General features: G+C 42.2%; 1 protein-coding gene across 1 annotated transcript; it reads left to right on the forward strand.

The window, feature by feature from the left end:
- The first annotated feature begins 26591 nt into the window (after positions 1-26591).
- Positions 26592-237004, forward strand: LOC124620158 (vesicular glutamate transporter 1). Its single transcript, XM_047146828.1, has 12 exons — positions 26592-26725; positions 38849-38908; positions 55034-55206; positions 56969-57033; positions 82361-82479; positions 92501-92615; positions 166852-167026; positions 176131-176420; positions 184987-185230; positions 190178-190305; positions 201930-202181; positions 236522-237004. Exons 1-12 carry the CDS (start codon positions 26592-26594, stop codon positions 236711-236713), a joined length of 1947 nt encoding a protein of 648 aa, XP_047002784.1. The 3' UTR covers positions 236714-237004.
- The last annotated feature ends 51354 nt before the right edge of the window (positions 237005-288358 follow it).

The raw sequence follows: 288358 nt of genomic DNA on the forward strand, positions 1-288358 counted from the left end.
CAAGGTCTTGACATCTTTTTTCCAAAATTTTTGTCGTACGACATCTGAAAATCGGTGGTTCTGATTTTTTTTATTTATTTATTTATTTTTCTTTTTTTTTTTGTCAGGGCTCTCGGTACGGGGAACAAGTGAATACAGTCACAAATCAAGCACTGTTTACTGACAATTATTGTCTCGAAAACGAAATATCGTGATTGGTAGCAAACTAAGGAAGTGTTCGAAACTTCCTGGCAGATTAAAACTCTGTGCCCGACCGAGACTCGAACTCGGGACCTTTGCCTTTCGCGGGCAAGTGCTCTACCACTGAGCTACCGAAGCACGACTCACGCCCGGTACTCACAGCTTTACTTCTGCCAGTATCTCGTCTCCTACCTTCCAAACTCAGATGGTAGAGCACTTGCCCGCGAAAGGCAAAGGTCCCGAGTTCGAGTCTCGGTCGGGCACACAGTTTTAATCTGCCAGGAAGTTTCATATCAGCGCACACTCCGCTGCAGAGTGAAAATCTCATTAAGGAAGTGTTCGTTGTAGCGTATTAGTATGCACCGAAATAAGCTTACCAGATATTACTCGCACCTTAAAAGGGAACACTGGCCGCTTTGAGTCGCTATAATGTCGCAGAATCGATAACCCAGGCGCTGACGTAAGTCAAGACAGTGAAGCGACGTGTACGTGCCAGTGGGGAGTATGAAGGCGAGCGCAGTAACATATGTTGAGAAGCGACAGGATGGCAGAAAGGAACTGTGATATGATCACGGCCACACCGTCAATGAAGTAACGTGACTTTTTACTGTATCGACGTGAACTGTTCAGCATGTCCACGAGAAATGTTCTGCCCCTCGCAGCGGAGTAACACTGCGTAACAACAGCGGTGATAAAAATGTCATAGCCTACAGAACCGGAGAAGACTGTAACGCCTCGTCGATGACATTCGGTTCCAAACCAGACAGGAATTGCTGTTGCCAGTGAATGTTGCTGCATCTCAACCAATTTCCGAGCGAACACTGCTGGTTGGCTCTGAGCACTATGCGACTTAACTTCTGAGGTCATCAGTCGCCTAGAACTTAGAACTAATTAAACCTAACTAACCTAAGGACATCACAAACATCCATGCCCGAGGCAGGATTCGAACCTGCGACCGTAGCGGTCACGCGGTTCCAGACTGAAGCGCCTTTAACCACACGGCCACACCGGCCGGCTACGAACACTGCGATAGAAAGTGTATACAGTATAGTGTTAGCGTCAAGTACCGAGGAAGAGGGCCACTGCTCACAACGAAATATACAGCTCCACAGTCCCAGTGAGCGAAAGAATACAAACATTGGACATTAGTTGACTGGTGGCATGTAGTATGGACCAACGAGACGAGCTTTTGCCTCTTTTCGGAATTAGCCCTTTTCGATTGATATTAGGTGTCGAGTGCATCGACGGTTGTATGTTGCGTTTTACCCACTCTGCGGGGAGGATGCGTCCAGACCAGAGGTAGTTCTGTGCTCCTCTTTTTTTCGTAACTTAACATATTTGCTAATTCAGGTTACCGAGGACATGAACTGGGATCTTTATTTTGATATTCTCTGTGATCAACTGTCGCCATTTTTCGTTATAAGTGTCCTAAGGACACTCTCGTCGTTATGAATCACAAAGGCCGTGTTCATGGGACTACATGCATACGTTCTTGGTTCGACGCATTTTTATTTTATATACACTACTGGCCATTAAAACTGCTACACCACGAAGATCACGTGCTACAGACGCGAAATTTAACCGACAGGAAGAAGATGCTGAGATATGCAAATGATTAGCTTTTCAGAGCATTCACACAAGGTTGGCGCCGGTGGCGACACCACAACGTGCTGACATAAGGAAAGTTTCCAACCAATTTCTCATACACAAACAGCAGTTGACCGACATTGCCTGGTGAAACGTTGTCGTGATGCCGCGTGTAAGAAGGAGAAATGCGCACCATCACGTTTCCGACTTTAATAAAGGTCGGATTGTAGCCTATCGCGATTGTGGTTTATCGTATCGCGACATTGGTGCCCGCGTTGGTCGAGCTCCAATGACTGTTAGCAGAATATGGAATCGGTGGGTTCAGGAGGGAAATACGGAACGCCGTGCTGGATCCCAACGGCCTCGTATCACTAGCAGTCGAGATGACAGGCATCTTATCCGCATGGCTGTAACGGATCGTGCAGATATGTCTCGATCCCTGAGTCAACAGATGGGGACGTTTGCAAGACAACAACCATCTGTACGAACAGTTCGACGACGTGACGACGTTTGCAGCAGCATAGACCGTCAGCTCGGAGACCATGGCTGCGGTTACCCTTCACGCTGCTTCTCAGGCAGGAGCGCCTGCGATGGTGTACTCAACGACGAACCTGGGTGCACGAATGGTAAAACGTCATTTTTTTCGGATGAATCCAAGTTCTGTTTACAACATCATAATGATCGCACCAGTTTTTGCCGAGATCGCGGTGAACGCACATTGGAAGCGTGTATTCGTCATCGCCATACTGGCGTATCGCCCAGCGTGATGGTATGGCGTGCCATTGGTTACACGTCACGGTCACCTCTTGATCGCACTGACGGCACTTTGAACAGTGGACGTTACATTTCAGATGTGTTACGACCCGTAGCTCTTCCCTTCATTCGATCCCTGCGAAACCCTACATTTCAGCAGGATTATGCACGACCGCATGTTGCAGGTCCTGTAAGGGCCTTTCTGGATACAGAAAATGTTCGACTGATGCCCTGGTCAGCATATTCTCCAGATCTCTCACCAATTGAAAACATCAGGTCAATGGTGGCCGAGCAACTGGCTCGTCACAATACGCCAGTCACTACTCTTAGTGAACTGTGGCATCGTGTTGAAGCTGCATGGGCAGCGGTACCTGTGCACGCCATCCAAGCTCTGTTTGACTCAATGCCCAGGCGTATCAAGGCCGTTATTACGGCCAGAGGTGGTTCTGAGAGCCGATTTCTCAGGATCTATGCACCTAAATTGCGTGAAAATGTAATCACATGTCATTTTTAGTATAATATATTTGTCCAATGAATACCGGTTTTTCATCTGCATTTCTTCTTGGTGTAGCGATTTTAATGGCCAGTAGTGTATTTCCCCTGTTGCCTAATATTTTACAAACAGATCCATTTCTTTCAATTTTAGAGAGGATGGACAAAAATGTGGAATACACCATATCTATATACAGTACCAGGACCTACTACGGTGTGTGTAAACCATTGGCATCCAAAACAGTGCCAGTCGTCTCGGAATGGATGAAAAAAGGTCCTATATGGTTATGAAGAAAATTTTGTACTATTCTTCCTACAAAATAGTGGCAAGGAATTTCAGGTAACGATGAAGGAGGCGCACAAGCAACACATACACTTCTCTCCAAAGTAGACCACGAAAACTCAGTAATATTCATATCTGGTGTCTGTGGTAACCAAGGGAGATACGTCAAGTCATCCTCGCGCTTACGAAACCAGTCCTGGACGATACGAGCTGTGTGGATAGATGCGAGGCCCATGGAATAAAACGATACGGCTACTTAAATGATCAGCGAATTCCCGCTAAGTTTCACTCCTGCGACGTAAACTCGGCCAGAAGATGGAAGCAGTGTGCACCGAGGCTCATCCGAGCAAATGACTTGCTTGTATTGCTCCATAGTCCACGTTTTATGGCATCGGCACAACATTTTTCTCTATCGGACATTTGCCTCACTGTAGTGGCGTAAGGACCGAGAACAAAAGTTAAAAAAATTGCGAGCGGATTAGGAATGGAAATGACTAGTAGTGGTACTACCCCATACATCATACACTTGCTAGCGGAGGATGTCGTAGACGTACACTGAGGTGATAAAAGTTTTGGGATACCTATTAATATCTCGTCGTACCTCCTTTTACCGGGCGTAGTGCGGCAGTTCGGCATGGCATGGACTCAACAAGTAGTTGGAAGTCCCGTACACAAGTAGTGAGTCATGGTGCCTCTGTAGCCATCCATGATTGCGAAATTGATGCCAGTGCAGGACTTTGTGCATAAACTGACCTCTCGATGGGATTCATGTCGAGTGGTCTGGGTGGTGAAATCATTCGTTTGAATTGTCCTCTTCAAACTATTTACGAACAATTGTGGCCCGCTGATTTGGTGCGTTGTCATCCACAAAAATTCCAACGTTGTCTGGGACATGAAATCTATGAATGGGTGCAAATGGAGTAGTCGAATATAACCGTTCCTCATCAATGATCGGTTCAGATGGACCGCAGGACCCAGTCCATTCCACGTAAACACGGCACACACCATTATGGAACCGCCACCAGCTTGCGCACTGCCTTGTGGATAATCTGGCTCCATGGCTTCGTGACGTCTTCTTCACTTCCGAACCCTTCAGTCAGCTCATACCAGCTGAAATCGGGACTCATCTGACCATGTCATGGTTTTCAGGTCGTCTTTCGTCTAACCGATATGGTCACTAACCAAGGAGAGGCACTGCAGCCAACGTCGTGCAGTTAGCAAAGGCACTCGCGTCGGTCGTCTGCTGCCACAGCCCATTAACAACACGTTTCGCCGCACTGTCGAAACGGATACGTTCGTCGTACGTTCTACATTGATTTCGACGGTTATTTCAAGCAGTGCTGCTTGTCTCTTAGCACTGACAATACACAGAAGTCACTGCTCTCGGTCATTAGGTGAGGACCGTCGGTCACTGCGCTATCCATGATCAGAGGAAATGGCTAATATTTGGTATTTCTGGGACAACCTTGACACTGTGAATCTCGGAATATTGAATTCCCTAACGACTTCCGAAATAGAATGTCTACGTCTAGTTCCAACTACCATTCCACGTTCATGTTCTGTTATCCCCCTTGTGTGGCCATGATCGAGCCGAGCGCGTTTTTACAAGAATCACCTGAGCACAAATGATAACTCTGCCGATGCATTGCCCTTTCATACCCTGTGTACATGACGCCAACGCCATCTGCATATGAGCATGTCGCTGTTCCATGACTTTTTCTTTACTTCAATGCAGAGACAATCATTTTACCGCCGTTACATTCACAAGTGGAACAGGATAACGAATGACTAGTTGTGTTACAGGTTACCCTCTGTCATACACTTTACGGTGGCTAACGAAATGTGTAGTCAGTTTTAGATGTAAATGTAAGTCTAGTACTTTCCGGCAGCTCCTACTCGTTGCTTGACAGCTGTTACGTATAATGCAGAGAAGAGTCCGGATCTGCTCTCCTTGACTTCTCCATAATCTCGGATTTAGTTGACGTTTCCAGACTGAGTTTTCGAAATTTCCCCATAGAAAAAAAAAATCCCCACAACCACACCATTTCAACAACTTTTCCTTATGTATCACACACCTAATTATTGCTTCAAACTATTGTACGCTACCTGAAGGAAGAGGTGGAACTATAAGTTCAGAGCCATAACATTATTGTAAAACTCAAACTGTTATAGTACACAAACTAGAATTTTTAATTTGTATGTAATAACAATAGCCTGACTAGAAGAATAAAAAACCTGCTCTAGGGGCAACAGTTGTGTTTCATTCGTAGTTTTTTTCATTGTTCTGTTGAGTCACCTATAACGCACAACCTATATTTTATTTCGTAACCCTATACCTTTGCCCACTACGCTAATGTGAACACATAAAACTCGTTCCTGTGTTTCTTATTAGAAGTGTTGAAAGCCCTTATTGGCGGATCTGTCATTACCTTATATTTAATTACATTAATATGTACTTGTTTTTGGGAGATTCTCAATATTATAAACAGTTTTCTCTTCTTTATTTCATCCCCCACGCCCAATATCGGCTGGGGGTGGACTGTCAGCCATACTATACTCTGCTCTTCAAGCAAGAGCATTCATAAAAATAAAACGAAGATGATGTAACAAAATATGAGGATTGCGTATGTTTCAAATAAAACAGATTAATGACAGACAACTAAAAGGACGAAAAACATAAACAGTTTAAAAAATACAATTTCAATGAGCTGATATTCTTCTATGAAAAAAGCAGTGGAGCACTGCACTTTCACTTAACATCTGAAAGACCTCCAGTGGGTGGGAAGTACAGTGGCAGGAGAGAATATATCCCACAGAGGTTGAGCGTTGTGAGTAAACACATAGGGGTCTGCAGCACATATTCGTTTCACACACGATGCAGTACAAAGAAAATCAAATACAAGCTTCAATGGAAACGACCAAACCCTAAATGGGTCTACTGAGAACTCGATAAGATCACGAAAGTCGATAGACAACCCAAAACATAGAAACTAGACATGTACGCACTATAGTGTCGTCACGAAGAGGTATCACCACGGTGAGCCTGACATCTCCCACAAAATAAAGGTGCGTCGGTTGAGTTTAAGAAAGAGTGACATCTTGTGAATATCTAGGAAACTAAGTATTAGTTTTCTGAACTGAGATAACAGAGATGGCATTAGTAGTAAGACACATCTCAAATTCCTGTGGTACCGAAATTTTCTTCCCAAAAAATTTCCCAAAGATATCTGTTTCCCCCCAAAAAATATTTTCTCACAAACTGCTATAAAAGGAACCATTTGGAATCGCTGGATTTAGTCAGCACGAGTGAGTCCCCGCGCACTCCTGTTCCTCCGGCCCCGATGCTATCACGGGCGTGAGCGGCAGCGGACGCGTGGCGGCGCCCCGTGAGTCGCGCGGCCTGATTTCCGGCGGCGATAGACGCGGCCAGCCGCCAGCCGCCCCCGCAATCAGCGGACGCCGTGCATTAGCGGCCAGCCGGCTGCGGCATCGATTGAGCGACGGCTTTTAGCGCCGCGCCGAGCCGCGCCTCGCCGCCACAACACTCGCCACGGTGCTGTCTCCAGTCACGCGACACCAGAGTCACCACCGCTTGTGGTCGCCCACAGACCTAGCATGTGCCAACTTGGTGCACTTCCGGCACGTTCCCCTCTCGTAGGACTTCGTTATTCATCTTTTTTTGTGGTATTTAAATTTTCGATCCCTCGTTTCTTATTTATTTATTTATTTTTGTACTTTTACTACTCCTTTCCCTATGGCTTCGTCCGTGTATGTGTTCGACATGTGTACTGTATACACCTCCGCCTCCCACTCTCTGTGTTCACGCCTTCCTCCCTCTGCTGGAACACACTGTCTGTCTGTACCCACTGTCCACTCTCCATCTCTCTCCATCTCCTCCTTCCTCTTTCTTTGTCCATTTCCTCAATCCCCTCTCCCTAACCATATTTTCCGTCCCCATACCTCTAACCATATCCTCCCTATCTCTGCCTCCTCCTTTTCATTTTCCACGTGCCCACCACCTTTCTACACATTCCACCTGCCTATGCATCTCCCTCTACACCTCCCTCTCGGCTCATTTCTTTCTCCCCCTCATTCCTCTTCTACCCATCTCATCCTGTCCCTGGGCCAAGCTCACCAGCAAGTATAGCACCCACAGTACAGCTAAATAAAGCAGGCCGAAACTACTCCCAAACATGCCCCCTCATGCATGGCACGCTACACATCAGGGGCTTGAAAATGATTTATTTGTGCCTGACGTACAGGCCGCTGTACAAAGGAGGCTGATATTACTACAACGGAACATGCCTGTCATGCAGGGCAGCCTAGATGTCGGGGCCTAGAAATCCATTTCTTTCCCCTGACATGTAGATTCCTCTGCAATGCAGACTGATTTGGTAGGCCATTACTGTTTCCACGTAACATATCTGTCATGCAAGACTGGAAAGTTGCACAGGTCACACCAATATTCAAGAAAAATAGTAGGAGTAATCTACTAAATTACAGGCCCATATCGTTAATGTCGATATGCAGGAGGATTTTATATTGTGTTCAAACATTATGAATTTCCTCTAAGAAACGATAACAGCTCGTAGTAAAATTGCGTGCTCATGGAATATCGTCTCAGTTATATGACTGGATTTGCGATTTCCTGTCAGAGAGGTCACAGTTAGTAGTAATTGATGGAAAATCATCGAGTAAAACAGAAGTGATTTCAGGCGTTCTCCAAGGCGTTATAGGCCCTTTGCTGTTTCTTATCTATATAAACGATTTGGGAGACAATCTGAGAAGCCATCTTCGGTTGTTTGCAGATGACGCTGTAGTTTATTGACTAATTAAGTCATCAGAAGATCAAAAGAAACTGCAAAACGATTTAGAAAAAATATCTGAATGGTGCGAAAAGTGGCAGTTGACCTAAATAACGAAAAGTGTGAGGTCACCCATATGAGTGCTAAAAGGAACTCGTTAATCTTCGGTTACACGATAAATCAGTCAAATCTAAAAGCCGTAAATTCAACTAAGTACCTCAGTATTACAATTACGAGCAACTTAAATTGGAAAGAAGACATAGAAAATGTTGCGGCTAAGGCTAACCAAATGCTGCGTTTTATTGGCACGACACTTAGAAAATGTAACAGACTTATGAAGGAGGCTACATACACTACGCTTGTCCGTCGTCTTTTAGAATACTGCTGCCCGGTGTGGGATCCTTACAAGGTAGGACTGACGGAGTACATCGAAAAAGTTCAAAGAAAGGCAGCACGTTTTGTATTACCGCGAAATATGGGAGAGAGTGTCACAGAAACGATACTGGATGTGGGCTGGAAATCATTAAAAGAAAGGCGTTTTTCGTTGCTACGGAATCTTCTCACGAAATTCCAGCCACCAACTTTCTCCTCAGAATGTGAAAACATTTTGTTGACACCGTCATACATAGGGAGAAATGATCACCACGATAAAATAAGGGAAGTCGCAGCTCGTACGGAAAGATACATGTGTTCGTTCTTTCCACGCGCTATACGAGATTGGAATAATAGAGAATTGTGAGGGCGGTTCGATGAACCCTCTGCCAGGCACTTAAATGTGATTTGCAGAGTATCCATGTAGATGTAGATGTAAATGTAGATGCAGGGCAGCCTCTAGAACAAACATATTGTCAAATTTGGGTGGAAACAATCCACAGGCTTGGGAGGAGATTCAAAACACATACACACACAGACAGACACACACACACACACACACACACACACACAGACACACACACTAATTTATACATGTATTAGCATGTGGCTTAGTTTCATATTCTCAACACTATAGCTCACAAACAATACATTTGTTTAGTATTATATGACTATTTTTGGCATAATGATCATGTAATAAAATTTATGTCCTGCAGAAACTTTTGGTGTAAGGACAGACATATACACATTCACAGATTTTCGTCCCTCAGCTTGACATGCAATTCTGACTTATTTAGTTCCATAATCGAGAAAAGCCCTTCACACACATAATTATTTTGATTGAAACACTGATATCGTGCCTGAAAGCTCATTATAGAGATGCTGAAACTCTTCCTGTATAGCTCCTGAACAATTCCAGGATTGCAGATCGACCTGTTGCATTTGCAGATTTGCAGGTGCGCTTTCAACTGGAATGGAAAATGGCCTCGAAGAGATCTCAAACACAGATGTGAGACTGTAGTATCCTCATTTGTTGAAAAAGATGTTTCTGTAATTCTTTCAGTCGCACAATGCATGATTCAAATTTCGTGTTTTCCTTAACGACAATAAGCTTAGAGAAATGGAAGGCGTTTCTTGTCAGAAGTTGTCCCTTAGGCAACGCAATATCTTTTTAAGTGCATCCCCTTTCGCCATTAAATCAGTAATAAGTTGCTTCGCACCTTTCCGTGCCTTACTGAAGGCAGTGTGCTGTCAACTCTGTTCAAAATACAAGGTTTGCACGTTTATACCGGATCTTCTAAACTTCATTCTTGCTCTCCTTTCTTTCTCTCACAAATACGATAATAGTGGAACATACCCAGTAAATCGAAATCTCGTTCCAGGCACGTCCTTTCACTGCAATAATACAGAACGTCGCCATATTCTTCATTCACTTCCACCAAAAACAGACGATGTAATAATGTGTGCAACTTCAGAAAATTTTCTGTCCACGCAACCAATTTCATTACATGTTCCGTCACAGAATATTTAACTCAATGTGCTTCTTGCCATACAGAATAATGAATCCCGTAAAAATTGTCTGTCGGCCTTTATAATTTTCAGCTCATTCATCGTCAACTAAATCTCTCAACACTATCTGCATGCTTTTGTAATGCCATTTCACGGCAAATTTGCAGCACCCGTAGATCATGCTACTACATAATACATACTGATAGTTCCCATTCTTCTCTCTCGTGCTTCCCATTCATTTTTAAAGGACTCCGACGACAGATCGCTAGACTCTCTCCTTTAACACATGCAGTCTCTGGTTCTGTGAACTTAACTTAATCTATGAACAAATAGCGAAAAATAAACAGCGGTCACACCACGATTCTGCTGAGCTGAAGAAAGTAGTGCCAACCAAAAGAAGCGGAACGAAATGCTGGAAGAAGTGTCGCAGCGTACTACTGAAAGAAGCGTCGTGCTATGCCAAAAAGTACGGAGCAAAGTCGAAACATACCGAGTACTGCCGAAACTGTCCGAGCCTCGGAAAACATGCGGGGAGTGCATTGTGCAAGCGTAAAGCTTTACTTTTCGGGAGCGACCTTATCTTACGTAGACCATTACTGGTTACTAGACCAGGACCTGCTCCTTCCCCGCTTAACTGAGGTACTCCACAAGTGGTGAGAAGATATCCCACCGAGACTGATGAGAGTCTCTCGAATTTACTCATTTTTATAAAAAGGATGTGATTTGCGACGGCAGCCACCAGTGTTAAAGTGGGAGAAACCAAGAGGCGAAATCAGAAACGCGAAACTAATAGGGATGAAAGAACAGTGAAACGCCAATATCGATCCTACTGGCTACAATTCCGTCCCAGGAAACCCACGGCTTGATAGCAAAGCTGCAGCCGCTGAAGAAAGCAGTTACATTAAACGTGGTTTCCAGCGACATTTATCAAGCCCACTGTAAGAGCGTGGTTGCTAAGTTCTCAGTCTTCTAGTCCTGACAACACTGAGAAAAGGCGTTCAGGCAGGCCGCTCCTCACTCCGAAAAGCAGAGGTAACAACAGTCAGCCCAGGCCCAACCAAACGCCGTATGGGAAGAAATTATTAAAGCACCTTAGTTTACGTGTAAAAAGTGTGCTACAACCGCAATTTGTAACGTTTTACTTTTGGACATGTGAACTGTGAACAATTAAGTGACAGGGTTGTCCTCATCAGATTAGTCAGGAAGCCAATGCCGGCACGATAGTTCCGCTATACATGCCAATCTTTGTGAAAAGACTTATTTTTCACATTGATATGTATATATGGCGAATATGATATCCTCTAAAAACAAGTTGTTTTGATAAATGTGTGAAAAGCATTCCAGCTTTCCAGCTGTTGAAGTTCTTTGCATAGAGGTTCACTTAACAACTGAATTGGAAAGAAGCACTTATTTAATAAACTGCGACTAACTGCATTATATAAACACGAATTCAATGTAGTTACTTTGTCTGCCCATGTAGGAGAACTAAACAGAAATTTCTGGGGAGGTGTAGCCTGTCTTCAAAATGAAATGGGAACAGCGCTCCTATTGCGAGAAGTTTCCTTTCACGAAAGAAAACCACACCTACCGTATACAGTAACTAAGAATCTGTATCCATTCTGGCACTGTAGAACACAATTCAGAGATTTACACTTACAAATTCCCAACTTTTCACACACTACACACGAAGCGCCACCTGTCCATTATCCTCATTTTTCTCAGCATCACGCCGATTACCACAAGAGGTCGCACAAAGAGTGCTTCTGCACTGAACGATCTTTAATTACCGTCAAGGCGCTTACATTAACATCTCAGGTGACTGTTCTTTCGGTCATGTAAACTGTGTACAGTTAAGTGATAGAGTTGTCCTCATCAAATTAGACAGCAAGCCAATGCCGGCAACGATAGTTGCGCTACACATGCCAAACTCACAAGCAGCGAATAAAGACACAAGGAAAACTGAACGAGTTATTTAGTATTTAAAGAGGGATGAAAATCTAATACTCAATCGGGACTGGATCGCGGTTGAAGGAGAAGCAAAAGAAGAAAGGGTTACAGGAGAATGTGGGCTTCGCAGTCGAAATGAGAGAGGAGAAAGGATATTGAATTGTGCAATAAATTTCAGACAGTGAATACTCTCTTCAAGAATCACAAGACGAGGGAGCATACTTTGAAAAGACCAGGGGACATTGGAAGGTCCCAGCTGGATTACGTCATAGTCAGACAGACGTTGTGAAATCTAGTATTGCATTGTAAGAGCTAATCCCGGTGCAGATATAGTCTCAGATTACAGTTTAGTATGGATAAATGCAGACTGAAGTTAAAAGGAATTGTTAGAGTGAATAAATGTTGAAGGAAGTGTGATGCGGAGGAATGACGAGATGCGCTTGAAGTTCGCTAAAGATGCGAATATTACGATAAGAAACACCAGGGTGGGCTGTTCAGCTGAAGAAGAGTAGACATCTCTAAAAAGGTCAATAACAAGTGTTGGCCAGGCAAACATAGGTATAAGGAAGGTAACACAGGAGAAACCTTGGGTAGCAGGGGAAATATTTCAACTGAGCAAAGAAGGAAGGAAGTAATAAAAAGTTTAGGGGAAGGAATATAGCTATATAAAACCCTTAAGAAAGAAAGAAATTGCAGGTGCAAGTCAGCCAAGACCAAATGGTTCGAGGAAGAAAGTAAAGAAATCGAAAAAGAAGTAATTGCCGGGAGCATTAATTCAGCATGTAGAAAAGTCAAAAAAAAAAAAAATTCGAGAAGTAACGGGAATTTCACTGCTAAAAGCAGAGGAGAGAGCAGATTGGTCGAAAGAGTACAATGGAGGCTTTTATGAGGGGAAGGTATTCTCTTATGACGTGAAAAAAGAAAAACGGGAGTTGATGTGGAAGACATAGCCATCCAGTATTAGTCAGATTTGGAAACACCTCTAGAAGACTTGAGATCGAATAAGGCTGAAGGGATGGACCACATTCCATCGGAAATCCTAAAATCATTATAGGAAGTGACATACAAACCTCTATCCAGGTTGATGTGTGGAATTTAATAGACTGGCGATGTACCATCAGATTTACGGAAAAAATGTCATCCACATAAATCCGAAAATGGCAAAGACCGGTAAGCACTAGAACTATTGTACAATCAGGTTAACAGCTGTTGAATCCAAGTTTTTGACAAGATTAATATGCATAAGAACAGAGCAGAAAATTGAGGATCACTTAGATGAACGCCTGTTTGGCTGTGGGAAACGCAAAGGCGTCAGAGGGGCATTTTTCGCGTTTCTCTTGATAAAGGAAGCAATTCTGAAGAAAAGGCAAGATATTTTCACAGGATCTGTCGACTTAGAAAAAGCGCCCGTAAGTGTAAAATGGGACAAGAAATTTGTGAGAAAAGTAGGAGTAAGCAATAGGGAATGACGAGATAAGAGGAAACAATACGATTTGATTACCAAGAATGAAGTGCTCGGATTAGAAATGGTATAAGACAGAGATGCAGCCTTTCACCCCTACTGTTCAGTCTGTACATCGAACAAGAAATAATTCAATGGATCTGGAGGAGAATTACAGAATCTGCTGGATATAATTAACAGTCTAATGAGTGAAGAATATGGACTGAGAGCGAACCGGAAAAAGACAAAGGTAATGGACGTAGCAAAAATGAGAGTAGCGAGGAACTTAAAATCAAAATTGGTAATAACGTATTAATTGAAGCTCAGAGGTTCGGTTACCTTGTAAGCAAAATTACTCATAACGGACGAAGTAAGGAGGACATAGCCGCGCGGGATTAGCCGAGCGGTCAGGGGCGCTGCAGTCATGGACTGTGCGGCTCGTCCCGGCGGATGTTCGAGTCCTCCCTCGGGCATGGGTGTGTGTGTTTGTCCTTAGGATAATTTAGGTTAAGTAGTGTGTAACCTTAGGGACTAATGACCTTAGCAGTTAAGTCCCATAAGATTTCACACACATTTGAATATTTTTAAGGAAGACATAAAAAGCAAACTAGCACAGGTAAAGAGGACTTTCCTGGCCGACAGAAAGCTACTGGTATTGAATATAGGCCTTTGTTTGAGGAATTCATTTCTGAGAATATATGTTTGGAGCACAGCATTGTAAAGTAGTGAATCGCAGACTGTAGGAAAACCGGAAAAGAAGAGAATCGAAGCGTTTGAAATGCGACACTACAGAAGAATCTTGGAAATTAGGTGGATTAATAAGATGAAGAACGAAGAGTTTCCGTACAGAATCGGCGACGGAAGGAACAAATGGAAAATACTGATAAGAAGAAGGGTCACGATGATAGCACATGTGTTATGGCAATAGGGAATAACCTCTGTGGTACTAGAGGGACCCATAGAGTGTAAAAACTGTAGGGGAATACAAGGAATTTGAATACGCACAATAAGTAAGTGAGGACGTGGGGTGCAAGTGGTACTCTGAGATGAAGGGGTTAGCGCAGGAGAGGAATTTGTGACGTGCCGCGTAAAACCAGTCAGAAGACTGATGAGTTCAAAATGGTTCAAATGGCTCTGAGCACTATGGGACTTAACATCGGAGGTCATCAGTCCCCTAGAACTTAGAACTACTTAAACCTAACTAACCTAAGGACATCATACACATCCATGCCCGAGGCAGGATTCGAACCTGCGACCGTAGCGGCCAGACTGATGACCAAAAAAAAAAAAAAAGAGTGGTGCCCCTACTGTAACACATTGATGCGTCGGACATGCTTACAGCGCAGATTATTTTACGAGAATTGTTGCATCGGCAACTGATAAAGAGTTTTGAAGTTAACTGAGACCATGGTTATGCGGCAGTCATTGTAGGTAATATCAAAGTCTAATTAAAGTTGAATACAAACATTTCAACACTTGATATTAAGAAACAATTGAAGAAAGTTAAGCCTTTGCTGCCAAGCCCCGCAGTCTGGATCGTCTATTGTCTTTATCCAAAGTACGACGTGGCTACTGCTCGCATCTTCCTTCTCGCAGTCCACGACCATCTGCCGTTTCGTTGGGATGGGGCTCCTACTGGTTCTTCGCTGGCATACAGCATTTTTACATTGCGTGATGAAATCTAACCGTGATTAAATCTAACAAAATACGGGTCGACAAGGGACTTAAATGATACAGTATTCACTCTTGATTTCATTTGGGTTCCTTACCTCAGACTGATACAATTGCCCTCCTCCATCATACCTTTCGAAAACAGCCTGTCTCTCGGGCGTGGCTTTTACGGTACACAGAGTACGATGCTATCGCCTCCGCCCCGGCGCGTCTTTAGGCAGAAGAGTCGCGTCGTGTCGCGGCCCATCCATCAGTCGTGTGACAGGAGGGGCAGACAGCGGCGGGCAAGGGAGAGCGCCTGGGAACGACGAGGGCCGAGCCCTGCCGCACTGCACTTCCTGCCTGGCGCTGCTCGGGCGGGCTGCCGGGTACAAGCCGAGGCGTGCACCAACTCTGTCGGCATACGAAGGACGGGAAAGAAGAATGGTCAAGTGAAAGCTTCACACCGAGGTATCCGTGAACACTTAATTATGTACGTAGATAGTTCACCCGTCCCAGAATCGAGAATCTCCATGATTTTTACCTGTTAACGGTTTCGATACTGGCAAGATATCGGCCCAGGAAATTCCAAAAAAAAATGGTTCAAATGGCTCTGAGCACTATGGGACTCAACTACTGAGGTCATTAGTCCCCTAGAACTTAGAACTACTTAAACCTACCTACCCTAAGGACATCACACACATCCATGCCCGAGGCAGGATTCGAACCTGCGACCGTAGCGGTCTCGCGGTACCTGACTGCAGCGCCTAGAACCGCACGGCCACTTCGGCCGGCTGGAAATTCCAAGATCATATAAATGTCCTTACGGTAGTGCCTCAGACTAGCCCGGAAATACAAGAGAAAGCGGGCAGGGACCTCAATTTCTACACGAAGAGTGAGAAAATTTAATAAAATACATTTTATTTACTTTCTAAAACACGACTCCAACTCACATTTTATGTTCGCATGAAGTAATATTTTTCATTTATGCTTTTAACAGATGATGAACGCAATCGAAGTTCTAATGGCAAAGTAATATTTTTGTGTTTGATATAATTACAGTTTACGAATTTAGAATTTTTTTCCTCTACTTGTACTGCGAAACCTTGCTTTTTGCCATATTTCATTATTCCATGTGAACTGAACTTAACCTTCACTTTTTGATGCATGTGTCCGCGAGTACCAAAATACACTCCTGGAAATTGAAATAAGAACACCGTGAATTCATTGTCTCAGGAAGAGGAAACTTTATTGACACATTCCTGGGGTCAGATACATCACATGATCACACTGACAGAACCACAGGCACATAGACACAGGCAACAGAGCATGCACAATGTCGGCACTAGTACAGTGTATATCCACCTTTCGCAGCAATGCAGGCTGCTATTCTCCCATGGAGACGATCGTAGAGATGCTGGATGTAGTCCTGTGGAACGGCTTGCCATGCCATTTTCACCTGGCGCCTCAGTTGGACCAGCGTTCGTGCTGGACGTGCAGACGCGTGAGACGACGCGTCATCCAGTCCCAAACATGCTCAATGGGGGACAGATCCGGAGATCTTGCTGGCCAGGGTAGTTGACTTACACCTTCTAGAGCACGTTGGGTGGCACGGGATACACGCGGACGTGCATTGTCCTGTTGGAACAGCAAGTTCCCTTGCCGGTCTAGGAATGCTAGAACGATGGGTTCGATGACGGTTTGGATGTACCGTGCACTATTCAGTGTCCCCTCGACGATCACCAGTGGTGTACGGCCAGTGTAGGAGATCGCTCCCCACACCATGATGCCGGGTGTTGGCCCTGTGTGCCTCGGTCGTATACAGTCCTGATTGTGGCGCTCACCTGCACGGCGCCAAACACGCATACGACCATCATTGGCACCAAGGCAGAAGCGACTCTCATCGCTGAAGACGACACGTTTCCATTCGTCCCTCCATTCACGCCTGTCGCGACACCACTGGAGGCGGGCTGCACGATGTTGGGGCTTGAGCGGAAGACGGCCTAACGGTGTGCGGGACCGTAGCCCAGCTTCATGGAGACGGTTGCGAATGGTCCTCGCCGATACCCCAGGAGCAACAGTGTCCCTAATTTGCTGGGAAGTGGCGGTGCGGTCCCCTACGGCACTGCGTACGATCCTACGGTCTTGGCGTGCATCCGTGCGTCGCTGCGGTCCGGTCCCAGGTCGACGGGCACGTGCACCTTCCGCCGACCACTGGCGACAACATCGATGTACTGTGGAGACCTCACGCCCCACGTGTTGAGCAATTCGGCGGTACGTCCACCCGGCCTCCCGCATGCCCACTATACGCCCTCGCTCAAAGTCCGTCAACTGCACATACGGTTCACGTCCACGCTGTCGCGGCATGCTACCAGTGTTAAAGACTGCGATGGAGCTCCGTATGCCACGGCAAACTGGCTGACACTGACGGCGGCGGTGCACAAATGCTGCGCAGCTAGCGCCATTCGACGGCCAACACCGCGGTTCCTGGTGTGTCCGCTGTACCGTGCGTGTGATCATTGCTTGTACAGCCCTCTCGCAGTGTCCGGAGCAAGTATGGTGGGTCTGACACACCGGTGTCAATGTGTTCTTTTTTCCATTTCCAGGAGTGTATATTTGTTTCAAACTTTCAGTAAATGTTACACAGTACCTTCTGCATAATTTAACACAGCCTTTTTCCAAAAAACTGTATATTTTTGAATATTTAAATAAAAAATTGCAAAAAAATGTTGTGAATTTTCATTAAAATTGAAAAAAAATCATCTTTAATAACTGAACTAAAATTTTGTAAAATCCCTGTGTTAAGTTGTAGCCCATATTCCAATAAATAATCTGTAAAATGTTCAACTTCCTACCTCAAATACTTTGTGAGGAAAGATGTAATTTATAAGCGTTATTTTAACATTGCAAGTATAGGGCGTTCCGGAGCCCCTTAACGGTTTCGATACTGGCAAGATATCGGCCCCGGAAATTCCAAAAAAAAATGGTTCAAATGGCTCTGAGCACTATGGGACTCAACTACTGAGGTCATTAGTCCCCTAGAACTTAGAACTACTTAAACCTACCTACCCTAAGGACATCACACACATCCATGCCCGAGGCAGGATTCGAACCTGCGACCGTAGCGGTCCCGCGGTACCAGACTGCAGCGCCTAGAACCGCACGGCCACTTCGGCCGGCTGGAAATTCCAAGATCATATAAATGTCCTTACGATAGTGCCTCAGACTAGCCCGGAAATACAAGAGAAAGCGGGCAGGGACCTCAATTTCTACACGAAGAGTGAGAAAATTTAATAAAATACTTTTTATTTACTTTCTAAAACACGACTCCAACTCACATTTTATGTTCGCATGAAGTAATATTTTTCATTTATGCTTTTAACAGATGATGAACGCAATCGAAGTTCTAATGGAAAAGTAATATTTTTGTGTTTGATATAATTACACTTTACGAATTTAGAATTTTTTTCCTCTACTTGTACTGCGAAACCTTGCTTTTTGCCATATTTCATTATTCCATGTGAACTGAACTTAACCTTCAGTTTTTGATGCATGTGTCCGCGAGTACCAAAATATGTATCAAAATATGTGACGTAAATGGTCGTAAGTATTAATTTTATTGACGTAGAACCTTAAATTTTTTACATCGCCAAGGGTCGTAGATATCAGTAGGTGACATAAATTTCAACTTTATACGTGTATCCGTTCCTAACAAAAAGGGCTTTTAATAGGAAGACAGATACAAAGGCGGCTAAGCAATGACAAAATAATATTTTTTTTTCAAGTGATATAATTACAAATTAACAGTTTTCTGATTTTTTTCCTTTACCTTGTACTGTGAATCCCTCCTTCCTATCATATTTCTTGATTCTAGGACAACGTAAAGTGTCCTATAACTTCGAAGAATGAGTTTTTGAGTATCAAAATATGTGACATTGATGGCTGTAGGTTCCGACAACATTGACTTAGAAGCTTTTATTTACTACACCACCTGGAGCTTAGAAGGTGACATATATTTCAACTTGAAACCTCTGCCCGTTCCTGAAAAACGGGTCTTCACAACAGGAAGACAGACGGACAGATGGAAGGACGGACAATAAAGCGTTCCTATGAGGCGTCCTTTTCCAACAACTGAGATACGGAACCCCAAAAATTTAAAAAAAAAATTAAAAAACTTAGTCACCCACATGGAGGGAGGGAAACTAAATGAAACTACATGGTGTCGGAGGGAACCTGATGTCATTTCAGTGATTACAAAATCGAGCGGAATTGACAAACAGCTTGGCAGTATGAACCTACGTAACAGTATTTAACAATGAAATTCGTCAAACAGCCGTTCAATTGAGAAGTTATTTCCTTTTATTTTCGATACCACTTTCGGCAGTTCATTATGCCATCTTCAGGCGCTATATGCATCTCTCAAAAGTAATCCATATTGGCATACAGCGGCCGTATGTTTCTGTATGTCGCAAATTCGTACCTCAAGTACTTCCTTCGAAGACTTGGCTGCTATGAAGGAAGCCCTTGAGGTGCGAATTCACGATATCCATAAACATAGGAAACCAGTATACCAATATGCCAATACGGATTATTTTGGAGAGATGCATTCGTGGCGTGAGGATGGCGAAACTGGTAGCGAAGATAAAATAAAATAACTTCTTAACTGCACATACGTTTGACGAATTGAATTACTGAATATTTTACCATCCGCTGTCCCAACCCACAATGGATCAACAGACACTTACAAGTATGTCATTGTATGCCCTATGGCCTGGATGTATGAACTGATCCCGTTCGCAAGGACGTGTAAAACCTTTCTAGTCTCTCCTGACGCAACCTGGCCCACAACTGTTGTAACTGGCCTTGACACTTGATATAATGACTACTGGCACTGACGTGGAGTTGAAGTCCTAGCTGGTTCCACACATCCTCTATTGCGCACAGTTCTGGACACAGATCTGGTAGTACCTTAACATTACATAGACTGTTCGCAGAGACTCGTGCTACATATAGAGGAGCATTGTCCTTTTCAAAAACGGCACCACTGTATATAAAATAAGAGGTAACACATGAGGGCTCAAGATGTCCGTGACGTCCATTTGTGCCTTCAGAGCTCCGTCAATCACTATCAGCCGTGAACTGTAGCCACATGCGCTGGGAGTAATACTGTTCTGTCTGTACAGACGATTGACATAGTGGGACCCCTTCCCAGAACGCAACCATACTCGTCGACAATCGCTGTGTAGAGTAGTGCAGAACTACTATTCATCACTGAACACAATACGCGTAGGTAGTCGTCCGTCTGCTGCCATTCCGACCTGGGATGCAGGATGAAACAGATTTTAGCGTGTAGTCCATTACTTGTTCTCGGAAGACGAGCACCGATGTGAAGGGCGGCCAAATTATTCACGCGAATCATTCTGAATATTCTTGAAGCCAATATCGAACAACTTTGGCCCAGTGACATGACATCGTTGTTTGGGAACATGAACTCCATGAATGGCTGCAATAGCCTCAAAATAGCTGAAAAAATCATTTCCGCTCAACAATTGGTTCAGTTGGACCAGAGGACCCAGTCCGTTCCATGTAAACACAACTCACACCATTGTGGAGCCACCACCAGCTTGCACAGTGGCTTCTTGGGAAATTGGATCCATGGCTTCGCGGGATCTGTGCCACATTCGTACCCTACCATCAGTCGTACCAAGTGAAATCGGGACTCATCTGAGCAGGTTACGGTTTTCCAGTCTAGGATCCAACCTTTATGGTCACGAATCCAGGAGAGGCGCTGCAGGTGATGTGCTTTTAGCAAAAGCGCTCGCTGCCGTAGCCCATTAACGCCCCACCAGCCCAACGGGAACGTTCGTCGTAAGTTCCACTTTGATTTTGAGATTATTTCACGCAGTGTTTCTTGTCTGTCAGCACTGACAACTCTACGCAAACGCCGCTGCTCTCGGTCGTCAAGCGAAAGGCAGTCGACCCCTGTGTCGTCCGTAGTGAAAGGTAATGTCTGAAATTGGTATTACCGGCCTCTGTTCGCACTGGGGAACCGAAATACTGAATCCTCTAAAGATTAGCGAAATCGAGTACCCAAGCGTCTGGCGTCCGCGTTCAAAGCCTGTCACTTCCCGTTGTGTGACCATAATTACGTTGGATACCTTTTCACATGAATCTTCTGAGCGCAAACGACACCTCAGCCTATGTGCTCCCCTTTTATAACTGCACATTGTGTACGTGATACTACCACCATCTGGGTGTGCGTATGTCGCTATCCTATCCCTATAACTTTTGTCGCTTCAGTGTATATTTGCTACTGTATATATTCCAACCCCCCCCTCCCCCCCCCCCCCCCCCCCTCGCAGACACACATTTGTGATTTACTGTTAGCGTAGCACATATGATAAGTAACATACCGTGTCACATTTAGTTTTCCCTTTAAACAGGAGAGTATATTCACGCTATTTCCTAATTTACTGTTGATAGAACCACAAAAGACTTTCAGGGAATCAGTAACTTTGATTTGAGGTTCTCTTATGCCTCAAGAGAAATCTCGTTTAGCGAATTAACTGCTTCAGCTGTAAAACGGAGTTAGTAACAGTTTTAGCTAATGAGATACAGAAATTAAAAAGGATCAGTAACCTTATTTTAGAGATTATTAGCTGAATGTTCTTTAAAAAATTGCTCCAGCGTCAATGCAGCCCCATTGTGTATTCTGTTCTCGAACACTGGGTGAGTTACTTGACATTGATAAGCGATTGGAAATCATCCTAGCTACTGTCAAGCTATCCGAAGCTGCTGCGAATAGCTGTGTTGGCAAGTATGCCGAAAATCATGCGGCAGAGAAATCAAAGGTACCTTAAGTACTATCACCTCATGTGGATCCTGTTTCCTTTACAGGAAGTACGGTACATATCATTACTCGCCCGCTTGACTGAAAGCAGCATGTCGGTGGTAGTGCAACCGCCATGTACAGGAGGAGCAGGGACTCCCTTACAAACAAGTTCCAGGCGCTATCTTCCACTGAAAATGAAACTGAGCGAGCGAGACTTCACCTCTTGGGAAACCTGCTGTGCCCATGTCATCTGAAAGCAAACACACTAGGATAAGGTCTATTAATCGTTAGCAGTTCAAACGCTTAGCGAATACCCCTCAGGGAAATGACAGCAAGGAATTGAAACGAACACGAGATGCACTCAGAATGTATGCCTTGGGCTCCATGCCAAATTGGCTGTTCCGGAAACTATTGAGGAAACGGTGTGAATCCAAATGGAACAGGGATCGGTGAAGTATGATTTGTTACTGCGGAAGGCGGGAACTTACAAAATACCTGTCAATGTGGTATGGTCTATATAGGACAGACAACGCGTACAGTGGAAGTGCGTTGTACGGAACATCAGCGTTGCACTCGCCGACTGCAACCCAGTAAGTCTGCAGTTGAGGAACATTATATTTCCAACGGACATTTAATGGAGTACGACTAAACTTCGATTCTGGCCACAGCAACAACTTTTTGGGACTCCATTATCAAAGAATCCGTTGCAATACGTATCGCTGGGAATCCGTTTAACTGTGACAGTGGTTACCAATTGAATAACGCGTGGAATACCGTCATCTCCGAAATTTGCTCGAGACGAACACGCAAGAAGACTTCGATAGCTGCGGCCAGCGACAATACCGACGGCAGCTGATTACTGCAGTTCCACCAGCGAGGGCGCTGCCACTGGTCGGTGTGGCCCTTCTGTCTCCACCGACTGCTATGCATGCGCGGCAGTAATATCAGAGCATTACATAAGACAGAGCGGAGAAAATCTTCGTCAGTCCTCATACGTCTCACCTGAAGATGGCTGGCCGTTGTCCAGCCGAAAAATCGTGGAATGAAGTTTACGACGACCGGCTGCAAGCCCGAAATCTTTTTGAACACTTCATTGTATTCCGCATCCCAACCCCCAACAAGCCTTGTATATCTTCCACTACTAGTGCTACCACCTTCCGTCTATTAGTGGTTATTGTACGTTGACCTCGAATATGGGCGGCTGTAATTGACCCTTGACAAGATTGTGCAATATGAATTTTGCTCCGATCATTAATAAACTGCATTATAATTGCTTGTTCTTTCGTTTTGTATTATATTTCGATTTTTTCGTGAAAAAGATACTTCCTTATAACCTCACTTTCACCATTCAGATGCCCATCTGCACAGCAGATGGATCTCACAACAGACGCATTTTTTGCCCTGATGTATAAACAGAATGACCACTACAAACAGACGATTTCCAGCGAGACGCCCGCGGTGGTCAATATCATGCGCCCTGTGAGTTTTGCAGTGACTTTGCTCATGAGAGGATCTTTGGTTGGCGGACTCTGGGCAGGAGAGACAGATTCCAGCGGGGGGACGGTTCAAACTGTTCAAATGGCTCTGAGCACTATGGGAGTTAACATCTGAGGTCATCAGTCCCCTAGAACTTAGAACTACTTAAACCTAACTAGAACCACTCGCCCACCACGGCCGTTCGGGGGGGACGGGAAGTGGAAACCGAGCGATCAGTGCGGGCAGACGTGCAAAGGCGAATGCCCTTGTTTTTATTTTCGGGAGGCGTGGCTATTGTTTCAGGCGCAGGCATTTTTCTAATGGAGTGCTGACAGCCGCCTTGCGGGACATAGCGGTTTCGCTGCTATCGTGGCGTGCTTGCCGGTGCTGGTATTGCCCCGGTCTGCATCAGGCCTCCGTCTTCCTTGAGTTCCCCGCTCGGGAACAGAGCCCCGAGATTGCTGCCACTTACTCCACGTTGAGCATTGTTTTTGAAAATCCTCAGAAAACCCGTCTCCGTCTTCGACATCTTGTTGTACTGGAGCAGCTTCGTGCGTACCTTCCTGAGTGGTTTGAAGCTACGATGGCTATTCGGAAAGTAAGTTCCGATTGGTCACGAAATGGAAACCACCTTCAAAATCAAAAACGTTTTATCTACAACAGTTAGCTACACCTTCCAGCTACTTCTCTAAATAGTCGCCTCTCCGATGTAGACATTTGTGGTAGCGTTGTACCAACTTTCCGATATCCTCATCATAGAAGGCAGCCACTTGGGCTTGCAGCCAATTCCCCTCACTGGTCTGCAGCTTGATGTCTGTGCCAAAATATTTCCTTCATTACGGGCTTAATTATGGGTGATCAAACACTTCCCAATCGAAAACTGCACAGGAGCATCTTCATTGCCCTACAGCGTGCGTACGAGAACTGTCATAAAGAAGGAAATGCGTGACAGTTGTGTTATGCGGGCTGCATGACATCAGTTGGAATCACTCACCAGGGCGTCATACTTGGCGGGAGACACTATTTACTATGCATACTTTCGTCATCACTGTGTTCCCAGAACTGAGAAGAGTGACGTGAACCGATCAGCGGGAGTACTAGAGACACTGCCCAATACATCTGTCCAAAGCTTCATCGGATGTGCACTGTGGTTTCCATTTCACGCCCGATCGCACCTTACTTTCCGAACAGACCTCGTACTAATCAAATGGTCGCACGGTGACCGGTTGGTTCTTTACAAAACGAACCGCCAACACGTGCTCAGCTCTCTCCCGCAGGGTTGGTTGGTTGGTTTGGGGAAGGAGACCAGACAGCGTGGTCATCGGTCTCATCGGAATAGGGAAGGATGGGGAAGGAAGTCGGCCGTGCCCTTTCAGAGGAACCATCCCGGCATTTGCCTGGAGTGATTTAGGGAAATCACGGAAAACCTAAATCAGGATGGCCGGACGCGGGATTGAACCGTCGTCCTTCCGAATGCGAGTCCAGTGTCTAACCACTGCGCCACCTCGCTCGGTCTCTCCCGCAGGGCAATTGGTTTACCCATTAGAGTTTTTTTGGGTGCCTGTGACTTGTGTTTTGATTTTTAAGGCCTAGAGGACTGGGCTCTGCTCTAAGTGGGATCTTATCTTACAACTGTGTTGCATTAAGAAGAAAGGTCCGCTATGTCTTTTGGTAACCACTGTGTTTTAAGATACCACAGCCACCTGTAGAACGGCCAGTAGTAGACTCCGTTTAATGCCCCGAATATTTTAACATTTGCTACGTTTCTGGATGAATAGTTCCATCAGCGGTTTTCTATAGCCAACTGAAGCGCTTAAAATTGGTTTAGACTATATGGTTAGCCTAGAACCATTCCTATATAGACGGTTAATGTACTTGTGGCTTGTATAGGTTATTTCCTGGAGGCTAGTTTTGCATTTGTTAGCCGGCCGAAGTGGCCGTGCGGTTAAAGGCGCTGCAGTCTGGAACCGCAAGACCGCAGGTTCGAATCCTGCCTTGGGCATGGATGTTTGTGATGTCCATAGGTTAGTTAGGTTTAACTAGTTCTAAGTTCTAGGGGACTAATGACCTCAGCAGTTGAGTCCCATAGTGCTCAGAGCCATTTTTTTGCATTTGTTAAGAGGGTTTTAATATTTCCTATGTTTAATACTTTAATCGTTTCTCAATTTCTCTGGCTCACCTTCGTATTTGCCTAAAGGGTGGTACCATATGGGTGGTTCGAAGGTTTTTGGTTGTGTCCTTGCAGCTAGTGGAGATATTTTTCTGAGGCTTACTTTTACATTTGTTAACGTGGTTTTAGTAACTGTCAATGTTTAATGCTTTAATTATGCCGCACCTGAATTTTTATTTGCCTTGAGTGTGGTATCTTTGAGGCGGATCAAAAGATTATTGTTGTGTCCTTATATAGTCTAAGAGGGATTTGCTGCGTGCTTTGTAGTTTCATGACTACTTTGCTTGTCTCGTTGGGGCCGGGGACTCGTGCCAGAGATCTACCACTGAGCCTTTTGTGCTTCCTGTGGGCTTGCGCCATATTCAACGTCAGCCTGACGAGTTTTAATTTATTCGTGTTTCCAGAATTAGATTTTCACTCTGCAGCGGAGTGTGCGCTGATATGAAACTTGTTGGCAGATTAAAACTGTATGCCGGACCGAGGCTCGAAAGGCAAAGATCCCGAGTTCGAGCCTCGGTCCGGCACACAGTTTTAATCTGCCAGGACGTTTCTTATTCGTGTTTGATATACTAACTTCTTATGACGGGAAAATCTTGAAACATGGTTAATTATTAAAGTGAAGCTGGAGTAAAATAACTGTATTCCTTAAAGTTTGTTGCTTCTAAAGAAAAGAGACAGTAATGCTTGGGGCCTTGCAAAATGTTAATAAAGAATTTTGATGTTCAGTGTTATAACGAGTGTTAAGTAACAAGCAATGTTCAATAAGTTTCCCAGCCCATCCTCTAGGACCTGACTGTTGGTGTCCTTTACCTTGGTATACGAAATTGTCGAAGTTATCACTCAGCACAGGAGTAAAATACCAGGTGCACTGCAGTAGACTGAATTACCCCAAGTTTTCATTCGGGAGAAGAAAGTCGACTGTGTAAAAGGAGCTTTAAGGTACGCATTCTAGAGCCCGGACTTACTAGAGTTTTTTTGCTTTTTGTCCTTCTGGAACATCCTGTAGATGTAGGTGAAGGGAAAGTAGGGAGATAGAGGGTAGTGAATTAGGATGGCCCGGCGCATGACGCGATGCTTAATTCGTGACAACCGGCATGCGACACGCTGCCTCCGCCGCTGCCACCGCCCCCCTGACGCACGGGGGAGCGGACGTGCCGGCTCATAATGCACTCGGCTGTGGGGTGGGGGGAGCGTCGCGGCGCAACATTCATAACTGCTGGATTGAGCCGTAGGCAGCCGGGCGGCGCTGGCGCCGGTGCGTGCTGCGCAGTTTAGCGCGAACCGCTGCGGGGCGGCAACAGACCCATTAATATCCCGGCCCGTCCCCTCGCCTCCCCCTCGGTGACAGAGCGGCCTCCCCTCACTGCTGACAACGACTCTACAATTATGATCCGCTTATGAGGGACGGTATCCGTCGCAATCAGAGTGCTCCATCAGAGCCGCGCCGTGCCTCCATTAGCCTACACGTGTTGCCGCTGGCGGACCGGCCACCCGGCGGCTCCCGTAGTCACAGGCGCGGTACACACTCGCCTCAGTCCCCCAACCCAACTCTAGGTTGTCGGCGCCAGCGTTTCGAACTTTTCCGCCATACATTTGCAGCGCGTTCGGAAATTCCCGTTGCAGACTTCTAGGATCTGTACAGCGCAGTGAGCACATAATATTTGAAACTGGAACCCATGTCCAGAAAAGGTTGGTATCGTGATAATGTTTCAAACTTACAAAGGTGATGGAGAAGGGTAAATAGATCAGTTTGAGGTAAGGAAACGAACGGTTCAAATGGCTCTGAGCACTATGGGACTTAACATCTATGGTCATCAGACCCCTAGAACTTAGAACTACTTAAACCTAACTAACCTAAGGACATCACACAACACCCAGCCATCACGAGGCAGAGAAAATCCCTGACCCCGCCGGGAATCGCACCCGGGAACCCGGGCGTGGGAAGTGAGAACGCTACCGCACGACCACGAGATGCGGGCAGGAAACGAACGGGTCGAAAGTTGTAAGCGAATACCGTTCTGACACCTCTGGCACTGGAAGACATGGGGCAGTACTGTTGTTTCTAAGGCTGTGGGGTAGGTAACTTTCAGAGGCGGTAGTGTGGGCCAGAACAAGAAGAAATGTCTGGTAAACATGGGCTCTAAAATGCATACCTAAAGAGCTATTAACACTTGTTCAACAGAGGGGATGTGTTTCAAAGAATTGAAGATGAGGAAGTGCTCATAGCTCCTCAGGAAGCAAAAATACAATACTGGTCATTAAAATCGCTACACCACGAAGATGACGTGCTACAGACGCGAAATTTAACCGACAGGAAGAAGATGCTGTGATATGTAAATGATTAGCTTTTCAGAGCATTCACACAAGGTTGTCGCCGGTGGCTACATGAGGAAAGTTTCCAACCTATTTCTCATACACAAACAGCAGTTGACCGGCGATGCCTGGTGAAACGTTGTTGTGATGCCTCGTGTATGGAGGAGAATTGCGTACCATCACTTTTCCGACTTTGATAAAGGTCGAATTGTAGCCTATCGCGATTGCGGTTTATCGTATCGCGACATTCCTGCTCGCGTTGGTCGAGATTCAATGACTGTTAGCAGAATATGGAACCGGTGGGTTCAGGAAGGTAAAACGGAACGCCGTGCTGGATCCCAACTGCCTCGTATCACTAGCAGTCGAGATGACAGGTATCTTATCCGGATGGCTGTAACGGATCGCGCAGCCACGTCTCAATCCCTGAGTCAACAGATGGGGACTTTAGCAAGACAACAACCATCTGCACGAACAGTTCGACGACGTTTGCAGCAGCATGGACTATCAGCTCGGAGACCGTGGCTGCGGTTACCCTTTGCGCTGTATCACATACAGGAGCGCCTGCGATGGTGTACTCAATGACGAACATGGGTGCACGAATGGCAAAACATCATTTTTTCGGATGAGTTCAGGTTCTGTTTACAGCATCATGACGGTCGCATCCGTGTTTGGCGACATCGCGGTGAACGCCCATTGGAAGCGTGGATTCGTCATCGCCATACTGGCGTATCACCCGGCGTGATGGTATGGGGTGCCATTGGTTACACGTCTCGGTCACCTCTTGTTCGCATTGGCGGCGCTTTGAACAGTGGACGTTATACTTCAGATGTATTACGACCCATGGCTCCACCCTTTATCAGATACCTGCGAAACCCTACATTTCAACAGGATAATGCACGACTGCATGTTGCTGGTCCTGTACGGGCCTTTCTGGATACAGAAAATGTTCGACTGCTGCCCTGGCCAGCACATTCTCCAGATCTCTCACCAATTGAAAACGTCTGGTCAATGGTGGCCGAGCAACTGGCTCGTCTCAATACGCCTGTCACTACTCTTGATGAACTGTGGTATCGTGTTGAAGCTGCATGGGCAGCTGTACCTGTACACGCCAACCAAGCTCTGTTTGATTCAATGCCCAGGCGTATCTAGGCCGTTATTACTGCCAGAGGTCGTTGTTCTGGGTACTGATTTCTCAGGATGTATGCACTAATACTGCGCGAAAATGTAACCACATGTCAGTTCTAGTATAATATATTTGTCCAATGAATACACGTTTATCATCTGCATTTCTTCTTGGTGTAGCAATATTAATGCCCAGTAGTAGCGATACAGGTATTTCACAGTCAGAGGTATCAGAATGATTTTCGTTTGTAGCTTTCGACTCGTTCGCTTTCGTAGCAGGGCTATTACCTCATATTGATACATTTATCTGCCTCCATCACCCTTGAAAGCGTGTAACATCATCACGGAACCACCATGTGTATACATACATTTACAGGCGCCGTAACCTAAGCGATTTGCTCTCTGTAGCGTCGTTGGATGACGTTCCTATTCAAAATATTACGTATTCACTTTCCTTTGCAAATCCTAGAAGTTTTTAACGCTAATTTCAGAGCACCATGTATTTAGGTACCAACTTTTTGCGCCAGGCTTTGTCCGCGTACTCATTTCTCATCAACACGTTGTTCTCGAAAATGTTTGGCGTAGTAACACTTACAAGCGGTCATTCGTTTTTTATTTATATAAATCCGGATAGACACTGCCAAGTTAAGGCCTTCTACTCCCTTCTCCAGTTTTATCTTCTACAAGTTTGAATGTCCTACAACGTCATACCCTAAGTAGACGCCCTTTTCGCCACTTTCTTTCACCCTGTATTCGAAATAAGAATCGGGGTCGCTGTCGTCAATTGACATATGGCTTCTTGTTAAAGAAAGTTACAAGAAGGAAAGCAACATGAAAAATGCGAATAATTAAAAAGAGACGTGTGTGCTTTGTCACCACATGATAGCACATTCCAACATCAATGAGAGTAGTTCCCATTCCTACACCTTTTCTGAAGAGCTCCGTTGGAAACTTTTCATTATATTATGATTTAAAAATGAGATTTTTATTTCCATTCACCTTTATTTTGTTCGATAATCTGTGGATGATCAGGGCAAATGGGTTGTTTATGGCTTCCGACGTTGTTCAGTGTGTTTTGATAGTAAAACTTCAATAAAATTCTTACACTGTAGAAATGGACTTTATTTATGACAAAGATGTGGTCTTTTTGTAATGCGAGAATGGTTAGCGACAGAGCCAACACGTATCTGAAATGATTTCGTCATTCAACAGTATCGTTGCCACCTGTTGAAGTATTCCTCCCGTAAAAATATTGATTAACACTTTCGATTGACTAAAAATATGGAAATACGGTATTTCAGATAGTTCTACTAAATAAAACGCTACTACATAAATGAAATCTATAACAATTAGATGTAATTATTATTGACTAAGAAGGCTACAGCTCAAAAACTTACATTATGCTTCCACATGACGTAACTGCAGACAAGGGAGTGAGTAAGTCCCCACGAGACAAGTGAAGAATTGTAGCATTTTCTTGTTAAAAACGAGTGAAAAATCGTGTAATCAGCATCTCAACATGCAAAAGGAAATCTCTGGTTAGTGAAGTTTTTAAAATAATTTGTGTATGTGAAGTACAAGTCTGTCACAATTCTTTGCTTGAATTAAAAAGTGATACCATAAGAGGGATTAGTAGTTTACTGGTTTCTCGAATACCACACTCGTCTGCCGAGCATGCATGCAATGTCGTCTGTCCCTAACAGTACACATTTTATCTAACCCCCTAATTTGAATAGCGCAGCGAAGGTGTGCTACGAACATAATACAGAGACAAAGAGACATAAAATTTATCAAACAAGCTGTTTTATTCAAGGTGGGGAGGTCTGGTACTCTTTCACATTATCTCTTGTAAAGCCTGAATCGTTGACTATTCAGGGGAGTTCGTAGGACGTGGAAAAATATGTAACGCCTGTGAACATTTTCGGGTCAATTTAGATAAAAAAAAAATTATAAAAATGAATACAAATTTTGATGGCTACAGTAATCTGAATGCCCACACAAGCAATCAAACGTTTTCGAAACACTTATTTCAAGAAAAATGGTCCCTTAACATGCCTAATGACCACAGCGTGCAAAGATTCAGTAGGACTGTTGAAATATGTGACTTAGAAGGGAGTGGATCTGAAAACTAGAAAAACTTCAGGAAACGGGTAATAACTGGCTTTTCATAGACGCTATCAAACACCAATAAAGATTAGGACCATATCCCAAAGCAATGAGATCATACAAACAAATGACAATGGGATGAATACAGTGGAATAGAATTCAACATCAGACCTTGCTCCCACAAATTTTAATAAATTCAGTTACTTCATTTAAACTGGGTTTCCATCCCACAAATAGAGGGCGGTTCTGTATAAAATACTTCGATCTATTCCAGGATTCTCAGAAGTAAGTGTTAAAGATGTAAATGACGATATGATCTGATGAAATGATCACCTTTTTCGTCTGCAGACAATGACATACTAATGATGGATTAGCTGAAGGAGCTGACGCTCAATCTTACGTCAATATGACACATACAAACGCCGCAAAACAATGGTTTATTTGGCACGCAACACATAAATTACTTCAGCTGAGATAACGCTTGCGAAACACTGTGTAATCGTGCTATGAGTAAACGACATAACAATCTGGCTGAAAAGAAAGATACTGATTGTCTCAGACAATAAAATTCACTGTGACTATTTTCCAGTAACCGGGTAGTATATGAGTGACAATTTTTATGCTGCGTGAAAACACATATAACGTGAGGGTTTTTTGGCATTTAACAGATACCACATAAATCTCTTTCTTAATTTCCGGATTTTTTGTAATCTCGATGACCTACGGTCCCATCTACTCCGGATAAACCAGGTACCACGTTATCATGAAATCCACAGTAAGAAACATGGTCCACATATAAAGCATTAATCATCATACTAAAAGCAGAAGTAAAATTTTTATGTGGGAAGCCCATTACATTTTTCCGCTATTTTATGAACGGCAAAGTCGCGTATCAGCACTGCGATGGTAGTTTATTAACAAGTAGTACTTCGTCAAGTGTTACTAGTAACTAGGAACTAACACAGATATCACGTATGGTGAAATGAATTCGTCATCAACACGCCGCTGACGAGCGATGATGACTTACGGTAGATTGCATGCTATAATTAGGTAAACCCGATACATAGGAAATTATAAGAATAAAATGTTACTATAAAAACTTGATCACAACCGTATAAAAGGTATCATTTACCTGCTTCTGGATCAAAACATAAAATCAATCTCTCTGCTAGTCATGTGTCCAGAACGGTGGTTCAGCGCAGACTTTTGTTTCACGGGTTCTATGTTTAGCTGCATCTTAATTTACTCACTTGCACACAGAATTTACTCTAGACGCAGACAGGTGGGGTACACTGATTTCATCGTGGAGGGTGAATAGCATACTAATGACCTTACGCATCTAGTCTCCTTAGGCCCGTAATGAGCAGCAATAGTGCTTCATGATGGCAATAGTTGAAACATGACAATAACGTAATAAATGTAAAGGAAGAACTTAGTAATTTAGACTTAATTATTCGTAAAAAATACCTCTTTATTTTTTTGATTCTTACTTCTGACCGGTTAGATGTGGACCGCTACAAATTCATCTCCTGTGCCAACTTCTTCATTTCAGAGTTGCATTTGCTGGATGTATTCTGGTATCTGCGTTTCCCTACCGTTTTTAGGCCCTACAGTTCCTTCCAGTGCAATGGATGTTATTTCCCGATGGCTTAACACATATCCTATTATCGCGTCCCGTTTTCTTGAAAGTTTTCCACATGTTGGTTTCTTCGCTGATTATGCGGAGTACCTCCTCATTCCTTATCTTTCCATTCCATCAGATTTTCCACAGTCTTTTGTCGCACTGCAACTTAAACGCTTCGATTCTCTTCTGTTCATGTTTTCCCACTATCCATGGTCCACTACCATATAATTGTGTCTCCAGACGTACGTTCTCAGTAATTTCTTCCTCAAATTAAGGTCTACGTTTGATACCAGCAGACTTCTCCTGCCCAGGGATGCGCTGTTTGCCAGTGATGGTCGGCTTTACATGTCTCCCTTGCTTCGCTGCTCATGGGTTCACTTTGTCTACTTGTTAAGTTTTGTTAAGTTTCTTGCTACTCACGTTTCTACTACTTCTCATTGCTTTTGTCTATTTTTCCGTTTGCTCTTAATCCATTCTCTGCACTCATTAAACAGTTCATCCCATCCGGCAGATCCTGTAAATCTTCGTCAAGTTCACTGACGATACCGACGTCATCAGCAACTATTATCATTTATATCCTTTCACCCTGAATCATAATACCACTCCTTCGTCATTGCTTTCTCGAGGTACAAAAAAAGAAATGGAAATGAGCGTATGGCATTCTTGGCCGGGAGGCCCCACCCGCGGAAGTTCTACCGCCAAGTGCAAGTCTTATTTCAGTCGACGCTACATTGGGCGACTTGCGTGCCGATGATGAGAATGAAATGATGAAGACAACGCAACATCCAGTCCCCGAATGGAGAAAATCTCCAACCAGACCGGGAATTGAACCCCGGCCCGCTTGCACGGGAGGCGAGCACGTTACCACCCAGCTAAGCAGGCGGACTCTTCGGTCTGCAGACTGAACTGTAGAGGCAAATACCGCATCCCTTTCTTTCAGCCTTTTTAAACAATGTACTTCGTTCTCGGTCATGAAGTCTTGATCTCCCGTCATGATTCTTGTACTTATTTTATATTAGCCACTTTTCGCTGAAGCTTACTCTTATTTTTCTCATAATTTCGAACATCTTGCAGCATTTTACTCTGTCAAACGCTTTTTCTAGGTCGACGTATCCTATGAACGTGTCTTTATATTTCTTCATTCTTCCTTCCATTTCTAAGCGCAGCAACGGAACTACCTCTCTGGTACCTTTACCTTTCCTAGAGCCACACTGATCATTGCCTAACAGATCCTTACTTGTCTTTTCCGTTCTTCTGTGTATTACAGCATTCTTGTCAGCAGCCTGGATGCATGAGCTGTTAATATGACCGTTCGATAGACCGATATTTCTTCCTTTCTAAATTCGGAATTGTATGAATGGTATGTTTTCGAAAGTCTAATGAGATGCTGCCAGTCTCATAGATTGTACACACCAACTGAATTAGGAGTTTGGTTGCTGCTTTATTATTGGTTTTAGAAATTCCCATAGAATCGTGTATATCTCTTCTGCTCATTTTATCCCAAGTCTTCCAGTCCTCTCTCAAATTCTTACTAATGTTGGACCCCCTTCTTTATATTCCTTCCCTTACAATCTAGTTCTAATACCCTTTGATTATTAACTTTCATATGCCATTACGTACAGAATTACCTGTTCAATATCATCACACACTTTCTCTATCTCTCTGTCTTCTGCTTGCGAAACATATCTGGGCAACCGCTGCCAGCGGTGGGTACTGTCGAATATGATAAGAAGAACATAACACCTTAACCATAAAATTATTATCCTGTTAGATAACCCATTAACAGTACTCAAACCTAAGCTGCAAATCAGTAAAATGTAGCTTGTGATGTAGGGACTACACCTGCACTAAGCCTGTCTCCATGCAAACGACACACACACACACACACACACACACACACACACACACACACACACCATCCAGTCATAAATACATAATAAAGGGGTACAAATCAGGGCATAAGACTCAAATGGGATAGGACGTGTACATTCAAATCATAGAGTTCACATCTTCATTCTTTTCTACTTTGACTACCGGTAGACAAGTATTGAATAAATAGGCCAAAATCGTACCCTGACAAGAACAACGATGCTAGTAATTCCTAATGACAAACCTGATCTACTTAGACAACGGTTACACTGTGTTCAACTGATTACCATAAAGAGAAATACATTTCTAATCACATATCCTTCCCTCAAGCACGCAGATTTCCGTCAACTGTGGATGAAACTTCACGTAACGCTTGTCTAGGTGATACTAACTTCCGTGTGAAACGAAGTAAACTGCCTGGCGCTCGTCATTCAAATTCTTGCAACAACAGCGTAATACTCTTCGAAATCTGCTATTCTCATACAGAAACCGGAGTTCAGTTTTTTGCAATTTATGCCTATAGTATGTAGATGATAAATGAAGCTGCTTTAACGAGCTGGTCTTTTATTAGCAACTGTATGTGTGTGTGTGTGTGTGTGTGTGTGTGTGTGTGTGTGTGTGTGTGTGATTGTACATTCCATTATCTCTGAAACGCCTCGAGCAATTTCTACGTTGTTGTTCCTGGAAATGCAATAATAAATTGTGGTGCAAAAATCCTCAGTGATTCCACAGAGATAATGTGAAAACAAGCTGACAAGTAAAAATCTTCGAAATAGATATTAATGGCGAATCAAATGTTTTAAGTGTTTCTAGATAAATTAGTGACAGTCACAACAACATTCAAGTTTAGTCAATAATACAATCAGAGCTTTGTGGCACAGAACTTTTTTAGAAACGAGTAATGTTCTGTAGACTCTTTGCATGAACTAAAGGTGAATGCATTATTTTCCAGAGTCTTTGCGTCTTCCAAAATTATGCGTCGTGCTAGACACTTTCTCGTTCACTCACGTTGATATTTTGATGTTGGAGAGAACGGGAGGAGGTGTAGGGAAACGTGTTACAATTTGTACGTCTTAACTGAAATTGGTCATAGTTAACATTATACGAATATATCAATTCATTTCCTACCCAGCAGAAGACTGCGATAGGTAAGTGACATTCCCACACCAGATAAAGAGCAGATGAGCTATCAAAACATTCATATTCACAACAATTACCAATTCAATAATCGAGACAAACAAGTTAAGATGAGGTTTTTACTCTCATTTTTTGCTGGTGATTTTTTTTTGTTTTAGAAAATTATATACAACGGTTGGGTGTCATTGCTATGATCTCGCCGAATTTATTGTAAAACGGACAGAAGGGCTGTGTATGCAACATGCATGCGAAATATATGACTTTCTATCTTCTCGTTTTCGTTTTTCAGACAATTTGTTGTAGGGATGAATAAGGGACACCTCCCCTTACATGGGTGTAGATAACCATCGAATAAGCATGTCTAGGTTGGTTGGTGTACGAGAGAGAAGTCGTTAAATTTCATCTTTTGCCTCGCTATCTTTCTAGCAAGTGTTCTTAGTTGTCAGCGAGTCTTCGATTTCTACCTCAGGTCCTATGCAAGCGGATGGGAATGTCTCCCATGCCATAACGCTGTTCCACCAGCCTGCGTCCGTAGCGCGCTGCACGTTTCGAGCCGCCGTTCACCTAGATGACGGCATTTATGGAGAGACCATCGACACAGTGTAGCAAAAATGTAAAAATGTGAGTCACCGGAAGAACTGACACATTTCCATTGATCGACGTTCGAGTCCCGATCGTGACATGCCCACTGAAATCGTAATTTACGATGTCGTTGGGTCACGTAGTGGTGGTCTGCTGCTGGGCTCCATGTTGAACAATGTACGATGAACGGTGTGCTCTGAAACGCTTGTGCGTGCACCAACATGGTGTTCTTTCAGCAGAGATGCCATAGACCACCATCAATCCTACTTTAAACTGAAAACAAGCTTCCGAACTCAACGACTGTGAAGAGACTTGGACGTCCAACTATACAGGGTGGTCCATTGATCGTGACATGGGCCAAATATCTCACGAAATAAGCGTCAAACGAAAAAATAGAAAGAATGAAACTTGTCTAGCTTGAAGGGGGAAACCACATGGCGCTATGGTTGGCCCGCTAGATGGCGCTGCCATAGGTCAACGGATATCAACTGCGTTTTATTTTAAATGGGAACCCCCATTTTCATTACATATTCGTGTAGTAATTAAAGAACTATGAATGTTTTAGTTACACCACTTGTTTGGCTTTGTGATAGATTTCGCTGTAATAGTCACAAACATATGACTCACAGTTTTAGACGAACAGCGGGTAACAGGTAGCTTTTTTTAAATTAAAATACAGAACGTAGGTACGTTTGAACATTTTATTTCGGTTGTTCCAATGTGATACATGTATATTTGTGAACTTATCATTTCTGAGGACACATGCCATTACAGCGTGATTACCTGTAAATACCACATTAATGCAATAAATGCTCAAAATGATGTCCGTCAACCTCAATGAGTTTGGCAATACGTGCAACGACATTCCTCTCAACAGTGAGTAGTTCGCCTTCCGTAATGTTCGCATATGCATTGACATTGCGCTGACGCATGTTGTCAGGCGTTGTCGGTGTATCACGATACCAAATATCATTCAACTTTCCCCACAGAAAGAAATCCGGGGACGTCAGATCCGGCGAACGTGCGGGCTATGGTATGGTGCGACGACCAATCCACCTGTCACGAAATATGCTATTCAATACCGCTTCAACCGCACGCGAGCTATCTGCCGGACACAGATCATGTTGGAAGTACATCGCCATTCTGTCATGCAGTGAAATATAATGTAGTAACATCGGTAGAAAATTACGTCGGAAATCAGCATACATTGCACTGTTTACATTGCCATCTATAAAATAGGGGCCAATTATCCTTCCTCCCACAATCCCGCAGCATACATTAACCCACCAGGGTCGCTGATGTTCCACTTGTCGCAGCCATCAAGGATTTTCCGTTGTCCAATAGTGCATATTATGCCGGTTTACGTTACCGCTGTTGGTGAATGACGCTTCGGCGCTAAATAGAACGCTTGCAAAAAATCTGTCATCGTCCCGCAATTTCTCTTGTGCCCAGTGCCAGAACTGTACACGACGTTCAAAGTCGTCGCCATGCAATTCCTGGTGCATAGAAATATGGTACGAGTGCAGTCGATGTTGATGTAGCATTCTCAACACTGGCGTTTTTGAGATTCCCGATTATCGCGCAATTTGTCTGCTACTGATGTGCGGATTAGCCGCGACGGCAGCTAAAACACCTAATTGGGCATCATCATTTGTTGCAGGTCGTGGTTGACGTTTCACATGTGGCTGAACACTTCCTGTTTCCTTAAATAACGTAACTATCCGGAAAACGGTCCGGGCACTTGGACGATGTCATCCAGGATACCGAGCAGCATACATAGCACACGCCCGTTGGGCATTTTGATCACAATAGCCATACATCAACACGATATCGACCTTTTCCGCAATTGGTAAATGGTCCATTTTAACACGGGTAACATATCACGAAGCAAATACCGTCCGCACTGGCGGAATGTTGCGTGATACCACGTACTTATACGTTTGTGACTATTACACCGCCATCTATCACAAATCTAAAAAAGTGGTCCAACTAAACCATTCATATTTCTTTACGTACTGCACGTATATGTAAAAAAAATGGGGGTCCTATTTTTAAAAAACGCTGTTGATATTCGTTTGACCTATGGCAGCGCCATCTATGGGCCAACCATAGCGCCATCTGGTTTCCCCCTTCAAGCTAGACGAGTTTCGTTCTTTGTAGTTTTTTCGTTTGATACTTATTACGTGAGATATTTGGCCCGGTCACTATCAATGGACCGCCCTGCATAGCGCCTAGTGGTAGTTTCACTGTCCTATCTCTTTCCGTAAATGTTCAGGATAGTAGCACGTGTGCATTCGACCAACTTTGCCGTGTTCGAGATACTCGTTCACAAGCTCTAGGTAATAATAATCTGCACCTTCGTCAAAATTGCCTATCTCAATGTATTTCCCCCATTTGCAGCCCATATCTTCGCTAGGGTGATCCCCGTCCGTGTTAGGTGCGGTTACATTCTTCTGTTACCGTGTCATATGCCCGCAACGCCACCAAGTGGGATCTACCTTCGCGGTGATCAGTGGTCATAATGTTTTCGTTTATCAGTGTATGTTCTGCACAGACAAACAAGAAAATTAATCTCTTTGTCCGTTTCTTTTGTTTCAGAAACATCCGGTATGAAGAATTCGAAATGCCTTCCAAGAACCTGAAACACATGAACATGGGGTAAGTTCCTACAAAATATTTTACGTCATGAAACCATCTGTGAGGTACATCGAGTAGTATCTGAGTATGCAAATAACTAAACGATGAGTACGTACTTTAACGTTAAGCATTATTTTTAACTTTATTTATTTAACACGTGGCAAAACTACAGAAATCTGTGTGAGGTGCAAAATGCAAAAGTTAGGTATGAAACGAACATATCGCAATATTAACAAATTAGTATAGCTCTGTTGTGAGTGAACATCTACAGATGTAATTACTTTCATAGTTCCGTCAAGGCCTATGTCCAGGGAGGTTAACCGCGCAACAGCGTCTGGAGAGTCATTCATAAAATCTTTCCAGTCTCCTTTAATCTTCTTACTTTGCATTCAAGAATAAAGTGGTCTGCTGCTTGCTCCATCGCACCACAGTCGCAAAGCCGTATATGATCTCTTATTTATAATGGGGCGCTTTGCATCCAGTATTTTTGCAACTTCGTTGACTGGAAACTTGTTAGGAACTGGTCCATTCTTTACCTTACCACAGTTTCTGTCCACAAGGTAACTGGTCTAGATTTTGGCGTTCCAGCGAAAATTCTCACTTTGTCGTTAACCTGGACATCAGTCTTGCTGCCATGATTTCTTCTGCCACGCACAGGAGCACAGTATTCAGCAATTGAGTACTCACAAGGGGAGGCCGCCAATTGTGAAATTCAGATTCGATTCATACTGCGCATAATAAAAGCTCATGGCCAGAGGTGTAATGTGGCAAAGCACCAAGATGCACTTCTCAGCCGTTGTCGAGAAAATCGACAGTTAAAAGAAACCGCTGCGGTGAAATACTCTCTACGACTAATTATTTTCTACAGCGTCGTAGCGCAGCGGTAAGCGCTCGGGTTCGTAATCCGAAGGTCGTCGGATAGAATCTCGCGCCATGCAACCCTTTTTTTAGTATTTGTTTTTTGTAATTCAAATGTGTGTATACACACACACACACACACACACACACACACACACACATATATATATATATATATATATATATATATATATATATATATATATATATAATTCCCGGCAATCTGTTGCAACAATTATGCATATAATAAGTCGTTTGTCGTGGAAAAACTGACGACTTCGAACATCATTATGTTTTCCGCAAACAAAGTTGTATTTCACAAATGTTTTTAATTGTCTTCATAATGTTAACCACGTATAGTTAACGGAAGACGTAGAAACGGTATCCCGAAACGAATACGTATAGCGTAAGTCAAACATTCGAATTAGAATAGAGACCCCACGAACACAAATTTGCTGTGGCAGGTACGAAATATAAACTCCGTTATTCGCTCGTTACACTTGAAGGACAGATGTTGAATGGGTCGAAACGAGCCGCCGCATAACAGCGTAGTTGCCTGCTAACTTCGAAAGAAGGTACATGCGGTCCATAGCGCAACTTGTAACATCGTCGAAAATCAGTGCGGGCGGGAGAGCTTTGGTACACCTTGTTAAACAAACAGAAAAATGGAGGCGGTACAATTGGAGAGCGATCCACCTTCACCAACATGCATAAGCAATTCATTAATAGTTTTATATATATATATATATATATATATATATATATATATATATATATATATATATATTTGAATTTCAAAAAACTAATAATAAAAAAAATTACATGGCGCGAGATTCGATGCGGCGACCTTCGGATTACGAACCCGAGCGCTTCCCGCTGCGCCACGACGCTGTAGAAAATTATTAGTCGTAGAGAGTATTTTACCGCAGCGGTTTCTTTTAACTGTCGATTTTCTCGACAACTGCTGAGAAGTGCATCTTGGTGCTTTGCCACATTACACCTCTGGCTATGAGCTTTTATTGTGCGCAGTATGAATCGAATCTGAATTTCACAATTGGCGGCCTCCCCTTGTCAGTCGATTATGCTGCGATCTAGTGTTACGCAAAGATATTTAGGATGTTGAAGCCCATAAAAACTGATGATTAATTTTAAGTATGAAATCTTTTTTCTTGAGTAAAATACAGACGCCTTAGTTTTAGCAGTTTTGGGATAGAGTATGTTTATAGCATCTGTTCAGTGTATCTAGATTATCTTCTCGGTAGGATTGTGTTGCTGGAGATATATCATCTGCATAACAAAACGCTTGTTGTAATGCTGTTGTCGGCATATTCTTAGGACAGTCATTCTCGTTTAGTGCTATGACTTATCGTGTATGTCATTCAAGGCATTTAAATAGTAACCTTTTGCGACACGTTTATGGGTTGTGTTAGGTGTCGGTCGAATGGTGACGAGAAACGGACATTTGCACCAAACTTCTGCACATAACTTTCGTCTCTGCAAATTGGGTGAAGAGTAGCCCTGATACTGTTTGGAGAGTTCGCAGTCAGCAGTTATCAGGAGCGGCAACCCGTTGACTCTGGTGCGGACTCGAGGAAAGCGCATTCTAATGGAAACTGATAGGGTGCCACAAGTGCTTTAAAAGCCGCCCTTGAGCCCAGTCTCCCCGGCCCGGCATCCCTGACGATGGCCAATATCCGCCCCCATCTGCCGCCTTAATGACGATGCACCCTCTTCTTGCGCTGGGGCCGGTGGCCCACCCCACCCGTCGCTCATCGATCGCTCTTTAGTTTCGCCTCAGGAGACGAGCCAGAAAGCTGCCATCAGCATTCATTCACAGGCACCAGTTCCCTCCAGCTGAATGCTGCTGTCGCGACTCTAGTCCCCGTGCTCACTGCTCTTTCTTTCATGAAACTTATGTCTCTTGTCAAGACATCATTTGCAAATTTAACTATGTGAAAGTTCCTCAGGCTGCACATTATTGATCATATATGTTCGATGTGAGATACTCGTTCGATCACCACATATATCTGGCATATAGATCACATTTATATCGATTCAGTGAAATATGTCAATGTTTGGGTATGTGACGACCATAGAATTCCTGTCACACCACTTTACGGCGTAGGTATTTTACGTAAATTTATGCAAACTTTTACACGTTACACAACGCATACGAAATCCAAACGGACCACAGAGCATGTTTTAGTTGGTACTCTCCATAATAAGTTTGTCTTTCATATGTGTTGCGTGTAAATAAATGTTTTCCGACAATTCTACATAATTTGTACCATCGCGAAATAGAAGAGAGAGTGCCGCAGACGCAGTAAACGAGATAAGGGGGCAATGATTAAAAGAAAGGATTCTTTCGTTGCGGCGAGAATTTCTTACGAAATTTTAGCCACCAAATTTCTCCTCCGAAAGTCAATTTATTTTTGCTAATTTCCACATAATGTAGGTATTTAGTTTTCCCAAGTGCGATTCGAGAGCGGAACGGAGAAGAAATTGATAGTTCTACGAACCAGCCGCCAAACACTTAAGTTCGATTCGCACAGTAGCCATATAGATGTAAATACAGAATTTACCTACGTGGTTAAGTGGTATGGAAAACATTCTGTGCTTATTGGTTGTTCACGCTGGGATATATTCCATTGAATAGACACTGTAGGGAAAAAAAGTTAATACACCCTTTTAGAGGTTTCCAGTCCACTAAAAATTTATTGTTGCAACAGGAGTACATTAAATGATTACTTTTACAGATTAATAGCACAAGCGGTTCTGAGGTAACAAGTATTGACCCATGTTGAAACATCCTTACGAATATTACACTCCTGGAAATTGAAATAAGAACACCGTGAATTCATTGTCCCAGGAAGGGGAAACTTTATTGACACATTCCTGGGGTCAGATACATCACATGATCACACTGACAGAACCACAGGCACATAGACACAGGCAACAGAGCATGCACAATGTCGGCACTAGTACAGTGTATATCCGCCTTTCGCAGCAATGCAGGCTGCTTTTCTCCCATGAAGACGATCGTAGAGATGCTGGATGTAGTCCTGTGGAACGGCTTGCCATGCCATTTCCACCTGGCGCCTCAGTTGGACCAGCGTTCGTGCTGGACGTGCAGACCGCGTGAGACGACGCTTCATCCAGTCCCAAATATACTCAATGGGGGACAGATCCGGAGATCTTGCTGGCCAGGGTAGTTGACTTACACCTTCTAGAGCACGTTGGGTGGCACGGGATACATGCGGACGTGCATTGTCCTGTTGGAACAGCAAGTTCCCTTGCCGGTCTAGGATTGGTAGAACGATGGGTTCGATGACAGTTTGGATGTACCGTGCACTATTCAGTGTCCCCTCGACGATCACCAGTGGTGTACGGCCAGTGTAGGAGATCGCTCCCCACACCATGATGCCGGGTGTTGGTCCTGTGTGCCTCGATCGTATGCAGTCCTGATTGTGGCGCTCACCTGCACGGCGCCAAACACGCATACGACCATCATTGGCACCAAGGCAGAAGCGACTCTCATCGCTGAAGACGACACGTCTCCATTCGTCCCTCCATTCACGCCTGTCGCGACACCACTGGAGGCAGGCTGCACGATGTTGGGGCGTGAGCGGAAGACGGCCTAACGGTGTGCGGGACCGTAGCCCAGCTTCATGGAGACGGTTGCGAATGGTCCTCGCCGATACCCCAGGAGCAACAGTGTCCCTAATTTGCTGGGAAGTGGCGGTGCGGTCCCCTACGGCACTGCGTAGGATCCTACGGTCTTGGCGTGCATCCGTGCGTCGCTGCGGTCCGGTCCCAGGTCGACGGGCACGTGCACCTTCCGCCGACCACTGGCGACAACATCGATGTACTGTGGAGACCTCACGCCCCACGTGTTGAGCAATTCGGCGGTACGTCCACCCGGCCTCCCGCATGCCCACTATACGCCCTCGCTCAAAGTCCGTCAACTGCACATACGGTTCACGTCCACGCTGTCGCGGCATGCTACCAGTGTTAAAGACTGCGATGGAGCTCCGTATGCCACGGCAAACTGGCTGACACTGACGGCGGCGGTGCACAAATGCTGCGCAGCTAGCGCCATTCGACGGCCAACACCGCGGTTCCTGGTGTGTCCGCTGTGCCGTGCGTGTGATCATTGCTTGTACAGCCCTCTCGCAGTGTCCGGAGCAAGTATGGTGGGTCTGACACACCGGTGTCAATGTGTTCTTTTTTCCATTTCCAGGAGTGTAGATGTAAATACAGAATTTACCTACGTGGTTAAGTGGTATGGAAAACATTCTGTGCTTATTGGATGTTCACGCAGGGATATATTCCATTGAATAGACACTGTAGGGAAAAAAAGTTAATACACCCTTTTAGAGGTTTCCAGTCCACTAAAAATTTATTGTTGCAACTGGAGTACATTAAATGATTACTTTTACAGATTAATAGCACAAGCGGTTCTGAGGTAACAAGTGTTGACCCATGTTGAAACATCCTTACGAATATTAGTATGTGGCGCTGTGGCCGAGCGGTTCAGTTCGGAACCGCGCTGCTACTACGGACGCAATTTCAAACCATGCCTCGGGCGTGGATGTGTGTGATGTCCTTAGGTTAGTTAGGTTTAAGTAGTTCTAAGCCTGGGGGACTAATGATCTCAGATGTTAAGTCCCGTAGTGCTTAGAGCCATTTAAACCATTGGTACGTGGCGTAGCCTCCGCGGGTGGCAATGTAGACGCTGACTCTGGCATCGAGTCGATGTTAAAGATGGCGACCACTGCTCCGTGGTACGATGCGCCACACCTTCTCGAGCTGTTCACGCAGTTCTGTAAAAGTTGTTGGTTGACGATTCGCACGAGTCACTTCTCGTCCCATCATATCACAAACGTGCTCGATTGGCGATCCGGAATCGTTAAAACATGGTTCAAATGACTGTAAGCGCTATGGGACTGAACATCTGAGGTCATCAGTCCCCTAGACTTAGAACTACTTAAACCTAATTAACCTAAGGACATCCACACATCCATTCCCGTGGCAGGATTCGAACCTGCGACCGCAGCAGCAGTGCGGTTCCGGACTGAGGCGCCTAGAACCGCTTGGCCACACTGGCAGGCCCGGAGATCGTGCTAGCCAGGAAAGATACCTCACGTCTTACAGAGAACGCTGAGTTCACGGTCACCCCGCGGGGGAGTATTATCCTGTTAGAACAACACAATACCTTTCTGTTGCACGAACGGCGAAAGAACGGGTGTAACAAAATTCTGCACGTTCCGTGCGCTGTTAGCGTCCCTACCAGAACTATCCAACAGTGAACGGGAGTTGTAGGTTATCGCACCCAAGACCATAAGGCCAGGAATTGGATCAGTATGTCTTGGACGAATACACTCTACGAAACAGTGCACACCAGGTCAACGTACATGCAAACGACCATCACTTGGGTGCAGAAGGTGCATTCATCGCTGAAGACAGCGGCGCACCATTCCATCACCCAAGTGATCCTCTGATGGCCCCATGCACATCGATACTGTGATGTGACTGGAAGCGGTGCTAGAGGTTTGCCTGCCCTTAGTCCAAACACTAACAACCAGTTTGCAACAGTTCGTGGTGAAGCATGTGGGATCACAAGCCCTCTTATTTGTGCTATCGTAGCTAATCGATTTCCCGCTGCTGCCCTTACAATACTATCCTGGCGGGCGTCTGTTCTGTATGGATGTTCAGAACCTCGTCTATGAGTGTGGGAATGGTCACGTGACCACTGATACTACCATCGTCGCACAACTCACGCAGCTCGCCCAACTTGTGTAGTAATGCTTCAAAAGCATCATCCCGCCACTCGCTAGGTCGCAATTTGACCCCTTTCAAACTCACTCAGTTGGCTAGGAAGCACGAGTGCTTCACACAGTTTCACCATACAGAGCCTTCTGGCTGAGAACATTCTCTATTAAAGGGTAGACAAGAGGGCTCTCAAGTAGCCATGATATTACGCTATCTGAAGAATGTCGATTATTAAGAGCAGGTCGAAGTGTTGTACCCATTTGGCAGGTCCCAGCAAATTTCTTTTTCTAATTTTAATTACTTCCGCTGTTGATCTTTTCTCGTTCTCCCTTTGTAAAACAACTTCATTCCTTATTTTATCTGTACGTTTCTCACATTTCTTTCTTCTTCAGCTGACATCACAAGCGACTAAGCATTTCTCCTCTCTCCACATCAGTGTCCATGTTTCTGCATCATACAGGAAACACTCCACAGAAAACACTTCACTCTTCCTTAATTATTTAATGGATCACTGAAAACACTCGTCCCTTTTTGTTTCTATTTCTTTAGGACATGTCATGATACTGGTGATTTTACATCCTAAGAATCTCAAATTATGAAAGTGTTCCACTAACACAATTTTCACTTTCATCGTCTTCGATTACCTTGTAAAAACTCATTGCCTTTGTATTCTTCACATTTATCTTCATTTCATATTCCTCGCAGTTAGCGTTCAGTTCCTTTGGCAGTATCTCTTCATTTGCTAATACCATATCGTCAGTGAAACTTATACAGACATGGCGTATGCAGTTTAATTATGTCTGTACGTAATTCCAGTCGAAACGGATTTCTCATAGATGTCCAAGTGACCATAGTAATCCACTGAAAAAATATGTAAAAGAATATACCGTATAAAAAAGAAAAAGGAAAAATGAAAATAAAAGAAAGTCGACGGTGTTCTGGGTGGTCTGATGGGGCCGCCACGAATTCCTCTTCTGTGTCGACCTGCGTGTACCATGCAATTTATTGCGTGATGTCTTTACAGCTATCCTACTATGGTGTCCCTTCTTCTCGTCACTGTATTCCATATATTCCTTTCTTCGCCGATTTTGAGGAGAACCTCCTCATTCCTAACCTCGCCAGTCCACCTAATTTTCAACATTCGTCTGTTGCATCACATCTCAAATGCTTCGATCCTTTTTTGCTCCGGTTTCCCCACAATCCATGTTTCACTACCGTAGAATGCACTGCTCCAAACGTACGTTCTCAGAAATTCTTTTTTCAAATTAAGGCCTATTTTTTATACTACTTGACTTATCTTGGTTACGAATACCTTTCATGTCAGTGCTGGTCTGTTTTTTATGCCTTCAAAAAATGGTCCAAATGGCTCTGCGCACTATGGGACTTAACTGCCCAGGTCATCAGTGCCCTAGAACTTAGAACTACTTAAACCTAACTAACCTAACTACATCCCACACATCCATGATCGAGGCAGGATTCGAACCTGCGACCGTAGTGGTTGCGCGGTTCCAGACTGTAGCGCCTAGAACCGATCGGCTACTTCGGCCGGCTTTTATGCCTTCCTTGCTCCGTCTGTCATGGGTTATTTCGCTGCATAAGTAGCTGAACTGTTTCACTTTCACTGAGCACAGCGATGACATCAGCGAATCTTATCAATGATCTCTTTCCACCTCCAATTTTAATTCCACTCTTTAACCTTTCTTTTATTTCCGTCATTGCTTCTTCGATGTACAGACTGAACAGTAGGGGCGAGACACATCATCCCTGTCCTACATCCTTTTCTAATCCGAGCACTTCGTTCTTAGTATTCCACTCTTATTATTCCCTCTCGTCTCTTGTACGTATTGTACATTAGCCGTCTCTCCTTTTATCTGAGCCCTATTTTTCTCAGAATTTCGAACGTCTTGTTTCATTATACACTGTCCCACGCTTTTTTCACGTCAACAAATCCTATGAAAGTGTCTTGTTTCTTTTTTAGTCTTGCTTCCGGTGTCAATCGCAACGTGATTACTGCCTCTCTGGTGCCTACGTTTCCTAAAGCCAAATTAATCGTCATCTTCAAGATCTTCAGTTTTCTTTCACATTCTTCTGAATATTATTCTTGCCAACAACTTCAATGTATGAGCTGTTAAGCTGATCCTGCTATAGTTCTCGCAGTTGTCAGCTATTGCAATTTTGGGAATTGTGTGGATAATGTCTTTCCACAAATCTGATGACACATCGCCAGTCTCATACATTCTACACGCAGATGTGAATGATGGACTGCTATCTATCCCTTCTGCCCTATTTGAAGTCTTTCAAAGCTCTTTTAAATTCTGGTTCTAATACTGGGTTCCCAATCTTTTCTAAATCTATTGCTGTTTCTTCTACCGCGCCATCAGACAAGTCTTCCCCTAATAAGAGCTATCAGTGTACTCTTTCCACCTGTCAACTCTCTTCTCCGAATTTAACAGTGAAATTGCCATTTTGCTCTTAACGTTCCCACTCTTACTTTTAATCTCATCTTAGTTTGCTCTGCTGAGTCAGTTTTTCCGACAATCATTTCTTTTTTTATTTCTTCGCATTTTTCACGCAGCCATTTCGCCTTAACTTCCCTGCGCTTCCTATTTATTTCATTCCTAAGTCATTTGTAGTTTTGTATTCCTGAATTTCCGTCAACACTTTTGCACTTCCTTCTTTCATCGATCAACTGCAGTATTTCTTCTGTTATTAATGTTTCCTTCGCAGTTACCTTCTTTGTTCATATACTTTTCTTTCTAACTTCTGTAACTATCCTTTTTAGAGACGTCCATTCTACCGAGCTATTCGTAATGGCAGTATCTACTGCCTTAGAGTTCTTCAAGCGTAACTTTCATTCCTTAATACTTCTGTATCCCACTTCTTTGCACATTCATTCTTCCTGGCTGGTCTCTTAAACTGCAGCCTACACTTCGTCACTAATACATGTTAATCTGAATCTATACGTGCTTCTGGTTACGCCTTACCATCCAATATCTGATTTCTGAATCTCTACCTCACCGTGATGTAATCTAATTGAAATCTTCCCATACCTCCTGGCCTATTCCAAGTATACCTCCTCCTCTTGTGATTCTTCGACAGAATATTCGCAATTACTAGCTGAAATTTATTGCAGAACTCAATAAATTTTTCTCCTCTCACTCCTAGTACCAAGCCTGTATTTCCCTATAAACGTTTCCTCTACTCCTTCTCTTACAACCGCATTTCAATCCCCCATGATTATTAGGTTTTCATCTCCCTCTACGTACTGAATTACCCGTTCAATATTCTAATATGCTTCCTCTATCTCTTCATTTTCTGCTTGCGGTGTCGCTATGAAAGTGTGAATTACTGTTGTCGGCGTTGGTTAGCTATCGCTTCTGATGAGACAATCCTGTCACTAAACTTCTCACGTAGCTCTCACACCCGGCCCTATCTTACCATTCCCGTTTCTACTCTCGTTATACAGTTCTCTGCTGCTGTTGTTATTACACGATACTCATCTGGCCAGAAATCCTTGTCTTCTTTCCATTTCACTTCACTGACTCCCACTGTATGTAGATTGAACCTTCGAATTTCTTTTCAGATTTTATAGCTTACATACCACTTTCGAACTACTGACATTCCACGACCCGACTTGTAGAAAGTTATTCTTTCGTTGGTTATTTAATCTTTTTCTGATAGTCACCTCCCTCTTGGCAGTCTCCTCCCGGAGATCTGAATGGGGAACTATTCCGGAACCTTTTGCAATGGAGAGATCATCATGGCACATTTTCAGTTACAGACTATATGTCCTGTGCATACATATTATGTGTCTTTAATGCACTGGTTTTTCATTTTCTTGTGTATCCTCATTGCTAATTCTTCCGTCTTTAGGGGCAGTTTCTCACCCCAAGGTAAATAGAGTGCTCTAACCCTCTGTCCGCCTCTCCGCCCTCTATGACAAGGCCGCTGGCTGAATGAGCGTGACTTCTAATACCGAAAGTCTTCGGCCGCCATCGCTGATGATTTTCATTCAAAATTTAAGCTGTGGCCGGATTCGAACCATCGAAACTGGGACCAAGGACATTTTGATTCCTAATCAATAATGCTACCCCTAGACCACATATAACTAATAAAGCTTCAATTATAAGTCTGGCTGTGACCACTAAATTAGGTTTTAGTTCTTCTCTAGATATTCACCATTCTGTTCAACATCTTGCTCCCAAAGATGGATGACTAGGCGAGGACCTCCGTCATAGAAGTCTACATTTTGTCTGTTAAGGAAACGTTCTACTTGGAAACCAACTCGTAATCACAACGCGAATGTTTGCCATGTAACGTTTTCTTCAACGGAGGGTGCTTTGCCTGTGGAATACGAGAGGTGAGATAAAATTTCATAGGCCAAAGAAGCTACATTTGTGACAAGCTGGGACGTCGTCCTGGAGCAAAAACACCCCCTCAGACAGCTTCCCACGGCACTTGATTCTCGCAATCTCACAGTGACCTCTCGGGAGATTTAGCTGGTATGCTAATGTATAATGTGTTACCTCTTCATCCTGGATATCCCAGGAAACGGCATCACATTGTCCCATTATGGCTGAGTCTTCGCCTTTTCCAGTAGTGTATTCACACTTTTCCATTGCTTGCTTAGCTCAACTGGGTTAGCCTGACGCAGCTGCAAAGTTTCCGCTACTGACACTTCGAACACCACTTCTCAGTGCTTCATATAGATGATGGTGTGCCATTTTATTCTTCGTGATTCAGATTTGTATCACCTCACTGCAAGCGTTTGCGCTAGCAACCACTGTGTCTTATTACAATGTGCTGTGTACAATTCCACCAATTCAGCTGGATTCTTGCTGCGTTGTTCCTTTTCAAATATATAAAACGAAAGATCGAATGACAGTCTACCTTATCAAAACGCTGTGATATTATTTTGGGTCCTTAGCGGCATGCTACGATAATGTCAGACAGAGACTTCAGGGTGCACCAGCGTGCGTGCAGCTATCAAAAAAATTATGATTAAAACTTTATGATAACCTCTCACAATTGTTTATTATTTCCATAGAAACATTACAGATCCATTTTTACCTTGTAAGTGTTACACAATGCAAATGTGTCCCCTTCGTTGCGTAATTATAACTGGTGTCCAGCTTGAACGTATAATAATATAAAATGTACTAGGGTCTGTTGATAAGCAGTGTAACAAATTTCTTTTCGGAAAGCAGATTGGTTTTATTCAGGATACGAATACACTATTATGTACCGTTGATTTGGCTACAGCATCCTGCTTTCCAACGTAATCTCCATTCAATGCAACGACCCTACACCACCTTACTGGGATGGCCTTTATGCCCGTATGGTGCCATTCTATTATTCTACGTCGGAGCCAACATCTTGCTCCAGCAGTAACCTGCAAGTCATCCACGTACTACTTCCTGTGAAGTGCATTCTTCATTCAGCCAAACAAATGGGAGTCGAAAGGTGCGAGATCTGGGCTCCAGGGTGGATGAAGAAGAATAGTCCAAACACCTTTGAGTACCCCAACTGTTAGACGAGTGTGTTAGCACAACCAACAGAGACGTTCAGTTGAGCATCGAGGTGTTTGTCAGCCGTCGATCATCTCGAATGAGTCTGCAGGTTCCAACATACCTGGTGTCACGGCCGGCCGGCATGTTGCAGATCTGACAGGTTTTCATGACCTTGCTGCGATGATGACAGACGGCTCGCCCAGCGGTTCACCCTGCTTCTGGTCACTGCCAGCTGTCCGTAGAGATTCTGCCAGCGCCTATCACTATCTGTGATGCTCTTCCGCCAAAGGAAACTCAGTGACAGCACTGTGCTTTTAACATATCTCTGTTACAGACGCAATTCCGAAGGCTACGAATAGCTCTGCCACTAATAGGAACTTTATGAGACTATAAGAGCTGAAGCGAGAATATTCCATGGTTTCCCACTGCAACTTACGCGTTATTTGAATCGAAACTGGCCACGAAAATAAAAGTGTTGCATTATTTGTTGAACGCCCGTTGTAATAACTTGAGACGTAATTGAGATATTTATTGACAGTTTGCTTCTACAGGTACGGTAACTGAAAATGTTTGCTTGCGATAGTTGGTACCATCTGCGCAAGCGCGTAGCTGCTTTATCCACGTAAAAGCGCATCTGGACTCCACTGTAGGTACTGTTCGAAGCGCTTTCTCTCGCGGAGCTAAGGTCTGTTACTCTGGTATAACGCCGTAACGTGATCTTTCAGCGAGACTACGCACCATACCATTTTGTGAACAATGTGAGGGGTTTCTTGGATCTTAAGTTCCCAATCACTGGACTATGTGACATAGTCCACTGATTGCTTGAGAACTTAGAAGACCACAACTTAATCTAATTGTTTTTTTTTCCTTGTAGGGTTCTACCAAGAATCAAGTGTATCAGATACTAGTTGACGATGTGCCAGATTTGCGCCATTGCATTCGTGTAGTTATGGCAAATGTTACGCCTGCAATTCTGAAAAACACTTGGAGAGAAGTGGAGTACGAATGGTGCGTATATCAAGGTGTATGAGGTGTCTAAAAATACATTTTTATTTACCATTCTTGCAGAAACATACCGGCAATAGATATCTCAATTACTTCTCAAGTTATTACATTTTATACTGTTGTATGTTTAACACGGACACCCATTATACACTCCTGGAAATGGAAAAAAGAACGCATTGATACCGGTGTGTCAGACCCACCATACTTGCTCCGGACACTGCGAGAGGGCTGTACAAGCAATGATCACACGCACGGCACAGCGGACACACCAGGAACCGCGGTGTTGGCCGTCGAATGGCGCTAGCTGCGCGGCATTTGTGCACCGCCGCCGTCAGTGTCAGCCAGTTTGCCGTGGCATACGGAGCTCCATCGCAGTCTTTAACACTGGTAGCATGCCGCGACAGCGTGGACGTGAACCGTATGTGCAGTTGACGGACTTTGAGCGAGGGCGTATAGTGGGCATGCGGGAGGCCGGGTGGACGTACCGCCGAATTGCTCAACACGTGGGGCGTGAGGTCTCCACAGTACATCGATGTTGTCGCCAGTGGTCGGCGGAAGGTGCACGTGCCCGTCGACCTGAGACCGGACCGCAGCGACGTACGGATGCACGCCAAGACCGTAGGATCCTACGCAGTGCCGTAGGGGACCGCACCGCCACTTCCCAGCAAATTAGGGACACTGTTGCTCCTGGGGTATCGGCGAGGACCATTCGCAACCGTCTCCATGAAGCTGGGCTACGGTCCCGCACACCGTTAGGCCGTCTTCCGCTCACGCCCCAACATCGTGCAGCCCGCCTCCAGTGGTGTCGCGACAGGCGTGAATGGAGGGACGAATGGAGACGTGTCGTCTTCAGCGATGAGAGTCGCTTCTGCCTTGGTGCCAATGATGGTCGTATGCGTGTTTGGCGCCGTGCAGGTGAGCGCCACAATCAGGACTGCATACGACCGAGGCACACAGGGCCAACACCCGGCATCATGGTGTGGGGAGCGATCTCCTACACTGGCCGTACACCACTGGTGATCGTCGAGGGGACACTGAATAGTGCACGGTACATCCAAACCGTCATCGAACCCATAGTTCTAGCATTCCTAGACCGGCAACGGAACGTGCTGTTCCAAAAGGACAATGCACGTCCGCATGTATCCCGTGCCACCCAACGTGCTCTAGAAGGTGTAAGTCAACTACCCTGGCCAGCAAGATCTCCGGATCTGTCCCCCATTGAGCATGTTTGGGACTGGATGAAGCGTCGTCTCACGCGGTCTGCACGTCCAGCACGAACGCTGGTCCAACTGAGGCGCCAGGTGGAAATGGCATGGCAAGCCGTTCCACAGGACTACATCCAGCATCTCTACGATCGTCTCCATGGGAGAATAGCAGCCTGGATTGCTGCGAAAGGTGGATATACACTGTACTAGTGCCGACATTGTGCATGCTCTGTTGCCTGTGTCTATGTGCCTGTGGTTCTGTCAGTGTGATCATGTGATGTATCTGACCCCAGGAATGTGTCACTAAAGTTTCCCCTTCCTGGGACAATGAATTCACGGTGTTCTTATTTCAGTTTCCAGGAGTGTATTAAGTAATTTACTGAAAGAAAGCGTTACTGCTTTTTTGTTGCAGGCAAGATAATAATTTTTGAGTATGTCATTTTACATTACCGCAAAAAGTAAAGACATAAATATCAAATTCCTGTGGAAATGACATAGTAGTGTTTTTCGTGACACGTAGCACAAGAACACGTGCATCAGAACTGCTCGTCTACGGCTACCGAGTTGATCGGGTTTGATCACACAACGTTATGGACACGGTTCAGCATCGATAAACAGAAGTGCACCAGCATGTTGCCACAAATTGTTCCTTAATAACAGGAGTAGTCTCGATTCTTCTGTGTCGAGTTAGTAGGCCCTCCATATTCGTGACCATATTTTCCTTCATTCGAATATAAGCACAGTACATTTTGGATGCGCTTTTTTTTTCTAAAACCACACTACAATGCATGCTGCTGTTTCCCCCTTTTTTGTACGTGGACTGGTTTCTCTCTGAAAGGAAATTGTTCGCAGATAGGGCCAATGGTATTGTCTCTACGTAATGAGTTTAACAAAACGATAGAAGCATGAACAGAATGTTCTCTTGACGACTAGCCACAAAATTGTCTAGATCATATACGTTTATTAATTCTTCTTATAACGCATTTCACTGTCAGACATGATAAATTCGATATACCTGGTCAAATACAATACTGAATATACAGCGGTAAGTGGTACTTACAACTGTATGTTCAGTATTGTATTTGACGAGCTACACTTGGTGATGCCTGATGTCGAAAGCGTCATAATGAGGTATAATGTATACTTGTAAATACGATACATAAAATCCTGTGCATAGGAGCCAAGAGGGATATTGCAAAGATTCTTCATCTATTGCCCTGCTTTTTTTTTTCAAGCTTTAGGGCTTTATGGCACTCTTACTAAAACATTCCTGGCTATTGGGCCGTAGTCAAATGATTTTTTTTTAACCGTTCGTTCCACCACCATCTGCGGAGGATATATCCACTAGAGAGCCAAGATGCGAATCGGACATTCATAAATGCGTAGATGAGGACACACTCCTTCTGTTCTGTGAAAACACTCCCCGCAATACTTCAGAACTGTTCTCTGTAACCTATTACAAATTCGTGCATTCGCTCACGCATTTTTTATTTTTTTTATTTTTTTTGCACTTCCTTAATTTTTCAATTCTTTTGTTCAGATATTCTCTAACCAGCAGTCTCTAATTGATATACTGATTCACTCCATGACCAGCTAGTTTCGGCTCGCCGAGTCGCAAGGTACCTGACATGTAAATAATTAAATAGCTCTGAATATTTTGTTGTGTGACGGTTCCGGCTGTGAAAGTTTATCCAGCACGATATCGCCGACACGAGGGACTCTTCACTGTGTCGGATACTGACCTCTGGCGTCGCACTGGTTTTGCTTTTGTGTCGTAACCTGAGGCCTTGCGACAGGTACAGCAAATCGGAGGACGAGAAGGGCGTCGGCCCGGGGGACTTCGACGCCGGGACCCCCGAGTCGCTGCCCAGCCCGGAGCGGCCGCCGCTGCGACACATCGACAAGTACGTCCGGCCAGAGTGTCCCTGCCTCACCAAGCGCTACACCATCGCCCTGCTCACCTGCATAGGTGAGTTGCCTAGACAGCCAAATGCTCTTGCCAGCTGCGGCTCTCCGACAACTCTGCAGCGCCTACTGGCAATGCTACTCATTTCTAAAAGAGTCTTCTGCAAAGTAAAATTGACCTAACCTCCTCAGTCCTTAGCTTAGATTTCATGAATGAAAAGTTTGTATTGTTGGTAAATGTATAGTTCTAGGACAAAATAAGTTTAAAGTACTAAATGTTAAAAATTTGAGTGATTCACCAAAATTCTAGAACATGATAAAAGTGAATAACATTTGTGTTAGACAAGAACTCAATTATGTAAAATAGAAAACTCAGTAATGAACACCTAAAACTTACGAAGGCATAGACACAGCAATGTGAAACTATAGATCGTTGCCGAATGTACTCCCACTATTACACAAAAACAATCGTTCTCATAGAATAAAAATCATTTATTCGATAGCGTAACGTTCATTAGAACCTTGTAGCGTGTTTTGAACACACTCAAGTCAAAAATTACTAGAAAACAAAGAGAAGCTACATTTTCTCGAAGACGTGCTGAGACTGCGATAAACAGATTCCTTTAAGCAGATGCTTCCAGCTTCTGGGAACATCTAGAAACCAAGACAAGTGGTGCGCTGAAAACACTTGGTGGGAATTGTATGCTACAGTCAGACACAGCGAGTTTAGTTTATTCGTTGTGTTAGGAAAGAATAAACATTGAATGTAGCCAATGTGCTACATAATGACTGAGGAGGTTAAGGGAAATTTTGATAGTTTTACGAAGCTTGTAAATACATGCATGCAGTATTTATAGCTTGCGATAACATGATGAGCTCTGACAACTTTTGCGCTCTTCTTAGTCTTATAAGTAACACACTGGAACAAGAGGATAGGCGCCATTTGGATTGTGGAACGCGTGAGTGTGAGGTAAAATAAAACACTTCAGTTTCTTGTTACTTTCAGCAGACAGGAGTGGGTAATCTTGTAGTTATTAGGACCTGTAATTCTTTGTATCATTTCAAGCACTTGCTTTCCAAATATGTTTAACGTACAGTATTTGATCGTATTATTTTGTAATGGCAGACGGGGGTAAATGTGGACTGCTATACAAGTCGGGTACACGTCCGCGAAAAAGAAGCTGGAAGAAGCAGAAAGGAAGAACAAACTAGGGAATGAAAAGTAACAACAGACTGGGGTGAAGAACAAAAATGGGGAAGCTGTGCTTGGGTGCTTTACTGAACAGCCAGAAAAGAAGCAAACGGAAACCAGTAAGAAGGAGAAAACACCAGAATTATTGAAGATATGTTACCAGCCGTTGTGATAATGATAAGGAAAGATAAAGAACCGTGGTACAGATGTGTAGAATGTCCCAATTAGAATCATGATTTGTGGTCTAGAGAAGACCCTCCTGGTCTCTATTTGTGGTATTTCCTTATTCAAGAAACCATCTTCCTGAAAGGTGGCAATGGATCGTATATGCAGATAACTAAATGTAGATTATATGTGATGCTTTAGGCAGGGAACCAGACCACGTGGCTACGTTAACAACCCATACTTAAGAATACAGTATTCTCTTGTGTTTATAGTTTATGTATGTGAATCAGGTGGGCTGCCTATCTCTATAATATCGGTGGATGCTTTCAGTAACAAGTTGGACAATATTGTCGGCTGTTCTTAAGATTACTCATCTTTGCATGTGTTGTTGCTTTAATGTATTTTTTTTGTGTTACACGTACATTTCAGATGCTAACCTGTATTAGCTTTGACCTCTTTATGTGTACAGGTTTTATCATCTCCTTCGGCATGAGATGTAACATGGGAATGGCGAAACTGAAAAAAATACACGGGGTAAGTTACTAAATCACTTTTATACTCGTAGTTTCTTCTGAATACAATCTTATTCCATTTCTGAGTAAACGTCTATTTAACTAACGCATACATTAGCTCAAATTCTACTAAAATAACGCTAACACTCTCTCTCTCTCTCTCTCTCTCTCTCTCTCTCTCTCTCTCTCTCTCTCTCTCTTTCTCTCTCTCTATCTAGATATCTCTCTCTTTCTCTCTTTGACGTATTACTTTGAGAAATATAATTTTGGAGTAAGACTTACTGCGACGTATCCATTGTCTGAACAGCACTCGTTTCCACATTTCTTCAAGTATCGTATCTTGACGGCATGAAATAATTTGTTGTTAACTGATTTCAGAAAGGATAATGCCAAGTGACGTGCGCCAATCAATAGTTAAATTTAAATGACTCCTTCCTACTTCATTTGCGCTTTGAAGATTTTGATGGTCAGTTCCAGATGCACAGTGCACAGTTTTCATAGGTAAAGAGAATCGCACCGATTCCTTCTTGCACATGATGATAATACGGTAATACGTAATTCAGTGACACACTGTTCGTTGTAGCCGCGCGTGGTAGCCGTGCGGTCTAATTTTTGTAATAATTACTCTTCCTAGCATGTATAGCCATGAAACTGGTAGTACTATATGTTTCTTAAATAGTGGCTTGCTTGATGATCTTCAATCCGTCCCTTACAATAGTCTAAAAATCATCTCCTGTAATCTAAATGATCTCAGACTTGCTCGATATTTCCCCAAAATACTACATCATATTGTAAGAATATCCATCAAATACAAGGTCTTGAGATTATCAAATGGTGTAGGTTTCTTAATAACCTTATTACCAAATATATTTTGCTCAGTTTCCCGTTCGTGTAGTCTATGTGTTCACCTAATTTTATATTTCATTGTATCCAAATACCGAGAAATTTTGTATTCTCTGTTTTTCCGATTGCTTGCTCACCTTTAAAAAGTGGTGTGGAAGTATGAACGAGGATCACATGTAACTCATAACTCTGATACACTTGATTAAATTTCAGCCAAACTTGGAACGCTAACGTCTTACTGCATGGAAAAAGAGTGGAACTAGAAGGGATGTGGGTGGCGATAGGGAAGAGAAAGTATGACATGCAAAACTAACTCTGGCCACTGAAGAGTCGTGAGCACGAGGGTCAGACATTCCTTAATAAATGGATAGGCAGAGATGGCCGTCAAGAATTCTTGCTGCCTGCGACACTGTTCAATGCAGTCTGGGGATATTACAACGAGTACCAAAAATTGTGAGGAGAAACCATGTCGGCATTGCTGCTGGTGAACCCCGTTTCGAACAGCTGCTGTAAATGTAGCAGTTTGTGAAACTTGTGTAGGTAAATGTAATTCATTATTACTGTACTGACGACTTAGGATTTTCGATCTCTGTGGCATAAAGTTACACGCGCCATCAACAGGGGAAACTGTCTGAGAGTACTGTGGAGAATTCATAGGGAATTCCGCAAGTCTTCATGGGAGTTCGGAAGTTGGGGCCCTTAGTTTGAGCACTGCACGAAGCTAAGGCAGAACTTGAATAAATTTTTGCTTATACCGTTCTACTCGGTCGTTTCCGGACTAGCGTCTCTTACCTCAAACTAATACACTTACTCTTCCACAAAATCCCTGAAAGCTTGTACCATCACTACGGATTCAGCCTGTATAAACACTGCTCTTCCTAGGTTGTGTCTGTCAAGACACACATTTAATCCCATTACCACATAATAACCACGTTGTTGTCTTAGTAGTAAAAAGAGTATAGAAACGCAAGGGAATCAGGCAGTAGCGTAAACTGCAGTCTTGCAGTTCGTCCATCATGTTCCCTGGAACATTCTCAAAATTGAACAAACACAATCTAGGACGGAGAGCGCTCTCATTTATATTAAATAACACCAAGTACTGCAGATCACACTTCTCCTAAATTAATAAGAAACACTCATAATCTTGTAGGAAACATAAAGTGAAAAAAAATACATATAGCGGGACACGAGGGTGCTACCTTATCGTCCACAGTTCACGACTCTACCAATTACGCTCAAGTTTCAGCATGCTGAAAGCGTCTTAGTTATGGTATACAGTGTACACAAATGTCTGAACGCCGTAAGCAGTGATGTCATTATTTGAAGTTTAACTGTCACAAACTGTACCGAAAACAACACACTTTTGCTCAGTCTTTAGTGTGATGTAATAATGAAATGGAGACTTACATACCTATCACGAAAGCAAAATACGAAAAGCATCAGATACGAGAAGACTTTAATTACCGATATGCACTTTCTCGACTTTTTATTACAATAAATAGTATCAAAAACGTTTTTAATAGATCCTCATTGTGATGGTGCTTTGAAGTATCTTATGTTCATACGCTACAACACAAAACTCAGCAGATATGGAGTACAACTCCATATGCGCCCGCATATCGTTGACTAGTGGCTAGCGTTGCTGCCTCTGGAACACGGGGTCCCGGGTTCGATTCCCGGCCGGGTTGGGTATTTTCTCTTCCCGGGGACTGGATGTTTGCGTTGTTCTCATCATTTCATCATAGTCATTCGTGACAGTAGCTTGATTGGATTGTGTAGAAAACTGGACTGTGAAAAGATTTGCACTTTGTACAGGCGCTGATGACCGCACAGTTGACCGCCCCACAAACCAAACATCATCTTCATCATCATCAAATGGTTCAAATGGCTCTGAGCACTATGGGACTTAACTGCTGAGGTCATAAGTCCCCTAGAACATAGAACTACTTAAACCTAACTAACCTAAGGACATAACACACATCCATGCCCGAGGCAGGATTCGAACCTGCGACCGTAGCGGTCGCGCGGTTCCAGACTAGCGCCTAGAACAGCTCGGCCACACCGGCCGGCCATCATCATCATCATCATCATCATCATCATCAACATCAACTCCATATACCTTAATCCAATAAGGCATCCCCTAAGTTCTGCTTCTGCCATAAATCTGATACTGCATCTCATTAACCACATTGCTCTCCACGAGGAAAAATGTCTGGGTTGGCACATTCTCCCTTTCAGTCTTCGCAGTATTCTGGAGTGTGGAAGTCCTCGCTGGGACGCCACAAAATTCGCGCAGCTCCTCGTCCACTAGCGCCGTATGAGACGTATTGCTCCGTACCCTTCGACGTTTATTGGTGGACCCGAATTTATTCTATTTTCCGCTACACATGTACCATCACTGTAAACGAAGGTCATCAGCCTCGCTTTAGCCCACGACGCAGAGTTCGACAACCGAATAGGGAAATCAGCACCACAAACAATTGCCACAACGTCTCCAGTTGGTTTGTAGTAGTACTTCGTCCGTAACCAAAACTGTATAACAGTGTATTGAAGTAAAAAGGGCGAGAGACACTCACACACACAAGTTTCCACTTCTGTAAGATCGCCTCATCGTTATCAAACGCTACGTCCAGTAAAAAATAAAACCATAAATAAAAATAAATCATTAAAAAATCGTAAAACATGTAAATTTATCACTGATGATCACTCACAATCGACTTGGTACTCGCAACACTTCAAAAATCAGAGCACCGTCCCACAGCGCCCTTAGTTCTCATCGTGCCCTAGTAACGGCTGCCGGGTGAATTCGAGAACTGCAAACCACCCTCCCACACACACACGAAATTATTCTTACGTTCAGATCTTTCCACCATAGCCTCCAGAGCAGAATAAGGGCATCACATGATATAAATAATAAAAAACGGCACCAGTTACTTATTTTTCATGCTTGTCACAACACACTTCGAGTATTTATTGCCATTTTCAAGTGAATATTTTAACGATGTTCGCATGTGCAATTTTCTACCTCTCTTGCACTATAGATGTCATTTCGAGGTTATAGTGCAATCGGAAAATCCGGCTAAACGAATGTTGTAGTACTTTTCTTTGCAAACCTTAGAAACTTTATTTTACTTTTTTCTACTTACAAGTATTGTGCCTCCTCCATTATACACAATGTCACACGCTCGCAAATCACCACTTTCACTTTTTGTTTTAGTAATCAAAACGTACTACTAAAACAAACATTGTAAGTGACTTTTCGCCTGTCAGTGACATACTGGATAATGGATTAGGCACAACAACTGTAAGTAGACAAACAAAATTACCATTTCTAACTTTGCTGTTGTTGTGGTCTTCAGTTCAGAGGCTGGTTTGATGCAGCGCTCCACGCTACGCTACCTTGTGCGAGCTTCTCCATCTACAAGTAACTACTACAACCTACATCCTTCTCAATCTGCTTAGTGTATTCATCTCTTGGTCTCCCTCTACGATTTTTATCCACCACGCTGCCCTCCAATACTAAATTGGCGATCCCTTGATGCCTCACAACATGTCCTGCCAACCGATCCCTTCTTCTACTCAAGTTGTGCCACAAATTCCTCTTCTCCCCAATTCTATTCAGAACTTCCTCATTCCTTACGTGATCTACGATAACCAAGAAATGACTCACCATTCTTTGTCCAATGGTGATAAAAATGTTCAACCGTCAGTAGTTCAATAGTCCAATTTACAACACGGCGGAATGCACGGTAAATCATCCCAATACAGGAGGTCAAAGGTGTAACACCAACGTGAAAGCGTGAGGCACGCAATGACTGCCTAAACGAACTGACGGTTCAACATTTATATCACAGCTGTACAAAGAATATTGGGTCATCTACTGGTTATCGCTTGAACTAAATTACCAATTTACGAGAAAATCTCGGACTCGCTTCTGAACAGGCACCATGTAAGTCCAGTGGACTGAGTATGTTCCCGTCTAAAAGTAGCACGGGAAACATTTGTGTGCGGATTCACCAGTGTGTGACTTCGAACTGTCATTAAATTCGTACGGAGATTATTTTATGAGCCTGAACTGGTGCTCGATATGTAATGACCTTAATCTGTGCACTTACATTCAGTTATTACTGTTGGACAGGCTCCAACTACTGTTTATTCCTCTTTTTTATTAGAAATACGGTAGCATCCCGTAACTTCGAGACTTTCATAAAAGCAGCGATTAGAATTTCTCGCTTGGCATTCCATTATTGACTGTCGATGATAAACTTGTATGGAGCCACAACTTTCGGATTAGGATATGACCATTTGGGACAGTGAGACAACTTTACAAGACAGGAGGTAAGAAAGCCTCTTAATAGTGAAGTGGTGAATTGGGCAGCAAAATAACTGATGATGACCGAGGCATAGAGAATATAAACTGTAGACTCGCAATGACAAGAAAAGATTTTCTGAAAAAGAGAACTTTGTTAATATTGAACATAGATTCAAGTGTTAAGAAGCCTTTTCTGAAAGTATTTGTGTGGAGTACAGCCATGTATGGAAGTGAAACATGGGCGATAAACAGTTTAGGCAAAAAGAGATTAGAAGCTTCTGAAATGTGGTGGTACAGAAGAATGTTGAAATTTATGTGGGTAGATCACGTAACTAATGAAGTGGTACTGAATAGAATCGGAGAGAGAAGAAATTTGTGGCACAACTTCACCAAAAGAAGGGATTGATCGATAGGGCACATTCTGAGACATCAAGGGATCACTAAATTAGTATTGGAGAGAACTGTAGGGCTAAAAATAGTAGAGGGAGACCAAGAGATGAATACAGTAAGCAGATTCAGAAGGACGTAGATTGCAGTAGTTATTTGGACTTGAAGACGATTGCACATGATAGAGTAGCATGTAGAGGTGCATCAAACCAGTTTTAGGATTGAAGAATACAACAACAACATTCTGTATGAATGTCGTCACTCAAAATGTTATGACGACCTGTTATGCCGCTGTGGAAACTTTACAAATCAAGACTGTTTTTATGATACGGAGATTACTCATATGTAACTGAAACTAGGAATCACAACAAAATGTTTTTGTGATCTAGACTTCGAGAATTTTTCATCCTTACGATTTCAGTAGAATTGTCAATATGGATAATCTCAGTGGAAAATGGACAAACTGTTTGTCATAGGCAACTGGTGTTCCACTAGCAGGAAAAGTCAATGGAGTTCCAGCGCGACCTCGTGGGATATTTTATGTTCAAATGTTTTGATCAATGGAAAGCAAAGAATTTAGGCGTTTGCGGACTCAAAATAGTGATGTTTGAAGACGCCCATCGCTAGCTCAGAACTAAATTTGTAGCATCAGACTCGTTTTTACACGTGACACTTCGTGGTCTATTCATCGCTGCAACTTATTTAATCAATATTGGTGAAATTTGTCAAGACGTAAAGACGTATTTCAACGTATAAGGGGCGATCAAAATGTTTCCGTTCTAAGGCTGAAAGTCCAGAATCTGTTTCTTCTACGGCAAAATCGCCGTGGGCATTTAGGCAATCAGTCCATCGACGCAAAAGGTTGAAGATACCTATTTGCTAAAAAAAACTGCGCCCTGCTGCTTGAAAAAGTCCGTTACACCCATTGCACATTCTCGATGGACAGGAATCGTCGATCTTTCAAGGCCTTTCTTAAGGGACCGTTGGCGTGATAATCGCACGGAGAGAGATCAGGGCCATAGGGCCAATGAACCTGTGCCTCCCACTTGAGTCGGCTCAGCTTGAGCGTTACGTCATTTTCGACATCGGACATGCGTTATCATGAAGCAGAAGCATTCCACAACGGTGATATTCGAGAGACGTGCTGCCCCATACAAATTCTCCAATCTCCGATGGGTATCTACTGGTGTTTCTCCTTCAGCAACCAAGAACAAAATAACAGCACGTTGATCCTCTTTGGACGCATTTGCCAATAACGTCGCCATATTTAACGGTTCCGCGTTTACCGCATGCACGTTGGAAAGTCACGAATGCCACAACAATCCCTTGCCCACCTGTCTGTGCTTATATACCCTCGCAGTCTTTGATCGTCCCTTATAGAAACACAGTAATGCGCTAATTATTCAGAGTAAGAGTTCCTTACACACGGTAGTAGCCTCGGTTTTTCTACGCTTTTCGGCGTAAACGTGTTTTTCTCGTCGTCACTGTACTTCTGTTGTTCTTTTTTTTTTTCTTCAAAAATTTGGTGATCCCAGTTCCACCCGCCGATGTTAGATTGTTTCATTCGTAATATTTCGGCTCTAGCGTCAGTATCGATTTCAATTTTTGCACCTATGCCTGGAAGCTTTCTCCCTCTGCTTCATAAAACTCTGCCTCCCTCACAGTCTCTATTGTTCAGTTCGCGATCCATATACCAATTTTCTGAGTATTGCTTTCTGTGTCGCTATCGAGCCCCCTCCCCGTTCTTCCCTTCCCTTTTCTTCCAGTCCCCACCCCCACCCCTATTTTTTATAGATATGTATACACGCGCCCTCCTCCTCGCGGGCTATCTGTGGGAGGAGAGAGAAGTCGGAGAAGGATTTCCCTTTCATCGCACGCTTTTTGCCTTTTAACCGGAAGTGGAGTCCGTTTGGCAGAGGCCGGAGTGCTGCAGATGAATAGAATCAGAATTACAAATGCCGCCACCCTCTTCTTCCACCCCTGCCCGCTGCCCCGTTCCTTCCCACTGGCGATGCCGGCCGGTTTCCTAGCGACGCGCCTCCGGCAGAGGGCTCGAGCAGCGGAGAGCAGCACTTCCGCCGAAAACACCGCCCCCCCCCCCCCCCTCAATCGCTCACCCCACGCAGGCCTCTCCAGCACTCAGAGCACAATCACAAGCGACCGAGAGTGGTGCCGCGGCGCGGTGATTCGCTGACATACACTGGGCGTTGTCGTTCGCGCGAACCAGTCCGTTCACGCTGACACTCTGAAATGTAAACTTCGTATGCCATTGTTTGTTGGAGTGCTTCGAATAGAACGTGTTGCCACACTGTTAAGGGCAGAAGCGATGAACGTAGACTTCACACCAAGCTGAGTAACGTTCCGTTTTACATCTGCATCTACATCTACAGGGATACTCTGCAAATCAAATTTAAGTGCCTGGCAGAGCGATCATCGGACCACATTCACAATTCTCTATTATTCCAATCTCGTATAGCGCGCAGAAAGAATGAACACCTATATCTTTCCCTACGAGCTCTGATTTCCTTCATTGTATCGTGGTGATCGTTCCTCCCTATGTATGTCCGTATCAGCAAAATATTTTCGCATTCGGAGGAGAAAGTTGCTTATTGGAATTTCATGAGAAAATTCCGTCGCAACGAAAAACGCGCCGGTCGCGGTGGTCTAGCGGTTCTAGGCGCGCAGTCCGGAACCGCGGGACTGCTACGATCGCAGGTTCGAATCCTGCCTCGGGCATGGATGTGTGTGATGTCCTTAGGTTAGTTAGGTTTAAGTAGTTCTAAGTTCTAGGGGACTGATGACCAAAGTAGTTAAGTCCCATAGTGCTCAGAGCCATTTGAACCATTTTTGAACGAAAAACGCCTTTCTTTTAATGATGGTTCAAATGGTTCTGAGCACTATGGGACTTAACATCTTGGGTCATCAGTCCCCTAGAACTTGTTTGTTGGAGTGCTTCGAATAGAACGTGTTGCCACACTGTTAAGTGCAGAAGCGATGAACGTAGACTTCACACCAAGCTGAGAAACGTTCCTTTTTACATCTGCATCTACATCTACAGGGATACTCTGCAAATCAAATTTAAGTGCCTGGCAGAGCGATCATCGGACCACATTCACAATTCTCTATTACTCCAATCTCGTATAGCTCGCAGAAAGAATGAACACCTATATCTTTCCCTACGGGCTCTGATTTCCTTCACTGTATCGTGGTGATCGTTCCTCCCTATGTATGTCCGTATCAGCAAAATATTTTCGCATTCGGAGGAGAAAGTTGCTTATTGGAATTTCATGAGAAGAATCCGTCGCAACGAAAAACGCGCCGGCCGCGGTGGTCTAGCGGTTCTAGGCGCGCAGTCCGGAACCGCGGGACTGCTCCGATCGCAGGTTCGAATCCTGCCTCGGGCATGGATGTGTGTGATGTCCTTAGGTTAGTTAGGTTTAAGTAGTTCTAAGTTCTAGGGGACTGATGACCAAAGTAGTCAAGTGCCATAGTGCTCAGAGCCATTTGAACCATTTTTGAACGAAAAACGCCTTTCTTTTAATGATGGTTCAAATGGTTCTGAGCACTATGGGACTTAACATCTTAGGTCATCAGTCCCCTAGAACTTAGAACTACTTAAACCTAACCAACCTAAAGACATCACACACATCCATGCCCGAGGCAGGATTCGAACCTGCGACCCTAGCAGTCTCGCGGTTCTGGACTGAAACGCATAGAACCGCAAGGCCACCGCGGCCGGCTTTTAATGATGTTCAACAAAAATCCTGTATCATTTCTGTGACACTCTCTCCCATATTTCGCGATAATACAAAACGTGCTGCCTTTCTTTGAACTTTTTCGATGTACTCCTTCAGTCCTACCTGGTAAGGATCCCACACCACGCAGTAGTGTTCTAAAAGAGGACGGACAAGCGTAGTGTAGGCAGTCTTCTTAGTAGGTCTGTTACATTTTCTGAGTGTCCTGCCAAAAAAAGCGCAGTCTTTGGTTAGCCTTCCCCACAACATTTTCTGTGTGTTCCTTCCAATTTAAATTGTTCGTAATTATAATACCTAGGTATTTAATTAATTTACGGCTTTTAGGTTAGACTGATTTTATCATGTAACCGAAGTTTAACTAGTTACATTTAGCACTCTTGTGGATGGCCTCACACTTTTCGTTATTTAGGGTCAACTGCCACTTTTCGCACCATTCAGATAAAAGAACTCCGTCTTCAGGCCACGAGTGGCCTACCGTGACCATCCCACGGCCGTGTCATCCTCCGTGGAGGACCGCTCTCCCAGTCGTAGGATGTTATTCTTGACCGAAGCCGCTACTATTCGGCCGAGTAGCTCCTCAATTGGTATCACGAGGCTGAGTGCACCCCGAGAAATGGCAACTGCACATGGCGGCCTGGATGGTCACCCATCCAAGTGCCGACCACGCTCGACAGCGCTTATTTTCGGTGATATCACGGAAACCGGTGTAAGCACTATGACAAGGCCGTTACCTCATCATTCAGATATCTTTTCTAAATCGTTTTGCAGTTTGTTTTGATCTTCTGATGACTTTATTAGTCGATAAACGACAGCGTCATCTGCAAACAACCGAAGACGGCTGCTCAGATTGTCTCCCAAATCGTTAATATAGATAAGGAACAGCAAAGAGCCTGTAACACTACCTTGGGGAACGCCAAAAATCACTTCTGGTTCACTCGATGACTTTCCGTCAATTACTACGAACTGTGACCTCTCTGATAGTTAATCGTCCGCCCTCGGAAGTTCCGTGGCGTCGCATGAAATTACACTCACGACCACGGCAGGAATACCCGCCTTTTCCGAGGAGCAAAAATTTTGCATCGCGTAATACCTGAGGCGCCTGACTGAGTTTCTCCCCTTGACAGCGCAAATAATGAACAAATGTGTGGTTAAAAACACTACATAAAGATCACTGTCATCCACTACTCACTACTAGTTTAGCTCATTCACGAGTCATCTTCAGACTAAAAAAAATTGTTAATTGTATCAGACACCAGGTGTTATACATCGTCATAACCTGTTGATCTGAATTGCTCTTGTTGTCGTGTACACACTAAAGTAAGTCGTCATAACTCACAACCTTAGCCATATACGATGAGATGCAGCTGCCCCTACCGATCGGTTTTATGCAAATCTCAAGACCTTCAAAAACGTCATGAGAGATTTTCATATTCTCTCACTCTCAACCTGCAAACTATTACTTCCACAGAAAAAAATGAACCTGAAGTTTTCGTAGGAAACGTAATGTTATTGAATTTTGTACTGGGATATGCTAATGCTGGAGGTCACAGTTTTCGTGTTATTGAAGAAGTACGCGTTTGAGGGTCAGCATTATACGTTTTTCTTGAATAATTCGAAAACTGCGGCCTCTAGCAAAAACGTGTCCTGCTACAAAATGTAACTAGATTAAACTTCCTACATAGAAGCCCTGTTCACTTTTTTTCCTGTTGCATTAACACTTTGGCAACGACGAGCGACAGAATATGAAAATGTTGCCTGTGGTATTTGAAGACATTGCCGGTTGCGTTTCACCCAGCGGTAGGGGCAGCAGTATCACCCTGTATATGTCCAGTGCTCGTATTACGACGCTAGCATATTTACATCCACACATGAACTACGCGATAGTTACCACTGTCAGTCACTTCGTATTTAAACACATGTCTCCCTATTTGAGAATGCCAAAACACTGAAAAGTAGAGGTGCTTCCGGCAGAACGCAATGTGTAGTGCACCAGCACTTAACGTCAGATGTGGCCAGCCTATCTGGTGCTGGAGGAGTCTAATGCCTCGATGTTCCTAGGGGCAGGAATTTTTCACCATGTGACACGACAGTAAATACTTAATGTATTCCTGTTTTCTCAGAAGATGAAACTGCAACAGCATTAACTATTCAGTTCACACCTGCTACCTGGGAAGTAAGTTGTGTGAAAGCAGTTTTCTTCTACTTGTTATGTTTTATTTGCATGAAATTCAAAGATAAAATTTTACAGTCCTCCAACACACAATAAAAACATCAGCTACATACAACCACAAACAAATTTTCAGAGATTAAAGTGAATTTTATATAGCAAATAAAGTAAGGAAAATTCCACAAAGCACTGTCTTGTTCCGTATTACTTGTTGCATTAGTCCCTCCATAGTTGTTGTTGTTGTGGTCTTCAGTTCGGAGAGTTCTATCCTCTGCAAGCTTCTTCATCTCCAAGTACCTACTGCAACCTACATCCTTCTGAATCTGTTTAGTGTATTCATCTCTTGGTCTCCCTCTGCGATTTTTACCCTCCACGCTGCCCTCCAATACTAAATTGGTGACACCTTGATGCCTCAGAATATGTCCTACCAACCGATCCCCTCTTCTAGTCAAGTTGTGCCACAAATTTCTCTCATCTCCAATTCTATTCGGTACTTCCTCATTAGTTATGTGATCTACCCATCTAATCTTCAGCATTCTTCTATAGCACCATATTTCGAAAGCTTCTATTCTCTTCTTGTCTAAAACATTTATCGTCCACGTTTCACTTCCACTTCACTTCCACTTCAATTCACTTCACTTCCTCCCATCAGTTAGGACAATTAGTGAAAAAGAAAGTGCCTGAGTGACCATGCCACTTGTCTGACTAACTTCATTGTAGGATGTGTTGTACGTGTACCAGTGGTGGATCTAGGGAACGTTGTTGACGAGTGCTGTGGCGACAAATGACTTTCATTGTAATCCACAGCTGGTGAACTACAACCGCATTGATACTGTTGGTTGAACGCCTCCGTCTTTCTGACGTGCTGAAAAATTCTTATCTTGGTCTACGAGATGGGATCTGGCAGAAATTTTACACAGTCGCAGCTACGCTTTTGAAGTATGATTCTATTCCATCCTCTTACGGTGTCGGTGTTGACAGGTCTTCCTGACAGCTTTAAAGTGAAGTTTTTCGTCTGTGTTCTCATTTAAACATTTGAGACGGGCATCGCTTTCCTTCCTCTTTTAGGTCAGAGGCATCTGGCTAAAAGACGTGGTTCCACTGTTTAATGGGATTGGAGTGAAAGTGGTTCAGACTCAGTTGTTTCTGGATAGAGTCCGTCAGCGTTGCTACAGACGCCATTTTTGGCTTCCGTCGAGAAGTTACAGCAGTTATCCATATTTCAGTGTGCGATGCGATGTAGCAATTGAGAAACTGTTCCTTTTAGCTTCCGTACATTGTAAGTGGCACACTTATTTTTTGTAGCAGACACTGTAATGCCTATTCCTTCTTTTCCATGTGTGCTGTAGGATGCTCTTCCACCGTCTTTCGCATTCATTTACTAGAACCCAGCGTAATAATGCATTTGGCCAAGCGGTTCTAGGCGCTTCAGTCCGGAACCGCGCTGCTGCTGCGGTCGCAGGTTCGAATCCTGCCTCGGGCATGGATGTGTGTGATGTCCTTAGGTTAGTTAGGTTTAAGTAGTTCTAAGTCTAGGGGATTGATGAGCTCAGATGTTACGTCCCATAGTTCTTAGAGCCATTTGAACCTTTTTTTTTTTTTTTTTTTTTTTTTTTTGCCCGCATCTCGTGGTCGTGCGGTAGCGTTGTCGCTTCCCACGCCTGGGTTCCCGGGTTCGATTCCCGGCGGGGTCAGGGAATTTCTCTGCCTCGTGATGGCTGGGTGTTGAGTGCTGTCCTTAGGTTAGTTAGGTTTAAGTAGTTCTAAGTTCTAGGGGACTGATGACCATAGATGTTAAGTCCCATAGTGCTCAGAGCCATTTGAACCATTTTGAACCATTTTTTGAACAATTCATTAGTCTCGTCTAGGACCAGCAGGCCTCTCACTCTTGACCTAAGGCGTTGGTACACTACGAATTACATTCTGTCGGAAAACAACTTTAGTCTTTCGTCCCTGTTGAGTGGACGACGCAGGACACTCCGCGCATGACGTACTACGTGGTGCAACATCGCTTCTCCTAGTAAAATCTGGCTTTAAGCAAGAAGTTTGCGTAGCACAAACGTGATAGGTCGTTCGACGCCGGCAGAGTCGCAGAACTTAGACACATTCCGCATTTGTGTTTTCTGACTCAATTGAACCGCAAGCGCATTAACTACTCAGTCCACACCTGTAAACCTCAGATTATTTAAAGAATCGAACTCCCCTGTATGACAGCTTCAAAATTTTTCATTACTTTACAAGTAGGTTAATGTGTTGACGCTAAGGATGAAAGCGAGAAGTAGTTTCGAAGAGGTTTGGAATTATGTTTAAAACCTTTTGTAAGTCACTGAGTGCTCAGATTATTAAACACTGAATGAGTGTTGTCTGGGTAACCTTCACTCTGTTTTAAACAAAAGCAAGTTATTCACGCACCTCAGTGTTGAAGAAGTCGCATCTTCGGGACTACATATCGTACAATGATATATTTTTCCAGGTACATTTAGTGGTTTTGTAACATTGTTACAAAATGTGCTGCGAATAGAGTTAGAAGTGAAGACATAATAAATTAAAATGTCATTCCTAATGCTGGAGTTCGACTGCATGAACAACGGACATGCAGTAAGCAATAACTTTTTTTCTTGTCATCGTTTTGTGTGTGTTTGGTGGGGGGTTATCAGCGAGAGAATCTGCAAAGGTTTGAAATTATGTATTAGAGGTACTGGTAGTCGCTAAATGCTCTCGTTCTGAAACACTGGATGAATTTAGTGGAGGTACCTGAATGCTGGGCGTTATTCTGCCTCCAGTCGCCCACACAGTTGCTAATTGTAATACTTGTCTTACTGTGTTGAACTTATAACATGAGATTATGCCACTTAGTGAGTAGATTATGAAAACAATTTAAATTTTTTAATTCGGTCAATAATGGTACAAAATATTAAAAATTAAATTATTTGCTATCACTGCTAGCTGCTACACAGGCAACCTGCAACTTGTATTGGGTTGCCGTGCCTTGGGCTAGTCGCATTGTAATATACAATAGGAAGATGCGCCACCTGCGAAGAGAGCTTAATCAACTTGTTGTTACTTTAAGCGAAGTGCTAATATCCTGTGCAGTAGTGACGGTTCGCATGAGAGAAAAGAGAAGGAAACTTCTGGATTTGCTGATAGCTAAGCATATAATGCACGAAGAGGAATTATTTGCTCGAGACGTAAGGGAAATGCAGAGGGTCAAGCAGTAATGTGTTTTTGCCACTGCATCAGTTATCATTTTAACTTCCTCGGTGCTGAAACGCACTTTTTACAACACATTTTAGACATTCTTCACATGAGATGCACCTGACTTGCAGCAACTGCTTTACTAGAATCCAGCATAGAACGCATTAGACTCGTCGTCAAGCAGTTGGCCGGTTACGGCTGACGCATAGCGCTGGCGCGCAATATATTGAGCGCTGTCGGAAAACACTTTCACTATTTTTCACTGTCGAGGCCCGTAGTACGCGGCGCATAATTCCGCTCCTAGGAAATATCGGCACTGGTGGTCTGCGGTACCCGATATTAAGTGCGCGACGTACTGGTCCCCCGATTTCATCGGATTTTTCCTTTGTCAAGGGTGAATTAGCAGTGCTCTATTCTAGTAATATCTCTAGCTACTTCTTTGGCCGACAGAGAAATTAGCTCTATAGCTTGATCGATAATGCTAACGAAGATGTTTCCTCTCTGAGAAACATCTAGTCATAGCAGCTTCCCTTTAGGCTCCAACATATTATATTTTTTTTTTTTTTTAGGAAAACAGAAAAACTATTGTGTGAGTCAGTTTCTGTAATTCCGGTTATATTTACGAGTCACATGTGTCAAGAAGTGAAGTGACTTGGTTGAGCGGTGACTGATCATAATTTTAAACTTTTATGTCAGAATGTGGCAGAGATTTTTTATTACAACCAAACTTAAAAATACTTAATAGAACAATGCGCTAAAACCCAACGACGAGTGGCCGACCAACAACAAATATTTAGTAATAGACTATTACCTCTCAACAAGACCAACTGCAAGAACTATTACAATTAATTAAAATCAAAAAGTGATTAACAGGCCTAGAAGATACTAACTATGATATCAAAAATTAATAATATAATAAAATTACAGTTAGAGCAACCCGCCGAATGGGCACAGCTTAAAAATACATACCAGATTCAATAGTAATATGACTGCCCACAGGCTGGAGCACAAAATATTATTTTACTATAACAGCGAGAACATTTACATTAAAGCTTGCTCCGAATAATCACACTCACAGCGCCTGACAAATTCCACAGTGACAATATATCAGAAATGTGACATTGCATAAGGAATTTCGTCAGAATTAAAAATTGCAAGAGAACGAGAAAATGTTTCGAAATAAGCTCCCAAAATAGTTTTAGGCCTTATACTCAGAACCGGCATTATGGACATTAACAAGCCTAAGTAATATTTATAATTCAATCATCGCAAAAGGAACCTGAGTGGCAACTACAATAACACTAAATCGAAGACACCAAAATATGCTACCGAGCGAGGTGGCGCAGTGGTTAGCACACTGGACTCGCATTCGGGAGGACGACGCTTCAATCCCGTCTCCAGCCATCCTGATTTAGGTTTTCCGTGATTTCCGTAAATCGTTTCAGGCAAATGCCGGGATGGTTCCTTTGAAAGGGCACGGCCGATTTCCTTCCCAATCCTTCCCTAACCCGAGCTTGCGCTCCGTCTCTAATGACCTCGTTGTCGACGGGACGTTAAACACTAACCACCACCACCACCACCAAAATATGCATAGAGTTTGTTTTACGTAAACGTGCTTATATCACACGTCAGAAGGTAATAAAACATAACCCACTGGTCAGTTAGTGCTATTGCACAATTAACCGAAATGATGATTATAAAAGAACTCAGAATTGAGTGAAATGTATTACAAAACTGTATAATAACCGTGCAGTCAGGATGGTGTTTTGGAATCTGTAGAGCGTCTTTCGGCGTTGATAGAATACTATTAGCAAGGTAACGCTTATTCGTTCAGATTGACTGTTCTGTGTCTGTTTGTGAGCCTCGGCTGACTCCTTATGCCAGAGACACTGCGGAATTTCGCTGACTCCTCTGTCACCTCTGCTGGCCGGTCGCCAAGACCGCTACAATACGAATTCGAATGACTTCTTGTTGGAAGCTATGCGTTAGCCTGCAGCCGAAGACGTAGCGTGAGTATGAGCCCCATACTGTGTTACAGCATTCCCGATCCTGCTCCGGAAGGCAATGATGACCTGCAATGACCTATCGGTATGTACTGATCCTGGTCCACCGGACAGGCAGGCTCTGGCACTGCAACTGCGATCAGGAACAGAGACAGCAGATGGCCTTCTCACCCAGGGCTCACGTTGATGTTGGTGCAATAAGTACCGTGCGATATATTGCTGCTGGAAGACCCTCCGTCTCCCTATCAGCAATGTGGTAGGCGGCGGCCAATGCAATGACCTACGAGCGGCAGGTCATAGTTACTTGGATGTTATCCCGAGAATGCCGAGTAGTGGCTTCATGAGGAGTCTGGAACATCTAACGCATGGATGTAACTACACTGTAACAATCATTGAATCAAGTTGATTGGCGACTCCATGGAGTGCTGTGTGCATAACGACCATATACAGGGTGAGTCACCTAACGTTACCGCTGGATGTATTTCGTAAACCACATCAAATACTGACGAATCGATTACACAGACCGAACGTGAGGAGAGGGGCTAGTGTAATTGGTTAATACAAACCATAAAAAAATGCACAGAAGTATGTTTTTTAACACAAACCTACGTTCTTTTAAATGGAACCCCGTTAGTTTTGTTAGTACATCTGAATATATAAACAAATAGTAATCAATGCCGTTTGTGGCATTGTAAAATGTTAATTACATCCGGAGATATTGTAACCTAAAGTTGACGCTTGAGTACCACTCCTCCGCTATTCGATCGTGTGTATCGGAGAGCACCGAATTACGTAGGGATCCTAAGGGAACGGTGATGGACCTTAGGTACAGAAGAGATTGGAACAACACATTACGTCCACATGCTAACACCTTTTTATTGGTCTTTTTCACTGACGCACATGTACATTACCATGAGGGGTGAGGTACACGTACACACCTGGTTTCCGTTTTCAATTACGGAGTGGAATAGAGTGTGTCCCGACATGTCAGGCCAATAGATGTTCAATGTGGTGGCCATCATTTGCTGCACACAATTGCAATCTCTGGCGTAATGAATGTCGAACACGCCGCAGTACATCTGGTGTAATGTCGCCGCAGAGTGCCACAATACGTTGATTCATATCCTCTGGGGTTGTAGGCACATCACGGTACACATTCTCCTTTAACGTATCCCACAGAAAGACGTTCAGAGGTGTAAGATCAGGAGAACGGGCTGGCCAATTTATGCGTCCTCCACGTCCTATGAAACGCCCGTCGAACGTGTACCTCACCCCTCATGGTAATGTACATGTGCGTCAGTGAAAAAGACCAATAAAAAGGTGTTAGCATGTGGACGTAATGTGCTGTTCCAGTCTCTTCTGTACCTAAGGTCCATCACCGTTCCCTTTGGACCCCTGCGTAATTCGGTGCTCTCCGATACACACGATCGAACAGCGGAGGAGTGGTACTCAAGCGTCAACTTTAGGTTACAATATTTCCGCATGTAATTTACATTTTACAATGCAACAAACGGCACTGATTACGTATTTGTTTATATGTTCAGATGTACTAACAAAACTAACGGGGTTCCATTTAAAAGAACGTAGGTTTGTGTTAAAAAACATACTTCCGTGCATTTTTTTATGGTTTGTATTAACCAATTACACTAGCCCATCTCCTCACGTTCGGTCTGTGTAATCGATTCGTCTGTATTTGATGTGGTTTACGAAATATATCCGGCGGTAATGTTAGGTGACTCACCCTGTATATTAAATTAAAAGGAAGGTCACCTTTGGCCGTAATATTGATGTTTTGTTGAAAGCAGAATCGATTTTCAATCACATGGTGATCATCTTCATTGCTGTATAAATTAAACTCAGACACTGGTATCAAGTTATCAACAACCAAAACTGAGAAGCGATCACAATATTGTGACCGCTTCTCAGTTATGGTTATTGATAACTTGATACCAGTGTCTGGGTTTAATTTATACAGCAATGAAGATGATCACCATGTGATTGAAAATCGATTCTGCTATCAATAAAACAATCAATAAAACATCAATATTAAGGCCAACGCCGAACTTCCTTTTTAATTGAATCAAGAGCTTCGACGCGAACGCCTTCGATCCTAATGACCAGCTGAATTGACAGCTCGAGAAAATCTACATTTATGGAGAAGGGCTGGAGGTAATTCTGCTTTCGTTATGACCGAATGTGGCCTCCTGTTTTACTAGTGGTCAGCGGTCCTCGTCCGCTGCTTTTGCTTAACGATTTGTTACAGGCTCTTAACTGCGCTGTCAAGTCTCTGAAAGGTGTTATCGCGCCCAAGGTAAAGCTTGTCGCCTCATGTACCAAGAGGTAAAAAATGCATCTCCGTCTCTCTCTCGCCCTCTCAGTTGACATTTCGCTGACTATGTAACTTGTGCCTGGCAATTAGTGCTGATGTGGCAACATGTGCTCGTGTACACGAACGACATACTGTGATAATTATTTCTTTCTGATGCGTAGGTATGTCGCCCTCACTGTCTGGTATCGCCTGTGGCTGTGCTAGCGTGAACATAAGAAAAAATTTAGTTTCTTCTCCTTCTCTACTCTGTGGGTTAACAACTGTTCAGGCGTTATTAGTAGCTTTTCCCATGACAGGGAAGGGGGGGGGGGTGTTCGGGGAAACAGACCAAACAGCGAGGTCATCGGTCTGATCGGATTAGGGAAGGACGGGGAAGGAAGGCGGCCATTCCCTTTCAAAGGAACCATCCAGGCATTTGTTTGGAGTGATTTAGGGAAATCACGGGAAACCTAAATCAGGATGGCCGGACACGGGATTGATCCGTCGTCCTCCCGAATGCGAGACCAGTGTACTAACCACTGCGCCACCTCGCTCGGTCTGCGTTATTAGTCTTGTAGTTATTAGCGATTCCAATCTGACGGTATTTTCTCAAGGAAAGTTCGAATGATGAGCGAATACACATTTTCGGGTCAAAATATTGCCAAATATATTTGCTAGATTCCCTCTCCCCCACTCTAGCGCCCTCTGCGCACACGGAGTAGTCCTAGCGGCAGCGACTTTCTCCTGACCATTAAGCCCGCACCTTGCGGAAGCCGGGGAACCCCCGCGTGCTGATGGCGCCATTCACTGTGCGTGACGTCACGCTTCCGGCGGCCGCCCTGTTTGTCCATTTCCGGCCGCGTGGCGCGCGCTCACGCTTCGACGCGCAATTAGACGCCGAGCGGCGGCCGCCGGCTGAATGCGCCTTTTGTCGGCCCGGCGCGCTGCTGATGCGCTTTTCGTTCAGCGGCGGACCGGCAAAAAGGGGGTTAGCAACTCGTGATGGATGTGGCGTTCTGACAGTGGGGCAGAACGACTGCGATTGTACGCCGAACCAATCTTACGATCAAGAACACGCTTATGTAGTTTATATCAGGCAGTAAATAACGGGGTGCAGGTTGATGCCGTGAGCCTGAACTTCCGGAGGACGCGCGATACATTTCCGTAGTGTACCCTAATGAGCAAAGTACGAGAGTACCGAATATTAGTGCGGAATATTGTCCACTATTTTGATTAAGGTGAGGTGTTGCTAAAATACAGAACAAGAAATGGGTAGTGGTGCGAGGATCCGGGAGTGGTAAACGCCTGAATCCAGACCCAGCAGAAAAAGTGAGAGATTTATTGTTTCACAAACAATAATATACATAAGGCAGCCCCTGGGAAATTGAGCACATTCGATAAAGTCATATAATCACTGAATTGCAAGGCACCGAATATAGTTTACAGACCCCTATAAGCAATTACATTCACAGTATTTTAAAGGCGTCAACAAATAAAATCTACATTAAAAAGAAATCAAAATAATTTAAAGGCGCCGACGAACATTGACATAAAACGTTATTTAAAAGCGCCACCATGTAAACTGAATGTTACAAGGATAAAAATAATTTAAGGGCGCCAATGAGCATTAAGATCATAAAATTGTCCAGAGCAAATAATAAGATTTTAAGAACTACAAAAAGCAACTTATACAAATTAATATCAAAAAATATGTTACAACGACAAAAATAATTTAAGGGCGCCAATGAGCATTAACATCACAAAATTGTTTAAAACAAATAATAAGATTTTAAAAACTACAAAAAGCAAATTATACAAAGTAATATCAAAAAAATTATTTGAAGTCGTCAACAATAATAAGAGCAAGAATTACCCATATCAAAATGTTTTAAGGCCAGCAATAAGCAGAACAAACTCTGTACCGTTCCATGTATCTCAACATGGTACAAGCAGACTCACAACGACGCAGGTTAAATTACAACCCAGGATTTGTGCCAACGAGGAAAACCAATGCCTCGCTCTTGAAACTTTGCCTAGAAGCAGTAATTTACATTCGACATTGGTCACTATAGGCCGTCAACTAGTTCTACATAGGTAGAATAAAAACTGCTGATAAAAAATATACGCATTAGAATCTAAATTAACGTCATTCTTTCTCTTCCATCGCTGGAAGTTCAGATCCATGCGTTGTGGGTGGCTTCCCTCGTTGTTCATTGACTGTTTGGTTCAAATGGCTCTAAGCAATATGGGACTTAACATCTGAGGTCATCAGTTCCCTAAACTTAGAACTACTTAAACCTAGCTAACCTAAGGACATGACACATATCCATGCCCGCGGCAGGATTCGAACCTGCGACCGCAGCAGCCACGTGGTTCCAGACTGAAGCGCCTAGAACCGCTCGGCCACCAATGACTGTTTGACTGTGGAATATCGTGAAAGTGTAAGGAAAGATATAAAATGAAATTACTGTACTTCGCCTCTACGACGATAGTTTCTTTCTTAGAGGCAAAATATTCAACAAAAGAGCCGACATGGAGTTCAGATAGTCTTGTCATTGAGCAATGGCAAACGTAGCCCTATTGAAATCGGCATCCTTTGAAATAATAACTAATAGTTTTGATTAGCTGGCGATCTATAAGACTAAGTGATGTGTCGACAGAAGTGCCGACACAGTGTTATTTTGAGGGGGCCGATAGGCACGCTATCTAACGCAGACGGGCGTGAAGTCTGGAACAGGATAACTATTGAATGGTAGCAAGAGGAGTACGTAGCTGGAATATACTTAACTTTATTCACTCCTTGTGATACATCTCTCTTGACTATACAAATGAGACTCGTAAGATACATGCACTGTTACAATTGGCGCCTTGCTAGGTCGTAGCCATGGACTTAGCAGAAGGCTATTCTAACTGACTCTCGGCAAATGAGAGGAAGGCTTCGTCCGTATGGTCGCTAGCAATGTCGTCCGTACAACTGGGGCGAGTGCTATATCGTATATCGAGACATGCCTTGTGGTGGCGCTAGGTCTGCGATCACACAGTGGCGACACGCGGCTCCGACATGTACTAAATGGACCGCGGCCGATTTAAGCTACCACCTAACAAGTGTGGTGTCTGGCGGTGACACCACACTAAGTATTTCAGATATGACTGCTGTATAAAAACCTCCACAAATTAATTAAGCAATTATTAAAAAACACTTTTACGTGAGCGACATTTACAATATACACTCCTGGAAATGGAAAAAAGAACACATTGACACCGGTGTTTCAGACCCACCATACTTGATCCGGACACTGCGAGAGGGCTGTACAAGCAATGATCACACGCACGGCACAGCGGACACACCAGGAACCGCGGTGTTGGCCGTCGAATGGCGCTAGCTGCGCAGCATTTGTGCACCGCCGCCGTCAGTGTCAGCCAGTTTGCCGTGGCATACGGAACACCATCGCAGTCTTTAACACTGGTAGCATGCCGCGACAGCGTGGACGTGAACCGTATGTGCAGTTGACGGACTTTGAGCGAGGGCGTATAGTGGGCATGCGGGAGGCCGGGTGGACGTACCGCCGAATTGCTCAACACGTGGGGCGTGAGGTCTCCACAGTACATCGATGTTGTCGCCAGTGGTCGGCGGAAGGTGTACGTGCCCGTCGACCTGGGACCGGACCGCAGCGACGCACGGATGCACGCCAAGACCGTAGCATCCTACGCAGTGCCGTAGGGGACCGCACCGCCACTTCCCAGCAAATTAGGGACACTGTTGCTCCTGGGGTATCGGCGAGGACCATTCGCAACCGTCTCCATGAAGCTGGGCTACGGTCCCGCACACCGTTAGGCCGTCTTCCGCTCACGCCCCAACATCGTGCAGCCCGCCTCCAGTGCTGTCGCGACAGGCGTGAATGGAGGGACGAATGGAGACGTGTCATCTTCAGCGATGAGAGTCGCTTCTGCCTTGGTGCCAATGATGGTCGTATGCGTGTTTGGCGCCGTGCAGGTGAGCGCCACAATCAGGACTGCATACGACCGAGGCACACAGGGCCAACACCCGGCATCATGGTGTGGGGAGCGATCTCCTACACTGGCCGTACACCACTGGTGATCGTCGAGGGGACACTGAATAGTGCACGGTACATCCAAACCGTCATCGAACCCATCGTTCTACCATTCCTAGACCGGCAATGGAACTTGCTGTTCCAACAGGACAATGCACGTCCGCATGTATCCCGTGCCACCCAACGTGCTCTAGAAGGTGTAAGTCAACTACCCTGGCCAGCAAGATCTCCGGATCTGTCCCCCATTGAGCATGTTTGGGACTGGATGAAGCGTCGTCTCACGCGGTCTGCACGTCCAGCACGAACGCTGGTCCAACTGAGGCGGCAGGTGGAAATGGCATGGCAAGCCGTTCCACAGGACTACATCCAGCATCTCTACGATCGTCTCCATGGGAGAATAGCAGCTTGCATTGCTGCGAAAGGTGGATATACACTGTACTAGTGCCGACATTGTGCATGCTCTGTTGCCTGTGTCTATGTGCCTGTGGTTCTGTCAGTGTGATTATGTGATGTATCTGACCCCAGGAATGTGTCAATAAAGTTTCCCCTTCCTGGGACAATGAATTCACGGTGTTCTTATTTCAATTTTCAGGAGTGTATTACCAACGAAGAAGCAGTCAAAGAATCAACGGGACACAAATCTTGTCATGACAGAAGAAGTACTGTAGCCTTTTTAGCTTGTTTTACAATATAAATCCTAGAGATATGCAAACGGCATCTTAGGATTCTCTGCAATACAATTTCATGAAATTATGTAACTGAGTAGTACAAGGTGTATTCTCTACATATTTTTATTGATTTTTTTAAAGTAAAGGAAAAGGTTGTGTTGCATTACGTCAACTGGCAAGTAATTTTAACTACACTACTAGCCATTAAAATTGCTACACCACGAAGATGAGGTCTACAGACCCGAAATTTTACCGACAGGAAGAAGATGCTGTGATATGCAAATGATTAGCTTTTCAGAGCATTCACACAAGGTTGGCGCCGGTGGCGACACCTACAACGTGCTGACGTGAGGAAAGTTTCCAACCGATTTCACGTACACAAACAGCAGTTGACCGGCGTTGCCTGGTGCAACGATTCCTCGTGTAAGCAGGAGAAATGCGTACCATCACGTTTCCGACTTTGATAAAGGTTGGTTTGTAGCCTATCGCGATTGCGGTTTATCGTATCGCGACATTGCTGCTGGCGTTGGTCGAGATCCAATGACTGTTAGCAGAATATGGACTCGGTGGGTTCAGGAGGGTAATACGGAACGCCGTGCTGGATCCCAACGGCCTCGTATCAGTAGCAGTCGCGATGACAGGCATCTTATCCGCATGGATGTAACGGATCGTGTAGCTACGTCTCAATCCCTGGGTCAACAGATGGGGACGTTTGCAAGACAACAACCATCTGCACGAACAGTTCGACAACGTTTGCAGCAGCGTAGAGCTCCGAGACCATGGCTGCAGTTACCCTTGACGCTGCATCACAGACAGGAGCGCCTACGATGGTGTACTCAACGACGAACCTGGGTGCACGAATGGCAAAACGTCATTTTTTCGGATGAATCCAGGTTCTGTTTACAGGATCAAGATGGTCCAATCCGTGTTTGGTGACATCGCGGTGAACGCACATTGGAAGCGTGTATTCGTCATCGCCATACTGGCGTATCACCCTGCGTGATGGTATGGCTACACGTCTCGGTCACCTCTTGTTCGCATTGACGGCACTTGAACAGTGGCCGTAACATTTCAGATGTGTTACGAACCGTGGCTCTACGCTTCATTCGATCCCTGCGAAACCCTACATTTCAGCAGGATAATGCACGGCCGCATGTTTCAGGTCCTGTACGGGCCTTTCTGGATACAGAAAATGTTCGACTGCTGCCCTGGCGAGCACATTCTCCAGATCTCTCACCAATTGAAAACGTCTGGTCAATGGTGGCCGAGCAACTGGCTCGTCACAATACCCCAGTCACTACTCTTGATGAACTGTGGTATCGTGTTGAAGCTGCATGGGCAGCTGTACCTGTACACGCCATCCAATCTCTGTCTGGCTCAATGCCCAGGCGTATCAAGGCCGTTATTACTGCCAGAGGTGGTTGTTCTGAGTAGTGATTTCTCAGTGTCTATGCACCCAAGTTGCGTGACAATGTTATCACATGTCAGTTCTAGTATAATATATTTGTCCAGTGAATACCTGTTTATCATCTGCATTTCTTCTTGGTGTAGCAATTTTAATGGCCAGTAATGTAGATTATGACAGTGTACTTATGTGACAGATATGTAGTGTAGCTCGTTGTGGGGCGCTCTGCTGAGGTGTCTGCTTGGTGTTGACAGATGGCGGTGTTCAACTGGACGGTGGCCGTCGAGAGCGCCGTCGACTCTTCGTTCTTCTGGGGCTACCTGGTCACGCAGGTGCCCGGCGGTTTCCTGGCGTCCGCCTACCCAGCCAACAGGTGCGTCCAACGACCGCAGCAACCTGTTCCACACCTAAATACTCTCAATTACAGTCATCATTTACGTATGAATAAATGCTATGTCTGATGCAACTTAATCTATGCTGCGACAAGGATAGAAGCTGAAGCAATGAATTAAAATTTGTGCAACGGCCAGGACTTGAACCTGGGGCTCTTGCTTATAAGGCACGTTATAGTGTTACCCTCTACGCCGCCATAGCCCTGTAGCTGCTACCACTGCACGAGCTCAGATCGTCTGGTGCCTGAGTAACAGAAACTTCAGTTCACCCACGCCTGAGCTACAGGCAGGATTCCGGCATTTCGTACAAAACTGGCGTGCTATTCCAACATTGGAGCGCCTCGGCAACAGTGGCGGTTTAAGAAGGGGAAAATTGGATGAAGGTGTGAAGTCGCTGTTTTGGAGGACATTGGAAAACGGTTGTACTTTCAGCTGCAGTAGACACATTGTGGTGGTGTAGTGGTTAGCACATCTGCCTAATAAGTTAGTCGGCACGGTAGCTCAGCGTGTTCGGTCAGAGGGTTAGCTGCCCCTGTAATATAATAACTGACTTAACAGATCAACGACAAACTGAAACGGGTGTCCTGCGACGTCCGCCCTGAGCAGATGCAACGAACTAAGAGGAACAAAATGAGATTTTTTAAAAATTTAAAAAATAAGTGGGCAGCTTCGGTTTCTAGTCTTGGGTAAGGCATAAATTTTAATTTATTGCTTCAGCTTCTATCCTTATCGAATATAAAACTGACTTATGTGTCTCCAGGGAAATGTAATTTCATCAGATCAATGAATTTACTCTATTCATTTTGTGGTTGAAGCTCCCTTTGTCCCCGTTTGCTTTCAAATATACGGAGTTACCGAAGGCACCCGTTTTGATTTCCGGCCGAGTCGGAGCTTTTCTTTGCTCGGTGACAGATGTTGTGTTGTTCTTATCTTCGTATCATCATTACTGACACGAAAATCACCTACCTAGAATCACATGACAAGTCTTAAGCCTGCGTAACTTCGTACCAGGCTATGACTCGCAAGTGATGAATGTTCTGAATTGTGAAACACTCTGTCATATCGTCCTTCCACTGTTGAGATGGTTGTATGCGCACGCTCCTAAGGCAATAAATTGACAGAAAGAGAGAGGGAGAGAGAGAGAGGAGAGTGTTTCCCCTTTAAACTAATGTATTTATTGATCCATAATTCAATCTAGTGACGGATTTTATAGTCACATGACGGAATGTTCGCCTGAAACCTCCATAACCAGTTTTCTTGTTGCAAAAACATGAGACTGTGTCTTGTACAGCGTCTGTGGATATTACTTCCACACATTTAATTGTTCTATAATACAGTAAAGCTATTCATAAGATACCATTAATTCATCAGTGATAGTTATTCCTGGAAGTAAAGCTCTTACTAAGGAACATGCGATATTTCCAAAAGAACTGACTTTGTTAAATGTCTTAACAACTTACCTGACTAGAAAGTGGAAGTAGCTTCTATTTTAAAATGCATTCAATTTGCAACTGGTTTTTCTTAGTACTTCTATTACAGCTCTGGCTAAAAGCGAAAGTCTTAAAGAGGTTCTAATGTACAACGCTCTACCCTACCTTGAGCGATCGCAAATTGTTCTTCAACACATCTACTTTTTTCGATGCAGTGTCACCATCATGAGTGAGTTCATATCATTTTCTCTCAAATCACATGTAAAACAGTTTGCGTGATAATATATACATCTTTTGGATTATGATACCTGTATTAAGTATACTGGTAACAAAATATATACGTTAATATCGCGTAGTCATGTCCGTGTAGCTGTCTGTCATTTACAGTGCAGCTGACATTTGTTGCAGTTTGTCTTCTTCAATGAATCAGGATTATTCTTATGAATATAAGTACCAGAATCGCACAGGCGTATATATATCACCATGTAGACGTTTTTACGTGAAATGAACTCATTGGCGGTGGTCAAACTTCAAAGAAACATGTATGGGTGTTGAAGAAGAAGTTGTGTTTGCTCAAGACAGGACCACGTTTCCAAAATTACGTGTGATTTTCATCATCGTTTTCTATAGAACGTGTTTCACTTAATTATGTTAGGCATCTTTTGTGGCCTAAGAGAAATAAAATAAATTATTATTTAACTATCAATATTTAGTTGTTGGATATGTAGTGTTAGATGCCAGCTGACTTTCTTTAAAACTTGCATATATAGGATTGTGAAGAAGTTATCGGTTCACGGAACATATTCTGAAGCAATTCAGAAATCTTCAGTTTGGAAGGAAGTGTTAAAATAAAAATTTTAGGAGAAGACCAAGACTTAAAAAAAGTAAGCAGACTCAAATTTATGTTATGTTGAAATAGTAACGCAGAGATGAAGAGGTTTGTACAGGGTAGATTAGCGTGCATAGCTTCATCATACATTTCTTCTGGCTGAATATCACTATAACAACAGCGAATTACTTCTACAGGTGATGCTTTGTGTTAATATTGCGACCAACCGCTCTTTAAAGATTTCCAGAACTTTTATTCTGTCATCAGCTACCTTTAGATCCACTGAAGGCTGTCTGTGTTTAAAGGCACTTCGCATTTACACTAGATGTAGGTAACGTCGGTGGTCGTGGCGCTGGTGTAAAGTGCTGAAATTACTTAGATTCTGCTGGTTTGTGCACATAAATAAAGAATTGCGTTGTTATCTTGTCAATTAAACATTATGCAGTTTTTCAAGTAGTAAGTAATGCTACTAAATCCATAAACACCAGCGTCGAAAAGACTGCAGTTAGATCCACTTGGATAAAAACTTTACCGTTAACTTGCTGTGACAAATTCGGATAAAATCCCATGATCACGATGATTGCTTTCATTATCGTGGTCAGGAGCTGTCTGTCGTGAAAGAGGCGAGGCTTCCACTTATATGCCCAGAGGACAGCATCTGATTGGGTACATGACTTCATGGAGATGCCGCATGCTGAGATGAAGCTCTCTGCCTCCACAGATTATGTTCGTGCTCGCTTTATAATGTCATTGCAGCACCACCACTCTTACTAGGCGATAAACTATGTTTCATGCTCTAAGCATACTGTATTCAGATCTTCTATCATTTTCGTAATTGTCACTTCATCTTCAGCCAATACACCTTTCAAAACAGCAGATGACTGGAATCAGAAACATACAAAAAATATATGAATCTCCCGAAAGAATGAGCGCAAAGAGAGCAAACTAACAAACTAAGTATTCGTGTATTTCTGAATAATAACTTACCAATACCATGAATTACAGAAATGAGTAATGAAATATCAAATTACCAGAAATACCCAAAAATAAACTATTTTAAGAATAAACTAGTAAACTTAGAAAGCTTTCAAGGAGGAAAAAATAGGAAATATGCAAAAAAAGCTGAAGAAATAAAAAGGCTAAGTGGGGAGAAAACAGAGAATTAGAAAAATCGGAAATAACTATGAACAAAAGTCTTTGAAGTTACTACGAGATGCCAGATGCTGAACACAAAGGTAGGAAAAGCATATACTTATCACCAATCCCGCAACAGTGGAATTTAATAGAAATGCGTCACCCATTTGATACGAAACACACAGATAAATGAGGCAAATACGAAAGTAATGTAAAGTGTTACACTGGAGGCTGCCCACTTGCTAAACGTCAAAATTGTGAAAGAGATGGCAGAAATAATGACATGGTGCCAAAATCCGACGCAGCTGTTAGGTGACCGGATACAGAATGCAGAGAAGAGCCCAAGGAGAGACAAGTCTTCTTTGCGTGATACTCTCTTCCTCAATATTTCGATAACCTTGTGTCTGCGAAGCTGCCGAATCCCACGGAGGAACTCTGAATGTTTCATGCAGTCGGTGGTCGATCCGACACGACCTTTGGGATCTCTCAACCTCGACACAAAAAGTTTATTCTGCTGAATGTTATCGACTACCCTTGGAGCATTGTTCTTATCTTTGAGTAGGCCTAACAACTTGCCGCTAACAAAATATCGCAGAGCGAAAATAAAAATACTTCGATTAAACCAAGTACAATAAGAATAGTTTAATTTAGTGCTCATTCAGTTGTAATCAAGAAATTCTACTTGCAAAATTGTCTTGTTTTATTACATACCTCAGTACTTTTCGACTACCTTTAAGAGTTTATAAATTCCATGTTTCATGACGAAAACGGTCACTAACTTTGCAGACAAGGGAAGCAATTCCCGTGCCGGCTAGAATTATATGTCCTTCTCCTGCTGCCTCCAGAAGATCACGCCTAGTGCGTGTTCCGGTCTCACCATCTCATCCTCGGTCTTCTCTTGATCCACGGTTTACAATCCATTACTAGTTTAGGAAGCCTTTGTACTGGCATAGGAAGTAAATGTCTCTCCAATTTTCCTTGTGTTGACTTGGCTTTTGTGTTATTGGCTGGATTCCTAATTCTTTCCTTACTACTTCCTTTCTTATTTTGTCTCCCCTAGCGCAGCCTTTCACAGACCTTAAAAATTTAATTTCTGATGCTGCTAAACGCCGTAAAGCATCAACTTTCTGCAACATATAATAAAGTAGGAAGTAATAAAGTAGGAATTCACATGACTGTATAAAATTTCAGTTCTCTCTTCCCTTTCTTACCATTAAGTGATCGTATTGTGCCGGTATGTATTACTTTATTTCTGTGTATCCAAATCTTGATCATATGCTATGTCACACGCTAAATACTTGAAGTGGGCTACCAGTTTTTTTTACTTTTTTTATTTTTGATGATTTCCTTAGATCATACTGGTGAATACGTAAAAAGGGCATGATTTTAGTTGTATTTATAGATATAGTCAGAGTATAGCTTGCACTTATCTCATTTAGTTTATGTAATGCCATTTAATTTATTTTCACTGTCTCGTATAGTAACTTAATCATCTCACAATCACATCGTGTTAATATTTTTATTCCTTCCAATATTTATGTCTTATGGTGTTCTATCTCCTTTCCATTTACTGATAATGTTCGTTTATATAGATACCGAATAGTGTTAGTGACACGCCACACTCTATATTACTCCCTGATTATTTGTATTTCAAGTGTTAGCTCTTTACCCGTGTCATTTCTAATTCTGACGTTCGTATAGATGCTTTTTGCGGCTTAAATGAGATGTCTAAGGATTCCTCTTTTTTCCGTTATTTCTCATAGCTTGTCTCTGTGTATTCTGCCAAGTGGGTTTCCATAATCGACAAATGCTAGTTGAGTTTCCAGATTAAATTCTCGTCTCTTGTAAGAAAATATAGTTACATTGATCTGTCAGAAACATGGGCTGATCTGATGTTTGTATATGACACACAGTTATAACTACACAGTTGTCCAATTTTATGAGTCTCTCTTTATCCGTACTCAGAGAAACGTTTGTCACAAACTTTCGTCTCTCTAGATTTACTTCGGTCTCACTAACTGAGATTTTGATAAGAAAAAGTCCGTCATACATGGTTGTCGTTTGATAATGGACATACTTGTAAAATGTTTCCAGTTCACAACATTTTGTTTCCAAAGGGAAATTAACAGCAAATAACTTTACTGAACAAATGCAAACGATGTCTGAAATAGTATGCACAAAGAAGAAAAAAAGAGCCATGTTCTACACTGAATCTGAACAACAGTGAAGTTTGCTACAGTACTGTCCACTAACTCTACAGCTACAGACGGAAAGCAGATTGTAATTATTTTTCTACGCTCAGCCTTAATATCACCACTGTAACTTACTCTTACCGTGCCCTTTTCACTGGATTGCTGTTTATTGTTTTATGTACCGTAAAACTGGGTAACTTTGTGACACTCTCAGCATCTATTGTGAGACAACTTATATAGATTTATACTGCGATATTTAATTTTCACATATATGGAATTTCATAACTTTTATCCTTTGATCTTGATAGCAATAGAATTTCTATGTGCAATGAGGTATTCGGGATATGGAATATTGATTGTCACTAAGTTCTCCCCACCGCAAGCTCGGATAAACCTTGCGGCATGAAGTCTGTTACAGAGAACGTAAACTTCAAAACTGATATTAGTATTGACCACTATATCTATCAAATTTAATACTGCTTTACGAATTTCTGTCTTGTATCATTCAGAAAGGCTCAAAAACGCTGTAACACATTTTCTTAAGTAACACGGAACTGAATTTGTCAGACATGGATACAAAGTATCTAGTCCACATTACTCGAACGTTTACGTATTTGTTTAGTGGAACCGTAAGAGAAAAAATGGCTCACAACACATACACTTAATATCCTCTTTTTAAGTTGTTGTCTTCAGTCCAAAGACAGGTTTTTGATGCACCTTTCCATGCTACTCTATCCTGTGCAAGTCTCTTCATCTCCGAGTAATTACTGCAACCTACATCCTTCTGAATCCACTTACTGTATTCATCTCCTGGTCTCCCTCTACGATTTTTACCCCCGCACCCCCCACCCCCCTACGCTCCCCTCCAGTACTAAATTCGTGTGCGGCCCTGGTAGCTGAGTGGTCAGCGCGACAGACTGTCAATCCTAAGGGTGCGGGTTCGATTCCCGGCTAGGTCGGAGATTTTCTCCGCTCAGGAACTGGGTGCTGTGTTGTCCTAATCATCATCATTTCATCCCCATCGACGCGCAAGTCGCCGCAGTGGCGTGAACTCGAAAGACTTGCACCAGGCGAACGGTCTACGCGACCGGAGGCCCTAGCCACACACTACATTGGTGATCCCTTGACACCTTAGAATGTGTCCTGCCAACCGATCTCTTCCTCTAGTTAAGTTGTACCAGAAATTTCTCTTCTCTCCAATTCTATACAGTACCTCATTATTAGTTACGTAATCTACCCGTCTAATCTTCAGCATTCGTTTGTAGCAGAATATTTCAAAAGTCTCTAAGCAAGTTAATTAGCTAAGACTGCTAGGAGTAAGTTCAATTGCAAAGGAAAAAACAGCCATGACACATTTATTACAGTAGTCTGAGGAACTGTAAGCCATACTTAGAAAAAAATGTTATATTGGGAATAAAACTTTGTCTTTTTTACCAAACCGATCACAAATGCCCATAAATTCAGTAATGAAACTTGGTCTCTACAATTTCAATTGTTACACTTGTTTCCGCAGGTATGTGTGCTGTCACGAAAGTTACGTTTCTTATTTAGGGAAACAACTAATTCACTTTCCAGTGGCAGAAAAAAATTTATGAAGTATTATCCTTATGCAGTATGGTCTGCACATTCGTATCAACTTATTTACAGCTAGGCAACTCTATAAAGTTATCAACAGTAGCATAAAATTTCCAACAAACGTACAGACTCGTTTTTCCACTTACAAACGAAATGGCTTTGTGATCAGCGGCTTCTATCGCTAATGATAGCAACAGAAGTAGAGCTATATGCTGAATAGTGACGTGACTTGGCGTGTTTAAGAATAAAAAGCTATGGTTTGTCACAAAGTAATATCTCAGTCACACAGGTGGACAGTTTTACGTTACCTGAAACATTTATACAAAAGACTACTCAATACAGTGCTATACTCATATCATCTTCTAGTTTTAGGTTTTTGGCAAAGTTACTTTGTCGCAAGTGATGAGAACACTCCCTACACTAAGGAAATTAAAACAAAAAGGGGGAACAGGCTAGAATAAAAATCGTGTAACTACTGCACTTGCAGTTACATTAATGAATATTCTGGGCCACACAGTTCTCAAAATAAGAATTTAGCAATAGTGGGAACCAAGTATCACATGTAATATTACACAACATATGAAATTATATGAGCAATACGACTCACAGAATTATCAGATCGTATCTTCAAAAACTGTTTCATGTCCTCGTCTATTCTCTCTCTCCCTCTATCTACCTCTTTATCTATCTATCTATCTCCAATTTTTACTTCGAGTACAAATTTAATTATGTCAAAAGTCTTATTATATATCAAACCAACCTATCACTTCTAGTGGTAAGGATTTCCCCTAAATTAATTTTGTCATCTTTTCTTTCTGTTACCTCACCATTTCACGTTTAATATTTCCACTTAAGTAGTGGTTCAAGTGTTCATGGATCTATCTAGATTGCTTTTGTGTCCTCTTTCTCGTTTTTCCTCTACGTTATGAAATGAAAATACCATTTCATAATATTTGTCTCTATCAACTGTCAGCAATGTTATTTGCGTTTGTAAACCATTTGTTACCATCTTTTCTTTTCCCTCTCACTGCCATCACCATTATTATGCTTCTATTTACCTGGTTAGTAATACTTCATAGGTATTTCAAGCGCCTATTTTAGTGCGTAGATGTAAAATGTATGTTATTGTTACTTATTTCGAATTTTTTCCTTTTTGAAAAGTAGTTGTATCATTAAGAAGCCTGTTACCAATTCATGGACTCTAAGACAAAAGAATCGACGTACCATGAAGGAATTACCCGAATGGGACGAAAATCGTTAGGTGAGATGTATATGTACAGAAAAACAAATGATTCACAATTTCAGAAAAATTGGATGATTTTTGCAAGAGAAAGAGCTTCACAAATTGGTCTAGTCAATAACTCGTTCGTCCGCCTCTGGTCCTTATGCAAGCAGTTGTTGTTAGGCTTCTTACTGATTGATAGATTTGTTGGATGTCTTACTGAGGGATTTCGTCACAGTTCTGTTTCACTGGCGCTTTCGATCATCAAATCCGCGAGCTGGCTGGAGTTCCCTGGCTATAATGCTGCAGATGTTTTCCATAGGGAAGAGATCCGGCGAACTTGCTGGTCAAGGTAGAGTTTGACAAGCACGAAGACATGCAGTAGAAATTCTCGCCGTGTGCAGGCGGCCATTATCTTGCTGAAATGTAAGCTCAGGATGGCTTGCCATGAAGCGCAACAAACCGGGACGTAGAGTATCGCCGACGTACCACTCTGCCGTAAGGCTGGCGCAGATGACAACCAAAAGCGTCCTGCTATCAAATGAAATGGCTCCTCAAACTATCACTCTTGGTTGTCGAGCCGTATGGCGGGCGACAATAGGGATGGTACCCCACCGCTGGCTGGTGTGTTTCCAGACACGTCTTTCCGTTGCAATGTCATTGACTGCAGTAGAACTGCCTTCAGAGGGTGCTGCTACAAACTGAACCCAATGACCGGTGACGACGTGTCTTGAGACACCCCATACAGCAATGGGATACCAACCTGATTGTCGCCCGCCATACAGTCCGACAACTAGGAGTGTCATTTCACGTCATAGCAGGACTCCCTTGGTTGCCATTCGCAGCACTTTTTGAGCACAACGTTACGTCGACGATATTCTGTGTCCTGTTTTGTTGCCCTTAATAGCAAGTCATCCTGGGCTTACATTTCAGTAAGATAATACCCGCCCGCACACGACGAGAGTTTTTACTTCCTATCTTCATGCTTGCGAAACTCTACCTTAGCTAGCAAGGTCACCGGATTTCTGCCCAACTGAAAAAAATTGGTGGATTATGGGCAAGGCCCTCCAACAAGCTCGGAATTTGGACGACAGATCAATTGGATAGAATTAGGCTCGATGTCCCTAAGGAGGACATCCGACAACTCTGTCACTTAATTCCAAACCGAATAACTGCTTGCGTAAGGGCCAGAATTGATTTATTGACTTGCTCATTCTGTGAAGCTCTTTCTCTTGAATAAATCATCCAGTTTTTCTTAAACTGTAATCATTTGGTTGTTTATACATGTACATCACATCTGTCGATTTCTGTCAGATTCATGGTGCGTCGTCTCTCTTCCTCTTCTCCTCTTTCTTCTTTTCTAGGCTTTGACTGTATGTGTTGGTTGGTTTTGAGGCTTTACGAAGTTTCCTTCAGCGTGATTATTCCTGTGAGAAGAGGAAAACATTTGTATGACACCATCTGTGCAATATCTTCTCCCAGCTTCTAATTTAATATAATCCTGATTGAATGCATGAGTGGTGTCGGGTCTATTTAGCTCAGAGAGCTGGTGGCTGAGACGATGTTGGAGGTTTTAGTTGTGCTGCAGATACCGGAAGTACGTGGTGGTGGTGTGCGCAGGATATTCGGGACGGCGATCGCCATCTCGTCGTTCATGAATCTTCTGGTGCCGGGCGCGACGTCGCTTCACCCCGCCTGCGTCATCATCGTCAGGATATGCCAGGGCTTCGTCGAGGTAAGTTCCAGCTGTCAACTAACTCTGTCCTTTTCATCTGTGCACCACAACGCTCAGTTGGTTACACAGGGTTACAGTCTGGTTCAAAAATGGCTCTGAGAACTATGGGACTTAACATCTATGGTCATTAGTCCCCTAGAACTTAGAACTACTTAAACCTAACTAACCTAAGGACATCACACAACACCCAGTCACCACGAGGCAGAGAAAATCCCTGACCCCGCCGGGAATCGAACCTGGGAACCCGGGCGTGGGAAGCGAGAACGCTACCGCACGACCACGAGCTGCGGACTACAGTCTGGTGATTACTGGCTAGAGTGAAGAGTTATTGGACCAATTTAATTGTTATTTATTTATTCATTCATCTGTAGCCTGTTACCTGTAATTTAAACACAGGCTGTATTGGTTCTTACACAAATTATTCTTTTACATTATTACTTAATTATCCTACGCCATATTACTTCCCAGCACTAATAATATTTCGACTATTAATAATAACAATGATAAATATAAAATACTGTTTCTGCTCTAGATAAAAACTACACCTTATACCAAATCTATTTCCACGCTTATAATAACGTCAATTCTTGTCTGGCACATTAAACTATGCACTCAATCGTTCCCCAGTCCATAGATCCGCCCAACCAGTTCCTTGGGTGCTGTGGAGGGCATCTCCCCTTCCGTTGTTCATTGGCTTCCTGGTTGCAGGGAACGATTCCCTTGTTCCAAGGAAACTTCGTTGTTGCCAGTAAGGAGGGCAGCCATACGCCGACTCGCGTTACCCCGGTTCCAGTTTCGTGGGTGGCGGGACACGTCTCATGGATGCGCTACTCTCTGGTGTTGTGACGATGGCCGTGTATGCGGTGTTGGAATTTCTGCTACTGTACCTGTTTACCTCTGCTGCCTTCGCTGCGTTGATTCTCGATTTTTCGCGTCTCGATCTTCGAGAGCAGCCTGGTGTAGAGCAGGAGACGGGTGTTGATCGATAAGATAAAGCTCAACCCACGCCTTTCTTGAAATAGCGTCGGCACTGTTGTCCAACATCTACCATTCTATTACAGGTCTTATGTACATCATCTGCACCTGAAATGTTTATTCCTCAAAACCTGTTTTCGCGCATATAATCCGTCATCAGTGTCATCTGATTAGAGGAACAAACAACTGTATGCTCTTCGATTTCTACAAAACTAAAACTATACACATAGCAGCAGTAATATAAGTCTGATGGTTCAAATGGCTCTGAGCACTATGGGACTTAAAATCTGAGGTTATCAGTCCCCTAGAACGTAGAACTACTGAAACCTAACTAACGTAAGGACATCACACACATCCATGCCCGAGGCAGGATTCGAACCTGCGACCGTAGTAGTCGCGCGGTTCCGGACTGAAGCGCCTAGAACCGTTCAGCCAACGCTGCCGGCAATATACGTCTACTTACATTATGTACCTCTACGGCACTGACATACGAAAGGTTCTGAAATATGTCCTGTAACACAGTATACAGCTTATGTGTGTGTTACTGCTTTCAGATCCTAGGCTATGACGATTCTTGATAACGTTTGCCATAATTGTCATATAATTCAAACGTGCAGCTGACAGGTCAAGGAGTCTACATTACATGTCTTTCGTTATTTCTAAGAGCATATATATATATATATATATATATATATATATATATATATATATATATATATATGGGTGCGTGGGTGTGACACGCATTCAAATTCGTAAATTACAGTTCTAGACAATTTGCCTAAGGAGGTAGAATACTCAAAAGTAATAAATATGTTAAATGATCCAACATGTCACGTCAACTTGGACAACTTCACATGCACGACACAGACTTCAAACCAAAATTATATACAAGTGTATAATCTGACGTGATGGTGGATCATTTTGCACTTTTATACTTTTTGTATATTCTACATTCATATACGAATTGTGTAACATTTTAATTTACATGTTTGAAGGCGCCTCACAGATATAAATAAGTATGATTCTACAAATAAAGACAGACATTTATTGTGGACTCTTTGATCTGACAGTTCAACGTTTACACCATACGTCAGTTACGTTAAAATTATCAAAAATTGTCACTGCCTAAGATCTTACAGCAGTAATACGCGAGGGTTATTCGGAAAGTAAGGAACGATCAGTCGCGAAACGGAAACAACAGTGAAAATCATATGAAATTTTGCACAGGTGTGTTGGGCAGCCGGTATTTTTAGTTCTGAGCACACAGGGTCACATAAAAATACCTAGGACAATAGTGTCTCAAGGCAAGTACGAGGGCCTCGTGAGAAATTTCGCCTGAAGCTGTGCAGCCAACATTACATAACTGGCGTGCGGTTTCTTCTTCAAGACAATTCTCAGCCGCATTCTGCAGGGGCAATGAAGATGCTCCTGTATAGTTTTCAGTTGGAAATGTTTGATTACTCACAATACAGCCCTTAATGGTCCCCCTCTGAGTTTCATCTCTGCTCACACGAACCGCCGGCTATGAAGACAACATTTTGGCACAGACAACGAGATGTAGGTCAGGGCAGAGAATTAGCGGAAAGCACTGGCGGCTGCCTTCTATAACGAGGGTATTGGAAAGTTGGTACAACGCTACGACAAACGTCTAAGTCGAATCGGCGACTATGGGGATAAGTAGCTGGAATTTGTAGCTAACTGTTGCAAATAAAACAGTTTTTATTTTCACTGTGGTTTCCATTTCGCGACCTATCGTTCCTTACTTTCCGAACAACCCTTGTATATGACAATCTGTAAGCTGCGCTACACGACATATTTCAGATCCTATCGTATTAACAGACACGCATGTCACTGCTGTAGAGGTACATAATGTAAACAGACGTATGTTACTGCTACTAAACAAACAGTTGTCATCTTTTTGAAGTCAATTTGCTTACAGTTTTCTTGTACCGCTGTATCAGAAGCTACTGATAAACCTTTAAACAGTAGATCATGGTTTATAGGAAATATCCTTTAATAAATACCTCAAACTTGCAGAGTACCAAGCATTCAAGACTCCTATACTTGCCATTCTTTCTCTCAACGCAGTATTTCCTTGACGTCTTCTGTGTCGATTAAGTTGGTGGTGATCAGTGTCAGCAAAGTAGGTGTACAGTGCACCTCCCCAGATACAATGTTCTGGAGTGAATTTTTCAGCAAAAGCACACTAGGAGGACTGTCTTGCACTAATTCGATGCCAGTAGGCGGCATAGGATCCATGACCAGTCAAGAAGAGTGTCAGAAATTTGAGTGATTCCAGTGTTTCATTCCCAGCCTCTTTTTCATACACTACTGGCCATTAAAGTTGTTACATCAAGAGGAAATGCAGATAATAAACGGGTATTCATTGGGCACATATATTATACTAGAATTGGTAAGTGTTTACATTTTCACGCAATTTGGGTCCATAGATCCTGAGAAATCAGTACCAAGAACAACCACCTCTGGCCGTAATAACGGCCTTGATACGCCTGGGCATTGAGTCAAACAGAGCTTGGATGGCGTGTACAGGTACAGCCGCCCATGCAGCTTCAACACGATACCACAGTTCATCAAGAATAGTGACTGGCGTATTGTGACGAGCCAGTTGTTAGGCCACCATTGACCAGACGTTTTCAATTGGTGAGAGATCTGGAGAATGTGCTGGCCAGGGGAGCAGTCGAACATTTTCTGTATCCAGAAAGGCCCGTACAGGACCTGCAGATACGGTCGTGCATTATCCTGCTGAAATGTAGGGTTTCGCAGGGATCGAATGAAGCGTAGAGCCACGGGTCGTAACACATCTGAAATGTAACGTCCACTGTTCAAAGTGCCGTCAATGCGAAGAAGAGGTGACCGAGACGTGTAACCAATGGCACCCCATACCATCACGCCGGGTGATACGCCAGTATGGCTATGATGAATACACGCTTCCAATGTGCGTCTACCGCGCTGTTGCCAAACACGGATGTGACCATCATGATGCTGTAAACAGAACCTGGATTCATCCGAAAAAATGACGTTTTGCCATTCGTGCACCCAGGTTCGTCGTTGAGTACACCATCGCAGGCTCTCCTGTCTGTGATGCAGCGTCAAGTGTAACCGCGGCCATGATCTCCGAGCTGATAGTCCATGCTACTGCAACGTCGTCGAACTGTAGGTGCATATGTTTGTTGTCTTTCAAACGTCCCCATCTGTTGACTCAGGGATCGAGACTTGGCTGTACGATCCGTTACAGCCATGCGTATAAGATACCTGTCATCTCGACTGCTAGTGATACGAGTCCGTTGAGATCCAGCACGGCGTTCCGTTTTACCCTCCTGAACCCACCGATTCCATATTCTGCTAACAGTCATTGGATGTCGATCAACGCGAGCAGCAATGTTGCGATATGATAAACCGCAATCGCGATAGGCTACAATCCGACCTTTGTCAAAATCGGAAACGTGATGGTATGCATTTCTCCTCCTTACACGAGGCATCACAACAACGTTTCACCAGGCCAGGCAACGCCGGTCAGCTGCTGTTTGTATATGAGAAATCGGTTGGAAACTTTCCTCATGTCAGCACATTGTAGGTGTCGCCACCGGCATCAACCTTGTGTGAATGCTCTGAAAAACTAATCATTTGCATATCACAGCATCTTCCTGCTGTCGGGTAAATTTCGCGTCTATAGCACGTCATCCTCGTGGTGTAGCAATTTTAATGGCCAGTAGTGTATTTTGCAGAAAACAATAGGTGCGCCTCGCTGTTTGGGCGTCATCCCATCGTTTCGTCCATAGGTGGAGGATCTAATTGTGAATTTTCTGCCTGTGGCCTGCGTACTTAGTACTCTTCATGAAATTGTTCTTTCTTCAGTCAACACATCGCCGTTTTTTCCCATATCTCTCGATCGAGTGGACATATTCCAAGTATTACTTGCAACGCCTCATATGACACAGTGTCGAAAGCTACCGTCAAGAGAAGAAGTTTTCCACATTGCGCGCTGTTAAGTACCCATGATAGTGTTATGAGCATAAGTCTTTGCACCGAAGTCCTCGCACAGCATAACATGATCGCAGTTAAGTTTCCGTTGTGATACGTTCTTATTATTTGCATTGTCAGCTTACAATCGTATCTGAATCAACGAAATAATTCGTAGTATTTCGTGACTCTGAAATAAATTTTCATCTGAAAAGAACTATGTGTAGAGACGATTCACGTATCATGTTCCCCACCTTCTGGTTCACATTTTCATAACGCTCGAACAGTGTCTTGATTCTACACCAGAAGAAATATGTTGCTTTATAATTGGAGTAAGTAGCAAGTTTTGTAAGATTTCCGTACTAATACTATCATTTCATGGCCGTGCCTGTGTGCCCTTATTATGGCTGTGGTCTAAGCCGCAATCGGTACCTGCAGGAAGGATTTTCTCCGTCCTGGAGGTGTTAGCCCGGTCTTTCCCTAACCCTCGTAAATGGATCGTGGGGGAGACCTTATGGGGGACGGTGATTTTCCCAGGATGGCAGGTTTTCTAAGTTCTAGCTGGGAAATAAACGTATGCGGAGGTAGCGCGTCTTCGTAGTGTGACGTCAGTTGGCACGCCGCGACTGCACCTACCCACAGACTACATCTTCTTCTTTCATCATAGAAGGCCACAGGCCTGTTCCGCCTTCTAAGTATCCAGCCATCTTTTTCTTAGTCTTCCTACGGATCTTGTACCTACAGGTTTAAAATATAACGCTTTCTCTGGTAGCCTTGAATCTGGCATTCTTTGTATATGTTCTAGACAGCTTTGTAGATTAGACTTGATCTCGTCATTTAAAGCCTACATCCTTAGCTCTGCTCTTATGTCTTCGTTTCTCAGTCTGTCTAATCTCGTACAGTCCATAACTCCTGTAAGAGATTTCATTTCTACCGCTTGGATTCTTCTTTCTTGCTTTTTAGTAATCGTCCAGCTTTCGCTTCCTAGTATCAATATGAGGTTGGCCATCACCATATAAAACTTGCGTCTTTTCTCACTTTATTTCTCGGTGTTCTATTGATCGTTCCGAATATCATTTGATATTCTGTAGTTGGTTGTCAACGTCGAGATCACTCTAACAGCTTGTAATACTTCCAAGGTAATTGAAGTGACTAGCATGTTCAGTGGTTTTTTTCCCTATTATGATCTTATATGTCAGCGGTTTCGTCACTTAGAAAGCCATCACTTCTGTTTTTGGATGGATGTTTCCATATTATATTCTTTAGATATCCAGTTCAGTCTATAGATGAATCTTTGTAGCGAAGTCTTGCTATCCTGCACAATTGCAAGGACGTCTGCGAAAAGTATCGTATTAAAAGATATGTTATACGATAATTTGTTGTCTCCATGTTTCAATCGTATCGCCAATTTATGTATTAAAAAGTGTGAGTGGTAAGCTACACCCTTGTCGCATCCCTTGGTTTGTCCGTATGTCTTCTGATATGGCTAGTCTTTATTCTTTCTATCAGCTTTTTTATTTGCTGAGGATATCCTGTCCTGTGTAATATGTTCCATAAGATTTTCCTACCAAATGCTCGAAGTATATAAATGCGATGTGTGTTTCCCTATTGATCTCTTTGTTTTTCTGTAATGTAAATATTTTCAACATTTCGCGGCCCTGTCAGCAACTGTATTAATATTAATTTTAATTTTAAAACTCAACAGCCTCAGTTGCAAAGTTTACCTAGATTTACCTAGGTTTCAGTCGGGATAATCCAACCTTCTTCACAATAAACAGTCTGTTGGCAATTTATGAATTTGTAGTTTTAGCTTGACGATGTTCCTGAAGAAGGTTGGGTTATCCCGATTGAAACCTAGGTAAATCTAGGTAAACTTTGCAGCTGAGGCTGTTGGTGTTTAAAATTAAAATTCCTGTAATGTGTTTCAGTGTGAAAATATTATCAGTACAGGATCTTGTTTTTTTCCAACCATTTTGTTGTTCAGGTAACAGATTTTTAGCGATAATTTGTAGATGTTGATTAATTATCTCGACTTAAGTCTCATACGTTCTGAGTGCCCATGTTATACCAAGATTATTATTGCATTCGCTTCCTTTACCGTTTGTAAAGATTGGAAAGACATCTTCAACTGTCCATGGTTTTCGGATTGGTGTTTTTGCTTACACATATCTTACAATTGGAGAAGTCTAAGTTTTAAAAATAACCTCCACAAACTGTCGTGTTAAAAACACGCTCAAACCTGGGTCTCATCCACATCTGCCGCGCTCCGACCCCCGTGGCAGCAGCACAGAGACTGAAGACCACGTGAACCGTCCAGACTACTGTCAAAATGTCCTACTTATATTATAATGTTACTGTAAATTTGCAACAGAAATTCATGGAGTTTTCAATTCATTTATCTCACCAGCAGCTGTCAATATTGATTCATATATCTTTCACACTGTCCCCAGCAGTGGGTATACCCGTCTACTCACTCTGTAAAACACACACACACATTTGGCCGGCCGCGGCGGTCTAGCGGTTCTAGACGCTCAGTCCGGAACCGCGCGACTGCTACGGTCGCAGGTTCGAATCCTGCCTCGGGCATGGATGTGTGTGATGTCCTTAGGTTAGTTAGGTTTAAGTAGTTCTAAGTTGTAGGGGACTGATGACCACAGATGTTAAGTCCCGTAGTGCTCAGAGCCATTTGAGCCACACACACACACATTTGCATTTGACAGAACTCATCTTTAAAAAAGCACTAAAAGTGCATGTACATTTTTAGTTACATATTCTCTATCGATATGTCTTTTTGATGTTTATTTTTGCGGAAAATTGTTTAATGATCATTGATGTCTTGACAGCGAAGGACGTTCGCTATGTAGCTTGGTGTGTGCTTCCATTTCCAGAGGCAGTGTTCGCTTGGACAATGGCGGAAAACGTACTTCCTCATAAGCCAGCGAACACAGAGCTTCTATAAAAGCGCTCTTGACATTTATCACGGCTTCTGCACGCATTAAAGCTGTTGCACGCTAAACTAAATTTAATTTTGCCTCCGACATCCTTCGAAGCAGATAGGCAGTTGTCCCACCTAAATGTCGTGCGATTTTCAAAATTACCTCTGACTTCGCTAGCGGCATATCACAGCGTTCGAGGTTGTGTTCACTTCTGTTCTAGTTCTATTAAGCGACATCATACTTTAAATCACAAGAAATAATTCTTTTACTTTACGATACAAGCTTCAGAGCGATGAAAAGTTTTCGTTCGAAAGTAACACTAACCCCTTGCCTACATGTCGGTTCTTGTATACAAGCATCGGAGTCGAGCTTGGTTGCATAGAGACTGTAGCAATAGCCACAGTCGGCAACCTTATGATCGCCCATACATCATAAACCATTCCCACAAATGCATCAAAGGTAAGTTAAAATTTCACAAACATTATTGATTGCTTCTCTCAAAGCGATGTAACAATAAAAATTAGTTAATAACGTAGCCAATAAAAGCATTTAAAATCTGCCTTTTTCAGTAATAGTACCGTATGTGCGAAGACAGTACGTAACACACTTACGCGTATACAGGGCGAATCTAGTAAAACTTGCGACGCAAATATTGTGGAAATGGAAAGTGCTATTGATGTACGGTTCTCACAGAAAGGATTGGTTATCAGGAGCTCTTAACTTTAGCCAAAAAACAGATTGTTACAATATTTAGAAAGTGTACTTTTTGTGCAAGCATATACTCATTTAAATGGAACAATGCCTATTGACATTAATAAACTAAAAGTAGGGTAAATTACAAGGTAAATTAGAATGGTGTTTGTTACAGGATTCTAGTGCGAGTCTTTTACGAGATACCACATGACATAACAAAAATGAACAGACGTTAGTTTTCAGCATATACTTCGTTAGGTAGGCAATATGTACGTAAACAAACCAAAGTGGATGAGACATAAAGGGAATTCACAGTAGTTACGACTGTAAATCATAGTTTTCTATCAAACATCTGCAACTAGTGACAGAAGACTAATAGTGCTCCACAGCAATCAAGGCAAACAGTTTGAAAATTGTGAATAAATAAGTACAGAACACGAAAACGTGATTAGGTTTCAAAAGTGAAGGTATGCATAGTGCGAACTGCAACATATGACCAGATGAGAGGAAACGCAGATACCAACCAAAAACGGGAAGAACTGTAAATAATCAATTATTTACGTAAAAAGCAGGACGTGAACTGTTTTAGGTTCTACAAATGTCACATACCAAGAGCAGAACTGTATCAGTTTAGATCTCACTGAAATTGCCTTAAAGTAAAAGGCTCAACGTATCTGGAAGAAATCAAATACGTAGCAGCATGAAAAGGCGATTTTTTTGTAACGAAACAAATATTTCCGTACTTGCTTCGGGTGACGGCTACGCAAATAAACTTTATAAACCTTTGAAACTCAATTATGAAGTAAGTATTAAGATAGTAAATTAAAACAACAAAGAAAAATAATGTGGTCAAACACAGAGTGGAACTTAATGCCACAGCACGGAAAACTAATGAGCCATCGATACAACCTGAAACACACTTAAAACGTAAATATATTTCTGTAAAGGCGATCTCAGTTAACTGCAACTGTAGTCACGTAAAACTTCTAGATTTTACAAAGTGTGATAAAAACGGAACTAGTAATAATACAAGAACGTGCTACTCAACTGAACCAAATTTTAATCTCCTCATCTGGCTTGGATTCAGTAGCTCACAATAAACAAAACGTAATGAAAACAGGTAATTATCAGAATGACTTAATTACAAGTAAGACAACGCGTAAGAGAGTAAATGATGTTAACATGAGATTACTCAACTTATGCAAATGTTGTCGTATTCAGCCATTTATAGTACGAGAGTCACGCTCTGTCGTAGTGGTCACTGCCATCAGAGTCTGCCACTTCCTGTACCTCAGGCTGAGTTTGCAAAGTTTTAAAAACAGCGAAACAAGTATGCAAAAAATTGCTGTAACATAAAACGATTACTACACTACCTAACCAATCACAAAACAACTCAAGGTATACTGAAGCACAGAAGAAACTGGTATAGGCATGTGTATTCAAATATAGAGACACGTAAACAGGCAGAATACGGCCCTGCGCTCGGCAAGGCCTATATAAGACAAGTGTCTGGCGCAGAAGATAGGTCGGTTCCTGCTGCTACAATGGCAGGTTATCAAGATTAAAGTGAATTTTAACGGGGTGTTATAGTCATCGCACGAACGATGGGACACAGCATCACCGAGGTAGCGATGAAGAGGAGATTTTCCCGTAAACCATTTCACGAGTGTACCGTGAATATCAGAAGTCCGGTAAAACATCAACTCTCCGACATCGCTGTGGCCTGGAGAAGAAATGGCCCGACGACGACTGAAGAGAATCGTTGAGCGTCACAGAAGTGCAACCCTTCGGTAAATTGCTGCAGATTTCCATGCTGGGTTATCAGCAAGTGTCAGCGAGAGAACCATTCAACGAAACATTATCGATATGGACTTTAGGAGCTGAAGGCCCACTCGTGTATCCTTGATGGCTGCACGACACAAATCTTCACGCCTCGCCCGGGCCCTTCAGTACCGACATTGAACTGTTGATGACTGGAAACATGTTGTCTGGTCGGACAAGTCTCGTTTCAAATTTATTGAGCAGATGGACGTGTACGGTTTTGGAGACAACCTCATGAGTCCGTCGACCCTGCATGTCAGCAGGGGACTGTTCAGGCTGGTGAAGGCTCTGTAATGGTACGGGCCGTGTGCAGTTGGAGTGATATGGGACCCCTGATTTCGCCTAGATACGACTCTGACATATGACACGGACGTAAGCATCCTGTCTGATCACCTGCATCCATTCATGCCCAATGTGCATTTCGACGGACTTGGGCAATTCCAGTAGGACGATGGAACCCCAACCATCCACCCCCCACCCCCTCACAACCAGAGTTGCTACAGAGTGGCTCCAGGAACACTCTTCTGTGTTTAAACACTTCCCCTGTCCACCAAACTCTCTAGACATCAAAATTATCGAGCATACCTGGAATACCTTGCAACGTGCTGCTCAGAAGATATCTCCACCCCCTCGTACTCTTACGGATTTATAGACAAAACTGCAGGATTCATGGTGTCAGTTCCCTCCAGCACTACATCAGACATTAGCCGAGTCCATGCCATGTAATGCTGCGGCACTTTTGCGTGCTCGCGGGGGCCCTACACGATGTCAGGCAGGTCTACCAGTTTCTTTGGTTCTTCAGTTTCCATCACTTACAAGCTTATAACGGGATCTTCTTTTCAGTTTATAATATAACAGCAAATGACGCGATCTCAGCCAGGTCACTGTAAAGGTAAGCACTACGCAGATCAATGCAAGTTACTTACGTACTTACTGAACCTTTCGGAGGATTCACATAAATAATCACTCTATAACCAGGGCGTTAAGAACTAGTTTATCAATGAAGAAAAATTTCTCATCGCTTTTTGGTGGGTCCGAATGTTGGGGAAAACGGTTTCAGTATTAAAGTTTCCTCTGACTGTAACGATAAAAACATCGTGGCGACAGACTACCAGAGCCAGAGAGTACGATCACAACTATTGTGATCAGCTTGACACAATGTTAAGAATGTGCCACAGTTCTGATGAGAATTCAGTTCTGATGTACATTCCAGAATGATGTCTGACCCGCCCAAATCTACCTCACCGCACGTAGAGAGCGCCACCAAGGTACGCCCACCCCTCGCACGAATGAAGGCTGTCCTCGCTACCACAACTACCACCATGAACCAGAAGATGGCTGCGTCACCTGGGGAGGAATGATTACTAATCAGACATATACGCGTTGCATGTAGTATCGGTGAGCGTGCTGTCCATGTGTAGATTGAAGAAGGCACGCTGTCTATCTGAATATGACCGTGGACTTGTGGGGTGTTCAACAAGTACTGTGGTGATCGTCTTCAACACGTGATGAAAACAAGGTGAAACCATGCCCGGACGTCGTGGGATTGGGTGGCCACCCCTCATTACAGATGTCGGACGTCGTAGGCTGGGCAGACCGTTAAAACAGGACAGGCGGCGAACTGTGGCCGATCTAACATCATACTTCAATAGGGGGAAAAGTACAAGTGTGTGTGAACAGACAGTCCACCAAACACACCAAAGGATGCCTCTACGCAGCCGACGACCCACGCATCTGCCAATGTCAACACCACGACATCGACATCTGCGAATGAAATGGGCAAGTGAACACCGGGACTGGACGTTGGCGCAGAGCTAGAGCGTTGCATTGTCTGTTGAATCCCGATATGTTCTTCATCATGCTCATGGGAGGGCCGGCCGGGGTGGCCGAGCGGTTCTAGGCGCTACAGTCTGGAGCTGCGCGACCGCTACAGTCGCAGGTTCGAATCCTGCTTCGGGCATGGATGTGTGTGATGTCCTTAGGTTAGCTAGGTTTAAGTAGTTCTAAGTACTAGGGGACTGATGACCTGATAAGTTAAGTGCTTGGAGCCATTTGAACCATTTTTGAACCCATGGGAGGAAGCGAATCCGTCGTCTTCCAGGGGAACAGGTCCTTGACACCTGTACTGCAGGATGGAGACAAGCTGGCGGCGTCTCCATTATGCACTGGGAAACATGCACATGGACGGCCATGGGTCCAGTGCAGCTCGTGCAAGACACAATGACGGACAAGGAGTATCATACTCTGGTTACAGACCACTTACACCCCTTCATGACGGTCATGTGCCCAAAGGCAGTGGCATTTTCAACAAGGTAATGCACCATGTCACAAGGCCATGAGTGTGATGCAGTGGTTCGAAGAACACAGTGGCGAGATCCAATAGATGTGCTGCAACCCCAACACTCCAGATCTGAAACCGATCTAACACATTTGGGATATGATTAAACGTGTCGTCAGAGCCCATCGCTCCCTCCCCGCAATTTACGGACATTAGGAAACTTGTGTGAGTAGATGTGGTGCCAACTCCCTTCAGAGCCCTACAAAGGCCTCGTTGCTTCCATGCCACGAAGCGTCGCTGGTGTTTTCCGTGCCAAAGACGGAGATACCAGCTATTAGGTGGGCGGTCGTAATGTTTCGGATGATCAGCGTATATCCACAGGTGTCCCCCTTCCCATGACACACACTTTGGTGGCTGACAGTACAGGCCAGTTTTTCAAACGTGAATCCTTCACCTCCGGAAACAAGCCGTCGCGGCAGTGGTCACGTGACTCTACAACCCAGTACGCACCTAAGTAGCACACATCTTTGCCCTCGCTAACATTTGGAGAGAAAACTAAAGACCACAGTCGATGAAGCCAAAGAGGCAGCCAGGTGCGCAAAGACCGGCAAGGACAACTAGACGCAGAAATTTCCGGCACACTGCTCAGCAAGTAATGTAAGAGCTATACCGTCTTTAGCAGCTTCAAATTGTCTTAATTGGAACAGACGCGTTTCGCTTTGTTTAAGTGTCAGTGGTCACTGCAACGGGTGGAAATAATATGGGACCCAAAAATAGAGAGAAATAAAAAGTAATTTGAAACATAATAACTCACTACGATCTTGTTAAACCAGCAAGTGTTATAGCGACCACTGAAAACGCCTCAAATAAAGTGAAACACGTGAGATCCAAATCAGACTTCATATAGCCACAAAAGACAGTAACTTTTTCTTCATTTCACTGTCTCAGATGGAGAGACTATGCGAGAATAGGCGAGTAATAAGAATCAGTTTTATCTTTAAAACACGTTCGCGAGCCAGTGTAGTACTCACAAACACCAAAAGGGACTACGTGTAGTTTGTCTGAGAGCCTGAAACCATTTGGAACGTTAGTATTTCTTGCTGGCTTTTCCTCCTGTATCATGCACATTTGTACAAATACAACTAACTGATATTTTCTTTTAAAGAGCACGCTGTGCGGCATTAACACCTGTTGGCACTCAGTGGCCGCCCCCCACAGCGCCTGCGGTGATGCAGCCTGGCGTACTCTAGAGCGGAGCAGAGTGTTGCCGGGTAGTTAGGCGCGGAACGGCGCCGATGCCGGAAACGCGAGCAGGCTTTACGGCCGCAGGCAGCCGTTAGCCCGCTAATAAGGAGCACCGCGAGCGTCCTGTTGCACGGGCCACGCACGTTTACCGCAACACATTCTCCGTCCTCGCGGTATCCGGAACACGGTTTAATGTCCAGCTACAGTTATCCACACGGCTGGCTGCAGCGTTCTTCATCCAATAATTTTTTTGCTTAAAAATGTCTGAATGATACCCTATTACGAAGACTGTCAGTATCCCTCCTAACAATCGCCCTGAGCATTTTCTCTGCTGCTCCAACAGGTATTTCCAATTTCGGTTTTGAAATGTGTATCAGGTGTCAGCCCAAACAAATACTGCTCTTCACGTCTTTCATGCGATGTCTCGTGTCGGCGCTAAGCGTCAGTTTATTTGGCGTTACAAACAAAATTATTTTTAAAGTGAAAATTTACGTACCCATTCGATACAGTCCAAATTAGTCTACTTCATTACTTACCAACCGTTCAGATATCAATACTCCTGTGTTAGATAGTATCCCACACCTATCGCTGCACGATCAACAACATTGGCGCCTGAAGAAAAATAGTGTTCTTTGAACTCTGTTATCCTTAATATGACAATAGATAAACGATATTTTGTTTTTATGACAATTGATACTGCTTATTTCTATAAATGTTTTTCTTTCATAGTACGATGAGGTTATTCTTAGAACGCCGCAACGATTTCCTACAATTCCCTCTCAGAAAACAAAGCTAACTATCCACGTCGAGGGTAGACACCTGTTACAAAACCATCTTCCTATGCACCTCTCCCCCCCCCCCTTCCCCACGCTTCCTTCACCCATATTCTGTACCCCCTTTTAAAATCAAATAAATTAATAGAGGATTATTGTGAAGGTGATTCGATGAACACTCTGCCAGGCACTTAAATGTGATTTGCAGAGTATCCATGAACATGTAGATGTGGGGACTATACTTAAGCCTACTGTTTGTAAATCACTTGATAGCTGCACTTCTTACTTCTCAACTGGCAGATATTGGAAGACGCTAGGCAGTAAGTGCTTTGTGTCCGACCACTGCCACTAATAACATAATAATAATAACAATAATACTGTGTAGGCCCTATACCAGTGTAGTACCCATTGCATACTTACTGCCAATTATCAGCTGCTTCAGTTATTTTGAAGAAGTGGATAATGAAGCAGTTTATGTCCTATTAAAAACACAGAAATTCGTGGTATGCCTCAGATCGAAACCCTTTAATTTCTTACACTAATACGTAAATCGTTGTGTTACAACCTTCACTTTGTATCACAATCGTCAAGGTAACCTAAGGGAGGGAAGAGGTGAGTCCTGTGTGCCATCTGTGAGTCATATGATCTTTGCTCAGTGTGTTATCGAGGGTTAACTGCTTGTGTATCGTACTCTCTGTGGCAGAATTTTGGGTCCAGTCCAACATTTGTACAAACAAGAGTGAGAGTGGAAAACCACCTGAAAACACACTCAGGCTGGCCGGTGTGCCAGCTCATGGTCGAAAATCAGACACGGGATCGATATGTATCTGGTTCTATCAAGGCCCCACAATTCTTTAATTGGACTACGGTGAGCAGCGAACAAATTGAATAATGGTGGTAATCATAAGCGCGAAATCTCCTATTACTTGCATCTCAGTGCCTTTAAAGCTCTATAGTTAAAATAAAACATGATAGCTCTAAAACATTATATGTCCTATGGTTTTCAAAAATAATTTACCTTCTACTGTACAGGATAGCCGACTAAATCGTTTCGATGCAGATATCTCTGAAACAGCAATAAATGCTGAAAAACGACTTTCGCGGGCATAAATGTAAGGCAGGGGCTCACGGAAGTAAATCCTATGAGAGATTCTAAAACGTAAGCAACTATTAGTTTCAACACAAGCTTTTTTTTGTTGTTGTTTTTCAAGATCTATTGCTGTTCCAATCACATTTTCGCTGAAACGTTTAAGTGGGCCACTCTGTATACAGTTCTATAAACAAAAGATGGACGGAGATGCACCATCTTTCAGCCTTCCGCAGTGTACATATTTCACAAGGAAACAGATTCTGTCGAAATGTTCCGAAAATAGAAAATGGTTTACCGTCGGTAGAAAACCTTGCCTCCTGACTGTATATTATCATTTTTATAAAAGCTGTGGTTTTGAAACAGGAAACTTGATAATAAATACATGTTAATTGTATTAATATCACGTATTGGACAGATTTATTAGGCAACTGCATTAACATACAAAACATCTAAAAATATCCACGTACAAATGAAAGATAATATTTGTTCTCTTCTCGAACTGTTTGTGCCATTAAACGTTGCACAACTCCGACCCATTTATCTTCACGTTAATCACGTAAACTAGGATGTGTAGACAATGTAATTATGACTGACAGGTACTGTGCATATGAGCCTATAAATATATAAGGCGTTATCAAAAAGTTTCCGTTCGAAGGGGGTATGTCATTGAGGTAATCATTCCCCTGACGCAACGTTTGGTAAAACGTCGTCTCTTGATGTTCGACGGCCGGAGCGGCCGTGCGGTTCTAGGCGCCACAGTCTGGAGCCGAGCGACCGCTACGGTCGCAGGTTCGAATCCTGCCTCGGGCATGGATGTGTGTGATGTCCTTAGGTTAGTTAGGTTTCATTAGTTTTAAGTTCTAGGCGACTGATGACCTCAGAAGTTAAGACGCATAGTACTCAGAGCCATTTGAACCATTTGAACCAAGCCATTCCTGATGTCCGTAACTGCCCGTTGCACTTCCTCGAACGACACGAAACGTCCATCTTTCAAGGCCTTTTCAAGGGACCGAAAGCGGTATAATCGGATGCTGAGAGATCGGGACTATAGGTCGGTTGCTCGAGTGTCACCCACCAGAGTTGGAATAACTTCTGCGCTACGACATTTGCGATGTTGGCACTTGCGTTAACATGAAGCAATCATTGTAGCGCTCCATTTAACAACGGTGGTTTTCGACAGGCATGCTGTCCCATGGACATTCTTCAATCTAAGATGATCCTCGGCAGCCAAGACAAGAATAACAGCAAGTTTGTCCTGTTCCGATGCATTTGTAACAACGCTGCCATAGTTCATGTTCCCGCATTTACCACACGCATCTCGCAAAGACACGTATGTCACACTAGTCACTTGCCTACGTGTAGGTGCTTATATACCCGCATAGGAGTTGCGCTACGTCGCATATATGCTGCAGCAACACCCTCGGACGGAAACGTTTTTGATTGCCCCCTAATATAGTGCCCGACCTGTGCCTTTACAAGCCGTACTACATTTCTGCTTACCAGACTCTTACCACCGAAATGTTGTCCAGTCGAAGGTTCGAAGTATACCGTGACTGCAGCGCCCTATGGGAGACCAGTTATTTTGGCTTTGGCACAAGACTCTGGCCTGAAGGAGAGAGCTGCACGTTACGGTGTACGAGCACGTGATAAAAAAAATAGGACTTGCTGTTTCAGATAAAGTTCTGTTTGGTAAATGGGGTGAGGCTATGGAGGGGTTGACACGCAAAAAATAACTGAAAGCGAACTGCAGACATTCTTCATTCCTTTGATACGTACAAGTACCCGGACTACACCGAGTAATCGCTTTGTTTTACAGGGAGTACATGTTACGCCACAACCGGGAAATTCTGGAAAAACCCGAGAAATTTTTTATTCGGGAAAAGGGTAAACCCAGGTCTTCTTTCAAACTGCAAGATTTTTCATTGTTTTAGTCTTCATACAATTTTTTGTAGTTTTTACTGGTAAGAACTGATCCTGAATTTTACTTTTATCCGCTGGTGTAGTGAAATACTGCAGTAATAAAAAATAAACGAAGGAATAGCACCAAAGTAAAATTTTAGTTGGAAACAAAATGGGCCATTTACAGCAACAAAACCCAGTGTGCACACAGGCGTCTGCCGACAGCAATCTTTGTCAAAGGTTTTCGGACGAAGACTATGCAATACTTCGTAACAACAAACTGCTTTCGATGAGAGTGGCTTAAAGACTGTTTAAATTTCTAACAGGCCGCGGGGAAGTATCCCGAATGGTGGTTTGAGAAGGTTTACACGCAAAGGAAATTTCCTTTTTCGCAGTTTTATTTATGTTACATGTGTAAGTGTACGACGAATTCCTTAAATCATGGATTGTTTGAGTTCTCCTATTTAGTTTAGTTTTTAATAGATTACAAATTATGCAATAAGAATGACAAGAAGTATAAATATCTTTAAAAAAAGTGTGAAGTGAGTTCTTGAACAATTTGACACATAAGTAGCTTTTCTATGGAAAAGTCGAAACACTCGACTGAGTATGTGTTCGGAGAGGTAGCCCATGAAATGTACGGGCACAGCAGTGAAATTTATAGTAATGCTTCTCAGAAAAATTGAGCAGCTGCAAATCTAATTTGTGCTCTTAGGATCCTGCCTTATCGCACCCTCAGAAATAAACAGCAAAACATTATGACGGCTTTGCTTTTCTTGCAGATATACTGCAGGTATATTGCTCCTAATTTAAACCATTAATTTTTCCTGTATGTGTTCGCGCTTCTTAGTAGGGACATTGCTATTGGCTGACTACATCTCGTGTTCTATGCTTTCAATAGCTGCTATCATTTGGTGTCGAGGTCGAGTGACATGAGCTGTGAATGGCTGACAAAAGCTCGTTCCGGCTTACGATCTTAATTTATGTGCCTCGGAAGCTACAGTGCCGTATTTGGTGGCATTTTTATTTATGCTTCCGTAATACGAAAATATGCAATGTACGTGTTACCGCGCATGAAAGATCTTTCCAAAACGCGTTGTCCTTTGCTCGGTTCCGTTTCCTAGAGTGTCAGGATGTTCTACGCCGGTGTATAAAATCTTTGCATTCAAAGGTTAGATGTTTTACAGTCTCGAGGAAAAGTACCGGGTGATCAAAAAGTCAGTATAATTTGAAAACTTTATAAACCACGGACTAATGTAGATAGAGGGGTAAAAATTTACACACATGCTTGGAATGACATGGGGTTTTATTAGAACCAAAGAAAACACCCCATATTGCTAGATGCGTGAAAGATCTCTTGCGCGTATCGTTTGGTGATGATCGTGTGCTCAGCCGCTACTTTCGTCATGTTTGGCCTCCCAGGTCCCCAGACCTCAGTCTGTGCGATTATTGGCTTTGGGGTTACCTGAAGTCGCAAGTCTATCGTGATCGACCGACATCTCTAGGGATGCTGAAAGATAACACCCGACGCCAATGCCTTGCTATATCTCCGGACATGCTTTACAGGGCTGTTCACAACATTATTCCCTTCTACAGATATTGCTGGGGAATGATGGTGGACATATTGAACATTTCCTGTAAAGAACATCATATTTGCTTTGTCTTACTTTGTTATGATAATTATTGCTATTCTGATGAGATGAAGCGCCATCTTTCGGACATTTTTTGAACTTTTGTATGTTTTTGGTTCTAATAAACCCCATGTCATTCCAAGCATGTGTGTCAATTTTTACCTCTCTATCTACATTATTCCGTGATTTATTCAGTTTTCAGATTTATTTTTGATCACCCGGTACATTGCCACTTAACTTTCAAAGAATGTACTTTCACCCAAGAAATAGTGCACTTTCATCTGCGAAAAACAGTATTTTTAACCGCAAAGTGTGGGAAAAATCTTGAATGCTTTTTTCTTCTCCCTGTATACACCCTTTTATAGACACCGTCTGGGGACGGCGATAAATCCAGCTGGGATAAGGAAACCCTCAAGGGCGGCGAGTCGACATCGCCGGCCAGCGGACCAGCAGACGTGCTGTGGCGTGGCGTGGCGGCTGGCTTACTGCCGCCTGTCATCGATTCGCAATCTGCTCAGAGAGCGGCGTGGAGAAGGGAAGGGGGGGGGGGGGGCGGAGGCGCTAAGCCTGCACAGATGAGGCCCCACACTCTGTATTCTGGCCGCAGCCCCCGAAAGAATGGCTCCACGCTGGAGACGGCTAAACTCGCTCATCTCTGAGAAACAGTTCACATTTGATCAGTCATTTACGGGACCCATTCATTTTTACTTTTTCACCGGTTCTTTTTTATCTAATTATGTAACACTGTATGCCTGTACCAAGCCCTAACTGATTTCCGTACCATCAGTAATTAAAAAATGTTGGATTTATTTTAAAAAATTGTAGTTCAGTATTTCTTAATTAATATTGCCATTTCAGTATACATAGTTGGTAGTTATAATTTAAGTGCAGCTACTAAAGGAGGTCCATTGTGGACTGTAATTTTCGTGTGGCAGCGGAGCCTGGTACATGTCCTAATACATGAATGTGGAACCGATTTATGGCTGGAAAAAAAAATGATTCCAATGTTCACCACTTGGTGCAAATATAGCGCTGTCGACGTCTTCGGTGCCCATATTAACCAAACTGTATAAACAGCAGTTAATAATAAAACCAACAATATGACTTTCTCACTTGTTTGACTTTTCCAGCCACACCCCATTCGTAATCCATTACATACGGACACATTTCTATATACCTTTCTTCCACTCACAGCTCCAGATTTGCCCAGGTGGCCAAAACTGAAACTAATTTTTTTCCAGCGTAGAATTTTGGAACACGTATTATGTTCGAGTATAATGAATTTTCTGGAGACCAGAAATCTACTCTGTAGGAATCAGCATGGGTTTCGAAAAAGACGATCGTGTGAAACCCAGCCAGTGCTATTCGTCCACGAGACTGAGAGGGCCATGGACATGGGTTCCCAAGTAGATGCCGTGTTTCTTGACTTCCGCAAGGCATTCGATACAGTTCCCCACAGTCGTTTAATGAACAAAGTAAGAGCATATGGACTATCAGACCAATTGTGTGCTTGGATTGAAGAGTTCCTAGATAACAAAACGCAGCATGTCATTCTGAATGGAGAGAAGTCTTCCGAAGTAAGAGTGGTTTCAGGTGTGCCGCAGCGGAGTGTCGTAGGACCGTTGCTATTCACAATGTACATAAATGACCTTGCGGATAATATCGGAAGTTCACTGAGGCTTTTTGCGGATGATGCTGTTGTATATCGAGAGGTTGTAACAATGGAAAATTCTACTGAAATACAGAAGGATCTTCAACGAATTGACGCATGGTGCAGGGAATGGCAATTGAAACTCAGTGTAGACAAGTGTAATGTGCTGCGAATACATAGAAAGAAAGATCCTTCATCATTTAGCTACAATATAGCAGGTCAGAACCTGGAAGCAGTTAATTCCATAAATTATCTGGTAGTAGGCATTAGGAGTGATTTAAAATGGAATGATCATATAAAGTTGATCGTCGTAAAGCAGATGCCAGACTGAGATGCATTGGAAGAATCCTAAGGAAATGCAATCCGAAAACAAAGGAAGTAGGTCAGAGTATACTTGTTCGCCCACTGCTTGAATATTGCTCACCAGCGTGGGATCCGTACCAGATAGGGTTGATAGAAGAGATAGAGAAGATCCAACGGAGTGCAGCGCGCTTCGTTACATGATCATTTAGTAATCGTGAAAGCGTTACGGAGATGATAGATAAACTCCAGTGGAAGATTGTTCAGGATAGACGCTCAGTAGCTCGGTACGAGCTTTTGTTGAAGTTTCGAGAACATACCTTCACTGAGGAGTCAAGCAGTATATTGGTCCCTCCCACGTATATCTCTCGACGAGACCATGAGGATAAAATCAGAGAGATTAGAGCCCACACAGGGGCATACCGACAATCTTTCTTTCCACGAACAATACGGGACTGGAATAGAAGGGAGAACAGATAGAGGTACTCAAAGTACCCTCCGCCACACTTCGTCGGATGGCTTGCGGAGTATGGATGTAGATGTAGATGTAGATGAAGAAATCGGCGGCACGCTAACGCTTTAGAACATTTACCAATTTTACCTGTCATAGGATAATTACAGGCTCCACTGGACCTCTGCGAGTAGCTACACTTTAACGCTTCCAAACCTTCTTGCTACATTTGTGTACATAACTGTTACTGTGTCTTAGCTGCAACAGAAATATATTTTCCCAATGGAAACCTGAGGTACACATTTGTGAATGTTCAACCTTTTCATCATACGCAGCTGCTGTCAACTGTTAAGAATCATTATGAAAACATCAGTAAATCAATGTACCAGTGTCCAGTAGCTCATGACCACCAGAATACACGGTTGTGGCTGGTTTGCTATATTCCACTGTGTAATTGAATATTGTTATCGTTATTTTGCCTGGTGATTATTTAATGAAGACTTTACTGTTTATTACTATAGAAAATATTTCAAAATTAGTTATTTTAGTCCATAAAATGAAGCCAAGTGTACAAAATATGCTTTTAAAATGGATACATTTTTTTGTATAAAAGTGTCATCCAACGTCATTAAAAAATCATCTAGGAGCATTACCACATAAAGAAACATTTTCCTTCCGCCAGAAAAAAATTCGTGTTTGGAAGGTTTAATTATAGCCACACAGTACACGAAAATAGTTAAACTTGCCAGTGCTTCCAGATCGCCAAATACATATGGGAATTGAACATATGCCCCTAGGCGGGGTATCGCTGGGAATTGTCTCAGGACAAATGTTTCGGTTTCTTGTCGGGACTTTCCCCATTTTGAAGATATAAAACTAAAAATTACAATAAATCATAAAGAATATCAATGAAAAAGATCTCTTTACTTCATATTTTTACATTCAATTGTAAAAATTATTCGGACGGAGATGAGCTATTTATTTCCATAAACAAGAATACACAGAATTTCTGTTAAAAGTGACTGAATGGAAGACAATGCTGCTCTGTGAGAATGTGTGGCTTCCTCTTGATAAAAATTAGTATATATTTAAATAAAAGTAAAAAAGAAGATGCTTTTAGTCTCATTTATACCAGTGAGTTTAGGGTAAAAAACCAACTCCACACACTTCTTTCTCGCCATCCATTGGTACCTGTTTGCAGTAAGATATTTTTACATGTAATCACACAAGTGCTACAGACTCAGTTCAACAACTATTTTACTTAGTGCCAAATTTTTCAATTAGGAAAACATATATCTCTTACAGTAAAAGAAATACTGTATTCTATAGCCCAAAAGAACTTAAGTAGTGCTAAAATAACGAAGCACAAAGTATTATTTTGACAACAAGAGAACAATGTCAAATATAGAACAAATTCAGTTCTGTCATACAACGGATCACCAGTTATCAACGTAGACATTAAAATGTCTGGCACTCTGCCATAATCGGGAATGACAACAGAAAACTTACGATGTGAAAGATTATTTGTTTAGGATCACTACCAGTATAACCTCAAAGTACAGTTGTTTTAGTAAATTACCCAAGAACTAAGACACCAGTTACCAACAACATTACCACCTACCCAAGCTTCTTCTGGATCACTTCTTATTCAATAAATATGTCAAAATTCATTACATATTATTATATGACAATGACTTCACTTAATTCAACGTTAAAATAAAATTTTAATGGAAAAAAGTGAACCACTGGTTCCATCACAAGAATTTAGTACAAAGCAGTTTTTGAATACAATGAATAAACAAACACTTCATGCTCACGGTGAACGCAACCAACTTCTTTTTATGTTGAAATTTCCCAACACGACCCTTTCTTTGGAAATATCACAGGAGTGTTTACAGTGATGAATAGTTTTCGCAAATCTGAATTGCCATTTACAAATCTGAAAATGCATAAGATGAAAGCTACTAGTGAATGTTCGACTTTAATATGTGGTATAAGGTAATAGAGAAATTACATACTGCATCAGTACAAACAGTACCGTCTACAGTAACCTTTATAGGTAGAAACTGTACCTCAATGGATAATAACGTTACTGTAAAATAAAAAATTGGTGAGTATGTAGAAAAATATCCACAGTCATAAGTAAACTAATACAAGGTGTGTTCATAATTGACACATCTCACAGTACAGGTACTGCTATACATTCAACATTCCATGGCAGTTGCAGAAATGGAATGTACATCAAATGTTGCAAGTCGTTGATAGGAAGTACACTTAACCAGTGCATTGACAGATAAACCTCCATTTTAGCAGCTGGAGGACGACCAGCATGCAACTTGTAAACATATGAAGGTGCTCGAGTCAGCCACCAGGTGCAGTGTAATTTACATTAATTGTTTTTCGTACCGAAAGTAATACGCATATAAGCGTGTATGTACCATACATATGCTATGTCACAGAACACGAGTTCTACGAATTCAAAAATTGTGTAAAACAAATAAAGAGGTATTCACACAAGAGAAACTCGTGGCAAGGTCGCATCAAAGCGGTCAAAAGACTCATGGCTCAATTTAAAAAAAAAAAAGTCAAGCATTCGGTCATGGTTTAGGCTATGCAAAACAGACGTTTCGGTGTTGCCTATCACTGCATGTCAAATCAGTTAAGTTCCGAACCCCCATAAATTAAAATGGACGCGACAAATCCATCTAATGGATCTCATCGACTACACCAGTGTATCTGAAATGACTACAGTCCATTACAGGAGACTGGTCTCTGGGTTTCCTTGTGCCATGTTCCAGATATAATAAAAAAATTCGAAACATTCGTTCACAATGTTCAGAGGAATCGTAGTCCAGCCGGCCGATGTGACCGAGCGGTTCGAATTCTGCCTCGGGCATGGGTGTGTGTAATGTCCTTAGGTTAGTTAGGTTTAAGTAGTTTTAGGGGACTGATGACCTCAGCTGTTAAGTCTCATAGTGCTCAGAGCCATTAGAATCGTAGTCCACACAGTAACAAAGAGTCAGCCATATTGTTTCAGTATTGCCAACTAAATTTTGGCAGTCAATCACAAAAACTGTACGAATGTTAAATGACACGACCTACCCCAATAACATCTTACAAAGAAATGCAGTTAGTGTCTCTCAAACTTGTGTTTATAGACATGCCTCTCCCCACCAGATTATGGGGAAGCGAAGTACAAATATATACTTCATAGTAGAAGTAAGCTTACTGGGGAAAGCACTATTTCAACTTATAATAGTATTAACAGAAAAGAGATAGTCATTCGTAAATTAGATCGACTGGTGTATACTGAAGTGTTAGCGACAATATTTGAGTCATCTATTCAATCAAAGAACCGTTCTGCCATATCAGCAAAATGAAATAAATGTAATTTTTGCGGTTTTAAAAACAGGTGTAAAATGTTGTATAAAGTAACTTACCCTAAAACATTTGTTGTGCTGATTCGAAAACTGGCCTTAGAATTCGTGTAATTGTTATACTTTCAAAGTTATGCATAAGAAGCTATTGAGATTAATGTACTTAAATATTTTGCAAGTTGTGATAGACTAACGAAAAGGTTTGCAGCGATCCAGGAAAGTGTTTGCATTATTATAATTTCTGTCTTGGATCTTAATGTTTATTTGTAATTATGTTATTAATTTTAGTCGGTATTGACCATTTTCGGAACTGACTTTCTACTCAGGTCTGAAAATGGTCATTATCGACCGAAATATTACTATCCTGACATCACGGCTTGCGGAACCATTGTGTATGATTCCAGGTCACGGCCGATAGTGACCGAGAGAACTCTGACGGCACAGCGTTACGTCCTCACGTGACTGTATAGTGTTGCCATTTTTTCAAGACGACAATTCTCGTCCAAACACGCCACGAGTCTCTATTCATTGTATGCGTGATGTTGAGGTACTCCGGTGGCGAGCAGGATTCCCATATCCTTCCCCTATAGACCATGTGTCGGACCATCTCGGACAGCTCTGTCCCAATGACAATGTACAGAATATCGAGGACCACTTACGAGAGTTGTGAGCCAGCTTGCCTCAGGTGAGGATATAACGGCATTAAGGCACCCTTCCCAATAGAATCATTGCTCTTACTCGTTTCCTACATCTACATCTACATTTATACTCCGCAAGCCACCCAACGGTGTGGGGCGGAGGGCACTTTACGTGCCACTCTCATTACCTCCCCTTCCTGTTCCAGTCGCGTATGGTTCGCGGGAAGAACGACTGTCTGAAAGCCTCCGTGCGTGCTCTAATCTTTCTAATTTTACATTCGTGATCTCCTCGGGAGGTATAAGTAGGGGGAAGCAACATATTCGATACCTCATCCAGAAACGCACCCTCTCGAAACCTGGCGAGCAAGCTACACCGCGATGCAGAGCGCCTCTCTTGCAGAGTCTGCCACTTGAGTTTGTTAAACATCTCCGTAACGCTATCACGGTTACCAAATAACCCTGTGACGAAACGCACCGCTCTTCTTTGGATCTTCTCTATCTCCTCCGTCAACCCGATCTGGTACAGATCCCACACTGATGAGCAATACTCAAGTATAGGTCGAACGAGTGTTTTGTAAGCCACCTCCTTTGTTGATGGACTACATTTTCTAAGGACTCTCCCAATGAATCTCAACCTGGTACCCGCCTTACCAACAATTAATTTTATATGATCATTCCACTTCAAATCGTTCCGCACGCATACTCCCAGATATTTTACTGAAGTAACTGCTACCAGTGTTTGTTCCGCTATCATATAATCACAAAGTAAAGGATCCTTCTTTCTATGTATTCGCAATACATTACATTTGTCTATGTTAAGGGTCAGTTGCCACTCCCTGCACCAAGTGCCTATCCGCTGCAGATCTTCCTGCATTTCGCTACAATTTTCTAATGCTGCAACTTCTCTGTATACTACAGCATCATCCGCGAAAAGCCGCATGGGGCTTCCGACACTATCTACTAGGTCATTTATATATATTGTGAAAAGCAATGGTCCCATAACACTCCCCTGTGGCACGCCAGAGGTCACTTTAACGTCTGCAGACGTCTCTCCATTGATAACAACATGCTGTGTTCTGTTTGCTAAAAACTCTTCAATCCAGCCACACAGCCGGTCTGATATTCCGTAGGCTCTTACTTTGTTTATCAGGCGACAGGGCGGAACTGTATCGAACGCTTTCCGGAAGTCAAGGAAAATGGCATCTACCTGGGAGCGTGTATCTAATATTTTCTGGGTCTCATGAACAAATAAAGCGAGTTGGGTCTCACACGATCGCTGTTTCCGGAATCCATGTTGATTCCTACATAGTAGATTCTGGGTTTCCAAAAACGACATGATACTGGAGCAAAAAACATGTTCTAAAATTCTACAACAGTTCGACGTCAGAGATATAGGTCTATAGTTTGCGCATCTGCTCGACGACCCTTCTTAAAGACTGGGACTACCTGTGCTCTTTTCCAATCATTTGGAACCTTTCGTTCCTCTAGAGACTTGCGGTACACGGCTGTTAGAAGGGGGGCAAGTTCTTTCGCGTACTCTGTGTAGAATCGAATTGGTATCCCGTCAGGTCCAGTGGACTTTCCTCTGTTGAGTGATTCCAGTTGCTTTTCTATTCCTTGGGCAAATATTTCGATGTCAGCCATTTTTTCGTTTGTGCGAGGATTTAGAGAAGGAACTGCAGTGCGGTCTTCCTCTGTGAAAGAGCTTTGGAAAGAGGTGTTTAGTATTTCAGCTTTACGCGTGTCATCCTCTGTTTCAATGCCATCATCATCCCGGAGTGTCTGGATATGCTGTTTCGAGCCACTTACTGATTTAACGTAAGACCAGAACTTCCTAGGATTTTCTGTCAAGTCGGTACATAGAATTTTACTTTCGAATTCACTGAACGCTTCACGCATAGCCCTCCTTACGCTAACTTTGACATCGTTTAGCTTCTGTTTGTCTGAGAGGTTTTGGCTGCGTTTAAACTTGGAGTGAAGCTCTCTTTGCTTTCGCAGTAGTTTCCTAACTTTGTTGTTGTACCACGGTGGGTTTTTCCCGTCCCTCACAGTTTTACTCGGCACGTACCTGTCTAAAACGCATTTTACGATTGCCTTGAACTTTTTCCATAAACACTCATCATTGTCAGTGTTGGAACAGAAATTTTCGTTTTGATCTGTTAGGTAGTCTGAAATCTGCCTTCTATTACTCTTGCTAAACAGATAAACCTGAGGCCTGAGTGGGCACCAAATCATTCTGACAAATTCCTTGTAAATAGGACTCGATTTTGTAGTCAGGAAATAACAATACGTACCGTCCCAAGCCGCGAATTTCATTTCTTTTCCTCCTCCCTTTTTTTGTAAAGCAGTCTGTTGTCTCCGCAAAGTCCAATAAGTTCTATATTGTTCCGAATTTTACTATCAGTATATATTCATTCACTCACTGATTGTAAATTATCATTCGTTACTTATAACTTACTCTAATTTTTATCAGAATGTCGGACATCTTGCTCTATTTAGCTTTTTCTAAGCCGATAAATCCCATGACCGAGTCCTAATTTTCCTAATGCTTTGCTACCATCGTCGAGCGGAATACCAGGCGTCGTAGCGCAGTGGGTAGCACGCTTTATTCTCATTAGGGAGGAGGACGGTTCAAACCAGCGTCCTGCCATCCTGATTTAAGTTTTCCGTGATTTCCCTAATTCGTTTAAGACAAATGCCGGATGTTTCCGTCGAAAGGGCACGGCCGCTTTTCTTCTCCATCCTTTTCTAATCCGAGCTTGTGCTCCGTCTCTAATGACGTGTTTGTCGACGGGACGTTAAACACTAATCTCATCCTCATCTTCCGCAAACGGAATGTCGGAATTGCGTCTGTGGTGCCTTTACCTTTCGTAAAACCAAACTTAACGTCAGCTGAGATGTCTTCCCGAAACCTTTCGTGGAAACGAAATACAGCTGATAAAAGTTACTTCTGACTGGTAACGTTCTCTCTCAACAATTCCTTACCATTCACTGGCTAACCTAATAATGACTTAATGCTACGCTAGAGATCAGTCTGTCCCTAACATCTACTTTCCCTCCGATCAGAAGTATCTAGTATAATGAGAGCTATTAAAGTACATAAAAATAGGTACGCCTACCCTTCGCGCTAAGACGAACTCTGTTGGGGACATTTCTAGTGAGATGTCTGAATTTCTGTGGAGGAATGGAAGAGAAGACAAGAACCAAACCAGAGAAGGCAGTGATGTTGGACAGTGGGATCTGGAGCGAGATCGATGATCTAACCCATCTCAGAGGTGTTCCATTGGGTTAAGGTCGGGACTCTGGGTAGGCCAGTCCTTTTATGAGACATTATTGTCCACATATCATGGGCTCACACATGCTGTTTTATGAGAGGATGATTTCTTATTCTGATACCATCAATCCTCGTCTCCTAATTGTTCCTCTACTCTAAGCGGTACACAGTGCTGTAACTTTTTACATGTCCTTTCGTATTTAGCGTTTCTTAAGCGAGATAGGGGGACCACACCTTAACCACAAGAAACACTCCACCCCAAATCTCCTCTCTATTGTCCGCACGATACACAAGGGCGACGTTCCCCATGTTTTCGCCGGACTCAGAACTTTCCATCTGATTGTCAGACAGTGTTGCGTCATTGATCACTCCAAATCACTCGTTTCCAGTCACGCACTGTTCAGTTGCGTCGCTATTTACACCATCTCAATCGTCGCTCAGTACTGATTGCAGGGATGAATGACATGAGAAGCTGCAAGACCTCTGTACCCAATTCATTTAACGCCTTACGCACAGTCACTGCGCTAGCTGGACTCCTGGGCAACACTTCGGCTCTCACCAGTTATTCCTTCCGCTGGTTTTATGCTACTCTTTTGTAGTCACACTCTGCAATGCACGACGGTCCCTGTCCGTCACTACATGGGATCTGTCTAGTCTTCATTTAGCTGTGGATGTTCCTCCGCGTTTCTACATCAAAATCACGTCATCAGCACTTGATTTGGGCCGCATCAGAAAGGTTCAAATGTCCCTGAGGGATCTGCTACTCACGTGATATCCAATGGTTCGTCCACGTTCAGAAGGATCTGAGCTCTCCTGAGCGACATATTCTGCTGTTATTGCTTCTCCGCTAGCAAAACAATACTATGAGCTTTCTCATACAGTGGCAAGTCCATCTTTCGTGGTATATATTAGGTCTTCAACTTTGCTTCCGCCGTTTTGCTATAGACGGCAGTAGCGGCAAGTGTGGTTCAGGTGGTTGGTCATAGGTGTAATACAATAAACTTAGCCACCTGTAACCATAATGCCACAAAATATTAGTGTTGTGTCTAGACAAGACAGCCTAGACACAATGAGAGGAAGCCGAAAGGCACGCGCTAAGCTAAAGCTGGATGGCGAGAGGTCTGAAACAGGATACGTAATGAATTCTATAAAGAAAAGTACGTAGCTCCTGGAATACTTCACTTTAATCCATCATTGTATACAGCGTTCTTGATGATACAAGTGAGACTCTGTAGTTTCAGACAATATACTGCTAATGGCGCCTTGCTAGGTCTTAGCCATTGACTTAGCTGAAGGCTATTCTAACTATCTGCTCAGCAAATGAGCGAGGCTTCGTCAGTGTGCATTGCTAGCTACGTCGTCCGTACAACTGGGCGAGTGCTCTTCCATATCTCGAGACCTGCCTTGTGGTGGCGCTCGGTCTGCGATCACACAGTGGCGACACGCGGGTCCGACATGTACTAATGGACCGCGGCCGATTTAAAACTACCACCTAGCAAGTGTGGTGTCTGGCGGTGACACCACAATTAGTCCATTTGTAATTACCTCATAAGGTTATTCACGATGAAGTACGTCAACTTGCGTACCCATTTCTCGCCATTTGCGGGAAGTTTTAATTTTCTGCTTTAACATGAAGAAATTTGCATCTGTGGCTCTTAAAATGCTGGGTAAGACCAATGGCGAGGGAACTATTAGTGGAAGAACGTGCAGAGAATGTTTTCAACGCCTTAAGATCGTTGATTTTGATGTCGAAGACAGACACGGCGGGATAAGACAGAATGTTTTCGTAGCTACTGAAACAGTCGAAGACAGTCACAGGACATCATTATCGAAAGCAATTGATGCGTTCGAGCTCAGAACTGAAACACAAACGGCCACAATACAGCGATAGACAAGTAAAGGTAATTTTGCAGCAGGTCAATGCTCGACCCCATGTCGCAAAACCCGTCAAAATATACATGTAAACGTTGAAATGAGAAGTCCTATCCCTCCCGCAGTATTCTCCATATGTTGCTCTCTCTGACTACCACCTTTTTCGATCAGTGGCATACCGTGTGGCTGACTAGGACTTCCGATCATTTGAACAAGTGCAAAATTGAATCGATTCATGGATCCCCACAAAAGACGCCCAGTTCTTCCGCCACGGGATTCGTATGCTATCCGAAAGATGGGAGAATGTAGTGGCCAACGATGGGCAATACTATGAATCATAATTTTTTTGTAAGTTTTATGCTGCGTTATACACCGACTGAAAAAAATCGCAACACCAAAAAATAATTACTGTGGGGTAATGAATCTTCGCGGAATACATTTGTCTAGGTAATTTTTAAGTGATTAAGATTGAGGATCATAGGTTACTGTAACCGTGAGACAAGCCATTGTAAATGTGAATTTTTGGTACATTACTAATCGATGTGACCGCAAGAATATTGAAAGCAAGCATGCAAAATTACATGCATTCTGTTGTACAGATCTCGGATGTTAGTTTGTCTGTTGCACTTGGTCGGTCAATACAGGGATGGTTGTGGATGACGCTAGAGTTGACGTCCCATATGTGCTCCATTCTACATCTACAGCCACACTCCGAAAGCCACCTCACGGTGTGTGGCGGAGGGTACCTTGAGTACCTCTATCGGTTCTCCCTTCTATTCCGACCGAGCGGGGTGGCGCAGTGGTTAGACACTGGACTCGCATTCGGGAGGACGACGGCTCAATCCCGCGTCCGGCCATCCCGATTTAGGTTTTCCGTGATTTCCCTAAATCGCTCCAGGCAAATGCCGGGATGGTTCCTCTGAAAGGGCACGGCCGACTTCCTCCCCCATCCTTCCCTAATCCTATGAGACCGATGACATCGCTGTCTGGTCTCCTTCCCCCAACAACCCAACCCAACCCCTTCTATTCCAGTCTCGTATTGTTCGTGGAAAAAAAGATTGTCGGTATGCCTCTGTGTGGGCTCTAATCTCTCTGATTTTGTCCTCATGGTCTCTTCGCGAGATATATCTAGGAGGGAGCAGTATACTGCTTGACTCCTCGGTGAAGGTATGTTCTCGAAACTTCAACAAAAGCCCGTACCGACGTATTGAACGTCTCTCTTGCAGAGTCTTCCACTGGAGTTTGTCTGTCATCTCCGTAACGCTTTCTCGATTACTAAATGATCCTGTTAAGAACCGCGCTGCTCTCCGTTGGATCTTCTCTATCTCTTCTGTCAACCCTATTTGGTATGGATCCCACACCGGTGAGCAGTATTCAAGCAGTGGGCGAACAAGTGTACTGTAACCTACTTCCTTTGTTTTCGGACTGCATTTCCTTAGGATTCTTCCAATGAATCTCAGCCAGTGAATCCACTGGAGACAGATCTGGTGATCTAGAAGGACAAGAGAACATGTTGGTACTCTGTAGACCATGTTGGGTTACAACAGCGGTATGTGAGCGAGCGTTATCCTATTAGAAAATACCCCCTGGAATACTGTTCATGAATGGCAGCACAACATGGCGAATCACCAGACTGACGTATAAATTTGCAGTCAGAATTCGTGGAATAAACACGAGAGAGCTCCTGCTGTCATACGAAATCGCACCCCAGTATATAGTTCCAGGTGTAGGTTCAGTGTGTCTGGTACGCAGCAGGTCCTCCTAACCAACGCACGGCCATGACTGTTACCGAGGCAGAACCAGCGTTCATCTGTAAAGATAACAGACCTTTGCCCTGTCTTCCAATGAATTCCCTCTTGACATCACTGTAGTCGCAAATGGCGGTGGTTTGGGGCAGTGGAATGCATGCAACAGGGCACCTGGCTCCGAGCTGTCTTGAAGTAACCGATTTGCAACAGTTCGTTGTGTCACTGTGGTGCCAACTGCCGCTCAAACTGCCGCTGCAGATGCAGTACGATGTGCCAGAGGCATACACCGAACCCGATTACCTTCCCTCGGGAGAGTGTTACGTGACCATTCGGAGCCCGATCTTCTTTTAGCTGTACATTCTCGTGATCACCGCTGCGAACAATCATTTACAGTTGCTAAATTGCTGCCAAGTCCTTCTGCAATATCGCAGAAGTAGTATCGAGCTTTTCGTATCCCTATTACACGACCTTATTCAAACTGAGTCAGGTGCTAATAACGGTGCCTTTGTCGAATTCAACGTTGTTGTTGTTGTGGTCTTCAGTCCTGAGACTGGTTTGATGCAGCTCTCCATGCTAATCTATCCTGTGCAAGCCTCTTCATCTCCCAGTACCTACTGCAACCTACATCCTTCTGGATCTGCTTAGTGTATTCATCTCTTGGTCTCCCTCTACGATTTTTACCCTCCACCCCGCCCTCCAGTACTAAATTGGTGATCCCTTGATGCCTCAGAACATGTCCTACCAACCGATCCCTTCTTCTGGTCAAGTTGTGCCACAAACTTCTCTTCTCCCCAATCCTATTCAATACTTTCTCATTAGTTATGTGGTCTACCCATCTAATCTTCAGTATTCTTCTGTAGCACCACATTTCAAAAGCTTCTATTCTCTTCTTGTCCAAACTATTTATCGTCCATGTTTCACTTCCATACATGGCTACACTCCATACAAATACTTTCAGAAATGACTTCCTGACACTTAAATCTATACTCGATGTTAACAAATTTCTCTTCTTCAGAAACTCTTTCCTTGCCATTGCCAGTCTACATTTTATATCCTCTCTACTTCGACCATCATCAGTTATTTTGCTCCCCAAATTGCAAAACTCCTTTACTACTTTAAGTGTCTCATTTCCTAATCTAATTCCCTCAGCATCACCCGACTTAATTCGACTACATTCCATTATCCTTGTTTTGCTTTTGTTGATGTTCATCTTATATCCTCCTTTCAAGACACTGTCCATTCCATTCAACTGCTCTTCCAAGTCCTTTGCTGTCTCTGACAGAATTACAATGTCATCGGCGAACCTCAAAGTTTTTATTTCTTCTCCATGAATTTTAATACCTACTCCGAATTTTTCTTTTGCTTCCTTTACTGCTTGCTCAATATACAGATTGAACAACATCGGGGAGAGGCTACAACCCTGTCTTACTCCCTTCCCAACCACTGCTTCCCTTTCATGTCCCTCGACTCTTATAACTGCCATCTGGTTTCTGTACAGATTGTAAATAGCCTGCCGCTCTCTGTATTTTGCCCCTGCCACCCTTAGAGTTTGAAAGAGAGTATTCCAGTCAACATTGTCAAAAGCTTTCTCGAAGTCTACAAATGCTAGAAACGTAGATTTGCCTTTCCTTAATCTTTCTTCTAAGTGAAGTCGTAAGGTCAGTATTGCCTCACGTGTTCCAGTGTTTCTACGGAATCCAAACTGATCTTCCCCGAGGTCGGCTTCTACTAGTTTTTCCATTCGTCTGTAAAGAATTCGTGTTAGTATTTTGCAGCTGTGGCTTATTAAACTGATTGTTCGGTAATTTTCACATCTGTCAACACCTGCTTTCTTTGGGATTGGAATTACTATATTCTTCTTGAAGTCTGAGGATATTTCGCCTGTTTCATACATCTTGCTCACCATATGGTAGAGTTTTGTCAGGACTGGCTCTCCCAAGGCCGTCAGTAGTTCCAATGGAATGTTGTCTATTCCCGGGGCCTTGTTTCGACTCACGTCTTTCAGAGCTCTGTCAAACCCTTCACGCAGTATTGTATCTCCCATTTGATCTTCATCTACATCCTCTTCCATTTCCATAATATTGTCAAGTACATCGCCCTTGTATAGACCCTCTATATACTCCGTCCACATTTCTGCTTTCCCTTCTTTGCTTAGAACTGGGTTTCCATCTGAGCTCTTGATATTCATACAAGTCGTTCTCTTATCTCCAAAGGTCTCTTTAATTTTCCTGTAGGCAGTATCTATCTTACCCATAGTGAGATAAGTCTCTACATCCTTACATTTGTCCGCTAGCCATCCCTGCTTAGCCATTTTGCACTTCCTGTCGATCTCATTTTTGAGACGTTTGTATTCCTTTTTGCCTGCTTCATTTACTGCATTTTTATATTTTCTCCTTTCATCAATTAAATTCAATATTTCTTCTGTTACCCAAGGATTTCTACTAGTCCTCGTCTTTTTACCGACTTGATCCTCTGCTGCCTTCACTACTTCATCCCTCAAAGCTTCCCATTCTTCTTCTACTGTATTTCTTTCCCCCATTCCTGTCAATTGTTCCCTTATGCTCTCCCTGAAACTTTGTACAACCTCTGGTTCTTTCAGTTTATCCAGGTCCCATCTCCTTAAATTCCCACCTTTTTGCAGTTTCTTCAGTTTTAATCTACAGGTCATAACCAATAGATTGTGGTCAGAGTCCACATCTGCCCCTGAAAATGTCTTACAATTTAAAACCTGGTTCCTAAATCTCTGTCTTACCATTATATAATCTGTCTGATACCTTTTAGTATCTCCAGGGTTCTTCCATGTATACAACCTTCTTTCATGGTTCTTAAACCAAAATTCAACGTATGCAGATGAAATTGTGGGGGATTACCAAGCCGGCTTTCGGAGGAACAGATCAACTATATACCAAATATTCACACTGCGTCAAATGTTGGAAAAGAAATGGGAATACAATAAATCAGTTCATAATCCTTTCATAGATTTTACAAAAGCATATGATTCAGTATTGCAATCAAAATTGTACAGAATTCTTTTGGAACTAGGAATACCAAAGAAGTATGGTACACTTATAGAAGTGAGTTTGAAAAACACAAAAGGTAGAGTACTCGTGGGGAAATTGGAGTCAGAAGAATTTGTAATAAAGAACGGACTTAAGCAGGGAGATGCCCTGTCTCCGCTAGTTTTTAATTTAGTCCTAGAATATATTGTACGAATGGCAGCAGATAATTCAGAGGGTGTGGAGTTAAATGGAAATATTAAGATATTAGGGTATGCAGATGATCTAAACATCTTTAGAGATAGGAAAGAATCTGTAATAGCAAATACTAATACGTTAATCAAGGCTATTGAAGATGTAGGTCTAAGGATAAGTGAAGACGAAACTAATTACCTGGTTACTATTAGAATGCCAACAGCAGTAGATCAAGAAATGTTAAGAGCTGGAGACATGCAGTTTGAAAAAGTGAACACATTAAAGTATCTAGGCATGGACATCACTTCGAGAAATGAGATTGAATCCGAACTGAAGAAGAGATTACGGGCGGGAAATGCGTGCTACTTCTCACTGAAAAGATTACTTTCATCACGAATATTGTCTAGGAATTTATAGATTAGAATATACAAAACTATTATTCTACCAGTTATGCTGTATGGGTGTGAGACTTGGTCTCTCACTGTGCAAAATGAAAAGCCGTTTAGAGTATTTGAAAACAAAATTTTGAGGAAAATTTTCGGAGCAAAAAGGGATGACATTAGCGGAGAGTGGCGAAAACGAAGAGGTTCACGAACTCTATTGAAGCCCTGACATAATCAGTATTATTAAATCACGTAGGCTGCGATGGGCGGGTCACGTAGCTTGAATGGATGAGGGCAGGGCAGCGCGCAGAGTACTGGTAGGGCACTTAGAGGGAAAATGACCTGTGGGGAGACCGAGGCGTAGATGGGAGGACAATGTGAAGGCCGATTTGAGGAGCCTAGGTATTGAAGGGGAATGGAAGAAAATAGCCCAAGACAGGGACAGATGGCGAAAATACGTTGCTGCGGTAATGGACCCTCGAGTCCGGTAAGACCAGTGAGTAAGTAAGTAAGTTGTCGAATTCAACGTATTCCGGACTCAGCATGTCCATTATGAAAGTTAGGTAACTCTCACGACAGTTACAGCGTGTATTTAAAGCAAACGTGATTTCCATACTCATAGTGGCGCTATTTGCGCCACTCCTAAGCGACTTCCGCGAAAGTTGATTAGCAGTCATCATTCACGAGTAGACCCACAACTCGTTCTTGGTGTTCTGATTCTTTTCCGTTAGGGCAGAGGCAAACAAATGTTGTCGGTGTTGTTTTGATCTCTGAACGCACATGTACGACGCCAAACGCCGATACATGATTACGTCACGGTTCAAAATTCCGTCCGGCACCTGTAGGTTGAAGCGACCCACTCCCCACCCCCCACCTCTCACCCCTTCCCAATGATCCTTGAGCAGGACTCAAACCACGCTCACCTCAGTCGTGAGAACGGTGCCGTCTTGTCTCAGACCACCGACTGCCTCCTGCTTGTACTTGTGCCAGTGGCTGTGTCACAGCGCTTCCCTCGCATCCCCTCCGAACAGCGACGTGGCGCCAGCCTCGCGCCGAAGGAATCTCGAGTGCGATTACTTCATTAGGGGCTAAATAAGATTTATGGGCGGCGCGGCCGCGGAATACGCAAGGAGCGAGCGCGACCGGCAATCTGATCACGCCTCTCCTCCTCCCACCGGCGGCTTCTTCTGGATGCCGGCAGACACCCGAGCAGAGCCGAGCCACGCGGAAGCTTCGCCTCTCTTTTCCTTCTTTGCGCATTATCTCCTTACTCCCCTGAGGCGGAACTCACCACCGTCTAAGCGTCCGCCGGCATAAATCCGCTCCAGGCGGTCGCTTCACGATTGTTTTCCCTGGCGTGAGAAATCCGAGTGTGTATCCGTGCGTTTTTTTCTCGTCCCTATTTCACAGTATCATCCAGATTGTGAGCGTCTCACAAGAATAAAGACTAGATGTAATCAGATCACGTGGGCTTACGAAAGTAGATTTTGTCGAGATAAGCGAAGAAGACAAAAAAGATTTTATTCTAAGACCTGTAGTTTATTTACTAAAGCTACCTTTTTCCCCACAGCTTCGCTCTCCCCGCTTCCCCGAACACGTTCAACATTATTCCTTCCTCCCAGTGTTCACCTGTTCCTGCTCCCACCTCCCTGTTCACCTCATACTCCTCTCTCTGTCCGTTTCCTTCTCCGTCTCTCTGTGCCCATCTCTTCTTCCTCGCAATCTTTGTCATCATCCTCCTTACCCTCCCTTTCTCTGTCAATTTCCTCCTCCTTCAGCACACTTCCGCCCTTTCCCTCTTCCTATTCCACCGGTACACTGGTCCACCACCCATCTCCTTCTTCCACCTGCCTCTTGCATCTTTTCCTGCCACCCTCTCTCTATCTCTTTGTTTTTTTCTCTGTGCCCATCTCCACCTGCCTAAATACCTCTGCTCCGTCCCTCCCTTCTTTACCCCATTAATCCACAGCCATCTCCCCTCTCTGTGTCCATCCAGTTCTGCCTCCTCTCTCCTTGTCCATCTCCTACTGCTTCCTTCACACTGTTCATCTCCTCGCCGGGTCATCTCAACCTTTCCCCATCCTTAGCCATTCACATAAAAAATCAATAAATCAGGCTGATATTAATCCCACAAGAGTCTTGGCATGCACCGCAGCAAATACATCAGTGCCTACAAAACTGTTTTTAGGCCTGACATTAGGCATCCCTGAAAGCAGATCTTAAGCCACTACTATAACCACACAACCCGTGTGTCATGCAGAACATTGTACATGACAGGGTCTGAAAAAAAATATGATTTTGCGTGTATCTCAGCTACTATTGGAGTTATGCGGTTATAAAGTGCACAGTGCTGTGTGTGTGTATGCATGAACGACTCGGCCTTTTAAGACAATACAGTGCACCATTACCTACGTTTGTCACAAAATAACGCAACACAACTGTCGACGCCCAAAGAAAAGTGGATACAAGATGCAGAATGGCAATACCAGCAAATGTGTTGCTGTAAAACAGATATTTGTCATAGAATATAAACGTTAGAAAGTCTTTTCTGTATAAATTTTATAGCACAGGTTATACTTTACAACTTCTAACACCTACCAGAAGTCTGTATAAAGAAACATTACTAATCTTATAGAAGACACATACACTGGACCGATACAAGGAAATAAAGGGATGAAACAAGACTGTAGTTTATCTTATATGCGATTTAATATTTTCATGCAGTTTTCAGATGGTTCAAAAATGGCTCTGAGCACTATGGGACTTAACATCTAAGGTCATCAGTCCCCTAAAACTTAGAACTACTTAAACCTAACTAACCTAAGGACATCACACACATACATGCCCGAGGCAGGATTCGAACCTGCGACCGTAGCGGTCTCGCGGTTCCGGACTGAAGCGCCTAGAACCGCTCGGCCACCGCGGCCGGCTTTCAGATGGTGTTCTATGATAAACACTGAACAGTTCGGTAAAGCTTAAGTCATCCGTAAATGCTGACAATCATCCACTGACTTTTTCAAGAGATGATTTAGAAAAAGGAATTTATGAATTAATAAAAACTGTAACGAATATACGGCCATAGAACGTGATGGAGACTACGTAACATTTAATATTTTATTAGAAAGAAATGGGGCATTGCTTATTGAACAACCCTCGTGCCTGACCGATTTATTTCAAATGCTCTAAACGTTTTTAACAAAATTCTCTAAAGTTTTTTGACTGATTTACTTCAAAATTTTAGACGATTTTAACATAAATGTTCGGAATGACAAAGGCTACATATTTTTAATGTGTATAATACATAAATATATAGTTTATATGTACAATATATAAAAGGGAAACGTTGTTGGCAAAAAACTCGAAAAGTTCTCGACCGAGTTTTGCACACTATGCTAATAAACATACAGACGGACAAAGACTATTTACAAAGACTATATACTATTTTAAACGACAATGTACGAGTTTTCTGTGAAAAGCGACAGCTATAAAGAAGACGCTGTCCTGTAAAAATTGTTCGCTTCGGTTTTTTTTTTTTTTTTTTGCCACAGTTGGTTTTAACTACGATTGACGACATGTGAACCATTAGACAAACTGTTTCTCCCATATATATTATTTGGTCTTAGAAATAATTGTAAAAAAATGTTCCATACACAACAATGTGATGCTTCGATATCTTACTCGTCGTTTTAGAGAAAACAGGGGAGTTGTATTTGTGGCTTATATGCTTATGATTAGAACACCAATACTACCACTGCTACTACTACTGAATTTGAACCGTCTGAAGCTTCGTAATCGTACACATTCATGGATTTAAACTATGCGAAATACTGTTACTGTGTCTACTATCCTCACAGATCCAGCATCTGGAGAGATCTCTGTCACATCTCTTATATGAACAGTCCACCAGCTTTACTCATTCATTTAAAGCGACTTCAATCCCCTCATCAACTTTTTGTTTCCAATAAGAGTAAAAAAGGCTACGTTCAAAGAGAAGGGAGAAGAAGAGATGGAAAGAGAGAGGATGAGGAAATGGACATACAGAGGAAGGTGAAAGTGATGGACAGAGGGGATGGAGAGAGAGGGAGGGAGGAGGACATGGGCAGAGATAGAGGTGAGGAGACATGCCAAGAGATCACGAGGGGAGCAGGAGGAGATGGAAAAAGAGAGGGAAGGATTAGATCCACAGAGAAAAGACGAAAGCAGTTTAGGATGTATATCTAATTCGCATACATACAATGTTGTTGTTATGGTCTTCAGTCCTGAGACTGGTTTGATGCAGCTCTCCATGCTACTCTATCCTGTGCAAGCTTCTTCACCTCCCAGTACCTACTGCAACCTACATCCTTCTGAATCTGCTTAGTGTATTCACCTCTTGGTCTCCCTCTACGATTTTTACCCTCCACGCTGCCTTCCAGTACTAAATTAGTGATCCCTTGATGCCTCAGAACATGTCCTACCAACCGATCCCTTCTTGTAGTCAAGTTGTGCCACAAACTCCTCTTCTCCCCAATTCTATTCAATACCTCCTCATTAGTTATGTGATCTACCGATCTAATCTTCAGCATTCTTCTGTAGCACCACATTTCGAAAGCTTCTATTCTCTTCTTGTCTAAACTATTTATCTTCCATGTTTCACTTCCATACATGGCTACACTCCATACAAATACTTTCAGAAACGACTTCCTGAAACTTAAATCAATACTCGATGTTCACGAATTTCTCTTCTTCAGAAACACTTTCCTTGCCATTGCCAGTCTACATTTTATATCCTCTCTACTTGAACATCATCAGTTATTTTGCTTCCCAAATAGCAAAACTCCTTTACTACTTTAAGTGCCTCATTTCCTAATCTAATTCCCTCAGCATCACCCGATTTAATTCGACTACATTCCATTATCTTCGTTTTGCTGTTGTTGATGTTCATCTTATACCCTCCTTTCAAGACACTGTCCATTTCGTTCAGCTGCTCTTCCAGGTCCTTTGCTGTCTCTGACAGAATTACAATGTCATCGGCAAACCTCAAAGTTTTTATTTCTTCTCCATGGATTTTAATACCTACTCCGAACTTTTCCTTTGTTTCCTTTACTTCTTGCTCAATATACAGATTGAATAGCATCGGGGAGAGGCTACAACCCTGTCTCACTCCCTTCCCAACCACTGCTTCCCTTTCATGTCCCTCATCTCTTATAACTGCCATCTGCTTTCTGTACAAATTGTAAATAGCCTTTCGCTCCCTGTATTTTACCCCTGCCACCTTCAGAATTTGAAAGAGAGTATTCCAGTCAACATTGTCAGAAGCTTTCTCTTAGTCTACAAATGATAGAAACGTAGGTTTGCCATTCCTTAATCTTTCTTCTACGATAAGTCGTAAGGTCAGTATTGCCTCACGTGTTCCAATATTTCTACGGAATCCAAACTGATCTTCCCCGAGGTCAGCTTCTACCAGTTTTTACATTCGTCTGCAAAGAATTCGCGTTAGTATTTTGCAGCTGTTACTTATTAAACTGATAGTTCGGTAATATTCACATCTGTCAACACCTGCTCTCTTTGGGATTGGAATCACTATATTCTTCTTGAAGTCTGAGGGAATTTCGCCTGTCTCATACATCTTGCTCACCAGATGGTAGAGTTTTGTTAGGCCTGGCTCTCCCAAGGCTGTCAGTAGTTCTAATGGAATTTTGTCTACTCCCGGGGCCTTTTTTCGACTTAGGTCTTTCAGTGCTCTGTCAAACTCTTCACGCAGTATTCATACAAAGTGCACTCAATAAGGAAAGCAACACACTTTTTTTGGGAGGAGGGTGGTGTTATTCAAGTGTCCAGTACGCCATATTATTCCTGCGATGGTCTTGCACTTCATTTAACTACCACATACGCTGTTGACAGGTAGAACTAAGCCAGACAACAATGGAAAGCATTCACAGTTGACAGCACCACTGTTACCTTATTCAGCAGAACATTAACACATAACTCTTAACAAGAAAAATTTCTCAGATTATCAAAACCCGCGTTTTACCTAGAAAACATTCCATTAAAAATAGATTTCAAAATCCTTTGAATTGACTTTGGATATGAAATTCAAACAATGCAATCAAAATTCACCACAAACTGGTAGTAAATACACAACAAATGCGTTGCGCCAGTTGGTGATGCAAGTTTAGAATAAAGCGAAGTTATCTTAATACAATTGAGACTCCGCTACAGGAAGTGTTAATGCAACGGATGGGATGGGCGATGCAGTACCACCGCCCCACAATTGGCCAAAACACCGTCCTAGTACAGAGCTGGTCTCCACACACAGAGGTCGAGGTTAATATGTCGGAGTTTAAGGGCGGTAGACCGTCCTCGTGCCCCCAGGTGTTCTTTCCGCCTTCGCTAACAGTCTCCACTTGCCTACCCACGTACAGGGCAAATAGCCTTGTGCAGCGAATTGCATGGCTGTCGGACCAAGCTATCGAAAACACCCAAACTTGAATTTTCAGTCTGTAAAATTTACACCCTGGGAACTTCGCCCCTGACAAGGTTGCGTAGCGAGAGGCTGACTCAGTTCAGCACTTCGATGTACTCTCATGGGCCCACAAATCAGTCGTCCAACTTAAGCGATATGATCGCGTCACCATGACCATGACCGCGAAAATTTGAAATAGGAATGTGATCATCACCCCTCACCCAGCATCCATGGCGACCCTTATTATCGCGATGCTTCCGGTATGCTAGTTCGATGTTCTTCCTGGCTGTCTTCCAAATTTGGTGGATGACATCAGGGATGACTTTATCCAGAGAAAGAGCATTCACGGACCGCAAATAAGGCAGGAGGGAATTCAAAGCGTAACTCAACATCAAGGAGGAGGGCGTTGCCTTAATATCCCGTGGCAAGCCGAAGTGAAGGCTACGTTCAACCATGGGATAAACACATTCCACTTGTTCTGAGACTCAGCATGAAAAATGATCGGCGCAGATTTCAAATTACGATTCAGTCTTCCGGCAATCGAAGGCCGAAAGCTGAGGGTACTATGGTATGGTAGTGAAATGTGTGATTGCGTTCTTGAAACAAAAACGTTTTAATTGGCTGGAAAAAAAGGCTGCATCATTGCACCGACCAAAGGCCATGGAGAGCCGAAATTGGAGAATATCTTAGACAAATGGCGAATAGTTAAGGCCGTAGTCACCACGGTTCGGAAACAATCATGCAAAACTAGTAAAAGCGTCCACCGACACAAAAAACAACAGGTCCCTATCCCTTGAACGTGGGACTCAGCATTTTATCCATGGGACTACCTTCTCGTGTGGACTGAAGTAAAATTTGTCCAGAACTGGGGGTTGGGCTTGGCGACATAGCAATTTTCGTACTCCCCCATTGATATATGCACGTCTGTACACATCGTGGGTGGCGTCAGGTGCTGTTTAATTTTCAGAATGGTTGTGTTCACACCCAGTTGCCTGCCAATAAGGGCGTTGTAAAAATACTTACCTCTTGACAAGAAAAAAAATTCTCAAATTACCAAAACGTACCTTTTAGCTAGAAAACTTTGCCAATGACGGAAAATTCCCTTTAAAAAAAATAAAAATAGACTCCAAAATCTCATGGATTGACAATGAGTATCAAATTTAACCTATGCCGTTAAAATACAACACAAACTGGTAGTAAATACACAACAAATGCGTTACGCCAGTTGGTGACGTAAGTTTAGAATAAAGCGAAGTTATCTGAATACAATTCGAACTCGGCTACAGGGAATGACGACGGAACGGACGGGATGGGCGTTACAGACACGCCACCCACGGGCGTACGGGTAGATGGGCAGGTTCCATACAGGGTCAGCTACAACAAACAATATTAGACGAATCAGTAGCACTCAACGTCTCCACAAGCTCGGTTCATGCAAGTTTGCAGATGTACCACAGCCCGATATCTTCCCAAAAGAATGTCCGTATCAGATGTCCACCCGCGAAGGTAGAGTTTAATATATCAGGGTTGAAGGGCAGTAGACCGTCCTCGCACCCTAGGTGCTCTTTCCGCCTTCGCTACCAGTCTCCAAGTGCTTACCCACGTGCCGGTCAAAGCGCCTGGCGTGGCGGACCGTCAAGGGTTGTGCACGGCTATCGCGATCAACTGATCGAATCAACCTAGCGCGGCTCAATTCCCCAATCTTTTCGCTACAAAACCTTATTTTTCAACATAATTTCTGTTCTCACGCCCGTCACGTTACTGGGAGTGACTTTATTCCCTCGTGGTACCATTCTACTGGCCGACGTCAGAGCCAACGCCATGCTGCATCAATAGCGTCCCCTTCATTTATGTTCTTCTTGCCGTGGAATGCACCCTTCATTGCACCAAACAGATGGAAACTGAAAGGTGCGAGATCCAGGCTGTAGGGTGGATGAAGAAGAACAGTCCAATGAAGGTTTATGAGTTCCTCTCGGGTTCAAGGCATTGCGTTGTCATGGAGAAGGATAAATTCGTTTGCATTTTTGTAGCGGCGAACACTCTGAAATCGTTTCTTCAGTTTCCTGAGGGTAGCACAATACACTTCAGTGTTCATCTTTGTACCATGAATGGGGACATCAATCAGAATACACCCTTTAGTGTCCCAGAGCACCAACGCCATCAATTTATCGGCTGTGGGTGCGGTTTTAAAACGGATTGCCGTTTAGTTTCCAGTTCGAAGTGATGAAGCCATGTTTCATTACCTGTGATAATTTTCGACAAAAAATTTAGCTTCGTAACGAGCAAGCAATTACGCACAGATGATCTTTTGTTGCTCTTTACTGCCTTCTACACTACTGGCCATTAAAATTGCTACAGCAAGAAGAAATGCAGATGATAAACGGATATTCATTGGATAAATATATTATGCTAGAACTGACATGTGATTACATTTTCAGGCGATTTGGGTGCATAGATCCTGAGAAATCAGTACCAAGAACAACCACCTCTGGCCGTAATAACGGCCTTGATACGCCTGGGCGTTGAGTCAAACAGGGCTTGGATGGGGTGTACAGGTACAGCTGCCCATTCAGCTTCAACACAATACCACAGTTCATGACCAGACGTTTTCAGTTGGTGAGAGATCTGGATAATGTGCTGGCCAGGGCAGCAGTTGAACATTTTCTGTATCCAGAAACGCCCGTACAGGACCTGCAACATGCGGTCGTGCATTATGCTGCTGAAATGTAGGGTTATGCAGGGATCGAATGAAGGGTAGAGCCACGGGTTGTAACACATCTGAAATGTAACGTCCACTGTTCAAAGTGCCGTCAGTGCGAACACGAGGTGACCGAGACGTGTAACCAATGGCACCCCATACCATCACGGCGGGTAATACACCAGTATGGCGATGACGAATACACGCTTCCAATGTGTGTTCACCGCGATGCCGCCAAACACGGATGCGACCATCATGATCCTGTAAACAGCACCTGGATTCATCCGAAAAATTACGTTTTGCCATTCGTGCAACCAGGTTCGTCGTTGAGTACACCATCCCAGGCGCTCCGCCTGTGATGCAGCCTCAAGGGTAACCGCAGCCATGGTCTCCGAGCTGATAGTCCATGCTGCTAAAAACGTCGTCGAACTGTTCGTGCAGATGGTTGTTGTCTTGTAAACGTCCCCATCTGTTGGCTCAGGGAGCGAGACGTGGCTGTACGATCCGTTACAGCCATGCGGATAAGATGCCTGTCATCTCGCCTGCTAGTGATACGAGGCCGTTGGGATCCAGCACAGCGTTCCGGATTACCCTCCTGAACCCACCGATTCCATATTCCGCTAACAGTCATTTGATCTCGACCAACGCGAGCAGCAATGTTTTATACGATAAACCGCAATCGCGTTAGGGTACAATCCGACCTTTATCAAAGTCGGAAACGTGATGGTACGCATTTCTCCTCCTTACACGAAGCATCACAACAACGTTTCACCAGGCAACACCAGTCAACTGCTGTTTGTGTGTGAGAAATCGGTTGGAAACTTTCCTCATGTCAGCACGTTGCAGGTGTCGCCACCGGTGCCAACTTTGTGTGAATGCTCTGAAAAGCTAATCATTTGCATATCAGAGCATCTTCTTCCTGTCGGTTAAATTTCGCGCCTGTAGCACGTCAGCTTCGTGATGTAGCAATTTTAACGTCCACTAGTGTATTAGACGGCGAGGAACCCAGCTGCCACGTACCTTTGAGTATCCCAGCTGGTTTACGAGTGTGTCAGCACTACCAACAGAGGCGAAAAGGTGAGCAGTGAAGTGTTCGACTGTGATCCATCGATCACCTCGAATGAAAGTGTTCGCATGTTCCAACATTGCCGGAGTTCCAACTGTCTGCAGCGGGCTTACCAGCGGGAGGTCGTCCATGTTGCTCGACCTGATTCCATTAATGACAGACTTCTCAACCAACGACTCACCGTGCTTTAGTTCACTGCAATGTCTCCGCAGGAATTCTGCAAACGCCTACGAATATCAGTAATGCTCTGGTTCTCCGCCAAAAGAAACTCAATGAACACTCTCTACTTGGAACGCATCTCCGTAACAGACGCCATTATCAAGGATACGTACAGCGCCGTCACTTATCGGAACCTCATAAACCTAAGGGCTAAAGCAGAAATGTTCCACAATGTCCGATAAAAGCATTTATATAACCGAAAAAAGTGTTGCATTAGTTACTGAACGACCCTCGTATTTAGCAATTGCGAAGCATTGCCTGGTTCGCTAGCTAGGTCAACAAAACAAAAAAAAAAAAACAAAAAAAAAAAAGTCACATTCTTGCTTCCTGTGGGAGCCAATACGTAGATAACTAGGAACCCTTTTTAGCAGTTTCATGACATAATACACAAATGGTGGTGTTGACGGACTAAAGTTGCTTCTTGTAAGGTCCTAATGTTCCTGTATGAAGTACATATACTGCGGCGCTTTTTCCAGGAACATTTTCAAATCTCAGTTGGAGACTCAATTCATACACTTATATCAGACTTCTCAAAATACGTAGATTGCTTGCTGCAGCTGGCTCAAAGAGAAATGCAGCTTCAGCCCCTTTCTGGAAAGAACTGAAGGAATGTAAACGGCAGAGGGTTGCCAGAACGTTATGGGAGCCGACGGCGGACACCGGTTGCTGCTCTGAGGCGGCAACAAACTGTCCCCAGGGCGACGCCGCGACTCGTAAAGTGCCCACAACGGTCTCTCCGCACCGCCTCTGCCAACACCCGTTCCGGCACTCACAAGCCCAGCTGCCGGAAAAAAACACAGTGTCTGAGCGCAAGGCGAACATGCACAGACGCAACGTGCTGTGTACCTGTACCATGTCTGCTGTGTAGAATGTACATTTCCGTGCACATACCTATTTTCCATTGCAATACTGTATGTGATAATCTTATACAACATTTACAGAACATTGAAAGAAGGGAAGTTAGTTTACGTTGTCGTCGGCATCGAGATCTGTAAGGACAAAGCAAAGGCTCGACTAGGACAACAATGGACAGGAGAATGAAATCAGCCGTGGCCGTGTTAAACACATTATAGTAACACTGCAAAAAAAAAAAATGGTTCAAATGGCTCTGAGCATTATGGGACTTAATATCTGAGGCCATCAGTCCCCTAGAACTTAGATCTACTTAAACTTAACTAACCTAAGGACATCACACACATCTATGCTCTAGGCAGGATTCGAACCTGCGACCGTAGCGGTCGCGCGGTTCCAGACTGAAGCACCTAGAACCTCTCGGGCACTCCGGCCGGCTAACACTGCAACCAAAGGATTTAAGGAAAATGTGGGAGAATTAAATCTGGATTGCTCTTCATTTCAGAGTAGCACTTACACCCAAAGTTCCCAAATACTTGTCATATATTCTACGTTTTCCCCTGTCATTATTGATGTCACAGTACACTTCCGTTTTATTATCCGGTACCATCTTCTAGTCAGTGGTTTACGCATATTTCTATCCTCGCCGACAGCTCTTATCTTGAAAATGCACTAAATTTTCATACAGGGCGATCAAAAAGTTCTCGTTTGAGGGCGTTTCTGCAGCGTATATGCAATGTAGCGGGAATCACGATGTAGTTATATAAGCATTGACATATAAGTTGGGGTTAGTGTGTCATTCGATCAAAAAGTTCTGGTCTGAGGGCACTGTTGCAGCGTATATGCAATGTAGCGGGAATCACGATGTAGTTATATAAGCATTGACATATAAGTTGGGGTTAGTGTGTCATTCGTGTCTTCCTGGCGAGCGTGCAGTAAATGCAGAGGCGTCAATGATGCGACGTTATTGCCAAATTAGTTCAAAGAGGACCAAAGTGCTGATATTTTTTTCTTGCCTGCCGAAGGACAAACAGCCGTAGGCATCCCTTGGGGAATGAAGAATATGTATGGGGTAGCATGTCTGTCGAAAACCACTACTCTGGAATGGTGCAACAATGGACACTCCTGATTCAGGATTATCCGCGTCCCCATTGTGACATCTCGTTTTGTCTCGGATCGATGGTGATGGTTGCCCCAGTCGAGATGAAGTGGAACGGCGTCCGTCGATCACGAAAACGCCAGTCTGTAACTATTATAAAAACAAAATCCTCGCTCGGTTTGGCTATTTTTCAGAAACTGTCTCTCAAAACTAATATCAACGTCTCGATGGAGCAGCACGCCGGAGTGTGGGCGCCGCCCTCGCTTGTAATTGAAGCAATGGTGTTCGATGTCTATCGATCTTCTCCACTTGTAAATATAGCGACTGCAACGCTCAATAACGCGATGACTCCCTTTCTTTTAAAAAAAAGTTGAATTAAAGTTTATTGTTCTTCGTAATTATTTGCCCCTACACTGAGCACACACACAGATTTTTCATTCAGGGAATTGCGTCTGTCAGGATCAGCAAAGCCGACTTTGACGGTAGCTTCTGACAACACGGCGCAATTGTAAGTTCTTCGTGATTGCGTTTATCTGTTGCCTACTCAAATCTATTAGTTAAGTTTATGTCGGCGATCAGTCTGTTTCGGTGTCCTTTGATCTTCTTGACTATTAAGTATCACGAAGGCTAAGTCCCATCACAAATCAGCAATCAAACGAGCTATTTTTCTGTCACATATATCAACTATTCCGTTATCTGACTAAACAGTAAAGATGATTTTACTTCAGTCCGACCTCTGACTAATACTTCCAACAGCGAAAGTTTTAAACTTCAGATCGGTTTTAAAACAATCTAGTAGCGCTTAACATGCGTACTACTATTGCAAGGGTACAAGAGAGAAGTGAACATCTCCATTGCCGAATTACGTTGTAGTCACAGCGAACTTACAGCTCGATGCGGCTACAACTCTCTTCTAGGATAAATGTTATCAAAAATGGTTCAAATGGCTCTGAGCACTATGGGACTCAACTGCTGTGGTCATTAGTCCCCTAGAACTTAGAACTAGTTAAACCTAACTAACCTAAGGACATCACAAACATCCATGCCCGAGGCAGGATTCGAACCTGCGACCGTAGCGGTCTTGCGGTTCCAGGCTGCAGCGCCTTTAACCGCACGGCCACTTCGGCCGGCTAAATGTTATCGTTAGTCAATTTATGGTCTGGGCTTTAACCTTCGTAAATAATATTTTTTTTTTTGAATTATTTCTTTAAAGTTTCTGTTTCTTATCATATGGTATACTTTCATTCAATCCTTTCTTTATGATAAGCATTAGTATTTACATATTACACCTGTTAATCAAAGAGGCAAGAGTGTAAATGTTGTTGTCAGTAGCTGTCATCACTGTCAGGATGAGTGATTTTTCTATTTCTTTTTGCAACAAAAGGGTGTTCATTATGGGTTCTAAATTGGAGTGTTACACCATGTCACGCTGTGTCGTAATGCAGAAGTTACGGTAAATCAAGTGGGAGACACCTGAGCACCCACCCTATAGACCTGATCTACCTCCATGTAATTATCAAGTCTTTGGTCCCTTAAAAAAGGCATTGAAGTTTCGAAGATTCCTGTAAGACGAAGATGTGCAGCAGGTAGTTATGGACTACTTCACGCGGTGTTTTTCCAAGTGGGTATGTTACTTCACTGGTCACTGGGATAATTGTCTCAATACTCATGGTCTGGGAGTAATGGGTATACATGCAAACAGATCTGTTGGTGACTGAAGAAGGTGTACTGATCATCGACATTAGATCAGTACCTACTTTATTTGCGTACTGATAATTATAGCTATTAGGAATAGTATGGTTTTAGGTTGGTTGCTATCTCGAGTTACATGCGGCAAGACCAAGCCAATAATACCTGTTTTCCCCCGGGTAGAGGATCACGTGTTGAAGTGTGGACGCATGGACACAAAATGATTAATTTATATCGAAAGAGGTAGTCTACTTACGTGTTAGTGGTGCAGTTACGACAGTACAGAAATAGTAAATTGTGTGACGTGTTTGTGAAATACTGTTCGACACAGAGAACAAAACAATCAAGCACAGATGTAGTGAAAAATGAAGCACTCAGAAGGTAATGTTATTTCAGTGATTAAGAAATCTAATCAGAATGACAAGGAATTTGGGAGTCTGATATTTTTTTGTAATTCTCTTTCATGTGTTTGTGTTTTGGTTCTATGTCTCTGTCTGGACTGAAGTTTAAAATTTTAGTTATGTTTTGTAAGCTTACAAATGGCACTATATCGCATTATACTGAAATGTGTTCGTCAGTCTATTGTAGGATACAATTCGTGTTGAAACAGTTCCAGTACTTCATTTTCTTTGTGCTTATGTGCTTCTCTCATTGTTTAATAAAGCAAAAAAAATTTAACAGTACAACGTTGCACTCCCTTTGACCTTGAGGGATACACTGATTCGTTTGGGAAGGGTCTGATAAGGTCATTGTAATCTCTCATTGGGCATGCTGGCCCACAAATGGTGTAACGATCCCTCATTTCTTGGATACTGGCGCTGGAATGCCGTCGACGTTTGAGCTGGTACCACATTTGTTTTCTAGGGACCAGATCTGGGTATCTTGCTGACCACAGGAACACGTCGACATCGTGCGGACATCGAAAAAGGCGTTACATATCAACAGTGGCGTACGAACACACAGTAAATGTCATCTTTGACAGCGCAGTGGTAATCCTATCAAAATTATTAAAAAGAAAATAGAAATAAAGGTTACAAACAAACAAAAATTAACACCTAACTCGAATAAAGAACGGCTACATAACATTTTAAATTAATTTAACAACCTCAACAAAATTCTCACTAAAGTATTGAACAATAGCCTAAAGAGGTATTACATACGAAAGGTAATACAGAAGCAGATAAAAGATATAACTGACGCTTGCAGCAACAGAACGTATGGACTGCATTCACAGTGACAATTAAAAAAAAATACAGGAAAAACAAAGGAATGGAATGGAGCAGACGGAATGGTAAGTATTGGCAAACTACGAGGCTTGTTTTGATAGTTCGTTCGGTGTTCCTTCGGACATACATGCATGTCCAAAGAGTCACTGCATCGAACTTTATATACAGTATCAAATACAGACACTGCACTAACGTATTTCTTGCCAAAGCCAAGAAAGGCTGGCAGGACAATTAAAGAAGTGTCCCCCTGTGCAGGAATCACATACTTGTTCGACCACTACAGGAAGTATACTTATGGTGGAATGGCCTGTCCATGAAACGTGTTCGGATAATCGAAGTGGTTAAGATGATTGCTAGCGTAAAGCGGGAAATCCGGCTTCGAAGCTCGGTCCGGCATAAGTTTTCATCTGTTTCCTGTTGACAGATGTGAAAACTACCGAACTATCAGTTCAATAAGTCACAGCTGCAAAATACTATCACGCATTCTTTACAGACGAATGGAAAAACTGGTAGAAGTCGACCTCGGGGAAGATCAGTTTGAATTCCGTAGAAATGTTGGAACACGTGAGGCGATACTGACCTTACGCCTTATCTTAGAAGAAAGATTAAGGAAAGATAAACCTACGTTTCTAGCATTTGTAGACTTAGAGAAAGCTTTTTACAATGTTGACTGGAATACTCTCTTTCAAATCCTAAAGGTGGCAGGGGTAAAATACAGGGAGCGAAAGGCTATTTACAATTTGTACAGAAGCCAGATGGCAGTTACAAGAGTAGAGGGGCATGAAAGGGAAGCAGTGGTTTAGAAGGAAGTGAGACAGGGTTGTAGTCTCTCCTCGATGTTATTCAATCGGTATATTGAGCAAGCAGTAAAGGAAACGAAAGAAAAATTCGGAGTAGGTATTAAAATCCATGGAGAAGAAATAAAAACTTTGAGGTTCGCCGATGACATTGTAATTCTGTCAGAGACAGCAAAGGACTTGGAAGAGCAGTTGAATGGAATGGTCAGTGTCTTGAAAGGAGGATATAAGATGAACATCAACAAAAGCAAAACGAGGATAATGGAATGTAGTCGAATTAAATCGGGGGATGCTGAGGGAATAAGATTAGGAAATGAGACACTTAAAGTGGTAAAGGAGTTTTGCTATTTGGGGAGCAAAATAACTGATGATGGTCGAAGTAGAGAGAATATAAAATGTAGACTGGCAATGGCAAGGAAAGCGTTTCTGATGAAGAAAAATTTGTTAACATCGAGTATAGATTTAGGCGTCAGGAAGTCGTTTCTGAAAGTATTCGTATGGTGTGTAGCCATGTATGGGAGTGAAACATGGACGACAAATAGTTTGGACAAGAAGAGAATAGAAGCTTTCGAAATGTGGTGCTATAGAAGAATGCTGAAGATTAGATGGGTAGATCATATAACTAATGAGGAGGTTTTGAATAGAATAGGGGAGAAGAGGAGTTTGTGGCACAACTTGACAAGAAGAAGGCACTGGTTGGTAGGGCATATTCTGAGGCATCAAGGGGTCAAAAATTTAGCATTGGAGGGCGGCGTGGAGGGTAAAAATCGTAGAGGGAGACCAAGAGATGAATACACTAAGGAGATTCAGAAGGATGTGGGTATCAGTAAGTACTGGGAGATGAAGAACCTGGCACAGGATAGAGTAGCATGGAGAGCTGCATCAAACCAGTCTCAGGACTGAAGAGCACAACAACAACAACCTGTAAATTTATAGCCGTGGTGCTGCCGTACTCACAATTCGCGAATACGTTTCACAATGAAATTTCATGACTGCTCGAAGTAGGTGTGAAGGCCAGGAGGAGCGATTATTTCGCCTTCGCATACGGCAACTTGTACAACACATCTGCAGACACGGAAGCATAACCGTTAGGCGATTGCCGAAGCAGGTGGCGGAAGGTACGTAGCGGCGCGTCGGCGCGGCGTCTGGGCGGTTTCTTTCCGGTCGATAGCCGGCGCGGCGCAGCGCGGTGGCACCAGTCTGCCAGCGGCGCCGGCACCGTCGCCGTATTTAAAAAAGCCGCACGCCGTCCCTTTGTGCCCGCATAAAGGCGCTATTTGTGTCCCACTGATACTCAATTTCACAGCCGTTCTGATCGCGCGCCATGCAGTAGCAGCTTGGCCTGCGTGACGCATAAAAGCCGACTTTCATGGGAAGCCCATTCTCTCTGTAGAGGCCTTGCAGACTAGACTGACGTCTGTCGGTCCACTTTATGGAACAGCAGATGCACTGTCTCGGTTACTTCTAATAGTAGCTGATTGTTGATCGGTACATACGCGACAGCATACACCATGTAACACGTTCCAAAACGCCGCACACAAAAACAAGATTTTTCCAAGGCTCACTCCTGGGTTATATTGGTGATTGAAAGGCAGGGTTAAGTGTTTTGGATAGCTTTTGGGATAGAAACAATTCGCATACCCAACTAAAGTATCGTCTGACTGTAACTACACTCTAGTGCTGGATCAAGATTTGAATATTACACACTTCCTCCATCCTAGGCAAATGGAGAAAAATGGTTGGTTTTCTTTGCATTTATATGTGGCCTATGGTTCTCTTAGAGGGCTTATGGATGCACCATCTAGTACTTTGGCAGTTTCCGAGAAAACACGAAAAACATGGTTAACGAGTACCAACTGAGCCGCTGATTCCAAGACGGCTACTCACAGAAAATGGCTGAAATTTTTACGACATATTCCTAAGAACCTGATGTTGAACAATTTCGAAATTTTCTTGATATCGTTATCCGCTGCCGAGATAGAGGGGTTCAAATTTATCTTATTGTACACATAAAATACTTAGTTCACAACCGGTGTGACGCGAAGACATAGTTTAGAAAGAGACGTAGTATGGAGAAATGTGCCGTAAAGTGAGTCCGTTATCATCATAACTTCAAAATTTTCTTCATATCGTTATCCACTACCGAGACAGAGGGGTTCAAATTTATCTTATTGTAAAAGTAAAATACTCAGCTAACATCCGGTGCAATGCGAAGACATAGTTTACAAAGAGACGTAGCACGGAGAAATGTGCTGTGAGGTGTGTCCGTTATCATCCCGTGAATCCCATGTTATAGTACTGAAATTCTTGTGCACACAGAATCCGGTCTGGTGTATCAAATTATATACTTTTGCGTTACTTCAGTTTCACATAAGAAAATAATAAAAATTTTACTGACCCCTGTAGCTCTTTTCATAAGAACAATACGAATTACTGTGGCAGGGAGAAGAACCTGCGGAAAAATGCTCCTATCGGAACACAAACAATGGGAATATGCTCACGTTTACTACAAGTGGGGGATGAGCTCCCTCAGTCTGCCTTTCGCAGCAAAAAAAAGTTCCAATGGCTCTGAGCACTTTGGAACTTAACATCTGAGATCTGAGTTCATCAGTCGCCTAGGCCTAGAACTTAGAACTACTTAAACCTAACTAACCTAGGGACATGACACACACCCATGCCCGAGGCAGGATTCGAACCTGCGACCGCAGTGGTCGCGCGTTTCCAGACTGAAGCGCCTAGAACCGCTCGGCCACACCCTACCCCAACAACTTTAATATTTTCTCAAAAAATTTGGCAAGCAAATTGTGTATTCGTGCCTTTTTATCGAAGTGGGAAATACACGAAAAAACGAATAAGTACTGGATGGTAGCAGACAGCCATTGTGGTATAGAAAGAGCAGAGGAGACAGCGGCAGTGTGAGAGAAAGAGTCGCAATGGAACATAGGTGACAGTGACAGAACAGAGGAAGAAAAGGAGGAAGGAGACAGTGCCAGTGAGAGAGGAATAAAGAGATGGAGAAAATGGAAGTGGGCGAGAATGTGTGATAATGACAGTCTATAACAATGTCAATTAGGAAGAGAGATATAGTAACACGAGAGATAGCAGCAGTGGGATGACATGAATTAGATAGTAGCTGTAAAAGGAAGCAAGAGGGAGACAGTGACAGTGAGAGGAGAAGTATTCGTATAGAACGAAGGAGACAAAGGCTGTGAAGAGAGATACAAAGTCATAATGACAACGTTTTGGGCTGAATGAGTGAGTGAGAATTTGAAATGGGAGTGGGTGGGTATGAGCTACTCACAGAGATTGAGCAGTGGGTGTTAGCGAGTTACAATTTTGGGAGCTTGCTGGAGGCTACAATGAGGCAGCTGGTACCCCACCTTTCAGTCAGAGTCCTTCAATAAACACGACCATATCCGCCTTTCTTTGTGCTCCGATATGAGCATTTTTCCGCTGGTCCTCTTACACTTTATCTATCTTTTCATGCCGGCCGGAGTGGCCGAGCGGTTCTAGGTGCTACAGTCTGGAACCGCGCGACCGCTACGGACGCAGGTTCGAATCCTGCCTCGGGCATGGATGTGTGTGATGTTCTTAGGTTAGTTAGGTTTAAGTAGTTCTAAGTTCTAGGGGACTGATGACCTCAGAAGTTAAGTCCCGTAGTGCTCAGAGCCGTTTTTGAGACGCTTATCATCACACTTTCTTCTCCTGTGGAAAAATGCATTTAATGCAGTGATTGCCATTGTGTTCTGCATCCTCATGGTGTTGAAAATTTCTGTTTCATCCGCCCTTTAGGGACAGTTTCCCACTCAAGGGCAAGAGATTGTCCTTAACATGTCTGCTCCTTCACCCTGTTTGATGGGTCCTTTGGCAGAACGAGTGTGGCTTATTATGTCGGAAGTCTTCGGCTGCCATTGCTGATGATTTTGATTCAGAACTTAAGCAGAGGCCATGCTCGAACTCGTAACCCAGGACGTTTTTATTACTAGCCAAAGAATACACCACTAGACGACGCGTCCTTATGAAACGGGCTATGTATAAGTTGTATTGAACGTTAAGGTAACTTGAGTCATCAAGGAAAGGGAAAAATTTAGGTGCGAGTAAGTGAAATAAAGTTATTGAAAAGTCGGGTCAAACAAGGAAGAGATGACAAATGAAAGTCTTAGGCAGACAGTACATGATGAACTACTAAAAGCGAATATAAACGTAGGCTTCCGCCGCCATTGTCACTGTCAAAAACACTCTGAAGAAGGTCAGTTGCAACAGTGACCGAATCGTCAGTAGTTTTACATTTTGACAATGCGCTCACAAACACAGAAAAATTTTATTAACTACTGCAAGAGAAGTTTGGGGACAAAGACAAAATTTGTATGCTCATGTGAAGAGAGTGAATGAGATGAGGATTCCTAATAAAATGCACGGAATGAAGCAAAGTGCAAGAGACCAAGAAACAAGCAGCTACGAAGGATAGCCATAAAGTTTTATCACATCAATAAACAGAAAACTAGACTGTGCCCACGAAACTTGGTCATGGTATTACTCCTTCTCTACGCAAGGAAGACCTTATGGGGAACATTTTCACTACTCAAGAAACATTCCATGTCATCGTCATTCTGGATATACCTGCCACACTCTGGTTTCTTTAACAAAGCAAAGAGAAACAGTGACTGGGGAATCATGTCAGAAGAATACGTCCACGGGAGGTGGAGGGGAGCTAGGGCGATGAGTGATGTAAAATGTAATAGCCCAAAGAAGCTGTCCGCATCTCGTGGTCGTGCGGTAGCGTTCTCGCTTCCCGCGCCCGGGCTCCCGGGTTCGATTCCCGGCGGGGTCAGGGATTTTCTCTGCCTCGTGATGACTGGGTGTTGTGTGATGTCCTTGGGTTAGTTAGGTTTAAGTAGTTCTAAGTTCTAGGGGACTGATGACCATAGATGTTAAGTCCCATAGTGCTCAGAGCCATTTGAACCAAAGAAGCAGTAAGCGTGACTTTCCCCGTTTAAGTTGTCGCTACCCCTTCAAACTGTTTTCTTTTGTAGAGAAGCGTGGAACGGTGTGTACTCATTCCAATAAGGTCACATGAGCAGCTGCTTGAACAAAAAATCAGCGGCATCGCTAAGGGTCATCTACTTTCAATAACGGCTGGAGGAATCGATGACATGCTGGTAACATGAGCTACGATCATGTTGTGAAGTAATTTGGTTCCTCAGTTTCAAGGTGGCTCACGAAATTATGCAACTTTTACCGTAATTTAGCATTAATATTTTGAGGTTATCTGTTGCTATTGCGTGTTGTGTTGGCAGAAGTGAGAGTAGCTCATGGAGATTAGAGTCTTATTTCCGAGTGCACTGTGTATACATCGTTCCAAGATGACTGACAAAATGTTGAAGCCGTCAGAGTAGCGGGAGAATTCCAGACAAATCAACAAGGAAAACAGCATCACAACTTCGGAATTCTTGATGTTCTCGACAGCGAATTTAAAAAAAAAAAAAAAAAATTGCATTTGCATCCGTACAAAATAACAGTGTTGCCTAAGCTAGCGACAGACAACAAACAATGAAGAATGGCGTACTTTGAATGGGCTGTGGGTTAAGGTGTGTAGTTGAACAACGTTTGGCTTTCATATAAGGCACACTTTCACCTTGATGGCATTTTTAATAAACATAACATGCACTTTTGGCTTCCGAGAATCCAAACATGCGTCATGAGAAGGTGAATCACGCTCTAAGAATTAATGAATGGGGCACAATCTCAAGTTAGATGTAATAGGGCCATTCCTTCTTTGTACACACAATGAACGGTGACTGTTATCTAAATATGCTGCGTAATACCGTGGTCTAGGGATACGCTCTTCGCAAATTATTTACGCAGCGTTTTCGTTAACCCCCCACTTAGCTGGGGAGTGCCAGGCTGAGGTTAATGTGCTGTGCCGCATCACACTAACGGCTCAACGTTCTGCCTTGTCAGCCATGACCAAAGGAAGAGACAAGCTGCTGCAAGGCTACTGTTTTCCTTGAGGCCCTAGCGAAGCAGAATGCCTCCGTTGCAGATGCCCTTCAAAGGCGCTATTGGAGATTTCAGATAACGATGGCAAGGCTCCAAGTGGAACCAGTTACATTATTGAAGAACCTTTTAGTTAGAATTACATCAGTGGTTTATATTTTTATTTTTTTCATTACTCTTTTATGCCACCTTTGTTGTTGTAACACTTACAAAAATTCTCATTTGTACACGCTCCCTAAATGTAATCATACAAAAAAATAAGAAAAAGTGGCAACGAATAGCCCTAACCTTGATTCCCATACTTCCCCTGGTCTAAAAAAAAAAAAAAAAAAGAAAAGTGGTAGCGTCTTTGATTCATAATCATAAACGTCTTCGGTCCGGGTTCGATCCCCGCCACTGCCTAAATTTTGATAAATAATCAGCATTGGCGGCCGAAGACTTCCGGCATAAGAAGTCAGCCCCATTCTGCCAACGGCCTTGTCAGAGAGGGCGGAGGAGCGGAAAGAGTTTCAGGGCACTCTCTTGTCCTAGGGGTGGGAAATTGCCCCTAAAGGCGAAAGAATCAGCAATGATCAACGACATGAGAATGCAGAAGGCAATGGAAACCACTGCGTTAAAGACACGTAATGTGTATCCACAGGACATGTGGCCTGTAATTGAAGTGTCATGATGATCTCTCCATTGGCAGAAGATTCCGGAATAGTCCCCCATTCGGATCTCCGGGAGGGGACTGCCAAGGGGGAGGTTACCATGAGAAAATGATTGAATAATCAACGAAAGGATAACGTTCTACGAGTCGGGGCGTGGAATGTCAGAAGCTTGAACGTGGTAGGGAAACTAGAAAATCTGAAAAGGGAAATGCAAAGGCTCAATCTAGATATAGTAGGGGTCAGTGAAGTGAAGTGGAAGGATTTCTGGTCAGATGAGTATCGGGTAATATCAACAGCAGCAGAAAATGGTATAACAGGTGTAGGATTCGTTATGAATAGGAAGGTAGGGCAGAGGGTGTGTTACTGTGAACAGTTCAGTGACCGGGTTGTTCTAATCAGAATCGACAGCAGACCAACACCGACAACGATAGTTCAGGTATACATGCCGACTTCGCAAGCTGAAGATGAACAGATAGAGATAGTGTATGAGGATATTGAAAGGGTAATGCAGTACGTAAAGGGGGACGAAAATCTAATAGTCATGGGCGACTGGAATGCAGTTGTAGGGGAAGGAGTAGAAGAAAAGGTTACAGGAGAATATGGGCTTGGGACAAGGAATGAAAGAGGAGAAAGACTAATTGAGTTCTGTAACAAGTTTCAGCTAGTAATAGCGAATACCCTGTTCAAGAATCACAAGAGGAGGAGGTATACTTGGAAAATGCCGGGAGATACGGGAAGATTTCAATTAGATTACATCATGGTCAGACAGAGATTCCGAATTCAGATACTGGATTGTAAGGCGTACCCAGGAGCAGATATAGACTCAGATCACAATATAGTAGTGATGAAGAGAAGGCTGAAGTCCAAGACATTAGTGAGGAAGAAGCAATACGCCAAGAAGTGGGATACGGAAGTACTAAGGAATGACGAGATACGTTTGAAGTTCTCTGACGCTATAGATACAGCAATAAGGAATAGCGCAGTAGGCAGTACAGTTGAAGAGGAATGGACATCTCTAAAAAGAGCCATCACAGAAGTTGGGAAGGAAAACATAGGTACAAAGAAGGTAGCTGCGAAGAAACCATGGGTAACAGAAGAAATACTTCAGTTGATTGATGAAAGGAGGAAGTACAAACATGTTCCGGGAAAATCAGGAATACAGAAATACAAGTCGCTGAGGAATGAAATAAATAGGGAGTGCAGAGAAGCTAAGACGAAACGGCTGCAGGAAAAATGTGAAGACATCGAAAAAGATATGATTGTCGGAAGGACAGACTCAGCATACAGGAAAGTCAAAACAACCTTTGGTGACATTAAAAGCAACGGTGGTAACATTAAGAGTGCAACGGGAATTCCACTGTTAAATGCAGAGGAGAGAGCAGATAGGTGGAAAGAATACATTGAAAACCTCTAGGAGGGTGAAGATTTGTCTGATGTGACAGAAGAAGAAACAGGAGTCGATTTAGAAGAGATAGGGGATCCAGTCTTAGAATTTGAATTTAAAAGAGCTTTGGAGGACTTACGGTCAAATAAGGCAGAAGGGATAGATAACATTCCATCAGAATTTCTAAAATCATTGGGGGAAGTGGTAACAAAACGACTATTCAGGTTGGTGTGTAGAATATATGAGTCTGGCGACATACCATCTGACTTTCGGAAAAGCCTCATCCACACAATTCTGAAGACGGCAAGAGCTGACAAGTGCGATAATTATCGCACAATCAGCTTAACAGCTCATGCATAGAAGCTGCTTACAAGAATAATATACAGAAGAATGGAAAAGAAAATTGAGAATGCGCTAGGTGACGATCAGTTTGGCTTTAGGAAAAGTAAAGGGACGAGAGAGGCAATTCTGACATTACGGCTAATAATGGAAGCAAGGCTAAAGAAAAATCAAGACACTTTCATAGGATTTGTCGACCTGGAAAAAGCGTTCGACAATATAAAATGGTGCAAGCTGTTCGAGGTTCTGAAAAAAGTAGGGGTGAGCTATAGGGAGAGACGGGTTATATACAATATGTACAACAACCAAGAGGTAATAATAAGAGTGGACGATTAAGAACGAAGTGCTCGTATTAAGAAGGGTGTAAGACAAGGCTGTAGCCTTTCGCCCCTACTCTTCAGTCTGTACATCGAGGAAGCAATGATGGAAATAAAATAAAGGTTCAGAAGTGGAATTGAAATACAAGGTGAAAGGATATCAATGATGCGATCCGCTGATGACATTGCTATCCTGAGTTAAAGTGAAGAAGAATTAAATGATCTGCTGAACGGAATGAACAGTCTAATGAGTACACAGTATGGTTTGAGAGTGAACCGGAGAAAGACGAAGGTAATGAGAAGTAGTAGAAATGAGAACAGCGAGAAACTTAACATCAGGATTGATGGTCACGAAGTCAATGAAGTTAAGGAATTCTGCTACCTAGGCAGTAAAATAACCAATGACGGACGGAGCAAGGAGGACATCAAAAGCAGACTCACTATGGAAAAAAAGGCATTTCTGGCCAAGAGAAGTCTACTAATATCAAATACCGGCCTTAATTTGAGGAAGAAATTTCTGAGGATGTACGTCTGGAGTACAGCATTGTATGGTAGTGAAACATGGACTGTGGGAAAACCGGAACAGAAGAGAATCGAAGCATTTGAGATGTGGTGCTATAGACGAATGTTGAAAATTAGGTGGACTGATAAGGTAAGGAATGAGGAGGTTCTACGCAGAATCGGAGAGGAAAGGAATATGTAGAAAACACTGAGTAGGAGAAGGGACAGGATGATAGGACGTCTGCTAAGACATGATGGAATGACTTCCATGGTACTAGAGGATGCTGTAGAGGGCAAAAACTGTAGAGGAAGACAGAGATTGCAATACGTCAAGCAAATAATTGAGGACGGAGGTTGCAAGTGCTACTCTGAGATGAAGAGGTTAGCACAGGAAAGGAATTCGTGGCGGGCCGCATCAAACCAGTCAGTAGAGTGATGACGAAAAAAAAAAAATAGTTTTCATCCTCAGCTTGTTGAAAAAAGGTTTCAGATAGAAAACAATTATTTTATGCAGGGTGGAGCCAAACCAGGCACATCTAATGATGTCTTATACTTCCTGCACGAACACTTGAAGGCAAATTCCAGATTTCCTAAGCGTTTCCCTTGTGAAAAAAACTGTCCCCAAAACAGTCCTGATTTGAGTCGGTGTGACTTTTTTCTGTTGGGGTTTCCAAAGGAAAATATTTTCCCTAAACATTCTCGTACAATGATGAAACGGTGAGAACTAATAATTGAGGCGGACAACGAGATAACCTAGGATATGTATCGGCGAGTAACTCGAAACATAGGAGTTCATGTGGACTAAGTTGGTAGAAATGATGGTTGTCATACTGAACACGTCATAAGTAGAACATAACTTTCATTTAGATATTTTGATTGTTCACATGTTGTACTTTACAGTAGTGTACGAGGGCTATTCGGAAAGTGAGGTTCGATCGGTCGCAAAATAGAAACCACAGAGAAAATCAAAAACGTTCCATTTGAAACAGTTCGTTATACCTTCCAGCTACTTCTCCACGTAGTAGCCTCATCGACTTGGACGTTTGCCGTAGCCTTGTACCAACTTTCAATGTCATAGCAGGTAGGTGCCTATTCTTTCCATCGTCCGTGACAAACCGTCTTCATAGCGAACAGTTCGCGAAAGCAGAGATGAAAATCAGATGGAATCCAGTTGGGCTGTGTGGTGGTGATCACTTCGCATCGAAAATGCAGCGGGGGCGTTCTTATTGCCCCTGCAGTGTTTTTGATGCGAAGAATTGTCATGGAGAAGGAAATGCATGACAGTTACGTTATGTGGGGTTGCATAAAATCAGGTGTAACAGTTGTGATACTAAATATGACACTTCTGTCACTAAATGTAACTGGGTTTTCTCTTTTGATGCTGTCAATTGTCAGGATGAGCATTCTAAAGCATTTTGTCAGGTTGAAAATATTAAATAAATTAACTTTTCTCTCTTAACAACATGTGGGCAGGGTGGGTTCTTCCTTCGCTCGGGTATGAGGTCGAATGAAACATCATTTTTACATAAGATAACTTTTATTGAAGATCTGTACAACTGTATCTAACGGAATGTTCTGGTTCGGAGAGCGGCAGCTGTGTCGTTTGTGAAGTCTTCTGCAGCTGCGGCGGCGGCGGCGGCGGCGGCGGCGGCGGCGGCGGCGTCTGATTACGCGTAGCAGTGTGTATCTCGTGTCGCCGTCTCGCCCAGTTGACTGGAGACGCGTAGCATGAGGTGGCCCGTTTAATTATTGCGACGAAGTCGTGCATCGGATGGTGATACCTTGGATGTGGCGTACCAGGGTTTCTCTTCTCTAAGCGGCCGCGTGTGTTGTGCGTCGACCAGCGGAGCGGCGCGGCGGGGCAAGGCCAGTGTCCCGAACTCGAACCACGGACTCCCGCTTGCCAGTCTTCGGCTGTCAGGTCTTCATCCCAGCTCACAGGTGACTGCTGAGGTGAGGCCGTCTCCTTTCCGTCCTCACGAGTCACCCGGGTACGTAAAAATCAGACTTCGAATACCTTTTAACTTCTGTCTTCTGGCGCCGCGGCTGCTGCTTGCTATTCCATTACAGCGGCGGACTTGGTGCGTCTGTGCATGATGCAGTCTCTTCTTGCATGACGGTCTTCAGCACCGAAACTGACTGAAAACTATTGCTACGCTTTGTCACTTCTTCGTCTTCTTCGTCTCTCGTCTCCGTCTCCGTCCTCGTCTTCATCTCTCCGTCTCCGTCTTCGTCTCCATCTTCATCTGTTTGGCCCACTGCGTCTCGCGTATTTATTCACTTCAATTTACTGGAGGTGAACGACTTTACGGTCATTGCCTTTTCTGTCATGTTGAGAAGCTCCTCGAAGAATCTTCTTAGCGTCGGTCATTGGCTCTTGGGATGTAGGCGAGGGCCTTTGCTCACATGCGACAACTGAGAAACACGTGAGCCGGTCGGGCGATGCCCTGACGGCTGAATCGACAGCGCCCGCTTATGTGGAACTTGCTGACTTCACGGTCATTGTCTCTTCTGTTCTGCTGTTCTGCCTGCTGTTTGCGAGTATCTAACTCTCTAAACTAAACCAAGTTTTTCATTTATATTCTAATTTCTAGTTCACTTTGATTTCACTAATTTATTTACTTAAGTACCACTCAACATTCCTCCACCCTTCGGAGAAATTCGCCCTCGAATTTACCACTCAACATTCCTCCATTCTTCACATGGAAAAAGCACAAGCAATGAAAACTCTCGACTTAGAAGATTACACATGCTTCACATTAAGTATGTGGAAAATACTTTATCACTTTACAAAAGCACTGTACGGTCATGAATCACATAGTTCTTACATAAATGGTTGTAATAAGTGTAACAAATCTTGATGACAATAAATAAACAAAAAATAGATTTTGTACTTAGAAAATTACATAGCGACAGCTGTTTAATCTACCCTATACTAATGCAAGAATATCTATTCTACAGTATTGTTTACTTTAACATAAGACTGTTTAGTAAAGAGTGAAGTACAAGAAACAAAATTAATACACTAATGCTGAAAAGTAACCATTGAAGTACACCAGTTAAGATTGTGGTATCCAGTTAACAGGGATTTGATGAAGTGTCATATTATGATTTGGCTTATTTTTTCGTCTTAAATAAAAGGAAACTGTACAAAGCAGAAACACCAACACAAAGGTTGCAGATATACCCGTTTCTAGCATTATAATTTTAGTTTTCTTCACCTTTTAATTGTAATACATGTTGCATCATAACATTAGTATCAATTTTGCCTTGCTATGAGTTTATGACATCAGAAGGAAACTGTCAAGGGAGTCATTGAGGTAGGACAGGTTTTGTGTAGGAAATGCTTGCATGGCGTTTTCTGAAAAAAGCAAACAACATGGTTATGTACCTACCAACCTAGTAAAAACAAAAACAAAGAAAAGAAGGAATACATTGTTAACTACAAGATCTACCTGTTTCTACGTTCAACTTTTTTTTCTTAAAAAATAAACCATTATCATTTATTAATTATTTACATATGTATACTACAGTCTACTAAGATTCAACTAGAACATTCGCACTCTTGGTCGAAGATTGTATGGTGCCATGTCTGTACGTTGTGCTGGCGTGGCCACTCTTTTTCTTTTTCGGGTACTTACTCCACCTTTCGGAAAAGCAGACACTATTGTTGAAGGAATTACATCTGGAGCGCCCTTAAAAGGTTTTAAACGACTTGCATGGACAATAGGTGTTCGGGTGGGCAGTTGCAGTTTAACATTGACTGGTGATGTGATCTCAATAATTTGGTAAGGACCTCTGTAGTTTGTTACAAATTTCTTCGTTTTTCCTCTCGCAATATATGGAGTTGAAAACATCACCACTGACCGATTTTGTAATTTGGATATTTAGCTTGGGTATTACCTAATCTTTCCTGTCGTTCCAAAGCCTTTGTATTAGATTTTTACACCTTTTTCCATACATCCTTCATCATTCGACTGAAATCTCTTACTGTTTCTCCGTCTATTCCGTTTTTCTGCCTGATTACATCAAAAGGGGACGGCATTTTTCTCCCATAGACCAGTTGCTTCATGCGTTTTGGCGTTGTATACCGACACGATTATTGGTAAATACGTATCCCAATTAGAATGTTGTTCGTTAATATAATAACTAAGCATCATGCCAATTGTCCGATGAACTCTTTCTGTGCGCCCGTTGCACTGAGGGTGTAACGGAGTTGTGCGGAATTTGCGTATTTTTAATAAGTGGCATAGCTGTTTCATTAATTCAGACATAAAATTAGATCCCTGATCTGTGATAATAGCTTCAGGTACGCCAAATTTAAGTATCCAGTTGTTAACTAAAGCTTGGGCAACTGTATTTGCTTGCTGATCTGGGAGACTCACCATAGCTAGATAGCGTGAAAAGTGATCTATAATTGTAAGGACATACTTATTACCAGCCGGTGTTTTATGAAATGGCCCGTAGAGATCCACTCCGCAGATTTGAAATGGAAATGAAGCCTCGGGGAGCCTCTGTAAGGGTATTTTTGAACGAGGAAGTTCAGCTCGTTGTGCGCACGCAATGCAATTACGAACGTACTGCGCAACATCCTGCTTTCTGGTTTGCCACCAAAATCGCTCTGCGACTCGTCTTTCGGTTGTCTGCTGTCCACCGTGTACTGCAAGGATATGATCGTGGGCCTCTGCCATTATTTCTTGTCTAAGGTGTAGGGGAACAACAATTCGCGGTCCAAGTTTTGTATTACGGCATAATACACCATCTTCAAAGCAAAATTTGTTTTGAGTTGCGTATTTTTTGCATTCTGTATCCTCATCTTGTGCCTTTCTCCAGTCCTCAGCATCTCGGCCTGTTGCTTCCAAAAGTGCTATTTTCCGACTTAGACAATCTGCATTCGTGTGTTTTTTGCCTGGTTTATGAATAACTTCGAAATCCATTTCGGAAAGACATAGGGCCCAACGGGTAAGACGACTAGATGGATCCTTTAATCCAAGCAACCATTTTAAAGCTGTGTAGTCTGTAATGACCTTGAATTTCCTACCATACAAGTAGCATTTAAAGTATTTGATACCATAAATAACACTTAACAATTCTTTCTCCGTTGTGGAATAATTTCTTTCTGCCATTGTTAGTTGTCTCGAAGCGTAGGCTATGGGGTGTTCCGCGCCATTAATATTCTGACTCAAAACAACTCCTACTGAATGACCACTTGCGTCACAGGATAAAATAAATTCTTTGTTATAATCTGGGTAAGCTAATAGTGGGCTGTGTGTTAACTTATCTTTAAGGGTTTGAAATGCTGATTCACAATCATCAGACCAATGAAATTTTGCACCCTTTTTCAATAATTGGGTTAAGGGCCGGGCAATTTCAGCAAAATTTTGAACATATTTTCGGTAATTCGATGCGAGACCAATGAAACTTTGTACCTCCTTAACGCGTTGTGGTGTTGGGAAGTCCTTAACTGCCGAAATTAATCGAGGATCTGTTTTAATTCCTTTTTCACTAATGACATGCCCTAGGTATGTAACCTCTGTCAATGCAAAAGTACATTTTTCCAATTTAATGTTAATTTAGCTTTTCTAAGTCTCTGAAAAACATTACGCAGACGCAGAGCATGTTCATTAATGTCTTTGGAGAATACAATAATATCGTCTAGATATACACAACATTGCTGAGTTTTGAGTCCTCGCAATACTCCATCGAGTAGTCTTTGAAAAGTTGCTGGTGCATTTTTCAAACCGAAAGGCATTCTTTTAAATTGCCAATGGCCTCCAGGGGTAGAAAATGCTGTTTTACGCCTATCTTCAGGAGCAACTTCCAATTGATGATATCCGCTACGTAGATCGATTATTGAAAAAGTATTGTTACCCAAACTGTCAATGATATCTGTAATGTTTAGAAGAGGATAAACATCTGAGATAGTTTGTTTGTTAAGGTGTCTGTAGTCACAACAAAACCTATATCGTTTCGTACCGTCGGGAGACTTCTTTGGAATAATTACGATATTTGAATTATAAGGCGAATCAGAATATTCTATAATTCCATCTTTTAGATGCTGTTCTAAAAATTCATCCAGTACTGGCTGTAGGTGATGCGGAACTCTGTAAGGCTTCCTATAAACTGGGGGGCTATTTCCTGTTGGGATCCTATGCTGTGTGATATCTGTTGCTGGCAGTGAACCTTCTGCATTAAATAAATCTTGGAACTCAACTAAAACTGCTTCTATCGTGTCTCTATCATTTCCTTTCAAATGCTCAATCTTCTGGCGTAATGCGGTTTTATAGGCGTCTGGTTTCTGACCATCATTAAGATCTGACCAAATGAAATCTTCTTCTTCAAAAGTACTGACTGTAGCTACTAATATTCCCTTATGCAACTCTTTGTCCTCCACCCCGAAATTGTCAATATGTACCGGTACTTTTCTTTCTCCCTCAACGTCTTGAACCCGTACAACACTCCTACGTACAAAACAATGTGATACATCTAATTCCTCACTTTCCTCTAAAGGCTCTATTAGACACACTGTATCTGTAGGTACTTCGGGGTCAACGGTCATCCAGAAAAGTTTTCCTGAGCCAGATGGTATCCGATCCCGCGAATCAACCTTCAAGGACGTTGCACGCAGTATGGTTGATTTCGCCTTCCGGTTAGGGAATTCTTGCGGCAGAGGGCCCTTTGCAGCGGTGTCACCTAGCCGAAACACTATTCCGCTATGTTCTACAGTTTGCTGTCTGAGGTCGATTTTAGCGTGATGTTTATTCAGGAAATCCAGTCCTAGGATCGCGTCGTACGTTTGTTACCACTTCTACATCTTCTTGAAATTTTACACCGTGAATATAGAAAATCAGTGATGTACATCCTAATGACTTCACTGTACCTCCTCCTACTCCACTCAATCTATACCTTGGAGGGTCATATTTCTTTTCTCCAATACATTTATTACTCACTATTGATACGTTTGCGCCTGTATCCACCAGTATCCTTGCCTCTTTATCCTGTATGGTAGCAGATAACCAGCATTCCGCCTTCACATTAGCCTTAATGGCATGAAATTTTATTTGGAACGCCTGGGGGCGGTTCCGACATTCCCGTTGGAGTTTAACTGATTTCTATTTCCAAAAACTTTCTTAGACCTGCATTCCTTGAATGTGTGACCTATTCTTTGACAATTAGTGCATTGAGGTTGTCTGCAGATTTTTGCTGTATGTCCCTGTCGATCGCACCTAAAACATCGTACTCCTGCTGAAAATATATTTCGCTTCTCCTTGTATCTGGTGGCAATGTCAATTTCTTCAAAAGCTGTCGCCACAGATACAGCTTCTGCTAAATTTTTAGGAAGCTCTGCCCTGACACAACGGGACGTTTCAGGAGGTAACCCACGTAAAAATGTATCCACAGCTCGATCTTCTGCCTCTTGTAAAATAACTTTATTTTCTTCATCACTAGTTGTCAACTGATAGGTGTTAATATTAACTTTTCTAATCCTATCTACAAAGCTTTCTAACGACTCGTTTTGCCTCTGAGTGATAGTGTTCAATTGTTCCCTATAAAATCTACAGCTGTTCTGTTTTTGAAAATGTTTAAGCAATCCTTTCTTCAATTCCTCAAATGTTGGAGCATTCCGTAATTCTTCATGGTATAAGACGTGTGCTTTAGCCTCTCCTGTCAGTCTTAACTTTGTCATATGTAAGAGCTGTTCATCTGACCATGATCCGAACTTTGCAGCTGCTACTAAATCATCAAAAAAGGCTGTTATGTCGTCGCGAGGTTTACCAAAAAAAGGAGTTACTAAGGCTGCTGCTGAGGAATCTAGGGTGGGAGGGATTGAACTGGTTTGCCTAACCTCACTCAACTGTTTAAATAATGTATTATTATCACTTTTAAGCTGTGCTATTTGATTAACTAAGCTCTGAATAGCTTCATCAGTAGAAACCGCTTGTGGTGCTGACTCTGACTTTGTACGATTTCGTATCATCATTTTACAAACTATTAGTTACTAAATCTTACTACACTGAATGAAAAAGATGTTTAAATATTTTCGACAAACCCTTAAGATCATGAGAGAAAGTACACTTCTAAATAGAGAAAATATTACGACTACTATGCAAACCTCTATCCTTTCACACATTAAACAATACTAACTGCGGACCTTTAGTGACTGTCATTCACACCTCATATTGAGCCAAGGGTTTTTTTCTCTGACACCAAATGTAACAGTTGTGATACTAAATGTGACATTTCTGTCACTAAATGTAACTGGGTTTTCTCTTTTGATGCTGTCAATTGTCAGGATGAGCATTCTAAAGCATTCTGTCAGGGTGAAAATATTAAATAAATTAACTTTTCTCTCTTAACAACATGTGGGCAGGGTGGGTTCTTCCTTCGCTCGGGTATGAGGTCGAGTGAAACATCATTTTTACATAAGATAACTTTTATTGAAGATCTGTACAACTGTATCTAACGGAATGTTCTGGTTCGGAGAGCGGCAGCTGTGTCGTTTGTGAAGTCTTCTGCAGCTGCGGCGGCGGCGGCGGCGGCGGCGGCGGCGTCTGATTACGCGTAGCAGTGTGTATCTCGTGTCGCCGTCTCGCCCAGTTGACTGGAGACGCGTAGCGCGAGGTGGCCCGTTTAATTATTGCGAGCGAAGTCGTGCATCAGATGGTGATACCTTGGATGTGGCGTCCCAGGGTTTCTCTTCTCTAAGCGGCCGCGTGTGTTGTGCATCGACCAGCGGAGCGGCGCGGCGCCGGCCAGGGTCCCGAACTCGAACCACGGACTCCCGCTTGCCAGTCTTCGGTTGTCAGGTCTTCATCCCAGCTCACAGGTGACTGCTGAGGTGAGGCCGTCTCCTTCCCGTCCTCACGAGTCACCCGGGTACGTAAAAATCAGACTTCGAATACCTTTTAACTTCTGTCTTCTGGCGCCACGGCTGCTGCTTGCTATTCCATTACAGCGGCGGACTTGGTGCGTCTGTGCATGATGCAGTCTCTTCTTGCATGACGGTCTTCAGCACCAAAACTGACTGCAAACTAATGCTACGCTTTGTCACTTCTTTGTCTTCTTCGTCTCTCGTCTCCATCTCTGTCTCCGTCCTCGTCTTCGTCTCTCCGTCTCCGTCTCCGTCTCCGTCTTCATCTGTCTGGCCCACTCCGTCTCGCGTATTTATTCACTTCAATATACTGGAGGTGAACGACTTTACGGTCATTGCCTTTTCTGTCACGTTTAGAAGCTCCTCGAAGAATCTTCTTAACGTCGGTCATTGGCTCTTGGAATGTAGGCGAGGGCCTTTGATCCCATGTGACGACAGAGAAACACGTGAGCCGGTCATTGCCGCTTCTGTCACGTTGAAAAGCTTCTCGAAGAGTCTTCTTAACATCGGTCATTGGCTCTTGGGATGTAGGCGAGGGCCTTTGCTCACATGCGACAACTGAGAAACACGTGAGCCAGTCGGGCGATGCCGTGACGGCTGAATCAACAGCGCCCACTTATGTGGAACTGGCTGACTTCACGGTCATTGTCTCTTCTGTTCTGCTGTTCTGCCCGCTGTTTGCGAGTATGGAACTCTCTAAACTAAACCAAGTTTTTCATTTATATTCTAATTTCAAGTTCACTTTGATTTCACTAATTTATTTACTTAAATACCACTCAACACAGGCAAATCCTCACAGCTGGCAGCCATACTTGGCGGAAGACAGTCGTTCGCCACTGTCCAGGAGTACTGGACAAGGATTATTGACAGCACAGCTTTGTCCGAATACAGGGTTAGCGGTCCAGCCTTCAACAATTGGCAGATGGCTTCTCTCAAGGCTATGTTTGTCCCAAGTTTGTGCGTCTTAGAAGTGAATGACTTGGCCGGCCGAGGTGGCTGAGCGGTTCTATGCGCTACAGTCTGAAACCACGCGACCGCTACGGTCGCAGGTTCGAATCCTGCCTCAGGCATGGATGTGTGTGATGTCCTTAGGTTAGTTAGGTTTAGGTAGTTCTAAGTTCTAGGGGACTGATGACCTCAGAATTTAAGTCCCGTAGTGTATTTGAACCAGCCAGCCAAAGTGGCCGTGCGGTTCTAGGCGCTGCAGTCTGGAACCGTGAGACCGTTACGGTCGCAGGTTCGAATCCTGCCTCGGACATGGATGTGTGTGATGTCCTTAGGTTAGTTAGGTTTAACTAGTTCTAAGTTCTAGGGTACTAATGACCTCAGACGTTGAGTCTCATAGTGCTCAGAGCCATTTGAACCATTTTTTGCATTTGAACCATTCGTGAATGACTTGCGTTACTTCCACATGTCGTGCTTGCGTGGTACGCTGACGATGCAGCGATCCTTAAACAACACTGCACTCCATTTGATAAATCAGTTGAAATACCCGTAAGGAATACTGGATGGGAAACTCTTCCTGAAATATCACTTTCAGGGAAGTCACAACAGCATCATTTTCCTGCTTCACCAGTTATACCCATTGCTGTCAAGTCAGAATCTGAGAGTCAGCATCTGAACGTGAGGACCAAACTATACCTTTATCTAACAACGATCCTGCCTTCAGTCTTATATTGATGACCCTCCTGAGGGATACTTCATATTTCGACTGAATACTTCTTTTTATTTCTGTCTTTTTTTCTGAACTCTATTCGTACCACCTTCTCGGAACACGTTTAAAGCCTAATCTGTCAGTGGTGTTTACGTTCGACGCGTATTGTGTATACCTACAGAGTGCGACTGTTTAAAATTATGATGCGTAAGCACTTGAAACTGGCGCATCTTCGAAATTAGCTGATGGTGCAAGTAGAAATAAATTTGATCATAATATCGACAAGGTGGAGAATGGAATAGTCCTTTAAATTTCCAAGGACATATCCAAGGCCTCTTTGACTCCATGACTGGTCCGCGTCCCCCGTGCGCTGGAGCGCCGAGCACGCATGTAGGTCAGCGTTCCCCCCGGCTCCAGGGAGCGGTTCCTCGTCTGCTCGTTAGCACCCCACCAGCGCTGCGGTCGTGGGGCGCTGATGGGGTGGCAAGAATGCTGGAGCGGAGCGATGCGATGCGATGCGGTGCGAGGCGGGGGCAACAGCCGCCAGGACCCCTCAGGCCGCACCGCCGGCTCCCGCTGCCGGCGTCGTTAGCACACGCCACGCTGGCTGCTCTCTTAAAATTTCCAACGGCGCAACTTACGCAGTTTTACCTCGTTGTGTATGCATTGTAGCGCCCGTACGCCCATGCCTCAGTTCAGTAACTTTTTTCTCTTTTTTCCGTCATTTCCTCTTTGGTACAAGACAGAGCCGTCCGCGACAAAAAGTGCGAGATAGCGATCCCAACATTTTCATATTCGACGGTGACACTCTGACGTTTTTCCATGTCCATCCTTGTCAACAGTTGATGGTTAGAGAGATGACACCACTGTTACAGATAGTCTGCGTAAACCAGTTATGTTGGCCACCGATCCATTGTATATATGAATCGTGATAGCCCCTTCAGCATCAACGAAGGCCTTGAAGATGGTGCAATGAAACGCCGAAACTGATAGCTATACAATAAATGACATCATAAGGACGACTGTAGGTGTTTCATTTTTTTTACAATTCTGACTTTTTGTCTTTTTTTTGTAACCAGAGTTATGTTATTATTCATCCAATGATTCGTATTTAAATTCTCGGGCTATCTATTACCCTACCACATGGGTAGTGGCGTAGGTAGTTCGGCATCGGTGCCGAATTTTATCTTAGGGTAAGTCTGGGAGAGTTGGACCACTGTGTGGTACAGACTAAAGGGATATTTCGCAATTGCGCCGCTAGAGAGCTGCTCCCACTATTTTTGAACAAATACACTGCAAAAGTATTTTGTTATTTTCATTTTGGTTCTGGAGAAAAATCACATTCTCTGTTCTTGTGATCCGAAAATTTTTACATAATATTACTATTAAGTCTTAGTTTGCACAATATTATTGCAGTTTTTTTCACTGCGAGCTCTTGATAAATCTATAGATAGGCATGAAAATATCCTAAAACGGCCATCGATTTCGTTACCTCCAGGTAGCTAGCTCGATCTCTCCCAGATAATCTGGAGATTTGAACCAGTGTTATTTAGGAGAGATGGACCACTTGTTTTAATGTGTGAGAGGGGGAGCACAATTAAATTTATGTTCAAGGCATGTGGAATAATCATACTGAAGATGGCAGCAGTCCCCGACTCTGCTTATTTGTCGGAACATGTGTCTTTTCCAGCAAATGGAAGAGCAGAATGTCACAAACAGGCCAACCAACCATTTAAAAGCTCACCAAAATTCCTAGTGATTCCAAGCACATCAAAAGAGCAGAGTTCTCTGCACAAGCCAAATTCAATCGACAATCTGTATCTGTGGGACCACCTTGATCGGGCTCTTTCCGGCGTGGATGCTCAACCGAGAAATCCAGGCAGTTGACCACAGAAATGGAGTCGGTATGGATCCACATCCCTGTCGGTACCTTCCAAACCTTCACTGACCCCCTTCTTGGGCGATCGCACTGCAAAAAGTGGTTATTCAGGTTTTTCACTTGTGGTCACATAAATATGACCGGACCGTGTGGAAGAAGTTCGCATATCATTTCGTTTTAGTTACGAAAAAAGTGAAAAGAAACATAGATTTAACTGAAGAGGTAAATTTTCACAAAATTCAGGAGCGACTGCTTCACCAACTGACTGAAAGTGATGAGGTGAAGGGCTGTACCAGTTTGTTTTAGAAGCAGAGTTCGTGACTTGTACGTGTGGTCGTGCTGCAGGGCGTGACTTACCCGGCGTGCCACGGCATCTGGCGCTTCTGGGCGCCGCCGCTGGAGCGCTCTCGGCTCGCGACGCTGGCCTTCTGCGGGTCGTACGCCGGCGTCGTGCTGGGCATGCCGCTCTCCGGCATGCTGGCGGGGGGCATCAGCTGGCAGGCGCCCTTCTACTTCTACGGTGAGTGCTTGCGGCGCTGCCGTCGCTTCCGCTGCACCTCGGTCAACGGCTCCTGCAGGCGCCAGAAGCATCCTTAGGAAAAACTAGCCAGATGACTAATACACTAGCTCGTCAAAAGTATAAAATATTTGATCAGTTGAACACCTGGAACTGAGGAACATATTAATAGAATGATAATCCGCTTCAGTTGCTAGTAATCTTCTTAACTTATTCCACCAGCGGTTGCAAAGTTATATTCTATATACATATTGTTACATTAATAGTATAGAGTCTATAAGTGTCTAAACATTTATTACAGTTGCATGTAAAACATTCAAGTAAATCGAAAACGAACATTTTGAGATATTTTGGTACCAATTTTTCACTTTATATAGCACATGTAATTAGATTAGATTACATTAGATTAAAACTGAATAAATTGCAAAAAGGTAGCAATTTAAGGAGATGGGACATGGATAAACTGACTAAACCAGAGGTTGTACAGAGTTTCAGGGAGAGCATAAGGGAACAATTGACAGGAATGGGGGAAAGAAATACAGTAGAAGATGAATGGGTAGCACTGAGGGATGAAGTAGTGAAGGCAGCAGAGGATCAAGTAGGTAAAAAGACGAGGGCTAGTAGAAATCCTTGGGTAACAGAAGAAATATTGAATTTAATTGATGAAAGGAGAAAATATAAAAATGCAGTAAATGAAAGAGGCAAAAAGGAATACAAACGTCTCAAAAATAAGATCGACAGGAAGTGCAAAATTGCTAAGCAGGCATGCCTAGTGGACAAATGTAAGGATGTAGAGGCTTATCTCACTAGGGGTAAGATAGATACTGCCTACAGGAAAATTAAAGAGACCTTTGGAGAAAAGAGCTCAGATGGAAACCCAGTTCTAAGCAAAGAAAGGATAGCAGAAAGGTGGACGGAGTATATAGACGGTCTATACAAGGGCGATGTACTTAGGGACAATATTATGGAAATGGAAGAGGATGTAGATGAAGATGAAATGGGAGATACGATACTGCGTGAGGAGTTTGACAGAACACTGAAAGACCTGAGTCGAAACAAGGCCCTGGGAGTAGACAACATTCCATTAGAACTACTGACGCCCTTGGGAGAGCCATTCCTGACAAAACTCTAACATCTGGTGAGCAAGATGTACGAGACAGACGAAACACCCTCAAACTTCAAGAAGAATATAATAATTCCAATCCCCAAGAAAGTAGGTGTTGAAATATGTGAAAATTACCGAACTATCAGATTAAAAAGTCACAGCTGCAAAATACTAACGCGAATTATTTACAGACGAAAGGAAAAACTGGTGGAAGCCGACCTCGGGGAGGATCAGTTTGGATTCCGTAGAAATGTCGGAACACGTGAGGCAATACTGACCTTACGACTTATCTTAGAAGGAAGATTAAGGAAAGGCAAACCTACGTTTCTAGCATTTGTAGACTTAGAGAAAGCTTTTGACAATGTTGACTGGAATACTCTCTTTCAAATTCTAAAGGTGGCAGGGCTAAAATACAGGGAGCGAAAGGCTATTTACAATTTGTACAGGAACCTGATAGCAGTTATAAGAGTCGAGGGGCATGAAAGGGAAGCAGTGGTTGGGAAGGGAGTGAGACAGGGTTGTAGCCTCTCACCGATGTTATTCAATCTGTATATTGAGCAAGCAGTAAAGGAAACAAAAGAAAAATTTGGAGTAGGTATTAAAATCCACGGAGAAGAAATAAAAACTTTGAGGTTCGCCGATGACATTGTAATTCTGTCAGAGACAGCAAAGGACTTGGAAGAGCAGTTGAACGGAATGGACAGCGTCTTGAAAGGAGGGTATAAGATGAACATCAACAAAAGCAAAACGAGGATAATTGAATGCAGTCGAATTAAGTCGGGTGATGCTGAGGGAATTAGATTAGGAAATGAGACACATAAAGTAGTAAAGGAGTTTTGCTATTTCGGGAGCAAAGTAACTGATGATGATCGAAGTAGAGAGGATATAAAATGTAGACTGGCAATGACAAGGAAAGCGTTTCTGAAGAAAAGAGATTTGTTAACATCGAGTATAGATTTAAGTGTCAGGAAGTCGTTTCTGAAAGTATTTCTATGGAGTGTAGCTATGTATGGAAGTGAAACATGGACAATAAATAGTTTGGACAGGAAGAGAACAGAAGCTTTCCAAATGTGGTGCTGCAGAAGAATGTTGAAGATTAGGTGGGTAGATCACGTAACTAATGAGGAGGTATTGAATAGGATTGGGAAGAAGAGAAGTTTGTGGCACAACTTGACTAGAAAAAGGGATCGGTTGGTAGGACATGTCCTGAGGCATCAAGGGGTCACAAACTTAGCATTGGAGGGCAGCGTGGAGGGTAAAAATCGTAGAGGGAGACCAAGAGATGAATACACTAAGCAGATTCAGAAGGATGTAGGTTGCAGTAGGTACTGGGAGGTGAAGGAGCTTGCACAGGATAGATTAGCATGGAGAGCTGCATCAAACCAGTCTCAGAACTGAAGACCATAACAACAACAACATGATACATATATATACTTATACATTATACGTATTAAAATACCAATATATTAACAAAGTTGGTACCTAGAAACACGCCCATATTACAAATCAACGTTGCGTCAAAATTTCAAAGCAATCGATCAAGAACTTTCGGAGATTAACCATTTTGATCAAATCAATATTTGCCCTTTTACAATTTTCCCCTTTTATTGCATGTATATTACACATATACCAGATTTCGTTCTAGTAGGACTATAAAAGTACTTCGATATTCGAATACAATGTTGCATCAAAATTTCGAAGCAATCCGTGAAGAACTGTCGGATATCCGAGTTTTTTAACAAACAAAAAACTACATCTGTACTTACGTAGAAATTGTAAATGCTCCTAATCGTAAATCTCCGAAAGTTTTTGACCGAATGCTTAGAAATCTTGACGTAACGTTGCATTAGAACACGCGTGTGTTTTTCTATGTATATTTTTAATATATGTAATGTATAATTTTTTGTAAATCTAATTATAAGGAAAATCTCAAGAAGTTACATATGTAAAGAAATATGTACCTAGAAACATTCCTGTATTAGAATCCACCGTTGTTTGAAATTTTAAAGCAACCAATCTAGAAGTTCCGGAGATTAACGATATTTAATCTACGTTTTTATTTATATAGATATGTAACACACAAAAATTTGTATGTTGGGAGTGCCGAGTACACAAGCTACATTGTTGTTGTTGTTGTTGTTGTTGTGGTCTTCAGTTCTGAGACTGGTTTGATGCAGCTCTCCATGCTACTCTATCCTGTGCAAGCCTCTTCATCTCCAAGTACCTACTGCAACCTACATCCTTCTGAATCTGCTTGCTGTATTCATCTCTTAGCCTCCCTCTACGATTCTTACCCTCCATGCTTCCCTCCAATGCTAAATTGGTGATCCCTTGATGCGTCGGAACGTGTCCTACCAGACGGTCTCTTCTTCTACTCTAGTTATGCCACAAATACATCTTCTGCCCAATTACATTCAGTACCTACTCGTTAGTTACTTGATCTGCCCATATAATCTGCAGCATTCTTTTGTAGCACCACATTTCAAAAGCTTTTATTCTCTTTTTGTCTAAAGTGTTTATCGTCCATGTTTATTTCCATGCATGGCTATACTCCATACAAATATTTTCAGAAAATACCTCCTGACACTTAAATCTGTACTCGACGTTAATAAATTTCTCTTCTTCAGAAACGCTTTCCTTGCCATCGCTAGACTACATTTTATATCCTCTCGCCTTCGACCATCATCGGTGTATTTTTCTTCCCAAACAGGAAAACTCATCTTTTACATTAAGTATCTCATTTCCTAATCTAATTCCCCAATTAATTTAAATAGACTACATTGCATTATCCTCGTTTTGCTTTTGTTGATATTCATCTCATATCCTCCTTTCAAGGCACTGTCCATTCCGTTCAACTGCTCTTCCAAGTCCTTTCTCCGACAGAATTACAAAGTCATTGGCAAACCTTAAGATTACTATTTCTTCTCCTTGGATCTTAATTACCACTCCTTTTTTTCGCTTCCATTCTGCTCACTCAAAATATAGATCGAATAACGTCGGGGTTAGGCTACAACCCTGTCTCACTCCCTCTCATCCTCTGCTTCCTTTTCGTGCCCCTCGACTCTTGTAAATGTCATTTGGTTTCCGTACAAACTGTAAATAGCTTTTCGCTTCCTGTATTTTATCCCTGTCACCTTCACAGTTTGAAAGAGAGTATTCCAGTTAATACTGTCAAACGCTTTCTCTAAGTCTACAATGCTAGAAACGTACCTTTTAAGATAAGTCGTAGGGTCAGTATTGCCTCACGTGTTCCTACATTTCTACGGAATCCAAACTGATCGGCTTGTACCAGTTTTTCCATTCGTCTGTAGAGAATTAGTGTTATTATTTTGCAACCGTGACTTATTAAACTGATAGTTCGGTAATTTTCAGCCATGTCAGTATCTGCTTTCTTTGGTACTGTAATTATTACATTATTCTTGAAGTCTGAGGGTGTTTCACCTGTCTCACTAGGTGGAAGAGCTTTGTCATGGCTGGCTCTCCCAAGTCTATAAGTAGTTCTAACGGAATGTTCTCTACTCCCAGGGCCTTTTTCGACTTTGGAATTTTAGTGGTCTGCACCATTCTTCACCCATTGTCATATCTCCCATCTGATTTCCATCTACGTCCTCTTCCATCGCCCTTGTATAGACCCTCTGTTTACTCCTTTCACCTTTCAGCTGTCCCTCTTTCGTTTAGGACTGGTTTTCCATCTTGCACACTGCTACATTGAGTTGGTGTTATTTTCATAGTGATGCACAAGAGTTGGCAACACTTGTGCATGATGAAGAGGCCGAACGTTCACAAGTGTATACCACAGGTTTCCACTGGGAAAAAATTCTTCTTTTGTAGCTAAGGTACAATAAAAATTAAGGTACGCAGTTGTTGCCAGAGTGTCTGAGAGGCTCTGTTGTACGCAGTACACAACACTAAAAATTGTGTTCAGATCCTTCTGCATTTCGCGTTTTCTTAAGCGCAATAAGAGAATGATATCTTCGGTTTTGAAACGGGCCAATAAAGATGAATAATATGCATTTGTAATAGTTTTATCCTTTTCCAGATAGTCGAGGAGGATTATCCCTTGCGAATCCGAAAAGACAGTCGCCATAACCTTTCCGGCCAAAGGAATGGTCTTCGCCTTTTTTGGTGCAGATTCTCCCTTGATAACCCATTGTTTAGATTGTTCTTCGGTGTCAGGAGTATAGTAGTGTATCCATGTTTCATCCACAGTGACGAAACAGCGCTTAAAGTCCTGTGGATTCTTCCTGAACAGTTGCAAACCATCCTTGCAACACTTCACACGATTCCGTTTTTGGTCAACAGTGAGCAATCGCGGAACCCATCTTGCGGATAGCTTTCACATATCCAAATGTTTATGCAAAATATTATGTACCCGTTGATTCTAGATGCCCACAGCACTAGTAATCTCACGCACCTTAACTTTTCTGTCATCCATTACCATATCATGGATTTTATCAATGATTTCTGGAGTCGTAACCTCCACAGGGCGTCCAGAAAGTTGAGCATCACTTGTGCCCATATGGCCACTCCAAAAATTTTGAAACCACTTATAAACTGTTCTAATCGAAGGTGCGGAGTCACCGTAATGTTTATCAAGCTTCTCTTTAGTCTCCTGAGGCGTTTTGCCTTTCATAAAGTAATGTTTAATCACCACACGAAATACTTCTTCGTCCATTTTTTGACAATCACTCGACTTCTTTGATTCGCACGAATGCCAAACACAAAGAAATAGACCAATATGGCTGAAACTTGGTGTGTGCTCTTTCCAAAGATGCTACTAACTAAAAATGACCTCGATACGCGCCGGTGGTCACAACTCTGGGACTTTGCATGGACTTTTCAAACACCCCTCGTAGAGTATCGGTTCACTCTCTTTAGGAAAGGACGCTCTCGGGAAACCGCACGATGATCCTTATGATGCACAACTCCAAACTTCTGCCACTCTGGTTAGATGAGCAACTCGGTGAGCTTTCGCTCTTCCTAAAAGAACCTTTGACGAAACGCGCTGCTCTTGTGTGGATGTTCTCGATTTCCTCTATGTATCCTACCTGGTACGGGTTCTACACTGAAGAGAAATATTTAAATATCGCTAGCCACAGACTGCCCTTTCTGAGGTGTTTTCCAATGAAAGCCAGCCATTTGCCTCTTTTGCTATTAGTTTGTGTGGTCGATTCATTTCGAAACGCATCTTATGTCTCTTTATCAACATTTAAAAGATGATGTAACACGTTCCAGTGTTTGTTCGTTAATAGCATAATCATCCAAGAACGAGTTTTCCGCCTGTTAATGCGCGATATGTTTCATTTCGTTATGGTGAGGGTCAAGTGTCGATCCTTTCATGCATTTCACTTTAATATTCTACCATTGCGACTTCTCTGCAACAGCATCATCTGGGAACAGCCCCATGGAGCATCCTACATTACGCTCTACGTCACACACAAACTTTAAATTCTGAAGGTGTCTCCCCATCAAAAATAATGTGGTGTGTTCTATTCACTCTTGCGACGTGCTACGCGAGAGAAATTACGTGGCGCATTGCTCTGACGTGTAACCTCGAAACGTTCATTGGTGGACACTGATTAATTTTCAATGCTTCATTTTCGAAAAAAAAAAAAAAAAAAAAAATCTGGACAAGTGCTAGTAGGACTCGCGGTGAATAGTTTGTAACAAACTTTCTGAGATACATGGCCGTATCTGTTGACTGCATTGGCTTAGAAGTTTAAACGTTTTACACCGTCAAGACCATAGACGTATTTGAAAGAAATTTCAACTCGATACTCTATCTGTTTCTCAGAAAAAGTGACCTTAACAGACGGACAGACAGAAGAACAACGAAGCTACGTCATAAGTTTTCCGTTTTTACAGACTGAGATGTTGTGTGGTAGTAAGTTCCTTCGGGACCAAATTGCTGAGGTCATCGCTCCCTAGGCGTACACATTACTTAATCTAACTTAAAGTAACTTACGGTTAGGATAACACACACACCCACGCCCGGGGGAGGACTCAAACCTCCAACGGGGAGAGCCGATCGAACCGTGTCAACGCGCCCGGGACCACGCGGCTACCATGCACCGTCCGAATGAGATACAGAACCCTAAAGACAAACGCTTCATCCTTTCTTTGTCCTGTGAGACAGCGTTAAATTTGTTATTACTCCAGGAATAAAAATTAACTCCCCACAATTATGAAACTGCTTAACGTAATTCATTGGTCTCAACTACCAGTTTTCAAATTCTTCACATTTAGTAACAAGAACTTTCTACTAAGCTCCAGGGACCAATGAAATACCTGTCAGTTTGAGTATTAATTTGTGACTGAGGTAGTATATCTCTTCGTGGCGTCAAAGTTTCTTTGGAATGTATTTAGTATCCTGCTCAGTGATGCAACCAATTAATCAGCGGTGCAAGGTTACTACTATCGAAATCCTTGTTTTTGGCACTTACCACCGTTTTCATATGCACACATTCTGACAAAGTTGCAATTAGTGAGATTGTGAAACCTGAGATACACTGAGGTGACAAAAGTCATGGGATAGCTGTATGCACACATTCAGGTGGCTATAGTGTCGAGTACACAAGTTATAAAACTGCTGCCCATTGCCGGAGCTGTCATTTGTAGTCAGGTGATTCATGTGAAAAGGTTTCCGGCGTGATAACGGCCGCACGGAGTGAATTAACAGACTTTGAACGTGGACTGGTAATTGAAAAAAAAAAAATGCTTCAAATGGCTCTGAGCGCTATCCGACTTAACTTCTGAGGTCATCAGTCGCCTAGAACTTCGAACTAATTAAATCTAACTAACCTAAGAATATCACACACATCCATGCCCGAGGCAGGATTCGAACCTGCGACCGTAGCGGTCGCTCAGCTCCAGACTGTACCGCCTAGAACCGCACGGCCACTCCGGCCGGCACTGGTAATTGAAGCTGGACGCATAAGACAATCGATTTCGGATATGTGTCAATAATGCGCCCTGATCTCGAAATTTCAGGCGTTACCTCTCACCACGAGAAATGCAGTGGCCGACACCAATCACTTAATGACCGAGAGCAGAGGCGATTGCATAAAGTAGTCAGTGCAAACAGGCAAGCAATACTGTGTGAAATTACTGCTGAAATTAATGTGAGACGTACAACGGAAGTATCAGTTAGGACAATGCAGTTCAATTTGGCATTAACGGGCTACGGCAGCAGACGACCGACGCGGGTGCCTTTGCTAACAGCACATCACCTACAGCGCCTTTCCTGGGATCGTGACCGTATCGGTTGGACCTTAGACGACTGAAACACCGTGGCCTGGCCAGATGAGTCACAATTTCAGTTGGTAGCAGTTGATGGTGGGATTCGAGTGTGGCACAGACCCCACGATGTCTTGAACCCAAGTTGTCAACAAAGTACTGTGGAAGCTGGTGGTGGCTCTAGTCCAGCTGAAGCGATCATTGACTGTAAATGGTTATGTTCATCTACCTGCAGACCAATTTCAGCCATTCATGAACTTCATGTTCCCAAACACTCTCCGCTCGGGGACTGGGTGTTGTGTTGTCCTCATTATCATTTCATCCCCGTCCCTGCGCGCGAGTTAGCCAATGTGGAGTCGAGTGAAAGAAGACTTGCACTTGGCGGCCGTACTTCCCCGAATAGGGGCCTCCCGGCCAATGATGCCATACGATCATTTCCATTTTGTCTTAGGTGGCAATTATGTCTCACACTCCTATAAAGTTTATCGAGGCATTTACGAAGTTGTTACCAGGAGACGTTAAGCGTCGCCTTACAGTGGCGTGTGCCCACAGGCCGCGTGGGATTTGCCGAGCACCCTAGGGCGCTGCAGTCACAGACTGTGCTGCTGGTCCCGGCGGAGGTTCGAATCCTCCCTCGGGCATGGCTGTGTGTGTTCGTCCTTAGGATAATTTAGGTTAAGTAGTGTGTAAGCTTAGGGACTGATGACTTTAGCTGTTAAGTCTCATAAGATTTCACACACATTTGAACATTTACGTGTGCCCACAGGCGTGGTGGGCCTGCTGTGGTACTTGTTCTGGCTGTGGCTGAGCTTCGAGAAGCCGTCGAAGCACCCGAGCATATCGGCGCGCGAGCTGCAATACATCGAACAGTCGCTGGGGCAGTCGGTGAACCAGGCCATGCCGACAATGTCGACGACCCCTTGGGGCGCCTTCCTCACGTCGCTTCCCGTCTACGCCATCGTCGTGGCCAACTTCTGCCGCTCCTGGAACTTCTACCTGCTCGTCCTCTTCCAGGCGCCCTATCTCCAGAGCTCTTTCAACATGACCATAGAGGAGGTAAATCTCCCTTTTCTGTATTAACTCTTCTAATTCAAGTTAGAATCAGTTATGAAATACAGATTAATGAATTACAACCACAAGAAGACCAAAGCATACGTAACGGTAGTGCAGGAAATGACCCAGTGTATATAAAGGAACTTAGTACAGTACTGAAACCCTTAAAAATGAGGACAGAAGCTGAAGTAATTAAGTGCCAAGGTCGGGGCTTGAAACCAGTTCTCCTGCTGATGAGAAGTGAATTGTTTGTGTTAGTGAGGCCATCGGACTAAGACAGTCCGCGCAGCTGTGTCTGCCAGAAAACTAGGCTGGGGCAGTGGATAGCACATCTGCCTAGTAAGGGAGGGACCACGTTCAAGTACGGCCTTGGCACAATTTTAATTCATTACTTCGGTTTCCGTCGAAGATAAAATTGAGACTCAGTGTGTTTCAGGGAAATGTAATTCCATCAGACCTTTAAAGAGAGGCAAGCTTAAAGGTTAGATAAAATGAATTTGGCAGGATGATTCTTAAAGTAAAGTACTTAATATAAGTAATCAACACTGAGAAAGGAAAACCATACCAAATGTATGAAGAAAATCTAAAGTAATCTTAATTTTAAAGCAAGTTGAATGAAGTTCTTGTAATAACTATCGTTTAATAAGTTTGCGAAATGCTGCGTATATAATATAAGCTAAAATAATAAGCAATATGCTGAAGATATAACACACTCTGTGTTACTGGAAGAAAAAAGTGGATTCAGAAAAGTGAGATCTTGCACAGATAATATATTTAGCTTAAAACAAATACTGGAGAAGACAATTTAAGTTAAAAACCTGGCTCACGTTCGTTAATTACGTAATACTATTTGCAGTTCCGTCATTTTTTGACATGGGAGGAGCACCCTTTTCAAAACTTCATGAAGCATTCGTTAACCATCTGTCACATTTCCAGTACATATGTTTGGGTACTAGTGTCGAACCAGCCGCTTCAGTCTCACGTCCTACCTGTCGAGGCTGCACTGAAAACACCTGATCTTAATAACAACCATCAAATGGCAATAGATAGAATCAACGTATCCCTGCTTAGCTACTCAGAATCAAACTGACTTGCTAAGTCAGCACATCTTGATTGTGACAGTCATTTACGAACATTTTATAAAGCGTGTATTGCAGTTTTGATGTGTGTTATTAAGATCGGGCACTTTCAGTGCAGTCACAGTAGGCCAAGCTTGAGAATGAATCAGTGGGTTCGAAACTAGTCGCCAAAGATATGTCCTGCAACTGTGACGGATTGTTGATTACATAATATCTTTTGATACGGTAGACAGGGAGTAGTTTTAGAGCATAATGAAAAAAAATTCCTAGCCCAAACACTTGATTCAAGCTATTCGAGATACGTGCGCAAAGACAAAAATTGTTTTAGATCTGGAGCAGTAGTTACCAGAAGAAATTATGATTAATCAAGGAGTACGCTAAGGTTGCAGCCCGTCCTCAACTCACTTCATTATATATCGAAATTATTGGACCTGTAAACAACATGTCCATCCTGGAATAAAACTGAATAACAATATGTACATAAACCCCATGCTTTCTGCAGATGATTAATTCATACTAAATATCATTTGTAAGAGCTACAATTTTCAGATATCTGGGACCACAGAAGTTATGGTATAGCAAAGAAAGCTCCCAGTCACAGCCGAGATAATAATTGACGATGAAACTAGAAGAAGTTTCAAGCTTTATTTACCTTGGTTGTAATTTATCTTTTAAAGATGATGACGAACTGAAGAAAAAGTTCCATCGATTTCAGGATATGTGAAGAAAACTTCGGTGAACATTGAATGGTAAGGAGAGAGAACAGACAAACTTAAACTGTTTAAGACTACGCCTGTGACAAACCTCATTATGAATGGAAGCGAGAACGGGGTGAATGGAACAAAGTATCGAAACAGAGTTTCATCGTGAAAAATGCGGTTCCTCAAATCAGAGAAAGATTACTACTTAAATAAAAGGAATCAATGAAGAGATAAGGTAGTAATTAAAATAATACATTCTCGCTGAATGACATAATTTTCTAAACCATGAGAAAAGAGGAAAAACTGTAGTTTTAGAAGGTAGGACAATAGAATTTCTGAAGCCTTCCTTTAGATGGCGTCCTCCTGGAAGAAGATACGTTCCTCATCTCATGTACAGATGGCAGCAAAACAGGGGCCAAAACAAGCTAACAGCCTAGTCCTGGAACAGGAAGTAAAATAAAGTAAAATTATCACTCTCAAGTGAATCAAAATTTGGGTTCAGAATGGGTAAAAGTATAGAATTAATTATAGTACAATTTACAAAAATGAAACTTGATGCTGTTCACAAAAATGTATCACAGAAATTTACTTAGGTCTGACAAAGGCTTTTGATATGGCTTGCCATAAGATGCCACTATGTAAGCTATGATTATAAAGAACAAGAGGTGTGTGTACCTTATGATTAGTTCCTGTCATACCTAGAAGATAAGCTCAAAAGAGAAGAGACAACGTCAAATACAACAAAACATCAGAAACAAAATATATTAACATCAGTGTATTAATATGAGTGTTCTTCAGGGCAGTAAATTAGGACTAATACTGTTTCTAACACACATCAGAGATTTTCCAAACAGTATTACTTGAGAAAGAAATAAGAAAACTCTCTCCCTACAAAAGGCGAATGATACCGTCATGGAAAAAACAACTGGAAAACATGCAATAAAGTTGCATTGAAGATAAATACATCACATGCTATAAATGTCATTTTGAAGAGGAGAAAATGACACTGTTAAACGCAGACTGTGTAACAAACTCAAAGTATCTAGTAATCAATATTGATTCTCAAAATGAAGTTCCATGGTTTCGCAATCTAATGTCTCAGTTTCCGATCTGTTATGTCTACACTCAATCAACTGGGAGCATGCAGACAGTCGACAGTTTGTTTTTAAAAGATTGCCATTCGTAGAAGAAGTACCACATGTTAAATGACAGTACGAGAGGGCATACTAGATGACGTCATACAAAAGTGTGAACTTCGTACTCTCATTATAATATCTCTTCATTTTCTCAGCAAGGAATTATGGACGGAGAAAATAGCATTCCGCTAATATTAATGACAGAGCGTTCTTGAGAGTAAATAAGAGAAAAATCAGGATCAACAATAAAGACTCAGCATCGACTTTTTATCTTTGATTGATACACTGGAGAACGTCACCGCAAAAGACCAAAGTACAGAGAAGCCAGTCGGAAATGCTGAGCTGTGCTGAGAGATTACTTGGCTTTCTATAGCTTCTGATTCCCAATATTCTGCCTTACTTTGTCGCGTGAACCGGCCACTGGCACAATTTTTTATGTGAATGGAGGGGCGAAATATACAAACAGAGCTCCCATCACCCCGATATCCTCTCATAGTCCTGTCATCAGTCTGTAACAACCAGTGTCTTCTAGTCTCACATGAAACATCAGTCCTTAGCAGTGGAATTCTTTCTGGGCAACAAATGTACGAAATATGAACACAGTTTTCAAACTATAGAAAATGATTACATGAATAATTACAAAAATTGTAATCGGGCTCATTGTAAGGATATGTTCTAAACCTTGGGGCTTTTAACTAATCCATTTGAGTAGATTTACCAATTAATTATATGTGAATTACTATTATTAGTTATGACATGTGAATGGTAAGGCGCTAGGTCACAAAAACATGACTTTTGAATCAGAGAAGCATTTTATTTTTTGAAAGGTATTCCAGAAAGCTGAGTAAAGACTGAGACATTCAAGTGAATGTGACAAAATGAGAAATACAATTTAAGAATTAAAAACTGAATCATTCGACTTCAGACAAACTGTTGACTTCCACTGCACTCCCGTAGTTAGGTATCACCATACACTAAAAAAAGCAGAATGTGAAGTAAAACAGAGAGAAAAACATTCCGTTAACGTGTGCACCATAATCATAAATCGAACATGAAAGAAATTTGGTTATCAGATTGAAACAGACAATGGGCCTCTATTTAGAAAAATGAAGAAAATGGGTAACGATGGAAGGTGTGTAAGTAAAGTTTAAATATCACGCCCAACTGACTTCAGCAACAAGTAGATAAATTTACCCTAGGTACCAAAGTCAGCACACACAATACTGATAAATCACAAACCGTACTCGAACACGGTAGATAGGAAGATTTGTAACATTGCATGACAGAGATTTTTAGCAATGTATATAGCTTAATTTTAAACTGAGATTACTAAGGCTAATTCCATTAACGAAGGCCGAAATAAAATTAACGAGAACGCCAACATGACTTCAATTAAACAGGAAAAGTGAACATGAATTTATGCTGAATACTCATTAGATTACAGAAGCAAGTTACAACATTCACAAAATATCAACATGGCTCAAAGCCAAGCCAATACAGAGAAATAACAATGACAAAAAATAATTTACCAATGTAAGTTAGCACGACCGGCATACTCCTTTTAAATAACACTGGGGCTAACTCAGGCCCAAAACACAAAGTGTAATGATCCCTAGGGCCCAGCGGATATCCGCGAATGTTCATATATAGTCTACACACTTTTCTCCTCACCGTACTAGTCCAACGGTTGCCAGTCTACATCTTCATCTATACGACTACACTGCAGTTCACAATCAAGTGCCTGGCAACAGGTTGATCGAACCACCTTCAAAGTATATCTCTGTCGTTCCACTCTCGAGCAGTAAACGGGATAAACGAACACTTAAATCTTTTCATACGAGCTTTCATCTCTCTTATTTTATTACAATGATCATTTCTCCGAGTTTAAATGGGCACAAACAAAATTTTTTCCAATTCGGACGAAAAAAGTTGGTGATTGAAGTTACATGAGAAGATCCCGCCGCAACGAAAAACGCCTGTGTTTTAATGATTGCCACCCCGATTCAATCATATCCGTGGTACTCTATCCCTTTTGTTTCGTGATAATACAAAACGAGTTGTCCCTTCTCTGAACTTTTTCGATGACCTCTGCCAGTCTTATCTTATGCGGATCGCACATCGCGCAGCAGTACTCCAGAAGAAGGACAAGAAAAGTGTAGGCAGCCTCTTTAATAGACCCCTTGTATATTCTGTTTTGCCACTAAAATGCAGTCTTTGGCTTTCCTTCCCCACAACACTATCCAATTTAAGTTATTCGTAATTGTAATGACTAAGTTTTAATGGGACTCACGGCATTTAGATTTGAGTGATTTATCATGTATCCGAAATTTAGCGGATTCGTTTTAGTACTCATATGGGTAGCTTCGCACTTTTCATTGTGTAGAGTCAACTGCACCACACAGATATCTTGTATAAATCACTTTGCAATTGGTTTTGGTCATCTGATGACTTCTAACGAGACGATACATGACAGCATCATCGAAAAATGTCTGACGGGGCTGCTCAGATTGTCTCCTACATCGTTTATATAAGTCAGAAATACCAGAGGGAACTTTTGTGGCACTTCCCTGTAGAACACCGGATATCACTTCTGTTTTACTCGATGACTTTCCATCAATTACTACTAACTGTGACCTTTCTGGCAGGAGATCACAAAAGAGACGAAACTCCGTCAGCACACAGCTTGATTAAGAGTTGCTTGTGAGGAACCGTGTCAAAAGCATCCTGTAAATCTAAAATTGTGAAATCAGTTTTGAGATCCCTGTCAATAGAACTCATTACTTCATGTGAAAAACAGCCATTGTATTTTACAAGAACGATATTTTCTGAATCCATGATGACTGGTTGACAATAAATGGTTATCTTCGAGGTAACTCATAATATTCGAGTCTGTATTTTCAGTTCGTCCGTGTACTATGTGAGCATAAACAACACATTAAATTTCAAGGCCGTCATCCACCAAATACGATCGATGTGCTTCTCGGACGTATATATTCATAGAATAGCGTCACTTATTCACTTGAAATAATATACAGTTCCAGTAATCGGTCGTCGCGGCCGTATTCCATGTGACTGCCAGGACATGACCTCGAATGGCCATCCTCCAGCTTTCGGTGGTAAACAAGAGAGACCAAACTGATGGGGGCTGCCCTTACGTCGGTGCGACAGAGAGGGCCCGCCCCATGGCGGGACACGAAAGAGGCTGTTGCTTATAAGAGGCGAACCAAAAAGTTTTCGTTAGCGGCCCTACTGCCCAATAAAACAAAATCGCCCTGAACATCGAGGCAACCATCCCATCGACGCACTAGGTTGAGAGACCGGTCTGGTAAAACATCGTGTCCTGCTGTGTGAAGTAGTCCTTAACTGCCTGCTGACATCATCGTTCGACTGGAATCGTCGACCATTTAAGGCCTTTTTTTGAGGGACTATAAGGCGAGTTGCTTGGATGTGTCCCACTTAGAGTTGGTGTAAATTCTGCGTTACGACATTTGGGACATGGGATCGATCAGCGTCTTGTGTCTAATAGCGACCAGCACGGAACCTGGGGCACCATTCCACAACGGAGGTTTTCTACAGACACGCTGCACCGTGCACCTTCTTTATTCTCCGATGGATGTCTACCGGTGTTTGTCCTTCGGCAGCCACGAAAACTACTACCACGACATTATTCCTGTATGGACGCATTTGGCAATAATGTCGCCATAGTTCACGTTTCATTATTTACCCCACGCACTACGAAAGATGAGTGATACGCTAATCCCTTAGCTACATATCGGTGCTTATTCACTCCCATCGGAGTCGCACTACGTTGCATATACACTGCAGGAAACCCTCAAACAGATTTTTGATCGTCCTACATATAATTTGTTTCAATGCACAATGATTAAAGCAAAGCCGCATTTACACATACTGCAGAAGGTTCGATAGCGAATGCCAAACTTCACTACAGAAATTTGTAATTCATTGTTCTCTTTTAACAAGTAAAAATGGCAGTTATTTCTTTGTAGAATTTTTGTGATATAGTATCTCTGTTTGTGCTTAAAAACACTGACAAACTTTATTTTCAGCTACGTTGGTCATAATAAGTCTCAATTTTACAACAAAATACGCGTGAGAGAAAAATCACAGAATGTCAAGCCTGTTGATCATAGCTTAAGACGAAACACTCTCCCAACATAAGTAATCTCGGGCTATCGTCACAGGTTTGTAAAGCAGTGATCAGAGGTTCAAGTCCAGTCTGGCAGATGAACATGATTTTTAACAATGCTGCCACTGCGTCTGTCCTCAACATGAGCACAACATTAAAGATATTGACGATTAAAAATTACAAAAACGTAATTTTTTTACAAATACAGAGAAGACGGACGCGAATTAGACCGTTGGAAGGCTTTTGAGGCCTGCTACACGAATGCCATCCTGAAATATGTTCACTTAATGAAATCATGTTAAAAGCAACAATTTCTAGTAAATTGAAAATGAAGCTGGAAGTTCGTAAATTAGACATATTTGTTATACTAACGGTAGGTCTCACAGATACTTCAGTGAAGATACAAAGTCGCAAGCGGTACCAGAACATTCCCAATTTTCATCTCAGTATGGGAAGCCATTGCAGGTGCCCCTTATACTTAAGCAACGATATTAAATTAGAGTTTGTGTTTTATTGTATGTCTTCACGACCAAGAAATAACCTCGTACACTTTCGGCAGAGATTCATTTCTTATTTTATGGTGTTTGTGAGAACACTTGATTTACCCCAACTCAGATCGGTGGTAATGCCGTAAAATAAAATGAAACCGCGTACCTCTTCCAGTCTCCTTCGACATTTATATGGATATGGTATCTGTTCCTTCGGACATTGTTGACCTGCAGCCGCCTATAACGAAATTAGAATTATATTAATACCTTTAGCTTCTGACGGGCGTTGCTACATATCAACGGGGACAAGTGAAAATGTGTGCCCCGACCGGGACCCGAACCAGGGATCTCCTGCTTGCATGGCAGACGCTCTATCCATCTGAGCCACCGAGGGCACAGACGACAGTGTGACTACAGGAACTATCTCGCGCACGCCTCTCACGAGACCCACATTCTCACCTTGCATGTCCACACACTACATTCCTAGTGTCCCACCCCAACACACTCATTATTGCCGGCCGGAGTGGCCGTGCGGTTCTAGGCGCTGCAGTCTGGAACCGAGCGATCGCTACGGTCGCAGGTTCGAATCCTGCCTCGGGCATGGATGTGTGTGATGTCCTTAGGTTAGTTAGGTTTAATTAGTTCTAAGTTCTAGGCGACTGATGACCTCAGAAGTTAAGTCGCATAGTGCTCAGAGCCATTTGAACCACACTCATTATATGTGGAAGACATTCTTACTAAGCCTCGTAAGAGACCGAGGAATATGTTTGCATCGGTACAGAAGAAGAAGGTTACGGCCGATATTGCCAGAACTATGCACTTATATGGATATGGTGTCTGTTCTTTCGGACAGAACCAGTATTGTGATAGCAAACATTGAGCTTCTGGTGGCTTATTTTATCAGGAAAAATATTCGCTGACAGAGGTAACTTTCCGCACAATACCACAATGTATCCAACAGGAATCTTACAAGACTGGAGGGCAAGTTGTATAAGTCGTCGTTTACGCTCTTGCGCAGACGGGGTTCGTCGGCGCGCTGCCCCACTTGCTGATGACGATCATCGTGCCCCTGGGAGGTATGTTGGCAGACCACGTCCGCAAGAAGGGCTACCTGACCACCACCAATGTGCGCAAGGTGTTCAACTGCGGCGGCTTCGGCATGGAGGCGTGCTTCTTCATGGTGGTGGCCTACGCGCAGACCAAAGTGGCCGCCACGGTAGCGCTCACCCTCGGCGTCGCTTTCAGCGGCTTCGCCATCTCCGGTGAGTCACCTACAGTAATCTACAGTCTTACAGTGCTACAACCTTACGGTTCAAGCACATAACTTAGGGTCTAAATCCTAAATAATTTTTTTTTTTTTTTCATCTCAAATTTTAGCCTACGTTCTCAATTATTTACTGGATTGTTGGATGTATTGCTATCCCTGTGCTTCTCTACGTTTTCCCTCTAATTCCATGGAAGTTATTTGCTGGTGTCTCGCAACACGTTTCCTATCAGCCCACTCCCCAACTTGACACTTCGCTGTGATAAGTGGGAATGCGGTTCTTATCTGCAGTTAAACAATTACTTATAAAAAATGGCCTGGGTATATGTTTATTCCGATCTTCTATCAGTCCATCTCCTCCCTTTCCTCCTCACTCCCCATCTCCACCACTTCCCTCTCTGTCCACCTGCTCCTTTCCCACTCTCTATCGATTTCTTCCTCCCACACTCTATGTCCATCTGCTCCTCCCCTCTCTCCCTCTCTACCTCCTCTTCCTCTCGCTCCATCTCCTCCTACCCCCTATCGCTGTCCATCTCCTGCTCTTTTCTTTCTCTGCCCACCTTCTCCTCTTCCCTCTCCATCTCCTCTCTTCCCTTTCATAGCCCATTTCCTCCTTTCTCTCTCTCTGTCCACTTCCTCCCCCCTCTCTCCTTCCACTTACTCCTCCTTCCTTATCTGTATCCATTTCCTTCTCCTCCGTGTCTGTCCATCTTCTCCTACCCCTTTTCTCTCCACGTTATCACCCCCACCCCAACAAGAAGATGGTGGTTCTTACCCTCACAGTATTTTTCCAGGCAGTAAGTACAAACTGGTTTAAAACGTTTCATGGGTTTAGAATGGGCCTTTTACTCGTGTCTTAGCCCGCATACGCACTTGTCAAGTGAGTGTTTATACGCATATTTCACCGTATCTCTAGCGAATTTCGCTCTGATGTTTTATTTACAAGCATATCGATATTTATAACTTCGTAGTTCCTGAACTAAGTTCCGGACAAAGATATAATTTCAGTGATAAATTCAGTGTTATATGCGAATACTAGCTACAAAATGTTTTGCGAATAAGGTTAGTAGTAAAGAAGTAATAAATAAAAACGTCACGATTCGTCAGTTTGTGGGGATTCTCAGCGAGAAAAAGTTTCATAAGTATTTAATATTATGTGTTAAGTTCGTTCCACTGGATGAGTAAAGTATGGGTTTCGAGTGTCGTGGGCTACACCTCATATTCACCACCACCTCATCCCCTTTCATGGATAAGTATGTATATTGTAGGCTATTTGTAACTATATATAAGTATATAAGTATTATAAGTATAAGTATTATAAGTAATATAAGTATTATATAAGTATATATATTATTTGGATTACCTAAACAGCAATGCGTACAGCAGCATCTACCGCAAACGTGTTAAAGTGACTGAATGTTGGTGGATAGTAGCATGTGTACCTTCATTCAGAAAACGATGTAGGTGTTTTGCAGAAACTTTATGGGCGCTCTGCGTGCGAAGAACGCGGATATCAACGCTTCATGGTACAAGGATTGTTGCTTGGTCAACGAAAACAACAGTAGATGCGAGGCGAACGGCACGTGTCAGGGCTATGTGGTACGGACCTGAAATCGTTCTGAGAATGCAGGTAGCTGTCATGACGTGTCCCCTCTTGGTTACCCTACGTCAAAAACTGAGGCAGATGAGCGGTGCATGTGATTTCTAAGCCGCAGGATCTCCGAACCGACTCCGCTGAAATGACAATAGATTTGTGAGGGCGACTGGGAGGCACGTGCCCAACCAAACCATACGAAATAGACTCAGCAACACCTATCTTTAACCAAGACGGCCATAGAGCAGACCAGCCCTTAAAGCGAGACACCATGCTGAATGGTACAAACTCACTAATCTTACCACAAAATTCTCCTCACCGATGCCACATATATCGGACACTGTATCACTATCGTTCGGAGGAAACCTGGTAGTCCTGCATGCCAGAGATATCGCGTTAATTGACTACAGCAAGGTGACGTATCAGTGATGTTCTGGGGTGGCATTACGTGCGGCCGTCAATATAGGTCAAACTCAACGCTCCTTAGTACAAGAAAAACATCCTCCAACCCATCACTGAATTATTCCATCAGTATTTCGAGAATGAATTCAAGTTTATGGCTGCGAACTCTCGAGTCCATCGTGCAGCCATCATCAGCTATCGCGTCTGTCGTGCTGGTATTCACAAACTGGATTGGCCAACCTGTTCCCCGAAATGAATCCCGTGGAACAGTCTTGTGATGCACAGGGATTGCACAAAATTAAGAACACACCGCAATAAATGAATTCTTGAACATAGGAGCTAGCCTAACCTGCAGGTGGCACTGTTGTTCTTGACCACGAACTCCAACCGTGCAATGACCTCAATGCGTTGCAAGTGTCCTGTGTGGTTGTGAATGTATATTGTAGAAACTAAGTGAATTCGAACGTGGACGCTTCCGTAACCAAGGGAGCAGACGTGCTTGACGAATCAAGAGGAACTGTATGGTAGTTTTATACTGCACGCAGGGAAACCGGGAAAACATCATCCGCTAAACAGTAACGGGAACGGAAGTCTATGTTGATTGACCGTGAAGAGGGTATTGAGGAAAAATAAGAGATCGACAGCTGTATAAATCACTACCGAACTGAATGTCGTACTAGCTAACTCATTCAGCGCCCAAACAACACGAATGGAGCTCCATAAACAGCGAATTTGAGGGAGAGCTGGAATTCCAAAACCACTCATAAGTGATGAAAATGCTCGTAACAAAAAGACGTGTAGCCCAGCTCGTAAAACCTGGACTATGGATGGAGCAATTGAAGGAAGTCATTTGGTCGGATGGCTCTTCTTTGGTTCAAATGGCTCTGAGCATTATGGGACTTAACTTCTGAGGTCATCAGTGCCCTAGAACTTAGAACTACTTAAACCTAACTAACCTAAGGACATCACACACATCCATGTCCGAGGCAGGATTCGAGCCTGCGACCGTAGTGGTCTCGTGGTTCCAGACTGCAGCGCCTAGAACCGCTCGGCCACGCCGGCTGGTGACACCGAGGTGACAAAAGTCATAGGATGGCGATAAGTACACAAACAGATGGCGCTAGTATCGTGTACACAAGTTGTAAACGCGCAGTGCATTGGCGGAGCTGTCATTTGTACTCAGGCGATTCATGTGAGGAGCTTCATACCTGATTACTGCCGCACTATAGTATTTAACAAATCTGAAACAGAAATAGTAGTTGCAGTTAGTCTCATGGGACATTATATTTCGGAAATCGTTAGGGAATTCACTACTCCGAGATTTACAGTGTCAAGAGTGTGCCGAACATACCAAATTCCCGATAGCACCTCTCACCTCAGACAATGGAATGGCCGATGCCCTCACTTAACGACCGAGAGCAGCTCCGGTTGCTTAGAGTTATCAGTGCCAACAGACAAGCAACATTGCATGAAATAACCGCAGAAATCAATGTGGGACGTACGATGCAAGTGTCCGTTAGGACAGAGCGGCGAAATTATGCATTAACGAGCCAAAGCAGCAGAAGACACACGTGAATGCCTTTGCACGACATCACCAGCAGCGCCTCTCCTGGCTTCGTGATCATATCGGTTGAAAACTAGACGACTGGAACACCGTGGTGTGGTCAGCTGTGTCAAATTTCTGTTGGTCAGAGTTGTTGGTGGGGTTCGAGTCTAGCCCAAACACCACGGAGGTATGGACCCGACTTGTGAACAAGGCACTGTGCAAGCTGGTAGTGACTCAGCAATGGTGTAGGCTGTGTTCACGTGGTATGGACTGGGTCCTCCGGTTCAGTTGAACCGATCATTGACAGGAAATCACTACTTGGATTTGCAGCCATTCAAGGACTTCATGTTCCCGAACAACGACAGAATTTTTATGTGTGAGAACACGCCATGTCACTGGGCCACAATTGTTCACGAATGGTTTGAAGAACATTCTGGATTATTCGAGCGAACGACTTGGCTACCGATCGAACATTTAAGGGTCATAACTGAGAGGTCAATTCATGCAGAAAATCCTGCACCGGCAACACTTTTGCAATTACGAATAGCTATAGGGGCAACATGACTCAATATTTGTGCTGGGGACTTCCAACGACACATTTGGAGTCCATGCCGCGTCGAGGTGCTGCACTAAGCCGGGCAAAAGGTGGTCCGACATGATATTAGGACGTTTCCCAAGACTTTTGTCATCTCGCTGTATGCTATGGAAATGAGCGTTTTCGTCATTGGCCGGGAGGCCCCTTACGGGGCAGGTCCAGCCGCCTTGGTGCAGGTCTGATTACATTCGACGACACATAGGGCGACCTGCGCGCCGAATGGGGATGAAATGATGATGATGAAGACAACACAACACTCAGTCCCTGAGCAGAAAAAATCCTCGACCCAGCCGGAAATTGAAACCGGGCCCTTAGGACGGCAGTCCGTCACGCTGACCATTCAGCTATTTTTTTTTTTTTTAATCTCATATTTGTTCGCTTTTGTTCGTTGCATCTGCTCGGGGCGGACGCCGTAAGACATCCGTTTAAGTTCGTTGTTGGTCGATTAGCTCAGTTTTTTTATTACAGAGGGCTACTAACCCTCTAACCAAACACGCTGAGCTACCGTGCCGGCTGTAATCGGGACGGACGGTTTATGCTATAAAACAAGGTTATTTCAATAAAAGAGTTTTTTTGTTTGTTTTAGATTATAGTAGAAATGATTTATGTGGATTTGGTTGTCAATAAATTAGAAGATCCATTACTTATCAATTACCTTTCGCCATTGAACAGAGTGCCTTAGAACCTCGGTTTGAGTGGTAATGTATAGCTTTGTTTATATGTGTATAAGTGATATTCTAACTCCCACGCAGATTTAATCGTAGTTAACTGCTGACTCACCAAACGGTGTGTTCGCCTCTTGTTGCAGGGTTCAACGTGAACCACCTGGACATCGCGCCACGCTACGCCAGTATCCTGATGGGCATGTCCAACGGTATTGGCACCATCGCCGGCCTCATCTGCCCCATCGCCATCGATAACATCACCAAAGACCACGTAATGCGCCGTTCAGCCACTAGCATTCGGATAAATGTTACTCGGATTTCTGTCCGCGCCAGATTTGTTTGTAAGCTCAAGGCGCCAACGACTTCCTCTGTCATCACTGACGAGAGTTAACAGCTGTTCTTTTAGGGTGTGTGGTACTTTCGCATGTAATTGACCGAATTATGTCATGGCAACGTCTTGAAGAAAGGGAACTTCCATATGATACTCGACTTTACTGCAAGGACGATATCTCTGACAACAGTTAGTGGTTCCTTTTCGTTCTTTTGAGTCATCAGTCTTCTAACCAGTTTGATACGGCCCGCCACGAATTCTTCTTCCGTGCCAACCCTTTATCTCAGAGTAGCACTTACAACCTTCGTCCTCAATTATTTGTGGTATATATTCCAATCTCCGTCTTCCTCTACAGTTTCTCCCCGTCTACAGTTCCGTATAGTACCTTGGAAGTTATTTCTTGCTACCTTAACAGATGTCCTATCATCTTGTCCCTTCTTGCCAACGTTCAATCGAACCATGTTCATACTACTTCTCTACCTTTACACTCTCGAATAGCGCGTGCGAAAAAGAAACACCTTAATCTTTCCGTTCGAGATCTGACTTCCCTTACTTTATTATGATGATCATTTCTCCCTACGTAGGTGGGTGTCAACAAAATATTTTCGTATTCGGAAGAGAAAGTTGGTGATCGAAATTTCGTAAATAGATCTCGCCGCAAAGAAAACCGCCTTTGTTTCAGTGACTGCCACCTCAACTCGTGTATCATATCAGTGACACTCTCACACCTATTGCGCGATAACGCGATACGAGTTGCACTTCTTTACACTTTTTCGATGTCCTCCGTCCATCCTACCTCGTAAGGATCCCATACCGTGCAGCAATATTCCCGCAGAGGACGGACAAGTGTAATGTAGTGTGTCTCAGTGGGTTTGTCGCATCTTCTAAGTGTTCTGCCAAAATAGCGCAGTCTTTAATTCCTAGGTATTTAGTCGAAATGACAGCCCTTAGATTTTTGCGTTTCATCGTATACCCAAAATTCATCGGATTTCATTATTTTAAACATAGCTGCGTAACAGCAACGGCTCCACGTAATTAGATTTAAAACAGCCGACCCGGGTCGGCTGTTTTAAATCTAATTCATCGGATTTCATTTAATACCCATGTGGATCACCTCGCACTTTTCTTTGTTTAGTGCCAATTACCACTTTTCGCACCATATCGATATTCTCTCTAGATCATTTTGTAACTGTAATTGGTCGTCTGATGATTTTACTAGACGTTAAATTACAGCGTCATCTGTAAGTAATCAAAGGGGGCTGCTCAGACTATCACCTGGATCATTTATGTAAATCAGGAACAGCAGAGCGCCTATGACACTACCTTGCAGAACACCAGATATCACTTCCGTTCTACTCGATGATTTACCGTCTGTCACTACGAACTGTGACGTCTCTGAGAGGAAATCACGGATCCAGTCACACAACTGAGATGATGCTCCATATGCACGCAATTTCATTAATAGTCGCTTGTGAGGAACGGTATCAAAAGCCTTCTGGAAATCAAGGAATACGGAATCGATCTGACATCCCTTGTCGACAGCACTCGTTACTTCATGGGAATAAAGAGCTAGCTGTGTTGCACAAGAACGATATTTTCTGAATCCGTGTTGAGTATGTACCAATAAGTCATTTTCTTCAAGGTGATTCATAATGCTCGGGTAGAGTACATGCTCCAAAATCCTACTGCAAATTGAGGTCAATGATATGGGTCCGCACTTCAATGGGTTACTCTTATTTACTTTCTTGAATATTGGTGTGACCTGTGCTACTTTCCATTCTTCAGGAACAGACCTTTCGTCAAGTGAGCGGTTGTATATGATTGCTAAGAAAGGCGCTATTGTGTCTGCATACTCTGAAAAGAACCTGATTGGTATACCATCTGGACCGGAAGACTAGCCTTTCTTAAGTGATTTGAGTTGTTTCGCAACACCTAAGATATCTACTTTTATGTCACTCATGCTAAGAGCTGTTCTGGTTTGAAATTCAGGAACATTTACTTCGTCTTCTTTCGTTTTCATTTCCTCCCCGATTTTTCGGGGAACCTATTCATTTTTACCTTATCAGTCCACTTAATTTCAGCTTTCTTCTATAGAACCAAATCTAAAATACTTCTATTCTCTTCTGTTTCTGTTTTCCCACAGTCCATGATTCACTACCGTGCTCCAAAAGTACAGCCTCAGAATTTCCTTCCTCAAATCAAGAGCTATGTTTGATACTAGTTGACTTATCTCGGTCAGGAATACCCATTTTGCCAGTGCTAGTCTAATTTTTTTATGTCCCCCTTGCCCCGTTCGTCACGGTTATTTTGCTGCCACAGCAGCAGTATTCCTTAACTTCATGCACTACGAGATTCTCAGTTATGATGTTAAATGTCTCGCTGTCCTCCTTTCTGTTACTTCTAATACATACTATTGTATATACTTTGATAAAGAGAGAAATGAAGTTACCAAGAAAGAATTAAACACATTTAATCCCTATCAAGAAACAGCAAAGTAGAGGAATTAAAGGAGTGAACATGTAACAAGAATGTAATAAACCATAGATACTGTAGAAGAATAAGCCAAGAAAAGGAAGTAATAGATCTGCAGAACAAATAAAATGTGGTCCAAGCAAATTCCTTGAGATCGGAGCAAACCAGATATGGTTTAATCTTAGATGCTATTATTACACATTTTTGTCCTTGGTCATTATTTAAATTAAGTGTTACCAGATTGATCTACTTTTCTTCTTTCTTCCTTTGCTGCTGGGAATATTCCTTCGTACTTCTACCGTGTGCTATTTTCTCTGCTATTTCCATGTTTTCCCTGGTTTCCTCATTTCTTTTACTTCAAAAATCTTATTCATGATTTTCCTTCTGAATCTCTCTCTTTCGTATATCATTTATCTACTGATTCTTGCTTATTCTAGATATTGTTTTTATTCTTTATTTTTTATTGAGTCTTGTTCTTTGTGAGTCTGTTGTTGTTCACGCAATGAATGTCTCCATAGAATGTTAGCCGTCATTTTCTACTCATGTCTGTGACTCTACATGTGCTCGTGTAATTCTTTGGTTAGTCTCTTCAGCCAGATACAATTTGTGTGAACTGCTCGAAACCTTTTCGGAGGACTTTATGTCGTCATTTTTCTGTCTGTACTCTTCCTGATTCTTCGATTGTGGTCATCTATGATGCTAGAGTGCATCTGGTAGTACAGCTGTATTTCAATGCTAGCGTATGGCGTGTCCTGAATTGTTCCTTTTATTGTAAGTTCGTACGCTTTCAGAAGTTGTTCTGTTGGATAACTTGTTTGATGTTCTGTTTCTAAATACTCTCATAAATACTTCAATTTTTTCACTCTGTTAACGTTTCCATATTTTGTGTTCATGGCTTGGGTGTTGCTGACTTTCCATGAACTGCTTTTTTCTCATATGATATCTGTAGTCATGTTTTGGCAGACGACTTTATATGTACTCGTATTCAAGTGTTCAAGTGCTTTTTGTGCTTATTTTCTATTGATGCTGAGTATTGCTAGGTCATCTGCAAATGCCAGGCATTTTATGCCAATCTTCTTTGCACGTGTTCTTCCTGACGGAGCACTTTTACTTTTTTCTCATTCTTTGACAATTCTGTCCAAGACCATGTTGAATAAAAGCTATGAGAGAGCATCTCCTTGCCTGACCCCTGTCGTTATCTCAAACGGTTCTGAGATTTCTCCCATAAATTTTGTTTTAGGTAATGCGTCTGTGGTATCTGTTGTAAGAATACTCTTGTTTTTCTGTCTATTCCGTATCATTCCAATGTGTCAACGAGAGTCTGCCTGTCTAGTGAGTGATATTTAAGTAGTGTTGATGTAGTGGTCACAGATTAAATAACGAGTTATCAGTAAGCAAACTACACTCCTGGAAATTGAAATAAGAACACCGTGAATTCATTGTCCCAGGAAGGGGAAACTTTATCGACACATTCCTGGGGTCAGATACATCACATGATCACACTGACAGAACCACAGGCACATAGACACAGGCAACAGAGCATGCACAATGTCGGCACTAGTACAGTGTATATCCACCTTTCGGAGCAATGCAGGCTGCTATTCTCCCATGGAGACGATCGTAGAGATGCTGGATGTAGTCCTGTGGAACGGCTTGCCATGCCATTTCCACCTGGCGCCTCAGTTGGTCCAGCGTTCGTGCTGGACGTGCAGACCGCGTGAGACGACGCTTCATCCAGTCCCAAACATGCTCAATGGGGGACAGATCCGGAGATCTTGCTGGCCAGGGTAGTTGACTTACACCTTCTAGAGCACGTTGGGTGGCACGGGATACATGCGGACGTGCATTGTCCTGTTGGAACAGCAAGTTCCCTAGCCGGTCTAGGAATGGTAGAACGATGGGTTCAATGACGGTTTGGATGTACCGTGCACTATTCAGTGTCCCCTCGACGATCACCAGTGGTGTACGGCTAGTGTAGGAGATCGCTCCCCACACCATGATGCCGGGTGTTGGCCCTGTGTGCCTCGGTCGTATGCAGTCCTGATTGTGGCGCTCACCTGCACGGCGCCAAACACGCATACGACCATCATTGGCACCAAGGCAGAAGCGACTCTCATCGCTGAAGACGACACGTCTCCATTCGTCCCTCCATTCACGCCTGTCGCGACACCACTGGAGGCGGGCTGCACGATGTTGGGGCGTGAGCGGAAGACGGCCTAACGGTGTGCGGGACCGTAGCCCAGCTTCATGGAGACGGTTGCGAATGGTCCTCGCCGATACCCCAGGAGCAACAGTGTCCCTAATTTGCTGGGAAGTGGCGGTGCGGTCCCCTACGGCACTGCGTAGGATCCTACGGTCTTGGCGTGCATCCGTGCGTCGCTTCGGTCCGGTCCCAGGTCGACGGGCACGTGCCCCTTCCGCCGACCACTGGCGACAACATCGATGTACTGTGGAGACCTCACGCCCCACGTGTTGAGCAATTCGGCGGTACGTCCACCCGGCCTCCCGCATGCCCACTATACGCCCTCGCTCAAAGTCCGTCAACTCCACATACGGTTCACGTCCACGCTGTCGCGGCATGCTACCAGTGTTAAAGAGTGCGATGGAGCTCCGTATGCCACGGCAAACTGGCTGACACTGACGGCGGCGGTGCACAAATGCTGCGCAGCTAGCGCCATTCGACGGCCAACACCGCGGTTCCTGGTGTGTCCGCTGTGCCGTGCGTGTGATCATTGCTTGTACAGCCCTCTCGCAGTGTCCGGAGCAAGTATGGTGGGTCTGACACACCGGTGTCAATGTGTTCTTTTTTCCATTTCCAGGAGTGTATGTTCTCCGGGAAGCCGACTTGGAGGAAGTAAGCGCAGCTGCGTGCTGCAGTTGGCAGCAGAACAAAGAATGGAATTTTAGGTCATGTAGGATCTTCACAGTCCATTTTGTAATTCCGGTGTCTGATAATACCACAGGAGCAATATGTACAAAGTTATTCCTCCACATGACATTAAACTCATCTTCTGTGTTCTTAATTTATCTGGTCGTCTCCACATTGCAAATTATGAGTGCTGTATATAGCAACGTCTATGAGGAGGGAGACGTGTACAGCTTTATTCATCACCGTTCTGTGATCTTGTTTTTCTTTTGTCGTCTGTCTTTTTACTGGATTGAAGCGGCCCACCACGAATATGTCTCCTGTACCAACCTCTTCATCTCCTAGTAGCACTGGCAATCTATGTCCTCAATTATTTGCTGTATGTATTCCAGTATCCGGCTCACTTTACAGTTTTCCCCTCTACAGCTCCTTCTAATACCATGGAAGTCATTACCTTACGTCTTAACAGATGTCCTGTCATCCTGTTCCTTCTCCTTGTCAGTGCTTTCCACATATTCCTTTCCTCTCCGATTCTGCGCAGAACCTCCTCATTGCTTACCTTGTCAGTCCACCCAATTTTCAACATTGGGCCTGGCCGCATAACGATTTGATTCACGGATCCAGTTATATGGCTAATTCCGTGTATGGCGTTTTTACGACTATCACGTCTGGGGCCTGAAGATAGCATCAGTGTAATACCGAAACTGGTAGCACATAAGAAGTTCATAAAATAAATTTCTGCGATATATACTGCTGTTGGTAAATTATTGCATCAAGAAATACATGCCAGCCGTTGTCCCATGGTCCATAATGGATCAACGAAGAGAAAACGCAATATGGTCCCAAAGAATGTTGAAATAAACATCATGATTCATGTTCACGGTAGCCACAATTAATGAGCCCGAGTCATCGTACGATAAACATCACAGAACAACATCCAGAGTGACCAAAAACCTACAGGCACTGTGGGTTAAAGGTCTCATTGCGTCGTCACTCCATTCGATGACTGGCATCATTTGAAAAGAGGGAAAATGGCGACTCGTCGGACCATTGTACACTTCTGAAATAAGATACCACACAGTATCTATGTTTCTTGTCCGCTGAAGACGTTTAACGTCAGATGCCACTGTGTTCAGGTCCTTTCGCGAGGTACCCGACTCAAAAGGCCCGTTTAATGCAGTTCCCTTCACAATGTTGTCTCGAAAACTAACTGAGAAGGATTTGCATTCATTGGTTGCAGCAATTGTTCTTGGGCTTGAAACTGCTTGTCACTGACAAGGGCCGGCCGCGGTGGTCTAGCGGTTCTAGGCGCGCAGTCCGGAACCGCGCGACTGCTACGGTCGCAGGTTCGAATCCTGCCTCGGGCATGGATGTGTGTGATGTCCTTAGGTTAGTTAGGTTTAAGTGGTTCTAAGTTCTAGGGGACTGATGACCACAGTAGTTAAGTCCCGTAGTACTCAGAGCCATTTGAACCATTTTGAACTGACAAGGAGTGACATTTGTCCCTGAGCGTTGGGATGTTTTCCTTGCAGTCGCTGTTCTTACGGATTAAAAGAAGGATGCGAGTGGCATGTGGTATGCCATTCCTTGTATACTCTTTAGACTGCACTGATACATCAACAAATCGGGAAACTTTCCATCGTGGTGTAGACATGGAAACGTTCAAACAAAATATCTCCTTTCTGCTATTCTTTAACGATTCCAACTCCTCTTACGGCACCGATTCCACACAACTAACAAGCACACACACACATACACAGACAGACACGTTAATTCCCTGCCAGTACTTACGTCAGACGTGGTGGATCACAGATCATCTACTACTAGTTCTACATCCTCTACAGAGCCCAGAAGCTATCAGACTTTCCTTTTAAGAAAGGTTCCTAAATACTGGAAAATTGCTCAAGTCACACCAATACCCAAAAAGAGACGTAGGAATAATCAACTGAATTACTGGCCCAGATCACTAACGTCGATTTGCAGTAGGGTTTTGGAACATATACTGTGTTCGAACGTTATGAAATACCTCGAAGAAAACGATTCATTGACACATAGCACCGATTCAGAAAACATCGTTCTTGTGAAACACAACTAGCTCTTTATACGCATAAAGTAATCAGTCCTATGGGCAGGGGATGTCAAATTGATTCCATATTTTTAGATTTCCAGAAGGCTTTCGACACCGTTCCTCACAAGCGTCGTGTAACCAAACTGCATGCCTATGGAATACCGCCTCAGTTGTGCGATTGGATTCGTAATTTCCCTTCAGAAAGGCCACAGTTCGTAGTAATATACGGAAAGTCATCGAGTAAAAAAGAAGTAATATCCGGCGTTCCCTAAGGAAGTGTTATAGGCCATCTATTGTTCCTGATCTACATTAACGACACAGGAGACAATCTGAGTAGCGCTTTAGATTGTTTGCAGATGATGCTGTCATTTACTGTCTTGTAAAGTCATCAGACGACCAAAACGAATTGCAAAATGATTTAGATAAGATATCGGTATGGTGCCAAAATGACAATTGACCGTGAATAAAGAAAAGTGTGAAGTTATTCACATGAGCACTAAAAGAAATCTGCTAAATTTCGGTTACGTGGTAAGTCATATAATTCTGAAGGCTGCAAATTCAACTAAATACTTATGGATTACAATTACCAATAACCTAAATTGTAATAATCACCTAGATAATGTTGTGGGTAGAGCGTACCAAAGACTGCCATTCACTGGCAGAACTATTTCAAAGTTCAACAGGTCTACTAAAGAGACTACTTACACCACGATTGTCCTCCCTACTCTGGAGTACTGCTGTGCGGTGTGGAATCCGCATAAGGTGGGACTGACGGATGACATCGCAGAAGTTCGGAGAAGGGCAACTCGTTTTGTATTAACGCGAAACAGGGGATATAGTCTCACAGACATGATACGTGAACTGGAGTGGTAATCATTAAAACAGAGCCGTTTTTCGTTGCGACGGGATCTTTTCATGAAATTTCAATCACCAGTTTCCTCCTTCGATTGCGAAAACATTCTGTTGGCACCCACATACATAGAGAGAAATGATCATCACGATAAAATAGCAATCACGTAGATGTAGATTTTATCTGTTGAGCTTTTTTTCACAGATACAAAGGTAACTGGATAATAAACTCCAGAAAATGAAAATTGCTTCATTACTCTGTAGCGAGCCACTTATACCAAAATACTAATAAAATTTTCTGAACGTCATCTTCAGTTTTGTCAGTAGTGTTCAGGCTAACGTACGAGGTGTGTTTTTTAAGTAAGTACCTTTTTGAAATTAAAAAAAGATGATAGTCACTGGGTGCAAGATCGGGGCTGTACGGAGGATGATCTAGACTTTCCCATCGAAAAGATGTCATGAGATCTTTGGTCTGATTCGCCACATGCGGACGGGCATTGTCTTGCAGCAAACGATGCCCTTGCTCAACTTCAATGGACTGTTGCTTTGATTCTGGTGTGACGTAGGCCACCCATGTTTTATCGCCCGTAACAATTTGCCTTAAGAAATAATCACCGTCGTTGTGATACCGCTCAAGGAAAGTCAAAGCACTGTCTAAACGTTTGGTTTTGTGCACATCTGTCAACATTTTCGGTACCCAGCGTGCGCACAATTTTCGGTAATTCAAGTGCTCGGTCACAGTGCCATACAAAACACTACGAGAAACATTAGGAAAGTCATCCCGCAAGGAGGAAATCGTAAAGCGTCTGTTTTCTCTCACCTTATTGTCCACTTCCTGCACCAAACTTTCATTAACCACCAAAGGACGCCCACTCCGTTGTTCATCATGCACATTTCTGCGGCCATCTTTAAATGATCTCACCCACTTTATTACCATTCCATCACTCATAATGTTTTCTCCGTAAGCCGGCCGAAGTGGCCGTGCGGTTAAAGGCGCTGCAGTCTGGAACCGCAAGACCGCTACGGTCGCAGATTCGAATCCTGCCTCGGGCATGGATGTTTGTGATGTCCTTAGGTTAGTTAGGTTTAACTAGTTCTAAGTTCTAGGGGACTAATGACCACAGCAGTTGAGTCCCATAGTGCTCAGAGCCATTTTTTTCCCCGTGAACTGCACAGATCTCACGATGAATATCGATCGCTTTTAGGCCTTTAGCACTAAGAAATCTTATAACAGCCCGTACTTCACAGTCGGCGGGACTCACGATTATAGGAGGCATCTTAAACACTCAGTACAAAACGTAAACAAGGAAGTATAGTCTGTCGGTAAACTGAAGAGCGAGCGAACGAATCCCCACTCTGCCAACCCAGCTACGTCACAAGGCGCTTCTACAGGCTGTTTCACAACGTAGAACCGGCCCTGCCGCGGCGCGCGCTTTAAATCTGTGGCGACGCCGTGTACAGATACGTCTCGTATGCGTTTATTTCTAGACAAATTCATTAAGAGCATAAGAAACACAAAAAACGATAGCTTCTTCCGAAACACAACATTATAGAGTAAATATTATTAACATAAGAACGGAAGTCAGGATTCTACTAAAACATAGAATCAAATGCCTGTTCATGTGAATGTATGTTCCTCTATTGCCATTCGTAAAACGAACCCCCATATAATACAATCAGTCTGTAGAATTTAAGGCTTGTTCTCATTTTGTCTTTCTACTAAAAGGTAGAGGTTTTCTTTGAAGGACTCCATTGAAACTTAACAATTCTTGCAACACGAAGAGTGTTTAAAAATTAAGCAGAAATTTATAATTTTGTGTGTTGTATTAGTCCGATTTGCACCACTTTTTTGTCACTGCCTTTGTAAACATGCCTCAAAAGTATGTGTACAATGTTATTCATATTGGGTATTTACTCTGTTGTCAGCTGTCAGAAAGGTTACATGTATTTTGGTAGTATCAACGATTATTTGTTTTGTATAAAAATAAATTAGAGAATCTGTATTAAAGTTGTTATAAGAATAGAATAAAGTGTATGAAATTTTTAGAAATGGTAAATATTGCTTTTGGTGAGCCTGTTATGAGTAAACCAAGGGCAGACAAGTGGTATAAACATTTCAAAGCGGGCCTTAAAGGACAGCGATTTTACAAGCATGGATGAGATTAAAAATGCACAGTTAAGAGACCTATTAACTATCCCGAAGAAACAGCTCCTAAAGTGTTTCGGGAACTGGAAAAAGTACTGGTATAAGTATATAGTATATATTTGGGAATATTTTGAAGAGGATAACATTGCTTTAGATTAACAAATAAAGTTCTTACCAAAACATAAAAATGAATATGTGAACGCATCTCGAATGTCAATCTTTTTGCTTGGAAGTCTAGAATCGGTGTACATGTTTCGAAGGAAATTTCAGCAGTGTTTCGAATAGCTATTGCACACATGTTTTAAACCATATGTCTTAGAATCAGGTGAATAGTGATCGAGGTACAGATTTAGTGTTCCATAAGCATCAAAGGGGTCTATACCGATGGGTTTCCTCCCAAAACTATTAGTTTTACTTCGCGGCCATTCCAGTAAACCATGCGTCTTTTTTTCCGTTCCTTACTTATGTGTCCTATTGCGTGAGGCTGATGTTTGCATAGATTGCAGCCCTTTAATTGGGACTGGTAATATTAGCCAATAGGTCTTTTTGGGCCGCCTCTTTAATACACGCTGTAATTACATTAGAGACGATCGAACGCTTGTTACTCCGCAAATACTTTCACTTCTTCGTATTTTACACATTTTCTTGTAATGCTAGACGATTATCCATGACTTCCGGATATCGGAGTACATCAGTAGGTATACAACGTTAACTCACTGACACTGGCAACTAAGATCTCACGAACAGAAACGACGTATATCACTGCACGCCGATCTACACCGCTAGACCGATAATGGACAACTGATTTTGGATGCCCCTGTAGGCCGGTGGCAGCGTTCTTCCGGGAAAGGCCACTTCCCCCACCAAAAGCGCTGCTCGCTCTTGAGTTTACAGACAGACTATATCAAACAGTAATGGCGTCAGTGGGTAGATTAAGATACAGGCTTTCATGTAAAATAAAGTTATTGATGTATCTTAACACGTCTTTTTTAATTTCAAAAAGGTACTTACTTGAAAAACACGCCTCGTAATCCAGGGACACTTAGTGCATTCGATCTTCAACGTCTACAGCGCTGTTGCACATAATATGAAAGTTTGGGTCACACTGATACACAACACGATGCGACGTGCCAACCGCTCCATGTTCATACTCTCTTTTGCAGACGCGAGACAGCTGGAAGACTGTGTTCATCATGGCGGCGATGGTGCACCTATTCGGCGTGACGTTCTACGCGCTGTTCGCCTCCGGAGAGCTGCAGCCGTGGGCGGAGCCGGCGGCCGCGTCGCCCGCCGCAGACAAGAAGTGGAACCCCCTGGACGAGGCCTACCAGCTGGACCCCGGCCGGCAGCTGCCGCCCGCCGGCGACCAGCCGACCTCTCCGCCCCCACCTCCCGCCCCGGGCGTTCCACCCAAAGTGCGTGCCAACCAGCCGGTAGCCGTCTAGCCGTCCTGTCGTGCCTCTGCGCCCTGCACTCGATCGCGGAGCTCTGTTATCCCTCAGTACCGTCAGTAGCTACACAAGAAATGCCTGGTCGGCACAGAATAGCGACAATAACAAAAGTCAACTCAGCCCGCGGCTCGGTTCAGCTACCTTAACCAGTTTGTCGATAGAGCAGTGGACTCACACAGGTAGCTGAAGTAACGGATAGTATGCTGGTTGGAGGAAGAACAACTGAATAATAAAGTGAGAGTAGTAAGGGAGTGTCGAATCGATGAAAATTTTCGATATAACCATCGATTAGAAATGTTCCACTGTCGAGCAGTAGCTATATAATGGCAGCCAATCAGCGACGAATGCACGGAAGTGGGTGCTTTCGAATAAATTTGTCCCTTAATCGAAGGCTTTGATGAATAATACCCCACTTTTAAAGGTTAATATCTAACAAACGTTGTTGAAAGAAAGGTATAAACATACAGAATCTTGAAATATAACGAACGATAATATTTTAAAAGAAAACAAATTGAAATATGTTATCTTTTGACTGACTTTACTGTATAAATGATTGTAACTAAATACTTTAACATAAAGCTAAGTTAAAAGAATTAAACAAACCATTAGCATGAGATCGAATTATAGAAACCAAAGCACCAACATTGGCAACTGCTTTGATAATATAAATAAAATTTCTATTACTCGGTTGAATTAATCACATCAGTCATATATTTGCACATCTAGTATCATAACGTACACCTTCTGCACTAACGTCATTTACACAGAGTGAAAAACATTTAAACCGACAAACCCTGGGAGGTTGTAGAGGACATCAAAACAAATATTTTTCCCTAATGTTATTTTTTCCTATGAGGAGTATTTAAACCGGTAGAGAAAGATTTCTCTAGCGGAAAATTAATTAAACCAACAAATACTTTTCCATTTTTGTATGACCAAGAGACAACACATTAACACAACCCAATTTCAATTACAGCAGATTTTCAAAAATGCCTCCATTGACACGTAAACAAAGGTTACACCGTCGGATGACGTTCTGTCTGACACGGGCAAAAACCCCAGGAGTATCCTGAATTGTTCCTGCTGCTGCTACTATCCGGGCAACCACATCCTCTTCTGATGCAACAGGAGTTGCGTAAACAAGGTTGCGCATCTCTCCCCACACAAAAAAACTCCAGAGGGGACATATCTGGGGATCGAGCAGGCCATGCTATAGGACCACGTCTGCCAATCCACGTTTCTGGGAACCGTAGGTCCAGGAATAGACGCACACGACGACTGAAATGTGCCGGCACCCCTTCATGTTGGAACCACATGTATGTCTTATAGGGAGCGCGATGTCTTCTAACAATTCTGGCAATTCTCTGGAGAGAAAATTGTAATAGTGCCTACCATTTAATGGCCTAGGTAGCAGATACGACCCAATTAAACAGTCCCCAACAACACCGACCCACACATTAACGAAGAACCGCACTTGATGAGCGCTAGTAACTGTGGCATGTGGGTTATCCTCACTCCAAACATGCGAATTGTGCATGTTGAAGACTCCATCACGCCCGAATGTTGATTCATCGGTAAACAACACAGGGGATGGAATTGTAGGATGCATTTCACACTGTTCCAGGTACCACTGCGAAAACTGTGCTCTGGGTGGATAATCCACTGGTTCCAGGTTGTAGACACGCTGTAAGTGAAATGGATGTTACAATTGCTCTAGAAGGACTGTTCTTACAGTCATCTGATTCGTACCCATGTTACGTGCACCTTCACGAGTGCTGATTGAAGAATCGCGCACCACATGCTGCAAGACAGCTTCCTCAAATTGCAGCGTTCTTAAAGTGCGACGGCATCCCTGTCTAGGTAATCTGCTAAATGACTCGGTCTCACGCAGACGTTGGTACACAGCAGCAAAGGTCCTATGATGCGGGGTACGGCGATCAACATACTGTTGTCGATAAACCCGCTGTGCAGCTCGTCCGTTGTGGTGCGCTACGTAGTACTCACCAACCACATCAGTGAACTCACTCCAGGTGTACCGCTCCATTAGTAAACAGAGACAATGCACTACTACACTGGTGGACAGCAGTTACCTGCAACTGAAGAGCGTAATACGTCCTCCACTGGTTTAAATAATCCCCATAGGAAAAAAATGACATTAGGGAGAAATATTTGTTTTGCTGTCCCCTACAACCTCCCAGAGTTTGTCGGTTTAAATACTTTTCACCCTGTAGTAACGATTATGGAAATGTTATTCCTGTTGTACTAAATAGTACAGTTACTAACTAAAATAAGCTGTAGATGATAGTTAAGTTGGAAAGTTGAATCACGGCAAACTTTCCATGGCTGGTTACATTAAAAGCGAATGTCTACTGGCTAAAGCTATTACAGCAACTACCATTAATGGCATTTATTTGTTAATTCATTGTCCGTCTGCTTAGCTGGGCGGTAACGTGCTCGCCTCCCATGCAAGCGGGTCCGGGTTTTGATTCCCGGTCGGGTTGAAGATTTTCTACGCTCGGGGACTGGGCGATGTGTTGTCCTTATCATCATTTCATCCTCATCACTGGCACGAAAGTCGTCCAATATGGTGTCGACTGAAATAACACTTGCAGTCGGCGGCCGAACTTCCCCGGAATGGGGCCTCATTGCCATACGCTCATTTCATTTCATGTAAATTCATTAAGTGCAGAAAGGGCACTGCAGTAAGATCGTCGATATGCTGTACAGTAAAGTGTAATATTATTAACAATCAAATCTAAAGGTTGCATGTTTTAATGTTTACTTCTGTGCAGAAACCGCGAATGAACTTCTATTCTAACAAATACGGAAGATCAGAAAATGGTGAAACGGAAATCGGAAGTTAAATTCCCTACGCTCTTTTCTTGTCAAATTATATTTTCTTGCAGAAAATACTCAAAATTCCGTACTCCAACACCACTACAACATTGGGACCGTCGATGAAATTGTTGTCGTACCTTCTCGAATATTCCTCATCGTCGCGGCCATAAAATTTTCCCTGAGCTGCTCTTAACGGCTGTTGACTTCACTACACTTGTCACCGATTGGCTGTCCTTTTATGCCCGTTGCATTTCCGCCCACTGGCTAATTAGAAAATTTTCATCTATTCGACGTCGGCCGACCTGCTCTGTTCTTATTAATTCGTATTTCTCCACCCTGTACATGCGTGCGTCGGATATAATTCCTGGTCCTCTGGTCATATAGTACACACGTAACACATTTTACTTTGAAAATACCTTCTTACTAGGTTAGCGTTGAGGCTACGGACGACAGCTGCAAGAAATATCGATAGTGGTATCCGTACACCCTAATGTCACCTGTAGATACGATTATAATCAAAATATTGACTAATCATTCAAACCACGGTACCAATTCCAGTTTCCCCAGGTATTAATCAATCTCTATTCAGTATTAGCAGCAATTTGTTGTTCACAACTGAAACGTGTATCTTACAATGATGCACAATTTTACTGGAGAAGAAATTAGTCATCTACATCTTAACACAGAGTAACAGCTCCACCAACCATTACAATACACTAGTGCTCCGTGGCTTGGACCGAATAAGGTTCTCAGTGTGAGAAACATCGACATCCAGTCTTTTAGAGCTGCAGCTTGCAAGAGGTCAGGGCTATCACGTGAATGCTGTCACTGAACATAAGAGCGCTGTTACAATGCGATCCCAGATATTTTCAGAAATGTTACGAGGAAATAACCTAGTGTAGTCGGTTAAGACAGGGCTAATAATATTAACACCCATTGCTGAGACGATGGGTACATGATGCAATCTACGACACAGCTTTTATAATACAAGATGATTCTTCTGCCCACATTACAAGTACCCCGTCCTTCCCGCTGTAATCAGACAACTTTATGATCAAATGTGAAAGAGAAAGTGTGTAATTCTACTCCAAATGTCTCTCCGACACAGTTCCATCCTTTCTAGTTCTCCCTGCGTTTTCAATAGGAGATGCGTGAGCAGTAATCAGATTTGACCCACTGCAACCAGCAATGCTTCGTATTGAACCAGAAACGCCACTTACTCTGCCTTCGCCAGGTTCGTCTTTTGGGTTCAATTCTGGGGTGTGTCTCTTATCAACTTAGGAATATGAATTTTTGTGTCCGTGAAGTATAAGATAGGACGAGGAAGCATGGCTGCTAGATCCCTAAATCCACCACTCACTCACCTCCAAAGGCTCCCACCCCCCCCCCTCCAACCCTCCCCCCATCCTCCATCGGTTCGTCCCTATAATTGTTCTATGATCATATAGGCTTTGCACGGCACTTTACATGGTTAACAGACACCTCCAAGAATTCTACTCAACCGAGAAGCGCTGAACTGACGGCCGTTGAAGACTGGTAGGAGGCAGCCGTCCACAGGTGCTATCCATAAGAAGAAAGCCGGGCGTCGTTTTCTGAATTGGTCCCGCCTGTCGGGCCGTAGGGCCCACATAAATACCCAGCGGGCGGTGTGATACCGAGCAGAGCTCTATCTCCGCCCACGTGACAGGTGATGCAAAGTAAGGCAGCCCGGGACCACTCGCTCCTTAACGCCCGCTGTGCAGGCCACCCAAATGACACTTCTGTTTCGCGTGGAGCGACCGTGCTCCACGGCATACAACAGTGAGTAAGGCACCCGCGATGAACACTGCTTTTTTCCACTGTAGTTCGAGAGTTATTTCTGTAACACTCGTAATGTGACTAATCGAACTCTTTAACGATGCGTGCAACTCTTCTTTCAGTCTGTTTTCTCTCTGCAATTAACCCCGTTTGGTAAGTGTTGTAGATCGTCGATTAATTCGAATTGGTGGAACGAGAGTTCTGTAAGTGAGCTCTTTTCTTGCGTGAATTACACTTCATCAGTATTCATCTATTAAATTACAGTCCACCATCTTCTTTTCCCAAGACTAGCGTCGTTCACCCTTAAATCGACCAGAAAGATAATCCTGAACATCACCCGGCTGTAACTACTTTCAGTGACTTTACTTATTTGTATTTATTTATTGCTATTTCATCAAGACCAGCCCTCTTGAATTTCTACTGCAACTCGTTTGACACGCGATTTATGCTATATTAAAACCATTATCGTTCAAATTACAATTCTAAAATGACTATCTTATCGTCTGCTTTCACGCATTAATTACATTTATTTATGCTGCAGGTAAGCTGGCAGTCTGTTCACTAGGCAATAATAATCTGCAGATCTCTGCAAGTGAGTATTCTAAATCCTTGACTACACTTCGCAAGTGTTAATGCACTGCTCCATACTTCAATCAACGACATCGACATTCGCCTGAGCTTGCCGATAGCTTCTAAATGACTCGTCTCACAACCCCTACACAAGTGAAGTGCAGGTGAATCATTGCCCTCTTATATACAGCAGCAACACTGCATATTCAAATTAGACTGAGACAAAGAAGACTGATTCTGTGAATGACTGCTGTAAGCTTACTTACTGATATTTTCACCAACCAGACCAAGATGTAGCTACAATTGTAAGGTACGGGCTAACATAACGGCGACTCCTTACTCAAAAATGACAAACCATGTGCTCCCAGCTGCGACACTGCGTACAGTACATGTATCTCATGGTTGTACTATTGAATTATCGTCATAGTCAGTAACCCTCTCCATCGTTCGTAGCCCACGTGCTCAGATGGCACCAGAACCTGATGCCCAACTATATTGTACAAAACATTTCTTCTAGTTTCGAATCGAATGGGGTCTCTGTTGAGTTTGCAAATTAGTAGGAAGTTTAACTAGTAGGAGGTTTAATTTGGTTATGAGAGGGAAGATAAGTTGCTTTGGGAAACGACTCAGAAGCAATTTCATCACATTAGGTTCATATCAAGGGTCGCCACTGAGATACGTCTCAGAAATAGACCACCGTCTACAAAAACATATATTTAATGAGATCCTCAACAAACAAGGCATAATTATTCAGTGTACATCACCTCGCCCCATCATTGCTACCGTTCATCGCAGTTTTTCAGTTACAAGCAACAGCTAGAAGAAGATATTCATAATTTCCATATTTGTCAATAATTTGTGACAACGGATGTTCCATACCCATCTGTACAGCCCTGTTAATTAATGTTCTACCAATATATTTTCAGAAATTGTCGCCTTGCATTTAATTTTTTAGCTGCCTTTGGGAAAATTCACCTTCCGGCTGATCTTTGTGTGAGCACAAATACCATTTACAGAAGTTATTACGTGGCAAAGGAAGTGTTGCAGTCGTTTTTGAAGTAAATTGCTTCTGTCTTCCGTTCAAAAAAATACGATCCGTCCGCATCCTTTCGAGCTTATGCTTATGCCAATGTCCTCTTCACTGACGGCTGTTTCCTCCAGTATTATCCCTCTGAGGAAATTCAACAATGAGCTTAACCAAACTTTAACACTTCTGCAGCTTGCGAAGATTTAGACTCCATTCATTTGTTGCTAACGTTCCAACTACTTTTTTGCTTCTGTTGAGATGGAAACGAAAGATAAAAATATTCGTTTTTGGTTCAGTTTTCTCAGATTTTTTTCTGTAGTGGGATATGGCTGCCAAAGACTGAAAAATGCGATAACTTCATGCAACTACTTTTTTTTCTCGGGAAGTTCATAGCACGACGCAAAAGAGGACCTACTCAAGTGACAATACAAAAAAAGTTATTTGGTTTAGTTCTGATCTGTTATAACAATATATATACTTTTAGCAAGTTACAATTAACAACAAGAATGTAGCACAGACAGAACTGTTGAAGTGCTGTGGAGTATTAAATAAAATCAACTTAATCAAATAAATAACTTCTTTTCAATACAATCAGATTTTTACTTCTCAAAGACGTACTCCTGATGCAGCTAAAGTGGCCATCAATAAGCGTCGTCGATTTTTGTCCTTGAATACGTTAGATCCATGGTACCCGGAAAACAGCAGGTTACTCCAATTTGGTTTCTAGCGGATTAACAGAGGAGTTCAGAAAAAATTCCATTGGAAATTTAGTGCAATGCAGAGCACACAAAACTTGCAGTCTCTTCTAATCGGCATTCATTGCAAACTCTCGGGATGTGGATGCGATGGAGGAGTAGGTGAGTGATAATGGAGCACCATGATTGCCTCCATTGTCTCAGATTACTTTTGCCTATACACCAGTAAGATAGTATGGTGACATGTACTGGATGTTGAAGTGTAATCCAGATGCACTGAAGATGGCTATTTATAGCCGAGATCTAGATATTCATGAGTAAAAAAACTAATGGAATTGGAACTGATTGTTGTGTGCCTCTCCTTTCTTGTAGTCTATAGTCGCTGTGCACAACAGTTCCTTATGGAATCAAAGTAGGTAAAAATTACTTATTCCCTGAAAAATGTAAAAGTAAGCTTCAAGTGATGGTTGTTCCCATACACCAGTTTTTATTTAAGTATCTGCAGTGCGCTTATAAGCAAAAACGGACCACATTTGTAATGCTTATAAAGTGTTTTTTCTTGTTTTTCCCTGCGTCACAGATTCATAATTTATCAGAAATGAGAAATTTTCTAGAAAAGCATTCGTGCATTCCGTTCACAGGAAACCCGTGACAAAGCAATGGCTAAATAGGTGTGTGTGTGTGTGTGTGTGTGTGTGTGTGTGTGTGTGTGTGTGTGTGTGTGTGTGTGTATGTGTGTGTGTGAGGGAGAGAGAGAGAGAGAGAGAGAGAGAGACAGACAGAGACAGAGAGAGCGGGAGACAGAGAGAGACGGGGTAGGAGGGAGGCAGAGACGAAAGGATGAGACGAAGATGACTCGTGTGACTGTAAAAATACAGAATAACACAATATTTAGACTCAGAGTGACACATGTCTCTAATTACGTGGTTCCTTGTTTCTGATAAGAACATGAACTCCACCTTGCACTCCCATTGTCTGACACATTCCTCCCTCAAGCTTCATCATCCACCAGTTTACCAGTTTATACTCCCATGTACCACAGTACTTCAAATCATCCTTGTCTGTGTATATATGTGTATGTTGTGTGTGTGTGTGTGTGTAAATGTGAAGACGAATTATAGAGCTCATCTTGTAGTTTACCCAAGCACGACATTTAGTGAACGAAATCATCAGGCATTATGTAGGCGTATGACAAGCCTTCAGCGTGCTTGATAGCACTGTAATACAAAACTTAAGTTCTGATTTTTGCAGAATAAATGTTCCGTATGAAACGAATGATGAGACGACACAAATTTTCTGGTTTTTCTCAGAGTAATCACGCTGATCTATTTATCTGTTGCCGTCCGATGGTGTCCACAAATAGTGCATACGAAGATGTTTCATAGTTTTCCTTTTTGCTTCTCTAAATAATAAACAACTTGAGATGGCTTGATAAATTTTGCGGTCACTACTTCAAACTGTAACATAACATCAGCATGACACCGGATAACACTGGATGAGAGCTCTGTGGTGTTAAACAAAAATCTTATAACTCGGTCCAAGATGTACTATTTCAAATTACAAGGTGTATATTACACAAAAAAATAATCTTCCACTTCAAATTTATCTTTTTACTTAGGTATCAATGAAGTCTTGCATTCCAGCTGAAAATGCAAACGAATTTTCGCCACTTTTTGAGTGCTTGATCAGAACAATTGGGGTCAAAATATCGAATCAGAGCTTCTGTTTCACATCTGGTACTTCTAATAGCTTTCACTGAAAATCAGGAAATTGAACTGGTTTATCAACGAAGATATTCAGACTAAAAATTTCCGCACGGTGCTACGATCACAAATGATACGTGCAGTGTAGATTACCTTGTTTCGGTAATATTCAGTAAAATGGGAAAAGTGATCACAGACCCAAATTTCGCTTCTGGATAGAGCACATGATGAAGGTAAGTGGTTTGCCTTCAAGAAACTGAAGCCAGCGAATATGGACAGTTACTGGACCACTCGTATGAAATGTGTAACGATTTATTTACGGCTTTTGATGCTGTGTTGAGTCTAGTTAAGCAATCCCATAAGTCAGAAACGCTCAGTGGTACAATATTTCTCCTAACAAGTCCGACTGTTATCAAAAATCCACTTCAATCGGTATGCAAATGTTAGCGAAGCACTACTATCGTGACAGCATTCGCTCAGCTCGAAATGATTGAAGCCTTGCACAGATTCTCAAAGAATGTCACTTGTGGCGTGGAAAGCTCCGCTTACATTTCGGGAAACCCATTTTCACAGAAGATTTTCAGAGTGCATCACACTCCAAGGACAACCGCTATTAAGCAGGCAGAGACACTATTGTTATTTTCATTTATAGTAAACCTCCAAAAAGAAGATTCGTCTATCTGAACTAAACACATACAGCAACATCACCTCACTACGTTCTCTAAGCAAGATGACACCAGAGATCAAGTTGTCACTTTATTTACGTTATTGTTCAACATGTGCCAAGGTCACTGAGGCTGAATATTAGATTTAAAAGTTTGTTTACAAGACGATGTTCCCCAACGGCAGCGATTTTTAGTCTGTGGACTATAGGGGGAGGGGGGGGGGGGGGTAACACTGAACTCGAGGGGTGGGGGGGAGACCGAACTTATCTGAAAGAAAAAAATGACTTAAAAGAATTGATCAATTTGCTGACAAAATGGCAACGCAAAATATATTGTGACACAATAAAAAATTAAAATCCACATTTACTCTGGTATAATGCCCTTATATAGAAGTGTATCAGTACTGCAGAATGCTTTTAATAATTAAATTTTCAATATTAAATTAAAAACAAGTTTTGTAATTATTAGTGACTGCTTTGGGCCTGGAGTGTAGAGCAAACATTTTCGAAGAAGGTTTGAATACTAGAAATACAGATTCAGAGCCCCTTTTACTACGTTTAGCTGCGATTTATATTTATCCTACTTGATACTTATATATATATATATATATATATATATATATATATATATATATATATATATATATATATATATATAACCACACATAAAAATTGTATTCTTCCAGGGCTCGTACCTCTGATTTGATTGGTGTTAGAAAGTTTGGATAGACCTAGGGATAGGGACCATTTGTATGCCCAATATATGGATCGTCTCACTAACATTATCCTACAGAACAGGATAAAATTATGAGTACACATCCTCCTCGTTATGCAAATAGAGCAAAGTAAGTTCGGTCTTTCTGCATTTGTTGCGATCTACGTTGGGCCTTAGGTGGCTTTTGGAGGCACCATTGGGTGGTTCCTCAGAATAACACAAGGAAAAGGATTCTCAGACGGCTATGCACATAAAATGGCTAAAATTTTAAGTTGCGTCTCTAAGATCCCCATCTCGAAAGACCTCGAAAATTTTACTGTTATCTTTATCCATTTCCGAGATGCAGAGGTCCAAACGTACTTCACACTGACACGTAAAAGACGCGCGTAACATATGGTCTGAGAGGAAAACGTAGTTTGTAAAGTGATGTAGCACGGAGAAATACACTGTAAACTGTCTCACTTATCGCTAGAAGAGTTGTTGGAACTCCATGTTATAGTACTGAAGCAGGTGGACATGCAAAGTCAGGGCTGAGGTGCGAAATTAGTTCTGCGTTATCTCTGTCACACGTAAGTAAACTATCAGAATTTTACTGATCCACACAGTCCCTTTCATATGGGTAGTATGTCCTGCTGTGGCAGTAAAAAGAAGGGGACCAGTGGAAAAATGCTCTTATCGGAGCACATAAAAGGTGAATATACTCCTGCTTAAAATTCTCTGACTGAAAAGTTGGATACCAGTTGACTTAATCTACCTCTCTCTGAACTTTTAAAAGTTTCTCCAAACATTTTTGACTGCATAATTTTCGCGCCCTTTTAACGTGAACTCACTTCTCACTCCCACACGCCCCCCTAACTGTAACTCACTTAGTTTTAGATGTCTCCCGACTGCTACCGATTCGGAAAATGGGAATTCCGATGCCGACATAAAGTGTACGCGTGGCAATGCATCTTTCTCCGCTCAGGGACTGGGTGTTGTGTTGTCCTAATCATCATCATTTCATCCCCATCGACGCGCAGGTCGCCAAAGTGGCGTCAACTCGAAAGACCTGCACCAGGCGAACGGTCTACCCGACGGGAGGCCCTAGCCACACATTTCCATTTCCAATGCATCTTTGTTGACCTTGATGGTCGTTACATTCTAATGGTTTTCTCAGAAACTTCATACTTAACCAATTGCCGCCTCACTCCTTATGGCTACAGAACCCTCCTCGGCCCTGATTTCAGCTTCTCGATAGATTTTCTGCATCACCGTCGTGAGTCAAGAAATCACCCATTCAGTGACCCATTGGTCCATGGCTGTAAGTCGCTCATACCCATCCACACCCACTTGCCCATTCTCACTCACTTTTTCAACCCGACTTACAGTCACTATCTCTTTCCGGCTTTCTGTCTCTGTCTCGTGCCACAAAGCACAGGTTTCTTCGTTCTGTCCTACTTCTATCGTCTCCTCTGTCACTGCCACCCTCTTGTTCTCTCATTCCTTTCCACTACTGCTGTCTCTTCTCACTGTCACTATTTCACTCTTCCTCGTTTTCATTCTCACTGGCTCTCATCCACTTCCACTTTCTCCTTCTTTTTATTCCTCTCCCACTAGCACTGTTTCCTTTTCTCTTCTCCAGCACCATTCTTTCGCTATCAACTACGTTCCACTCTCATTGTATCCCTCACACTGCTATTGCCTCCTTCGCTTTTTCTATACCACAGCCACTGTCTACAATCTTCCAGTACTGATTACTTCTCCGTGTCTTTCCCGCTTCTCTCTCAGCATAAAAAAGCGTGGATATTTTCACGCGCCAATATTTTTTCAAAAATTTTTAAATGAGCTGAGGAAGGCATAATGTGGCAGATAGTAACCCACTTTTCAACAAGAGTTTTTTTAAAGAGGAGCATATTCGCCTTTTTTGTGTTCCGATAGGAGCAGTCTTACGCTGGCCCCTTCCTTTCCCTGTCACAGCGAGCCATGTCACTCCTGTGAAATGAACTTGATGTGTCAGTAAAACTTTAATTGTTTAGTATGTCAGATTGAAGTAACACAAAACTAATTTTAGACGTCAGACCGGATTTTACGTGCACAAAAATTTTACATATGCTTCAGTACTGCAGTACAGGATTTTCAGACGCCTTCAGGTGTTAACGGACACACTCTGTAACTACGTTTCCGCCTCACACCGGATTTTGTGTGCGCACTTTAAGTGTTGAGGTAAGCTCACTTTACCCTCTGCATCTTCAAAACGGATAAAGGTATCAAGAAAATGTTCAGGGTTTATCGAGATCTGGATCTTAGGAATACACCGTATAAATCTCAATCATTTTCTGTGCACAGTCAGCTTCAAATCTGCAGCTTAATTTTGGTACCCGAAAATCATGGTTTTGGGGTGTTTCTCGATAACGGATAAAGATTTTTGAAAAATGGAAAGATGATACGTGTAGATAATCCCTAGGGAATATACGTTAAAATCTGAGCTATTTGCTGCGGTTAGTTATTTAGATATCCGTTTTTGACGGGATGAAACTGATGAAAAACGCTTTTTCCTGGTTTTTCTCTAGAACCGCCCATGAACAAAGTGGCATCTCCATAAGCCTAAAGGGCACCGTAGCCCGCATCTAACACAGAAAGAATCAACCGATTTACTCCATTTGGCTAATCTGACGGAGGTGTGTAATATTCAGACTTTCAGCCCGTTTCGTTGCAGTAAGGCGAGCCTTCATTTCAGTATACAAAGGACTGTCCAGAACACTTGACCCTACCTTTCTATTACCAACAGAACCCGAGGTATCAGCCCCGGAAAATCCTGTTTTTATGCGCGGCGTTTGGAACATATTAGGTAGCACATGCTGAGGCATGCGTAACTATAACGTAAAATATAAACATAAATAATCAAATCAAAATCAACAATGGTACTCATCAGTCTAAAGAAATAATAAAAAAGACGTTATGAAAAAATGGAAACATAAAAATAAATTTAAACAGTCATAAAAAATAAGAACAATGTATGGAGCAATATTGTTGACGAAATACTTTTGCTTGGAAAGTCACTGAATGGGTGATTACTTGACTCACGACGGTGATGGAGAAAATCTATCGACAAACTGAAATGAAGGCCGAGGAGGGTTCTGTAGGCATAAGGAGTGAGGCTGCAGTTGGTTAAGTATCAAGTTTCAGAAAAAAACATTAGATTGTAACAACCATCAAGGTCAATAGAAAAGCACTGCTTTATGTCTGCATCTGAATTCCCATTTTTCGAATCGGTAGCTGTCAGGAGACATCGAAAACTCAGTGTTTTTGGTCGAGTCGCTTAGCTGTCAAACAGTGCTGTATAGGGGTGCCACCTTTGGCAAGCCATAAGTCGGGAGTCTTCAAACGCAAGGTAGCACTTCATATACTAAATGTGGAATTCTTTCTAACGTTCGTAGGTTTTTGTCCTCACACTAAAACCGAACTAAACATGCCATACTTGAAACTATAAAGATCTAAATGTTACAGCGTTTTGCGTACACTAATAATTGGTGAAGATCATTGGAGCTGTGGCTGGAACTTATAGCCGTATTTTTTACCTTATGTAGAGGTCGCTAGAAGTTTCTTCTTGTGTAGTAGACAGAACTCTAAGCAGCTCATGTTAAAGTTTATTTTGACAAGAAGTTTACTTTCCACAGAAAATATGTACAGTGTTGCAACACATGGGTGGGATTCATTAACTAGTATGAAAATGAGGCGGAGAAACAATTGAGTTTTTAACCCATTGTATTGTTTATTCCTCATGTATTTTACACATACTGGCTTTGGCTAACAAGAATAAGACAATAAACTTAGAGTATGAAACTAAAAATTATACAATATGATATAAAAGAAGTATAACTGTAAAGTACACAAAAACTAGGGATTTGAGTGTGTTCTGTCATATTCATGTGTGTGCACGAGACAGTCCCCTAAAAATACGGGTAGGTGGCGACCTTAATGCCGCGTGCCATGTCGCTGATGTAATTATTGTCTAATGCTACTTATTTCATTTGGCTACTACATAATTCCTACAATCTGATTAAAATTACTCGTTATTTGGTATATGATCTTAGAGCCGATTTCTTTCTATCAGAGCTCTCAGTGTCACGTGAAAACTGCCTACTGTTGGCACAACAAAATACCAGTTTACTTGCAGTATCGAGTGGTACGACACGCAGTAAATGCGTGTTCTGTTACCTTCAATGTGTATACTAACTTTCGTTATCAGTCTTCGATGTGATCCCTCTTGTCTGTTGAAACGTGCTGTAAAAGAGATATAGCACTGGTCTGGAAGCCCCACACAACATGTATAGGGAGGCAAGGAGTTATGCTTAAAGGACAAATCAGCAATTTTTGCGCGATGTGCAGTTCCCAGAAAGGTTTAACATTTTTGACATGGCAGGCGCAAGGTGGGCTAAGTTAGTACATGAGTTTATCTTAAATTAATTGCCACAGAATACTTGGTTTGCCTGGATACGTAAAACCAGCTGCCAACATAGTGTCTTATATTCACATCACACCTCATTGCCGAGAATGGTCTTAGAAACACTTAAGAAACAGTAATTCTGAATGTGACCAGCTAGCTGCATCTGTGTCACCCACAACCAAGCGGCAACTTACAGTCAATATGGCAACGCTGTAGTGCCACGTGACAAACGCCAAATAACAAGCAGTGTTAATTTGACACCTGAATCTTACAGACTTGCCCTTTCGAACTGCTTCATACTTCTAGGATGTGAAGGTCAGAGTCCGGACATTAATTATTTCCTAAAGCAGTACTACACAGTTCTCAATAAAAGGAAATGAGAATATCGCCATTCAAGATTAGAAGTATTTCATGCACTGCCCAAAAATGCGAAATGTTAAATATCATTTTACTTCTTGGCGTTAAACAGTATTATTGAAGCATATAATTTTTTTCAATTAACAGGTAAGACATTTTGCATGTCTGCATAAAATTTTAATTTATTTTCAGCGATCAGTTGCCCAACACAAAAAGTTCTTTTTATTATAAAATATGATCCAATACTTCTTAATTAATTTCTCTATTTGGTAATAAACATGTAAATAAAATGAAACAAAAAACATCGTTTGCTACTGGTAAGATTCAAACCAGCGACTCCACTTAACAAATCTTTTATCCTACACATTCAGTTTCAATTTGTTCAATTAAATTTTTATTGGACTGAAATACAAGAATTACATGATTTTACAAATTTCGATTCATAGCTCAACATATCGTTCAGATTCTTTACAGTGAACAGGGAATAATTAATTACACCAGTATGAAGCAGTCTGGGGGTTCTATAATAACTTCTGTGCAGCATTGGGTCACGGCGTTATGCTGAAGTCATGGGAGCAGGCCATTAGTTGCTTATTCAAACATAATCAAAAGACAAAACATTTTCTGAGCAATCAGTTGACTACACTGGAACCGTCTCAGTGAAGGCGTTGGCCACGCCCCCTCACAACACGTGATGATGGCAGAAAGTAGCGGCAGTGAGTGACAGCTACCGTGTGGTGACCTTATTTTGGGCCCAGCGGTGCTGATTCCAGTAGCTTACACAACAGCTTGTGGCCAGCAAGTGGGACTCGGCTGTACCGAGCACTACTGAAGACTGCCAGTTTATTTGCATGAGACGACAGCCTCTGTTGTTGGTGGTGATAGTGGTTGTGGAACTCGCCCCAACGGCTGATAGTAAGTGGTACGGAAGTGTTGGCAGCTGTGCCACCCGGGTCTCGTTCCACTGCCCTCCAGGTCAGAAGTCTTGCAGCTGCTGGAGTGGACCAGGAGGCAGCCAGCCAGCAGAGTTGTAGGAAGTCCAGTTTGGAGTTCTTGGCATTACCAGACAGTGCAGCAGTTCAAGCCTGGACCTGTCACGCCTTCATGCTGCCATCTGTATGTCGGACGTCCGGTGTGGCTCTCTCGTCCCCACAGGCGCCACGTGACTTCTGATACCAGTTCTCAAATCGACGACTTAAACCTGTTCTCTGCTCACTTGACACGCTGTTTCCAGCTGTGCTTGATACAACAAATCCGTTGCCTGGGAGAGTGGAAATGGCTTGTCTCGACCTGCAAAGCTTCCTTTTTCCCTGTGCAGTTTCAGTCTTTCGGTGCTTGGGCTGGTATGCGTCAGGGTGTGTTGGAACGTCAACATGTTAACGTCCGTCGGCTGCGTTCCACTGCTGTGGCTGAACTGATAGTATATGAGGTAACGCCGAAAACACAGTGGTGGCATTACAAATATGATCATGAAAATGCAAGTTACAGAGGAATATATTTTTTAAAGTAACATTAATTGTTTTTGGTTCTTCTTGTTCATTTTCTTTAATACTTTGCTACATAGGGTGTATGAGTGTAAGGTCACGCACTTCTATTGGTCACTGAGGACAGTGCACTGAATAAAATTACATCGCAATTTATGTGATTTGCAGACTATATTACAAGTAGTTTGTTTTTAGGTTGTTTAGTGTCTCCAAGTACATAAGGCAAGAGCAAGTCAGTAAAGTTTATTTTCCCTAGTGCAGCAGGTCCTGTGTTGAAGTGTGCACGTGGATGCAAAACAGTTACTGTATACTGACAGGCGTGGTCCACTTAGTGGTGCAGTGCGACTGTGCAGGAGATATCAGGTCGTAAAGCTTGTGACGTGTTTCTGGAAAGGCTGTTCGATCCAGACAAAAAACAGTCAACTCACTGGTGGGAGTACATTTTAAGACAGCACATATAGAAATATCTGTACTTCCACACGTTACACCCTGTATATTATCTGAACTGTTTTTAAGTGTACATTGGATGAAAGATTTAAACAGCAGAATTACAACAATTGCTGTTGTATTTAAATCCTTTTTCTAAAACAAGCATATCTCGTGTACTGCAAGAAAATTAACCAGCGACACTTATGTTAACCAGTAACTCAATGATACAGATATTCTATACGTAAGAGCTCCCAGAGATCTTCTAATCACGAAAGGCTGTTTCTTTTTCGGTAATTCGTGTTCAGGCAGTGACTTTCAGATTATACTGTATAAGTATGAAGAAAATCCCAGATCCCCTGTGTGTAAGGCGTTGTGATTGTCACTAAATCAAGTGCAAATTCACAGGGAGAAAGAGTGGGCGTCAGGTAGGTCATTCCCGTCCCATCCCCCCCTCCCCCCCCCGCCCAAAAAAAATTATTTTAGTAAACGTTAATAGTTTTACATTCATTAGTTTCTAAATTTCTCTGCTAATTTCTAGGGAATAAAGTATTAAGGAAATGAAAAGTCGTGAAGCTGGCAAGGAATTCTAAAAAAAATTACAAGCTATGTTTAACACAGGATACTTTTCAATGTCTTGCCCACGTTGATCACTTTGCATACTGACAACCCGCATAGAAATTTTCAGCCAGGTACAAACACCCAGTCTGAGGCTGGGCTTACCTGCGGCCGACAAGAAACCCGACAAGTACGAGTTTCCATAGGAAATTGACTAAACCAAGATAAAAAGAGAGTAATCACCCCCAAGAAATGAATAACAGAAAGCCTGACTTCTACAACATAGGCATAAATGGCTAAAACAAACAGAATACTCCTCACTTAAATGCTAGTATAAGTTTTAGTCTGCAGACTTGTGTTGGCAAGCAGATATTGGTAAACAGTAAAGCATTTATAGCATTTATTGATACAGAAAGAGCTTTTAATATGGTTGATTAGAAGTTATCATCTAGAGCAATGCGCAATGTAAAATTTGACTGGAGGAATGGCAATTAATTTTTAGTACATGCAAAAATCAAAGTACTGATTTGGATATTGACGGTAGCAAAAAATAAGCAAAAACATTTTTTAATATTTTAATGAAGGGGGCAATAACAACAGGGAAGGAAAAGAAGAACAGAATCGAAATTAATGATATTCATATTCACCGTATCAGATTTGCTGATGACATTACAGTAGTGGCAGATTCAAAGAAAGAAGCAAATGAAATGCTTAAAGTCTTAAATCAAGAGATAACGAAACTTAAATTAAAGATAAATGCCACGAACACAAAGGTCTTGGTTTTAGATAAGGAAGGAGGTGGAGGAAGGACTGACATAGAAAAGACTGACATAGAAAAGACAGTGAGCTACTCGAGGAAGTAACCGAATTTCAGTATCTCAGTGGCACTGTGGAGGGAAACTACATATATATATATATATATATATATATATATATATATATATATATTCCTTATATCAAGGAAATCAAGGGAAGACTGACGCTGGCTAATTGAGAAGAACCTTCTACTTAACAAGAACATTAGCTTCACCAGTAAGAAAAGATCTGTAAAGACATGTGTGTGAAGTGTTCTGACATTCGTATGTGAAATCTGGACGTTAGTAAAGCAGGAGGATGGTCGCATAGAAGCTGCCAGAATGCGGTGCTGGAGAAGAATTGCACTAACTAGCTGGACTGACAGTAAATGAAATGAGATGGTTCTACAAGGAATAAGTGAGAAGAAAGAACTTCTGAATGTGATAGAACAACGCAAACCAAAACGTATTAGACACTTAATTAGGCATGATATTATTTTAGCAAACATTTTTGAGGGTAAGATAGTAGGGAAGAAAACGAGGGAACGACCGAAGTTATTCTATATAAAAAACATGATCAGTGAGATGGGATGTTCTTCGCACATGCAGATGAAGAGGACTGCTGAGGAGAGAAGGCTGTGGCTGCAGACATAAAATTTAGCCTTTTTAAAGAAGAAGAAAGAGAGCTGAAGCCTACATTGTTTACTCCTAGGACACATGCTATCGGCTGGCCAGTTCTATCTGTAGAGTTGTGTATGTGGTGAGATGTGGTATGGACTCTCCAGCAACGCGGCAAGGTTGGAATCAATAGTGCTTCTTTTTAAAAACAGTCGTAGGTTCCACAATATTCCATATTAACTTAAGAACAACGCGTTTCGCCCTTTTATAGTATGAAGTAGAGAACGAAGGAGAAACCAAAAAATGCGTATTACCTCATGGAGGCCACGACAGGTATAGCAGAGCAGAACAGGACTTCGCGTACAATCTGTAAATACAGCCGTACAAAACGACCCCGTATTCACATAGTGCATACATATGAATGATAGGAACTCATGCAAAATACTGGGCCGGTAGTAATGACAGTCACCGTGAGGCGTTGTCGTCGACTACATAGTGTGATAACGGCGAGCGTAAAATTCAAATACTAATGGATTAATTCAAAAGTAAATAGAAACGTAATAGAGCACATGGAAATGTAAGCAATACTGGACATCCTAGATGGAATGCTATGCACAGACGCATAGAAAACCCGCTCGAAAGCAGCTAAAAAGGTAATGTTCCACTGCATACACCTGACAAGCGACGTTTCTCTAGCTAACTTATTCGGTCGGTTCTTTAAGCTTATTTTGGTTTTATAGCAGTTCAGAATGGAACCAAGCCGAATTTATTGTATTCTTGTATTTTCAGATGAGCCGACGATGCCTCATCCGGGCAAATTGTTCTTACGTTAATAAAGAACGTTGTGCAACCTACGACTCTTTTTTAAGTAGTAGCAATAGAAGATTGCTGTATCGCCTCACCGAGATGTAATGGAATTATTTTGAACAATGTTTATTGAGCGACATGTATTGCGAATACATAGAAAGAAGGATCCTTTATTGTATGATTATATGATAGCGGAACAAACACTGGTAGCAGCTACTTCTGTAAAATATCTGGGAGAATGCGTGCGGAACGATTTGAAGTGGAATGATCATATAAAATTATTGGTTGCTAAGGCGGGTACCAGATTGAGATTCGTTGGGAGAGTCCTTAGAAAATGTAGTCCACCAACAAAGGAGGTGGCTTACAAAACACTCGTTCGACCTATACTTGAGTATTGCTCATCAGTGTGGGATCCGTACCAAGTCGGGTTGACAGAGGAGATAGAGAAGATCCAAAGAAGAGCGGCGCGTTTCGTCACAGGGTTATTTGGTAAGCGTGATAGCGTTACGGAGATGTTTAGCAAACTCTAGTGGCAGACTCTGCAAGAGAGGCGCTCTGGATAGCGGTGTAGCTTGCTGTCCAGGTTTCGAGATGGTGCGTTTCTGGATGAAGTATCGAATATATTGCTTCCCCCTACTTATACCTCCCGAGGAGATCATGAATGTAAAATTAGAGAGATTCGAGCGCGCACGGAAGCTTTCCGGCAGTCGTTCTTCCCGCGAACTATACGCGACTGGAACAGGAAAGGAAGGTAAATGACAGTGGCACGTAAAGTGCCCTCCGCCACACACCGTTAGGTGGCTTGTGGAGTATAAATGTAGATGTAGATGTAGATGTAGAACAGGAGTATTCTTTATTGCTTGATGCCTTCCACACAGTATTTCAAAGATAGCGGCGCAAGTGCCGGAGGTGGCTACATTCGAATTGGTGTAAGAAGGTCCCTGACAGCTAGCAGCACTGTGGCCAGCTCTCAGATGCGTAGCACTATTAGCTGCATGCAAAAAACAATAGTTGTCTATCTAGCTGCGACAACACTGAGGTGGAGCCTTAGAGGCGTTTACAGAATTGCGTTATGTGATAAGCTGAGGTAGACGTGAGCTGCTGCCGTGCATAGCCCACTGCAGTTGTCTGGCACCTTTTTACAGCGACTCGAATGTAGCAAGCAACAAGCGACATCTCCAGCGGATTGCTGCGACAGTGGCGGCTGGCAGTGAGCAGCGAACTTGCGGATGCCAGTCGCCTAGGCGTGGTGATGTAAGACTAAGATAGACGGCGCTCAAACACCGCTGGTGTTCCAAGATACTGCTGGAAAGCGCGCAGGTCCCGCATAGAACCCTCGAAGACTGGTTGTAGTCTCAGGGGATGGCACCCGCTAGGCGGCCTGGCCTCGGCAGATCGAGTTCAAGACCCAGAACTATTAGTGCAAAATGACTGCTCTTAGATAAGCAGCTTCGCCGAGTTGGTGAATGCGAAATAATTCTGGTCCTACGTAAGTCAGTAATTGGGTTGAAGGCTTTATACGGTCACTTGTCGACCAGACCGGTGTGTCAATAGAGGACAACATAAGGAAAATTGAAGTTAAAATTTCGTCTTTAAAAAATAATTCATGCAGGAGACTCCCGTATGGAGGAAATAGTGACAGAAATAACTGGCACTCAGAAGCAGCTTAAAGAGTTGAAAAGAAGTAAGTTAAAATGTCTGTATGCAATCCCAGTTCCGTCATCAGCAATTGCCCATCAATTAGCTTGCACCTATAGGAAATTTCTAGCCTAGCGCAAAGCCACAACCGACTGGAAAAAAGAGCAAGTGATTCCTCTATACTGGGTTATTACAAATGATTGAAGCGATTTCACAGCTCTACAATAACTTTATTATTTGAGATATTTTCACAATGCTTTGCACACACATACAAAAACTCGAAAAGCTTTTTTAGGCATTCACAAATGTTCGATATGTGCCCCTTTAGTGATTCGGCAGACACCAAGCCGATAATCGAGTTCCTCCCACACTCGGCGCAGCATGTCCCCATCAATGAGTTCGAAAGCATCGTTGATGCGAGCTCGCAGTTCTGGCACGTTTCTTGGTAGAGGAGGTTTAAACACTGAATCTTTCACATAACCCCACAGAAAGAAATCGCATGGGGTTAAGTCGGGAGAGCGTGGAGGCCATGACATGAATTGCTGATCATGATCTCCACCACGACCGATCCATCGGTTTTCCAATCTCCTGTTTAAGAAATGCCGAACATCATGATGGAAGTGCGGTGGAGCACCATCCTGTTGAAAGATGAAGTCGGCGCCGTCGGTCTCCAGTTGTGGCATGAGCCAATTTTCCAGCATGTCCAGATAGACGTGTCCTGTAACGTTTTTTTCGCAGAAGAAAAAGGGGCCGTAAACTTTAAACCGTGAGATTGGACAAAACACGTTAACTTTTGGTGAATTGCGAATTTGCTGCACGAATGCGTGAGGATTCTCTACCGCCCATATTCGCACATTGTGTCTGTTCACTTCACCATTAAGAAAAAATGTTGCTTCATCACTGAAAACAAGTTTCGCACTGAACGCATCCTCTTCCATGAGCTGTTGCAACCGCGCCGAAAATTCAAAGCATTTGACTTTGTCATCGGGTGTCAGGGCTTGTAGCAATTGTAAACGGTAAGGCTTCTGCTTTAGCCTTTTCCGTAAGATTTTCCAAACCGTCGGCTGTGGTACGTTTAGCTCCCTGCTTGCTTTATTCGTCGACTTCCGCGGGCTACGTGTGAAACTTGCCCGCACGCGTTCAACCGTTTCTTCGCTCACTGCAGGCCGACCCGTTGATTTCCCCTTACAGAGGCATCCAGAAGCTTTAAACTGCGCATACCATCGCCGAATGGAGTTGGCAGTTGGTGGATCTTTGTTGAACTTCGTCCTGAAGTGTCGTTGCACTGTTTGACTGATGTGAGTGCATTTCAAGCACGACATACGCTTTCTCGGCTCCTGTCGTCATTTTGTCTCACTGCGCTCTCGAGCGCTCTGGTGGCGGAAACCGGAAGTGCGGCTTCAGCCGAACAAAACTTTATGAGTTTTTCTACGTATCTGTAGTGTGTCGTGACCATATGTCAATCAATGGAGCTACAGTGAATTTATGAAATCGCTTCAATCATTTGTAATAGCCCTGTATAAGAAGCGTAAAAGAAAGGACCTGCAAAATTGCAGAGCAATAACCTGAACATCGGTTTGCCATAGTATTCATGATTATATTTTAAGTTTGAATGCTGCAAACTTCCTTGAGACAGGAAAGCTTCTGTTTGGAAATCGGCACTGGCTTAGGAAGCATCCGACCTTTTCTCGTAAGATATCCTGCCGACCACTGGTGAAGGCCAACAAGCACGTTCCATTTCCGTTGATTTCCGGAAATCGTTTGACACGGTGCGCCACTGCAGATTGATAACGAAGATCATAGCATATGGAATGGGCCCCCAGATGTATGAGTCACTCTAACACTTCTTAAGTAATAGAATCCAGTACCTTGTAATGGATGGCGAGACAAGGGTATCGTCAGGAGTACCCCACAGTAGTATGGTAGGACCACTGTCAGTCTCTGTATACATCAATCATCTGACAGACAGGAGGAGTAGTCTGCGGCTTTTTGCTGATGATGCTGTGGTGTACGGGAAGGCATCGTCGCTCAGTGATTGCAGGAGGGTACAGTATGAGTTACACAAAATTTCTGGTTGGTGTGATGAATGGCAGCTTGCTCTCAATGTAGAAAAATGTAAGTTAATGCAGATGATTAGGAAAAACAGTCCCATAATGTGCAGCATTAGGTATGCTGCTTGACACGGCACATCGATTAAATATCTGCAAGTTAAGTTGCACAGCGATGTGAAATGTAACGCGAATATAAGAACCTAGTAAGAAAGCGAACTGGGAGAATTTCGGGAAAGTATAGTTCATGTCTAAAGGAGACCTGTATAGAACACTAGTGCTACCCATTCTTGAATACTGCTCGTGTTTATGGGATCCCCATCAGTTCGGATTAAAGGAAGACATTAAAGCAATAGAGAAATGGGCTGCTAGATTTGTTACATGTAGTTTTGATCAGCACTCGATTACTTCCGACCTGCTGCATGAATTTTATTAAGAATCTCTGGAGTGAAGACACTGTTCTTTTCGTGAAACAGTATTGAGCAATGAAACTATTTGGTTCCAGAGACTTTTTCAAGCCTGAAACATCTATAATGTATACATGCTGGCTGAGGCGTCGAACGAAATTTTGTACCAACGCCAGGGTTCGAACCCAGGTCTCCTGCCCACTAGGCAGATGTGCTAATACTACGACACCCTGGCAGAGTCGCTTTTCACACTGCTTGGTAGGAATGCGAAGCCACTTTGCCAGGGCGGCATAGTATTAGCACATCTGCCTAGTGAGCAGGAGACGTCAGTTAGAACCCCGCTCTTGGTACAAATTTTCATTCGATGATTCAGTCTGCATACTTACAGTGCCAAGAGAATTTGGAGAACCCGCATTTACGGCTAACTGCTGTATGTTTCTACTACCACCGACGCACATTTCGGGAAGGATTACGAAGACATGATAGAGCTCCTTTGAAGGCACATAGAGAGTCGTTTCTCTTTTCCCCCATTTGCGAGCGGGACAGAAAGGGAATGACTAGCAGTGGCACAAGGTACCCTCCGCCATGCACCATATGGCGGCCTGCGCAGTATGTGTATGTAAATGTAGATGTTTTATGACAATTTTTTTTTGTCATCATTCTACTGAATGTTTTGATGCGGCCCGCCACGAATTCCTTTCCTGTGCTAATCTCTTCATCTCAGAGTAGCGCTTGCAACCTACGTCCTCAATTATTTGCTTGACGTATTCCAATCTCTGTCTTCCTCTACAGTTTTTGCCCTCTACAGCTCCCTCTAGTAGCATGGAAGTCATTCCCCCATGTCTTAGCAGATGTCCTATCATCCTGTCCCTTCTCCTTATCAGTGTTTTCCACATATTCCTTTCCTCTCCGATTCTGCGTAGAACCGCCGCATTCCTTACCATATCAGTCCACCTAATTTTCAACATTCGTCTATAGCACCACATCTCAAATGCTTCGATTCTCTTCTGTTCCGGTTTTCCCACAGTCCATGTTTCACTACCGTACAATGCTGTACTCCAGACGTACATCCTCAGAAATTTCTTCCTCAAATTAAGGCCGGTATTTGATATTAGTAGACTTCTCTTGGCCAGAAATGCCTTTTTTGCCATAGTGAGTCTGCTTTTGATGTCCTCCTTGCTCCGTCCGTCATTGGTTATTTTACTGCCTAGGTAGCAGAATTCCTTAACTTCATTGACTTCGTGACCTTCAATCCTGATGTTAAGTTTCTCGCTGTTCTCATTTCTACTACTTCTCATTACCTTCGTCTTTCTCCGATTTACTCTCAAACCACACTGTGTACTCATTAAACTGTTCATTCCGTTCAGCAGATCATTTAATTCTTCTTCACTTTAACTCAGGATAGCAATGTCATCAGCGAATCGTATCATTGATATCCTTTCACCTTGTATTTTAATTCCACTCCTGAACCTTTCTTTTATTTCCATCATTGCTTCCTCGATGTACAGATTGAAGAGTAGGGGCGAAAGGCTACAGCTTTGTCTTACACCCTTCTTAATACGAGCGCATCGTTCTTGATCGTCCACTCTTATTATTCCCTCTTGGTTGATGTACATATCATATATGACCCGTCTCTCCCTATAGCTTACCCGTACTTTTTTCAGAATCTCGAACAGCTTGCACCATTTTATATCGTCGAAGGCTTTTTCCAGGTCGACAAATCCTATGAAAGTGTCTTGCTTTTTCTTTAGCCCTGCTTCCATTATTAGCTGTAACGTCAGAATTGCCTCTCTCGTCCCTTTACTTTTCCTAAAGCCAAACTGATCGTCACCTAGCGCATTCTCAATTTTCTTTTCCATTCTTCTGTATATTATTCTTGTAAGCAGATTCGATGCATGAGCTGTTAAGCTGATTGTGCGATAATCTAGCACATGTCAGCTCTTGCCGTCGTCGGAATTGTGTGGGTGATGCTTTTCCGAAAGTCAGATGGTATGTCGCCAGACTCACATATTCTACACACCAACGTGAATAGTCGTTTTGTTGCCACTTCCCCCAATGATTTTAGAAATTCTGATGGAATGTTATCTATCCCTTCTGCCTCATGTGGCCGTAAGTCCTCCAAAGCTCTTTTAAATTCCGATTCTAATACTGGATCCCCTATCTCTTCTAAATCGACTCCTGTTTCTTCTTCTATCACATCAGACAAATCTTCACCCTCATAGAGGCTTTCAATGTATTCTTTACACCTATCTGCTCTCTCCTCTGCATTTAACAGTGGAATTCCCGTTGCACTCTTAATGTTACCACCGTTGCTTTTAATGTAAATAATTACGACATAAAAAATATTAGCTGCTACTGACTCGCCATTTGTATGAGGAGGGCGACAGCAAATGAGTATCCGGGACGTGCAGACATCAATCTTCTACTGGATGCGTGCATTACACTTCACCAAATGGACAACGTCGACATTCAAGAAATATTCCAAACGAACCATTAACTTGCACCACGAATACCAAAAAAAAAAATGGTGTGTAACAGTGATCAAGGTTTGCACCATCGAGATCGAAGGCGAACTCCTTGGGAGTTACAAACAGTGCAGGAAGTTCAGCTTGGTGTCCACTCTTAAAGAGTGCGTATAGAATAATATTGGTGCAACGGAGTGATGAGAACTGTTACAATGTGACGCTACCGAATGCGAATCAGTCTGCCGTGCAGTTTAGAGTGAAACGGTCTATCCTTTAATCCGTAGCTGCAAATACCGCGATAATGTATAGGCACGGAGAAAACGAACCTCCAGAGGCTGAACTTGTCCAGTGGTTCCAGTTGGTATGAACTGTAATGGACTGACAAGGCAGCCAGTCCACAGTGACGGGTAGCCGAAAGAAAGGCACGCGTACACGCACGCCGACTGGAGTGACTTCTGTAACAGCATAAGTAGTGAATGGTAGCAAGAAAAGTATGCAGCTCCTCGAATACTTATCTTTTAATTCCTCATTGGTTTACAACGTTCTTGATGAGACATTTCATATGATAACTTTCAAACTATGTAAGGCTAATGGCGCCTTGCTAGGTCGTAGCCATGGACTTAGCTGAAGGCTATTCTAACTCTCTCGGCAAATGAGAGAAAGGCTTCGTCAGTGTAGTCGCTAGCAAAGTCGTCGTACAACTGGGGCGAGAGCTATTCCGTATCTCGAGACCTCCCTTGTGGTGGCGCTCGGTCTGCGATCTCACAGTGGCGACACGCGGGTCCGACATGTACTAAATGGACCGCGGCCGATTTAAGCTACCACCTAGCAAGTGTGGTGTCTGGCGGTGACACCACATGAACTGCAATTCCAAACACTTTTTAGGGAAGAATAGTTGGCTCCAAAGGAGCAAGATTTTAATAAGGAGTCCAGGGATGAAGGGAAAGCAACTTATTTTGACCAGCTATTGGCCAAGAACAGTGCTCATACCATACTTGTAGTTCTCTTACGCCCATTTTCCCTCTTAGCTTGCTGTGACGTAAATATTCCCATACTGCCCTTGCAAAATCTCGTACACGAAAATGAATCGTAGGAGACGGAGCACTTCTAACTTTTCGACACTGCAGCAAATAACTTTCCAGATAATTACTGTCCAGATTAACAATCGGCATAATTGCATACGAATGCGTTAAGGCGTTGATTTTAGTTGATCTTCATACAGCTCTCTTGGTACGTCTAACTTCCAGGATTCCTTTCATATGCATTTCCTCTTCAAATCCCTGTTGGTCTGGATTGAAAACAAATTCCTTACTGAGCTATGGTGTAAGTTTGCTTCTTTTATCCACAAATATTTGGGCCGATTCTGCAGTTTGCTGCGCATCGTCAGGTTGACGCTTTGCTTGAAATTTTCTTATCTTAGATATTCTAATTCTATAACACTGTTCGAAGTTGTGCAACCATCCAATGCTTCACTTGAAATTAATGTAATCTATCTCACGCGCAATTTGATGTGCTCAACACGTCCTTGAAACGTGCAAACGCTAGTTTTTGTAACAGGTGCACCTTGTCCTCCCTTGACTATCCATAGTTTTTCTTATGCATTACACGCTCATATTGCTGCATATGTATTCGAAATCTGCTCATAATTTTTTTTCTTTTTTTTACTATGCTGCGGCTGATCTTCCACGTAGGTAATTATGTTTAGAGCCCGCTCCATGTACAATGATTGTCCTTTTGTTCTTTACTACGTTTCATTGGAAATGAGTATTGTGGCTCCCTGTCCGACAAGGATGATGAATTCCATGGCTCGAGATCTGTTTCAATATCACTTTCATTTTTGAAGCACGTGTCGTCATCACTGTACTCCTCATGTACATTGTCCGCACAGTCGAGCGTATACGACACCACACATTCTACTGGCTCATCTTGCAGAAATGCTGATATTTCATCTGCAGCTTCTTTCTCTCTCTGCGGAATGCCTTGTTTCCCCTCTGGTAAATTTCAATTTCACCAGCTGTTACTGTAAATATAATGCAATGTTTGCTTTATATCTTGTTGCTATTGCTCTGCTTCGTATCAACGATACCAGCACTATAGTAATGTTTTGAGTTACTCCTCGATTAAGCAGCTCAAAAAAATGGTTCAAATGGCTCTGAGTACTATGGGACTCAACTTCTGAGGTCTTTAGTCTCCTAGAACTTAGAACTAGTTAAACCTAACTAACCTAAGGACATAACACACATCCATGCCCGAGGCAGGATTCGAACCAGCGACCGCAGCGATCTCGTGGTTCCAGACAGCAGCGCCTAGAACCGCACGGCCACTTCGGCCGGCTAAGCAATTCAACTAAACTCCATGACCTCGTGCTGTGCTTATCGTTGGATAACTCCAATCAGCCTCCCCTGTTGCCCTTATCACCCAATATTGTGGTTGTATGGTGTACAGCGTATAGGGCATCGAATGCCGTAAACATCATTGGCATTTTGCGTTCACGCACTAAAGAGGTTTCTTGTGAGGATGTGAAATGCGCGGGTAACTGGCCAGCGTATCACTTGGCTGGCTGCGAAGGCCTTTCTGTAGCTCAGTCAGTAGCACATGGTAGTGGACATACCATCTGAACCACATTCCGCCCAATGTAAACATCTTTCACATGATTGTAGCTCCACCAGATGCCTAAATGGTGTCCTCTTGTAACATAGTATGCATTTCCTCATAAGATGCATGCTGTACTCACATCCCACCATTTCTCCTTACTTTGGGCGTCAGATGGTATCGAACCGGTGCTAATTTGTTCACCCTGTGAGTAGAGATACACGTCTGAAGCAGTCTGTGGGCGTCAGATGGTATCGATCCAATGCTAAATTCAGTCGTCCTGTGAGTTAAGGTACATGTCTAAAGCAGTCGCTTCTGGTCCTCATAGTGAGGAAATGTTAATGGTTAGCACGGCTATTACTTTACAGTGCAACTAATACTTGCTGCCCTAGTTTGCACACACTCAGGATGCTAATATATGAGAAAGAAAACTCTCACTTCTATGAAAGCAGATCACGTAGCCGCTAGTATGCAATTAGAAACAGTTTTTTCCGCAGTATCCTCTCTGCCATAAGTGCTAGTCTTGTAAGTTTCACAGGAGAGCTTCTATGAAGTTTGGAAGGTTGGAGACGAGTTACTGGCGGAAGTAAATCTGTGAGGACGGGCTGTGAGCCGTATTAGGGTAGCTCAGTCGGTAGAGCACTTTCCGGCGAAAAACAAAAGTTTCGATTTAGAGTCTCGATCCGCCACACAGTTTTAATCTGCTAGGAAGTTTCATACCAATGCACACTCCACTGCAGAGTGAAAATTTCTGTTTGGAAAGGAATAGCTTTTTGTAATGTTGTTCATCTTCTAGATAGTGCTTTAAGAGGTCTATTGTGTATGCAATGTCAAAGGAAAAATCTAGTGGTCTACATAATGTAAGATACTCATAATAAGTGCAAGCTCAACTTCTGTGTGTGCAAGAATATTGTCAAGAACCATACCTGCGGTGTATACTCATTCGCGGCGAGCCTGAACCATGAAGAAAAGTTTTAAGACGCTGATCCCGTTGCTGCCAGAACGTTTTGGTTTACAACACCCTGTGCCTTATATGATTCCTTAAAGATTTGGTCATTCGGTTTGTAAACTCAATATTTTCGGCTCTATTGCAGTGCGCATATCTGGTATGTGATATAGACTGGGATAGCCTCAGTTACGTCCATTATTTCTTCTTCGTTCCCGCCCAGGCCTTTCCTTTAGGATTGGACCCTCTCAGCTGTAGGGCACTATCAGGTGTACAGGGCCAGATAATGAAAACTGAGAAGACATGGATAAACACGATACTGCAATGTACAGTACAGAAGAGTTCAGTAATGATCTTTATGGTAACTGTTGAATATGTAGAACGTCCTAATCACAACACGTCAAACAATCCCCCACCACGACATTGGGTGCCTGTTGTTGGTGTTGTCGATACGTGACGCCGTAAGAGGAAAATATGAAAGCGAATCAGAGACGAATAGAGAATTACTCCGGCAATGATACAGGCCGCAAATGGGGAATTTCACTAACGTAAGTGACTTTGACAAGGAGCAAATTGTCATGACCAGGCACCAAGGAACGAACATCTCGGAAACGGTGAATCGGCTGTTCGCGTGCCATAGTGTTGAGAATCCATGGAAACTGGTCGAAGACGCTGAAACCGCAAGTAGGCGACAAGTATTGGTCGTCCATGACTCACTACAGAACGTGACGGTTGCGGGCCTGCTCCCTCTGTAAAGCAGAACAGGCTGGGATCTGAAGTGCCGTAGACACTGGCGAGCAGATTGATGCCGTATTCCTGGACTTCAGGAAGGCATTTGATACGGTTCCGCACTTACGTTTAGTGAAAAAAATACGAGCTTACGGAATATCGGACCAGGTTTGTGATTGGATTCAGGATTTCCTAGAAGAAAGAACACAACATGTCATTCTTAACGGTTCAAAATCTGCAGATGTAGAGGTAATTTCGGGAGTACCGCAGGGAAGCGTGATAGGACCTTTATTGTTTACAATATACATAAATGACTTAGTTGACAACATCGGTAGCTCCGTGAGGCTATTTGCAGATGACACGGTTGTCTACAAGAAAGTAGCAACATCAGAAGACTCGTACGTACTCCAGGAGGACCTGCAGAGGATTAATGCATGGTGCGACAGCTGGCAGCTTTCCCTAAACGTAGATAAATGTAATATAATGCGCATACATAGGGGCAGAAATCCATTCCAGTACGATTATGCCATAGGTGGTAAATCATTGGAAGCGGTAACGACCGTAAAATACTTAGGAGTTACTATCCGGAGCGATCTGAAGTGGAATGATCACATAAAACAAATAGTGGGAAAAGCAGGCGCCAGGTTGAGATTCATAGGAAGAATTCTAAGAAAATGTGACTCATCGACGAAAGAAGTAGCTTACAAAACGCTTGTTCGTCCGATTCTTGAGTATTGCTCATCAGTATGGGACCCTTACCAGGTTGGATTAATAGAAGAGATAGACATGATCCAGCGAAAAGCAGCGCGATTCGTCATGGGGACATTTAGTCAGCGCGAGAGCGTTACGGAGATGCTGAACAAGCTCCAGTGGCGGACACTTCAAGAAAGGCGTTACGCAATACGGAGAGGTTTATTATCGAAATTACGAGAGAGCACATTCCGGGAAGAGATGGGCAACATATTACTACCGCCCACATATATCTCGCGTAATGATCACAACGAAAAGATCCGAGAAATTAGAGCAAATACGGAGACTTACAAGCAGTCGTTCTTCCCACGCACAATTCGTGAATGGAACAGGGAAGGGGGAATCAGATAGTGGTACAATAAGTACCCTCCGCCACACACCGTAAGGTGGCTCGCGGAGTATAGATGTAGATGTAGATGTAGATGAAGGCAGAGTACAGTGCTGTAGCAGGCACTGGTCTTTCGGAGCACATCGTTCAACTCACGATGCTGCTCTGCAGCAGACGAAACCTACTGGTCTCCATGTAGACAAAGCCACATCTTCAGTTACGTTTGCAGTGGGCACGTGATCATCGAGATTGTACCGCGGATTGAAGGTAACATGTCGTCTGATCAGATAAATTACATTTCTTATTAGATCAAATCCATGGTCGTGTCCACAGACGCCATCAGCCAGGCAAACAGCTGCACGATGCTTGCACCTCACTACAGATGCTGGCCGGTGGCTTCGGTATTACGCTTTGGGGGACATTCAGCTGGTGTTCCATGCCACTTTTTATAGTAAATGAAAGCACCATGACAGCTGTGGACTACGTGAAGATTGTTGCGGACCACCTGCATCCTCTTTATGCTTGATATCTTCCCCGATGACAATGGCATCTTCTAGCAGGCTAACTATCAGGGTCAAAATGCCAGAGAGAGGTTGCAGTGGTTTGAGAAGCATGATGCTTTTGATTAGATTAGATTAGTTTTTCGTTCCATAGATCCGTGCTGAGGAGACCCTCGTGGATGTGGAACATGTCAATTTTTTTAAAAGAAGCTGAAATAACAAAACTAATAGTATGAATATATACAATACATCATTTGTTTCTATTAAAAAATTCGTCGATGGAGTAGAAGGAGTTGGCCACTAGTAAGTCTTTCAGGCTCCTTTTAAACTGATCCTTATTTGTAACTAAATTTTTTATGTTTGGTGGCAAATTATTGAAGATGAGTGTTCCTGAGTAGTGGACCCCTTTTAGAACTAAAGTAAATCCTTTTAAGTCTTTGTGCAGATCATTTTTATTACTGGTATTGTACGTATGAACTGAGCTGTTTGTTGGAAAAAGACATATATTATTTAGGACAAATTTCATTAAGGAGTAAATATACTGAGAGGCAATAGTTAGTATACCCAGTCCTTTGAGGAGGTTTCTACAGGACGTCCGTGAATTTACTCCACAAATAATACGTATTACACGCTTTTGGACTCTGAAAACTGTTGGTTGACTTGAAGAGTTACCCCAAAATATTATACCATATGACATTATGGTATGAAAGTAGGCAAAGTATGCAAGCTTTTTCATTTTTATGTCGCCTATGTCTGCTAACACTCGAATTGCAAATACAGGTTTGTTAAGGCGTTTCTGCAGTTCTGTGGTGTGCTCCTCCCAACTGAATTTATTATCAAGTTGTAATCCCAGGAATTTAAGACTGTCAACCTTTTCTATCTGCTCTTCTTGATACTTTATGCAGATGCTGGGTGGAAACCTCTTACAGGTGCGTCTTTTCGAAGTTTAATGTCAGTGAATTGGCTTTAAACCATTTATTAATATCCAAGAATTCACGATGATGTCTTGGCCACCAAATTCTCACGATCGTTAAACCTGTGTGCAAGTCTTCATACAACTGAATTGATATCAGTCACCAGCTTCGTGACCCCAACCACCAACCCGTAATTTACGACAATTGTGCTCTTCATAGACGACTGGTGCCACTTAGCTCTGGAAACATACCAAGAACTTTTAGAATCTATACCACGCAGAGTCGCTGCTATATTGCGTCCCAAAGGAGTTAACTTGGGGACCATAATCTTTTGTCTCATCAGCGTGTAGTACTCATTGATGTATACACATTGATGTATACTGCCACTGATGCAGTATAATTGGGACAACTATCAGATATTGAAGAGTACTAGGCGATTGGCACACAGACCATGTGAAAATCATCTACAATGTACAGGGTGATTTACCTGCACCTAAAGCTGGGTTTAATACAACTCGCAACACCTACAGACACCACGCGCAAGATTTTCACTCTCTCTCCCTCGCTACGCATAAACTATTAATCCTCCAGTAAAAATGAACAGGACGTTTGGAGTAATTTCAATGTAGTCGAATTCTGTATGGAGATGCGTTTTCACTGGAGGCTGTAGTTTTCGAAGTATTCAATAAAAGCCTAAAAAGTGTCCTTCAAACGCGTTTTTGTCAATAAATAGAAAACAGTGGCCTCCAGCAAAAATGTCTCTCGGTACAAAATATAAAGTTTAATTATATTAAATTTCCTACAAAACGGTCCTGTTCATTTCTTCAGCGGAACTAATAGTTTGCACATAGCGAGCGAGAAAATATGAAAATTCTTGCGTGAGGTATTCGAAGGTGTTGCAGGCTGCATAAAACCCAGCGATAGGGGTAGCCGAATCGCCCTGCATTACTGCTTATATGAAACTAAAAAAGGCTAAGAACAAATCCTGAGACAAGATTGACAAGTACACAGGTGAATTTTGAGGGCGAGAGTATTTAATTGTGTTCTGTGACTGAGAACCATGAGACCATGGAAACATTTTTTGTATATATGATACAATTGCATATTGTACGCATTCAACTTGTGTTCAAGACTGCTCACAACAGTGTTTCCACCAAGATAACTAAGGTAGTTAACCCAACAAATTGTTCTGTGTCGATCTAATGAAGATCAAGGATTCCGACCATCAAAAAGCGGAAAATCTGATCAGATTCTTCAAGTACGTCAATCGAGTGCATTCCATTCCACTAACAATATCTCATTCACTGCCTTTCTTATCTATAAATAATAAATGTATATGTTTTCATCTCAAATTTTAAGCATGTAATTAAATTACTTTTCAAACATTGTTCTTTGCAATGAATTTACGAAATAATGAACACACATCCCTTGTAGTAATAATGGTTACTTGCATTCACTTGATTACGTTCTTGTTACTTACACAGCATAATTCTGTTTTCTGCCGATAGAGGCCTCCTCCTCCGACGCAAATGTCGACCGACAGCATGACGCAGTCTGCCAGCTGGGGTCCCAACTACGGAGCAGTGGAACAGACGCTAGCATCGCAACAACCGCCCCCTTTCTCCAACCACATCGAGCCCGTGCAGCCAGAGAACAGAGACGCTTACTACAACTACGGGGACAAAGACAGCGGTTTCTAAGTGCAGAAAGTTACACAACTTTCTTCACCTACGCTGTTCGTGCGGCCTGATTTGGCGAGGGATTTTTAATGTGATAGCGATAGAAAATAGCGTCCAAGAAAATCCACAATCTCTTGTGATTACTAATAAAGAACAAAAGACGGTTGTTAGTATGTTTTGTTTGGAGAGCAATTCTATAATCGAGCAATAAGCAATACTTGTGCTTTGATATCTTGCTCTTGCATGTAATGTTAGAGTTGAATGCGTGGGGACTGAAATGCAGTATTCTGTTTCTACTGTGACTTATTTGTATCTGACATTAATTTGTTTACTTTGTAAGTATATATATGCAATAAAGCAATATTAGAACATCGAAAGTGGTACTTCAGACATCGTCCGTGTAAATAAAAATTCAGTGAACCTGTCTTTAGTTGCAGTACCTTAAATAGGAAAAGAGAGGCGAGAAGTAAATTTTTTTCACAGCTGCGTAAAGTAATATTTATATAAACAGTATAGTTACAAATACTGAACCTTTGGTACAAACACGGAATACGTGCACAAATAAACAAATTCCTCTCGATTTTATCACCCATCCTTGGTAACACGGCCTACACCATCTAACAACTTACCACTGCTACAATGTTTTTATGAGAAAAAAATGTTTACAGCTATATGATGTGAAATGCACCAGTAGAGTAAATATGGATTATTAGGATAGGGAAGACTATCGTATAGTATGCTGTCTCATAATCGCATGATTCTCTGTGGTTGCTACATGTTAATCGAATTTTAGTTAGACATATTCTACTTTATGTTGCTTTCAGATGTCATTTCGAACTGTCATGATTCCTCCGCTTTCCCTTTTTTCTCAATAAAAAGGCAGTTCCTCTTATTGCAAACAAAAAAGATTCAGTTAACCTTATTTCTACACGAATATTTCTTAAACAGAAACAAAACTGATTATTACCTGTAGCTGACAGGCTTGTTAAAGCTTCGGTAGAGTATCAAAATATTGCTGGGGTAAACCGTTAAGTATAACCTAATTAGCTGATATTTCTGAGACACTAAGAGCTCAAGCATTACGTAGTTTAGATATTAAAACATTATTTCTATCGATAGAACACATTTTCCGAAAATTTATGATTAATTTCATTGCGTTGCTGATGGGTGCAGCAAGAACAGACATACTGAGTTTGTTGTTAGCTTTGGAGGCTCCATTTTATCGTAAAGGGCATAAGAAACAATCCTGAATTTTTAGTTATCGTATAAACACAAAGGAACAATCCTAACATTTCGATGAAAGTGTTGCCACAAATGTCGATTATTGAGAAACTCTTGGATTTCATACACGAATTAGAAATATCGTTGCCATCTGAAATTAGTCATAGTACATTACAGATATATCCCTTACGTTCAGTCTCATCTGCCATTAATACGAGGAGCATTTATTGCACAATTCAGGAAACCTCATATGACATTCCTTGATAGAAGCAAAACATGTGATGAAGCATATGAAAATATTTACACAAGGACATCTCAAATGACAACGTATTAAAACAATACGATTTTTTTTTCTATGAGCTCTATAAAATGGAAAAAGAAGGCTCCATAAGAAAAATGCTACACTCGCTGTGTACCTAGCGTGCTCCTACAAGCCAAAACCATGAGAGTAGAAGTACTAAATCATTCCAGTGACAGACAGACATCCTGATGAAAAATACAAATAAAGTATTTCCTGGAAAATGATGTCACACAGCTGTTTCAAGCCATGCAGCCCATATGTATACCCTCGACAGACAGATTACATTGCAGATTCAGATGTAGAAAAGGGCAGAGAAAAGACTTGTGCCACCCTGCACAAGCTCTGGTATTTTCAGACGTGGGGTGCAGTTGCGCGCTAGAAGTTCAACAAGAATCGTACATTGATCGACATTTTTCTTAGAAATTCCTCCTCTCACACTGTCTCTTTACTAGCATCAATCCACAGTATAGTGAGTGCGACTACTATTGTTCCCCAAGCCAATGGCAGTTTTGATTATGATGCTTCAGTTTCTCCACCACAGTCTTCGCAATTATGTCTTTTCCTCTGTTATGGAACCTAATCCCATAAGTATAATAGTTTTTCTTAAAATTTCTTTCCTAACCTGGACGTTGTGTTATTGACATAGCTTTCGTAGAAGGTGTAGTCCCAAACATTGTTTCCCAGTATTGCCTAATAGCACGTTTATCCTTATCGTCAGGGTAATACCTAACAAGGGCATATTTTTACTACTTCATATTTGGGATGGATACTCGAATCTCAATCCCTTCGGAATCGTATCCCTTCAGAAAATCCCCTCACCACCCAGTTTCAATAAACAAATGGGTGTAGTGAATATAATACCTAGTCGCCGCGCCCGTCGGCTGAGACAATTGTTTCCAGGTACCATCTTGGAACTGGAATATGTTTGTAACTGATCACGTGTTGATGTCGTAGTTTCTGCTACAGCTAACATCTCCGTTGATATTGTGGAGCTGCACAACTTCATTTCTGACTCACCAACCATTGACGACATTGCCTCATCCAAGGTAAGAAAAAGTGGGTGACCACTATCTATGGTGATCTGCTATTAGTTGCGTCAAAGTTGCACTAGAGTACAGTGAGGAAACGGAGATGTAGAGTGGAATATTTACCAAAGAAGGAAATTGGGATTTCTTACTCTCAGACTTGATTTTTCTGTATCTTGCGGTACTTTCATCGGTGAAAAACCCATTATCAGTTTCTCATGTCTTTTGTTTGCTTACAAACAGAGAAGTTCTTCCTAAGGACAGGTTCCATCAATATTCTTCGATGTAGATGTTATACGATTTCCTTTACCATCGTGTTCCTTTGTCTATTTAGCATTTTTTGTGTCTGAAATTCTAAACTTTTATTTGAAAATGAAACTTCAACTAAAGATTTGCAGTTCTCGGAGGAGCATGCCCATCTTCCAGAATATTGGTCTAATGACGTGGGCAGGGTTTTACTCGCCCATCAGAAGTTGTCACCCAGAGTTAGGAAGACAGCTGTGTATCTGTTGCAGCCCTTTGTCTTCCGTTTGCATCTCGCAGCGATGTATCATTGAAAATGTTGACACAGAATTTGGGATAACAACTTCTGTCGCTGGTCTTCATGTTGAACTGCACCATGTTTGCTTGTTTTACAGGCCAGTGCCAACTTATGGTTGACAGCTTGTAGAACACAGGTACGGGAGGAGTTTCCCTAAGTAATTACTCCTTACATATAGAATCAGTCTTCAGATAGTACCGTTTTTAAGTTTCACGTAGGCAAATAGATTTTAACGATGATTTAAACACCCTTCTTCCTTTTTACATAAAATATTTCTGCAGTTTTATTTCCTACGCTACCAGTATCATGAATCGAAAGAATACAAGTTTTATGTTGTTTGCATGGTCCTCTGTTTTGTTTCAAATTGTATAGAACATAGCCATTAGAAACAAAAGAATCAAAGACTTCTTCTTCATTGCTCATGGCAGAAGGAATAAGCACATTCAGAGTGATACTCGTACCTCTTTTGACTTTCTACCATCTTACTTCACATTATTATCTTCACAAAAATTTGGCAATGTTTCATTAAAGTTGACGTCATTAAACAGCAAATTCCCAGATTTTTGTGTGTTTTTAAGTTCTAGTTATCATTCCTGAATTGCACTGAAAAGTCTAGCTCAGTCGTATTTGAAGCATCAGACTGTTGACAGCTTCCATGTCTCCTTTCTGAGAAGAACAGGAGTGGTAACAAATCTTTAGGCATACTTGATGTTAACCACTGCATGTGTCGGTATGAAAATATTATCAGCAAATATTTCCAGGCAGCCTTTTCTGGTCTTCACAAATATTGATAACACTGTGTTCCCCTTAGTGTTGTCCCTGTGGCTGTTTGTAGCTGCAACTTCTTTTGTGTAACTTGATAACACTGTATCATCCTTCCATTTATGCTTGTAGTAAGTGTGTGTTGCAGGTGTATTATTCTGAGTTAAACAAATACACAAATTCAGAAGTCATTAACATGTTAATGTTTCCAATTAGCCAACAATGCTTGAACAGAAGTAATTATATGGATCGATTTTTGATAAATCTGAAGTACCACTTTGTCAATGGTAGTAAACAACTTCATCGCTGTCTTTTTCATATATATTTGATAGGCCCAATAGGTGTGTAGTGTATCCCGCTGTATTCAGTCTCTTTTGTGGGGGAAGTCTGCATTTTTAGGTGTGATTTTGGAGAGCTCAAGTAAACATATTAGTAATGGTTACAACTGACTTACATAATTTAGTGTTTGAGCAGAATTGTATTTTTGATAGGCAGTTGAAAAATAACATTGGAACTATGCTATAAAGGATTCTTAAGTTTGTAATATTGTTTTTCATAGATTTTCCACTGATTTTGCAATAGAGTTTGTTATTGACATATCATTCTTGCATGTATAAATAAATAAGTCATTGAAATATGTTTGACATCAAACTAATTACATCTCTAACATTTAATATTTTAATTTAATAATTGCTTTACACTTTTATACACAACCACTTGTTACTTTTCCCTTATTCATTCTTATTGTGAGTATAAATGTTACTATTATTTGCAATATTTGTGGAAAAAAGACATTAGCGATTCCTTTGAAAAGCTGACTGCTACAATGTAGCAGATGCATAGCAATGTTTGCATGGTTCCTTAAATATTATTCATGTTGCAAGCTGTTATTGAGTTCTGAGTTGTCAATGAATAGTAGTTTAAAAGCAAACCATAAGCTTCACAGACTTTTATTACCCAAAAATTAGAGCAGCTATAATATTGAAATACAAATGCCACTTCTGATAAAATCAACTTAGCATTGTTTTCATTGAATATATTCAGGATAGTAGTGTCAGATTTCTTAATAACAGTATATTCTTTGAAATCGTATCTGCACTACATCAGTCTTCATTTGTTGACTGTGATGTAGTATTTTTACTGTAACTGGTGATTTTGTTGGCTATTTCAGTGGGTACAACTGATCTGCAACACAAAGGATGATAGAAGTGAGTCTTTTTCTGTTTACATTTAAAATTTATCATGTCAAACACCTGTGAAAGATAAAGCTATATTGAAATATTTTATTCTTATAGGTATTGTTGTCTACTGAGTGGTTTAAATATGTAGAACAAGAGTGTCTACTGTTGTATAGTTTAAATGAATGACTATATTTTGAGATTTAATGTCAGTAGCTAGTTACCTGTATCTTTAACTAATATGAATCTTTTTGAGAATGCTGGTTTAATTGTACTTTTATTTTAAAATGGTATATTGTGAGATACAACTCTCTAAGGCTGTGTTGACAATAATATATCTGGTGCACAAAAGCTGTGCATCCAGATAAAATATGACAATATAAGCTATAAATGTAAGTGAAACATGTATGTATATGTCTATGTGAACGAGTATAAGTCCATGTGTGTGTGTGTGTGTGTGTGTGTGTGTGTGTGTGTGTGTGTGTGTGTGTGTGTGTGTGTGTGTGTGTGTGTGATAGATAAGACCACTGAGACCATAGAATTACTGAATTAAATACTAATTTATAGTAGTGCTTATCTTAGAATTGTTTGTTTCAGTTTATCACTGCTTTTGACTGAAATTCCTTGAGCCATGTATTAATACATATTACCATACAAAAAGAGCAGAATGCTGATAGGCATCTGTATTTTACTCCTTCATCAAAACTACAAATTCCTCATGCTTCTTTCCTGCTCTTCTCACAACAGATAAAAAATATTTTGGATGGCCTATAGTATGATACAGAAATGTACATTATACCTGAGTCTTGGATTTTTCCGTTTAGAGAATATTATAAGCGAAATAATTCTTAATTCTTTTTATGGGTAGCTATCTGAATGACATTTTGTGACACAAATAAGTACAGCATCACTACGTTGCATATAAAACCTAACTTAAACATCATTCTTCCATTTTGAGATGGGTACCTCTGTCTCATATGTAAAATAGAGACATCTAGATACTTCTCATGGGTACATCAAGAGTGAAAATACCGCATTTTGAGATAATGGCTAATAGATATTTAAAAAATATGATTACAGCCTTTTGCAGTAAGTATCTATACAGTTTTTTTCCTTTACAATAAACAGGCCTATTTGAAAATCACTAGTATATTGGTCGTTTTAGGAGTGTGTGTGTATGTGTGTGTGTGTGTGTGTGTGTGTGTGTGTGTGTGTGTGTGTGTGTGTGTTATTTGAATGCAGTAATTTTGCAGATTTCAGTATTAGTGTTATTAAAATGTTGTTCATTGTATGGTGATTCATGTTAACCAGTTGACAATAATCTTCTGACACCGAGAAAAAATATGTCAGACATTTTAAAATGTAACATTAGAAATGTTTAGCTCTACTTCTTGCTATGTGTGAAATACCAAATGTGTGTTTTTGATGTTTACAGTTTGTATCCCTGATAACTGACAAGTAATGTACTACAAAACAGAAATCTTCTGTACAAAATATCCTGTATTTTCTCTGTGTGTTGGTTGAACTAGTTGTAGATGTGTCAGCGTTTTACAGACTCAAAATTGTTGTTTCAGAAATGATCATTGTAGTTGGATTATCTTGAACCTGAGGCCTCAGACCTTAAAACATAGCAATAAAGGTGTTTCAGTCCACCAGTTAGTGTATGTGTATTCAAGTATGTTAAATAGTCATGTGCTGTTTGCATGGAAATTGCGAACACATAAAACTGATGTGGTTGTTAATGTACAAATACCCATTTTTGCCATCTAAATGTGTTTCATTTCTTTTATATAGTTTTTACTTTTGTGTATGAAATTTCTTTGCAGTTTGTGAGGTTTGGATGGAAGATAATGCTCCAATGGAAGAGTCACATTGGATCAGGTATTGTTGGTTATCAAACAAAATCTCTACCTTCAATTTCGTAAGATTGATGCTTAGTTTGACACTGCTCATGATGTGTTGTAACGAATGATGTGCAGATATCAGTAATAATGACCCTGGAGGAATGAGGAATTGCTTGCATATAACGTAGCGGTCTTAGCCATGATCTAGGTACAGAAAGTTCAATTAGAAAATGCACTATACAGTAGTGCAAGATTTTCTAAGTTTGTGTTCTGTAGATTCCCATGTACATTACTCTTTTACTCTCTCTGCAAACTTTGAGGTTACAGATGAAATCAGCTATATAAACAGTAGAACAACCTAATTTTTCTAAAAGACACCGATAATACTTTAAGATATTATTTTATAATTTATGACCATGGTTTGTAACATTATAGTTACTGTTCATGTGTGACAGACTTGTTGGAAACTTCATTTGTATCTGTAGCATAAAAGCCCTCTGAAGAGTTCTTTGTTCATATTTATGGAAGAATTTTCAAAATGTAGTATCTCTATAAAGGTATAAGTTTGAATTTCTTGTTGTAATTCCAGGGTCTTTTTATGCTATCAATTCCATTACTTCCTCAAATTTTAAATAGCCTGTCCTAATATTATTTACTGCTTCTGAAAACTGCCCATGGTGAAATTATTACTATTGAAGTGCTTGCCTTGCATACTTCTCACACAGAGAAAAATAAATATTCAAAGTATCAGAGAATAGGTGGTATTAGGTACACTTTTTGTATTATATGACAATGCCACTATACACAAGTTTTGATGTATCATGTATACTTCAATTCAGGTAAATATATTTCTACCATCCAAACCTTACAACATAGTGCAAAATAGTTCCTTTATTCTTGGCAAGTACTTGTAATGCATTCTATTGTAGATAATTTTATTTGAATCCTACAGTAATGAAACTCATAATTTTAGTGTGTTACATATGACTACCTAGTTTCTACATTATTTCTTATGAAGAAGAAGGAGTTAGGTAGTAATGTTATTCAGAAATATTTTAGTTAATTCTATAGTATAATTTCCATTCGCAGGCTAAAGAGATTAATCTGTGGAAGAATTTCTGTGTTTCAGATATTGAGAGTGTTATTACATTTATGCTTGTGGCTGCTGCAAAATGGAATGCTTCAGAAAATTTAAAGAAACAACTTACATGTTGCCAGATGTATAATTATATGAATGTTAAATATGTTACTGTTTTGCATAGTCTGAGTACTAAAATGTTACACTGATGTGTAAAGTTAGAGAATCAGGTACAGAATGAACTGAATTCTATCCGTGCCTTAGTTGCATCGATTTTTAATGTTTTCGGTATTTCTGTATCCACCTCCTGTACATATCTGTACAATATCTACAGTTACTGTACAATATGTTGTTCTGTTGCTAATTCAAATACTACAATTTTTAAAAGTACCTTGTTTCATTTATTAAAAGATATAATTTTATAAATATTGTTGAAATGGCAACAGTTGTATTCACTGGTTTGGATGGAATCCTATAGCAATGTATATGTGTAATCCAAGGACTGTAGTTAATAAAAATGCATCTTGAACTACTTAATTTATTTCTTTAGTTAGTCTCTTCAATGTTGGTTTAAACATTTTATGAAAATAAATTTACAAATGAAGTGTAGAAGGGCAAAAGTCAGGATGGCTGTGAATAATAGTTAAGTTGTAGTGTTACAGAAAGAGATTAAAATAAAGCAGCATTTACAGAAGGTAAAGAATTAGAATTGGTTATGCTACTATGCTAGATATGACCAATAAACTTAAATATTGCAAAGAATGGAGAGGTTTTCCTACGATTCTCCATTCACAGAAAAACACGAAATATGCAAATGAAAAAAAAATAATGTTAGGTCACAGGCAGATACCCTCACAATTTTTATAAGCTTAAAAATGGATATACACTCTTCTTAAGGGACAGTATAGCATTTTCCATAGTCACCATAAAAAGGATAAAGGAAAGAAGTGGGAAAACACTGAGACCAAACGATTTTCTTCTTCTTTATCAAATTGTCTTACATCATATTAGCTTTCTTCAACATGCACATAGGGCTAATTTTATCTGATAACTTTCATTTTCTGTAAGTTATAACAAAGATTTTTCTGATTTAATGTCATCCGCATCAATGTTACCTTAATATGTAATGAGTAAAGTCATGAACATTATCCATCAGTATATTGCCTTAATTGTGTTGTGCGCTGCACTTGAATTTTGTCCACGTTTTAGGAACACCTACGGAAAGAGTATAGCTTACCACATATGTTGACAACATCAAACTGGGATAGTCATACGACTTTGGTATGCCTCTGGATATTGACAGTTTGCGGTTATGCCCGAAACTTTTATATTACACGTATTTGACCTATCTGTTTCCACACATTGATTTATCAGTGATAGCAATATTGGTGAATTATTGCTGCTACAGATGCAAATCGGAATTCAACAAAGGAGAAAAAAATTGCTTCTCACAAGTAAGAACAATAAAGATATAGTTACAGTCATCACACTAGTAAGAGGCCCTTTATGTGTTGATTAATATTGGGACACAGTTTAATTAAGGGTTGACATCATAGGGTAATTTGAGTGACTCTATAACCACATAAACTAGCCCTTCAATATTAAGTCTTTATTGTTGACCATATTTCTCCACGAACCATGGACCTAACTGAAATGGGATGGCATTTGTGTCTCAACGATATGGACAGCTGTACCACAGGTGCAACCATAAAGGGGAGGCTAAACTAAACTATGTTTCCAGAAGAGGGGCAGTAGCCACTTCAGTTGTTGCTGGATCACTGATCTGACCTTCTCACATTACCCACAAGGCCCTTGTTTTGCTAGTGCTGGGAGTAGCTGAAAGCAAGAGGAAACTAGAATCATTTTTCTATGATTCCATGCAGCTCAACTGTATGGATTAATGACAGCATCGCCTGGGCAAAAACGTTTCCAAGGTGAAATAATTCCTCATTTGGGCCTCTGCATGGGGCTACTCATAAGGATGTCTCCATAAAGAACAAAACTGGAATTCTATGGAATGTGAAATCTCTTAATCAGTTATGGAAGCTACAGAATTTAAAAAGAGAAATGGGGAGGTTGAAGTTAGATGTAGTGAGTTAGTGAAGTGTGGAAAGAGGAAGAACGGATCTTCTGGCCAAGTAAATGTAGGATTATCAAGACAAAATGAGACAGGTGTGATGTAGGAGTAGTAAGAAGATAAGAATGCAAGGAATCTCTTATGAACAACATAGCGAACGCAAAACGTACTGAAAATCGTATACGAAGTCGACACCCATCACACCAGCACAAGTTTATATCCTTTTAGCTCCGCAGATGACAAACAGTTTGAAAAAACATGTGATGAAATAAGAAATTATTTAGATGGTGAGCACAGTCAAAGATTTGACTGTGCAGGGTGCTTCGAAATCGAAAAGGAAAAGGAAGAGAAGAAGAAACCGAAAGAGAACATGGGCTAGAGGAATGGAACAAAAGAGGTACAATTCTGGACAAAGCACAATGTCATCATCGCTAACGCTTGCCTTAATAATAATGTAGGAATGTTGTGTATTTGGAAACAATGGAAGGTTTCCGTCTGATTACATAGTGGTAATACATATAGTTCGAAATCCGATTATAAACTGTAAGACATTTCCAGCGGCAGCTGTAGACTGCCACCATAATTAATAGATTATGAACTGCAGATTAAAACTGAAGAAATCGCAGAAAGGTAAGCGGTTAGGGAGATGAGACTGAATAAAGTGAAGGAGTCATGGGTTGTTGGGAGTTCAAGAAAAGGTATTAGGGAACGTTTAAATGTAACAGGGGAAACGAATACGATAGAAGACGAATTTGAGATGTTAAATAGTGAAGGCAGCAGGGAATCAAACAGATAAAATGTCAAGGCGCTGTGGAAATCCATTTGTAACAAAGACGATATTAAATTTCGTTGACGAATGAAGAAACTGTTAAAAAATCAGCATTTGAAGCAAGCGAAAGGAAATAAAGAAGGCTAACAATAATACTAACAGAAAATGTAAGATAGTTAAGCAGGAATAGCTAGAAAAAATGCAGTGCCGTGTAAGCATGCATAACTAGGGGAAAGATAGAGGGCACATATAAGAAAATTAAAGAGATCTTTGAAGAAAATAGTTTGGGTAACAAGAGGTCAGATAACAAACTAATACTAAACAAAGAAGGGAAAGCTGAAAGCGAAGGAAATTTCAGAGAAGGGCTGCACAAGGGAAATGCACTTGAACTGGAAGACAGTGACATGCAAAAGGAAGAGGAAGTGAATGAGGGTGAGATGGTAACTATGATACTGCGATATAAATTCGACAGAGACTGGACTAAGTTGACCAGACGATTTTCTCTCAGAATTATTGAAACCTCGTTGGGCAAGCCATGAAAAAACAATTCCACATGGTGTACAAGATATATGAGGGAGGTGAAATACCATCAGACTTCAGAGGAATGTAAGAATTCCATCGGTGTAGTAAACAATGGCTGCAAAATACTGGCAGAAATTATTTGCAGAAGAATGAAAACACTGGTGGAAGCTGACCTGGAGGAAGGTCATTTTGGGTTTCGGAGAAGTGCAGGAACAAGCACGGCATTACTTCCCCAACGACTTATCCTAGAAGATAGGTCGAAGAAAGGCAAATCTACGTATGTAACATTTGTAGATTTAGAGAAAGCTTTTGCAATGTTGGCTGGAATACATTCTTTCAAATTCTAAAAGTATCAGGGATAAAATACAAGGGACAAAATTTTATCTACAGCTTCTACAGGAACCACATTGCAGAATTTATAAGAGACAAGGAAAATGACAAGCAATCATTAGTTAAGAAACGAATGAGATAGAGTTGTAGCCTACCCCTGATGTTATTCAGTCTGTGCTTTGAGAAATCAAGGAGAAATTTGGTAAGAGAATTAAATATCAAGGAGAAGTAATTAAAACTCTGGAGTTTCCTGATGACATTATCAAAACGTAAAGCAAGGCTAATGGCATGTGGTGTATGCCGCGAGAATTACATAAGGAGACGAGACACTAAAAGTAGTGGATGACTTTTGTTATTTGGGCACCAAGGCCTAAGTAGAGAGGAGATTGGCAATAGCGAGAAAATAATTTGTGAAAAAGAGAAATTGCTATCACTGGACACAAATTTAAATATTAGGAAGTGTTTTTTAAGGTCAAATATAGCCTTGTACGGGAATGAGGCGTGCGCGAGAAACAGTTAAAATAAAAGAGAACAGAGGCCTTTAAAATGTGGTACTAAGGGAGTGGTTTAATCGATATGAATAAATAAGTAATTTAATGCACAACACGATGAAAAGAAGTGGTCGGGTGCTATAATACATCCTGATACACCAAGGGATCATCAAACTGATGATGGAGGGAACTATCTTGACGTCCATGTTCTCAGGCCGATCTCAGCAGCAACAGCAATATCGATTCTCTTTTAGTCCAACCCAAGTGCCTTATGTCAGCAAAACATATGCAGGGCAATATATGGCGAGAAAAGTACAACCGTTTTCGAAGAATGACAGTTATCACTACTTTTAGTATATTTTGAAATACAGTCGTGGTACAGTCGGTGACATCATTTGCGAGACCCCTCGTCTCATTATTATACTGAACTACATAGCTTTATTGTTTTGTTAACACAGAATAACATGCAAGGAGACGAAGTGCTACCAAGATATTACCAACAGGCGTGAAGTCAAAACCCTTCGAAGAATGACAGTTATCACTATTTTTATTGTATCTTGAAATACAATCGTGGTACAGTCGGTGACATCATTTGCGAGACCCCTTGTCTCATTATTGTGCTGAACTACATAGCTTCATTGTTTTGTTAACACAGAATAACGTGCAAGGAGACGAAGTGCTGCCAACATATTACCAACAGGCGAAGTCAAAACCCATTCAAACATCGTGAGACTATTTCAGATAATGTGGAAGACCATAATCCTGCTGATTTATTTATCCCTTATTTTTATCTGCTGTCCGCCTGCGTAGCTGACTGCATCTGCTGCTTCTTGCGCGTCATTTATGACGGGGGCCGAGTTTAGGTTCATACTGCACATCAAACGTCACAAAACACAGTCAGCCAATGAACAGAGAACGACGTTGCCAGAGCTCGACTGCAGTGCAGAGCACGGACGAGTGTCTTCAGTTTTAGAAACGTTCAGTCATAAATAAAGTAATTGAACAAAAGCAATGTCTTGAGAGCATACTTTCTTTTATAGAAAGTTTGGAAAAAGCATTCTTTATACCAATTGCTTCATATTCTATTAATTAATTAAACCAAAAAAGCAATAGGCCTCCTAATTCAGGCGATAGCAAGGAAAGGTGCTTGTATCACTCTCACTAACCGCTTTTTCGCAATAAAGAACAGCGGTAATTGTTTATTTCCTATTGTACTTCGACGAAACGTGAGTAATTCATAATCATACCAACAGTGTTTGCCGGTATTTTGCGTGATATTTTAAACTCCTCCGGGAGATGCATTTAGCAATGAGCCGCGTTAGCGTAATGGTAAAGGGGACGCCGGCACGGTAGCTCAGCGTGTTCGGTCAGAGGGTTAGCAGCCCTATGTAATAAAAGAACTGAGTTAATCGATCAACAACGAACTTAAACGGATGTCTTACGACGTCCGCCCCGAGAAGGAAGTTAAATGAGGGTAGAAACAAAATTGAAACGAAATTCCCAAATTGTGACTGGAAAGCTGTATGGCGGAACATCAACTATGCCGGGCTATCTACAGACGCTATTTCCTCATGGTACAAAACAGTTAATAATGTCATCAGCACCAACGAGAGACTATATGGGATCGGTTTAAACCAGACACACCTTTGTGGAAAATACAATCTGGTGGATACACTCAGCCACAGATTCACCTGTGGTGGCAATGTGCATAACTGGAATTGGATCAGGCAACAAATCGCTTTTCTCACTAGATCCTCTACGGAATACATAACGCCATCGCTCCTCCTGAGACCAGACATGACATACTTTCCGAAATTAAAAACCAACTCCATTAGCTGGTTACTGGGAAAATATGTTAGTTATGTCACCCAAACACTTGGGTCGGACAACGAGATAGAATTCCGCTTTTGCATGAAGTGTGAATACGCAAAAATCAGCACGTATCGCAACCACAAGAAGCACTACGGCAACATGCTGAAGATCAATTTTGAAAGAATGGGTGTTGGTTAAATATGTGGAACCACTACAACACCTTGAACGAGAATGAACAGAAGATAATGAAAAGTCACTTGTGTTCTTATTATTATTTACTATTACCTTGCTTCTGGAACATTTTTTTTCTTTTTCTTTTTTTTTTTTTTTTCAAAACATTTTGTTCAAAATTACTCATGTTTGACTTCCAAAGTATTTGTGTGATTCGAGAAGAATTGTTAAGTTTTTATCAGTGTTCAGTTTCTACTCAGAGGAGAGGTTTCTTTGTCTTTCTTACATCGGAGAATGTAAATATTGTGTTAAGATTTCTGCACACTTGGTGCTATGACCCAACAGGGAACATGAAAAAGGGGTGGGAGGGGTTTGGGCTTCGACGCACTGGCAGTGTCGTGAACAGACCCCACTGCTAGTGGGGCGTGTACAACGCCATGACCATCCTAAAAATACAAAAAAATAAATAAATAAAAAATAAAAAATAAATAAAAAATAAAAAGGAAATAAAAGTGGTTAATAAAAATTGGATTGCTGGGAAAAAAGTATGGATAAAAAGGTGGATAGAGAAAAAAAAGCAAAAAAAAAACAAAAAAAGAGCAGATTAAACGAACAAAATGAGATTTTATTTTTTTTAAAAGTGTGTGATTGCTAAGCGAAAGATTCTGAGTTCAAATCTTGATCGGTGCTTAATATTTTCTTTACTTAAAAACAATATCGAAGTGTCTTACTTCATGAATTTTATTCGTTTGAATGTAATTTTTTAAATTTCTAGTGGCAACTAAAATCGATCATACAGAAAGTATACGCTATGGACTTTTTTACCTCTGCAAACTCTTCAAAATTTCGTGCAATGGTTTCTACATCTAATGCTGCACAATAACTGCGTTGAACATCGAAACAAAATTAAGTCATTTGTGGGGTGAAGGTATCAGTTAAGAAGATGTGTAAAAATCAAATTTTTGGGCCAAATAGTTTTTGTGAAATCGAATGATAAAGTGTGTCAAAGCAGTCGAAACACCATGTGTCTGCACAGGCGAGCAGTGCAATGATGACAAAATCGCGCACATCGCCGAATGAGGGGAGCACGTCTCTGCAGCAGCGAAATGGTTAATGCGGTCGTGGTGGCTTTACTTCATAAACTGCGCGCTCCCCCCTAAACGTAAGCTTGCGAACTATACTACGACGCTGCTTCTCTTGGCGCTTATAACTGGCAACGCAGCAATCTCCCGCGTCTGGGCGGGCATGCGCTAACCGCCAAGATAAAAGAATTGAACTTTTTTTTTATAGTGTCTCATGTCCTGATAGCTGGCACGGTAGCTCAGCGTGTTCGGTCAGAGGGTCAACCGCTCTCTGTAATAAAAAAGCTGAGTTAATGCAGGGACGATGAACTTGAACAAGTGTCATGGGACGTCCGCCCTGAACAAATAGAACGAACGATCACGAATAAAATGACATAAAAAAGTGGTAACGCGTTTGCCTACAAGGCAGCAGGCACGTGTTCGATTCCCGGCGGGGTTGGAGATTTTTTCCGCTCGTGAACTGTGTGTTGTGCTGTCCTCATCATCATTCCATCATCAGCGCCGACAGGCAACTCGTCCAATGTGGCATCACCTGAAATATGACTCGAACCCAGCGCCCGAACTTCCCCGGATGGGGCCTTCCGGCCATCAATTGCACACGATCATTTCACCTTTCTTCTATCTGCTGTGTTCAATAAACCAACGAAAAACCACTATTCAGTATAAATGGAAATGAAATGCCGCGATCAGGCCCTGAAGACGAAGCGATAGTAGACAGACCGCTACATCATGCTCAGTCATTCATCATTATTAGATGCGGTACGGAGGGACATGGAGTCGGCATACGTTACTCTCAGCCGCTTTTGGAGTTTCGACCATGGCGCTGCAACCTCTTAATAAGGTAGCTCCTCAACTGGCACCACGAGGCTGAGTGCACCCAGATACTGTCCTCCCACCAATGACAAATCCATGAGCATGCGCTGTATTAAAATAAATGAATTACAACTTATCATGGTAACGTTACAAAAAAAGTCGTTTTTAATGAAGCACCTTCTCCAAAACTGTCACGAATTAGTAGGATAATATGTACTTTTGTTTCCGAAACAGTCTGTGTCTAAGTTCCGTACACAGTCATAATGAAGTTACAGGAGTGCACGAAAGGATGCAAAGCATGCACTGGCCATTATAATTGTTACACCACGCAGATGACGTGCCACAGACGCGAAATTTAACCGACACGAAGAAGATGCTGTGATATGCAAATGATTAGCTTTTCAGAGCATTCACTCAAGGCTGGCGCCTATGGCGACACCTACAACGTGCTGACATGAGGAAAGTTTCCAACCGATTTCTCATACACAAACAGCAGTTGACCGGCGTTGCCTGGTGAAACGTTGTTGTGATGCCTCGTGTAAGGAGGAGAAATGCGTACCATCACGTTTCCGACTTTGATAAAGGTCGGATTGTAGCCTATCGCGATTGCGGGTTATCGTATCGCGACATTGTTACTCGCGTTGTTCGAAATCCAATGCCTGTTTGCAGAATATGGAATCGGTGGGTTCAGGAGGGTAATACGGAACGCCGTGCTGGATCCCAACGGCCTCATATCACTAGCAGTCGAGATGACAGGCATCTTATTCGCATGGCTGTAATGGATCGTGCAGCCACGTCTCGATCCCAGTGTCAACAGATGGGGACGTTTGCAAGACAACATCCATTAGCACGAACAGTTCGACGACGTTTGCAACAGCATGGACAATCAGCTCGGAGACCATGGTTGCGGTTACCCTTGACGCTGCATCACAGACAGGAGCGCCTGCGATGGTGTACTCAACGACGAACCTGGGTGCACGAATGGAAAAACGTCATTTTTTCGGATGAATCCAGGTGCTGTTTACAGCATCATGATGGTCGCATCCGTGTTTGGCGACATCGCGGTGAACGCCCATTGGAAGCGAGTATTCGTCATCGCCATACTGGCGTATCACCCGGCGTGATGGTATGGGGTGCCATTGGTTACACGTCTCGGTCACCTCTTGTTCGTATTGACGGCACTTTGAACAGTGGTCGTCACATTTCAGATGTGTTACAACCCGTGGCTCTACTCTTCATTCGATCCCTGCGAAACCCTACATTTCAGCAGGATAATGCACGACCGCATGTTGCAGGTCCTGTACGGGCCTTTCTGGATACAGAAAATGCTCGACTGCTGCCCTGGCCAGCACATTCTCCAGATCTCTCACCAACTGAAAACGTCTGGTCAATGGTAGCCGAGCAAGTGGCTCGTCACAAAACAGTGGTCACTACTCTTGATGAACTGTGGTATCGTGTTGAAGCTGCATGGGCAGCCGTACCTGTACACGCCATCCAAGCTCTATTTGACTCAACGCCCAGGCGTATCAAGGCCGTTATTACGGCCAGAGGTGGTTGTTCTGGGTACTTATTTCTCGGTATCTATGCACCCAAATTGCGCGAAAATGTAATCACATGTCAGTTCTAGTATAATATAACTGTCCAATGAATACCCGTTTATCATCTGCAATTCTTCTTGGTGTAGCAATTTTAATGGCCAGTAGTGTAGTTGTAGAGGCAGATACATAACAAAATCCAGTTAACAAATCATTCAGTGCCACAAGTAAGTCAGTACAATTGTCAGAAGCAGAAAAGAAGGTACTAACAAATGTGAAATTCAGCAAGATTTTCACCTTTAGATCCACGGGTTACAGAACCAAGGTAGCGAAAAATTGTATGGGGGACAAGTTGTCTTAGGATTTCTTTACCGATTGTCAATCTGCCTGCTGTGGACATCTTTAGAACGGACAATCACAGAACATGGAAACAAAAACATAGGTACAAAGAAGGTAACTGCAAATAAACCATGGGTAATAGAAGAAATATTTCAGCTGATCGATGAAGGAAGGATGTACAAAAATGTTCAGGGAAATTCAGGAATACAGACATACAAGTCGCTGAGGAATGAAATGAACAGGAAGTGCAGGGAAGCTAAGACGAAATGGCTGCATGAAAAACGTGAAGAAATCGAAAATGAAGTGGTTGTCGGAAGGACTGTCTCAGTATATAGGAAAGTCAAAACAACCTTCGGTCAAATTAAAAGCAAGGGTGGCAACATTAAGAATACAACCGGAACACTATTGTTAAATGCAGAGGAGAGAGCAAATAGACTGAAAGAGTACACTGAAGGCCTCTATGAGGGGGAAGATTTGTCTCATGTGATGGAAGAAAGAACAGGAGTAGATCTAGAAGAGATAGGGGATCCAGTATCAGCATCAGAATTTAAAAGAGCTTTGGGGACTTAATATCAAATAAGGCAAAAGGGATAGATAACGTCCCATAAGAATTTCTAAAATCGTTAGGGGAAGTGGCAACAAAACGACTATACATGTTGATGTGTAGAATGTATGAGTCTGCCAGTGTACCATATGTCTTTCGAAAAAGTATCATCCACACAGTTCCGAAGACTGTAAAAGTTGAAATGTGCGAGAATTATCCCACAATCAGCTTAACAGCTCATGCATCCAAGCTGCTGACGAGAATAATCCACAGAAGAATGGAAAAGAAAATTGAGGATATGTTAGATGACGATCAGTTTGACTTTAGGAGAGATAAAGGCACCAGAGAGGCAATTCTGATATTGCGGTTGATAATGGAAGCAAGACTAAAGAAAAATCATGACATGTTCCTAGGATTTATCGATCTAGAAAAAGCGTTCGACAATGTAAAATGGTGCAAGATGTTCAAAATTCTGAGAGAGATAGGGGTACGTTATACCGACAGACGGGTAATTTGCAATATGTACAAAAACCAAAAGGAAATAATAGGAGTGGATGACCAAGAGCGAAATACTCGGATTAAAAAGGCTGTAAGACAGTGATGTAGTCTTTCGCCCCTACTGTTCAATCTGTACATCGAAGAATCAATGACGGAAATAAAAGAAAGTTTCACGAGTGGAATTAAGATACAGTGTGAAAGGGTATCAATGATACGATTCGCTGATGACATTGCTATCCTGACAGAAAGTGAAGAATGATCTGCTGAATGGAATGGACAACCTAATGAGTACAGAATATGGGTTTAGAGTAAATCGAAGAAAGGCGAAAGTAATGAGAAGTAGCAGAAATGAGAACAGTGAGAAACTTAGCATCAGGATTGATGGTCACGAAATAGATGACGTTAAGGAAAAAGGCAAAAAGTAACCAACGACGGAAGGACCAAGGAGGACATCAAAAGCACACTAGCACTCGCAAAAAGGGCATACCTGGCTAAGAGAAGTCGACTAGTATCAAGAATAGGCCTTAATTTAAGGAATAAATTTTTGAGAATATACGTTTGGAGCACAGAACTGTATGGTAGTGAAACATGGACTATGGGAAAACCAGAATAGACGAGAATCTAAGCATTTGAGATATGGTCCAACAAACGAATGTTGAAAATTAGGTGGACTGATAAGGTAAGGAATGAGGAGGTCCTGAGGAGCATCAGAGAGGAAAGAAATATGTGGAAAACAATGGCACGGAGAAGGGACAAGATGATAGGACATCTGTTAAGACATTAAGGACTGACTTCCATGGTACTAGAGGGAGCTGTATAGAGCAAGAACTGTAGAGGACGACAGAGATTGGAATACATCCAGCAGATAATTGAGCACATAGGTTGCAAGTGCTACTCTGAGATGAAGAGGTTGCCACAGGAGACAAATTCATGGCGGGCCGCATCAAACCAGTCAGAAGACTGCTGACTCAAAAGAAAAGAAAAAAAATGTGGCTCTTTCACAGAGGAGGTAAAAATCTTGTCTCCAGTGAGATTATAACTGAAAACTAACGCACTCTTCTGCCTGAAGGGCAAGCACTTTACTGTAAGCTAACATATTTACTGTGTCAAACACCACTCTCTTGTTGTCCCAATGATAACTAAGATGGAGAATTCGCAACGTAAATGGTGAAGTAATCTGCAGTCTCTGTTGGAACGAGATTGCTCGACTCAAAACAACAACTTTTCTATCTCTTTGTCACCCCTTAAGAGAGTGTTTCAGGACATTTAATCTAAATGGCAATAAAGTGTGGAATGAATTTACCAGGATAATTCTACAGCAAACCAAGAAATAATTCTACTCTCACATAGTATTCTACAATTTGCCAGTTATCCTTTAGACTAGCGACAGGAAGACTACATTTGCTGAGTTCATGGGAATCTTGAACTGACTGACAATTGGGGAACTCGCCCTTCGAAGATGCGGTTTTGTTGGCGCCGACCACATTGGCTGGGAGCGGAAATAACTAGTACAGTCCAGTGAGTTTAATTCGCGTTTCTGTAACAATTATTTGGATCTGCAGCGTAGTACCGGTACGAATAATGTCTGGATGCCCCGACTGCAACTCAAACATTATAAAGAAAAAGTAACCAAAATTATTTCAGTGATTCTCCTCCCCGGGGTCTGTCATAGGTATTTTTTTGTTTCTACCTTAAGCAGACTACAAACCAAAACACTCATTCACTGGAAACGATTCGCTTTCTTTAGTGTCACAAGATGCTATTAACATTGCGAGTGAATAACATTCACTTTAATATTATATACTTGAAAACAGTTTTCCTTACGAATACTTGCATTGGCACAATATGTAATACATAACAACACAAATGAAAAGACAACATAATACTGTTTGTGGAAGTTTGCGTTTGGTGATTAAAACTTCTTTGGCTGCGAATAACACATATTTTGCAATCACAAAGCAAACCACGCAAGGGAATGTCTCGCAATGACAGAAAAATAGAATTCGAAAACTGTGAATTATGGCCATGCAGGTTCGGTTGCGGATCCTGGTAACACGAAACGATAAGCAGTTGTGACTGAAGATCTTTTCGAGTCGTTTTAAACACTTTAGTAACTCAAGGTCGCAAGGAAGCGTCAACCACGCGATACTGTCATGATCTCGGGTCCCTGTGTGATGCAGTTCGAAACTAGCCTCCTACAGCTTCATTGAAAAGCTCAGAGACCAAAAACCTCAGGAAATGAAGTATGTCAGTTTCCAAGCAATCAATGCTACTGTATCAGTTCGCAGATGCCTTGTTATACCAAGCGAACTGGTAGCGTAGTTCCATTTTTTTTTTTCTCCTAGTTCAAATCCAATCTTATGACATTATTTTTTTCCCATTTGCTGTCTCAAAAGTTGGCCTATGTGACATCAATGGCATCAGCATTTTTGTGACATCAAGGAATATGACAAGATTATTCACGAAATAAATAAGTGTTTAAAATATTAGTAAAATTAGATTTTATCTTCACAAATCTTATATAACAATATGCAACTAACAGTAATTTCAAATGAAAAACATATAAATTCTGGTACATCAGTTTTTGCTTTGATTTTTACTTTTCTACAGCAAGAGATTTAGCGTATTCTGTGGGGTAATACCTATCATAAAAACGTTCAAAGCATCAAATAAGGAACCCCACCAGCAACGCGTGAAAGCACAAGTCACAGCCAAGTTCTTTGATGGGATTATTATTAGAAAAAACAACTTTGTTAACGTTCTAAGTACCTCGCGACAATTTCGCGGCAAATCAAGAAAATGAAAACATTTTCTCGAAAGCTGGAGCCTGCATTTGATTACGGACCCAGGAAAATATTTTGTTAATTACATCGCTTCTCCTTGTGATTTCCGTTTGCTGTACGATGAGAATAGGGCACTTTTTAAATTGGCGAATGTAATTCTTCACCCGTCATTACACGTATACGTCTTAGGGTTGACAGAACGGCATACACTTTGGCGGCACCACTTTTAATGAAAACGTCAATACTGCTATTTCATTGACAACCAGTCCATCATATCAGCAAGGATAACTTTTCACTCTCAAGAACGTACAGAAACAACGATATTTTTTGGGTTCAGTACCTCGCTCGGTATAAATGGGACCCTTATAAGATCACTTCGTTGTCCACCTGTCTATCTGCCAGTCTATCCGAGTGTTAAGACCACCCTTTCTCAGGAACGGGTAGAGGTATCAAATTTAAATTTATGTCAAACACTAATATGCCTGGTTCCTTGGCCCTGTAAATAATTTAAACTTCTGAGCCAAGGCAATCAGAAGATGTGGCCCTGTATGTCACATTATTTGATGCCAGAAAACTCATTCCAATGTTCAAATGTGTGTGAATTCCTAAGGGACCAAACTGCTGAGGTCATCGGTCCCTAGACTTACACACTATTTAAACTAACTTACACTAAGTCAACACACACACCTATTCCCCGAGGGAGAAGTCGAACCTCCGGTGGGAGGGGCCGCGCAATCAGTGACGTGGGGTCTCTAACTACACGGCCACTCCGCGCGGCTAAACTCATTCATAAAAACACGTGGATGAATTATCCAGATACATGTCAGACGCGGTAATTTAGAGGTGAAGAGCGTGCCTGAACACTCAGAGTTCGTGCCATCACTGGAATCTCGGTGGGATCACGGATTTCTCTATCTTTGTTTTAACCTAGCCTTCTCCTCTCAGCTACATCAGGAGCCGCCCGAAACAACATGTGATTTTCGTACAACCTTGAACTGTAAGTTCCCATTCTCATTCATTCATTAGGGACGCGCAAGTCGCCGAAGTGGCGTCCAATAGAAAGACTTGGACCAGGCCATGGAGCCACAAGAAATTATTATTATTGTTATTATCTACATACATAATTAAGTTTGCAGCGAACCTTCAGAGCATGAGTCCTAATCGCACTTGAGCGGGTTTTTATGTAAAGTAGCAACACTTTGTCCAAAAGCTGTCGATAGATTTCTTTGTTTCAGTTGGCCGACAGCTATTTCTATAACTTTCTGACCTCCGAACAATAACATTCTCTTACAGAGATCTAATACATTCTGTTTGATTAGTTGAATAAAATATTTATTCACCTTTGAACATGTTTAGGCCTACATGTAATTGGTGTCGTCATATGTTTTATAGTTACAGCATTACAGTTATTTTACAATTATCCTTGCCTAATTATTTTGCAAGGAGGCTTTTACATAAGTAACTAGGTACTTTACAAAAGTAGATTGTAACACAAACTGATCACTTGTTGCAAACCAAATGCCGGGCGGAGTGGCCGAGCGGTTCTAGGCGCTTCAGTCTGGAACTGCGCGACAGCTACGGTCACAGGTTCGAATCCTGCCTCGGGCATGGATGTGTGTGGTGTCCTTAGATTAGTTAGGTTCAAGTAGTTCTAAGTTCTAGGGGACTGATGACCTCAGATGTTAAGTCCCATAGTGCTCAGAGCCATTTGAACCATTTGCAAACCAAATACAGTATGCCACAATGAATCAGCATATCATATTAGTCTCTTTGTATCTAAATAATCTGTATACAATTAAAATAATCATAAATTTTATCTCTGTATTGCCTTATACAATATGGCACAATGAATCAGCTTGCCACACTGGTAGCTTCATAGAATATTACAATTTATTATTTAGCATAGCCTCATCTAAAAACTCCAAATCATCTGTTACACATTCTTCAAATTCTCTCACTGTATAGAAGGCTCTGCTTTTTACCCACTTTGTTATTACACTTTTGAATTTATTCAGATCACTGAGTGGGCATTTTTGGTAGTTTGTTAAAATTTCAATGCAGTGGACACTGTAATGCTCCGTTTTATACACTTATTTTGCAAGTTCACACACAATTTTTGCTGTAGAAGTGTGTTATACTTACGCTTCAGTTCCATAATATCATTCAGCAGCACACTGATTGCTTCATTTGCACAGTTTTCATTCCTAAGTTTTAAATCTAACTCATAGTCATCATATTTATCGCACATCCAGATCTTTCTCTTGGCATTTTCTTTAACACAGCTAAAGTGGTATATGTCTTGCATTTTACGCACATTACACCATTCTCCGCATGTTTTTCGCAGGAGCGGGTATCAATGTTCGTTATTCTGGAGTAGTCACGATACGACGTTGTCGCTTCACTCGAGATTTCATTTATATGTTTTACAGTTTTTTCGTTTCATATTTCCGCCACTTTTGTTATTATATTGCATGAAATACACTTTGTTTCACTGTATACTCATAAATCTTTGCATTACAGACACTTTTCTACGGAATTTTTAACAGCATTTACGGACCTACTAAATACCCAGTTTACACTCTGTGCCATCTTGGATTTCAGAAGTTATAGAGATAGTATAAAGTTGAAAGAGTATTGCAGTTTCTAATAATTCATCAAACAACAGCTTGTCATTGGCGCTGGTGTGTTCGGGCTGGTGAAACGACACTGCCAAATTCTTTGTTTCCCCTGGGTGATTCTCATCAAGTGTTTCAGGCAATGAGGCTTCCGCATCCTTTGCCACCTGCCACTATGCTCGTCTATGAACCACATTTCCATTGCGTCTAGCCTCTGTAAAACTATCGAACACCCACGAATCAATCATGTTATAGTTACCTCGTGTCGGTCATTCGCTTATCAGATGGGTCCTCACGGAAGCTGTTTTGTACTTGTGAGCCTGCACATTCGTGCAAAGCCCACTATCTATTAACACTTTCCGAGAAACTGTTTCTAACAGCTTTTGTTTATTTCCAAGAAGTCAACGAAAAATTTGCCTCTCCAGTCTAACAAGACGTAAACCAGTCAACGGAACGGCATCGGAATGTGTAGGCAAAAACAACATACTCAGAAAAGCTCATTAAAGGTGCTGTCAACAGTTTTTGGACAAAGTTTTGCGGCCTTACATAAAAATGGAGTCGTTCCTATGCATTATTGACTCGTGGGACGGAAGCCGGAATATCGACGTGTTCATTAAAAGTAATTCCGTCAGAGTGGATGCCGTTCTGTCAACCTTACGACGTATACCTTTACTGACAGGTGAAAAGTTACATTTGGCCATTACAAAATTGTCCGACTTGCACCGTATAGCAAGCGGAAATTACATCTAGAAACAATGAAATTAGTAAAATATACGCCTCGATCCATAAGCAATTGCAAGCTCCAGCTGTCGACAAAATGCTTTCATTTGCATGCTTCCCCTGAAATTATCGCCAGATCGTGGTGTATTTACGAGACAATTAACGAAGTTACTTTTCATAATGATATTCACAATAAAGAAGATGAGTGTGACATATGTTACTTCGTACGTTGCTGGTGGTGCTTGGATTTTTTATGCTCTGAACGTTTTTATGACAGATACTAGTCCGCGGGATACAATGATTCTCTTGAAGCAAAAAAGTAAAAATCAAAGAAAATGGATGTATTAGGATTTATATGTTCATCACTTTCAAATATTATGAGTTGCATAAGACTGTATAAGAATTGTGTTGATAAAATCTAATTTTAATAATATTTGAAATACTCATTTACGTTGTATAGAATTCCATTGTATTTCTCGATATCACAAAAACATTGATGTCACATAGATCTGCGACACCGAAAGGAAAAATATAACAGCATAAGATTGTATCTGAACGTGGAGTACAAAAATTGTAATCTGTACTGTTATGCAACCAACTGGCTTGGTATAACACGACGTGTGTGGACTGATGCAGTAGCATCAAAACTCTTTCTAGGAAAGTGTTGACTGGTGGCACTTAAACAAAATAAGTGTCGATTTGTTTCCACCCTTCTTTCACCAAGTGAAGTTTCGAATATGTCAGAGAGTGACCTAATCAGTACGTCTCCACTGTGTAAGACATAGTTTCAGGAAACTCCCGATGTATCCCCATGCCCACACATGGAGTATTGCGCTTGTTCACTATTTCCACGCAAGATTTGTAGCTCCACCAATCCCTCTCGATCCCAAATGTCTGCCTTGAGAAACTATTTTTTTTTTTTTTCCATCAGTCTTCTCATTGGTTTGATGCGGCTCGCCACGAATTCGTCTCCTGTGCCAACGTCTTCATCTCAGAGTAGTCCTTGCAACTTACATCCTCAGTTATTTGCTGGATGTATTTCAGTCTCTATCTTCCTCTACAGTTCCATCTAGTGCAGTGGAATTTATTCCCCGATGACTTAACAGATGTCTTAGCATTCCATCCCATCTTCTTGTCAGTATTTTCCATGTATTCCTTTCCTCGCTAATTCTCTGGAGAGCCTCCTTATTCCTTACCTTATCAGTCCTGCTAATTTTGAACATCCTCCTGTAGCATCACATCTTAAACACTTCGATTCTCTTCTTTGCTGAGTTTATACACCATTTTTCACTATAATACAATGTTGTGCTCCAAATGCACATTCTCAGAAATATCTTCTTTTTACCGGCATAATTCACAATACTCTCCTTCATCTCACCAGTGCAAATGCATAGGAGTTTATCCACCCAGACAGCTACGAATAATTCGGCTGGCTTTATTTTATCCCTTTCGGCTCTGTAACACTGTAAAAATTAAATATAATTGTGTAAATGGTGTAGGTAACACAAAAATTATTATTTAGCCACTAGTCATTCTTATAATATATAAATGTTTTCGTAACCCTTTGTTCATGTAAAACTCAAATAGAAGAATGTCGATGATGATGAGCAGGAGGAGGTCTTGTATCCATTTGACAGGTCCCAGCAAATTTCTTTTTCTAATTTTAATTACTTCCGCTGCTTATCTTTTCTCTCTCCACAGCAGTGTCCATGTTTTTGCACCATACAGGCAACACTCCACAGAAAACACTTCACTTTTCCTTAATTATTTAATGGATTACAGAAAACTCTCGTCTTTCTGAAAACATTTCTTTGTTTTTATTTCTTCAGGACATGTCATGATACTGGTGATTTTGCGCCCTAAGAATCTTAAACTATGAACGTGTTCCACAAACATTACAAATTTTCACTTTCATCGTCTTTGATTACCTTGTAAAAAGTCATTGCCTTTATATTCTTCACGTTCATCTTCATTCCATATCCTCCGCAGTTAGCGCTCAGTTCCTTTGGCAGTGTCTTTTCATTCACTAATACCATACCGTCAGTGAATCTTATACAGACATGGCGTATGCAGTTTAATTATGGCTGTAAGTAATACCAGTCGAAACAGATTGCTCATAGATGTCCAAGTGACATCGTAATCCACTGGAAAAAATGTGTAAGAGAATATACCTTATAAAAAAGAAAAAGAAAAAAGAGAAGGAAGAAAAGGTCGACAGTGTTCTCACTGGTCTGATGCGGCCGCCACGAATTGCTCTTGTGTATCAATCTGCGTGTACTGTGGAAGTTATTGCGTGACATCTTTCAGCTTTCCTACTATGCTGTCCCTTCTTCTCGTCACTGTTTTCCATATATTCCTTTCTTCGACGATTTTGAGAAGAGCCTCCTATTCCTAACCTCGTCAGTCCACCTAATTTTCAACATTCGTCTGTTTGTATCACATCTCAATGTTTTCTCACAGTTCATGTTTCACTACCATACAATTCTGTGCTCCAAATGCACATTCTCAGAAATGTCTTCCTCAAATTAAGGCCTATGTTTGATACTATTAATGATTCTCTTGGCCTGGACTGCTCTCTTTGCCAGTGTTGTTCTGTTTCTTATGTCCTCTTTGCTCCGTCCGCCATGGGTTGTTTTACTGCCTAGGTACCAGAATGCTTTAACTTCATCTACCTCGTGATTACAAGTCCTGATGTTAAGTTTCTCGCTTCTCTCATTTCTGTTATTTCTCATTACTTTCGTTTTTCTTCAATTTACTCTCAATCAGTATTCTGAACTCATTAAACTGTTTATTCTGTTCAACAGATCCTGTAATTCTTTCTCAGTTTCACTGGGGATAGCAGTGTTACCAGCGAGTCTTATCATTGATATTCTATCGCCCTGAATTTTAATTCCATTCACAAACATTTCTTTTATTTCCATCACTGCTTCCTCGATGTACACATTGAACAATACAGGCGACAGACTACATCTCTGTCTTACAACATTTTTAAGCTGTGCACTTCATCGTTGGTCTTCCACCCTTTCTGCTCCCTCTTGGCTCTTTTATTTACCGTATATTACCCTTCTTCCTCTATAGCTTACCCCCATTTTTTCAGAATTTAGAACATCTTGCACCATTTCACATTGTCGACGCCTATCCAGGTCGACAAATCCAATGAATGTGCGTTGATTTTATTTAGTCTAGCTTCCATTATCAACCATGTCAGAATCGCCTCCCTACCGCCATTACCTTTCCTAAAGCCAAACAGGTCGCTATCTTACACATCCTCAATTTTCTTTTCCATTCTTCTGTATGTTATTCTTGTCAGCAACTTGGATGCATGATCTGTTAAGCTGATTGTCCAACAGTTCTCACACTTGTCGGGTCTTGCAATCTTCGACAATGTGTTAATGATGTTTTTCCAAAAGTATGATAGTACACCATCCGATTCATACATTCTAGAGCCCTTCGTGAATATTGTTTTGTTGCCACTTAATTAATCAACGCATCATGCATCTCTCATGATTGCTGTGATGATATTAGTATTGTTAAAGCAAGATTTTATCTCATTGATTTCTTGGAAACTGACTAGTTTCATTTCCTGTAATTTGTGGACTATTTTGTTCTCTCTTCTTCACTCTGTTCCCGAAATTATCTCATTACTAAGCTTTTCACTGGAACTGTAAGTTGCTAGTTGGGGATTGTGTCGCACCAGAACTAGGATGACGACAGTATTGGGTGCCGAACACTCCCCACCGCGACCTCTGATTACCAAAGTCTTTAAAACAAATAGAAGAGATCTTCAGTTAAAAGTATTTGGCATTTGTTAGCTGTGTAGGGGCGATTTCAAAATGGAAACTCTTATGGAAGAAATTATTTGTGTTCCATCTATAGATGTTTAATTTATTTCATCAACTCCATTTCATCTAAATTCGTTACCTTAACAGTGCTTACCTTCTTCAAGTTATTCCACAGTGAAGCAAAGAGTGAGGTGTCAACTCTCCATGCCTATTTATCCTTCTGGTTTTACCTTATTTATGTGACCCTCGACTTTTTAGCTAAGCAAGAGTCAATGAGCAGTTGTAACAGGAGACACGCTCATAAGTGTAGTGACTATCCTGAAAGCGTTATTAAGACTTCCCATTAGTCTCCAAGATGAAATGAAATTACAATTATGGTTTCCACCGAGTCAGTTCCCGGCCAAAAATGCCATAATATTTAAAACAGCAGCCTGTTTCAACAACTCCACCTCGATAATTCACATATGAATGTTGTGATGGCCCAGTGGGCACCCGAAGAAGTAAATTACAAACAAAATGCACGAGTTGCGAGATACTGGATAAACATTCCGCCCCACGCTTACCTAGGGTAACTAACATCTGAATATTTGGTTCCTGTCTGTCTTAAGCTGTCTGAAACTTGAAAAACTCATTCATATGGCACCTTTCGCAGTTATTGGCAAAGCAGCGCCAGTAGTTACGCAGTAATCATTACGATTAGATGATTTTTTTATCTCTTTGGTTTTTTATAGAATGAAAGACAATATAGCGTGAGATGACATATTCAACACATTGCAGATGGCCTCTTTTCTTCCTTGTTTCACGTTCTCATCACAACTGCATCCTCTTTCGTATTTTCAGATTCTCGAACTGAACTTGCACAGCATTGATTCAGCCTTGTTTACTTTCACAGCTTTCGAATTCTATTCTTTGGTCATTGCGAAAAATTCCATTGCATGGTTTTCTTTGCGATTTGAAATATATGTTGTTTGCAACGTATGTAAAGGAAACCAAATTTTGGGGGGTTGCCATTACTGACACACTTACGTGGAAAAGTAATATTGATATAACCTGCACCAAATTGAGCAAAGTATGTTTCATGATTAGACAAATAAGGAATATTGTTAATACCAGCACCCTGACATCAATGTACTATGCTCTTATTCCACTCTATACTAAGCTACAGAATCATCTTTTGGGGCCACAGTGCACAAGCAGTGTTTAAACTCCAAAAAAGTACTTAGAATAATACTATTCAAACAGCAGACAGAATCCTGTACACCACTGTTCCATAATCTGAACATACTACCCCTCCCATGTCAGTACATACTGGACCTACTATGTTTAACCAAGAAAAATATTAGCAACTTAGATATAAACTCAAACTGTCACCAACATGATACAAAGTCAAAGAACTCTTTCTGAGTAATTCCCCATTCAACCAAACTATACACCAAAGGTGTCAAATATATGGCAATAAAACTTTACAATCATCTACCAATAGCAGTGAAGAACATTACACAAGTGAAGGATTTTAAAGTAACACTACGGTCGCTCCTAATTAAACACTGTCTCTACAGCATAAAGAAATATCTCGAAAACAACCTCGTACAAGGAACTGCTATAAGGAACTGCTCAACAAAAACATCAGATAATGGATCCCAAACAACTGACCTTACGTAACATAACTGAATGTAAGTTTTATTGGTATAAATGCTAAATTCTGGTACAGAATAAATATAAGACCGAAGTACATATCACATGTGATATAAATATGTAATCATATTATAGATTCATAGACATGAAACTTTCCTTATAAATGCCTAATATGTATCAAATGACCTGTCCTATATTATGATGTGCATTTCTGTACAATGTATGAGTCAGAGGATCAAAATAAATAAATGAAATCTGATCGCCAAAGTTGAACATCCACAAACTACGTTACGTTGTCTTTTGAATTGTATTCTTATCCTTCAGAAGCGATGTGAATGCAAGCATTAATAAGGAAAACTGTTTTCAAATACATAATACTAAAATGAATGTTACTTACTATTAATGGTAACAGCGTCTGGTGAAGCTAAAAAAACAAATCGCTTCCAATGAATAAGTATTTTAGTTTGCAGTTCAGTGAAGGCAAAAAAATGAAAGAAATACGTCTGCGACAGCTACAGAAGAGGGGAACCACCGAAATCATTTTTACTGCTCTCTATGATGTTCGAGTTTCAGTCGGAGCATCTAGATATTGTTAGTAACTAGACGTTAGAGCCAAATAGTAGTAGCCAAATGGAAATTTGGGAACATTGTACAATACATTTGGCAACTATGTGATTCTATATCTACTTCTTCGAGTAGTTCTGTTTTATCCTAGTAAATTCACTCGATATATTCTTGTTATTTAGATTAAATTTCCACACTGTTCTCATTCAAGGTATAACAAAGAGGTAGCAAATTAATGTTTTTGAGTCTAGAAAGCTCATTCCAACAGAAATTGCAGCTTCCTTCACCATTCACATTGTGAATTCTCCATCTTCGTCATCAATGGCACAACAAGGGAGCGCTGTTTGACGTAGTTGTATGCTGGCTTAACAGTAAAGCGTTCGCCCCGCAGGGGGAAGAGTGCTGTCATAATATCTCTTGAGACAAGTTTTTTACCTCATTTATGAAAGAGCTACAAGCAGGCAGATTTATAGTAAAGATATCCTACCACTACATTGATTCTGCATCCAACAGATCTAGAGGTTAAAAAATTTGCTGAATTGCACAGTTGATAGAGGCTTCTTCTTCTGCTTCTGTCAACTGCATAAACCTAATTGTGGCACTGAATGATCTGTTAAGTGCATTTTCTTGTGTATGTACTGCTGCTACAAGACTTGCATAGGTTCTTGGTGGATCCGTAACGTTACTTCCTTACTTCAGTATGACTGTGGACAGAACATGGATACAGACTGTTTCGAAGGCAAAAGTGCATATTAGCCTGCTAATTCGTGACAATTTGGGATACTTTATTTTATTAAAAATACTTTTCTGTAAAGCTATAATCATAACCTCTAGTTCGGTTTTATTTGTTCATTCCATAAAAAAATTGCTTTTTTTCGTTAGTTTGTTGAACGCAACAGACAAACGTGAGACATACATGAATCAGTAGCAATATAATCTCCCATATTACCTAGAACATTCCCACAATGGTCAGACTGCTTTTTTGACTGCATGCTTGTAATATGATGATAGCACCTCGTCTCCTTGCGCATGATGCTGTGTTAGCAGACAGCAAGCTTTGAAGCTCAGCATAACGATGAGGCAAGGGGTCTTGTGAATTCTGTCACCGACTGTACTATACGGATTATCGCTATGAACTGGAACGTTTGACCTACGCGCAAAGAGAGTTTTCTGTCGATAAATACAATATACAGCTTTACAAACGTATACCCAAATGAATGACTTTTTGAACAATGTTACAGAAATGATCAGGTATTAATTTAATAACAACGACAAATATTTATAGTCGATAACTCAAAGAGTACAATACATATTGATTTTTAAACTCAGGTAAAAATCAGAATTTTTTGCATGATGTACTAAAAGCATTTTGTTATGTTTGCAACAATCTGTTAATTTTGGATAGTCCCACATATTAAAAAAGGATGAACAAACATGAAACAAAAATTGTGGGTCCCGAACAGCAAAATAAACGAATGAACTGACATCAAGGAAATGTCCATTGCCAATGTTATAAAATATTAATAGGGCAAAAGGTGCATCATGTTATGTGACACATTACAGTTGCATTGCTATCTACTACACTCCACAGTCATAGATGTGTAGTCTCCCTATAATACCCCACACGCAATACAATGCACACATTTGGATGAGATTGTGTGGTCCTGTGAATAATGATTTCTTATTTCTTTCCACCTTCAATTTAACTGATTTTTTAATTTGAAAAGATATAACTTGATGACTTCATATAGTTTCATACTCTGTGAGTCAATAATTGCATAGTAAAATATTTACAATATTATTACAACAGTATTTACTGGTACTTCTTATTCTTTATAAGACTACAGCTCATTAAGATTGAGAAATTTAAATATATATCTTCTTACTCTGCAGACGAAAGAAGTTTTAAGTTCAGTTGATTTATTTCACATAAGAAAAATTGTACCGTAAAATGGGGTTACTTTGTGACTGTAAGGGCTACTTTGTGACATACGTTAATTTTCGCTTATTTCGAATCTCCCGCTGTGTCCAAGATGCCAAGAAACCAAAGATTAGCTCCAGCGGCTTGCCTGTAGTGCTGCACCATCTTGCGGCAGCTAGCTGAATCTGCTGCGCTTCTTTTGTTCATCGGCACTGCATTTGCCTTGAAGCCTGCTTTGGAACCATTGTTTGAATTGTTGTAAACTTTGTGTGCTGGAGCCATTCATGTGAAAGAACTGCAGAAAACAGGTATGTACGCCTGATTCTTAATATGTTGGCTACATTACGGCGTTATTTGACATTAATTGTAGTGTTTATGTAAGCAGTATGATTATACAACCATAAAATCAGCATACCAGTAGTAGAAGCGACCATTGGTAGGACGAAGGCGAAATCTTCGAGTCCTGGTACCGGCAATACTCAGCAGCCGAAGAAAAAGTGTTCTGAAGTCTCAAGAAGAGTCATTGATAAGGTCAAGTCCTCAGATGAGAGTGAAATCATCAAGTGGACCGATGAAGATCCGAGTGGCTCGGAAGTTCTCTGTGAAAGTTCATCAGATGAGCCATCAGACAGACGCACCTTCGACTACTGGTAAGTTACATCGAGACACAAGAAACGTGCACCACTTGAAAAGGGCCACTAAGAAGACCCCTGAATGCACATTCAAACTTGATGACTTTGTGGTAGTGAACTTCGAAGGGGAAATGTTCCCCGGAAGAGTGACTGATATCAAGCAACGAGGCTACATGGTAAGCGACATGGAATGGTGAAAAAAATGCTGCAAGTTGCCAGAACAAGACGATTCCATTTATTATTCTGTATAAAATAGCACTTTCAACACCAGTAGGAAAGCGAGGTCTTCTTAATGTTAAAGATTTATTTTTAGATTAAGTAGCTACCTTTCTAAGTTCTTTATGTTGTCAAACAATAAACCAATGTTTTCTATGTAACTCTTCAGGCTTTCCCGGCGATCTAATGACATCTTGGGTTGTCGGGTGTTCTGCCGGATATCAGCGTCGTACTTGCACGATATTTCGGTAACGTAGCTCGAGACCTTCATCAGGTGCGACCTGAGACTGCTCCTCGAGTGGACCTGGTCCAGTATTTATGCCTATGGACTTCCCCCTCCACCAACGGCTGCAGGCGCTTCCTCTGTGGTCTGCGCCCATTCCCTGTGACCTGCTGGAGCGTTGCTGCTCCGTTTTCCGTCCGCTGCGGTTCTAGGTGTTCCCTCTGCGGTCCGCGCCCACCAAACCCGCTCCTGGGGGTTTCATCTACGGTCTGGGGTACCAGGCGTTCCCCCTGCGGTCCGCGCCCGCTCACCACGACCTGTTGGAGCGTTGCCGCTCCGTTTTTCATCTGCTGCGGCTCTGGATGTTCCCTCTGCGGTCCGCGCCCACCAGTCCCACTTCTGGGTGTTCCATCTTCGGTCTGGTGCTCCTGGCAGTCCGTCAGGGGCTCGTTTACCATCTCCATGTCTCTGGTTCTTCTGTTTGTGTAGTGTTGCAGCTGGCCCCGTTGCTCCTTTAACAATTCCAGAGCCGGATCCCAGGCTCTGCTTAGCTGGTACCCTGTGTCACGATTCATAAGATCGTCAGCCATTTTAATCTCAATCGATTCTCTTATGACACTGTCCCAAAATCTGGGTGTTTGTGCTAGAATCTTGGTATCCTCATACTTCATGGCATGATCTAGCTCTAGACAGTGTTCAGCAATGGCTGACTTAGTCACCTGTCTTAATCTAGTGTGCCTCTGATGTTCTTTGCACCTGATCTCCACAGTTCTTGTCGTCTGGCCAATGTAGGACATGCCACATTGACAAGGTATATTGTAAATCCCTGGTTTTCGTAACCCCAGGTCGTCTTTGACACTCCCCAGCAGTCCCCCGATCTTGTTGGATGGACAGAAAACACACTTGATATTGTGTTTACGCAGGATCCTACTGATTCTGGCAGAAATAGAGCCAGCATAGGGCAGATATGCCACCTTCCTTGCTTCATCTTGGTCTTCTTCAGGAACCTGTGGTATAGTGGCTGGTCGGAGTGCCCTCTCAATTTGTCTGTCCATGTATCCATTCTTGGAGAAAACTGTTTTGAGACGTTCTATTTCTATGGGTAGATTCTCTTGGTCTGATAGGGCACGTGCTCTGTGGACCAAAGTCTTCAGAACCCCATTCTTCTGTGCAGGGTGGTGACAACTGCTGGCCTGCAGATTTAAATCAGTGTGTGTAGGTTTTCGGTACACACTGTGGCCAATTGATCCATCTGCTTTCCTCTGGACTAGTACATCCAGAAATGACAGCTGGCCATTCTTCTCCAGTTCCATGGTGAACTTGATATTAGGGTGGCATGAGTTAAGATGTTCAAGAAACTCATTGAGCCTGTCCATCCCATGTGGCCAGATCACGAAGGTGTCATCCACATACCTAAAGAAGCATGTGGGTTTAAATGTGGCTGTCTCCAATGCCCTCTCCTCAAAACTCTCCATAAACATGTTGGCAACCACAGGGGACAGTGGGCTGCCCATAGCTACACCTTCAGTTTGCTCGTAATATTGGTTTCTGTACAGGAAATACGTGGATGTCTGTGTATGACTGAACAGGTCCAACAGAGCACCATCAAATTTCTCTGCAATCAGTTCTAGTGAGTCCTTCAGTGGGACCCTGGTGAACAGCGATACCACATCAAAACTAACCATGATGTCCGAATCTGTGATGTGCAGTTGCTTGAGGCGTTGCAGGAAATCTTCTGAGTTGCGGATGTGGTGAATACATTTCCCCACATATGGAGCCAGGAGACCTTTCAGGTACTTGGCTGTTGTGTACGTAGGTGCCCCAATATTACTGACAATAGGACGTAGGGGCACACCCTCCTTGTGTATTTTAGGCAGACCATACAGTCTGGGTGGCACTGGCGCTTTTTCCTGTAGTTGTCTGATGATCTTATCGGGCATCCCTGTTTCCTTCAAGAGAGCACTAGTCTTCTTGGCCACCTTGTCCGTCGGGTCACACTCCAGAATTCTGTATGCAGGGTCCTCCAGAAGTTGGCGTACTTTCTCATCATAATCCACTCGCTGCAAGATGACAGTGAAGTTCCCTTTGTCTGCTGGCAGTACCACAATGCTGTTGTCTTCCCGTAGTTTCTTGAGTGCAAGCCTCTCCTCGGTTGTGATGTTCGATTTCGGCGGCCTGGCCTTGGTGAGGGCCCTGCAGGTCTCTCGGCGGACTTCCTCTGCCACATTAGGTGGAAGAGTGGCTGCAACTTGCTCTACTGCACTGACGAAACCTGAAATGGGTACGTTTCTAGGGGTCGTAGCAAAGTTGAGACCCCTGCTGAGTACCTAACCGAGGAGAGGCTTGCACTCAAGAAACTACGGGAAGACAACAGCATTGTGGTACTGCCAGCAGACAAAGGGAACTCCACTGTCATCTTGCAGCGAGTGGATTATGATGAGAAAGTACGCCAACTTCTGGAGGACCCTGCATACAGAATTCTGGAGTGTGACCCGACGGACAAGGTGGCCAAGAAGACTAGTGCTCTCTTGAAGGAAACAGGGATGCCCGATAAGATCATCAGACAACTACGGGAAAAAGCGCCAGTGCCACCCAGACTGTATGGTCTGCCTAAAATACACAAGGAGGGTGTGCCCCTACGTCCTATTGTCAGTAATATTGGGGCACCTACGTACACAACAGCCAAGTACCTGAAAGGTCTCCTGGCTCCATATGTGGGGAAATGTATTCACCACATCCGCAACTCAGAAGATTTCCTGCAACGCCTCAAGCAACTGCACATCACAGATTCGGACATCATGGTTAGTTTTGATGTGGTATCGCTGTTCACCAGGGTCCCACTGAAGGACTCACTAGAACTGATTGCAGAGAAATTTGATGGTGCTCTGTTGGACCTGTTCAGTCATACACTGACATCCACGTATTTCCTGTACAGAAACCAATATTACGAGCAAACTGAAGGTGTAGCTATGGGCAGCCCACTGTCCCCTGTGGTTGCCAACATGTTTATGGAGAGTTTTGAGGAGAGGGCATTGGAGACAGCCACATTTAAACCCACATGCTTCTTTAGGTATGTGGATGACACCTTCGTGATCTGGCCACATGGGATGGACAGGCTCAATGAGTTTCTTGAACATCTTAACTCATGCCACCCTAATATCAAGTTCACCATGGAACTGGAGAAGAACGGCCAGCTGTCATTTCTGGATGTACTAGTCCAGAGGAAAGCAGATGGATCAATTGGCCACAGTGTGTACCGAAAACCTACACACACTGATTTAAATCTGCAGGCCAGCAGTTGTCACCACCCTGCACAGAAGAATGGGGTTCTGAAGACTTTGGTCCACAGAGCACGTGTCCTATCAGACCAAGAGAATCTACCCATAGAAATAGAACGTCTCAAAACAGTTTTCTCCAAGAATGGATACATGGACAGACAAATTGAGAGGGCACTCCGACCAGCCACTATACCACAGGTTCCTGAAGAAGACCAAGATGAAGCAAGGAAGGTGGCATATCTGCCCTACGCTGGCTCTATTTCTGCCAGAATCAGTAGGATCCTGCGTAAACACAATATCAAGTGTGTTTTCTGTCCATCCAACAAGATCGGGGGACTGCTGGGGAGTGTCAAAGACGACCTGGGGTTACGAAAACCAGGGATTTACAATATACCTTGTCAATGTGGCATGTCCTACATTGGCCAGACGACAAGAACTGTGGAGATCAGGTGCAAAGAACATCAGAGGCACACTAGATTAAGACAGGTGACTAAGTCAGCCATTGCTGAACACTGTCTAGAGCTAGATCATGCCATGAAGTATGAGGATACCAAGATTCTAGCACAAACACCCAGATTTTGGGACAGTGTCATAAGAGAATCGATTGAGATTAAAATGGCTGACGATCTTATGAATCGTGACACAGGGTACCAGCTAAGCAGAGCCTGGGATCCGGCTCTGGAATTGTTAAAGGAGCAACGGGGCCAGCTGCAACACTACACAAACAGAAGAACCAGAGACATGGAGATGGTAAACGAGCCCCTGACGGACTGCCAGGAGCACCAGACCGAAGATGGAACACCCAGAAGTGGGACTGGTGGGCGCGGACCGCAGAGGGAACATCCAGAGCCGCAGCAGATGAAAAACGGAGCGGCAACGCTCCAACAGGTCGTGGTGAGCGGGCGCGGACCGCAGGGGGAACGCCTGGTACCCCAGACCGTAGATGAAACCCCCAGGAGCGGGTTTGGTGGGCGCGGACCGCAGAGGGAACACCTAGAACCGCAGCGGACGGAAAACGGAGCAGCAACGCTCCAGCAGGTCACAGGGAATGGGCGCAGACCACAGAGGAAGCGCCTGCAGCCGTTGGTGGAGGGGGAAGTCCATAGGCATAAATACTGGACCAGGTCCACTCGAGGAGCAGTCTCAGGTCGCACATGATGAAGGTCTCGAGCTACGTGACCGAAATATCGTGCAAGTACGACGCTGATATCCGGCAGAACACCCGACAACCCAAGATGTCAATGTTTTCTATATTGCTTTTTAACAAACATCTGATGGGGTAACTTTGTGTCAGTGATTATTTTCCATGTATTTCGAAGCAAAAACAAAGCTTGCCACATAGTAGCCCATCCAGTGGGGTAACTTTGTGACAACGTGTAATACTTACATAATGGTTTCCTGTTGAACGTATTTATTTGTATAACATATGGCCACAAATTGGAAGGTTTCAGCAACTTCTTGGTATTACTTATTAAACTTCATAATTTACACTGTCTGGCCCGTGCGAGTAAAACCTTAAAAATGTCACAAAGTAACCCCATTTTACAGTATTTAATATTCTTTTTCACTTCTCCAAGATACTACAAATAAAATATAGAAATTTACAAAATCACAGATGACACTTTCCCCCAATACATCACTTCACACTCAGGTCTCAAGTTCAGAGCGATTTCAAAACCATTTCTTTCATAATTGTTCACACTAAATAGCAATGTTTTTAACATTAACTGAATTCTCTGTCAGTGCTTGGCAGAACATGATACAATATTAAAGAGGAAAACAATTCCTAATGTTCTGAAAAATAAGAGTTATTTGGTAATGAACTGGCTTTCAGATTCTCAGCCATCTTCAAGTGTCAACTGAATGTCGTAAGCACAGATAAACACAATTTGCAACTTAAACAGATATTACTTGCACAGACAATACAAAAATTACAAAGTGTTTACCTAGGAAAACATTACAATAATTACATTAACTAAAGAAGGGCATAAACAAAGTTTTATGTGGAGATATATTTAACAAATGATGAGAAATAAGATGAATTTACAATCTGAATGTATTATTTGTAATGAAAACTAAATTTAACAAAGGGTAAAATAGAAATTGAGTCTGATTATTTAAATACCAGTCTGGCATTCTGTGTCTTGTGTTTGTTGATTTCCAATATTTCCAGTAGGGTCATCTTTCTGTCCTTCTTGACAGAATGTAAAATTTCCATTTTCCAAATCAGCCATTCAATCAGAACTACAAACCACCAAACAAACTGCTTCCATCAATGTTTATAGCATTGATGACATTCCATGAAAAAAGAAAGTGAATAAAATCACACCACTTCTGTATGCAGGTGAACAGCAGTCACTCAGCATGCTAAAGTTACAAAGTGTGGTGCAACATTCCATATACTGACAACATTTCAGACAATCTTGTAAAAAAGTTAAAGTCTCACAACTACAGACATGAATTTGTAATCCGAGTAGCATATTAGGAATTTTATTCGATAGTAAATAAAAATTTCAACCCTTAGCACGGAGTGGTGTGTATGGAATACTTCCATGTTGTGTAAAGAAGTGTGTATTGGTCAGTCAGGCAGAGCTGCGGCAGTTAGTCTACACGAATGTGTGCAAAGCTTGTGATAAGGGAAAAAATTTTTGACCTTTAGTGATGATTTATTTAGCAGAAAACCATTCATGTGATGCTGAATGTGAAGTTCACATTCTGTCAAGAAAATCCAAAAGATGACTAATTATTCTTATCTCGTACTCATGAGCGATACATAGGGGGTTGCAGTATATTCCTAGAGTCATCATTTAAAGCTGGTTCTTGGGATGATTTACATCTATCTTCAACAGACTGCCAGTTCAGTTTTTCCAACATTACTGTAACATCCTACCACAGGTCAAACAAACTTATGAACATGGACAACACAAGTAATTTGTAAGCAATCTCCCTTACAGACTGATTACCCATCCCAAGTATTCTACCAATAAACTGAAGTCTACCACTTACCTCAACCACAACTGAGCCTATGTGACCATTCCATTTCATATCCATACAAATTGTTGCAATCAGGTATTTGTATGAGTGTACCAATTCTACTTGCAAGTCATTGATATTATAGTCACAGGAGACTATGAGTTTTCGTTTTTTGCAGTGCACAGTTTTACATTTCTGTACATTTAAAGCAAGTTGCCAATCTTTGCATCACTTTGAGATCTTATCAAGATTTAACAGAATATTTGTGCAGCTTCTTTCAGACAGTACTTCATTATAGATAACTGCAACATCTGCAAAAATCTGAGGGTACTATTAAAATTACCCACAAGGTCATTAATATAAAAAAAATTAACTGCAAGCGCCCCAACACACTTCCCTGGGGCACACCCAAAGCTATTTCTACAGTTGATGATGCCTCTCCATTCAAGAAAACATGCTGTGTCCTCCGAACCGAAAAATTCCTTAAGCCATTCACACATTTCACTTCATACTTCATATGATTAACCTTTTGACAATAAGGACAGATGTGGTACTGAATAAAAAGTTTTTCAGAAAAGTATTGTACCTGCCTGACTACCTTGATCCAAAGCTTTCAGAAAGTCATGGGAGTAAAGTGGAAGTTGGGTTTCATGTGATCAATGTTTTCAGCATCTATCCTGGTTGTCATGGAGTAGGTCATTCTGTTCAAGGAACCTTGTTATTTTTGAGCTCACAATATGTTCTAAGATTCTACAACAAATTGATGCCAAAGATAATGGGCATTAGTTTTGTGGATCACTTCTACTACCCTTCTTGTTGTTGAGTGTTAACTGTGCTTTCTTCCAACAACTGGTAACGGTAGTTAGAAGAGGAGCTAACTAAGTTTCATTTTCAGTACAGAATCTCACAGGGATTCCATGGGGCCCTGGATTCATGTTCAGTTTTAATGGTTTCACCTGTTTCAGTCATATGAGGATTATTTCCCTTTGGAAAGGAACTTTTGAGTGGAGTTAAGCATTTCAGCTTTTTCTTTAGAACCATCAGTTTCAGTTCCTATTGGATTTTCTGGGGAGTTGTCACTGATACTTTTTCTAGTAATAGCCTTTACATACAATCAGAATTTCTATGGATTTTGTGAAAGGTCATTTGACAATATTCTGCTATAGCAGTCACTGAAGGCTTCACATGAATTGCCCTCTTGACAACTAAATCTGCTTCCTTCAGCATTCTCTGTCCATAGTTCTATGCTCCATTTTAACTCTATTACACAGTAGTCTCTGCTTCTTTACAAGTTTCTTTACAGTGATTGTATACCATCGAGGGACCCTCCCATTATGAACTGTTCCAGTGGATACATAGTTACCCAGCGCATAGTTGACTATTCTTTTAAACTTGAGCAATAGTTCCTCTACAAGCTCCTAACCCGTGCTGAAAGTTTCTAGTTCCTCATTGAGATGTGACACTACTGATATTTTGATTCTTTATCTAGGTCACTCAAAAAAAAAAAAAAATATATATATATATATATATAATAGAGGGAAACATTCCACGTGGGAAAAATATATCTAAAGAGAAAGATGATGAAACTCACCAAACAAAAGTGCTGGCAGGTCGATAGACACACAAACAAACACAAACATACACACAAAATTCTAGCTTTCGCAACCAATGGTTGCCTCGTCAGGAAAGAGGGAAGGAGAAGGAAAGACAAAAGGATATGGGTTTTAAGGGAGAGGGTAAGGAGTCATTCCAATCCCGGGAGCGGAAAGACTTACCTTAGGGGGAAAAAAGGACAGGTATACACTCGCACACACACACATATCCATCCACACATACACAGACTGTCTGTGTATGTGTGGATGGATATGTGTGTGTGTGCGAGTGTATACCTGTCCTTTTTTCCCCCTAAGGTAAGTCTTTCCGCTCCCGGGATTGGAATGACTCCTTACCCTCTCCCTTAAAACCCATATCCTTTTGTCTTTCCTTCTCCTTCCCTCTTTCCTGACGAGGCAACCATTGGTTGCGAAAGCTAGAATTTTGTGTGTATGTTTGTGTTTGTTTGTGTGTCTATCGACCTGCCAGCGCTTTTGTTTGGTAAGTTTCATCATCTTTCTCTTTATATATATATATATATATATATATATATATATATATATATATATATATATATATATATATATATATATATATATATATATATATCTGCTTGTATTAGATGCCCTTTGGCTTTGGTAATCATTGTTGCCACAACCATGTCATGATCACTGACATAAAAAATGGAAAAATTTGTTAATAAAAGAAAAAGACAAAAAGTAAGGCTGTTATGGCAATCTATTATTGCTTTCCTACGGAGTGACTTAATTTCCCTTATCAAGAATACGTATCATTAAATTAAAAGAGTACACAAGAGAGCACAAGAGAAGTATAAAGAAGTATAGTATTAGAAATATGGAAACAATATAGATCCCCAACCAGTGTACTGTTTCATTACTTCCTACAACCCTAACCAACCTGACTACCAACAACTAAGTCAGGAGGTCTTAAAAAAATAAAAGTAAAGAAAAATCTTTACCATTAGTACAGCTCTCTCTCTCTCTCTCTCTCTCTCTCTCTCTCTCTCTCTCTCTCTCTCTCTCTCTTCCTCCCAATCATTTAAGTGACAGGGATACTGACAACTGAGTCAGGTGGTCTTTTGAAAAAACAAAATTAAAAATAATAGAAAAATGAATGTGGCACCAGTTCAGATCTTGCTCTCTACCTTCTTCCAATGTATGTTTATATTTATTGACTCACATTATTATCCAAGTACTCTAACAAATGGTACACACTGCGGCTTTATTCTAACAATAAGAAAAAATACTATTATTTTCTCAAGAATAGTGATTGCTCTCAGTAAAATATTTATTCACATTAAGCCTCAAATATTAAGTACCTGGTTTCAATGTGTGTCTTATACATATGAACACACTGTACAGAATTAGAAAGTTTTTTATTTTAAATTGGAAAGTCTTTTAAATTGATCTCACAAGCAGAAGCAATCTATATTTTTGCTCAATTTTGATAGTCAGACTAATAACTTGATTTATATTTTTCTTTATCAATTACTTGTGTACCCCTTAACATTCTGTATAAATAAATGCATATCTGAAAGATATTTTCCCGAAGAACTCAAAGTGGCTAGGGTAATTCCAATATATAAAAAGGGAGATATAGACTCACCTTCCAGTTACAGACCAATCTCCATAGTCCCAGCTTTTTCTAAAATGCTGGAATGTGTAATTTACCAACAGCTATCCGTCTATTTTGAAAAATGAGGAATAATTAGTGAATCTCAGTATGGTTTTAGGAAAAAGTTGTCTACTTTGGATGCTATAGACTTTGTAGTCAAATATTTACATCAAGTGTTTGAGGATAAGGGCTATGCTCAACTCACATTTTGTGATCTAAGCAAAGCTTTTGACTGTGTAAAGCATAAGCCACTCCTAGAAAAACTGGAATTCTATGGCATTAGACATAACAGCCTTAAATTAATAAAATCATATCTTCAGAATCGTAAGCAAGTTGTTTGTGTAGGGAGAGAAATGTCGGGTATAGAACAAGTCAAGGTAGGTGTTCCGCAGGGATCTGTGCTGGGCCCCTTTTTGTTCTTGATAATGATAAATGATCTGCCGTCATTTATCAAGTCCACCACTGTGTTGTATGCAGATGATACAACATTTCTTCATGCTAGTGATGATTTCAATAGCCTTAAAACTTGTGCAGCAAAGACAATTTACCAAGCATCCTATTGGTTCAAGGCAAATGGATTGCTGCTGAATGAAAACAAAACACAGCAGATGGTCTGTAGTCTTAGAGACAAGCTTCTATCAGATGATCCAAGTTATGTCAAATTTTTGGGGGTATATATTGATGATAAATTATCTTGGGGTCAACATGTGCAATATATTAGTGGGAAATTGTCAAGAGTTATTTACCTGTTAAGGCGACTTATGGATAGTGTTCCCGCAAAATATGTTAGAACATCCTATTTTTCATTCTTTCAAAGTATAATAACATATGGAATTACTTTGTGGGGGAACTCTAGCTGTGTACATGACATACTAATACTGCAAAAAAAAGATATTAGGATAATTACTGGTTCTGCATATAAGGCACACTGTAAACCATTGTTCTGTGAACAGAAAATCATGACTGTTATAAACTTGTACATATACTATGTTCTAATTTATATGAATAAGAAATTACCAGAAACAAAAACCAGAGAAAATGTACATAGCCACAATACAAGAAGGAATAGGTGCCTCTATATTCCTTACCACAGATTGTCAAAGTCACTCAACAGCTACGAAATCATGGGGTACAAATTATTTAATAATCTTCCTCAATCTGTTCAAGAATTACCTGAACAATTATTCAAACAAACAATTCATGACTGGCTAGTCCTCCACCCATTCTATGACATAAGAGAATTTATCAACTGTAATATAATACTATAATGCTAACAACAAACCTGTTGTTTCTTCCAAACTATTAATTGTATTTCAGTATGTATATGACATTGTCTATTGCTGTAGTGGCCAAATGACAATAAAATTATTATTATTATTATTGTAGTCAGCTACATCATTATGATCATCAGTATATCTTACCACTTCAGTTATTTCATTGAAATCATTCATATGTCAATTCTGTGTCAATACTGATCAAGATGTACATATCATAGATATGTCGGACCAACAACTATTACTTCAGAAAGTTATGAGCTTCATCATAGTCAAAATTTGACCCCATCAAACATTACTAACCCACCAAACGTATCTCTTCATTTTAGGCAGAATTCTGTCATGAGTGAGAATAATATAAATTACACAGCAAAGCATCAATATGTTCTTAACACCTCCTCAACCTTATTATCATCACAGTAAACATTACAACTATCATCTAAAAATACTCAGTCACTTAAGCTTCCACTTACATCATCACAACATCAAATATCTTCAAATAATTTACTAATTTTCTCCTCTCAACACCATAAATTTTAACTCAAGATATACATTAGCTTGCAGTTCTTAATCATTACATAATATTCCTTGGGATCTGACACTACTTCAGATAAGTTTTTTCTCCAGACGACAAGCACAACTAGACAACTGACACATATTGCAAAAGTTAACCTTATACTTTTATTTCGAGTTATTATTTTCCCCATTAACTGCATAAATAGTTTTTGACTGTATTTGCATTGACAGTTAAATTCAGTTTCAGCCTGAATTGCATATTTAATTTCACTAGTGATTCAGAGATATTTATCTTATACCATTTTTTGCTGCAATTATACAACACAATAAAAACAGTTTGTAACCTCAGATGAGGTTATGAGTGTACAGAATTTGAATAAACCGTAAAGATTTTTCTAGCAATATCACATATGGCAAATTCCTCTGTCCTCATCATATTTCATTTTCTGGCGTAAATATGAACAGTAACTACATATTATCTCTTACAACATGCATGGCTTTTCTCAATTTGTTGCTGTTTGTACTATAGTAAATTCACGTTACCACTTTAAGATCAATATATTTACCTATGATATTGATTCACTTACTACACAACTATTTACATAACATAGAAGAAGTTAGAATGACAGTAGAAAATATTTTGTAAATGGTAAGTAGAGAAAGACATGCAGTATAGAAACGAAAACTACTGAAGTAATAAGCAAGAGTATCAGGGCTTTGGTTTTGCTAATCCCATATCACTTAGATTTCATGTAACCCCCTGAGAGTATTTTCAGGAGACTGTTCCCAATACTATAGACAAATGAGACTTGCAAACATGATAAGACAATAAGAAAAAGTATGCAAACAACACAGAGTTCTCAGCTTCTCAAACACTACTCTAAACTCTTATATTATTTTAACATTCCCAAGAATTCTGATAAATGAAACTTAGGTTCATCACATGACAGTAACAATAAGAAATATTTGTGATTTGCAGTGATGAAAATGGCTTCCCATATAGATAAATGGTGGCTTATTTGGATAAGGCCTGGTTCCAATGTAAATTTCGCTTTAATACTGCAGCTTAAGTCAGAAACTGTGTTTTAGTCTGCCTCAACTGTACTGTGATACTGTGCATCAGTTAGACCCTCCTTAGTATGATCATTATTTTCTTCAAAATATTCTCTCTCATTTGTCACTTCCTAATTTGTTTATTGCTGTTTAAACAGTTCAGTGTATTTAATAATGTCTTAGAAAAGAAATTGATTTTTTTGGCTCAGTAAATATGACTTCCTTGTTTGACCTGTGAAGTTCCATTCTGAGCTTTACAATCTGGCCAATATCTAAAATGACATTTTCATTCAAATCTGGTATTACAAGACACTCCTGTGTAAATTCTATGCAACCAACATTCAGTGGTAGTAGTACTTGTTTCCTCACAACCTTACTGTGTCTGCTGATTTCATTATACATGACAGGAATCTCAATGAAATCTGAATTATGCTCAGTTCTGTGTCTTAATTTTTCAGGCATCCCCCAGACAGGACTGCCATGATCTATCAAACAGTTATCTTCTCAATTTTCAGTTCAAATATAAATGCAATGACTTCCCTAGATCTTGCATTCACTTTTGTTATCTTCTTCATTTAATAGATTGCCTTCAGTTTCATTCAGACACATAATTTCATCTAATCATTACCTGTGATTGCACCTCCTTCTGGGTGCATAACAATTGATATGTACCACACCCTTAAAACCTCAGTTTCTCCATGCATATAAAAAAGTCCAAATCACTTATGGGACTACATCCAGGTGATGTCTTTGACAACAACCAATATTGCAATATGTGCTCACCCTGACACCACACCACTCATCTGAATGTGACTGATGTCAGAAATTATTGACAGTGAATATTAATAACCAATGCGTGGTGTAGCATTATCCTGCACCTCTGTTTTTTGACAAACAAGAGCAGAATTCCATGCAGAATTTAAGCAGAAACCTCCATCTCTATTTATAAGATCACTTGCTAGCTTAATTTCAACTGCTTTCTTACTAACACTATCCCAGTGCTGGAAGTGCATGCCGGAATCTTCATGTAGTTTCTTCCATAGGATGACCAGGGCCAAGGCAATGATGTGCAATAGCAGATTTTCTCAGTTATTGTAAGCATGTGTGACACTTACGCTCAGTTTACCAGTCCTCTATTATCCTGAAGGTCTGACAATATATGACATGCCACAACTGTAAGGAATATGATAACATCCATCATATGCAAACCAATATTGTACTCCGTGCTCCCTAGAAGGACCCTAATTTTACATGTTGATCAAAACGTGTCTTTCAAATCATGTTTCTGCAAAACACAATCAATCCTGCTGGAAACGCTTCCTGAGTAAGGCGAAAAGGCCAAAGACTTTGGTTCCACCTCATTATAATCGTCATTCACTCAGGGCACAGATGGTCAATAGTGCAATGCTTGTCTGATCTGTCTTCCACTATAACTATCCTGACATAAGGTGAAATGAAGAAGGGCTAACTCAGCTGACAAACTTTCAGGGTCTGAAATGATGTGGGCACTGTGAACCAAAGTATGCAATACACTTTCGTACTGACCCAGGGGATGACAACTATTAGCCTGTTGATAGAAGTTGGTTTCAGGTAAATGGCATGTCCCAATGTATCATTAACTGCCCACATGAGACATCAGAGGGGAAAGTAGTTATTCTTTTCCATTTCCATCATGAGATGAATGTTGGGGTGGATTGAATTCAGATGTTGTAAGAAGCCATTTAAAGTGTCACTATTGTGTGGTCAAACAACAAAGGTATTGTCTACATATCTGAAATACACAGAAATGAGACGAACAGTAAACTAAACATCAAAACTTGGAACCATAAAGTAGATGAAATAAAGGACTCTTGCTATCTTGGAAGGAAAATAACACAACAGATGAAGCAATGAGGACATAATAGGCAGGTTAGCGCAAACAAAGAGGGCATACATGGTCAAAAGAGGCCTACTGTTATTAAAACAGTCTTCATTTGAGGAAGAAATTTCTGATGATATTTGTTTGGAAAACATCATTGTATGAAAGTAAATCATGGGCTGTGGAAACACTGGAAAATATGGGAATAGAAGCCTTTGAGATGTGTTGCCCTAGAACGGTGTTGAAAATTAGGTAGACTCATAAGACAAGAAGTGACGAGGTTCTCCACAGAATTGTTGAGCAGAGGAACATGTGGGGAACACTGACAACAAAAAGGAACAGGATTACAGGTCATGTGTTAAGACAACAAAGAATAACTTCTAAGGTATCTGAATAATGTGTAGAAGGTAAAAACTGTAGTGGAGGACAAAGATTAGAAAACAGTAAACAAATAATTGTGGAAATTGGGTGCAAGTTGTAACACAGCCATCTGCTTGTATTATATGAGTCACCCTGTGGATTCAATGCCTCTGAAAACCAACATCCTGTTGCAGCTAATATAAATGCAGTCAGATGTAGGGAGAACATTCCTTTTCAAAAAGTGTTTTTAAAGAAAATGTTCAAATCAGGCAGACAGAAGTGAGCTCAACTATTCTAATTATGCCTAACAACACTTCATTTGCATAATACTTTACCTAAAACCCATGGCAGTATCACAGGACCACATGAAAATATACAATACAAAATATAAAATGGACAAAATCATAAGGAAGTTAATACAAAGATAACTTGCAGCCAGAGTAGTGATAAAGATTCGTTGTGTTGTTGTAGAAACAGTAATTCTTTAAAAATAAATTTATTGACAATAGATTTAATTTGTTAATTTGCAGGAAAACTGAAGACTGAGCTGACTTTAGTACGTGTTATGTACCTAAATCCACAGTAGTTCAGTACAGTGACACAGACCACCATAAGTTTTATATTATTCAAGACAATGATAAAATAATTAGAAATGTATCATTTAAAATGAATTGAAAAAATTAAAACTTTCCACAAACAGGACAAAATTTGAAACACTTTAACAAGCCACTAACATGAAGCACTGGTTGTTACTTCCATAAAATATTGGCACATATATTGTAATACTTCAAGGTAAATTGTTCCATAAATTGAAAACAAAAAAGTGAGATAAATTAAATTGTGTTAATGTCTCGAATGTCCTATGTCATTCATACATACCCCTCCAGTTCAGCAAAAGTTTACGACAGAGAACACTGGCTGAAGAGCCTCAGACATTGCAAAAGCATTGTAAATACGTTAGAGATGCATCTAGAAATGTTTAACTGTTTGCATTGTCTTTCATAATGAAACCAATTATGAATCTGTTCAAGTTGTGAAATACAAATTATATTTCCAATTAACAGATATTACTTAGTTAAATTTTCTAAGTAAATTCAGTGTAACAAAACTGTGCATTTGTCTGTGCTTTCTCACCAACATTAATCTTGTAGCAGTGCAATACATTGATCTGGGTGATCTCTCTTTATGATGATCTTTTAAGTGACTTGATGTCTTGTTTTGTTCTTTGTTGTTATGTTTTGTGATCACAAAGTGAATGAAGTATATCATTACGATAAAGTGGAACATTATTATTTTGCTATAATATCATTATTCGTCACACTGGTGACCCCGTGTTACATGTTTTTTGTGAATGCAGTGATCTGGACAATTTCCGCGATTAAAATACCACAGGACAATTAGCAACAACTATTATGCTGCAGCAGCCAACTCCATCCACAGGCTCTATGCCTACGCAAATGTTTTCTGCTTTAGTTTGCCACCATTGTGCTTCAAATCATGTGAAAATAACAAACTGTGACCAATTGGCATCATCACAACTTGCTCAAAAAAGTGCACAGATGATGGACATTGCTGCACATTCACATACACCCTGTGAACTTTTTCCAGGATAATTTACTTGTTACACTGCTTTGTTGAAGGTTTCTGTGTGCAAAATAAGGCTGCTGTGTCACAACTCCCTTTATTACCCTTTCTAATTCCAACCTAAAAATGACATCATTGGCTCTGCACCATGGCGCAGATTCACATAACCTTGTTGAGTTCAACAATAAACCACAAGTGTTTGGTTCACCGCTACCATAATGGTGCTTTAACAGTGACCTTTTATTAATGAACAATGTGATTTTTCCCGCCGCCCCGTCCAGTGCTCCTTGACTGAGCATTCCCAGTGCACCAGAAATAGTAGACAAACCTTTGCAGTGTACAGTGTCGTGTATTGAATCTCTTGGTCGCCACGGCAATTTCCACCATGCCAGTCACCCCTGCAACAGTGTCTGCCACTTCAGATTATACATATGAGCATCAAGAACAGTATAAAGTTGAGTGTACAGATATTCCGCAGGCTGCCACAATATCATCTGTGTTCACCACTCCATTCCTGCTTGTTCTTTCAGGGCGTCTATAACAAGTATGGCCAAAAGACATGGTTTGCTCTTGTGGACAACATCCTCAACGTCCACAGAGTCTTATCTGATGAAGCGCGGTTCGTATCTTTGATTGCAGCTCTGCAGGGTTAGTGATTGTCTCTTTCCCAATGACAGTGATGCGTGTGACAAGCTTCCCATAGCCTTCTTCTCATCGTCAACACTGCCCTCAACTATGACCACATTTACTGTCAACATCTCAGCATTCCCAATGGACAAAATCTCAGTGCAAGTCATAATGACTATTTGTTTGTTTTTTGTGCCTCTTCTTGTGTCTGTAAGTTAACCTCATGCTCATCTGAGCTAAACACTTACCCAAAGATTTTGTTAATGGCTCGCTTCAAGCTTTTATCGATGAAGATGGCATACTGTCAATTGTCATCCTATGCAACCATCCACAATCCCTCCCTTCCCCTCCTATTCAGATCCTGCTGCCCTGCACCGGTTGTCCCCTATGTAAACCAACACAGATAAACGATTATTTTGTGTCTTCCCTGATCACCTCCCTGATACAATTCCCTTCTCCTTTTGCTCCTACACCTTGCTCCACACTTGCAGGGGGGAGGGGGGCAGGGGGGGGGGGGGGCGGTTGGTGGGTTGATACATCGATCAATGTGATCTCTCTTTATGATGATCTCTGAACTGACTTGATGCGAAGTTTAGTTCAGTGTTGTTATGTTTAGTGATCATGAAGTGAATAAAGTATATCATTATGATGAAGTGGTGTTAAATGTTATTATTTTGCAGTAATATCATTACTTACCACAGCCTCATTAATACACTGCGAGATAAATAGACATAAAGAAATATAATACAATTCTTTTCAAAGATAACAAAATGATTAACAATAAAATTGAATGGAATTCAGATAACAATACAGGGGTTCATGAGTCATATATGTTTATAGCAACAAGATATCTGAAAATGCAAATCTTGGAAAAATAACATCATTGCACAC

Source organism: Schistocerca americana, chromosome 6 (genome assembly GCF_021461395.2).
Source record: "Schistocerca americana isolate TAMUIC-IGC-003095 chromosome 6, iqSchAmer2.1, whole genome shotgun sequence".
NCBI classification, from domain to species: domain Eukaryota; kingdom Metazoa; phylum Arthropoda; class Insecta; order Orthoptera; family Acrididae; genus Schistocerca; species Schistocerca americana.

Excerpts from the sequence above, each read along its gene's own strand:
- LOC124620158 (XM_047146828.1), top strand. The coding sequence starts at position 26,592 with ATGCGACACGCTGCCTCCGCCGCTGCCACCGCCCCCCTGACGCACGGG. Across the intron at positions 57,034-82,360 it reads AACTGAAAAAAATACACGGG|ATGGCGGTGTTCAACTGGAC; the intron begins GTAAGTTACTAA and ends TGGTGTTGACAG. Across the intron at positions 82,480-92,500 it reads TCCGCCTACCCAGCCAACAG|GATATTCGGGACGGCGATCG; the intron begins GTGCGTCCAACG and ends TGGTGTGCGCAG.